The sequence below is a fragment of the Hirundo rustica genome, chromosome 11 (genome assembly GCF_015227805.2).
Source record: "Hirundo rustica isolate bHirRus1 chromosome 11, bHirRus1.pri.v3, whole genome shotgun sequence".
NCBI lineage: Eukaryota > Metazoa > Chordata > Aves > Passeriformes > Hirundinidae > Hirundo > Hirundo rustica.
Window position 1 is genome coordinate 21005135 of NC_053460.1, and position 285605 is coordinate 21290739.

Below are 285605 nucleotides of genomic sequence, written 5' to 3' on the forward strand. Positions count from 1 at the left end.
GTGCTGAGGCAGTCTCCGAGCGCTGCCGCAGGACCGGCCCGGGGTAAAACCACCCCGATAAGGGACGGTATTTTCACCGCGCACCCGCACGAGCAGCGGCCCCGCACAGCCGCGGGCGGACACTGGCTCCCGGGGAGCGCTGCGCCGCGACGGGGACACCGCGATTCCCTCACCCGGGAGATACAACCGGGAGCGCTGCGCGTTCCCCCGGCCCCAGCTCCGGCCTCAGCCTCAGCCTCGCCTCTGGCTCCAGCTCCCGCTCCAGTCCCCGCAGGCCGCTCCTCCCCCGCCTGGCGCGGCACGGAGGGAATCCCACGGCGGAGGGAGGGGAGGGGGCCGGGCCGGGCGCTGCCGGGGCGGGGCGGCCGCAGGAGGCCGCGTCGCCGCTATAAAAGCGGAAGCGGCAGCCGGAGCGCCGCTCGCCTTGCGCGGTTCATTCCGCCTTTCCGGCTCATCCCGCGGATATGGCCCTGTCCGGCGACCCCCATTTCAAGAAGCTGGTGGAGTGGCACAAGGCCAACTCCTCCAAGCTCGTCCTGCGGCAGCTCTTCGAGGCCGATAAGGATCGCTTCAAGAAGTTCAGGTGAGGCCGGGAGGCCCCGAGGCTGAGCGGGGCAGCGGCCGCGGCCCGCGGGCCCTGGGGCTGCCGCGCCCGGGCGGTGCCGCGTACGAGGCTCGGGCCCGGGGCCGCGCCGGGCGGGAGGGGCGCGGAGCGGCCGGGCCCGGGCGGGGAGGGTCCGACTGGGGAGGGTCCGGGCGGGCAGGGCTCGCGCGGCCCCGCTCCGCTCGCTCTCCCCCGGGCGGGAGCGGGGCCGGGAGCAGCGGACGGCGCTCGGTGCCGTGCCCCCGCGGCGGGGCCGTGCCGTGAGGCCGATGGCGGCCCGGGCACGTGTGCCGGCAGCGCCGCCGCGGGGCCGGGCCGGGGGCGGGGGGGAGCTCCTCGCAGCCCCCGAGGGGCGGCCGCGCCGCCTGCCCTTGACTCATCCTTGCAGCAGGGTACGTGCCGGGCGGCACAGCGCCCGCTGCGCTCGCACAGCCGCACTGTGGGGCGGCACTCGCAGCCTCTCGCACACCCTGCTTAGTCATGATAAGCTCCGCGATAGAATCGCGAGGGGTCGCGCATCCCCGTGAGCCCCCTCTGCCCGTACTGCCCTGCCCCGCAGTGGGGGGTGGTGAGGAGGTTCGCGCGATCGCTGCTACGGAAAATGCCTTACAGCGCGTAGAGGAGGAAGTAACAAGTGGAAGCATCCGTGATAACGTTCAGCGCCTTCATCTTGTTAAGTGGGACGCGTATTTTCTGTACGCTGCAGACCGTGCTGGAAAGGCACGTGTGCTGTTACGTTGTTGTACTATAGCAGCAGTCGGAAAAGTCTAGTATTATGAAATGCATCCCAGATTCGAGTTTTAAAGTGAGCCTGAGTAATGGAGATAAACTGGCCCTCCGTTCTAGAGTGTTGTGATAAGACTTGTTGCGTGCATCGAGCTTTTCATTACTGTCCTGCGTAAAGGGATTTTTTTCCCCCTTTTGAGCCCATTAGAAAACTCTTACCTTGTAATTAAGGTTTGTATAGAAGTCCTGCATATCCGTGTATGAGAAATAAAATATCATTTGCATCGATGGAAAAAGTATGCTAAATATGACTTCACCTGGTCCTTTTAACGGGACATTTTATATTGTTAAGAAATTGATCAGTAATTTCTTAGTAAATCCACTAGATCCTTGCTAATAGACTTAGTTCCCGTTGCAAGTTTTCCTTTTCTGCAAGTGTTTTTTTTGTGAAATGGTCTTTACTGAGGCTATTCATTTCAAATAGCTCCCCTAATTCATGTCCTTTTGTGCTGCCCATAAGTAAACAGTTAAAGTGTCTTAAGTTTGCTTCATCTATCTCATTCCTTTCTTTTAATTCTTTCAGTCCTGTTTTCTAATAAGCCATCTCATTGTAGTCTAGGAGAACTTCCTCATAGCAAAGTACAGTTGCAGAGCTGACAGCTTCGCTGCTACTCTGACCAGTGCTGGCTGCTGAGCCAGATCAGCAGGAGGATGGTAGTTAAGATCTGTTGGAAATCAAAGTAGTCTGGCCACATGGTCCTATGTAGTTTGCAACTTCCTTCATGTGAAATTAAGATTTATGAACAACTTTTAGTTCTGCTAGATGTTGTTGTAAAATCATTGACTCCCTTCCTTTAGAAGGAGAAGAGAAGCTCTACCCATGTGAAAGTGCTTCCTGATACTGGTTCTAGAGGAGTTTCAGGCTGATGTGAATAGTTTTTAATCTGAATATTTTATATCTGGGCACAAGTATCTATTTAATACTATTGTGAGAACCTTGCACTCACTGACTGTGTCCTATCAAGTATATATACAGGAAATCCTTTCTTCCTTTTGTCCTTTTATTTTCTAGTTCAGAATTTGTATCCTGTTTTCCTGATAAGGAGTGTAGTCACACCTGTAAGATCTTTGCCTTCTTTGCCACCCAAGATGGTGAGGTAGGGTCTGGTAGGAACAGGAGTTTTTATCAACGTGGGTTGTTCTCTGGAAACTGCTGGTTTTGAAAGGGTTAGAACAGATATGATGCAGCCATCATAAAACTCAGCAGGTAAGAAATACCTGGGTGCTGATGCAGATAGAAAGTGCTAGAATGACATTCCTGCTGCTTGGCTTGTCCATTATCAAGGATAAGAACCCCCGGTGTAAATGGAAAATGTGATGGGAGATGAAATCATCGAGATGCTGTAGGTTAAGGGCTGCATCACTTTGAAGTGGCTGTGGCTTACGTGACAAGGCTCGTGTCCCCCCCGAACAGCACTGCTGCATTGCAGAGTGGGTACTTGGGCAGAACACAGCTCAGCTGTGTTTGGGCTTCTGTTTGAACAAAGGGTGGACGGATCTCTTGCTGTAAGAGCTTAACACGGGATTACATTTATGCTGTGTGCTCCGCCTTGTGTGTGGGAAGTTAAATCTGGTAGCCATTACTTGATTTGGTTTTGTGTGAGAAGTCTTGGGTAGCACCTTTCTGCAGTTTCTTCAAATGAGCAGTGGCTTGAATCCAGCCATATTTTCATGAGATATTTTGTCTTCTAGGTCTAGTGAGACTGATTTTCATTCATATATGTGAAGTAATGAATTGTAGGTGGAAGACATGTCAAGTAAACATGAAATCCCTTTCTTTGTGGAGTAGAACAGTGGGAGAGGCTATCATCTGCAGTTTAATGTAGAAGGAGAATTTTAAGAACTCTGTTTCTTTAAACTGTGAAGTGTTAGAATGCTAATGGTCTTGCTGTATCATTAGTGAAATGTATTCAAGTCTGAGATGTCTGTAAACAAATTGCATCAAATATCAAGGACTTGTTATTTTTCTTCCTTGCTGTGTCTATGAGTAACAGTTGTGGTAGGTGAGCCAAGCCAGTCCTTCCTTTAGCTAGCCATATTTCAGGGATCCTAGTGCTGGGTGGTCAGGGTTTCAGGATTTCTGTAGGCAGCCTGCTGAAGAGAAGGGTGGCTAACAGCGCTGATAATTGCTTTTCCGTGCTTGTCTGTGTTCTCACTTCTTAAAGAAACACAGTTCTAAGACTGTGCTTTAACACACCTTCCTTTCCTTACTCACTCATATACTTTAAGACTATAAAAAGGATGTTACTGTTAATGAACAGTTAATGAAGTTAACAGTAAGTGAAACCACTGAAATGTTAAGGCCTTGTTGGTTATTACTGTTATTGCAAATGCAGCTCCATTCTTCCTTTGAAGAATCTTGCCTGCTCTGTCATGTTGTGTACGAATAACAATTTTGCCATTAGTGTGTCCCTGTGAAGTCTCTGGCATATGTGGTGGCTAAAATAACAGAGCATGTTTCTGTGCTCAGGTATTGAGAAAGAAGAAGCGGTGGAGACAATGAACAAGGCAGAAACACGGAGAATTTAGGTGGCTGCAATTTCCTGTGGGGGGCATGTGTGAAGCAGCAGGGAGAGTAAGATGTGCTTTTATCAAAGGCTGACTTAGAGAATTCAGCTCTTCAGTTAGAGTAATTATATAGATTTGGTTGGAAATGATTGCAAAGGAGAAATTGGTAAAAAAACAATATTGTAAAGGATTAGAGGAACTATGATTACATAGATACAAGGATAGTAAATACAAATGGGCTCACTTGGTTTCTTGCTGGGCTGCCATTTCTGTTTCCTCTTCAATGTGAACATACAGGTGCCTGTATTCTGAAGGATTAGGCTGTAGCTTGCAGATCATTTGTTAAATAATCTGGAGACCTCCACTGGACCGATGAGGACTGAGACTAAACCATGCACAAATAGGGTTTAATTCTGTGTAGTAGTTGGCAATGTTTCTGGTCATGATGTTGTATGGATTTTTAAGTTAGACTTCTTCAAGACTCTGTATGAAGGAATATGGAACTTGTAGGAAGACAATTTAATTTTCCAATAGCAGAAGAATGTGACAAGCTCTTTACTGATAATAGAGTAGGAAAAAGTTGCTTATTGCTAGAGACTGTTGGTGTGTGATTGTCCAACTATATATCAAATATACTTCACTGTATTTGGGTGTCTTGGTTTTGAAAAGACAGGTGTCTGCTAAGGAGAGGCAGGCCTCTCTAGGAAATGAGGAATTTGAATCCTTCCCTCCGTGTTATTATAATTTGGAAGATTAAAAATAAAACTTTTCAGTCAGAGCTATGGGGAAAAGGAATAACAGTCCTTTACTAGTAAATATAACAGGACAGACAAAAAACCAACAGCAATTATAACAATAGTAGAACAGAACCAAGAACCCCGAGGGCAAACGGTGGAAGCTCTGGCGCTGATGGCTGGAAGCCGGGCGCGGTGGACTGTCCTCCGCAGGCACGGGGTGTCCTGGCAGGCAGAGGTGGCAGTGCCGGAGAAGCCGCAGCGGCTGGACCCGGGCTCACCCAAAATCCAGCAGGACAGCGAAGAAACTCCGAATTCCTGGATACTCCAACAGATGATAGAATTCCCAGGACCAGACTCCTTCGTTAACTGTGGACTCCAACAACCGTGGCCCGCTCGGTGCTCCCCCCCGGAAGAAGAAAAAGAAAAAACCGCGAGATCCCCCCACCCTCCGCTCTCTCCGGGAGCTTTTTTCCCTCCCCCAAAACTAAGTTATCAGTTCTTTTGTCCAGGTTAAGCACTCAGCACTTAGTCTCCTAGCAACTTGGGAGGGGGGGGAAAAATTCTACGGAGACTCAAACCCCAGCATTATCCACCCCGAATTTTTTCCCACACCAACATATTATATTGAATTTAAATCTTTAAATAATATACATATATATACATGTGAATATAAATACAGGCACAGTCACAGTGTTCACCGAAAAACAAGGTCCCCTTGAGGTATGCAGCGGGTCCCTCCATCCTTTTGCATCACCCACCATGTGCAGCCAGGTCCCTGAGCAAAAACAACCCCAGGAGTGGGATTGTCTTTGCTGGAGGCAGAATTAATCCAAACAGTTTTTCCCAGCATTCCTCTCATGTGTACTACGGGAACTTTATCTCCATCTCTTGTTCCCAGGGGCTCAGATTGGGCGGGGCCTGCTCGGTTGGTGGAACCTCGAGTGTTCACTAACCAGGTGGCCTTTGCTAAATTATTCTCCCAGTTCTTAAAAGTCCCCGCACCCAGTGCCTTCAAAGTGGTTTTAAGCAGGCCATTGCATCGTTCAACCTTCCCGGCTGCTGGCGCATGATAAGGAATATGGTACACCCACTCAATGCCATGTTCTCTAGCCCAGGTGTTTATAAGGCTGTTCTTGAAATGAGTCCCGTTGTCAGACTCAATCCTCTCAGGGGTACCATGTCTCCACAGGATTTGCTTTTCAAGGCCCAGGATGGTGTTCCGGGCAGTAGCGTGGGGCACAGGGTAGGTCTCCAGCCATCCAGTGGAGGCTTCCACCATGGTCAGCACGTAGCGCTTGCCTTGGCGGGTTTGGGGAAGGGTGATGTAGTCAATCTGCCAGGCTTCCCCGTACTTATACTTGGACCATCGCCCGCCATACCACAGGGGCTTCACCCGCTTGGCCTGCTTGATGGCAGCACACGTCTCACAGTCATGGATAACCTGAGAAATACTGTCCATGGTTAGATCCACCCCTCGGTCTTGTGCCCACTTATAGGTGGCATCTCTACCCTGGTGACCTGAGGCATCATGGGCCCATCGAGCTAGAAACAACTCTCCCTTGTGTTGCCAATCTAAGTCTATCTTTGACACCTCTATCTTTGCAGCCTGATCTACCTGCTCGTTGTTTCGGTGCTCCTCATTAGCCCGACTCTTGGGGACATGGGCATCCACATGGCGGACTCTCACAGGTAGCTTCTCTACCCGAGTGGCAATGTCCTTCCACTCATCTGCAGCCCAGATTGGTTTTCCCCTACGCTGCCAATTGGCCTTTTTCCACCTGTCCAGCCAGCCCCACAGAGCATTGGCCACCATCCACGAATCAGTGTAGAGGTAGAGCTTTGGCCACTTCTCTCTTTCAGCAATGTCCAGGGCCAGTTGAACAGCTTTGAGTTCAGCAAGTTGGCTTGACCCACCTTCTCCTTCAGTGGCTTGTGCAACCTGTCGTGTGGGGCTCCATACAGCTGCTTTCCACTTCCGGTTCATCCCTACGACGCGGCAGGAACCGTCAGTGAAAAGAGCATAGCGTGTTTCTTCTGCTGGCAGTTGGTTGTATGGTGGAGCTTCTTCAGCACGTGTCACTTGTTCCTGCTCCTCTTCATCCATGAGACCAAAGTTTTCACCTTCCGGCCAGTTTGTAATTATCTCCAAAATCCCAGGGCAATTTGGGTTTCCAATGCGGGTGCGCTGAGTGATGAGGGCAATCCATTTGCTCCACGTGGTGTCGGTGGCATGATGGGTGGAGGGAACCTTTCCTTTAAACATCCACCCCAGCACCGGTAGTCGAGGTGCCAGCAGGAGTTGTGCTTCTGTGCCAATCACCTCTGAGGCAGCTTGAACTCCTTCATAGGCGGCCAAGATTTCCTTCTCTGTGGGAGTGTAGTTGGCTTCGGACCCTCTGTAGCTTCGGCTCCAGAATCCCAGTGGTCGGCCTCGAGTCTCCCCAGGCCCCTTCTGCCAAAGGCTCCAGGACAGGCCATTGTTCCCGGCTGCTGAGTAGAGCACGTTCTTCACATCTGGTCCCGTCCTCACTGGGCCAAGGGCTACTGCATGAGCGATCTCCTGCTTGATCTGGGCAAAGGCTTGTTGCTGTTCAGGGCCCCAGTGGAAATCGTTCTTCTTGCGGGTGACCAGGTAGAGAGGGCTCACAATCTGGCTGTACTCAGGAATGTGCATCCTCCAGAATCCTATGGCGCCTAGGAAAGCTTGTGTCTCCTTTTTGCTGGTTGGTGGGGACATTGCAGTGATCTTATTGATGACCTCAGTGGGAATCTGCCGCCGTCCATCTTGCCACTTTACTCCCAGGAACTGGATCTCTCGGGCAGGTCCCTTGACCTTGCTCTGCTTGATGGCAAAACCAGCTTTCAGGAGAATGTGGATGATCTTCTCTCCTTTCTCAAACACTTCCATTGCCGTGTTCCCCCACACAATGATGTCATCGATATACTGTAGGTGCTCCGGAGCCTCACCCTTTTCCAGTGCAGCCTGGATCAGTCCATGGCAGATGGTGGGGCTGTGTTTCCACCCCTGGGGCAGTCGGTTCCAGGTGTACTGCACGCACCTCCAGGTGAAAGCAAACTGAGGCCTGCATTCTGCAGCCAGAGGAATGGAGAAAAATGCATTAGCAATGTCAATTGTGGCGTACCATTTTGCTGCCTTGGACTCCAGCTCGTACTGGAGTTCCAGCATGTCCGGCACAGCAGCGCTCAATGGTGGAGTCACTTCGTTCAAGGCACGGTAGTCCACAGTCAATCTCCATTCTCCGTCAGGCTTGCGCACAGGCCAGATGGGGCTGTTGAAGGGTGAGTGGGTTTTGCTGACCACCCCTTGGCTCTCCAGCTCCCGAATCATCTTGTGGATGGGGATCACGGCATCTCGATTTGTCCGATACTGTCGGCGGTGCACTGTCGAGGTGGCAACTGGAACTCGTTGCTCTTCTACCTTTAGAAGTCCTACTGCAGATGGGTTCTCCGACAGTCCAGGCAAGCCATTCAATTTCTTAATGCCCTCTGCCTCCACAGCTGCTATTCCAAAAGCCCACCTGAATCCCTTAGAGTCTTTGTAATAACCATTCCGGAGGAAGTCTATGCCCAAAATACACGGGGCCCCTGAGCCAGTCACAATTGGATGTTTCTGCCACTCCTTCCCGGTCAGGCTCACCTCGGCTTCCAGCAGAGTCAATTCCTGTGATCCCCCCGTCACCCCAGCAATGGAAATAGGTTCTGTCCCCACATATTCCGATGGTATCAGGGTACACCGAGAACCAGTATCAACTAAAGCTTCATATTTCTGTGGCTCTGATGTGCCAGGCCATCGGATCCACACCGTCCAATAGACCCGGTTTTCCCGTGCCTCTCCCTGGCTAGAGGCAGGGCCCCTCTAGCACCGGTCATTATTCCCCTCCTGAGCATACATGGTAGAGGTTCCTTCACGGGGATCTGACATATCATCCTCACTTCTATAATACCTGGCAGCCTGGTCATGCAATGTCGAGGCTACCTTCATCTTAGTGGAACCCCCTCGGTTAGTGTTTCTCTCCTTGAGCTCACGCACCCGTGCTGCCAGGGCAGAAGTGGGTTTCCCATCCCACCTTCCCATGTCTTCCCCATGGTCACGCAGAAAGTACCACACGTCAGCTCGTGGGGTGTACCCTCTCTCTCTAGCTGGGGGCTGTTGAGCTCTGACTCTGGGGCCCGTAACTCGCACAGGTGCCACATGGGAACTGTTCCTCCTCATCTCCTCCCTCATCTCCCTCATCTCCTCTGTCACCTCCTCCACCTGAGTTCCTTAGCCACGGCAGAGACCTGAGCCTGCATTGGGCCACTGATGATACTCTCATAATTTCTAAGCTTGTTGGCTACAGAACCCACTGTCTCTCGGTTGGTATCAGGATGAATTGTTGCAATGTATGTGGCGTATTGAGATGGTCCTAGAGTTGCCAGATTCCACAGCATTTGCCCTGTGCACCTGACTTTGTCGGGGTCATTATCATGCTGTCCACCCCTCCCAAAGAGTACCTCCAATACTGCCACTTCTCTCATCTGTTGGATCCCTTCCTCAAGGGTCTTCCAGCGCATTCTATGATGGTGCTCCTGCATTCTGTCTCTGTGGACAAACCTCTCCCGTACACTCATTAAAAGCCGCTCCCAAAGGGAAAGGGGCCCTGGCTCCCTTACGAATACCTGATTCACACCTGAGTCCTGGGTCAAGGGTCCCAAATTCCTTGCCTCACTACTATCTAGCTGCACGCCTGTACCTATAAGGTCTCAGACCCGAAGTAACCAGGCTGTGTAAGCCTCACGTCCCCGCCGTGCAAGATCTTTTTGCAGATTACGGAGACTTTCATATGTCAGGGACTCAGTGATGATCTCAACCTCTGACTCCTCCCCGGGTTGTGAGGGCCCTCCTTTCTTATCCTGGTTGCCTGGGTGCTCTGATTTCACCTTATACTTCTTTGTTTCCACAGGGGCCACTGCTGCTGGCTGTGGCTGCCCCTGTGGTTCAGCTGGAACCTGGACGGTTGTAACGTCTGTGGGTTCTGCTGCTGCACCATCAGACTCTCCTTTGTTGGGGCAGGGGGAGGGTTTCCCAGCAGCTGGGGCTAATGAGGCTGCTACAGGGGAAAGGTACTCCCTGAGCATCTGGCCCATCTCACGGATCTCCTTCACCCAATCTGGGTGGTTTATTCCTGAGGCAGGCTGTGGGACAGTGTCAGGCTGTGGGGCAGGGTCAGGCTGTGGGACAGTGTCAGGTTGTGGGGCAGGGTCAGGCTGTGGGACGGGCTCAGGCTGTGGGGCAGGGTCAGGCTGCGGGGCAGTGTCAGGCTGTGGGATGGGCTCAGGCTGTGGGGCAGTACCCCTATTCTCTAGGGTAGGTATCAGGGTGGTTATCCAGGTCAGTCTCCCCTTATCTCTAAATGCTAAACAGAACAGGCATACCAGCAACACCAGCCACTGTATGATGTCATTAACATTCAGAGATTTGAACCCTTCAAAGACCGGTGGGGTAGGCCCAAAGAGCTGGGTGAAGGGTTGTGAAAAAATTTCTCCTGGTGTCATTTCTTCACAGTAGGTACCGTTGTTAAAGTAACTCCAGAAACACACAGTTAGTGTATGATAGCCCTGAATCCATGTGCCTGCCTTCCAGAGGAAATTAAAAATCCACGATTTCCTCACTTCGTTAACCCATATAGCAAAATGGATGACAGCCACAGTAACCTTAGTTACAGGGCCCATGTTTAGAAAAGGGCCTGCAAATGGGAGAAATACGCTCACCACCACATGCCACCCAAACCAGGTTAAGCCAGACCACATGATATCCAGTGCACAGCAATGTAGGCACTTAGGAACTGTTATTCCTTTTTCTCTCAATGCCCCACGATCTGGGCGCCAAATTCTGTCTTGGTTTTGAAAAGACAGGTGTCTGCTGTGGAGAGGCAGGCCTCTCTAGGAAATGAGGAATTTGAATCCTTCCCTCCGTGTTATTATAATTTGGAAGATTAAAAATAAAACTTTTCAGTCAGAGCTATGGGGAAAAGGAATAACAGTCCTTTACTAGTAAATATAACAGGACAGACAAAAAACCAACAGCAATTATAACAATAGTAGAACAGAACCAAGAACCCCGAGGGCACACGGTGGAAGCTCCGGCGCTGATGGCTGGAAGCCGGGCGCGGTGGACTGTCCTCCGCAGGCACGGGGTGTCCTGGCAGGCAGAGGTGGCAGTGCCGGAGAAGCCGCAGCGGCTGGACCCGGGCTCACCCAAAATCCAGCAGGACAGCGAAGAAACTCCGAATTCCTGGATACTCCAACAGATGATAGAATTCCCAGGACCAGACTCCTTCGTTAACTGTGGACTCCAACAACCGTGGCCCGCTCGGTGCTCCCCCCCGGAAGAAGAAAAAGAAAAAACCGCGAGATCCCCCCACCCTCCGCTCTCTCCGGGAGCTTTTTTCCCTCCCCCAAAACTAAGTTATCAGTTCTTTTGTCCAGGTTAAGCACTCAGCACTTAGTCTCCTAGCAGCTTGGGAGGGGGGGGAAAAATTCTACGGAGACTCAAACCCCAACATTGGGTTTTCACAAGCAGAAAGTGGACACTAATTCAGATTGTTGAAAAATGTGGTTTTCTAAAAAAAAGCAGTCATTTTATGAAACTTGTTGGGCAAATTGGTCCCTCAAATCTTCTTTACTAATTTAGTCTAATTAGGACTCCCATTATTTTGTAATCTATAGCAGTTACCATTGTCTTGCTTAAAACAGTCACTGCTCAGGAATGTGCAGTTAACAGCCTGTTGGTTTTGACAGCTTGACCCTGAATACTGACCATGGGGATATCTTACTGGATTACTCCAAGAACCTTGTTACAGAAGAAGTGATGAAAATGCTGATGGAACTGGTAACTATTTAAAATCTTGCATTAATAAACAAAATAGCTTTTACCTGCAAGTCACTGTTTATAAATATTAGCTAACATATAAATTAAAAGGCATCTGTTTACAAATCTTGGCAGGATTCAAAGTCTTTCATTATCATCTAGCCCCAAGTTACAAAACCATTTTTCAATGCATATCTGCATAAAAATGCTTGCTTTAAAATAGGACAATTTTTTTTTAACCTGGAATCTAGTGAGCATTTTAATCTATCATAGTTTTTGTTTTCCTATCTTGTGTTAAATGTTCATACTCTTTACTGTAGCTGGACCTTTGTAATGCATGTTGATTTCCACTATTTTAAGTGGAATCCATATTTACCTTTCTCAGGCAAAGTCAAGGGGTGTGGAAAGTGCCAGAGAGCGCATGTTTAGTGGAGAGAAGATCAACTTCACTGAGGTAAGGCTATTTCTGTTCATGGTTCTTTCCACTTCGGTTGTGCCTGTGTATTATGGATGTTTACGCATCTGTGTAAGCAAAGTCTGGAAACAACTTACTTTAAATACTCCTTCGAAATCCTGAGTGGGTGTGATGTTTGCTGCACTACTTCAAGTGAAAATTTTACAGCTCTTACTAAAAAAACTCCTTCCTTCAGTACATCTTATTTTAGGAGTTTTGGTGGTATTTTTTTTTCTTCTCTCCCCTCTTTTGTGGAGAGGAAGATGAGTTATACCTTGCAAAGGGCATGGAGCAGAGTATTGCATTCCAGGTACCCCTTACGTGCCTTTGCCTAGTGTTAGTGTTCATAAAGCTTAGTAAACTGCCTAAGGGGTGTGGGGGAGGATTGTGTAAGACAACCTGCTTTGGGCTGTGATGCTGCTTGTCTTTGGGTACTTCTAACAGCCAAGACTATAAACAGTTTTGGGAAATTGCCCATGTATTTCAGTAAGAGGATGAGTGCCTCCCTCTTTTTGTAGATCTGAAGGTTACAGTTATGGTTAAATCTTTATGAAAACATAGCCAGCTGTAATTTTTCTGATATTAAAAATAGGTTGAAAACTGGGAACCCAATACTACAGTAGATTTAATTAATCTGCATTAAAAATTAGGGCTACTTAGTATGTTTGAGGCAATTTCAGAGAAATGAGTATTTCCTTTGATATTGACTGATTCAGCTATTGCACGAACTGTTTGCTTAAAGTAACTCAGCAGTTGGACATTATATTGTTTGTGAATGATTCATGTTTGTAAAAAGGCACAGAGAGAAACAGATACAGTTTCCCAGGAAAAATGGTTCCTGTTCTTTCTGTATTAACACATTCAATTTGCAGATGTAGCTACTGAAAAAAGAAAGCAGGGAAAGAGGGTGAGGAGTCTCCCTGTCTGGAGGGTTGTTTTGTCTGGTACTGCCTTTCACTGGCCTTATGTAACACAAATTATTACAGGGTTAGCCCATCTCTGACTGTATATTATGAGGTTGTTCTTCATTGTGTATTGAGAGCAGGTGTAGCAGCTGAAGTCTCAGAAGGGTGCAATTTTTGCAGAAAGCACCTAAACACAATATCAAACCCTGATGTTTGGTTTCTGCCTCTAGCTCCCTCTTTTCCTACTGTCTTGATACCACTTTGTGTATAAGTCTAGAAACACCTCTTTTCTTATCAGCCTGTTTCTCAGTCACTTCTTTCCAATTTGGAAGTTGACTTAGTAGGGGTTTGCATAATTTTTCTGTTTGTACAGAATATCAAATCAGGTTGGTTTGGCTCTGAAATAGGAGCATGTGGACAATGTGTAATTGTCAGATGTTAAGCAGGATGCTGTCAAACAGCATGAATGAGCCTAAAGCAGTAAGACATAAGGGAGCTTCTTGATGGCAGGAACTGACTTGTCCACTACTCTTGATCTGCTTTAGAACATTCTTTGGATGTTTGTCTGAAGTATTTTAGACTTGTCTGTATTTGGTGCTGCAGGCAGTGGCTACATGGTGTGTGCTTATGTGGAAGTTCTTAGTGCACCCATGTGTGTCACTGCCAGGTGTTTGTCCCAGACCAGTTAAAACTTGGAGCTTGATACGGTACAGAGAGCATTACAAGGTAACTCCTCTGACCACTCATCATGGGGACAGTCTTCATAGCCTCTGTGATGTTTGGAGACTACTTCTGCTTAACTGTAGAGATCAGGTCAAGTAGGACTGCTCTTGATTAGACAAAGCCTCCTTCAAGCCTGATAGTGAGCAGTACTTACCAAATACCATTCCATGGCTGAGTGCTGCAAAAAAATTTCTGTTCACCCCAAATTTGAGTGGGTATACTTTAATTAGCAAGTGAGAGAGGTTTTTTTGTATTCCAAGTCAGTAACCACAAACTCAGTGATTTTTTGAATTAGCATTTGGTATTTAAATCATAACTTGGCAGTTCATGTTGTCTGTGTTGTCTTTGTCTCCCAGTAGCTCTTGTTGCAGTAAGGAACAATGAGGTAGAGCAGACTGATTTTTTTTTTTTTTTTTATTTGTTCATTAGTATCGACTAATTCCTTCATTCTGGATTAAAACTGTTAAGCTTTTAAACAGCTGAACCACAGGCCAGGTTTCAGTGCTTTGACTTGTGTAACTGTGGAGAAGTAACATAAAACTGTGCATGCTAAGAGACTTTTTGCCTTCTAGCACAGCTACTACCTACGTATTTGGTGTGCAAGTGTTGAGGCAACATTTAATTGTGGGCAGTGGATAGGGGATGTGGCTATTGTATCCTTTCTTGTCAAATGTTTAAATTATTTGTTTCTTCCTGTATGAAATGGACTACTCAGGATAATTGAGAAGATGCCTGAGAAAATAACTTCAGCTGCTTGTTGTAATTGGTTTTTTAGTATTGTCATCAATAAGAAACACTTTCATTCTTGTATACCTAAAGCATGCCAAAATAAAGATCTCTGCATAGTGAATGTTGCTGAATTCTGAACCTCAATCTCTAAATGCTTTTAAAGGGATTTTGAGCCTTTTTTCCCAAGTAAACTATTTTTTTGCATGTTGTGCTGTTGTAAGCCCTCTGCACTGAGCTGGTGAAGTGAGAGTGTGATTGAGGTAGCTGCTCATGTGTATGCACACACTGAAAATTCTGCTCTACTAATCCCAGTTCAAGGATTTTTAAATCTTGGTGGTTGTACTCCCTTCTGGATGAGGCATCTGAGGCCCTGGAGTGTAGCTTGGAAAGAGCCTCATCTTGATTTTTTTTTTTTTCCCTTATTTCAGAACCGAGCTGTGCTTCACATTGCTCTGAGAAATCGCTCCAATGTGCCAATCCTTGTGGATGGGAAAGATGTTGTTCCAGAAGTAAACAAAGTATTGGACAAAATGAAACACTTCTGTCAGGTATAGTTCCACAATAGCTTATTTTTTATATATTTCTTCTATACACAGCCAGATTCTTACATGTGGATTGTGAAGCATTGATTGTAGACTGGTTCACATGAATTATTGTGTCCTTTTTAAGGTTTACAATAGTTCTGGCTTGAGCATGGATTTGGAGCTGGTTTTATTGATTCACTTTTCTCTTCCTGTTTTCAGTTGAGTTTTTCTTTAATGGGCTCCCTAGATTTTGCTCCTTCAGCAGTAGTCTTGTGTGTACTTTGGAAGTCTTGTAAGTCATTAAGTACCATTCAAATATTACTTTTATTTCTTGCTAACTTTTCAACAAATCGGCTGCATCAGGTAGAAAGTGCCTCTTAACATTTGTGTAAAATCAGGAGAGAGGTAGAAGTTCCCAGCTCAATTGCAATTTGATTATGCTATATTTAAATAGTTTCATAAGGACCTTCTGTTTTTAGGTCAAATTACTTTGATTCTGTTCTGTTTGCAGAATACCCACCTGGGTGGTTTAAATGCATTTTAAACAAGGCTGTGAGGACCTGGGCCTCCTTGGCTGCTGTCGTGTGTCTTACCCAGGTGGTAGTGCCCTGTTTCACTGCCAGCTCATACTTCTAACCTATGTGGAATGAGCTTGCATTCTGTTTTGTTCTTAATGATAAATGCCAAAACTACAGTAACTGACAGCAGTTGGTGTGAATTTGGTACTTAGCTCATATGCTGTGAGAGTTGAATGGCAGTGGAAATTCTGTGGTGTCTGCCACTGTTGAATTTATAGCTGATTAAGGTTTTGATACTGCAAAACAAGCGTTTTCACTGCTGCCAATCTTCTTGCTTGCTCTATGGTTTTTCAATTATCGGAACCTGGGAATATCACTTTCCATGCAGATATATCTTCTCTGCAAAATAAAAATCATGTTAAGCAGTTTCTTGAAAATATTAACAAAGATGCTGGTGTCAGTTGACTTATTTAGTGGATAGGATTTTAAGACTGGCAATATCATCTATGAGGTACAAGAATGCTGTTACTGAAAATGGATTTTCTGTTTGGAAAAATGAAAAGCTTGAATAATTGTAGTGAAGGAGAGCAAGTATCAGCATAACTGAGTGCTATGTAGAAAAATTGCTTTAGAATTGGGGAATGTACTTGGAAGTATTCATGATACCAGAAAGATTGCTTTTGTGATTGGAACAGATTGAATGCATAGGTGGTAGACGATGGACAAAATTCAATGTGAAGTTTGTTTAATAATTTTGTAATTTTGTTTTGGAACTTTCAGTGATGCTTAAAGAACAGAAATAGAGCAGGAACTTGTACTATGTGCTGTTAAGGTTCGACCCAAAAATAAATCCTAATGCAAAGCATACTTGCAAAGAGAAAAGCTTTTAGAATGTTTGGTTTGCCATTCAATCTCTTATCTCTGTGGCTTTATTAATAGTGTCTTCCAGTTAAGTTAGTGAAACTCTTTCTAATTAAAGACACTTAAAAAACTGCTTCAGGTTCAAATATTTGTGGCACATAGTTTAATGCCCAAGATGTTTTCATTTTTGGATAGCTGTCTCTTGCCTTAGCAAACACTGTAAATGCTACAGCAGTCCACACAGAAGGGGGAGATTTTTAACTTTGTGAAATGTTTGATGTTGCAGTGTGTTTTTACTTCTATCTTAGACATAATGCAATGTCTAGCTAAGAAGGTAACTCTGAGTGTAGGCCTTAAGGTCTAGAGCCTTGAAAGCTGTCTTTGGCAGCCTTCTACAACAATACCTGAAAACAAAGCCTGTTTCCAGTTAGCGTCGGTAGCTTTAGTCTAAGTATAAAATAGTAATTACTTTTTTTTTCCCCACAGAGAGTCCGTAGTGGTGAATGGAAAGGCTACACTGGAAAGGCAATCACTGATGTGGTCAATATTGGGATTGGTGGCTCTGACTTGGTAAGCCCCTGATTTCTATACACCCTGCCCATCTTTGTGTACATGCAGTGAGGATAAAATCTAATTGTGGCTTCTATCTAGGGCCCTCTGATGGTAACTGAAGCCCTGAAACCATATTCCAAGGGAGGCCCTCGTGTCTGGTTTGTATCCAACATTGATGGTACTCATATAGCCAAAACCCTGGCTGAACTCAAACCAGACACTACTCTCTTCATCATTGCATCAAAGGTATGTCTGACACAAGCACTGCCTGTGGCTTGCTCTGCTGGTAAAGAATTCAGTCAGAAGAGAGGGCTGTCTGCAGGAATATCTAGATCAGGGACTTCCAGTGTGGATTATTTCTAAACAGGTCTGTTGTGATTCTTTCTAAACTTGCAGTACGAGGTTGTGTTGCTGCTGAAATTCTTGGGGATCTCTAAGTTAAGTGCTGAAAATTACTTAACATAAATAAGACACGTGAATGATTTCTTGTCTGGGGTTTATTTCTCAGTCAATGCAAATTTTAGTTTTTTTGACAAAAGTTTGTTTTCCTGCACTTCTCTGTAGGTGGAGTGTAGGATCCAATGTAGTATTTTCCTTGAAATTCTGGATATTATTTAATTCCTAAAGGACTCAATCCTTTATTTTAAGTGCAGTGTACTTGTTAATTGTTCTGGTTTTTTGCATTAATGAATTGCATGTACTTTAGGAATCTCCATTTTATAGGGTAGTCACAAAATACCTTCACCTAAATAACTTAAATGTCACTGTCAATACTAAGCTGCTTTACTGAAAGAGATAAAGATAGTCTTCTGGTACTTCATAAGATGACACCTATTTCTGATTACAGACTGAATAGTCTTGCCTTGCTAAGAACTTACTCTGTAAGCAATAATTGCCAGCAACCTTCTCCCTCTGAGGAGTGCTTCTGTCTGAGCAGAGGAAAGAGCTGGAGACAAACTTCATGGTTATGTAACTTGGGTTGCCTTTGTTTGTAAAGCATAGTAGAACCTCTCTGCTGTTGGAGACAGTCTGCAACAAATGAACATGTGTGCAGTGTTGGCCATGCTCATTATCTTATCTTGGCACTGCTGCAGCCGAGGAACAACTTATGGAGTAATAGGGAAACTGCACAAAGTAATGCTAGTGGTCACTTGGAATAATTGAGTCCAGGGATCACGGTTCAAAGGCTTAGAAAGCTGCCAAATTGAAAAAGTAACACTTGAGTTTATTTGCCAGACTGTAGTTAGATAATTGGATATATTTGGAAGAGGATGAATGGCATTTTTTTCTTTTCATAACAGGCTTATGTTTCATAATGAAATATTTCTGGAGATGGATGAGAGTAGGATGAATCTAGTGTTCACCCGTAAAGCTAAATTTTGATGGCTGAGTAAATCAGAATGGTTGTAGATACTTGCAAAACTGCATGACTGAACTTCTGTGCACACTTCATGAAGCAGGAAAATATTTTCCTCTAATCAGCAAAAGAAAAATGATGACAAGAGTCTTGGCAGAAATTAATGTTCTTCCATGAAGAAGTAGGAATTGAAGAACAATTGGACAGTCCAGCTGGGTTATCCTGTTTAGATGTTTAGTTAGTTTGTTTTCAGTTGAACAGTAAAACTTTAATTTTTTAGTAAAAGACTAAAATGGAAGACTTTAATCTCAAGGTTTTAGAGAGCAGTTTGGGGAGTGGGAAGGCAGGAGATGGGGAATAATTATTCCAATTTCAGATGCATGCTAGTTTAAAATTAAATGGGTAAATCTTGCAATATTAGTGTTTACTGGATTCATAAGCTTGCTTTTTCTGTAATCTGACAGCAGCTGTATATTCTGAATATCTAGAATCACTGTGCTCTGGTTATTTGAACATGTGATGCTTTAGTAACCTGAAGTTGTCTCCATTTTAAGAACACTGTTTTACTTACTGCTTGTTTTCCTGCTGTGCAGACTTTCACCACACAGGAAACCATCACCAACGCAGAAACGGCCAAAGAGTGGTTCTTGCGTGCTGCTAATGATGTAAGTCTGAGATGTGTAGCTGAAGTAACAGAATGCAGCAGTTTTTGTTGTGTAATTTCTTCCTGGTCATTCTGTGTGCTTTGGAGCAGAGCCAGTAACTGCCCAAACAAGCTTAGCAAATGATGTACTTAGATCATTTCAGTGCTTTGGTAATGACAGACTATTTTGTCCAATCAAAGTGAGAACCCACTAGTTTTTCATTACAAATGTTCTCATGCATTGTTCCTCCAAATCTTGCCTGTTAAGTAATAGAGTGTAGTGTTTGCCTTAGAGCTAACCAATAATTTGGTAGAACTACTGGTAATGAAAATACAAGATTAGTGTGTGTGGCACTACCTTTAAGTTATTGCCAAAACTTTAAAAACTAGAAATGAAACTATGGTTGGAACAACACACTGACATTTCTATGGCAGATGGCTGTGCTATGAATAGAAGCCTTGTATTTGGCTCATTCTCTCCTGTTCCTAACTCTTAAAGGAAAAAAGCAGATACTTCCTGTTCAGGTAATTAAGATGGTCTGTAACCTGTTCCAGTCAGAGTAGTTGTACTTTTGTAGTAGTTTGAAGGCTGGGCTTTGAAATTCCTCCTTACATCACTGTTCAGACAACTCATCTTTGTTTACTGGAACACCTTCTGGAAAACTGAAGTCTGAATCTAGAGCTTGATGTTTATCAGTAATTCCCATTGTCTGGGGTTTTTGCCTCTGGCTGGAAGGGTGGTGGGTGCACATGGAGCTCCATCTGCTCCAGAGCAGTGGCGGTGGTGTCCAGGCTGGTGACACACTCTGAAGGAGAGGGTGTGCCCCTCTCTGGAGGGAATGCTGCTGCAGGGCTTGATGGGAACATCACCAGAATGTTCTCTTTGGGTATGCTGCCAAATCCCACACTGATGATTTCAAATTAACAACAACTGATGATGGTCAACAGCATTTTGTTTAAATGGTAGCACATCTGCTTTATAACCAGAAATGAAAGTAGTTAACATTCTAGATCTAACTGTGTTTATTTTTATTAAGCCTTCAGCTGTGGCCAAGCATTTTGTTGCCTTGTCTACCAATGCTGTAAGTATAATCAATCTAGTTAATTTTTCCTATGTACCTTTAAGGTAGCCTTATCTTAAAATCTAGTAAGGAAGCCTGTATTTTATGATGCTTGAGTACTGAATTTTAGCATTCCCCTTGACAGGAAGCCTTTTTCTTCTACTCAGAGTAACTGAAACACTTCTAAAATGTTGAACTATACTGAGACTGGACTTTGGTTATAAATGTGTGCTTTTTCTGCTAGAGCTTTAAATCTGAAATCAAGAGCTCTTGTGCTTGAAACGACTCGTTAATGAGCTTTACCTCTAATTGCCTAAGTTGTGTATGACTGCAGTTACATAAACAAATGTTATTCTAAACTCCAGAGCTGAAATAGTGCAGGCAATTTGAAAAATGTTTATGATGATCACACTCTGATGTCATGCTTCAGGCAGAAATATGAAGTGGAAAAATTAATAGCAATTATAAGAACACTGCAGTCATTGACAGGCTGTCAGGGACTAACATTATGGTTCCGGTAAATGTAAACTGAATGTCAGTCCAGCTTTAACTATATGGCCACTTAGAGTCATCAAAAAATGAATGCTTGTCATTGATTTTTAATAGTGAGTAGTGATAGTTATTTCTGGAAATTAAAATGTAATTTTTGTGATGGATGCTAAGCATTTTTATAGATGTAGTTGTAGGATTGTTTATTTAATAGATACCAAACTTGTATTTGCTTGCTTGGTATAAAGCTTTTTATGACTGTTGGTTTTACTTACGGTGTTGTTTCATATTTATTTTAGCCTAAAGTTAAAGACTTTGGAATTGACCCAGAGAACATGTTTGAGTTTTGGGATGTAAGTAATTGTCTGATATTATGTGGTAGATGTTAACTGTTAGCTTTTTCTGAAGCAACTAAGAAGATTTCAACTAGATGTCTGGAAACTGCAAAAGCAGTTTCTAAAGCAGCAGCTCCTAAATTATAGGAGTTGTATTCAGTGCACTGAAATACTGAAAACCCTTAACTAAAGACAAATTGAGAACTCTTGCCCATTCTGTTAAAATCTTCCAGTCAAAGGTCTGAAGAGGAGTCTTCTATGTTCTTAGCTGTCTAATCAGCTGTTGAGTAACTGGATATAGTCTTGGCTTATTATTCTATGCAAGTAGTTATTATAAGCCGTGACATTTGCCTGTTGGAGTCTATGGTATATAACCTAGGCCTGGTAAAGGTCAGACATCAGAAATGGGAGCCTGATTGGAGATATTGTAGCTAATGCATATTTTAAGTATACTGCCCTTAGTCTTGGCCCTTATACTTAATTAGAAACAGGTTGGTATGTCTCATTGACAATATCCTGACGAATGAGCTGCTGTTCAGAAGTTATTTGGGATGTTACCTTTCCCAAGTGTCAGAATTTTGCTGAAGCAGGCTTTTCCTGTAGAGGAGTGATATTATGAAAGTAGTTGTACAAGCTGCAAATTCAGGCTTTGGAAGTGAACTGGAATCAAGCTATCTCCTTAACAGATGTTATAAAAATTGGACGAGTAGGATAACTTCATGCTCTCAAAAAAGGCATTCATTAGGGTACATGGTAAAGTGCAGGTTCCCTTGACTGTGCCAAATATATAGTGAACTATCAACAGAAAGTGTATTGACTTTGCTGGCAACAGTCTAAACACCTGCTGCTGTTTTCTAGTAGTTTGACTGGAAAAGCCTTGCACTTCTGTCTCAACCATCTCTTTTTTGCAGTGGGTTGGTGGCCGCTACTCCCTGTGGTCTGCCATTGGTCTCTCTATTGCCCTGCATATTGGTAGGTATTCCCATGATGTCACCGTGCCAAGAATTGCTGTTTGCTTCAGGAATGTAACTATGGAGTGTACTAACACCAGTGGATTGTGAATGAGATTTGGGGCAAATGCTGTTTACCTGCCTACTCTGAGTGTTTGGATGTGAGTGCTGTAAAATGATCTGGAATATAATGGAAATGTTAATATTTTAGTATTGCAAATACAGTTTTGGAAACTACTCCATACTTGGGGGACAAATAGTCAAATTGTGTTGCTTTAGTCACATAACCAGAAGTGCCTGATTTATGTAAAGCTGTGTCAGTGTTGAAAATCAGACCTTGCAACTGATACTCCTAAACTTGAAGTAGGGTTTTTAGTATCTGTAAGCATACACACACTAACACCAAAGTCCTGTCTCCAGTTCTGCGTATGAGCTCTGATTAACATTGTTAACTGTGTCTTTCTGCTGTTAATTCCTTTTGTTCCCAGTACTTTGTCTAGGCTATAGGCCTGATGATCACATCTGTTCCCTCATCACTGCTTTCTGATGTTTAAATCTGAAGCTATAATGTCATTTATTTTTCTAGACAAAAGCTAGAATTCCCTTAGACTGGGGTTAGAAGAATGCCATTGGGTTTGGTGTTTTTGGAGTTACATGAATAGGAGTTTTCATGTGTAGAAAAACCTATTATAAGAGCAAAATAACCATGCCTTATTGTTTCATCTGCAATAAACTGTTCACTGCTGCTGTCAGACAGATTTGGTGCTGACTGCTGACATGCCAGTCTATCTGCACTTCTTCCTCTTAGTCCCACAGTTGGCCTCTGGCTATAGGTAGAGCTGCTGCTTTGAGTCCAAACACTTCACCTCCCCAATGCTGTGTAAGAATCAGAATGTTTTTGCAGGAAAGTCTAGCCTTAGTGATACTGTCCATTTGGGAAGGTGAATGGAGGTTTAAATACCATAACTACAGAGCAAAGAGAGCTCAGGTGAATTGTTGAGAGAGCAGGGATGGGAGAGGTAGCCTTTTTCTTTGAGAATATCTTATTAGAGCTGTTTCTCATGACACCAATGCTGCAATCCCTGCCATGCTAGCCTTGCCCTGATTTTTGGGGCATGTGTCTCCCACTGGCTGTGATTAAGTGTTCAAACTTGCCTAAAACGGTGGCCTCAGAGCAGGCTCTGCATTAAAGGCCTCTGTTTTCCTCCTAGTTGCTCATTCTGCGTGAATGGGGATTTAGGCAATGGTTTTTGAATTATGTTTCATGAAGTTGGACTTGCTCTGAAGTCTGGGCTTTAAGCATGAGTGAATGTCTGGCTTATGAGATACAAAATTCAGGAGAAGTCTAAGTGCAGCTTTAAATTCAATTAGTAGTTGGGAACCTTGCACATACAAAGAATTAAAACTGTTTCACGGTTGTCTTTATATGAAAAATCAAGTCTGAGTTGTAATAGTAAATACAAACTGACTTCTTTCTGTTGTTAGGTTTTGACAACTTTGAGAGTCTGCTTGCAGGAGCCCACTGGATGGTGAGTGTGGGATGCCCGTTTCACATTCGTTCCTCTTTAACAGCTGTTAGTAAGGAAAGGGAGGCAGGTTGATTTCTAAAGTTCAGCTCCCCATGTCCTCTCAATGATGTTAAAATGACAATTTGTGGGGAGCTCTCACTGGATCAACACAACAATAAAAACAATGTAGGAGTTGTTAGGGGTGAAGGTTGCTTTATCAGAAGTGTAACTTTTCCTTTGTCATGCAGGATAATCACTTCCACACTGCCCCCCTGGAGAAGAACGTGCCGGTTCTGCTGGCCATGCTGGGGGTGTGGTACATCAACTGCTACGGCTGCGAGACCCACGCCCTGCTGCCCTATGACCAGTACATGCACCGCTTCGCCGCCTACTTCCAGCAGGTAGGGCTTGGCACAGCACTGCTTCCAGCCAGGTGTAGGTAACATCCTGCCCTGCTTCAGCGTGCTGAATGCATGTCTCAGATAAAACTGCACTTAATTCATGTAAGCAATTGCCCAAAGAGACCGGTGCCAAGATCGATATCAGCTTATAAAGACAACTTTTCTTCATACTTCTGTTATCTTGATGTCCGTGAATTAAGCAGCTGTATCCCTCGTGCTTAGAAAATATCCATAAACGAGCACTATTTATTGTAGTTGGAAAATGTATGGAAACTTGTAGTGATACTGAGTGGTCCTGCCCTTCCCTTCTTTAGGGTGATATGGAGTCTAATGGCAAATACATTACCAAGAAAGGTTCTCGTGTGGACTACAGCACTGGCCCTATTGTGTGGGGAGAGCCTGGCACCAATGGGCAGCATGCTTTCTACCAGCTCATTCACCAAGGTAAACAAACTTAAAAAATTGTTCTGGCATTAAAGTCTGGATGGCTGCAGAGCTGCAGGAGTCTGTGGAGTTTGTTGTTTAGAGGTTGGACTCCTATCTAACCTAGCATCACACTGCTGTGATTAGTGGGTTGTGAAGGCTACAATATGCAGGTTTTAGCTACAATAAGGAGGTCAAATAAAGCTGAAACTACTGAGCTGTATTGTTACTTCCCCCGACGCAAATAATAATGCTCTTCTGTAAAGCTTTTAAAAGTGACTGAACCTGCCAGTAACTCTGAAAATGGGGGGTAGAAGTGAAGGTTTTCTAAGACTTACCTGATGCACGGTTATTCACCTGGCTTTTTTTACAGGAACTCGCATGATTCCCTGTGACTTCCTGATCCCAGTGCAGACCCAGCACCCCATCAGAAATGGCTTGCATCACAAGGTTAGCTCTTTGTCAGGGGACCATATTTCTTGTGGCTCGTGGCACTGAAGCTTATTTGGTATTGCATTCTGTAATATTTCTAAATGTTCCTTTGAAGCTATACAAAGAGGCTCTGTCAACATTGACAACAGATTTAAAAATATCTAGGTTATAATTGCAAGTTGTAAGTAATATGTAATGCAATGGTATGTTTATTTTTGAAGCAATTGCAGTGACAGCTCTTGGGGCAGCTCAGTGATGTTTCCTGTGGGCCTACTGAAGCTGGAAAGAGTTGAGCAATTAAGTATTTAAAATTCCTTGAATAATTCTAAGGAATGTAGTTCTTGGAGAGTAGGAAGAAACAGTCTCAGACCTGATGTGATGCCATCTCTGAGGAAGCTTTCAAGTATTTCAAAATTTGGTGGATGTAATGGTATGGCTGGGGTGATGGCCTTCTACACAGATGTTTTTAACCTGTCTAGTTTTTAGTTTATCATCTGACTAAGGATTTTCAATGAACTAAGATTTTTCTGAACTTGGAAAGGTGGAAACATGTTCAGGTTGACTATTTACTGCATCTTTACTCACTGAATTTGTCTTGTCATGATTTCAGATTGCAAGTGCTATTTGAATTGTGTAATAGTAATTTTTTGTCAAGTAAGACCAAATACAGGTGAAAATTTAGAGTACAACTTCACAAAAGTAGAGGAAAAAAGGTTTCATTTAACTGTAAAAAAATCTTATTGTATCTTCAGGTAGGGCAAAACCACAGATAAGTCTGCAGGCTGACATTAGACTGTGTAATAAGTTAAAACCTTGCATTGGTTTTGGGATTCATGTATGGTAAGCTGTGGGGATTTTCCTGCATACAGATAAGTAAATACATCTTAGCTGGTTACCTTTGACTAAAGTCTTTGCACCTGGCTTTCCATGAGATGGTGTAGCATGAGATAAAATCATAGATTATACTGTGTGGAAGGGCGGTGTGAAGTCCTGGCTCCTCTGGTGCTGTTGGGAGGCTTGCTGCTAGCTTCAGCAGGAGCAGGATTCTGCAGAACTGTCTTGGTTGGTTTTGGATACTTGTACTTTAGAATAGTAACTAAGTCTCCTGGCACTCTGAAGTAAGAAGCAATAGCTAAAAGTGCTGCATGTTTTACTGCCACAGCATTAAAACTGACTTGTTAAGTCTAGACTAGGTCTTGATACGGGTTCAAGCACCAGGTACGACTGTTCCAGCTATGCAGGTGTTAATTTGTGTTTACTTCCACCTGCTAGATCCTTTTGGCCAACTTCCTTGCTCAGACTGAGGCCTTGATGAAGGGGAAGACGGCTGATGAGGCTCGCAAGGAGCTTCAGGCGGCTGGCCTCAGTGGAGAGGCTCTGGAGAAGCTCCTTCCCCACAAGGTACCCGGGGCTCGGGAGGTGCCATGGCAGTGAGGGCTTTGCTGGGGGCGGGCAGGGCAGCTGGGATGGGGCGGCACCAGTGGGACCTTGGCAGGGCACTTGGAACAGGCTGCGAGCAGCACTTTGCCTCTGAAGCCTTGGAGGTGTTCCAGGAAGCATGGGCCCTCCCAGCACTGCCCTGGGCTGCTGACTTTTGGTTACTTCTTGTAGCCACAGTAGCCAGGAATGGTGCTTAGAGACACATTTTCCTTTGTGTTTGTATCACTCCCATGTTTTTTTACAATTTTACGGTTGAAGGCCTTTAAAGCTTTCAGGACTTTGTATTTGCTGCTAGTGCAAATAGATCTGTGTGGACTCTAAAGAAGATAAAACCTGCAAGTTTCTGATGTAAGTTTTACAACATACTAGATGACAATGTAACTCTTGTTTTGAAAGGTCTTTGAGGGAAATCGACCAACCAATTCCATCATGTTTACAAAACTCAACCCCTTCACCCTGGGAGCCATTATTGGTAAGTAAATACATTTCTCATCTGTGAATGCTAATGAAGACTTTCTGATCAAGTTTATTGATAAACCTCTTTCTCCTTACAGCCATGTATGAGCACAAGATATTTGTTCAAGGAGTTGTCTGGGACATTAACAGTTATGACCAGTGGGGGTAAGTTTCCTTGGTTTGTTTCTTGTATACTACTTGACAGGTTCTTGAATCTATCATGAATTAGAGGAAAGACAATCAAAAATGTTTTTTATACTTAGAACACTTGATTAGGGGATAGTTATAAATGAAGACAGATTTTCTGGGGATAGGATACCATGCCATAAGGCATTATGCAAAGGTTAGCCATGCATAATGACTTGTAGATAACAATTTTGGCAAAGGACTTCCACTGAGTTTAGAAAAATACTATGAATGTAAAAAAGATGCAGTAGTGAGGAAGACAGTCAAGCAGGCTGAACACATGCTCTGAGAACTTAGAAGGAAAATATTTTCCCTGTAGTGTGCAAAAAAAGAATTTTTACCTCTAGATTAGTAAGGAGTTTGAGTGGCATCTGTTAAGCAAAAGATTGATTACCTCTTTAATTTTCCTGTGCTGCAGAGACAGCATTCCTGGCCGAGGTTCTGTGCATGCGGCAGCCTTTGGTTTCATGCAGGCTGCCTCTGTGACTGAGGGTTATGCTGGAGCTCCATGTGTGCAGCAGCAGCTTGGAGGAGTCTGTCACTGTGTCACTTAAAAAATTAATCAGGAGCTAATCAGGTTCTTTAATCTGTAGTAATATGAACTGTAAACATACTGTATGTAGGCTTAGGTAGAGGGATTGGGAAATAAGATTTTTTCAGTCTGCCTATGCTGTGAGGGGTTGTTTTGAAGAGCACATTTGCTCTTACAGGTGTTGAATATCACTTTACACTGAGCTACCTTAGTATTTGTATGTGTTCTCTGGTGCTGTGCTACCACACATGTTCTGTAACACTGTAGCAGAACCTTAAAATAGCAGACTGTCTAGTATTGATGTCTGCTATAAACTCTGAAATCAGGAATGTGGTAGGAGTAAGTACAGCATTTACTGCCACACTTGAAATTCCAGAATGGTATCCAAAATTGGGATGTGGGGATGCTGTAGAACCAGTCTCGTTTCTTGCCACTGTTGGAATATCTGAGGTTCTCAGATGAGGCTGTAATTCCTGGATAGGTACTGGGGGTGCTTCCAGGCTGCAGCTCAGATGATCATTGTTTGGGTGACACAATTCAGTGTTCTGAGCATTGTCATGTTCAGCAGTGAACAGGAGCCAGCTGAATGCAGGCTGCATAATGTAAGTGAATACTGAGGTGAAAAGACTCAACTTTTAAAACAAAATGTTCAGACATCCTGTAATTTGAGCTGTCTGCTCAGCTAAGGAGCTATGAGAACTCCAGTTTTTCATGAATGGCACTGAGTTGAATGCTTCCAACACTAATTTTTGAGGGGTAATGTTCACTGGGAAGTTATTTTTTACTGGCATCTATTTTTAATATCAATGGCTTTAGTAAATACTGTAAGTTGTTAGCACTAATATTGCCTTTGTTTTTTTTTTTCTTTTCCTGCTTTTATAAATACAGAGTTGAGCTTGGAAAACAACTTGCCAAGAAAATTGAGCCCGAACTGGAGTCAGATGCTCCAGTGACATCTCATGATAGCTCAACAAATGGGCTCATCAATTTCATCAAAAAACACAGAGCCTGAAATGAAATACTTGGAGGACATCGACAATCTTACCACTGAGTACCCAAATCTGTTGTAGCTGTGCTTTTTTTAGCCACTTTTAACAAAAATAGCACTTTACAGATGTAGCTCTCTTCACTTGTTGCAGTTAATCTTGTTGCGTCAAGTGTCAAAATTGAACCTAGTTTTGTGAAACCCTGAGATTGTATAGTTGCTTTCTATTTCTGTGGCTGTTAATCTGTAAAGTGCAGCTGGTATGTCCCTTAATTCTTATCCCTCAACTTAAAGATGGTCACCTACTGATACTAGAAAATAAAAGGTATGATGGATGAGTAAAACTTCTTCACTCTGTCTTTAAAGTGCAGCCATAGTAATATTTGTCTCACTCACTGTGTAAGGTCCTCTGAAGCAGAGTAAGCTCATGTTTGTCTTTTGGACTTGTTCTGCTGTAAGTTGGAAACTAGAATGTGTTGAAAGAATCAGACCTACAGCTAGCTGTAGGTTGTTCGGTTACATTTCATCCCTTTTGAGCAAGATACAGACTTTTTTTTTTCCCTCCCCAGTGCTACTGTGAAAATGCAAGTTTACTGATGTTTGGTACAAGATTTCCTGTTTTGTCTGTAAGCTATGTGGACAACTTTCCAAAAAGGAAGAAAGTTCCTGAAGAGACAGTGATATCTTAGCTTTTCCAGTGTTTGTGAAGCAAAAGTTTGGGATCGCTTGGAGAAGAAATGTGGTTTTGGTATCCTCCAGGGGCAATATCTCACTCTTTAATCAGCATCACTGTCTGACAACAATGAAAAAAATAGAGACACCTGCTTGTCAATAAGTTGTTTGTTTATTCTCTTTTGTTCTCTACTACTGTTAACATCTTTGGTAACAAACTGCCATGCTCTGGCTATTGTTCTGTAACACCTTTAATAAACGTAAGACACAAGCATTGAGAAGAGACGTTGGTTCTCATACCCCCAACGCTGACTACACACTGTGAGCTGGGCCCATCTTTGCTGTGTGGCTTCACGGGCAGGGCTGGTTGCTGCGGGCTGCAGGTCCACGGTGCTTCGCCACCATCCTGCGGGGCTGAGGATCAGACCGCTGAGCAGCATTTCCATGTGGACCATGGTCACGAGAAGAGAACCCGCTAGAGGGGAGCATGCTGTTCTCACAGTGGGCTCTGACCCTGTGCTCGGCCCCGCTGACTGCTGTCCCGCCTGCCCCGGCGGGGCCGGGCCGGGCCGTGCCCCGCCCGCTCCCGGCGGGGCCGTGCCGTGTCGTGCCCGCCGCCCGCTCCCGGCGGGGCCGGGCCGTGCCGTGTCGTGCCCGCCGCCCGCTCCCGGCGGGGCCGTGCCGTGCCGTGCCGTGCCGTGCCGTGCCCGCCGCCCGCTCCCGGCGGGGCCGTGCCATGCCGGGCCGTGCCCGCCGCCCGCTCCCGGCGGGGGCTGTGCCGTGCCGTGCCCGCCGCCCGCTCCCGGCGGGGCCGGGCCGTGCCGTGCCCGCCGCCCGCTCCCGGCGGGGCCGTGCCGTGCCGTGCTCCGCTCGCCGCCCGCTCCCGGCGGGGCCGTGCCGTGCCGTGCCCGCCGCCCGCTCCCGGCGGGGGCCGTGCCGTGTCGTGCCCGCCGCCCGCTCCCGGCGGGGCCGGGCCGTGCCGTGTCGTGCCCGCCGCCCGCTCCCGGCGGGGCCGTGCCGTGCCGTGCCGTGCCGTGCCGTGCCCGCCGCCCGCTCCCGGCGGGGCCGTGCCATGCCGGGCCGTGCCCGCCGCCCGCTCCCGGCGGGGCTGTGCCGTGCCGTGCCCGCCGCCCGCTCCCGGCGGGGCCGGGCCGTGCCGTGCCCGCCGCCCGCTCCCGGCGGGGGCCGTGCCGTGCCGTGCTCCGCTCGCCGCCCGCTCCCGGCGGGGCCGTGCCGTGCCGTGCCCGCCGCCCGCTCCGGGCCGGGCCGTGCCGTGCCGTGCCCGCCGCCCGCTCCCGGCCGGGCCGGGCCGTGCCGTGCCGTGCCCGCCGCCCGCTCCCGGCGGGGCCGTGCCGTGTCCCGCTCGCCGCCCGCTCCCGGCGGGGCCGGGCCGTGCCGTGCCCCGCTCGCCGCCCGCTCCCGGCGGGGCCGGGCCGTGCCGTGCCCCGCTCGCCGCCCGCTCCCGGCGGGGCCGGGCCGTGCCGTGTCCCGCTCGCCGCCCGCTCCCGGCGGGGCCGGGCCGTGCCGTGCCCCGCTCGCCGCCCGCTCCCGGCGGGGCCGGGCCGTGCCGTTGCCCCGCTCGCCGCCCGCTCCCGGCGGGGCCGGGCCGTGCCGTGCCGTGCCCCGCCCGCCGCCCGCTCCCGGCGGGGCCGGGCCGTGCCCCGCTCGCCGCCCGCTCCCGGCGGGGCCGGGCCGTGCCCGCGCGCGGGGCGCCCCCTGCCGGCGCGGCCCGCTGCTGCCACCTCGGCCTCAGCGCGCCGGGCGCCGCTCCGTGCCGCGGGCCGAGGCTGCGCCAAAGCCGTAAAGGGGCTTTACAATGAGCTGGTTTTCCCTGCAGTGGTTGAGGAGGCCGCAAGTAATGTGCAAGGGAGGGTTTGTGGCTGCGTTTTGAAGATGAGATGGTATAAAACGCGCCTATAGTTCAGGAAGCTGCTGTCAGTGGCAGGAAGTTTTCGTGGCCTTTGGGTCTTCTGCTGTTCCCTTACAGGGACTCAGCGCTGTTCTCTGACCTGCGCCCTCACGCACGTCCTGTGGAATAACACAGCTACTTTGTGACTCTGTTTCTTGAGCTCTGCTGAATTAGTTTAAACCCTTTCATTTAATATCAAGCCAGCACATTCCTGCAAAAATACAAGTGATTTCTGCATAAATTGTGCTCTGGTAATGAGAAATTCCAGCCCATTCAAATGTATCTGGGAATTTGTAATGGCCATGGCTGAGGTCTGATAAGACTGTTGTCATATACAAGAGAGAATTAAAGGTATTGATGTGCCCAAAGTAAGCATAAACTTGTCATACCCCTAAAATGACACACAATCCCTAATCCTCAACCCCATCCATTACCTACAAGACCTGCTCCTCGTGAAAGCCTCAGGAAATTCTGTGTGGAGATGCTTCAGTGAATGTAAGTTAAGTTGATACGTTTTACTTTTGCAATGCTAATTTGACTATCTAATCATAATAGTATCTCAATGTCAAAATTCATCTATGAATGTGTTTTAAGATTTCTTGAGAAGGTAATTACTGTATTCATGGGAAAAGTTAAATAATTAAAATTATGCTAAATTCGTACTGTATTCCCACTGTACATGTACCTAATATAGATTGTGTGAGTTTAACAGAGGAATATGTTTGTATAGCGGTTGATCTAAAAGACTGTCTTAAAAGAGCTGTGGCTGTGAAGCTGTGTTCCAGTCCTTTTGTTTAAAGAGGATTTGGCAGAAATAATCAATGGGCCAAGCCACAGTGTCTGATCTGCTGGGATTGCTCTAATTTCCAAGCTGTCTTGTGCTACATGTGAAGTTCTTGCAGACTTCATGAGCTTAGGCTGAAACCGCGAAGGAGGACAAGATAAATAAAATCTGGAGTTTTATTTATCTTATATATATAGTTCCCAAACTATACTAAGAACTTCAGTGAAACCTGTTGCTGTTATGGAGGAATAAAGAGCACTGCACACATCTGCAGTGATAGTGCTGCAGTGCTCAGGTCATGAGTCTGCATGGATCAGTCAAGTGGAAAGAAAGTAGCTCTGCCTCATTTGTTCTTTAACTTCACCTGTTTTGGGTATAAGGTTTATGTTTAGAGGCTCTTGAAATTATTTTGCTTTGGCAATTCCTGCTTTTTTTGTTTTGTTTTGTTTGGCTTACAGAGAGAATGGTTAAGCAACTTAGATTATTAATAACATTTCAGCAGAAGAAGAGCTTGCTTTTGGGTTCTAGCTCAAACTCAAACTTTAATGCTAGTAACTGAATTGCTCTACCCTCTCTGAAAGAAAACTTCAAATTTTTGTTAGTTTCATGGCACAATTGTCAAAAGAGATCAGATAAAAAGTTTTCCTAAAGCTAAATGTTTCCAGAGGGCCAGTAATGTCCAGATAATTTTTTACATAAATTTTTCTTTTGCATTCCTTCTTAGATGGATTTTTTTGAGAGAAGAAAATTATAAAATCCTGGTGTTCTGTTGAAACAAGATTTCCCAAACCTTCTGGATGTACTCAAAATTTCAAGGAGTATACTCACAAAAGAATTTGTACTCAGGTTGCCATAGTCAGTCCCTGGATTTTACTTGGTGGTGGTTTCACAAGTAGACACCCTTTCAGGATTTCTTGAAACTATTTTTTTCAGATTTACATGGTCTTTCCTCTAAGGCCGTATTTTAAGCCCAGACGTGTGGACCAATAAGTGCTGTGTGGAGAGGGCATTCGTGGCTGTCTGCTGAATGGGACTATCCCTGGCTAGGGGGAATGAGAGGAGCTGTGGAATGAATAGTCCTTGCAGGGGCTGGAAGCTGGCTGCATGCAGGATGCAGCTGAGGAGAGAGCTGGATGTCAAGGAGCTGGCCTGCGACCCTGCCTCTGGAACACTCTCAAGAATGTTATAATTCCTAGAAAGGCTGAGCTCTGCCTTTCATCATTAGCAACAGCCACAAGAGATAAGATCTGCTGGAAAGATCCCTCACGCAGGATAAAAGCAGAGCATGTTGTTTGGTGTTCTGAGCGCTAGTGAACTGTGAAAAAAGTTAAATCTGGAGTAGCAGTTTTTTGTTGATTATTTTTGTGTGGCTTTGGATTTACTAGAAACACCAGTTTTGTCGTTCCAAGTCAGTAAAGTGGGTAACCAATGAGTTTGGCAAGTTCAGACCTTGACTCTGGCTTTTCATAAAGTTTTCAATTTACAGTTCATTTGAATTTATTTGGAAACAGCTGGATTAACTAAAGGGCTTTGCTGTGCTAGCAGAGCTGTTCCTTTTAGAACTGTTTCTCTCGGCTTTTCAGGATGTGCAATGCCTTCTTTTTTCAGCTATCTTGACAAATCTGCTCAGTTTTGTTGAGTTCTTGATACTGTGTCTAATAGGTTGTTTGGGTTGTTTTTTTTTTTTTTTTCCTTTATTTTCCAAAACCCATTATAGGCATCACCACAGTAACAAAGGAGCAGTTTGCATAGCTCTGTGGCTGGGTAGTCTGTGTTTTACCAGCAGCGTTTCCTGAGCTGCTTAAGAAAATCAGTGTTCCAAGAGCCAGTACAGGGCATCAGGACTGACCAAGAGGGGTCAACACTTTACTGCCTTGCAACAGGACAGGAGGAAATGGCCTCCAGTTGCACCAGGGGAGATTCAGACTGGATACCAGAAAAAATGTATTCACTGAAAGAATGATCAAATATAGGAACAGGTTGCCTAGAGAAGTAAGGAAATCGCTGTCCCTGGAAGTGTTCAAAAAACACGTGCCTGTACATGGACATAGTGTAGTGATGGACCTGGCAGTGTTAGGTAAATGGTTGGGATTGATGATCTTAAAGGTCTTTTTCAACCTTAATCATTCTCTGATCATCTAGGGCCTCATTGGAGTTCTCAATAAATAATTGGTGCTGATCTGGAATGGACTTTTAAACATGAATTATGTCATTTTGAGCTGTGTGAGTGTGCTGGCTTTGCAATATTTGACTCTTGATGAAGAGAGAAAAAATCAGCCGTGGAATTGATAATGTTCTACTCCGAGTGAATGATAATGGTCTATTGCCAAAGTCATGTTAAATTCTCAGCTCGTACACCTGCCATGTCTGATCACAGTGGATTTTAGGATGACAAAGAAGTGAAATTAAAATGAGTACAGGGACTTCACTCACTCTAATCTTAGAGCTATGGGCTTGGTATAAGGACTGCTGTCTGTATGTACAGCTTGGGTCAGATCCTGCTTTTTGTTATATTTCCACTGGATTGAGAGTACTGGGGGGACTTACTGTCCTAGAATTCACCCCTAGGATTTCATGGACCTATGTAATTGTCTCATTGACTTCAGTAGACAGTGGTCTGTGCCTCAGATTATTACTGCGGTCATGAGGAGTTTGGGTGACCTGGATTATGTGGCAAAGATAATTTGGGCTATTTCAACCTGGTTACAGGTCTACCTCTCTGCAGAATAAGAGTTAAAAATAGGAATCTGCAGTAAGAGGTGGATGCACATGCAAGGAACTCTACAGTGTAGCTGGTAGGGTCTTTATTCTGGCCTCATAACTCTTTTCAGAGGTGAGCAGTATTCAATAATAAAAAGCACCAATTTTGTTTGAAATGTGTACCTTTGGAGCTGAATTAAAGTTGTAGAAGATGAATGATGCTATAACTGTTTGATGTAAAAGAGATCTTATAGTAGTGCTCTTCCTTGCTGAAAACATTTTAAATGCTGTTAAATAAGTTTAAGATGGATCAAAAATATGGTGGTGTCCTTAGTTCTTTTAAAAAGAAGAAAGCATACATCGATATTCAAAATAGACCATAAGGGTTTTACATATATAAAAATACATTAAACTTCTTTTCCCTTTTAAATCTTCAGAGATCTTCCTTGTGGGAGATACTGGCATTCCCTTCATATTGGGTGGATTTACCACAAGGAAAGCTGGAGAAAACTTAAAAGTGTCCGGTTTTATTTAAAACCTTGGTGGTCTTTAACGGCTGCCCCACAGTTCCAGCCTGGTACAAACTTAAACAGAGCTCTTTGTTGCTCTTGAATGTGACATAATCCTTTCATCTGGCAGGCTGAATGAAGTATGCACATGGCTTTTTTGCTACCCCTGCTGGGCTGCCTTGTTACACCTTCAGAGCAAACCACCCCCAGTAAAAAACTTGGGCTCTGTCATCCACCCTTATGCCAATAAACAACAGATAACTATGGCATCTTTTGGCTTTAAAATGCTGCTCCTCACTAAACTTGTATGTTGAGGAAGGAAACGGCTCCCCACGTCATTGTTTCTTGCAGATACAGAGTACATTTTTTTGTTGTTTGCATGTTTGCTAATTTGAAGCTCTTTGAAGAATCCTACAGGGAGATCAAAGACAAAAGATTAGAACGTTTTTAATAAAGTGAAGAAGGATCAGGTTAGATCAAAGGGACAAGCTGACAGGAAATAAGTAGGTGCCGTTGTTGGCTGACACTTGCATGCTGTAGGGCGATTTCTGTGTTAATGTGAGGTCAGAAGGAGGATTGCTTTACATCTTACTGTCTCCAGACTTTGCTGACTGGGTGTGTCTTTGTACTTCACTTCAATCTCAAAAATTAAAACCCATAAAGTCACAGTTTGGCTCAGCCACATGATTTTTCTAGTTATTTAACTTTGATTTTGAAATAAAAATAAAATTTGGAATGCACCAGCAGGGTATGGAGGTAATTAATTGGCCTGCAAGGGGATTCAGCTACGGGAATATTCATTATCGGAGGCACTGGGCCTCAATCACACCCACTGTCATTCTGCTGACTTTAAGGGAATTAAGTCTTCCCTCACTGTTGCAAGAGGAAATGTATTTTCTTTATATACACACCAAAGCCTTGCATGCTCACAGATTGTACTGCTGTAGATAAACCAGTACAATAAATTAATATAGCCTCCTCAGTTTATGATGCTGTTTTTATTAGTACAGACCTGCTAATTGGGCAGTTTATTTCTCGGAGAGACTGAAGTTGCAGCATTAACTGGAATGGGCTCACTGGCCTCCTTGTGAACTTTGGTGTCTAGGTTGTGGTGGATGCAGGGTTGGCTTTGGCAGCCTGGTCTCTGTATATCAGGAAGTAAGGTTCCTCACAAAATACTCTTTACTTCTAACAGTAAATCACCTTTCTGCCTGATGTAGTAGGAGTTAATTTGAGGACAGTCACAGGAAACCAAGCAGATTTCTTTACTCTGTGATCCGTGGGTAATTTTGTAGTTCCCCAAAGCTTGATCTCCCCTTGTGTCTTCACCAATGAAGAAAACAAACAAGTGCTCAAGAGGTTTCTGTGTCTTTGTGATCATGAACCCTCTTCTGAAAGGATGTCTCCAGGCAAAGCTGCAGGGCTGGGGCCACAGAAACAATCTTGTTTGTTCCACAAAGGCTGGAAGCACTTTCTGCCCCACTCAACTACACATGCAGTGGCTCCCCCAGTGCTGAGGGTTCTGCTGCTCCAATGCAGAAGGGTGCACCGGTGGTTGAGTACCTCATTGGGCACGGTGCAAGCAGTAACTGGCTGTTTTCAATCCAGTCATGTTAAATCAAATTAGCAGGGTTTGGTATGGCCTTAACAGAAAGAGCTGTGCTCAGCCTCTTGCTTAGTACTATGATACAGATAATAATCATTCTTGATTAGAGATATGAATTTTTATTGTATTTTGTTATTTTTGTCTTGCAGTTTGTTATGTAAATGAGAGATCATTCCACTAAAACAAAAGAAAGTGTCCTGTAAAATAAAGTTACCAAAACTTTTTGGGGAAAAGGAGAACCAATGGAAAGATATATCTGTTTGCAAACTGAAGAAAGTTTAAGTCTCAAAGAGATGTAAGAAAGAGCACTGGGTTTGACTAATGTGTACCAGTTTGAAAAAGGGTTCCTTTGCCCTGCCTGTGCTGTGACTGAGCAGAGCTGTTCTCTCCTGGTGCACGTGGCTCGAAGCCAGAGCCTCTCATGCTGCACCATTGTTTGCTGCTTCACACGTTCCTTACTGAGGGATCCAGCGGGGAGGGATGGAAAGCCACACGTGAGATTGTGGGAAATGCTGTTCTGGATGCAGTCAGGATCACTTTGCAGTGCAGCCTGTGAAGATTCAGTTTCAGGACACACGATGACCCTGGGTGTGCAGTGCCATTAAGCCAACAGCAGAGAATGACATGGGAAGAAAATCACATAGTTTGCTTTTGAACTTTGTCTTGTTTTTTTGTGTTCCATGGAGCTTACTGGGTTGCCTGGCTCTTAGTTTTTGTGCTTGGTAGAATCTAATTAAAATTGCTTTTAAGTCAGAAATGTGTAGCATTCATAGAGAAAAAAGAGAGAAAGCTTCTCAAATAGCCCAAGTGCTTCTGTGTGCTCCTTCTAACAGCCATGTCCATCTACCTCTGCACCCAGACCTGACCTCTCACCTTAGCTGCTGGTGAGTCCCTTGCTGGACTTGGCTTCAGTGGGAAACATGTTCTGATGTGCTTCTTTAAGCTTTTGGATTTAGAAGTGGCAGATCATTATTTTTTGAGGTTTAGGATCCAGTTAAAACACTGGATTTTTGCTAATTTTAAGTAGCGCATGAAGCTCTTCTTTTGTAATAAAATACAGTCATAGGAAAAAGACATTGCAAAAATGAGTAGTGCTTGTGTAGCAGAAAGCTAGGGATCTCACTAGTGGACAGAAATGTTTAAATCCCACAGAAGTTGTGAGGGATTCTAATGAGTCCCTCTGAACATAGGCTTCTGGATTATAGAAGTGCAGGAAAAACAGGTCATATCCAAATCAGAATAATCTGGATTTGTAAATTGTTTCAGTTAAATTTATGCAATCTTTTACTATATGCAACACCATAAACCTACAGGCATTGCAGGAGACCGATAGGATTGGAATGTAGCAGAAATTCAAGGTTTTCAAAGCAGTCTAACAGCATGAAAGGAAACGGAAGAAAAAGAGTCTCTTTTAATGGACTTTACAGAATGAAGATTAACAATTCAGGGAGAGGTGCAAAGCAGGAAATAACGATGTTGACAAAGTGTTATGGTAACAGAAAATTCAGTGACAAAATGTAGAATTCCCTGAGGGAATCATAAATCAGATTTAGTCTACAAAGTATGTTGGTTCCTAAATCAGCAGGAGTCTGGTACCTAAATAACTTTGCAGTCCAGTCCCAGATGCTTTACTTTGGACTTTTCACTTTAGGCTTCATGTGGTTTTACATTTAACAAGGCACTCGTTCCTTTTGAACCAAAGCATGTTAATAGTGTCCTTAACATATTTATAAAACAAAGAGTCTTGAAGGGTAGCTTGGTATTTTTCAGAGTTCAGAAATACTATGTGTTCTAATAAAGTAGAAAGCATTAAGAAAAGGTTGAAAATTGACAGTGTCAAACTGAGACTGAATGGAAGATTTGGTTTATCCCATGCTTGAATTTTTCATGTCTTTTTGTGGTTCCTTGGCTGTGTGGCTGCAGTGGTAGGGTACTCAGAACACGTACGCATGATCCAAACACAGACGCGGCGGTTTCCTCGTCGATGACTACATCAGCCAAGGGCGGTGTGAGGTTTTCCCGTGTGCGTGCAGGTGGCAGGGCCGGAGCGGAGCCGCGGGAGAGCAGCCCGCGTCCGCTAGGTGGTAATGCTGGGTGCGGAATGGGCTCCCTCCTGCTCCGGGGCCTGCCGCGCTCCCTGCTGCCGCAGGGGAATTCCAAACAATAATTTAATGCCGTCTCGGATGCGAGAATCTACCGCCTTTTCAAGGAAAGCAGGGCTCGGTAAAAGTGGAGCTGGTGGCAGTGCACCAAAGCCTTGTATCGATGCGCCTCATGCAGTGGTACATATCTGTAATTTCTCTATGCAAGTTTCGGGATGGTTTCTAAAGTTGTTGACTGTTGACTCTACAATAGCTGTGTTCAACACCTGTTATATCTATTTTAAAAATCTTCCTCACAGTAAATTATAGTCTTTGGTCTAAATAATACACAGAACTGAAGGAATAGCTGGATGACAAAGTGCTGTCACTGGTGCCAGTGTGAAGGAAAATTTACTTGAAGTGATTTGTGGGGGGAAAAAAGCACTGAGAGACATAAGAAATTAATTCAGTACAGCAATCTGTATGCTGAAGTTTTTGTTTAGTAGTGGATCCTGGTGTTCTGGACTTCCACAATGTCAGGTTAGAAATTAACCCAAACTGAAAAAGAAATTTGGGGAAGGAAGAGTATGATTACTGGCCTAGAATTTGGAGAAAATATTTTAAGAAAAATTTCCTTGGGTCTCCTGACCCTAGAAATCAGCTACATTTCTATTCTTTTTCATGAAGACAGAGTTACCAGAAGCAAAGTATTTTGTGGATCAAACATTGGGCCTTTCAAGATTAACTGCATAATTACTCCTTCTTGCAAAGTCTAGGGATGCCCACCAGAAAACTTCTGCTTCAGTCTTTAAAGAGCACAGAGCAGTTTCATCTTGCTTTTCACTGGGGTGTCTCTGAAACAAGCCCGTGTGTGGTGGGACCACAGATAGGGATGGGCTCTGCCACAGTTCTGCTGTGAAGGTCTGTCCCTGGAGGGACTGCAAACTTACATTGCAGTAGGAAGTAAAAATCCTGGGACGTTTTTTAACAGAATTTCAGAAAATTCTGGAAAATGTGCTTGAGAATATAATCATGAAAGAAATTTAAATTTTGAATTCCGTATACATTTTTAAAAATGCAAAAGAAAATGCAGCTTTCAGCTGACAAGTGCTAAGGTTCAGCGTTGTGTTCTGGATCTTCTGTGCAGGCTTTGCTCAGGCAATTCTGTGTTAATGTGTAGCGTTGACTTGAGAGGGAAGGAGGATGAGGGAGACGTGGCCGCATTTCCTGGGGAAACGGGGAGGCGGCTTCCACAGGCGGTGCCGGGGAGGCGCGGGTGGCCCCGGGCGGCCCAGCCTTGCCGGGAGTCCCGCTGCCTGCCCGAAGCCGGGGAGCGCGGCTTGCCAGGCAGGGTGTGCCCCGGGACGAGCACCGCGGCCGCCTGGCAGCGCCCAGCAGCCGCTTGTCACACCCGCGCCGAGGTTATGAGAGCTCTCTAAGGCTGGCACAGCTCCAGAGAATGAGCAAAGTTGTAAACCAGAGCTGGGGAGAATCGCTATGCCATTGCATTTTGGGGGAACCGGCTGTATTTTATTGCCCCCCCTCCCCGCAGTCTGAGCTCAGTCTGGAGTCAAGCTGTGCGATTGCTGCTTTCATCATCTTGCCTTTTCTCTCTCAATCAGGTGTTTATCTCCTTTCAAGTGTCGATATAGTTCAAAGTACACTTAAGCCCCAGCATTTACTCGAGACTCAAAACAGACCAGTAATGTCACTGGTATAAATGAAAGCTTATAGGAACCATAGACGTCACTGTTTTAATGCTGGCAATAGAGATTACCAGTATGCCTTTTGAAGCAAATTTTCTATTTCTGCAGTGCACTTTGTTTCTCCCAGTTAGATTTCTTATCTGGCTGTGCTGTGTAACTTAATCTAATTTTGCTAAGCCTGTCATTGTAGAAAGAAAGCAATGTCAACAACACTAAAACTTGATTTTCATGTTCTTGATCCTGCAATCTTACCCACAGGGATGGCACTTTTGGTTGGTATAGAGTCCACTAGTTTAAATGAATTTCTTTGTGTGCATAATGACTCGATTGGTCAAATCAGTGCCCTGCTCAAGAACTGTACTTGCCAGAATTCACTTGGATTCAGAAATATGTCTGTTAGAGCCTGTTAGGTCTACAGCATACCTTGCCCTGCCCAACTGTATTTTGACTCTAAGGAAAATATAATCCACCTCTCCGTGGGAGATTTTTTCCTTAAAAAAAAATCCTGTTGCTTTTTTTTTTTTTTTAATTTTCTGTAGTTATGTAGGTTTTTTACTATCTGTATTTGATGTAATTGTCATTTGCTGTTTTAAACTTATCTCTAATACCTTATGTTTGTGTGACTGGAGAAAAAAACCCAATTTTCTTAGCAAGTCAGATTTTTATTCTGGCACTATTAAGCTTCTCCCTCAAAAGTAAGATACTAACATTAGGTGGAATGAAGCACATCACTTAATATGTTAATTATGGTGACAGATAATGATTAACTTTATTAAAAGATCTTGAGACTAATCCAGGATTATAGAAAACAAGTTGTATTTTTACTTATATTTTGTTATTTTTAAAAGTGTAAATGCCTTGTGGATGGAATTTGAAAAATAGGTACAACAACATCAATTTTGTAAAGAGTATATACACTCTTGGTATACAACTTTGACAAAATGTAGGATTTAACTGTAGGATAAGCTTGCTGAAATATTCAAACAGTTCTCTCTAGAAAATGTTAATTGAAACCTTAATCTTTTCAATTTAGGAAAAAAAGATCGGTGATTTTATAGTTTTAAAAAAATCAGCAAGAAAATTCTTACCTAAACCAGTGTTTTTAAGACTTTGGATCTATTATCAGTTGCTGGTACCAGAAAAGACATAGAAGAATGTTCAAAACACAGTAAAGCCCCAAAGTTATAGTGCTGGTATTTGCTCGGGGAGACTGGAAATATTGAAGCAATAGTGCATATCCTACAAATGAGCAGGGCATTTCTCTTCATTGTACACCTAATGTTGGCATTAAATCCTCTGGGATCGACAGGTCACAACCCCCACCGAGGAGATGTGGAGGGCACTGACTTTGGCCTCTGCCATCGGGAAACCCTGCCTGCCCCGGGCTGTGCCAGTGCTGCTGATGCAGGCGGAGCACTGAGGATGTGGTCATGTCTCTGAGGTGTCGCTGACTTGCTGTCATACGTGCTGGCCATGGTCCTGTGTAGGAGTCACCTTCTGTCACACAGCGAGACTGGAGAAGCATAACTTTGGAGGGATGTTGGGGTTTTAAGAGGCAGTTCCTCAGCATGCTACATTTTTTTTCTTCTCCTAAGTTTTGGCTCTCATTGATTAGAGAGTCTGTGGTCACCGAGGAACAAAAACTCCAAAATCAGGAGCAACTTGTGGCAGGTCTCATCTGGAGGAAAAGAGCAGTTCCAAAGGATGATGTCTTATCCCAAGTAGTTGCTTACAAGCTCCACTTTGGGCTCTTTTGAGGCATGACAGTGAACTTGTTTAAGCCTCTTTTTTAAGACTAGCTTCCGAGGGAAAACTGGTGCTTTTTACTGGGGAGTCCTGCGTCATACTTGCCTGTTTTGAAAGGATATAATACCAACACTTTTTTTACATCGAAAGGTAGAGCACTCTCTGGGTGTACTGTGGAATAGAGGATTTGTCACTTGTTTCCCACTCCTAATTAGTTGATAGATAAATCACATATTCTCTTGTACTTCGTATTTCCTGTCCTTTTGTAAAATGTTGTCTTTGTAGGTATATGTAATGTTTGTTCAGCCTGCAGAAGACAGATGAGAGAGGAGAGAACTGACCATGAGGCATTGAATGCTTTGGACAGTTGCTCAGTATAGTTGCATTAATACAAAAGGAGAGATCATCTTGGCATGTGCTGATTTGCTTTTAAATAGTAGTAGATGTTTTTTAAAAGGCAATGGGCATGTGATGTTCAATTGGAACTGGACTAAAGCAAACATAGGCTTTCTCCTTTGACAAGCTTAGAGTTCATTAGGGTAAATTACCCAGTACTGAGCTCCCTGTATGATTAGATGCTTATGGGATCCAACTTAATTAGTTTAAAGCTGGCTTGGGTATCTCTGTACAACATGGGTTATTTCTGTGCTGCTGTGCAGGCTTAGTCTAAATTCTTTATTTAAAGTCAAAGCAGCTCTTTCTGTTGGTTGAATAAGCTTTGCATCAGGCTGAAAACATGTCAAGAGTACAGTACAGAAAACAGAGAGCCTGGCAACATGGTCCAGACCTGGCATGTTTACGGGGATGCAGGGCTGTGGGGAGGGGGCCAGGAATGCAGGCACAGAAGAGGGGCAGCAGGCTCAGGGGCCAGACCAGGGGGATGGTGAAGGGGTCTTGTGTGTGATGGAAAAACACAGTGAGGAGAGGGGGAGAAGTCAGAGCACCAGAGAGATGAGGGAACTCTTCTGAGGAGTTTTGCCAGCGATGGGAGAGGCTCGGATTTTGTTTGGAGAAAGCCAGGGCATCACCCAGTGTAAAAGGGCTCAGCCAGCGCCTCTGGGAGAGGTGGGTGAGTGAAGGCAGGGCTGGCAGCTGCCATAAATGGCACAGAGGGGGCAGCCAAGGGAGGGAGCAGCTTGAGGGAGTAGGCAGCACAACCAATCTAGTGGGCAATGTTAAAGTTGTCTTTCCCCACTGCATGAAGTGATTTGCTGCAGCCTATACTCCCTCTAAAGAAACCTATCCTGACAACAGTGGGGAGCAGTAGGTGAGCCCCAGGGGCTGGAACAGACAGTTGCTTCTCAGACTGGTGGAGACATGACCACGCTAAGGAGCAATATGCTTCAGAAAAAAAAAAAAAATTCTGAAAAAGCATAGCAAGCATATTTTAGGGCAGGATGGAATGTTTGCTCAATTAACTAGTCAAAACAGGATTTCTTTGTGTTCCTCACAGCCCTGCAAAGGGAACTCCCTTTATGAGAACTAAGTTCTTTGCCAGTATGTTTATTACCCAGCATATACCCTCTTCAGGAGTTTCACTAGTGTTAGCTGATCACACTCCCTGTTGCAGATTATAGAAACTGTTTTGTCCTGACCTGACTGGATACAGAAGCAATAGGGTCAAACTTAGACAGCTTGCTCAAAATCTGAAGGATTTGCAATCACAGTGAACGTCACAACTGTTCTGCTCATGTAAGCGGGACAATAAGATCAGCAGAAATCTTGTTTTCATGAAGCCTTGCCCACTGCCACCATGTGTTTGGGTTTTTTTAACTCTAGAATGGTCTTCAGAACACCCACCTCACTCTCATCTCCAAACTGCAGGTTGCAAAACACCCTATAACAAACTTCAAACTGTTAATCTCATATAAAAGATCAAAAGCTGTGAACTGCCAAGTGCCAGTAAAAGAGATCTGGAGTGAGAGCTTCATTCTGGTCTTAGGTCCTTACATTAACATGAAACTTGTTAAGTGACATTCCCAGATTAACTGGAAAGCAAACTATGCACTACAGTATACAAGAAGACAAAACAATTACTCTCTTGTCCCTTAGCAACATGATCAAATTTAAAAGTTTTGCTTAACCCTGTGCATCAAAGGTCTATAATACCATAAAAAGTAGGAATATCCTGACTCTATAAAATGTTTGCTGCTTCAGGGAAAAGACATCAATTTTCCCTCTTCCACCACAACTCCTAAAAAGTTGTATGTAAAATGGAGAAATATATGTAATTTCCTAGCTTATTTTGGACAATAGGAGTACAGCACAGATAAGATGCAAAAAACACAATCTTAACATTGAAAGACCACATTTAAATCAGACAAGACTAAACTAAGCAGACCAGCCTCCCTCAGCCTCATACCTGCTCTCTTGTATTGGGACTTGACATTGCCTCATAACTCTGAATCTTCTATCTTTTTTTGTATTTCCTAAAATTAAGGTTATCAGAAATATGGTATTTTTTTCAAGGTTTACACTAACAGATTTCTCAGCAGGAATATATCATCTCTGCTTTAGCCAGGGCTCCCACTTCATAACCTGAGGACTGGGTGAAACATTTTGGCCACAGTGTTTCATGGGATGCTGCTTGCCTGCAAACCACCCCATCAAGGTGGGAGTTGTCGCCTGAAGTGTGGCCAAAGGCACAGACTTATATCTGACTACTTACAGTGCACACAGCCCTCTATCAAGCAATTGGTTTGTCTTGGAACCCTGCTCTTATTAATATTTGCCATTCTCAAATGGATGTGTCATCTGTGGAATAACTATCCAAACAGTTTGAATTTTTTTCCAGTTTATAGGTAAAGAGACAAAAAAGCCTACTGTCAAGAGCCAACCCCATGGGATGCCATCAGAAACACAGCTAATTAATGATGAGTCTCCATTGACTATTGTGTTTGTGGAGCCATTGCTGAAGTGGTTAAAGGGATTGGACTCCAGCCAGGCTGGTTGCAGTGGCTGTTACTGCTGCAGCTGCACCATTGCTGTTTGCCTCTCACTGGTGAGAAGAGCTTCCTGCTTGTTCCCATCTGTGTTACCAGACTGTTTCTTGGGATAAGAGCTTTGGCTCTAGCCCTCGCTCAAACAGTAGGATGAGAGGGAGGACCTGCTCTGTGTGAGGCTGACACATCTCTATGTGCTCTCAACTGGGCTAAGGCCAGGAGAACCAGTCTAGTGCACGTGCTGTGCCTGCCTTGGCCCTGTGAGACACAGCCACTTCTGCTTGGTGCTGGGATAGCTTGGATCAGCTCTTTCACTGCTCATCCCTGAGCACTGGCAAGGGCCCACTGTGGTCCTTTGTCTCGGGGTCTTCTCAGGGTCCATAGCAGGCCTGTGAAGGGGTGGCTCAGCCTGTGTTGTCAGTGTATATCAGCACATTGCCGAGGACATGAACCTCCTCCATGTCCAAGGAAGAGCTGGTGACTGATGTTCGCACAGTAATGTGCACCTGCTTGTTGATCACCTTTAATGCACGAGAAATTTCAAGAGAACAAACACTGGCTTCCTCCAGAGAGGTCTGTGCCACGTTTTGTGCCACAAAATGCAGCTCTAGGCTGCATAACTGAGGGGACTTACTCTGGACAGTTCACTGACTTCTGCAGAGAGGAGCAACATCAGGTGCAGGGTCAAGGCTGGGAAGCCCTAGAGACCCTGGCCTTTAGGGGCCTGTGGTGTCACCAGACTGAGTTACTGCTCTCCTGCAGCCTGTGATAAACCATAGAATTCCTTTGAAGCGTGTTTTGCCCTTGTGTTCCCATATGCTATAGAGCTGAAAGTAGACACAAAAAATGATGGAATATTGCCATACTTAAACATGAATATAGTAATTTCTCTATTAGCCATCTATTGTAGTCTGTACTCTTCAGAGTTGATGTTTTAACCCCATTCCTGCTGAACTATAATGAACAGGGTGCCCAGGAGACAGGAGACTGAGCTAGAATGGGTGCTGAGGCTGAAGGCTGAGCTGTAATTTACATACAGGCTACAGTCCTCAGATCTGTGGCTGTAACCATTTTTATATATGGTTATATGTAGTCCTGCCACATCTCTAAAATGTCTTAAGCAACTGCTGGCCAGAGCCAAGGCTGGTTTGCTGCTGTAGCCGTGTGAAACTGAGAGTCTGAGTGCTGGCTGCTGCCTGACAAGGTGGCAGCATTGTTGCTGTAGCGACTGCACACTGGTAAAGAAACACAAACCTTTTTGGTGTCATTTTTGTCTGCAAAGCCCAGACGTACAGTGCAGTTCACTGACTGGCTTGGGATGTGCAGACCCCCTTGCTTGTCTTGGTTTTTGGTGGTGGTATTTTTTCCAGCAATGCAGCTTTTCACTTTACTTTGAAGAAAACATGGGGTTGCATTTGCTAAGAGCAATTGAATAAAATGTAGCATGAAGTATGATAATAACTGATAAGCAGACAAACACTGTTGGCCCTTCTCTCTACTAAACATGTCACATGAAAACAGACATGTAACCTGGAATAGGCTTCATTTGTTCAAAAGAGAGTGAAATCCCTAAAGGCTCTTAGTGATAACATGGGAAATGTGCAAGACTATTACACCTGTTCTTTAATCTACAAAAATACCATCCTAATAATACTGCCTTGAAGACATAAAACAACCCCTTATTATGGTCTTTGGTTTGGGTTCACTTCCAGTTTTTAGATACAATTTCACTAAGGGGAGTCAGTAGCTCATAACTGTGGACACTTCGCTGTTCCTCTATATGTTGCTCAGGAAATAAAGCGTTTCTTTGTTTTGGTAGAACCTTTTGTACTAACCTTGAGTTTGAGGATTTTTTTTCACTTGTTTTAATATATTTTAGGTTTTTTCTGGTTTACATTCCTTCTGATGCTGCCCTGGCTATCTTTATAAACATCTGAACAGTTACTCTGTTTTCAGATACAAAGAACAATAGCACCTCAAGAGCAGTGAAAATACCAAATATTGATCTGTCCCTTGAATGCCAGAAAAGCTCAGCAGGAGGCATACAAAATATTTCTGAAAAATGATAGCTTATCACCTGCAGACCTGGAGATTGCTGTCTGTTATTACAAAGACTTGCTGGGGGGCTCCAGTGACCTCGAGCCTTCAGCTATTTGTGTCTCTTTCAAGGCAAAGAGAAAAAATTTCAACCCTCTCCACAATGTTTGCCTTCACCTCATTTCCCGTGTCTTTCACCTAAGTTATGGAGGTTCCCTGAAACACATCAGCCACAGCGATGCGGCAGCATCAAAATTTCACAAGTGGTGGGGGCTGATGCGTGAGCTGCTTTCAGAGTAAAGGTTTGGCTGCCTTGTTTACACCCTTGTAATATCCCTATCACTTAATCCAGTGGGGTGGTTTTTGGGAAGGTGACTCTTGCTATATATATATGTTTAAGGATATGTTATATATATCAAGCTGCACCTTAATGCTAATTGCACTGTGTGCTCTGATGTGGTAATTATTTCCCTGTTAAAAACATGCTTGTGTTAACCTGGGAATACCAGAAATGCTAATGCTGCTTTTCCTGTCAAATTTGGCCCTGTGGGATCAGTGTTTCTGTTTGCTCCTCCTGGCCTGTCAGGTGGCAGTGGCCAAACGCTGCTGCTAAGGGGCCACCAGCCACCACAGGTTGCTCAGGGAGCTGGAAGAGTCACTGTAATGTCCAGAGTCATCCATTTTGGAGAGCAGAGACTACTTCTAATTTGACCTTCACTTTTTCTTTTGGATAGGTCCTGTGTGATCCCAGCAGCCCATTTCCCCGGTTCTTGGTGTTCCCCTGGTGTTTCCCAGAGGGACAGTGGGTTGTGGCTCCTGGTCTCTCATCAGAGAATGGAAAGTGTGGTGTTTGAGTGAACAACTGTGGGTGAATAACTAAGGAGAATTTGAACCCTGAGTTTGCAGTGGAAAGTGGAAAAAAAAGTGACCTGTGAATGGTGAACCTGCCATAGGATGAAGTGTGTTTGAGAACACCCACTCCACACAGCCCCTTGGGACCGTGCTGCAGGACTCCAGTCTGAGGTGCAGGGTCCCCGTGTGCTGTGGGAACAGATGGTACAGCATGGAGGTGGCAGTGCCACCCTTGGGTGTCCCACAGCTTTTCTGCCTGCCTTCACTTTTCTTTAATTGTGGTCATGAGGTAGTAGTGAGTGATAGTATCCCCCTTTTAGTGTCATAACTCTGGGTGATAACTCTTATAACAACTCCACCAACATTAAATTCAGCTGGAAGAATGGATCCACGATGATGTGCAGTCAGTGTGTGTGCCTGGTTGGGGGATGCAGCAAGAGCCATTACCTTCGGTTTACAGCTGTAAATTAAAGCGTGCCCGTCCCTGGTTCCACTCGTGGGCAAGGTGCTGACACTCTCAGGTGTTCCATATTTTCTGGAGAGAAAATGTGTAGAAAGCAGTATTTGGGATGGGGTAGGTTTGGCTCTCAGCTTGGTAGGGAAGCCTGCCTGGTGAGCAGAGGGAGAAACAAGAGCTGAGCACAGCTGAATGGGTTTCTTTATGTGCTTGTGAAACGTAAAAATACCAAAACAGAAGGTAGGTTTGACTGAGTAAAATTATTCATCTCCATGTATGGCATAAATCCACATAAAATTACTACTTTTTAAGAAATTCAGTTAAAAATACCGTATTGATGTCTGTTATGTAGCAAATCTCCTGCAATCCAGTTGGTTTTTTATGCTCTACTGCCAGGTATGCTCTAACTACTTTCACAGTCAAGGTGACATCTCTGTTCTTTTGCCCTAAGCACAATATCAGATATCTTGTGGTCCTTTTAAAATGTCACATCAGTTACTGTCACAACGCAGGCTTTTTCATGTCCTTTTGGTTTAGCTTATTCAGTCATTTCAGTACACTCATTGTGTATACCTGCAGGGTTCTCAGGACTTTGCTAACACTTCACTCAAACTGTTAGCCTGAATTAGCCACCCATGTCAAACATAGGGTCATATGCACCCCTACTGCAACCCACAAATAATGAACGGAACACTAAATCTGAATTTATCCCAATATGGTCAGTCTGCCACTGACAAAAGTGCTTTTTGAAACTGTGGAAATAAAACTCAAACAAACCAATGCTGGGAGCTTCAAAACTCTCTCTCTTTATGATGCAAAAACTATATATTCTCCTATAGTTACCAACACCTGAGATAATTTAACTCTTTTTGTATCTTATAACCTGATTTCCTCTCCTGTATAAAAATGGTCAGTCCTTGCAGAAATTACCATGAGAATTAAAATTTAGGTTTTTCCCTTCTGCTTTTCAACAGAGGGAGCTCTAAAGAAGCTTATGTTTCCATTGAAAGAGTAAGCAGACGGCATCTTCAAAAATGCTTGAGGAGACAGCAGCTCCAACGTGCATGCCTTTCATGATCACGTTTCTAAGAGAACTAAGGCCAGCCTTGAATTCTCTAACAAGAGAGAGTTTTCATTGATTGCTGTATTGAGGCTGGTCTGTAGCTTTTTCTCGCTTGGTGAGAGTCAGTCTGGAAAACTCATCTTACAGGCCTTCTTCCCTGGGGACACCCGGGGGCTCTGCTCCCGCTGGCCCGGGGACCGAGGTGGTCCTTGTTAAAGAGACCTGCAGACAGCAGGGATATCAGGGTGGGTGTTTTCCTGGGGGTGACTGCTGGACTCACAGCTCTAATGGAACGGTGAATTCACACAGGCTGCCTAGAAATCACAGCCTGTGAGGCTGGCAGGGCCCAGGGGACCTGTCCCAGTGACCTTGGGGATGGTGATGCTCAGGTGTTCCGTGTGCAAGGGCAGAGCCACGGGGTGGTTACAGAGCCAGCTGGAATGTGGGGTCACTGCCGCTGGGGCTTTGAATGCCTCATGCAGCCCTGTGCTCCCCTGAGTACAAAATGCACACCAAAGGGCCTTCAGACTTAGAGAAAAAAATGTATCAGGAGCCAGGCTAGTACTGAGTGAGTAAGTGTGTGCGTAGAGACTGGAGCTGGTTTTATCAAAGCCATCTGTTGACAATATATACTTAATGTCTGGCAGGGACCTATGGAGTTTTTAAACTGTATTTGTATATACAGTACCTGGAAACACAAGGCCAAGTTCTTCCAAAAATCATTTTGATTTACACATTTGGGATGAAAAAGGCATACCATTGTAAAAAAACGGCTTTTTACTGTTACAATGCAGATATACATTTGGCTATGTTATTAATGCTTTTACAAAGGGTTCCTTTTACAAAACATATAGGAAAATATATCTGAGAAAAATGACAAATGCCACCCAACATTGCTGAAGCTTCAACTTTTAGCAGCAGCAGCAGGGTGTGGTTTATGGACTTGGTATACCTTGGTTCTCATAAGATCATCTTTGCTCTTGTCCTTGAACCAAAGCCTTTTACTAACAATCACATATTCACTGTCTTTCAGAGCATGTTGTACTAAAATGAAATTACTCTGTTTCTAAAAATGAAAACCTAAAAACCCCTTGCTCCTTCCCCAGCTGACAAATATTCTTTGAAGTGTAACAAGGTGCAGCAATTCATGCATTCTGCGGACAAACTAGGAATCATGCTCATACTAGAAATCTTTCTCAGTAGTAAAATGGCAAAGACTAAATACTAAATTTCTGTTCTTGTAAGCCTTCACCTCTGGGTTAGTATGACACTTATTTTCTGGTTTTCTTTAGTCAGCCAACACTGATGGTAGATGTTTGTCAGCCGAGAGGTGACCATACATCAACATAAAGGGTTTCAGATGTGACCAGTTTAGCTTTCTGGTTTTTCTCTGTACAGTTCTGTAGCATTTTAAAATACAGTCTCCTTTGTATATTGAATCACATGATTAAGGAATGCAAACTCCTATACTATTCCACTGATTTGGAGTTCTCCCCCTCCACAATGGTGACTGTAGAAGGCTTTTATTGTTCTCTTCAAGTCAGGCCCTATGCAAGCAAAGGTCAGGCTGCAGACATAACTGTATGAACAAAAATGCTTGCTAGCAGAGGTTGTTTTGCTTGTAAACTGATACAAGGTAGGTTGGTTTAAAAGCAGACAAACTCTATTTTTTTACTCAGGATAGACTGCATGCATTCTTAGATGTTTTGTTCACAGTACATGCAAACTGCAGGAACGAGGCTTGTTTTGGAAGGAGGTTTTTCATGAGTGCCTGCTCCCAAGTTTCAGGAGTGTGTGGAGCTGCACTGAACCTGACATCTCGCCGGGTGGAAGCAGCAGGAAGGCTCTCTCTGATCCTTATCTGGCGGCTGTAATTATGAGAGCTTAGTGTGAGGGAAAACTTGTATCACTGCTGCTGGAACTCTGTGGAAATTGTCTTAAGTAATTCAATACATTTTGTCAGTAAAATCTTGGTGGGCTCTGTAGTTCTCACGCACAATCAAAACCCCCCACACTGTTGCTGAAAGAGAGGCTCTAGTAAAACAACATAAAATGTGCATTGCAAGTGGGGCAATGTCTGTGACCAGCATGAACAGCTCAGAAACAAGCAAGTCCTGGTCCAGGAAGCCTCATCCAGGCAGGAGGAGGAAATGTCAATGAGAGAAGTGGGTTCAGAGCAGAAGGGGCAGCACAGTTCCTCGTGCCGCTCTCATCCTCTGCACTGCTTGCAGGGAAGTTCTGAATGCAAGATGTACTGATGGGGGAACTTGAAAGACTCCCCAGTTTATCCTGAGGAAATGCTGTGCCAGGAGAGGTTTTTTGTGCCAGCTAGTAAGTTGTTGACTGTGACACAGGACATCCGCTCCACATTTTTAATTTACTCCTCTATTGGGCTCATCTGAGTTTCAGTTTAAAACCACAGAGCTGTTAAGGACAGAACAGCAGTACAAAACCTTTAAGGAGGGAATAATTTGAAATAGATCTAGAGATATCAGTCTGACTATGAAAACTGGTCACTATTGTGGAGCAGTGTACTCCTTATCCAGTCGTTTGTATAATTTATAGTACTCTGTGCAGTTCTCATAGCCACAAGACTATGAGCACTTTTCAGACAATATTTTTGAAAACACATATTGATAAATCCCAGTTGCCAAGAAATCTCTTCTTTTAACTTTTAAAACCATTTATTTTCAAGACCACAACAATGTAGAGCTTTACAGAAATGTCAGGTTTGAACAAAGTCCGTGTTCTTTGAACAAAAAAACTCCTTCAATACTAGAAAATAGGAGTAGGCAGAAATATCTTCCAAATAGCGTGTTTCAAATTTCAATTTGCTGCCAAGGGCAAGTGGAGATATGAGGCTGGTGCCTGTGCCCTGGTTCCGGCTGGTTTGCATCACCTGAGATCTGCTTTGCTCTCTCACAGCTGTGCTCAGCCAGTGCCAGCCTGGAGGAGACACCTCCCTCTGCCGAGTTAGCCTGACCCAAGAATAAACCCTTGTCTTGTTCTCCATGTTGCCTTCCTTTTAGAAGATGTTTGAGATTATGGTTATGCTATTTGAAAAAGTCAAGCATGTAACCATCAGCTTTCTCAGACACTGCCATGTATTTTGGAGCACAGCTCCTTGCAAATGGCAATTATACAGGAGACTTCAACTGAACTTTGCATACATAAACTAGTGTAAAAAAATTTAGGGTTTGGGGGTTGGTTTTTTTTGTTGTTTGTTTGCTTGTTTTCTTAAGTAAAGTTGATAGTAAGACTATACATTTCCTATTTAAGTACTAATGCTGTCTTTGTTTTTTTTAAACATTAGTAGCTAATCCTATTTGCCCAAGATACCCAAGAACATCTGTGGGCCAAATTCTTTCATGTTCATATTTGTTGCACCAGTCACATTGCTTTCAAAAAATCAGCCAGTTGGTAAGCAACACAAAATGCAGAAGCTATCCTGCTTAAAAATTTGAGCAGCAGAGTTCATTCGAGGAGCACAGTTGAGGTGATGATGGGAACAGGAGAGAAGGATGATAGGGCAGTGGGACTCTGGGCTCCAGGAGGTGCATTTCAGGTATTGAGTGTGGCAGGGTCAGCAACCTCTTCCCCATCCCCCAGCTGGGATCAAGACCAGCTCTGATATGGGGCAGCTGTGTAACTGTGGGTCAGGCTGGAGTGAAAAAAGCTGTGAGAAGGCTTCTTGGGGCCTCTCTCCCTTTGGGAGTACCACTTAAGCTCAGTTCCTTGCCTGAGTGTGTGCTTGGCTGACCCTGGCCTTGGTTTGGCTTCCTGGCCTGAGCTTGGCCCTGCCTCACCACTGCAGGCTTGTCTGGTGAGCGCAGGACTGTGGCTGACCCCAGGTAGTGCCACTGGACTGGCTCTGCCTGCTGACAGACTGTGGGACTGTGTTGTTTGTTTGGGAGGTCCCTGCCTGCCTTGCTTTGCCCTGGCCCCTGCCTTGCCTCCACGGCCAGGGGTCTTGCTGCACCTCTTGGTATGTGGTGAGGATTTTTTCCCCCGCTTTGTCAAGAAAAAATTGCTGTCCAGTTGGTCTGAGTGTCTGTGAGAATGAATGTGGAAACATGTGAGTGGAATTATTCTGATGTGGTATTGATTTGGTCATTAAAGAAATTAATTGTACTGATCTGTGTTCACAAATGGTGCTTTTTGTCAGAAGGGTAAGCAGTGTGGGCTTTGGTGATGTTAAAAAATAAAAAGAAGGCACGTAATTATTGGTTACACTGTAAATTCTACAGAGAAGAGGCTTAATCTGTCTTATGATCAAAGAGAAGGAAACTATATCAGATATTACAATTTTTGTCAATTTAGTGGGTTGAAAATTCAGAGCTGAAAAGGCACATGGTAAATAATTCTACTGTGGGTTTCCTAGCTGAGAAATGTTACTCCTCTTCTGTTGCTTTCTATGATGCCCAGAGCAAGTCATCCTCAGCAGTGCAAGTCAATGAGCTGATGTTGCCTGTGCCCATGGGAGGCCTTAAACAGGTTCACCTGTGCAAAGTATCCAATTTTAAGAAAAATAAGAAAATATTAGGATGGTAATGAGAATTTTGTGTAAGTCCAAAAATTTTTCGTTAAATTGTGCTTACTGTCCCCTAAAATACAGCTCACGGATAGCAGGTAACTAATTCTTTCATAAGAAGGAATTCTGAAATAAAAGGGTACTTTGATGGTGAAAACCCTCACACTTTGGGACAAAGCTCTTTCTCTGGCTCACTGCTTGTGGTAGCTTTGTTGGCAGAGTAGGGTAGAGGAAGAACAAATTCCCTGCAGCGTGCCAGGCTGAAGGCTGGCAGAGCTGCTCTGTGCTGCCCTGCCTGGAGCACTGCCCAGGGGGACAGTGGCAGAGTTCTCCTCCTCCACAGCCCCGGGTGCAGGGTCCCAGCTCCCACCCCATTTACCAGTTGGGCCTTTCTTGAAGCAGATGCTGCTGCTGTGCTTGGCATTCCCCACTCCCACCTGGCCCAGAGCCACTCTCGCCCACCTGCCCTCCCCTGTTGGAGACCCTTTCTCCAAGGCTGCTCCAGTGCTCTCTGATGACTCCTCCACTCTCTCCCTGCAGCTCTGAGGGTTTGTGTCTGTAGCTAAACTGGTGGAGGACTTTGAGAAGTTCTCAGGTGCTACTGTGCCACACCTCTGGTTGTGCCACGGGGCCAGCCTGGGTGCAGCCTCGCCCTGCAGTGGCTGGGCCTTTCCTGAGGAAACCCTCCTCTTCTGAGGATGGGAAGCAGCCAGCACAAAGGGACAGCTACAGGAGCTGAGGAAATAGCTACAGGATGCATAACAATGAAAAATAATGGATCTACTCTATTGGTGGTTGCTCTTAATTTTCAGCTTTGACAGGTGGTTATTAAAGGACCAGACGTTTTAGAAATGGTGGGTGTAAACATTACTTCATCTTTTTGCTATGAGTACTCGGTGGAGCTTTGCTCCCTCTTCTTTTTATTTTTTCTTCTTCCTTAAGAAAAGAGGAATGTTTTCTCTTTGTGAATAGGTGTAAAGAACTAGTTTGTGCCAAGATGCCTGGTATTTGGCCTCCTCACGTGCTTGCAGGACATGGGCTGCATGTAAAGCAGAAATGTAGAGGGTTGGGACAATGGATATTGGGGAGTAATTGAAAGATTTAAAAGAAATCTCAGACATCGCAAGGAGACAAAAATTGTAATGAAAGTAAAGGGAAGGAATAAGGGCAAAACTTTGGAGGGCAAAAGAAGCATTCTTTTTTTTTTTTTTTTTTTTTGAGGAACAAACACAGTCATACAGCTTCTCTTTGTTTCTTGGCATTTACGTACTTTTAGTATAACAGGAGCATTGCGGCACAGTTTTTTGGCAAGAATCTAGGTTAAAATAAAAATCTACAGTCCTACAGTACCCTTGTTCAATTATGCACAGGCAGTGATGGAGAGAAAAAGATAATGACACTCAAAACATTTTCCATTCTTCTTTATGCATCTCCTCTCTTCTGTACAAATTATTATTTGAAACCCAGAGAGCTGTTTTCTAAATAGCTCAGACTTGAGGCCAGTTTGAAACTTCACATTAAGCCACAAAAGTGAACAAAATCTCCTCTTTCCTGCAGCTTAGTTCAGGAAACAGAGGTTCCCGTTTGCCCTGTGATGTGCTGGCTCCTTGGGCAGGCTGCACAGGAGCTGCCAGGCAGGTTGGCAGCTTAGCTGGAGCTCAAGCATTCCGCGCTCCTGGGCCAGGAGAAGGAGGCAGGAGCAGGTCAGTGCCCTCGCTGCTGCGGATCAGAGCAGCTCAAGCCTGGCTCTGGAGTAACGTGAATCCGCCCCTCTTGCTCTGGCCTGTGAAGGGTGCCTGGTTGCCCAAGGAGTCAGAGGCAACTGAGCCGATCGTGGCCGCGGTGGTTGTTCGTTTGCTGCAGAAAATGGTGCGGGTTTGGTTGCATCACTGCCCGCAGCCCTGCGGCCGGGCTGGGCTTGGGAAGCAGAACGGCGTGGCCCGCGCTGCGCTGGGGCTGGCGCGGAGCACGGAGCGAGGAGCACGGAGCGAGGAGCACGGAGCGAGGAGCGAGGAGCGCGGAGCGAGGAGCGCGGAGCGAGGAGCGCGGAGCGCGGAGCGAGGAGCGCGGAGCGAGGAGCGCGGAGCGCGGAGCGAGGAGCGCGGAGCGAGGAGCACGGAGCGAGGAGCACGGAGCGAGGAGCGAGGAGCGCGGAGCGAGGAGCGCGGAGCGAGGAGCGCGGAGCGCGGAGCGAGGAGCGCGGAGCGAGGAGCACGGAGCGAGGAGCGCGGAGCGAGGAGCGCGGAGCACGGAGCGCGGAGCGAGGAGCGCGGAGCGCGGAGCGAGGAGCGCGGAGCGAGGAGCACGGAGCGAGGAGCACGGAGCGCGGAGCGAGGAGCGCGGAGCGCGGAGCGAGGAGCGCGGAGCGAGGAGCACGGAGCGAGGAGCGCGGAGCACGGAGCGAGGAGCGCGGAGCGCGGAGCGAGGAGCGCGGAGCGAGGAGCACGGAGCGAGGAGCACGGAGCGCGGAGCGAGGAGCGCGGAGCGAGGAGCGCGGAGCGCGGAGCGAGGAGCGCGGAGCGAGGAGCGAGGAGCGAGGAGCGCGGAGCGAGGAGCGCGGAGCGAGGAGCGCGGAGCGAGGAGCACGTAGCTGTGCCTGGCTCTACCTGGTGCGGGCTGGGGACCAGCCCAGGCGCTGGAATGGGTAAAACACTCAGAACCTGACAAAGGTTGGAGGCAGGGAATTCACCTCTCGCAGAGGAAACATTGATCTTAAGGGACCTTTGTCGGCTTCTGACACTGCAAATGTACTTTGAAAAAAATTTAGGTTATTTACCATTTCCTAAATAGAAAAATCTTTTCAGAATTCTTGGATTCTGTAATAATTTCTTAATAGAATTCCCCCCCCCCCCCCCCCCCCCCACACACACACACAAATGAGCATTAGTAAAACTTTGCAGAAGAATAAATCATCTTTAGGAGAATTTAACTTTAGAAACACAAATTAGTGTTTGGAATACCTCAATCTAAAAGATCTCTTTCTGTTATTGAACACCCTATTAACTCTTAGAAGGAATGCATAAAAAATGTGTATCGGGTTCCATCACAACAAAATAGACCTCACAGCTATTTAAAATAAAAATTAGTACTAATATAAACAAATAAATATACTCCCAAGTATATCTGAGTGAGACTTAATGTTTACATTATATTTTGCATAAAAATTCTTGAGCTTGTAAAACCTCAGGTGTTTTTTTCCAGAGTAACTGTATGCCTGCCTTGGAACCTAAAAGAAACAATTATTTAAACTACTGTGATATAATACATGTAGTGCTGTACCACTGACACTATTGCATTAGGTTTTTCCTTTAACACAGAAATCCCAAATTTTCACTCAAAACATTTGTAGGAACCTGGAAAAAAAACTTTATTTCCTACTAAAAACAATAATCAAGATTTTATTTACAAAATAGAAGCTCAAGTGTTATGTAGCTACATTAATAAGTACAATAAAAACATTAAAAAAAAAAAAAATCCTGCCTTGTATGCAGGCTTAGAGAGGACTCTGGGAAGACCTTATTGTGACCTTGCAATACTTGAAGGGGACTTATGAGAAAGATGGGAACAGAGATTTAAGAGGATCTGTAGTGACTGGACAAGGAGTAATTGATTTAAACTAAAATAGAGTCACTTCAGCCTAGACACAGGCAGAAATGTTTTCATGAGGAGGGTGATGAAACAGCAGAACTGGTTGCCTGGGGAGGGGGTGGATGCCCCATCCCTGGAACCATTCAAGTTCAAGCTGCACGGGGCTCTGAGATGCCTGAACTTGTTGAAGATGTTCCTGCCCATTGAAGGAGGTTTGGACCTTTAAAGGTCCCTTCCAAACCATTCTGTGATTCTCAGAATGAGTTTTGGAAGCTGGGATGAGTTTCCCAAAAGATTTGCACCCTTATTTTGTTTTTCATATATGAATATTTGGTTGACTAAAGAATCAGCCTTTTGGGGATAGAAAATGAGGACTGGCTGGTGTCCAGGTGTCACTGATTTTTTTTAATTATTATTATTTTTATTTTAAAAGATCAGTCACTAATGGGATGCAGACCAGGACGCACATTCATGCTTATGAAGATTTATGAGGCTGCTGCTGTTATCCTCTCATTTCATTAACCCTACTGGGGGCCAGTCACATGCTCTGAGTCAGGTGAGGCAGGGACTGAGCATTTGGGCAATATCCATCTCTCCCAAAGGCAGGAAAGTGGATGAGGTTTGCTGCTCTGACAGAGATCTATCATTTTTCAGAAGATGACTCAGAAAAGCCCAGCTTGGTTATGGAGGGCTGACACGGTGTCAGGAAGTGGAGTCACGGCTCGCTGCCTGGATGGAATCCTTTGAAGATATTGCTGCTCAGGAGATGTGAGGGACAAACTATAAAGACACAACCTGATGTTTGCCAAAGTGTGTCTGAGAATGGTGTTGTGCTTGATCTGTGTGTCAAGCCCCTGCCCTTTGTAAATGCCTCTTTTGAAGCTGTATGTGTAACCCTGCATTTACAGTGCACAGCCACAGCCAGTTTGTGAGCATCACTGATGAAATCTCACAACAATTACTTAAATGGTGTGCCAAGAGCAAATTTTTTCAGATCAATAGTGACAAATACTGCCAGGAAATTTGGCCTGATAGCAGTGTATGAAACTGCAACAGTAAATAGTCATTTGAAAACTTCACACAGTAGAAATAATTTAAATTCCTTTTCGTATTTATATCAACAATAAAGGAATTCAAGGACAAGAATGACAGATAACAGTACTGTTTGGAAGAATGGATGGCCCACTGCATGTCTGAGTAAACAGATCAGCTTCAGGTTGTTTTCAGGAAGAACAGGAACTGAAGAAGCTGTAACTTTCCTTCTCCGTGGAGTCTGTCAGCAACTGCTGCATGGGGCTTCACATTCTGCAAATGCTAAGGGGGTCACGCCCCAGGGACAGCACCAGCTATGTGTACTGTCCTTGTTGCAGTCATGCAGACCTGAGTGATTTTACCTGGGAGCTTGAGGTGATTCTCTTTCATATCAAGTTCCACCCTTACTGTCACTGAACGCTGAAGGACAACCCGTTGAGTCCAGAAGGAGGAGTGTCTTGGTTTGGAAAGACAGGTGTCTGCCAGGGAAAGCTGGAGCTTCCCTTGGAATAGGAAATGTAACCCCCCTCCCTCCAAATTATTATGATTTTGAAATTAAGGGGCTTTCAGGCAAAGATATGGGAATAGGAATAAGAATTCTTTACTAGGAATAGTAAAAATACAAATGTAGTAGTACAAAACAAACACACAAACAAAAAATCCCAGAACCACTGACAGAGTCAGAATATGACCTGATACCCTGTTGGTCAGGGTGTTGGTAGCAGTCCAATCAAGTCCTCCTGGAGAGAAAGATGTGGTTCTCTTGGAGCAGAGATGATACTGTAGAAGGGCCCAGTGGTGGCGACACGGGTCTGGTGTTCCTCTGGGAAATCCAATGCAAACAGGCTGTGCTGGTGTTCTGACTCTCAGGTTTTATCCAGGTAGGAATGGTTTTGGCTCCTCCCTCTGGGTGGAGCATCTCTCAATGTGATGATGGAATTCTATCAGTCTGCAGTGAGCCTCGATGGCCCGTGAACAGCAGATATCCCCTGGAGGGAGGATGGGCTGTGGAAGAGATCAAGAACACTGCCCCAGCTGGTTTAACCGTCAGCCCATTTTAACAGAAGGCACCCGTCCCCTCCCCACTGAAGTTATGAGGAATGGATTATACAAGAGATAAAGAAAACACCTCCCCAACTGGTTTCAACAGATGGCAAATAGAATACACATTTTTGGTTACATATTGCAACCCAAGAAAAGGAAGCAATATCCTGCCTCTGCTTCCCAGAAGACCTGGCTCTAATTTCTCAGCTTCACACATCTAGAGAATCTGGCCCAAGTTTCACTGCCTGGTGCACAGCAGGTCCTTTGCTCTTTACCAGGAAAAGAGGAGATGTGACCCCCAGTAGCCCTTTGTGCTAATTCTGGCATCTTTGTAATTATGGTATTTACTGTTAAGATTGTGCAGTTTTAGTCAGATGGCAAATTTGGGGAACAGCAGTGTGCAGAGCAGCCTGTGGCCCTAAGATGTCACTGTGTCTGTGATGGAACAAGCTACAGGGAGCCACCTGAGGCTTCAGAGGGCTCTAGAGGTACCGACGGACACTGGCAGATGGACAAACCAAAAGGTGTGTTTGCTCCGGGAAAAAAAAAAAGTGGAAACATCTAGGCTATGATAATGGGAGAGGGGAAAGAGTTAAATTATTGAAACTGTCTCACCATCACATGTCAGAAGAAAGAAAAAAATGGTGGAGGGAATGAGGATAGGGATCTAAATTTTAGGTTTTTACCTGCCAATTCCATTTAAACAGACTAGACACCTTCTTTACAACTGTGAGTTTGATAAGCTCTGACACAGGTGTTATGTTGGGGTTTCTTCCAGACTTCCATGGCATTAATAAGATTTTTCCTAAAGAAATCATGCCAGAGACAGGATTTTTGACATTACTTTATCAGTCCCCTTATAACTTCTGAATTTTGGGCCAACTTCTAACCAAATATGGTTGTTCTTAAAAGTGATATGAAAATAGTTGCAGAGAAAGAAGAAAGAACTTTAACTTTTTCTGAGGGAAAAGCTGTATTCATTAGAGAATCCTCTCAGGACTTCAATCTTGGGACATAAAATCTATGAGAAATAGTATTTTATTTTGCTGCTCAAAGAACTATTTGTCTTAACACCTTAACAAGATCATTTAAAAGTTACATTTAAAGAGAGCTCTCTCTCATTTTGAGGCTATTAATCCCTTGTGCTACAAATGTTTATGTGCAAGACTAGTCTTGGTAGATCATTAGGCTTTAAAGCTCTCCCCCATTAAGCCCGTGTATAAATACTTGCAATATCAGGTCTTTGCTGAAACGAAATAAATGCTAGAAAGAGCTTTTTACTGTGGCTGGAATGAAACATCTTCAGTGATGGTGCATCATGCCCTCCAAGTTTTGGGGTTTTTAATGAAAGGAAAAATTGTAGCGTTCATCTTGTTCACCATACAGAGATCTGAAGGGATATCCTTTCTATGGAGACTTACTGACTGCTCCAGCATAGTATAGCTGGGAAAAAACAAACTCTGGATAAATTAGATAAAGAATTTTGATTTTATGAATTATGGTGATAGAAAAATGCCTGCAAGTGCAATTCTGTTTACACAGTTTAAAAAAATTGATAAATGTTCTATGGCTATTTATGCCAGGGAATGGAAGCTGAATCAAATGTTAAAAAAAAAAAAAAAAAAAAAAGCCCAGCAAACAAAAACAAAACAAAACAAAGCACAGTTTCTCTTGATTATTTAGAAAATATGGAAAAATACCACACTGATGTCAGACTGGCAGTGTTTTTCAAGATTTAAAATTAGCATTGAACAGTCTGTTCTGGGAGCCCATGGTTTTGGTACATTTTTTTTCCACCGCAGTCAGCCTGGATTGACTCGCGCTGCTTTCTGTGCTTCAAGTACTGTGGCTGCTCAGTCAGGAATGCAAAACTACAACGAACAACAGGGAGGAGGAATTATTAGGATTGTTTACAAATTTTGATTTGCATGAAGGAGCGGAGATGTTGACAGTTATACTTTGAGAATCAAGCTACCGCAGCTGGATAAACATGTACTGGATATCTCAAGGCCTTGCTTTCTCCCACTCCCATGGCAGAGAATGAACAAAATGCAAGTCCAAGCTAATCTGAAAAATAATAGAACAGCTTTCAACAAAACCTATTTATCTATAAGGTCAAAAAGCCTCAGCCTAGTTACACTCCTAGAGAGGCTCTACTTGACAGCATGGTCATACTATCTCAGGGGCTGGGAGCTGTAGTGTTACAGACCACCCAGAATTATTGCTCCCACAAGGCAATGATAATGGTGCTATGATTTCACTGCCTACAGACCTGATCTAACATTTAATAGCTTGGGTAGCCATGGGAAACCTGCTGCATTTTTGTGTTTTATGGATCACTTTTCCTGGGTACTTTTTAGGCACCACTAAAACTATATTTTTAGATTGGAAAAGTAAAGAAGGATTGTAAGAAAAGAAATAAACAAATTGGTATTGGTGTGCAGAGCTTCTGCAAAGGTAGCTGTGATTAATGGACACATTTTGTCTTCTTGGGCTTTGGTATGTTTGACACACCAGAATTTTGTCAAACTCCTTATAGAAATCAAATACCTGGTGGTTTTTATGGCTAAAATATAACAGCGTGTTCTCTGGAATGAAAATATGAGTGAATCTCAAATGCAATTGGCTCTCAGTTTTTTGAATCTGTAGACAAACCTTCGGGGGCCTTGGGGTGCATCAGCAAAGTGTTCAGGCTCCAGGAAATAAGCACTTGTGGAAGCTATTCTGACCTTGTGTTGAGAGAAGTTTGTAGAAATAAATTCCCATAAATCTATTCCAATTGCTGAATGATCTTTGAGCTGATGGACCATTCCCTATGTAGGTCTGTTTGAAAGAAAACAGCACAAACGAAACAAACCCAAACATAAACCCCAAACAAACTTGAGAATGTTTTTGTAGAGGTTGGGTTTCTATTCTTGCTTCCTCTGAAGTCAAAAGAAATTCTGCCATAGGTTTGAATGGGAGCAGATTTGGCTTAAGAAAGGAGCAGTTTTCATGGGAAAATATTTGTACACATGGGGATCTGTTTGTGTAAGTGCTGATTTACATATTCAAGTGCCTGTTTGCATAAAGAAGTTTATTTGGGCTCAGCTGTTCATAAATACTGCAAGGTGCATGTAAGACTCCTTTCCTCTATTACTGTTTGAAAAAGTCTGTTACCATCCAGCTGGAGCTGCAAAGTAACATGATCTCTTTTGTCTTCTTCTTGCCCTCTGATCTGTCTCACATCCCAAATCCAGTAAGACAGCTATGAATTATGGGAACTATCATGTTGACTTCCAGGTAAATCTTTCATATCTACAAATAGCTTTTTGTTACAGTCATGCAAGCATGAGTAATGTTACCTAGTAGGCTGAGATGAATCTTTTTATATCATGTTACATTCTGAGTAATTAACAGCGCGTACGTTAATCAACATGCTTTCCCTTTCTGTGAGTTGTTGAGTTGGTTTTTGGGTATTTACATGGTTATGGTTGATGTTTGGGATTTTTTTTTAGTGTATTAGGATGTAGTGACTCACATCTGTATGTTTGTGGTGGGGGTTGAGTGAGTGTTTTGTTTGTTTCATTGGACACATTTTCAATTCTGAATACTGAAGTCACGTCTAGCACCAAATGGGAATGGTGCCATCATTGTCTTCCCAAGAAGCTCCCAGATTTGTGACTGCAATTCTACTCTCTGAATTGTAATTTAGCATAGGCACAAACACTGCCATAAATATCAGATTGAACTGAATTCCCGGCGGGTCCCCATGGCCACACCTGGTGTTGGGATCCCCAGTGTGTGAGCACTCCCTTTAAAATCTGCTTTCTGGGGATGATTAGCTCTGGTTCTGGGAAAGCATACATGGAGGAGGAAGAGGAGGCAGGAACTGCTCTGATGTTTCCCTCCCAGCTCCTTCAAGTGACTTTGATCCCAAGTAGTCTCAGAATTCAAAGCCCCTCATAATCTTCAGTGGTTATAAAGATGAATATTGGACATCATGCAGTTTTCAGTTTGAACTCATCTCTTAGAAAAAGAGATAACTGCAGATGGTCAGTAATGCTTCTGTAGAGCTAGAAATGTTTAATTTACATCAGGATACTGGGAACTAAAGCTGACTTTCCACAGTCTGTGATCTACTTTGAATGCTGCAGTTCTTGTTTACTCTTTTGATATATATAAACCTTGTCATGGCTAGAGATTTTTGTGTGATTTTCTTTTTTGAATATATCATATTAGTCATGGATTTCTTTGGGATCGTTTTATTTTTCCTCCTTGTTTTCTAAACCACAGAGAAACGTCCCACTCCTTGTGTTGTTGTTAATTGTAAATTCCTTGAGCAGTGTGCCAGAAGAATGTGGTGTCATGGAAACATGTCTTCCCATCTGAGCAGATGAATTCCATGGCCAGGAGTGGATGGGTTTGGGTGTGCTTTTCTCGGCAGCCTGATTCATGTAGCCCAGGAACAGGGCTCCTCTGCAGCACTGATTTGGCAGCATGTGGCCCTCATCTATACAAATTGGAATGAACTTGTGTTCTTCCAAAGATGGATGGTTTGGGTTGTGATGGACTTCATCTTCAGAGAGAACTGTCTTTCCCTGTTTCTTTTTCCAGATGAAGTTTTTGTGTGGAAGAAAGACCCAGATACTTGGTCCAGTTTGAAGACTGGCCCCAGTGCTTTCATTTGAGATAGTGCAGGATGGGATATGTGGCATCTAGCCCCAGTGATGTGATCCCCCGGTATCAGACTGGGCATCATCTCCAGTTTTTGTCCTTTGTCACCTCCCCCTTCTCAGCCAAGTCCTGGCTCAAGTGTCCCACTCTGCTCTCCTGGTCACAGCCGCTGGCTGGAGGCACCCAAAACATTCCCCATTTCCCATGAACTCTTTAGGTCTGGCCTTGACACCCTTCACCACACAGCTGAGTCTCCCTGTGTGGTTTGGGAATGCCCAGAACAGCTGAATGCAGCAAACCACCTGTGTGTGACTCGGTCTCCGTGTGTGGTATTATCTGTTTTGCTTGGAAAACCCTAAGAAGTTTGTATGTTTTTCCCCTATCTGGCATTGCCCTGAATGTGGGTATTCTCTTCTCAGAGAGACTGAGCTGCCCATGCCCCAAAACACCAAAGGAAATGTCCCTGTCAGATCTCCTAGTAATCGGAGTGCAGCTTTTACTCAGAGAGTGCAATGCTAGTTCTGCATGTCCTGAGATCTGAAACAAACCATTAAAACCTGTATTGGAAAGGCCATCAAAAATACTCCAAGATGTGAGAGGAATTAAATTATTATTGGGAAAAAGAATCCCTTTTTGTTTTCTCAAATCAACTTAGGTTTTATCACATTTCCCCCCCGGTTTTAGAATGGGGCACAACTGGTAGAAAAGGCAGTTGTTCCACGGGAAATATGCATTTTGAACTTGGAAAAATATGTATATTTGTGATCCTAGGAAAGTCTTTGAGGAATTCAGTCAATTTTTGGGAAAATTACTGTATTCTTTTTACACTAACTGAGCTATATTTGATGTTTTCAAAGACTCTCTATTGCTTTGTATAAAGCCCCAAGTGTGTTTTTGACTTAAGAGTCACTAACCACTCAGTTAGCGACATCTAAAATCACCATTCAGGTGGATTTTCATGGTCAAAGTTCACTACTGGGAGAAGAATTCTGTGTGTGCCTTGAGCACCAGCAAGGAATCAGCTGCGTTTTTCCCCCTTGCGCATGCAGGTTCCCGGCCCTGGCAGAGCAGCTTATTTCCCTCACCAACGGAGGCCATACAAACACAACCTGTTCAAGTTTGGGCTTTGCTTATTTGTTTGGTTGGGGTTTTTTTTTGTGACATGAATGATACAGCCCTTCATTACAATTATCTGCTCCTGCTGTTGATTTCCCATTTTTCAAAGCAGTCTCTGGCTCTTCCCTTGGAAATGAATCTCATCCCTGCGGCAGCAGAAGCTGATGAGCTTTGAAGGGGCAGAGGGAGTCTCTGCGCAACCACTGCAAACAATGCAATGCTGGGCAAGAAACACTGATGTGTGACAGCAAATGGTAGTGCAGCAGACACGTGTGGTGACTTCTGCTTTGTCACAAGCGTCAGTCTGTGTCCAAGGAAAGGAATGTGCTGTCCTGCTCAGGTAGTCACATATTCAAGGATAATAAGGTCCTCAGGGGATATTGTACTTCTACCAGACACCCACACATGGACATTGGCCTTTTTTAATGTTCTAGAAATGAGTTTCCATTTAAATTGTATCTTGGACATTAAGTTAAGCCACTGTGTAACTGTAACTACATGAAGGACTTCTTGAAAGAAAAGAAATAGATGCATCTACTCCTGTGAAATGTTTTAGCATTTTTCCCTCTGAAAACCAGGTTTTGCCTTGGGAAGGAGAGCTATTTTTATCTTCAGAAATCTGCTATTTATCTTGTAATAAGAGGTGCAAGCATGGATCTCAGTTGACTTTCAAGTCACATGAAAGTGTCCAAAATATTTGCAGTGAAATGTTCCACTAGGAAATAGCTTTCAAAATTTCATCTAATGATGGAAAACAATCCCTCTTGCCAAAACTTTCCCTACATTCTAACAGGATTTTAGTTTAACAGTCTATTTCCTACTTAATAGCAGAACACCTGCATTTGGAATGCAAGGTGTTTTCAGATTTTGCCGTGTGGGAAACCTGTCTTCAAACACTCCTGCAGTAAATGTAACTGTTTGTTACGCTTATCTGTTTGCCAAATGTAATATTATTTCTCTACTAATATTTGTCTGTTGGTGGTTTCGTGTTTCCTTCTTGGTTACACCGATACCTGAGAAATGGCCATATAAACATGAAATTTCATTTTGATGCAAGAAAATAATATCATCTTAAGAAGTATATTTTTGAAAACATGGGTGAGTGTGGGTGTGCATTTATCAGCTTTTTAAACACAGTGTGATTTTTTTCTCCTAAATAAAACTATAAACTATCCTAAATACATGGTGGGTCCATGTCAGGCACTGTGTCACGCAAAGAGTACCTTTGCAAGGAATTCACTGATCCAAAAGTCACTGTTAGTTAATTTTAATATACACGGTAAAAGACTCTTCCTAACTTTAAAGCTAAGATTTTTGCCCTAGTTTTGCTTGTACATGTGGATTTTATCTAGTGATTCTCCATGACCAGCAACACAGAAATTTGCTGGTCTCCTAAGTATTATAAATATTCTGTCTGTGCTTTTGTATCCAAGACAATAACTTTTCACACAGCACAATTCAAAGTGATGTGACCACAGGGAATAAGGAGAGGAGATAAATGCTAAGATTAGAGATTGTCAGACTATTTGGGGCTGAAAAAAATGTAATCCAAATGCAACACTTTACTGGAGCATCTCTGGGACCAGGAGATGGAGGAGGAAATACTGGGAGAAGAAAGACTGCTTGCACTTGGGACATGGAAAAACAAGTGCCTGCTATATCTGAGATAAAGCAGATTTTCAGTCCAGGTCTCTGCAATATGGGAAGAGAAATCTTGAATTTGGGGATCTCACACGTCAGTGAAGTCCCCAGCATGCTCTCTTGTGTTTTTGATGGCCATTTCTCTTTGTTGAGAGGAATTCTGCCAAAACATCCATGTTTTGATCCTTATGCAGTGCGGGTTCTAAGGAAAAAGAAAAAAATGGGTGCAAGATACAGATCTTCCCGTTTGCCACAGAAGACTTCCCTTGTTCTTGATCTGTTCCAGTTAGGATTGAGTCAAGCTACTCATTAGGTCTGGAGTGACTTGTTCTTTGAGTGTGATTTCTGTGGGAGTTAACAATGCTCAGCTGCTCTTTGGGACTTTCTGGCTGGAGTCACCTTGGTTATCCCTCTCTGGACCAGGGCATTTCTCTCCTGCAAGCCTTGTGTTCCTCACAGTCTCCACCACTGGAAATGCTAAGGAAGAGATTTGGTTTTGCTCTGCTATCATTTTTTGGGAAATAAGTGAGAATTACTGACCTGACTGGTTTCCAAAAGAGTGAATCTGAAGCCATGAAAGGAGCTGGAACTGAGGCAAGAAAAGCAGTAAGGAAAATAGATGTGTAATAATAGCACCAAATTTTGAACTACAGAGAATTTTGTAATATTTGTCAACTGTGTCTTGCTAGATGTTGTCAGCTGTCTTTAACTGAGCTAAAAAGTGGCGTGGGATGATAAAAAGAGTGTAGCAGTAACTAATCATAACTAAAACCTGCCACATCTGAGCTCAGAAGTGCTTTGCCCCAGGCACAGTCTTTTTTATTTAGTTCACTGAGATGAATGACTTGTAATGCTCTAAAAATGTACCTCCCTTGGAACTGGAGTAAATGCACAGGTCACCCAGCCAGTTTCAAGTCTTGATTAAGGTTTCAAGTGAGGCAAGATTATTTCTTTTCTGGTGTTGAAGAGCCAGCTTACAGGTTACTGTGGTGTCATTTGACTTCAGCAAGATGCCACTCGGAATCCTCCATTTAGGAGCAGAGAAGCAGGGATGTGCTGGTGTCTAAGGCCAGCAGCCTTGTGGAAGCTCAGATCAAGGCTTGTTCAGATACAGAGACGTCATGAGAGTCTCACTTCAAACATTTGCTGATTATATTATAACTTTATTGATTTATACCAGCAATATTTCCTCCTTAATTATCAACTGTGCGACTCTCACATGTAGTTTGTGAGGGTCTTTGCTAGAGGCAAAGGAAATCTTGATCTTGGTTAGTCTTCACACCAAGCTTGCTTGCTGAAGTGCAGTCCTCACGTCCACTTGAGTGGTTCCCTTTTAACCTCATCATTGTTCCTAAGGAAGTAATAAATGTCCAGTGCAAAATATCCTCTCGGTTGTCTCACAAGCACTGGTAGGGATACTGCCATGGAAAGCACAGTCCTTGGTTGGAATTCTGCCAGGAAAAGCCAGAAAGACCTTGTGTTGTAGTTCAATTCATTCAGAAACTCACCTTCAGTTATATTTCTTAAGTAGAAGTTCTATTGTGAGACAGAGTTGTAGTTACATAAGCAGTAAATATTCTACGTTTGCACATCCAAAGGTGTATTTTTCCCCTTTCTACAGACATCTGTTTCTAAATCTTACCTGGTGTCCATCACCACAGAGTCAATCAGCATACAGAAATCAACAAATTATTTCTTGGAATAGCACTGGGAGATAGATGTTGCTGTTCCAGCCCCATGGCTGGGTTACTGGGGCTTAAGCAAGTTGCTCAGAGAGTAGGAGAAGGCAGGAGCAGATGTGTTAAGTATTGTTCCTGTCCCCACTCCTCAGGCAGGGCATGAGGGAGCTGCTCTCTGTTCGGCTGACAGGAACCCACACTGCCTCCTTTCCAAACTTTATGATAGCAGACTTGGAAACAAATGTTTCTTTGCACTCCTATTCCTTTTGGAAATCTCAGCTTTGGAAATTCATTCTGCACAGAATTGGAGGGAGACTCAAGTTTCAAAATGCAGTTCTCATCTTTGTTGTCATTTCGTTGACTCTTCAGCACTGAGGTTTGCTGTTGGTTTGCTTGTAGCCATAAAAACACTGCAGAGAATTCTCGTCAGTACGTGTACAGGCCTGGGCAAAATGTCCTGCAACATGATGAGAGGTTTTAACTAAGATAAAGAATTCTTGGTGCTCTTCATAGAAAACTTTATAGCAGTTCTTAAGAATGAAGCTATTTCATCTACTTAATTCCTTTCAGATTATCCACTTGGTGTGTTTATTTGTGGGGCTGCAGTGCTTTCTTGGTCCTGTGTATAAATACTGCCCACTCATTCTTTCCCACTGTAACTATGGGATCATGGTTGTAAGCTGTTGTTCAGCTCCTTAGGATGAATGCCAGTGTAACTACAAACGATGCAGTTCCCTGCTGCTAATAGCCCTGTTACCTGTGCTTTGCTTTTCTTGTGAGAGGTACATGCTTAGTGTTACCTGGGTAAGTCTCAGACCAACAGCTTTATTGCTGCCGGGATTACATCAAGATTTCACAGTGGAAAATCAGGAGGACTAGATCCTACAGGGATCTATTCATATAGTTGAAATTAGCAGCCAGTCTTCTGCTCAGAAATTATTTACCCACTGTCAAATACTTGCCAAGGGATGCTTTGATCCATGAACGGGATATCCTTGTGACCTTTGTGAAACTCCTCTCTGTAACAATGCTTTTTTTTATACTTTGTAGAAACATCTGAATTAGTTTCAATTTCTAGAGTGAGACTTCAGAAGGTTGAGCAGAAACAAATGAAAACCAGTATGGGAGGGGAATGTGTGTGTTTGGAAATTACTGATCGTACCTTTCCATTTTGTCTCCAGGATTTTCCACTCAGTCTCACGGAACTGATTTATCTTGTGATGGGGCACACCAGTGATTCCTGCACAGGAAACTGTGATGTGCACATATGGTCTGTCTGCACCCTAGAGACAACCAGGAGATGTGGGAGACTTTTTCCCAGAGTATTCTGCTGGATTGCCAGAATGGTCCCATTTCCAAAAAGTCACAATACAAGCTTTTGCTGTTTTGGCAATGTTATCACATTGCTGTGCTACAAGCAAAGCAAGAAAACACAGATGCGTAGTTCAGGTCAGTGAAGGTTTGTGTATGGACAGAGAAGTTCTTTGGAATGGAAACAAGGTTCAGCATCGCTGACCTTGCTGGTGAGACCAGCTGCTGTGTTCCCTGGTTGCCCACAGGAGGGAAAATACGCAAGGATCAGAAAGGAAGGAAGAGAAGGACTGGGACTGGGTGGACCCTGCAAATGAGCCACGGTGACAGTTGTCAGCAGGGAACTCAGGCAAAGCCAGGCGTGCAGGCAGCAGTGCTGCCAGCTCCTCTGGCCCTCAGGGCTGGGCATCCCTGGCACGGTGCTGCCACAGGCAGCTCACAGGGCTGAGCTCCTCCTGGGGACAGGCAGCGTGCTGGGAGAGGGGCAACAAGCTTCCTTCACACCACACCTGTGTCAGGTTATCTTGGTCCCTCTCTCCTGCAGAGGGGTATCTGCATTAGTGCAAGGCTGGTTTGGCTGGAGAGTGCCTGGCAAAGTGGCAACAGTGTAGCTGGAAAATAGAGTAGGTGGGTACCTGAGCACAAATTCTTGAAACTCTTAGAACCTCACGTGGAGTCTGATTTAGCAACTCCAATCTTTTTACATGTAACTGACTTCTTGGGCCTGCAGTCAGAATAGTCATGGGCTATGCTTTCAGGTATTTAAGCTGTAGCCATATAAGCCTCACATAAACATCTGAATTCCTTTTTCCATCCTTGTATCATTTCCGAGCTTGTGGCTATGGCAAAGAAATGAATGTGGAAAAGGGGAGCATTCCTAGGGTTTATTTATTTATTTATTTACTTTTCCTTATGAGCCCCATGGAACATTCACAACCATGGAAAGACTTCATCAGTAATTGGTGGGGGAAGGGGAGGGATGGGAAAAGAGGCCTTCTCTTCTGATCTATTTTAGTCCTCCAAGACGGCGAAAAGTACCCCCAAAACAGCAAGAGTAGTCCGGGACTAGGCGGTTTACTATTTCCCCCTTTTATGCTGCCACTGCTGCTCTGGGGATCTTAAAAGCCCCGAGTGGCTTGAAAGGTAGATATGACATTGAGCAGGGAGTTGCTGATGGGAGACTCTCCCAGGCCCATGGAAGTAAGAAAAGGTGCTGGGGCAGCTGTTGTGTGTCACTGCTGTGACCCTTGTTTGACTGGAGGCAGGAGCACGGGAGGGACGGTGCTGCACAGAGCTGCCGGTCGTGCAGGCAGCCTCACCTTCCTCTGGGGGAGAAAGAGAGTTTGACAAACACAAAGAGAATCCTTAATAAGGTACTAATTCAGGACTCTGCTTGTTTCACACCATGCTGTGCTCTGCTGTGTGGCTGTTTTAGATGTGGTGGGCTATAAATGGCAAACTCCAAACCTTCTGAACACCGTCACCCCTGCGAGCTCTCTGCTGCTCAGGAGATGACTCTCAGGACTTGGTGCTTGGAAATGGTGATTGTTCTGCTTGCTTACAGCATGATTTATAGGCTTAAAGTTAGGCTGATCCTTTAAGACTCTACTTGATATCCTTTGTTGGAGAAACAGGGTCCTGGAGGAAACCCAAAATATCCTGCTGTCTTGAGTTGTCACCGTCTTTCAGGAATAAGGTGTCATTTAAGACATCTTTGATAACTTAATTCTCTGTTTCATAGATATTATGCACAAGCAAAGAGCAAGAAAACATACAGGCTTTCTCATTAGTAAATTTTCCTGAAGTTTAACAGGTTTTTTGGAAGAACAGGGCATAAAAGGGGGGTTGTTGGTGTGCTACAGTCATGCCAAAGGGCTTTGCTGGAATGACATATATAAATGAAGATTTGAGAGGAATTTTACTCTTTGGGTTAGCGTTGCTGTTTCTTATTTTTCAGTACATTGTAGACTTAATCATGAAACAGAATAACTAATAGACTGTCTGACTCTTAATTACAAGTGAAGAGCAGAGTTGAAGGAACTTTTGTGGGTTTGGCCAAAAGGAACATTTGTCTTTAATGTTCAGCATTAAAAATGACACTTCAGGGAATTTTTTCATTTTTGCTGGTTTGAGAAACAAGACAAGCTGAAAAAAGTCTCAAGCAAGTCAACAAAAAATAAAGTGACCATAGATTAAATTAATCTTTTTATATGGTACAGGAATACTAACCTTCCAAAAGCCATTTTTTAATAAAGAAAAATCTCTCCCATTCAAGGCAGAGCTGGATTCGCTGTGTTTATGCATCATTATACAATCTTATCTAGGAAATTGAGATTTGGGGGGATTTGCGAATGGGTTCCCATTGAAATAAGTGTTCCACGTGCACTAAGAACACCACAAGGAGAGCCACAAAGCTCTGGGAGAGCCCTCGCGGGTGTCTCACTCCCCGCTAACCAGCTGGAGTAAGAGCACTGGTGCCGACACTTCCATTTAAACACCCTAAGATCTAATATTTCTTTGATGTCTTTCTGATCCTTTCTCTTGAGGAACTGAACAAAGTGAAACTATTACTGTAAACACGGAAGACATCCAGTGGTGTTCCAAAGAGCACATTTTTGGCAGCAGCAAGCTTTTCCGGATAGCTGCCTGTGAATTTACAAATCTGTCACATCTGAATCCATTTTGTGAACCTTTCTTGAGGCTGCACCTGCCTCCCAGAGATAGGGGGAAAGGGAGAAGCTGTAGATATGTTATCCATTTGCTGATGCTTCATTAGAGCTGAAAGGGAACAGCCGCGTGTTAGGGTCTGATTACAACACCTTGGGTGGCAAAACCTCGTGTTATTTGTGAGGGAGCACCCGGTGGCTCAGTTCTGCTTTCTGCTGTGTTTTCCCCAGCCCGAACCACAGGCACCGGGCTTTTCTTCTGAGCGAAGCGTAACTTTCTCGGAGTTATTCTTGCTGCGAAGAGAGAACAAACAGTCAAGTAGCGGAGGCCAAGCCACCGAGGGGAAGATCCCTGGCGCTGCTGCGTTTATCCTGCACTGGAGCTGCTGCTGGGATGAATAGGGCAGCAGCAAGTCGGGATCGTGCGGCATCGCAAGGGTGGGACTGGGCGTGCAGGTGCCACAGCAGAGACATCTTTGGAGAGCCTGGATGCCAATTGTGCTCATTCGTGTTGTCAAGTGCATGTTTGCTGGCCAAATGTGGGTCATAGTAACTCTTAACGGCAAAATTATCCAAGTGCTTGTCAATAAGCTATTTTATTATTAGGATTTGACAGGTTGTTGTCCTGTTAGATTCAGGTATAGAAAGTGAATTTAAAGATTCCTAGTATACTTTCAAAGCGAACTGATTATTGTTCCAGCTCAGCAGCTTTGGAAATGAATGGAAGTTCTTTTAAGAACAAGACAGGCTTCTTGGTTTGCTCCTGTCTTTCCTGCCTGCAGGACAGTTTCACCCCCGACTGTGGCACTCCTGGTGCCCACTGAGTGATGTGACTGTCACAGGAACACTGCACCTCGTTTGGTTTTAATGTTTCTCCAGTCCCAGGTACCACGAGTTTGATGTGAACAGCCACTTACTGGAGGAACTGAATACTCTAAAATGGCAGAGGGGACCAAAAGGCTCATTTCTTGGTAACAGCTTTTGGTCAGCCAGCAAAACAAAACCAGACTGGTGGAGTCTGGATTTAGATTTTTGGATGCAGATGCTTTATAGCCCCTTTGACTTCAGTCAGACCTACCAGAGAGGTATAGATCTATGAGGAATCAACTGCTCATGTTCTTCTCTTTTCTGCAGCTTTGGGAGCGATCTGCATCCCTTTGGACTTCATTAAAAAACCACACGACATAGGTATTTACATACATACAAACACAAATGTATTCTCTAAAACATAAATGCTTTCTAATTCTTCTGAAGGCATCATTTCAAGACTGGCAGTGACTTGAAGGTAGAGCACCTACTATTTTTTACTAATTCTAATACCTGTTTTTAATACTTGTTTCTAGTGGGATTGGAATAGAGAACGCCCAGAAAGACATTAAGGTAAGTCCTGAACAGCTCCAAATGTAATTTATGCTGTAGTCTTATAGAGGCTAATGTAGCTTTACAGATACAGAAGGCATCTGTACAAATGCAAGGCACTTCTTTACTAACAAAGAAGTAGTTACTTGCAAGTAACTGTTGGGTTTTATTAGCTCTTCTCCCTTTTTCGTGGCATGAACATTTTGCTAAAATAGTTTGAGGAAGCCTAAAGCTTTACCACAACTATTTGTGACACTGTACAGTGCAATTTATCTCCACAGTAATGCACAACAAAACACTTTGTTCCTTCTCATGCTTGTTCCTGCTCATTCCTGCGCAAATCTCCTGATAAAAGCCTGGGTTTATCTGGGAAGGTACCAATATATATCTCTTTCACACCTAGCTAAATAATTTTTCACATGGCAGCTTTAAAAGCCTCTAGGCTTATCAGTGGAAAAAATGCTTGGAAAAAGAGATTTAATACTTAAATTAGTTCTATCAGCACTCCAATTTTTTTTCTTTTTTTTTCTTTTTTTTTTTTTGGCTGGCTGGCTGGGACTTGTTCTCACAGAACTTCAAGCTGGATTATTTGTGTTAAACTTCCTGACTGAATTCCGAACAAGTCATCTTTCCCCACAATGCTGACCTTTAGTACGAGGCCAGTATAATTTTAATTTGTTTCAAGTTTCCCTTATAAGCAAGAGAACAAGAAACCATATCCCTCTAAGACCTGGTTAGCTAACTGCCTGGGAGAATATTTTCAAATTCTAAGGGGAAAACCCCCAATAAAGTCAGATATTCCAAACTGGCATTCAAAAGGCATGCATCCTCAGTGGGGTTAGCTCGACCATCTTCCAGGCAACAAGTCTAGAAGCTATGGAAAAACACAGGCTTCAAAGAAAGGTTTAACTAGCTAACCTGATTTTGGTCAGGGTTATGCCCTAGTGGAAGCATTGCAGGGCATATTCCAGATTTCTGCTGGCTCTTCCTGGCCGTGGTGGGGCAGAGATGAATGGGACTGCAGTTTGCTGAACATACCAAGTGCCAGGGCTGCCCCAGTCTCCTGCTGGCACGAGTGTCTGATCCTCATGCAGTGAACAGGACCCAGGTAATCAGTATGGCTGAACGCAAACCCTTTTTTCCTGTCTTTCCTTTTCTCTTTGCTGGAAGAATTTTAATCCCTGATCTGTTCCACTGCACAGCTCCACACAACTGCCTATGGGCACAACTGTGCCATGGGCACAGGTGAATGTAGGAGCAAGTGACTTGGAAGCAGCATGCTGTGTTTCATTTTAGAGCCATGATTAGATATGAGAACAGAAGTCTTGGTCCTACCATGGCAAGGAATTGCTGTGAAATTAGATGGTTTTGGCTGAAGAAAATCTTGGTAGTCCCCTGTCAGGAAGAGAGAACATGTTTGGTGAGACAGAGCTGGGAGGGCTGGCAGTGTGGCAGGCAGCTTGGGTACCTGTGAAAATAAGCAGATCTGCGTGCTACTCAGCCAAACACAGAGTGCTGAGGAGATGTGCCACAGATAACAGAAGGCACAGCCGTGGCATTTGTGGGATGTCTTTCCTTGTCTTTATCGGGATAAAAACGTGTTTTCTGTGTGCAGTTCATCGACCGTTCTGTTCTCACACTCGCTGCTGTCCATAACTGGAAGTGCAGTCATGACTTCTGCAGAGACTTGGCTTTTGTTCCTCCTTGCCGGACACTCGCTCTCAACTGCACTTGTGGGACTGCAGAGGACGGTCCCAGATGTGGGGAAGTGATTTTTTTCCAGCACTAGGTGGCTGTATGGCATTCTGCAGTGTCCCGTACACAAGTATTTTAAAAGTTGGGAAGCGGGCCATTCTCAGATGGAAAGCTTCTGTGTTTTCAAACCTCTACTTCAGTATCGTCTTTTTGAAAGTTAAGAAATCAAGGAATGAAGGCATTTTAATTGTATAAGCTTGTCACTGGCTGCAGACACTTTTTATCCCTGTGGAGCTGAGGTAGCCATGCAGTCCACCATGAAAGTGATGCTGGTGACTGGGATGTGACTGCTGCAGTAGTGTGGTATTGCTGCATTTTGCTTAGAGGCCTGGATATGAACGTTAATGGGAGATTTGCATGTGTAATATCGGCTCCAGACCTCTCCAAATGCTGCTGCTACTTGGAGGCCACACGGTGCTCCCCACGGGATGGCCAGGAGCGGGGTGTCCACTCTGCCAGGGGACACAGGGCAGTGGGTCTGCCCCCGACTCCTGGTGCTCCTCAAATGTCCTGAGGGATGGAGAGTTGCGCCAAGCTTTGCTCATGGACCAAGCAAGAGCTTTTAGAGGATTAAGTTGTCCCAAGACCTGGCTATGCCCCCAGGCTGAGTGGCCCTGCCAAGGCCAACACGTTCCCCCAGGAGCCATGCTCGGCTGCTGTTTTTCATGAAACCCAGCCCTGAGAAGCAATTTGTCTGCAAAGAAAGACAGGCAGTTGTTTTCCTTGGGCACTGTCCTCTCTCCTTGCTCTTTTCTCTGCCGTGCTCTAGTCTCTGTACATTTCCCTGCCCACGTCCTTGCCCTCTCATTAGCAAAGAACAGGGTTTTGGCTTAAACATGAATATAAAATCCCAGTGTAGTGGTTTGTGGAATCCTACATACATAAAGGCCGATGCAACAGGGGTTTGACAATGCTCAGTGGTGCCCCTGATTATTTCTTCTCAGTGAACAGCAGTGAAAAACCTTTCACAACTGGAATCCTTTTTGTGTTTGAGTTTTACCTTCTGAATATTTTGTTGTGATTGAAGCTACTGTAATTTTCTTCTTTTCCAGAACTCTCTGTGGTGAAATTTGTGCAGCTCCACACCAAAAACCATGATGATACAGAACATTTATTTTGCATTTCCATGGTAGCGCATCCAGTGTGGTGATACATATTTTTAAGGGATGAAGATTAAAAATCTTGGGATGTTCAAAGCCGCTGCAAATGCATAAGGTGAGATATCTAATGAATTAACAGGTCCACTGAAATTGTTTACTAAGCCACTAAGTCTAGGGGCACAATAATACATTAGGTCTCCTTTGTGCTGGGTACTGTATGTGGGTAGCAAAAGGTTGGTTTCGGCCCCCAGATGTTTTTTGTAACACTGCTGAAATTCTTAAATGATGTCACTTCGCAGCCTTGTTTCATGCTTGTTTTCTCTGAATGGTTTTGAATGAAGATCCCCAGGACATAAGAGTAATGTGCAGGAGTATTTGTCCCCAGGATTTTGCACAGTTGATCAGACGTGAAAAGGAGACGCTGCAGTGACTCATCTGACCTTGCAGACCCAAGAGTGCCGACACTGGTCTCTGCTAAGGTCCCCATCACAAGAATGCAAAGCATTCCAGAAGCTTTCGTCAACAATTCTAGATAGCAGCCAGCATTTTTTCTCACCAATGTTACATAAAATGGACAGGGAAAGCAAAAGGCTAATTGAGTAAATTATTGCAAACTGTTTATGGAACCTCTTTAATTTACATCTAGCAATGTAAACCTACTGCAGGAATGGTACTGCTAAGGAAGGCTGTGATAGATCTTTTTTTTTAAATTTTACATTTTTCATTTTAATAAGGACAGCTTTGAGTGCTAGATATAAAAATTCTTCCTATAGCAGAACTGCTATTAGGCCAAGATTTTGGCAATACTGAAAGATTTGGTGGTGTTTACTTGTAAACTTGTAGAGCTGCAAGACTGTCTTCCTTGTAATTAAAAATAGGGTTTTTTCCCCTCAGAAACTTACTGTCCAAATTTAAGTGAGATGGATAGATACAGGTCATAAGCCATAGCATGTAACCATCTCTAATCGGCACAATTCATTTAATCATAACAGCAGATGAAGGGATTAGGGAAGGATTTAAAGGGGGAGAGTGAGGTAAAAAACTTTGCAGTTCCTTCTAAATGCCAATCCTCTGTAATCAGGAAGGGCTTTTTAGGAGCAAGCCCATGAGCACCAGCAGGCAGTGGGAGAGAGCGCCCTGGAAACTGAGCTGGGCCAGCCCTGCTCTCAGGGTGCTGGGTGCTCTCAGGGTGCCGGGAGCTCTCAGGGTGCCGGGAGCTCTCAGGGTGCCGGGAGCTCTCAGGGTGCCGGGAGCTCTCAGGGTGGTGGGAGCTCTCAGGGTGCTGGGTGCTCTCAGGGTGGTGGGAGCTCTCAGGGTGCTGGGTGCTCTCAGGGTGCTGGGTGCTTTCAGGGTGCTGGGTGCTCTCAGGGTGCTGGGAGCTCTCAGGGTGCCGGGAGCTCTCAGGGTGCTGGGTGCTCTCAGGGTGCTGGGTGCTCTCAGCTCTGGCCAGGGAGCACCAGCCAGCACTGAAGAGAGGAGCAGAGCAAGGAGAGAGCCTCTGTGCTGCTTTATCCAGCCCAAGCACTCATATACATCTAAATGACATCTTGGAAAGTCCTTAACAGGGAAGTACCTGGGCTAGAGCTTGGTGTTTTGTTGTTGTTGTTGTTGGTTTGGTTTGGTTTTTTATGGGGCTTGGGCGGGCGGGGGAGAGGGGTGGGTCAGTTTGGTTCAGTGTCTAATTTTATACTGGAAGCAAACTCCCTTGTTTGCCCTCTGAAGGCAGCAGCTGAGCCTGATGTGTCTCAGGGGGGGCAGCAGCGCTGGCCGGAAGTGGCCTGCCAGGGTTGCTCTGGGATTTGTTTTCTTTTGATTATGGGGGAAGTAACCCGAGATATTTTTGTGCATACAGAGCATTCTTAATGACTGACAAATCTGTTGTCAAGTAGGCGCAAGGGGGAGGTGCCATCTTGAAAGACGATACAAATATGTCTGAAACAGGCTTAAAAACCCAAACAAACTTATTTTTAGTGACTTCCAGAATCATCTTCTACTATCAAAAAATGAAAAAAACAAAAAAAAAAAAAAAAAAGAAAAAGAAAAAAAAAAGATAGCTACACAGTTAAACCTGGCCTTGCTGCGGTGGAACTTAGTGGAGCTCACCACAGCTCACAGCAGCAGGCACAGCAGGAGGGTCTTCTGCAGGGCATCCCAGATAACCACACCTGATCTCCTCAGGCAGGAACACAATAGAGATCTGGGGTTCCTTACACAGTGTTGGGGGGCTCTATGAGTTCTTGTGCTGGCCCTCAGCTTCCAGCCATTTCGACAGAGGAGGACAGGAACTGGAGGTGCTGTTCTTGCCTTTCTAGCGCTCACTTTGGTAGCTGCCTCTGCTGGGTACACTAGGAAGCACTGGGGAAGACAGAGGATGCTCCTCAAGGGTATCTGCTTTGACATAACTTTGGTATTTCTGCTGGCAAAGGTCATCCGGTGACATTCCCGTGTCCTTCAAAGTCCTGCACTTGGCACCATGCGGGCTGAGCAACGACCAAGTGCTCTTCAACACAGCCCCTGGCTGGGTCACCTCTGGCTCTCCCACCTTTTCTCCACCTTTACAGTAGTTCTACATGCTGCAGCTTTTTCCTTCCACCCGAGACCCAAACACAGCAAACCCAGGCGGGTTCATCTTGCTGTGCTCACAGACCTGTGCTTTGCTGGGGGAGGCTGTGGGGCAGCATCCAGGATCCACCCAAAAAGCAGCCCTCGCAGTCTGGCCCCCAGGCTGTGCCCTGCCATGGCCACAGCGGGCATTGCCTCTGCGGCCTGTCCTTGCCTGTGGATCTGCAACTCAGACAGGGAGAGTTTCCTCCTGGTAAAACAGGATAGTTGGTACTCTTCAGCCAGAGGGGGAGTGAGGAGTAACTACTCTCACACAGTGAGAGGAAATGTGCTTATGTACATGCAAGTGGTGTTACCATCTGCCCTAACGAGTAATACTGGGAAACACATAAAATACCCTGCAACCCTTTGTCAGTCAATCTGATGTGACCAGCTTCCCTCCAAAAGGAGAACTTTGCATGCAACAGTCCTTCAGCACACTTACACCTCTACACGTGGATTTTTCAGTTGGATATATTGAGTACAGTATTTACAGTGAGTTCATATATATGGGATTGGGGCTTTTTTGAGGTGGGAGGTGCTGCAAGGATAAACAAAACCCTTGCCCTCTTCAGGACCAGATACAAAGGACAGCATGCAGTGATAGTCAACTGCTGAGCTTTTGGACAAAGCACACTGAGACTGCTCGTGCACCACGTCAAGAGAGCTTTGCTGTTCTTCACAAACAGGGGCAGCTGGCATGTCCCACCCAGCCAGGCTTCCTCCTCTCTCCTGTTTCACACGGGAGCACTGCTGAGTCTCTGCAGAAACCTCCCTAGAGAGTGCAGCTCCCTTTGGGGCTGCACCTTCAGACACAAGGCTGCAACTGAAGATCCAGCTCAAGGAAAACTATACCTTTGGTATCTCCTCCTTCGTCCTTCCTGACTGTGCCTAAGCCTGCAAGGAAATTCCTACTGCAAGAGATCCTTGGACATAAAGACATAAAACTTTTGGAAAGGTGATATGGAAATTATTGACTGCAGTGCAGTAGCTGCCTAACTTCACACTGCCTTTTGGCTCATCAGCAAAGGAAAATATTTAATCTCTGAAGATATTGTGATTGTGATTAATGCAGAAAAAAAAAATCAGCTAAATTATACCCTGAAAGCCATCATGCTTCATCAAAGCATTGTCTGGTGGCTGCCAGAGCCATTGGTTTAGCAGGTTTTCTTCTGTTGTTGCAAAATAAAATAACAGAATGTTAGGGGTTGGAATAGACTTTAAAGATCATCAAGTCCCATGTGCAGGGACACCTCCCACTACATCAGGTTGCTCAAGGCCTTATCCAAAAAATACTAAAAGAAAACTGTCTTGGTCCACCTTCCTTATTTTCTGATTCTGTTTGACTTGCACTTTCTTTAAGGACTTCTGCTCCTTTTCAGGGCCATTTGTGGACCCTTCCATACAAACATTTTTATTAATTTTTCTCCATTCTGATAGGGCTTCTGGAAAATGATTGGCCAGTTATATATTAACTGGCAGTACATGTATTAATTTTAAAAATAGGGTTTTCTGGGTTTAAAAAATAAGTTTTTATCTAGAAATTTGAAAATGTGCTGTGGGTAGGTGAGCAGCTAGCAGCTGATTGCAAGGAGAGTAGGTAATTAAAAAAAAAAAAAAAAGCTACAGATATTTTCTTTTAAATAGAGAATGGAATAACATTTATAGCCAAATAAAGGCAGATCTAAATACAGTATATTGGAGTGATAAAAGAATAAGCCAAACAAACTGCAGCTGTAGCTTTTATGGTATAGGGATGTAGGTAGCAAATGAATTATTCCACAAGATAAGACATCTCTAGAAGCAGTAGGATGTGTCTAAAGTGACCATAATGTTTGTTGGACCAAGACTTGCTATTTTTATAAAAGGATTCATGTGTAACACTGACACTGTGCCAAGAGCCCCAGCTTTGTGCCCAGCCAGCTGCCTCTTCTCCCTTCCTGGGGAATGCCCTGAGAAGGAACGGAAAGTAAATGGTACAGAAAGGTCTGATGCTTTTTTCCCCTATTCTTTTTCTGACATGGGAAGAAGTGAGAAAAAGGATGAACTCCCAGGTGAGCCCAGGCACAGCCATGTGTAGAGGAGTGTCATCACCATCCTTTTGGGAGACAAGCAGCAATGCCTGATGCAGGACACCAGCCCCTTTTTTTGCCTCACTGAAGAAGCTCCGTGAAAAAAAAATTTTTGGGAGCCACATCCACTGATACAGGTAAGTGCAGTTAAACATGTAGCTTGCAGGTACTGCAGAGAACTCTTGTTATTCTCTCCTTGGCACAGCACCCTGCCACACAGGCCATTTTAATTTTCTGCCCTGCTCTGTTGTGTGTCTGTCCTTAGTGTGTGAGATTTGAAAACTTCAGGTCAAGACACAGAGGTGAGACCAGAGCCCCACAATACCTGACCCTCAGAGAGCAGAATTTATCGCTGCTTTATTTCCCTCTGATATGCTTGTTGCATTTGATGCACAAAGTTTTCATCTGCAGGCCTGAGGTGGTAAAAGACACAGCTTGGTACAGTGATTTCCTCTGCTGTCCCAATGCCTTTGAGGACTCAGTCAGCAGGACCCTGCACAGTGCCAGGGGCAGCAGTGCCAGGCCCGCTGGCACCCTTTGGGAACTGTGTCACCGCTCCCCTCCTGTGCTCCAGGCACTGAGGGGCTCTCTGGCTTTCATTTGCCTCGCCAGAGCAGCCAGTAATTAACTGATCAGTTGGCTTTAACATTCCTGCAATAGTTTAAGTGTTCCAAATTTTTAATGAACGTGGGGTTTTTTGGCTAGTCCACTTAATCGCTTGAATTATTGTGACTAACCCAAACAGACCTTGTTCTTCAAGGCGATGGTTCCCTGACATGTACATAAAAATGAGGGGGGTTGAGGATTTTTTTCAGCTGCGATGTAAGCCTTTAAGAATTTGTTCTTAAATGTGCTGCTGGATAGATACTTTATCACTTCTGGCAAACCAGATCTCCTCATGGTTTCTTACTTTTTGTACAGTTTTCAGTTTGTCCTTCTCCTATGCTCTTTGTGAGAGCACAGCGATTTATGCTCTCTAATGTTGTGTATTGTCTTCAGATGGGACAGTGCAGGTACTGCAGACACGAGCTAGTTCTCAGTACGTGTTCTTAAACAACACGGGAACTTGGGTTTGTTGTCTCAGAGTGTTAAGAGATGGTGGGAAGTGTATTGAGCACTATGATAGGATCTCAAATGAATTTTAACACGAAGAATTTTTTTTTTTTTTTTTTTTTTTTTTTTTTTTTTTTTTTTTTTTGTCTTCTGGAGTTTTATCAGAAGTTATGGTGAACCCCATAGCTTTTGAAACACATAAATCAGCTGCTGATGAGCACCAGCAGTGGTGACCAAGGAGCAACCTGCAATTTATTCCAGAAACCAATGCCCTCTGTATAGAGGCTGACAATTTAATGTCTAGCTTAGACACTCAGTGAAGGCTGATGTCTCCTACTCCGTGTCTGGCAGCTCTTGCTCACTGTTTCCAGACCTTGCTTAGTAGTTCCTCCCAATTTCCTTATCTGCAAGTTGCCCCAGGCATGAGGCCTGTTGCACCAGCTGGATCATAGCTTTAGCAAATTCAGCTAAATCCAGTGGTGACATCAAGCTGGGTGGGAGTGTTGAGTGTGGAGAGTAGAAAGCTCTGCTGTGAGATGGATCAGGACAGGTTGGATGGATGGGCTGAGGCCACCAGTGTGAGGGTCAACAAGGTAAAATGCTGGGTCCCGTTCTTGGGTCACAACCAGCCCCTTGCAGAGCAACAGGCTGGGGCAGAGGGACTGGAAACGTGCGCAGAGGGAAAGGCCCTGGGGGTGCTGGTGACAATGGCCAAATGTGAGCCCAGGAGTGCCCAGGTGTGCATCAGGACCAGGACAGTGATTGTCACTCTGTACTTGGCACTGCTGAGGCCATGCCCTGAGTGTTGTGTTCAGCTGTGGGCCCCTCACTACAGGAAAGACCTGGAGGGGCTGGAGTGTGTCCAGGGAAGGGAATAGAGCTGGGGAAGGGCATGGAGCCCCAGGAGGGGCTGAGGGAGCTGGGGAAGGGGCTGAGCCTGGAGAAAAGGAGGCTCAGGGGGAACCCTGTGGCTCTGCACAACTCCTGACAGGAGGGGACAGCCAGGGGGGTCGGGCTGTGCTCCCAGGGAACAGGGACAGGAGGAGAGGGAACGGCCTCAAGTTGTGCCAAATGAGGTTTAGGTAGGATAATAGGGAAAATGTCTTCACAGAACAGGTTGTCAAGCATTGGCATAACTATCCCTGGGTGGATATAAAAGACGTGTGGATGTGGCATTCAGGGACGTGGGTTAGTGGTGGCCTTGGCTGTGTTGGGTTAATGGTTGGACTCAATGATCTTAGAGCTCTTTGCCAACCAAAACAATTCTATGGTTTATGTACACACACATATTTTGCTTTGCGTGTCCGTGTGTGTTGATGGTGAGGTGTTGCATCAAATGACATCTCGTCCGGCCTCACTTATTCTGAGTCTATGGACTGTGGGGACTGAAGACAGCCTCACCAGCCCAGTTCACGTATTCCTAATCGCCGCTGATGACGGAGACAGGAACGGGACACGCACACACCGAGCTCATGCAGCAACAGCCAGCGTTTATTGAGACAGCCCCTTCGAGAGGGATTCACCTTTCCCGTGCTTCCAAACACGAGCGGCTGCCATCACACCGCCAAGCTCACCTGACCAACGATGTGTGCAGCCACGGCTCACAGGGATTGGCTGGGGTCCCCTGTTTGCGTTTGAATTCAGCCCATCACTTTCATACCTGGGGGCTTGTTTATCTCTGATGGACCAGGCTGGTCAGGCTGGAATCTCTTAAGGCAAATTATCTGTGCACATATAGACCAGCTATAGCTCTCACCCAAGAGTTCCGTAGGCAGCCAAATGTCTCTGGCTCAGTCCCACGATGAGCTGGCGGAATCCTGGGTCTGTGCGGCAGCTGCAAGGTGAGGGGCGCAGCCCTGGGGACAGCTGGGAAGGTGGAAGAGCCGGGCTGGCCAAGCCCTCCCGAGCCATCTGTATGTCAGGTTTAGCAGCCATGGCATTCAGCACACGTGTTCATGTCAGAACACACGGGCTGTGGCCTGGCTGCCATGCCAGGGACCCAGCACAGTGCCAGGGACCCAGCACAGAGCAGCCTTTGCTGCTGCTCCCCTGGGAGCTGGGGCCTGACTCACGCCCACCCTGCCATGAATAAACGTTCATTTTTCCAGTATGTGTTTTCTGCACGGAGGCCCACATGGAACAGTTAACATTTTTAAGTACTCTGTTCTTTTCAGTCAGGCTGATTATGAGTTGGTGTAAATTCTTGCTACATTAAAATGTCCTATATTTTTATTAAGTACATTTGTGTCACCCATGTAGTAAGGCCCTGTTAAAATGCTTTGAGTTGGCCAGTCTTTGTGCCTTCTTTTTTTATTTTTTTCTTCAAGGAGGGCATGGGTTGCTCATTTTGAATGAATTTTTTAAAATAATGAGTGAGAAAATAGCATGTATGTGAAGGCCCTACAGAAGTATGGTACGTCAGTTTCAAAGCACCAAAGTGCAGACTGTGTCCTTAAGACAATTGTGGCATCTGTAACTCTTTCCATTCTGACTGTGCAGAAGAAAATATTGCCAAAATAGCTGTTGTGGGAAAACATCCAGGAAGTTTCTTTTTCATCTGTGAAGTCATTTGGGCTTTGCCAAGCCAGGGTGGCAGAGGCCCCTCTGATGGGAGAGTGGCTGCACACCCAAAGAGCAGCTTGCGAGTGTTTGATGTCTGCCAGTCACTGGAGGGAAGAACATTCACCAGGACAGCAAGCTGCCCAGCCTGATGGAAAGGAAGCACATTGAATACCAGGAAACAAGGAAGGAACTGGCTGTTGTCCTCTCTCCCCTGGCCAGCTGGAGACAAGACACCAGTGCGTGTTCTGCCTGACAGACACAGCTGCTCCTGCAGGACCACGGGGTAAGTAAGGAAGGTCAATGTGACCAAGCTGCCATCTGTGCCAAGAAACTGGAGACAGGACAGTGGCAAAAAGCTTCAGAAAGGCACAACAGATAAACATGCATCTCTTTGATCCTATCAGAGCTCTGGCCACAGTTTCTGGATTACTGTGACTTAGCAAGAATACAGAGAAAACTCCCCAAACCAAGGTCCAAGCGCTTCAAGCTAGGTTCATATCCAGGCAAATACTTCTCTTGTAGAACACTCCAAAATATAATGAGAGTTTTGAAAAGGAAGCGTTCCTCAATACTGACTGTCTGACATGGGAACCAGCCAGACTAGTTAAACCTTAATTAAAAAGTGCCAGAGTGACTAAATTCTTTTCTAAGTGCAGCTGCAGAATGTTAGCTGTGGACATATTTTAGACCTTAATTAGTAACACTTGCACTAGAGGACCAAAATCTTTCATGAATGCAGCTGCAATCAATTAATATCAGTCAGGCATTTCTGTAGGCAATACAAGGGTTCCTGAAAATTGTTTTAGTGCCCACCTAGATTAAATAAAAATACTTACATGCAACATAGTACAAAACCAGAGATAACTACAAAATGTCTTTATTGAAAAAAGCAGATTATAGCATCTAAGGTTAAATGAAACTTCTGACTTTAATATTAAATAACTTAAGATGATAGCAAGTAGTTTCTTCTTTAGATAAATAAATCTACATTTCCCAATTATTTTCTTCAACAATCAAGGGAATCAAACACTGAAACACAAAACCACAAGTAATTCTAAAGACTAAAAGACAGAAGCACATCGAAAGGTTTTACAAGGATATATATATATACAAAAATAGTTAACTAATGTATATTTTCAGCATGTAAACTAGTTACATGATATACAAACTGGGAATTCTTTTATTTCCTACAAAATAAAAATCAACGTTGGTCCAAGTTCTTGGAAGAAAACTATATTCTTTTAAAGAAAATGAAAATATTTCTCAAATGAAAACTTAATTTAAGTCAAATTATATACTCTAGTTACGGCATTAGTTACAGGATGAATCACAAACTTTTAAACTTTTCTTGAAACACAAGAAAGCAGCTTTTGTTTCCTTTAGAGCTTTGGTTTACTTTACTACTCTGGAATTTCTGGTCTTAAAGAGTTCCTCTAACCATATTTTCCTTTTGAAGCTCCACCTTACAAAATATATACACACACGTGCACTCAAGGAAAAGGAAAGAAACCCGAACGAACCCCCTCTGTAAGCTCAATTCTCTGAGTGCATTCTTTTGTTTTCAAGTGAGTGTTTTGGTCCTTTCTTTGGAACGTGTCCTCCCGTGGACGAGGGACCCTGCACCGCCCACAGCAGCTTGTGCTGGAGGGGCTTGGGGAGATTCCCTTCCTGCATGGGAAGGTGCAGCCCTGATGCAAATGAGAACAGGTTGTGTTGATTGAACTTTATGGAAATATTCTGAAAGTACACTAAAGGCTTCTGAAAAACAATTGCACCGTAAGATGAACTTAGGAAGTTTGCACCTGTGTTGAACTGATTTAACAGAAGAATATTCCGGAAGACAATCATTATAACAAGATTTCTCATTTACAGAATTCCCCAGGCAGGAGGTAAAATGTGCAGAAACTGTCACTAGCACTAAAGAGTACAGCACATCATTATTTTAGGTTTGATTTTATTTTTGTCTTTGATTTGAAAAAAAGCCCAACCAAACCTGGTAAATCTCACTCAAGCCCCAGTTTTTACAGTAAATCCTGGAAAAGCAAAGCTGTACGTCGTAATACAGTAATGGAATGCATCTGCCTAGAGAAAATACTCGAACAACTGCTGCTTTCTGGTTTTAAACAAATTGCTTATTCTATATTGACATATTACCTTTCAGAATTTTTACCATGATGGCACTTAACAGATCAGAACTGCACAGAACTACAAGAGACTGAAAAATCAGCATGTGAAATGAAATTAAATATTATTCAGTTCTACCGGATGATCATTTTGGAAAAAAAAAAAGAAAAACACACCAAAAAAAACCCTGAAGAAATGGTCTGGTATGTACATGTTTGAAAGTGTGCTGCCCTTGGAAAGTATGTTGGAAACTTAAACCTGCCCCTGATGGAGGCAAAGTGTTCAGGAAGGTGCTGGCAGAGGAGTGGGCTGAATGCCAGAGTAAGTCACCTCCAGCTCTGTCCACTATCAGTGTGAAGGTTTTGCTTCTCTACTGGTAGAGCAAAGCATTTTTCCAGTTCAGCAAGTAACTGTTATTTGTTCCCAGGAACAGACCCAAACCTTCTCTATGTATTTGAATGATCTTTTTTTAATCTCGGTCCCTTAATATATATTGTAAAGACATGCAAGTAAAAATGCCTCAAAGCTAAATGCGGTCCAAAGCACCTGCCTGCAATGGAAAAAGCATTCCATTGCAGCTGACGCTTAAAGTTTATCCTGGAGCTCTGTCACCTTCCATGTTTGTAATAACCTGAAGAATTGACCTAGTCATAGTTTAGGACATTTTTTTTCCCCTTTCTCCAACATTTGCTGGTGGCACACGTAGTTCTACTTCTTCCTGAGGCTGGGCTACTGACTGTGAACACAAAGGGAATGTCTGCAAATGCAGAAGTGCACATGCACTCCTGGCCTCTCATTTGCAGGCCAGGCCTCATGGAGCACAGTGCAAAAATGAGGCACTGACTGCACCGTACTTCCTTCAAATCCTGGCATTCACATTAAACATGTAAATTATAAACTGATATATATTAACTACCAAATGACTTTGCCCAGGAGCCTTCAGTAGGGCAGGTTAATCTAGGCAAATGGAAGTCTGGCAGAAGTTCAGGAAGCATTCCTTTTGTTCCTTACTAACAGAAAAAAATAGTTCTCAGGAATTTTTCCTGTTCCCCTGCCCCCCAGCTTTCTCATAAGGAAATTCCACACTATCAAAAAGTTCTGTTAAGAGAGTTAATTATTCCACTTAGGAATTAGTGGCCATTGGATGCTCTTTGTGCTTTTCAAGACCACCACAAATGGCTTTCAAAAAGTCAATGGAGCATAAGAAACTAAGCTGCAATGGTGTTGCCAAATAAGTCATTCCATCAGTTTGCATGCTGAATTTAACACGGGATCATTTCCGAACGGATCGGGCAGAGTCTCAAGTGTTGAGACCTGGCATGGAAATGTCCCAATTTACACATGCCAAGAATCTGGTCTGGTATTTCTACTACCTCTGGAGCTGAAGAATTTTATTTTATTGTAACTTTGAATGCAGTTAAAGGCAGCAATGATAAATTGCAGCTTCAGGAAAGCTGGGTCAATTCTCATGAGAATGCAAGGAATTTTTTTTGGCATACAGATGTGTGATTTGCATGTAAAACATCAGCACATGGAAGAAAACCAACCATTAAAAAGATTCATCTAACTTCCTATATGGAAGACATATATTTCTCCCCAGAGGTCTGAGGGTACTGTAAAAGCTTATGCAAAACATCAAAGTGTGTACATTCCACGTACAGCTAATACTTGTTGTAAACACTGATGTTTCGTGGTCTGACTTCTAAATCCCTATTCCTGCCGTACTGCACTTTGTTTTCCAATGAAGACAATCACCATAATCAGTTCAAAAGTAATCTCAAAAAGAACACAAAGCTGAAAAGGTAATACCACACCACTCTGCCTCTCTTTAATAATGTCTCACCATACAATCATGAAGCAGCTGGTAACAAATGAAGTCTTGGATAAAACAAGCAGTATAAAGACAAGTGTACCTTTGCATAGAACCCTACTGAACAAAAAACAGGTTTGAAAGATGAATTCTTTAGTAAGTGCCAAATGGTCCAGTTGATAGGAACGCATTTTGAAGCTGTGGCTACACAGCCAGCAATTTCAGAGGGCTGCAACTGCTGACCCTGCCAATCTTTTGGATACAGTCCTCCGTACCGTGGGTTTTACATCAAATGTTTGCCATGTTTCTCGAACAAGCTAAATAATTAGTCTTTGGATGACTGTGAGACTCTGTAGGATGGAGAGCTGGCCTGACACTTCTTCACAGAACACCCTTCTTTAACCTCGCTGAAAACTGCCCTGCCTACAACACCTGCTTGTTGCCTATTCCCTACTTCTGGAATCTAAGTATTCTCTAAGACCAGAATTCAACAAAACTAGCTAAAATGCTAGCATTTATCTCATCATGCTTGCTGCAATACGATAAGGTGCTAACTTTTGGAAAGGAATTCTACACTTGGGTGTAATCTTGGGTGAAATCTGCACTGAAGGAAGTGAGTAAGGAGTGCAGAACAGCCCTTTGTACCACTGTTTTCAGCACTGCTGCCATTTACAGTTACAGTTAAGTGGTGAATTATTTGTTCAAGTAGACGGTGTCTCAGTGAAAATGTCTAGATAAAAGAATGCATATGTACAAGATCAGAAAAGGACCCCTCACCTCTGATTCAAAAAATAAATAGCTGGTTTAGGTGGTTATTACTGGAACCTCATCTTGGAAGGAACACAAAAATAATTTTTAGATTTTTGTCTTCTCTTTCCAACGGCTTACTGATCATGGAAATGTCTTTCAGAGTTCTGTGACATGCATGGGGTAGCTTGGAGGTGGATGTGATGGCAGTTTGATATTAAGGCGCCTGATATGACAGCTGTGGCAGAGCAAGTGGCCCTCTAGGGGGTAACAACGATGGCCTTCCTCATCATTGAGCTGCAAGCCACAGTCCTAGAAGAGAGAGAGACATCCCAGATCAGTGAGTGACTCGGGCAGGCCTCTCACAGCGCTGCTGGTCTGTCCTGCACGGCCCCCAGAGCTCCCTCCACAGCTTCTGCGAGGTGCCCCCTGACCACCTCACACTGACAGACTGAAACCCAACAGCACAGCCTGTAGCAGTGCCCAGCCGTTTTTTCACCACTGTTTCCCGCTCTGGTCTCTTCTCCATCTAATAAATGGTGATGCAAATCAAAAGCCTAAAAGCAGGCCAGGGGCTGACCCTGACAAATACAACCTGGAAGAGGCTTGAACAGAGAAGGAGCTAATTCTGCAGCAAGGCAGTGAGCAAGGTGTGGGGGAGCATAAGCAGAGAATGAGAGGCGGGGGAAAAGGGGGGAGAGGTGACATATCTTACTTCTGGAGCAGGTCTACACTTTCTCTAATTCGGAATTAAAAGAACTTAAAGACTTCAAGGCCAGTGGTCATCTTTAGTGGAAAAGCTGGTACCTCTGGGACTGACACGTAGCTACAGACAGAGACAGAGACAAACAGAAAAGCAACTAAGAGTGATCCTGCCTGCTGATGCTTACGTACACTGCAACAGAGACCATCCTGATTTCCAGCTGCCATCACTGTAATTCCAAGGGCATTTGGAAACCATTGAATTTTCGTGCTCAGATTTAATGTTTCAAGTACGTTAAATACTTAGAAATTATAACTGTGATCAATTCTGAGAAACCAGACATTCTGAGTATATAACTGTGCACTTAATAGGAAAAGAAAAAGAGAACAAACTGGGCATATAGGTGGTTGTAGTACTGAAAACAAATGCAAAGCTTTTAACTGAACACAGAGTATAATTTTTCAGCTTTCACAGCTCAAGTCTGAATCCTCTAATTTTACAATACTGAAATAAGACTGAAAATGTAAAGTAAGCTTTAAAACTGGAGTGTTAGTTTAGAGAGGTTGTAATTGAAATATCTGCCAAGGTAATTTTCTGTGTGTTGCTACATATTATATAATGATTTTATAAGAATTTATATGAGATTCAAAATCAGAATTTACCAATTTTAGATGCCCTACAGATGTGCCAAGTGTTGATATCTTTCTCCCTCTCCAAAACTGAATTCTCTTTCTGCAAGGAGAAAGCCTGCCTTGTCAGTGGATTCCAGTTTCAGAATGGAGCTCCAGTGATCTGCAAAAGGCAGATCCTGCACAGAAGGCGAGTGGTTGCACATTAAAGACATGACACAGAAAAGCTGCAAAGTTTCCAACCTGACCACTGACTGTGCATGGCCACCAAGTGAGGATGACATCAACAGCGGATGAGAAGTGGCTGCCTAAGTCATGGCAGCCTCTGCTAAAGTCTTCACGTGTGTACCTCAAAATGCTGGCACTTTTCCAGCAGCATTTGGGGACAGCAGTGTACAGAGAGCCTGGTTTGAAAGCATCAGGCAGTAACCCACCCCTGCTGACACATGGCTAACTCCTGATTTCTGTACACAAATGCACTCTGCCTTTCTGGGCAGATGTGGAGGCAGCTTGATTTGCCTCAAATGGGAAGGAGAATGGGGAAATGAATAATGAAACAGAACGGAAAATAAACCCCCAGTGGGACATTCCAGCATAAAGTCAATAGCCTGAGAGCAGGGGAAGGAGCTGTCATCCTAGGTGAAGCCTGCACAAAGCAATAGTTGGGAAAAGGAGGAGGGAAGCTCAGCTCTCCAAAATACTGCGATTTCCTGTGCCAATTTCTCTTGAAAAATTAATAGAAATGGATGGAGTATCAGGTGTCTGTTGAAAGGAGATAGCTGAGTGGATGGGGCCTTTCTTACATTTAGGTACATAGCATTTGAAAACGCCCTGAAATTTGTTATTTTCTCTCTCAGTCAAAAGATTCTTTGTAAAACCTTTGCGCAACAGCACGTGAAGGCAGCACTGCTGTACTGTCACCCCTGGTGCTAACAGTTAAAATCTGGGCGGATATTTGTGTGCTGTGTCAGAGTGCCAAACCTACGGCAAAAGGGAAGCTTTTGGTTGATCCCAGCTTAGTGAGATTGTTTCCATTCTCATGTTCCTGGATGCAGGACTAAGGATGAATTCAGGTCTCCTCTCTGAAGCAAGAGCACTAATTTCGCAACTTGATCTGTGGCAGTAAATGTTGAAATGTTCTGCATAATAAGAAACTATTCCCAAAAAAGTGACATAAAGTCAATGGTATCCTTGTCAATTTCCTAGTAAAGAATCAAAATTCATTCAGTATGGAAAAAACATCCCCTAGAAAGGCCTTCCAGTGACAATCCTTCCCTGCACAGCCAATGTAAATTCGAGTCTGCTGAGACCAGAGCCCTACAGACTGTACTAGAGATGAGGAAAAAGAGAGCTGGCACCTACTCTTTGCTCACTCCCCATGCAGAAATATTGAGAAAATTCAACCCAACAAACCAAGCCAGCTTTGAAGTTAATATATTGGGGAAAAAACCCTCCAAAACTAATTTGGTACTGGCAATGGCAGCATCACTTTTAGCCCAGGCAGCATTCAGCCCTTTGTCTTCCTCCAGGAGCCGTGGGGCAGAGCCCTACCTGCCCAGGTGTGCAAGAGCCAGCGAGTGCAGCCCATGGGCTGAGTCAGGGTCCCCCTGAGGCAGAGCAGCTTCCCCCCAAAGCAGAGCAGGTTCCCCAGAGGTAGAGCACGTCCCCTCCCTGAGGCTGATCAGCTCCCCCCAAGGCAGAGCAGGGCCCCCAAGGCAGAGCAGGTCCTCCTGAGGCAGAGCAGCTCCCCCAAAGCAGATCAGCTCCCCTGAGACTCATCAGTTCCCGCAAAGCAGATCAGCTCCCCCCGAAGCAGATCAGCTTCCCCGAGGCAGATCAGCTCCCCCAAAGCAGAGCAGCTCCCCCCGAGACTGATCAGCTCCGCCAAAGCAGAGCAGCTCCCCCCAAAGCAGATCAGCTCCCCCAAAGCAGAGCAGCTCCCCCAAAGCAGAGCAGCTCCCCCAAAGCAGAGCAGCTCCCCCTGAGACTGATCAGTTCCCGCAAAGCAGATCAGCTCCGCCAAAGCAGATCAGCTCCCCCAAAGCAGAGCAGCTCCCCCCGAGACTGATCAGCTCCCCCAAAGCAGAGCAGCTCCCCCAAAGCAGATCAGCTCCCCCAGGCTGAGCAGCTCCCCCAGGCTGAGCAGCTCCCCCAAAGCAGATCAGCTCCCCCAAAGCAGATCAGCTCCTCCAGGCTGAGCAGCTCCCCCAGGCTGAGCAGCTCCCCCAAAGCAGATCAGCTCCCCCAAAGCAGATCAGCTCCCCCAAAGCAGATCAGCTCCTCCAGGCTGAGCAGCTCCCCCAGGCTGAGCAGCTCCCCCAAAGCAGATCAGCTCCCCCAGGCTGAGCAGCTCCCCCAAAGCAGATCAGCTCCCCCAAAGCAGAGCAGCTCCCCCAAAGCAGATCAGCTCCTCCAGGCTGAGCAGCTCCCCCAAAGCAGAGCAGCTCCCCCAGGCTGATCAGCTCCCCGAGGTGGGCAGGTCCCGCCGCGGGGCGGGCGGGCGGAGCCCGGGGCTCACCTCGCAGTGGTAGCACTCCACGTGGTAGTCCTTGTCCATGGACACCACCCGGATGGTCTCCTCGGAGCCCTGGCGGGAGCAGAGAGAAAGTGACAGTGGTGTCTAAGAAGCATTTTTTCAGTCTCCACGCAGTACGCAGCTTGTTGCTTTGGAGAGCTGTTTCCCTGGGAGATGTTTCCCTGGGGGATCCCCTCTTCCCCCATGCAGCAGAGCTCTGTCAGCACTGAGGGTCTTGATCCCAGAACATGGCACTGCACTCCTCAGCTGTGAGCAGCAGTCTGGGTGTCTGGCAGGCACATCTAAGCCGCAGAGGTCATTTGGAAAGTGAGGCCAAAACCTCATTCTCAAGGAACAAATCGGTCTTGAAATCAAGTAATCTTCTGAGGGCACCCAGGATCTGAACAAATTACCAATCAAAAACCTGCTCATTGGGTAATCTTTCCCTTGTATACATCCTGCTGTGATTTCCAGGATTTGTATTCCTCTCAAACTGCTTCACAGCTCTTTTGCACATGCACATGTCACTGGGTGTCCCCACAGGGACTGACATACCAGTCTGGCAGGTAATTACGTGCACAGGCCAAACCTCAGCGTGAGGGTGGGCGTAGCAGTTGTGCAATGCCTGGCTGAGCCCCAGGCCCTGCAGAGCAGCCCATACCCTTCTAGTAACCTCACAGGCTCCTTTCCTGATCCACTCCGAAGACAGAGCTCATTAAATCAGTTGCCTTGCATTGTTTCCAGTTGCAGGTGTGGTTAGAGCACCAGGTATGACGTGGACTATGTCTGAGAGAAGCTCTGGGCAAGTCAGCACCTGCACTGCTAGACTTGAACTAACCTAAGACATCTCCCTGGGAAAGAATATGGAGTGTGTCCTGCTAGTCATCAGGTGAGTCAGCACTATGGCTGCCCTTCGTTTCTTTTTCTTTCTTTCTTGAAAAGAAAAAAGAAATATTTTTTTAAGACCCAAACTCAGTGACATTTACATAGAGGTTTTCTCCTCACAATCCACCCGGACAAGCAGTTCCAGTTCAGCCTTTATAGGGTTTTTTGGTTATGTAAGACTTGGCCAATTAACAGAAATATTAATGACAAATGAGAGTAATGTGCAAAGTGATGGAGGTGGGCATGTGAGAGGCTCAAGTGTCAGGCTTGACTGAGGCATAGCAGCTTACAGGAGGGAAGCTCTGGCTCTGTAAAAACATGACCGGAGGAAAAGCAGGGAGATGCTGAGGCCCTTGTTTACAATGAGCTGGTCAGCAAAGGCTGAGTCAAAGCAGAGGGGGGTCCTGCACCCCCCAGAGCATGAGGGAGCCCCACTCTGGGCTAATTGTGCCAGCAACACTGTCAGCACAGGCTGAGCTTGCAAGCAGGGTTCACCTGGTTCCATTTTTGTTGTTGCCTTTTCAGCCCCTTTACAAACTTTCATTCCATCATCACCTCAGGACAACAAACTGTGTGGCCTCACGGGTCAGGGTAACCATCAGGTGCCTTTACCAGGGCTTTACTCCTCGAGTTTTCTTAGAGCCCCAGTCAACGTTTTCAATTAAATGAGGTTTCTAATAGATTAATGAAGACCTGGAAAGCACCCTAAAGATACAAAGTATTATGCTGTAGATGTAGTATGACTATTGCAACCTCTGGGAATGTTTGGGAGTGACTTTACTCCTGAACTGTGTCTAATTTATTATCTAACATAGCACAGATTCTGGAAGAGGAAGGAAAAGCCTTCAGTGTGCTTTTAGAAAGTGCCCATATGCCAAGAGGTGTTTTCCCTAAGAGTCAGTGCATGTTAACACCTACCTGTGCTGGGAGGATCGGCTGGTTACAGGAAGCACATTTTGGTGCAAAAACCCTACGGTGCAAGAAGAAAGTGTTCCAATCACATTTAAAGTATTTTCAAAAGGTAGAACCAAGAGAGCCATTCTAATCATGCCTTGTTTTTAGTAAAATGGAGATCTACAGGATTTGAAACTCCTCTAATTGTTTGATGATATTCAATGAAAAGGAGATTTGGGAAAGGCTGATTTACCCAAACTTTATTGTTTAGGTCCTCCCAACCTTGAGGCATAGTGAATTCACCCCTCTTCCTGTATGTGCCATTTTTCTTTCCTTCCTTTATTTATAAAGCCATTCAAATTCTTCCAGAGCCTTGATGCTTGACTACAAATCAGCTCCTGACTTAGGGACTGTCACTCTCTGACATAAGAAAGACATAACCATGCTAAGCCCAGGAGAGGGGCTGATTGTGGCCAGAATCTACCAGCTCAATACATAAATGGGCTTATGGTCCCCAGGTGCATTTTATGACAGTCACTGGGCCAACACTCACTGTGTCCTTGTAACACAGTCATACTGGCACCAATGGGTTGAATCCAGGGTGATTTACTCCTGCTGCATAACTGAGTTTCTGGTTAACTGGAGCGAAGAGCAGGATCCCGTTGCCTTTGAGCAGAATCAGGAAGGAGTCCAAAGGCAATCTCTTAAACCTCTACCTTTTGTCAGGTAAGGCTCAAATTGTTCTAACACTAACTGTTAATTACACATCTTCTGCCTCAGTTATCAAAACTTACACCTGTGTCAAGCACTGCCAAAACCTCTGCTCTTGAAACAGCCAGCAGAGCCTACCAACACTTGCAGAAGTGGCCTGGAACGATTAGTGTTGGTAGTCCTGAAAGAAGCAGAGGAACAGCCCCCAAGAAGCACATCCCCTGACACAATGTGATTTTCAGCCTCACTTGGCCACTGTACACCATACTGGGCCCACGACATATTAATTAACAAACCTTAAAATACTTTACAAATGCAACACACGAAAGAAACAGCTGAGGGACGTCTGAGCAAATAGGAGTGACCGTTTTTTCTATCACAAGGCTTATAACTACATCAGTGATTTAACCACTGTAATTTTTCTGGGCATGCAGTGGATTTGTGTACTCACGTATGGTAGTCTTTGACACAGTAAATATTGTTTTCCACATCTACAGTGAAGGGGACTCCATCCAAACACTCGTTGCACACCACACAGCGGAAGCAGCCAGGATGGTAGGACTTTCCAAGGGCCTGTAAGATCTTATGAGGCAAACAACAAAGTAAGTGGATGCATGATTACAAGAGACACTCTCTCCCCATGAATTGCTGTGTCTCTCTCATTTTTCATGACAGTAAGAAAAGCACTTCAGGATGAAATTACCACTCTGCAGATCTGTCAGCAAGAGGCCTCTTAAAACAATCAACTTGCTCATTTTAGTGGGTTTCAATATGCCCCCAATGAAGAGCAAGAACTGAAAATCACACTAAGCCCATCAGCTTTAGCTCTGCAGGGCCAGTACTGCCAATGGAAATTAAAAATGGCTTCACAGACCACTTCTGGGGAAATGCCAAACACAAGTTACTGGGATACAGGGTTACTTTACCAAACTTATCAGGCTGTGACAGACAGAATCCAAACTGGTCATTATTTAGAAAGTTAAATAACAAAACAAGCAAATAAAAAGGTGCCTCTTATTAACTAAGGATCCTAATCTCCGAGAGTTACTGATGGGTTATCACTCAGTCATAGGGGCCCATCAGTTTCTGATAAGATTCCATCACTGACCATGTGTTTGGATACCTGATCCATGTACCTGCCCAGGCTTTTCCCATACCAACCTTTCCTACTGCATTTTAAAGGTTTCAAGGAAAGGTCTGATGCAGCCTTGGCTGCACTACTACAGAACAGACCCCCACTCCTGACATTCCCATATGTGACACTCAGCGTGGCACTGGGACATCGAGGAGGATGCTGTAAGCCCATTAACAAGCCCCTGGGAAGAGTGAGACAGGTATCACTTTCAGGCAGCTCTCTACAGGTTGTAAGACCAATTCCATACATTTTGGGTGTAAGAAGTATCTTTGGAAGGGCTCAGCTCGGAGCTGCTGGGAAGCTTGAGGTGAAAAATCTCTACAGACCAAGCTCTGATGGCCCCATAGGTGATTCTATGAATAAAGATCCAACAGGAAAGAAGCACACGAAGAAAAGGCCAATTTAATTTAACTTTTTTTTTTCTTTCTTTCCACTCTGATGAAGCCCTGTAGTTCAGTGAGTGGTATCAGACTCTGACTGGTAGGATTGTTCAGAGGCAGAGCCAACTGGTCTCTGTGCTGGGACTGGTGCTGCTGCAGGAGTACTTTGTAGTGCCACCTGCACAGCTCTGCAGCACACACTGAGCATGGGGCAGCTCCTGCACAGCCCTGCCCAGCTCCTGCACAGCCCTGCCCAGCTCCTGCACAGCCCTGCGCAGCCCTGCCCAGCTCCTATACAGCTCCTGCACAGCCCTGCACAGCTCCTGCACAGCCCTGCACAGCTCCTGCACAGCCCTGTACAGCTCCTGTACAGCCCTGCACAGCTCCTGCACAGCCCTGCACAGCTCCTGTACAGCCCTGCACAGCTCCTGTACAACTCCTGTACAGCCCTGCACAACCCCGCACAGCCCAGCACAGCTCCTGTACAGCCCTGCACAGCCCTGTACAGCCCAGCACAGCTCCTGTACAGCTCCTGTACAGCCCTGCACAGCTCCTGTACAGCCCTGCACAGCTCCTGTACAGCTCCTGTACAGCCCTGCACAGCTCCTGCACAGCTCCTGTACAGCCCTGCACAGCTCCTGCACAACCCTGTACAGCTCCTGCACAGCTCCTGTACAGCCCTGCACAGCTCCTGTACAGCTCCTGCACAGCTCCTGCACAGCTCCTGTACAGCTCCTGTACAGCCCTGCACAGCTCCTGCACAACCCTGTACAGCTCCTGCACAGCTCCTGTACAGCTCCTGCACAGCTCCTGTACAGCCCTGTACAGCTCCTGCACAGCCCAGCCCAGCTCCTGTACAGCTCCTGCACAGCCCTGCACAGCTCCTGTACAACTCCTGTACAGCCCTGCACAACCCCGCACAGCCCAGCACAGCTCCTGTACAGCTCCTGCACAGCTCCTGTACAGCACCTGCCCAGCTCCTGCACAGCTCCTGTACAGCTCCTGCACAGCCCTGCACAGCTCTGCCCAGCTCCTGCACAGCTCCTGTACAGCACCTGTACAGCCCTGCACAGCCCTGCACAGCTCCTGTACAGCTCCTGCACAGCTCCTGCACAGCCCTGCACAGCTCTGCCCAGCTCCTGCACAGCTCCTGTACAGCTCTGCACAGCTCTGCACAGCCCTGCACAGCTCCTGTACAGCTCTGCACAGCTCTGCACAGCCCTGCACAGCTCCTGTACAGCCCTGCACAGCCCTGTACAGCTCTGCACAGCCCAGCACAGCTCCTGCACAGCTCCTGTACAGCCCTGCACAGCTCCTGCACAACCCTGCCCAGCTCCTGCACAGCTCCTGCGCAGCTCCTGCACAGCCCTGCACAACCCTGTACAGCTCCTGCACAGCTCTGCACAGCTCCTGTACAGCCCTGTACAGCCTAGCACAGCTCTGCACAGCTCCTGTACAGCCCTGTACAGGCCTGCACAGCTCCTGCACAGCTCTGCACAGCTCCTGCACAGCTCCTGTACAGCTCCTGTACAGCCCAGCACAGCTCTGCACAGCCCTGCACAGCCCAGCACAGCCCTGCACAGCTCCTGTACAGCTCCTGTACAGCCCAGCACAGCTCCTGCACAGCTCCTGTACAGCCCTGCACAGCTCCTGCACAGCCCAGCACAGCTCCTGTACAACTCCTGCACAGCTCCTGCACAGCTCCTGTACAGCTCCTGTACAGCCCTGCACAGCTCCTGTACAGCCCTGCACAACCCCGCACAGCCCAGCACAGCTCCTGTACAGCCCTGCACAGCTCCTGTACAGCTCCTGTACAGCTCCTGCACAGCTCCTGTACAGCTCCTGCACAGCCCTGCACAGCTCTGCCCAGCTCCTGTACAGCACCTGCCCAGCTCCTGTACAGCTCCTGTACAGCCCTGCACAACCCAGCACAGCTCCTGTACAGCCCTGCACAGCTCCTGTACAGCACCTGCTCAGCTCCTGCACAGCTCCTGTACAGCTCCTGCACAGCCCTGCACAGCTCTGCCCAGCTCCTGTACAGCACCTGCCCAGCTCCTGCACAGCTCCTGTACAGCTCTGCCCAGCTCCTGCACAGCTCCTGTACAGCTCTGCACAGCTCTGCACAGCCCTGCACAGCTCCTGTACAGCCCTGCACAGCCCTGTACAGCTCTGCACAGCCCAGCACAGCTCCTGCACAGCTCCTGTACAGCCCTGCCCAGCTCCTGCACAGCTCCTGCGCAGCTCCTGCACAGCCCTGCACAACCCTGTACAGCTCCTGCACAGCTCTGCACAGCTCTGCACAGCTCCTGCACAGCTCCTGTACAGCTCCTGTACAGCCCAGCACAGCTCTGCACAGCCCTGCACAGCCCAGCACAGCCCTGCACAGCTCCTGTACAACTCCTGTACAGCCCTGCACAGCTCCTGTACAGCCCTGCACAGCTCCTGCACAGCCCAGCACAGCTCCTGTACAACTCCTGCACAGCTCCTGCACAGCTCCTGTACAGCCCTGCACAGCTCCTGTACAGCCCTGCACAGCTCTGCACAGCCCAGCACAGCTCCTGCACAGCTCCTGTACAGCCCAGCACAGCTCTGCACAGCCCTGCACAGCCCAGCACAGCCCTGCACAGCTCCTGTACAGCTCCTGCACAGCTCCTGCACAGCTCCTGTACAGCCCAGCACAGCTCTGCACAGCTCCTGCACAGCTCTGCACAGCCCTGCACAGCTCTGCACAGCCCAGCACAGCTCCTGCACAGCTCCTGTACAGCTCTGCACAGCTCCTGTACAGCTCTGCACAGCTCCTGTACAGCCCTGCACAGCTCTGCACAGCTCTGCACAGCCCTGCACAGCTCCTGTACAGCCCTGCACAGCCCTGTACAGCTCCTGTACAGCTCTGCACAGCTCCTGCTCTGCCCCAGGCTAGCACACAGCAGGGCCGGGCCGCACTCCCGGGCAGGAATCTGCTGGAATTAGCCAAAAAGGAGTGCTGGATTCCTGGAGCTCCCAGAGCTGTTTCCTTTTGTCAGAGCACACTTGCTGATGGGAGAGAGGCAGACAAGCACCTGCCAAGCTCCCAGCTACTGAGCTCCACCAGTGAGGTATTATGGACTCTTGCCTGGGATTCTGCAATTAAGGGCCGGCTCAAAGCCTGCGAGCCGGGATACCCCTCCCCCTCCCAGCATGACACAACACTAGAAATTTGCTCTTGGGCTAGAACGAACAATATCCTTGTCCAACCAGTGGTGCCAGGATATGAGCCAGAATCCTCATTAGTGAAGCCTCTGCTCCAGCTCTGACTGAAGCTCCGTGTGTGCCACACAACAGCCACTTAGGCACGCTGAGGTTCACGCACACTTCAAAGCAAGAGGAAAACAGACACACTACAGGATCTGCCCTTCGTCGTTGTGCAAACCACTTCATTTTGTTTGGGAATTTCTGCTTAGGAAGAGCACACAAAACTCTTCCTACTTTCAGCCACTGAAATGATGCCAGTAGTATCCGGCCAATTCAAAACGCTTTGATTTTTTTTCATTACAAAAGTTACTCTGACTACTGGCCCCCTACAAATCCCAGTGGCAATAATGCACTTTAAATGATGTGGAGCAGCAACAAAGCAAGCCATAGAGCAGGTGACAAACCTCGGCACTACTGATAATGTCCCTTTCTGCTCTATCCCAGATTCCACCCTCTTGACTGCTCTTGTTATCTACTGTCTTACAGAGCACACCCACTGTGTTCCTTTACCATATTCTCACTGCACTGTACCTTCCCCCTTTAGTATTAAAATTCTAATTTGTTTTAACTCACAAACGGCAGGATAATAGCCTTCCACATTCTTAGGTAGCAAAGAAGCCCAACTTTCTGTACTTAACAGTAGTAATGGAGCATGAAGGTATTTTTATTTACTGCCTCAGTTTCAAAAACTATATTGACAGCAGTGAAGACACAATACCAGCCTGGGCAGGGAAAAGCAGATGGCTCACAATGCACTTCCCGAGTTACCCATCATTAGGAGTTTAGGTCTCTTACCATTTCCATTATGAGGTGTCCACAAACAAAGCACTTGTCTGCTGTTTGCTGAAAACCTGAATACTGTTAAAATGACAGAAAAGAAAGGATCATTAGTAGCCACTCCTCTAGACATAGAAACACCTTTTAGGTGAAGGCTGTGCTATTTTCCAGCCTGTGCTGTGTATGACACAGGTTAGGGAGACTGACTCAGAAGCCTCCACTCGGCTCTTGCAGCAATGTTCAGATACCAGTTTGGCCTTCTGATCCACCGCAATATTTCCACTGAGATTCCCAATATAACAGTGTTATTGTAAGGTGTTTTTCTGGTGGTTTTTTTTTTTTTTTTTTTTTTTTTTTTTGTTTTGTTTTGTTTTGTTTTGTTTTGTTTTCTTTTTTTTTTTAAGCCTAAATGGAAAGTTTGTGTTTGATGTGCGGAAATTAGCTTGAATTGACTCTTTTGGTGGTTGTTTTAAATAACATAGGACTCACTTCCCAAATCCTGCTCTAATTAGTGACCTCAGACTTTGGACCTACATTTTACTCTGCTGTTTGCAAGCTAGAAAAATGAAGACAGGCCCAAGAAGGATTTAGCTGCCTTGTGGATACCAAGCGTTCCAGGCAGGGAAGAATCCAGCAGTGCACTGGCAGGAGCTTGGGCTCGCTGCACAACGTGGGCAGCACTGAGGCACAAGGACGGCACAAAGCCCAGCTGCCAGACCCTGCTGCAGTGCCAAGGGCACAGCTGTGGGGAGATGCAAAGCTCTGTGTTCCCTGCCTGAGCGGTCCTGACCGCTTTGTGCTCCTGTCCCCAAAGCAGATCCTGTTTCAGATGCCAAGGTCTGCTTTTAGCCCCCTGTTTAGAGGTACAGAAAAGCCATCCAGGTTATCAGACTGACCTACCAAACCACAGCCTACAAACAAGAGACATCCTCCTGAGGAACTCCAGCCGTGTACAATTGAAACTGGTGCTGCAGGGGCTGAACTTTCCCTCACCCCCCGCAGCCCGTCTCACCGTCCTGCCAGCGGGAAGGGGTGCCCACCGACCCCGGGGCATTGCACAGTGATGCTCACCTAGCAGAGCTCACCTGGAAAGGGCTTTAGTTGCACAGCATAAAAGATGAGGAAGGGCAGGATTGATGTAAACCAGACTCTTCTCCCAGGACACAGGTTAATTGGCTCAGGCACCTAATGCATGCTCTGAGCCCCAACAGAGTATCTTGCTCCATTCCCCCTGGTTTAGTGGGGATTAACTGTCCCCTCACGTCAAAAGCCTGTGGTTCCCTGCCTGGAGCTGCCATATGTTTTCCTTTTTGTTGAAGTGAGGGGATTACATGTTATGTTGAATCAATAGGTTGGAGACAAAATTATTGTTGCTATGCAACAAAGTGATTATGAAGGAAAAGGTCTCGTAGACACTTTGATGGGCCCATAAATCAGTAAATGATGCAGCAGCTGTCCAAAACTTACCATGCCCTAAGAAACACAGCCCATGCAGTCTTAAGAAACTTTGAAACCTCCCTAGAAGAGATCAGGGTGTTGAGAAACAAATACAGAGGCGGGCGGTCCTAGCTGGCTATTTCTGCAAGATACTACTTCTATTTGCTTTTCCCTTCTCCTTACTGATGCAGAAAAAAGGTCTCACTGCTTGGGATGTTCCTTGGCTGCCCTGTGGCTGAGTAAACCTCTGGCTAGACTGCTTCCTAGGGCTGGGAACTCCAGGCTTACTGGAAACAGGTGGGCAGGTCCTGGTGACACAGACAGCAGAGGATTAACAACAGCACAAACCCAGCTAATTCTAAAATCCTGCTGGAATGAATTTACCAGTACCATCTGGCTGTCATTTGATAAGGAATGCAAAGGAGCATGCACCCAGCTATTGATTAAGAGGGGACATTATTCCCCAGGAAGAGAATGGCATAGTGGTCAGATTAATGGCATTTATTGCTAACTAGATTGTCATAAATTATACTCTTTGTCAGAAAGAAAGGCTTTGCTGACACAAAATCACTCTTTATATAACTAACCCTATTAAATTAAAACCATGATTTGTTTTTAACAAGAGAATTGTTATTAGTCAAACACATCCAGAACTGGATTAGCCCATTAAGAAGACTTTGCAAAATGGCAGTATGTCTAACAGCAGTGACAAGATATTCCACGGGCTCGGGGAGCTGTTCTTTACCACTGCTCCTCTCCCTCCTGGTCACAGGGTCAATCCTGGACTGAAGGCCTGGTTCACTGAGATCAGGCTTTTGGATCCAGGTCTGCATGTGTTCTAAATCTATTTGGACTGGAAAAGAGTGACAGCCTCAGAGCCCAGCAGCACTGTTTTCTACAGGATGCCAATACTGCTGCTAAAAGCAATAAATGACTTTCTCAACATTTCTGAAGCTTATTGTAAACTGCTTTTTTCCACTCTTTGATCCCAATTTGGAGTGTTCAAACAGGGCTACTGTACTAACCCTTGAATTTTAGAAGCAGAATTTAAAAGTCTTAAGATACTAATTAAAATTGTCAATGTCTGCCTTTGAAGCACTCAGTTATTAACAACATTCACAGATCTTGTGTGTGCAATGGGAGAGGAGTTGTGACTTGCTCCAGACTGCAGACAAGGCAGAACAGCCTCTTTATTGTCTCAGAACACCAAGAGCCTCCCGGGGTGGGCTCCCAGCATGGCTGGGAGGGAGGAAAAACTGCTCCCTCAGAGCTTGTGAGCAGGTAACAGAGGGAGGAGGAGGTGTCACTACACAACTCGGAGCCTTTCTCATTACTGACTGAGTCGGAGATGGAAAAAGAGCTTTTGAGCACACAGGCCCCTTCCCCATCTGGAGCCATGGAAAACAGGCTGAGGTGAAGCAGTGAAGTGACACAGGCTGAGAGGCGTCTCCATGTCACCTCATGGAGAAGACAAACGTCAGCTCTGGTTCCTGTTCCTGTGGAATTCATAGGAACAATTTCATTCAGGATCTAGGCACTGGGGGGTCAATTCTAGCCTTACTCTATGAGGGTTCCCTCTGTGCCGGCTTCTTTAAAAAAGTGTTTTGTTGGCAGGGCAGTAAAGTGATGTAAATACAGACCAATCTGAGTCTGGATAGGAACAGCCAGAAGTCTATGGACACTCTGTATCCACAACAAATGGGGAGCGTAATTCTGAACTCTCCCTAATATTCATTACAGATACTCCTTAAGCATATATAAAAACACTGAAGGAAGTTGTTAGTAAAAGACCAGCTCTGAAACTCAAAGCTGAAAATGAAGTGTTACCCTTTACTCTCCCTTCTGTGACTCAGGAGTACACTGCTGGATACACTAGGATGCAAAGAAAACAAAGTGCAAGTTGAAGAGCTGGCACATTATTTTTCCTGATTCCTTAGTCTGGCTCAACTGTTTTCTCCTGTATTTACCTTGTCCTTGTCTTCTCTACCAGGATAATAAAATCTCATTTTATATGCACAAATCAAGACTCTGTAATTCAGCTCCTCAATGATACTTATATAAAACAGGATTCTGAGAAACTAAAAAACCCTTGAGAAATATGTTAATTATGTTAGAATAGAAGAGTTAAAATAAAGTAGAAGACTTTGCTGGCTGAACTTTTGTTTGCTATCCAATATACTTAGATTATCAAACAGGCAAAAAAAACCCCAAAAAACCTCTAATGATCCTGTCCAAAAGTCTTTGTTTCAATATAAGAGGAAAACAAGACCCCTTCTGTCCTGAATATCGGGCTTGTTAGTATCCTCCTGTGATAATCTTGGGATTTATAACTCTTCTGTCTAATGTGCAATATATCTAAAAGAAATTAACAATGAATTTTGAGCATATAATGAACAATTATGCATGGAGGATAATCCCACCAAGTACTATGAGAAGCAATTTCTCCTGCCTATTGCTCAGTCCTGTAGCAAATCTTGGTTGTCCACCAGGGTCTTTTAAAGTTTGATGCTCCCATCATGATTTTCAAAAGAAAAACATTCAGAAAATAGTGTGCCTGAGAAAGGCTTCAGGGCCCAAACTTTCTACCTTAGGCAATGTCAGGCCTTTGAGAAGACATGTCACCGCTGCTCCCTCGCATGCCTGACCGTGCCCAAGGAGGGGCTGCTGCTCTTCCCTGCTGCTGTGCGCTCAACACAACAAAACCTTCCTCCTGGAAACAGACCCTGGAATCTCATTCAGGCCCATCTGCTTCTTTGATGAGGATGTTCAAAACCTGCTGAAGGTTTGTGCAAGCAGAGCCACTGGGTTACATTTCAGTGGGTGTGGCAGCTGCTGCCCCGGTAATGGTATGAACCTGTAAAATCTCCAATTCACTGCTGCAGCACTGCAGTCACCCAACGCGGCTGCTCAGCCCAGGCTTGAGATTCCTACTCTTTTACGCTTTAAGAGCTTTTGAGCGGGATGATAAGGAGTTTTTGCCAAAATGCTTCAGGCATTTAATTCTGAAAACTAATTTCTGAATTGGGTGCTATGCTAATAATGTATTCCAACCCCAGGCTGCCTGTAATCCCTCACAGACTCTCTGCTTCTTGGTTTCCCATTAGCAGAGCATCTGTCTTCTCACTGCTGTATTGTTTGCTCTCGGCATGGGACCCTTGCTACATGGGACACAACAATGTAAGAAATTCATGGGATCGCACCAAGAGAGGGAGCAAATATCAAATTTGGTTTCATGCAGATGGGGTTTTGTTGTTGTTTTTTACACACATATTTAACTGCAGCGATTAAAATTAATCGGACAAAATGGGGCCTTCTTGGGCTCAAAGACAAAGGAGCCCCATGGCAGGTGACAGATTAACTAAAGGAAAATAGTCCAGAACCTTACTCTTCATCCTGCTGAAACCCTTTCATATATCCTGTTGCTTCACTCTGTCTTGCTGTCTGTGAGGAAACACTACACAGCAGTTTGCCTTCTTGCTTTTGTCTTTCCACTTTGTTATGTTTAAAGGACAAGGACAGGGCAAGGAAGGACTCCATGCTCTGCACAGAGCTAGCAGGTGGTCTGGCCATGCACAAAACTCAGGAATTCAGCTGATCCTGAACTCTGCCTCTGCCAGTCAGGCATTTTACAGCCCCTGGGAAGAGACCAGCCATTTACATCCTACAGTATCTACAGAGACCCTGGGTGAGCACTCACCAAGGCTGCTTGCTGTGTGATTAATTAGGAACCACTAATGATTTTCTTACCTAGGTCTTCCTTAAACAAACTCCTGTGGGAGCTTCACAGTGACAGTGATGCAGAAAAAAGGCTGAATCAACAGCTTTAACTCTGCATCATATTACAAAGCCCAACACTGACTTGGTTCACACTGTCAAGCACGTCACAGTGCACAGGGCTATACTCTGCTGCAGGTTGTTCACTGTCACTGCTACCATCTACTGCATACACTGAAAGAAACTTTACACAAGAACCTAGCTTCCTGGAAAAGAATTATCTGGATTTTATTCAAAACAGTTGTGGAGAGATTTCAATGCAGAACATAACAGCAGCTAATACTAATGTTTATTACCGAAGTGGAAACATGCCACTTTCTCACATGGGTCTTTTTCTAACCCTCCCATAGAAAAAATGAATGCTGTCTGCTTACAAGTGTTTGGCAGGAGTTAAGACATAATTAGAAAGAGCTCTAGTTCTTTCAAGTGCGCTTCAGTTATTGTAATTTACTTTTCAATGCAATATTAAGAAAAATGGATAGTCCGACTATTTGGATCACCGTCTCAAGAGGAAATAGGGGAGTGATTATCCGGCATGAAACCAACTGGACTTGATAACAGGCTCTTCCACCATTCCACCAGCAAATGTAACACGGGATAGTTACAAAAGGTACTCAGTAGTCATACATCTCAGAAAAAAAAGTCTTTGCCTTGCCTTGTCTCCTTTGCCATGTCCCAGAGAGTGATTCCTGTGACTCATCGAACAATCTACAACGCAGTTCAAGAAATGCTGAGCGCCCTTTTAGTGAACGCAGACCTTACCCACACACTGAAATTTCACTGCACTTTGTTTATCTGCGTTATCACCTGGGCCTGGGTACCACCTGTGTATTGCTCTTTTATAAACCTGAGGTGTCTCAGGACCCCAGCTGGTTTCCTCCTGTGGCCCCAGAGCTGCCCAGTGAGCCCTGTGGTGTGTCCTGCACGTGGCACTCACAGCCTTCATCCTCAGCCTCTCTCGTTGTTTATGGGCCCCAGCTTTGAAACTGTGTCCTCTGGGGTGAATCCCTGGGAGAAAACCCTGATGCCTCCCTGAAGACAATGGGAATTCTGCCACCAGCTTCAATGGACTTGTCACTTCTTGGTCCAGGATACAGCACTCTGAAATGGTGTTGCAGTGAGAGGCAAACCCAAACTGTCAGCTCCACACACTCTTCATGCTGATTCACATCCAAGTCCAAAGTGCAGAGGCAGACCAATATTTGACCAATATCCCTAGACAGTATGAAACTTGAATTTTAAGCCCATCTGTAGGTTTGACCCAATGCTTCAATTCAGAATACCCCAATTAATCATCATTACTGTCAAATTCATTTATAAAATAAACCCAGGAGCACTGGCATACTACAAACTTAGGGAAAACTAGGGAAGGAAAGTGGGGTTTTTTGGCAGGGAGAGGCTGGAGCAAGATGTACACAAGCAACAACATGACTGCATTCCCTCGTGCCCCGATAAGGAACGTGCTATAAACTGTTTGTCTTCAGTGACTGCATCTGGGAGCACAGCAATGCTTGGCATTCATGGTGCCTCTGGAACCTTCTGTCCCAACCTAGAGCAACCAGCACCTCGAAAACACTCAGAGACTTCCTTATGCTTCTGTACACCGGGAATATTGCAGCAAATCCCTTTCTAAGCTTTGACTGCATCATTCTTTAAACATATCAATAAAGTCCCACGTCTGTCTGTTCTCTGACCAAAGTATGTCTTCTAATAGCAAGTCTCCTAAATACAACATCCTCCCAGTTATCTAGAACTCCATGTGCTCTGTGATTCCCATTAGATAGGAAATGGACACAAGCTGCAACTTCAATCATTCACCTTTTCAACTGAGTCTATTTTTTTCTGAGAGTCTCACTTAGCAGAAATGGGCTCTCTGACTAATGCACCAGTCCCAGGGCTCCCTCCCAAGGGGGTCTTCCAAACATTTATAGTCACTGAGATGGAAAATCAAACCTCTGACTCCAGCTGACACCAGCTTCCATTACACTAAATAAAAACTATCTTCTGAGGGCCCCAGCGAGTGGGACAGGCCATTTCCCACACTGCCAGGCTTGGAAAACAGCATGTGCACAAACTGAGAAGAAAAGCCTCATTAGTATTAATATTTACATTGCAGCCACGCCCAGGGGCCCTGGCTGGGGTAAGGGTCTTGCTGTGTTTGGTGCTACAGCAGATGAAGGTGCAAGCCCTGCTCTGACCAGCTGCACGTCACTCAGCTGCTTCTGAGGTGACATCCTGTCCCTTTGCCCATGAAAGGCTGAGCACTTCCATTCCCCACCTGCCTCTTGGGCTTGCACACCCTGATATTTTTGCATTTCTGAAATCATTGTGACTTTTAGGGATATAAGACAAGGGCCTCTATGTCCTCGGTAGCCAACTCTTGCATTGCAGTGACGAGCAAAGAGAAGCGTCCTGGGAGGGGACCAGTGGCTGGTGTAGGGGAGAAAGGGATGCAGAACCCCACCAGACCGGATGGAGAGGAGAAGGAAGGCTGCAGAGAGGCTGCAGGGAGCTCTGCTGGGGCTGTGGGCTGCTTGCCCTCCTCCTGTCCCAGCCCCCTCCCCTCGGGCTGGGCACCCTCCTGGGGAGAGCAGGGAAGGGCACACCCAAAGGCTCCTGCAGGTTTGCAATGCACAGAGTCTCTTTCTGGTTGCCATGTGCAAAATGAACTTTTTAGAGCCTTTCTCTTTGAAGATTTATGCGCAGAGTTCCTCCAGTCCTACTCACCGAAATGGATGAACAGCTCCAGATGAAACTTTCAACAACTAAAGACAGTGAAGTTAGCCAGAGGCAGAAACCTAGCATGAAGAAGTTCAGCCTAAATGATTAAATCTGGCAAAGTTTTAAGACACTGAAAGAGAAAATCTTAAAAGGGGAAGTTTCAGATGACCTTAATGCAATGCACTGCAGCCTGTGGTGTCTGTAATAGGTTATTTCCAGAGCATCTGAGCGTCTTCCAGTAGTGCATTAAGCAATGTAACTAACATCTGTCACGAGGTTCATTTTCCCTCTCATCTCCTCCCTCAAGGGAAATTCTCTCATTTCTTAACCTCTACTGGACCCCCACTCAATAATGTTCATTACCTCAAGAGAAAAAGGAAAAACCTATCAAAATGAGGAAAAAAAGAAAAGAGATAATAGATCTAAGATTCAGGCTGCTTTGGTGACATTTTAAAAGTGTTTTTTGCCAAGCAAAACAGTGTTTTAAAAAAAAAAATTCTTTACATGCTATTTAAGCATAGAAAAGGAAAGACAAAATTATTTTTCCTTCGCCCATGATTATGCAGCAATTTATCAACAAAATGAAACACGAACATCTGACTGGGATTATTTATTATACAGTAAGGCATTTATTTTTTGTTCACTTCACCAGGAACAGTGTCTCTGTTATGGCTAGTTAGCCATCTGTGTCCAAAGAGCTTTCAGGAAAGGATTAAACTGTCATTTATTTTATTTCCTTTCATGAAATAACTCTCCTAACAGGGCTGGGGCAAGACTTGGGCATTGCTGGACTTGTTACTTTAAGGTGGCATTTAAAGAAGTAACTGGATCTTCCCCAGAGCTAAAGCAAAGCCATGTAAAGTTTGGGGGGTTGTTTTTGTTCTTTTTGCTCCTCACACATGCAGTATCCCACTGGAAATGGCACAGATTAGGCAACGTCTCAGGCAGAAGTAGAATTATCCGTGGATTTATCTTTTTTAATCTGATTCATTCAATTAGCCAATAAGGGTTTAAGCACTGAGAGAATGTGCAGCTCATCGGGGCTGGAAGCAGGAGGCTGACAAAAATAACCCTGGGAGGCAGAGGTATTCCACCTCCTCCAGGCGCAGGGGATTCCCAGCCATCCATTCCCAGCCCCACAGAAGGCAGCGCCGCGGCATCCCCTGCCCACCTACAGCTGCACAAGTGGGGCAAAAAAATCTCTGACGCCTCTTCCCTGCAAAGAAAGAGCCAAAGAAACCACCTGGTGTGGAGACTGTGCCCTCAGTAAGAGCAAATGTGGGAAAACTCTTTGCCAGAAGGCTGTGGAAGGATGTACCTGGTGGCTCTTGCAGGGTGCGGGGTATCCTGGGGCAGCCTCAGCCTCACAAGGAGCACCAGCTCACTCATGACCTGTGTCCACAAATCAAAAACACCTTTCCAAGAAGAGGGGCAGATTTGGAAAGTTTGATGCCAGCAGCTCCTCACACCTCACTTTTACCGACTGGTTTTTTGGAAGCACTTGGTAGCCAAAGCTCTCGGGCACTCGCTGTGCTTGAGGTGACAATGGTGCTCTGTTCGAAGGTGACCTGCACAGCAGCTCACAGCCACAGTGCAGATGGAAGGCACCGGCTGCACCTCGAGGGGACACTTGAGCCAAGGAGGGCTCTTCCAAGAGACAAACTTTTGAAAGGATTGGAAAATGGGTTTTCTCCAGGTCTTGACTTCAGGCACCACACGTGACACTGCAGTGAGTTCACACACCACCTCTGATTGAGCGGAAGAGCTGGTCTGTGGTGAGTGAGTGGTAGTTGAAGAGCCAGGAATCCCATCTGAGCCACTGACTGCAGCTCTGGAGACCGCTCCAGTAGGAGCTGGTCTGGCACAGCAAAATGCAGTATTGCAGGAGAAATAAAATACTGACATCTATAGGATGTTCAATATTTCTAGCAGCTACAATGAAGAAACCCCTCGATAATATCTTCACTAAATTTTTCTGCATTCGTTCACCTCAAGAGCCATTTCAGCTTTTCTGCCCATCATTGTTCAGTGCTACTCATGCAGCCCCAACATGGCCGTGTCCTGCCTGGACCGACCTGCAGGACATCCCCAGTGTGACCCCAGGGATGGTGGGAAGAAGCTCCTGCAGCAAAGGAATGGGACAAACGGAGGCAGCAGCGGGGGTGGACAGAGCTCTGCAGGAGTCACCAAGGGACAGGCTCTCCTCCAGGTACCAGGGAGGCTCTGGGTGCCACCAGCTCTGTCCCCCACCCACAGGACAGCAGCTTCCCCTCGGGGTGCCTCTTGCTGGGAGGGACACGAGGGGCTCATTCAGGCTGCTGCTGCCCCGGTGGCACCGTGAGCAAGGGGACATCGACCCCTCAGTCTGACCCTGGGACCCCGGGGAAGGTGCCAGCCCAGGCAGGCACACACAGCCCGCTGTCACCCGGGTGTCACCGGGGCCCCAGGGGGACAGCACTGCACACATCCCCTGGGTGCTCTGCTTTCTAATCCCTGCTATGTCGGAAATAACCTGGCCACGGGCTGCTGCCATGCCACAGAGCTGTGACCCCGCTCCCAAACCAACAGGAACATCGAATTCTCCTGATCAATTCCCAGACAAACAAAAGCCAAGAAAGAGAAAGGACACCCATGGTAGGCAGCATTTTCTTAGCAGCAATACAATTATAATGCAGTTAGACTGTATCTGTTTACATTCCCAAATTGAAATAATCTTTTTCTTATCCCCCTGCCTTAACTTCCCTAACATTCCACTACCATGGTGTCAGCAGGGAATCCTGCTGCACTGCGACGGAGCTGCACTAAAGAACTGGAGTCATGGTAGAGACTGAAATTCTTAGTTATACAGAAAAAAAATCCCATTTTCTGCTTTGGACCGAAAATGCCTCTCCTTAGAAAGGATTGGGGTTTCCTAGTGTTCAAGAGGAAGACCTGGCAAGATGAAGTAGTTAAAATAATTCCTTTTTCATGGCTATTTTGCAGCCTTTTTCCTTTCAACTTTGAGAAAAGCTTTGTGCTTTCCCTGTTCACAGAACTCTAAAATAGGCAAGGTTGTTTGATTTCATTAGTGATACCATACAATTCCTAGGATTCTTGCTATGACATTTGCTCAGGGGAGCTGAGAGAAGATGCAATTCCTCCCTGAGAAGCAGTAAGATTACCACAAGCAGAGACAGTGTCAGAATTTGGTTTGCTTCATGGTCCTTTTGTCTGCTTCTCCCTTCATCCCTCTGCTACTGGGAATCTGCTAAAACACACCTGTGGAAGTTTGGACTTTTAAACCTGTGCCTTAAATGTCCCGACAGTTCCCTAACTTGCAGCAAGTTTATTCCTATCAGGTCTTTAATCTCAGTTTTCCTGGAAAAATCTCCACAAGTATCTTCCTTTAGAAACCCACTACAGAACACTACAGAAACTTTAGCCTGAGCTAAAGTTCCCCCCCCCCCCCACCCCATGAAAACGGAATGTTCTCCAAAAGATTAAGATTTTTAGATTTAAAATTCTTGTGTTTAGGCTGAAATTACAAGCTAATAACAACAATCATGTCATTAAGTCTGGATGAAAGGTTTTGATCATGGGGAAAGTACATTCCAACACAGTTCAAATGAAAAATCTCAAAGGTTTGAGCCCCTCCCTCTCACGCTCCACCTCCTCTCCCCCGCCCCCTTCCCGTGCTTCTGCAGACACACAGTAAAGAAAGAGCTGAAAAAGGCAAGGAAGAAAAAAGAATTTTTTGCTCCAGAATGCAAGCAAAACAGTAACAAGTTTCAATTATAACAAGATACTTATTTTCTGCACAAAACACATTTTGGTTTTTTTTGTTTTTTCCAACAGGCTCCAGCTCAAAGTAAAGGTGTAACACAAAGGCAAATAGAGCTTATATTTTAGGAATTTCCATGATTTTTAGGAACTGCATTGATGAGAAATGCATTTGTGCACTTTGAACTGCCAGTAACAATTTTGTTGTGAGCTATACTTTGAACAATTCCTTTGCATAAAATATGGTTATATATTCATTAGAAATGGAAAGTCGTTCTGGAAGACTCAAGCTTCTAAATTAATGGAATTTCAATAAATAAGGTGGCACAAATTCAACATACTGATTGCCCAATTCATCATCTTCTAAGCTAAAATATATCATTGTTCACTAATTGCAGTTCCCAGCCATGCCATCCTCTTCATCTTAATTCTAAATGGTCTGCAGTTATCAAATCATTTGTGGTGCACTGCGCAACCCTCACCCTTCATCGCACGAATAATTTGGTTTGGGAACAACAAAGCTCAGCAACAGGCTTCGTTTTTCTTTTCCTGACTTAGTCTCTATTAAAGTAAAGCATTTACAAAAGCTCTGTGAGCAGGGAGAGAACCTGAGTTGCCCCTCCATGGCCAACAGTTCCCAGCTAATCACAAGCCAGCCCCACAGCCCCAGGAGCAGAGCAGTGATTAAACTATGCCTCAACAAAGCAACTTTGTGCACAGCCCTGACGTGCTCCCAGCACAAACGTCTCCCTCCTGTTATGATTGGTATTCCCCAGATGTTTGACTTCGAGCTCAGGCTTGGCAGGCGAGTCTCTGTGGCTGCAATTCAAGTCCCAAGCTCGAGCAGCTCCGGTGTTTATCCTCGTAATTTACACTTTGTGATGGCTTATGGACAGTTATGTCCTTGGTTTTACAGCCACCACTTCAAACCGAGGAGTCAGTGGCAGATGCTTCCCAATTCCACCACTGGCAGGAGGCCCCGCATCATCAAAGTGTCTCTCAAAGCAAACAAGGCAACATGAAAGAACAATTTGCTTTAGAGATAATTTTTTAAATGATTGAAATCTTACTTACTAGGAAGTCTTCTTCACAGTACACCTTGCCGTTGACATTGTAGAATGCTTTTCCTCGTAGTCTTCTCCCTGTTAAAATACAGGACCATCAGGATTTTGTTCTTCATCCCCAAACCCAGCTGTTCAGGACACAAAGTGAAAAGCACAGCCCCTGTACCTGTCTGTGGGGTCTGTTCCTGGCCCCTCTCTTCCCTGGAGGGCCCATCCAGAGCCAGGGCTGAGGGTCAGGCTCTTGGCTCTATCTGGCCTTACCAAATCAGGTACCAAACTTTGCCTTAGGTACCAAATGAACGTTACCTTTAAGTGCGGGTTATGGAACCCAGCTGATAACAGCTCCTGAAAAACTTGCAATCTAAGCTCAAAACTGATTTGGGGGAAAAGGCTTCTCTGCAAATTGAGACAATGTTCTTGGCAGGTAAAATCCCAGCAGGCTCACATGCACTGCAATCAACAGCAGCAGCGTTTGTCTCCAAAGGACTACACGAAGGATACTGCACGTGGATGTTCATGCCACCCTCAGAAATATTAACAATCAATGCCACAGCAGTTCCCTGAGACACTAAAGCAGTATAAGGCACAAATGATGGAGGGAAGGGCAGTAAAATCACACAGAAAACAAGAGATTTTGTATTCAAGTTTTGACATTTGCCATTTCATTAGCCCATATGGAACTCGACTGACAAAGCCTGTGATAGTCATTTACTGATGGCTCCCTTTACTGTGAAGAAATGCACAGCAGACTCCAGAGAGTCCCAACAGAAAGGACTCAAACCAGGAATTCAGGAACCCAATCAGTTTGTAGATACAGCAGATCAGAGCTGTCTTACACTAGAGCCGCTCTGTTGAAAGCAGTGCAAAACCAGAGAGGGAGAAGGGAAACCACACTCATCCCACGTCACCTCATTCCCACCCAGCCAGGGTCCCACTGGCCAAAGCTCCCAGGCACGTGGGAGCTCTCAGCAGCCCTCGGCAGCCCCAGATGGACAGCAGCTGCCTGGGCCGTGCCAGGGCAAGGCAGAGGGCAAGAGGATCCCAGGTCACTGCTGGAGCTTCGCCCCACGGAATCAGCCTGGATGTCTCCTCCAGCTCCACCAGGAACAGCACCGATCTCCCCGGAGGGTTTGACGCTGAGGGCCTGCGAGCTGAGCCAGCTGGCCAGCACCGAGCGGCAGGAGCGCTCTCCATGGTTTCCATAAACAATGTTGAGGAAAATATGATTAATTTTCAGTGTTTGAAAGCGCCTTTTACACATTGCCACTGTGATCTGATCCTGGGAAACTGTGTGGCACAAAGGATTTGGGATCGGGGCTGATGCTTTTGGGAAATCACATGCTGCATGGGTTGTCTGGTGGTTTTACTGTCGTGGCTGAGGGAAATGCTTCTTTTGTGTGCACATTCTTGGGCTGTCGATCTCAGGGGCTGCTGTCTCCATACTGCTGGTAGGTGGAGTCAGCTCTTGTTTGTCGTTCCAGCTGCCCGGTGGCTCTGGTGGGGACCAGGACCCTGGGGATGTGGGCAACGTGCTCATTCCCTGTGAGAGTCTTACTGACTCTGGGCCATCCCCTGAACAAGGCACAGGGCTGGGACAGCATTTAGGGGCCCTTGGGGCCTCTCTCAACTGGTGCAGGAGCAACCGCGTCTAGATCTTCCCTCCTGCTTGTCAAAGCTGTTTTTAAATGTGTCTAGGGAAAGGTGAAGTACAGGAAATGAAAGGAAAAAAGGAAAGAGGCTAGAATGGTTTTGTAAAGGACAGGTCTCTGTCAGATCCAGCCTCGGCACACAACTTGTCTTTGGCTGGCGGACATGAAGTGATCACCTGCCTTGGATGTGCAGATGCAGCACTTCCCCCGTGCTCACTCACCCCAGAGCTGGGTGTTTGTTGCAGGGGCAGGATCTGGCTCCACTGGCCGTCCCCTCAGCACACACCCACTGCGGTGAGAAAGCTGCAGAGGTGGGCAGGGACAAACCCCAGCGCCGGCTGCTGGAAGGACCTCTGCAGGAAAGCAAGGTGCCAGTGCAGGGAGGCACCAGCATCTCCTGTGGCACTGCAGAAGGGGCAGTAGGACCCCGACATCCCACTCTGTACCCCAGCCTGCCAGGGCTGAGGTCGATAGGAATGGCACAAATTCTGCTTTGGTTCTTTCCTCAGCTCAGCATTGCTGGCAGGAACCAGTGGGGTCAGCGCTTTCCTGCACGGGGATGGAGTGGGGAGCCTCTGATCCAAACCAACAAGGCAAAGCCAGTGTCCTGGAGTGCCTCCTGGACACATCAGCTTTGGCACTGCCCTGTGCCCAGCCCCACTGCGAGTGTCCCCATCAGCCCAGCACTGCTGGGATCCCTGCACTGGTGCGATCCCTGCACTGCTGGGATCCCTGCACTGCTGGGATCCCTGCACTGGTGCGATCCCTGCACTGCTGCGATCCCTGCACTGCTGCGATCCCTGCACTGCTGCGATCCCTGCACTGCCGGGATCCCTGCACTGCTGCAATCCCTGCACTGCTGCGATCCCTGCACTGCTGCGATCCCTGCACTGGTGCGATCCCTGCACTGCTGCGATCCCTGCACTGCTGCGATCCCTGCACTGGTGCGATCCCTGCACTGCTGCGATCCCTGCACTGCCGGGATCCCTGCACTGGTGCGATCCCTGCACTGCTGGGATCCCTGCACTGCTGGGATCCCTGCACTGCTGCGATCCCTGCACTGGTGCGATCCCTGCACTGCTGCGATCCCTGCACTGCCGGGATCCCTGCACTGGTGCGATCCCTGCACTGCTGGGATCCCTGCACTGCTGGGATCCCTGCACTGCTGCGATCCCTGCACTGGTGCGATCCCTGCACTGCTGCGATCCCTGCACTGCCGGGATCCCTGCACTGGTGCGATCCCTGCACTGCTGGGATCCCTGCACTGCTGGGATCCCTGCACTGCTGCGATCCCTGCACTGGTGCGATCCCTGCACTGCTGCGATCCCTGCACTGCTGCGATCCCTGCACTGCTGGGATCCCTGCACTGCTGCGATCCCTGCACTGCCGGGATCCCTGCACTGCTGCGATCCCTGCACTGCTGGGATCCCTGCACTGCTGCGATCCCTGCACTGCTGCGATCCCTGCACTGGTGCGATCCCTGCACTGCTGCGATCCCTGCACTGCCGCGATCCCTGCACTGCCGGGATCCCTGCACTGGTGCGATCCCTGCACTGCTGGGATCCCTGCACTGCTGGGATCCCTGCACTGCTGCGATCCCTGCACTGGTGCGATCCCTGCACTGCTGCGATCCCTGCACTGCCGGGATCCCTGCACTGGTGCGATCCCTGCACTGCTGGGATCCCTGCACTGCTGGGATCCCTGCACTGCTGCGATCCCTGCACTGCTGCGATCCCTGCACTGCTGCGATCCCTGCACTGCTGCGATCCCTGCACTGCTGGGATCCCTGCACTGCTGCGATCCCTGCACTGCCGGGATCCCTGCACTGCTGCGATCCCTGCACTGCTGGGATCCCTGCACTGCTGCGATCCCTGCACTGCTGCGATCCCTGCACTGCTGCGATCCCTGCACTGCTGCGATCCCTGCACTGCCGCGATCCCTGCACTGCCGGGATCCCTGCACTGCTGCGATCCCTGCACTGCTGGGATCCCTGCACTGCTGGGATCCCTGCACTGCTGCGATCCCTGCACTGGTGCGATCCCTGCACTGCTGCGATCCCTGCACTGCTGCGATCCCTGCACTGGTGCGATCCCTGCACTGCTGGGATCCCTGCACTGCTGCGATCCCTGCACTGCTGGGATCCCTGCACTGCTGGGATCCCTGCACTGCTGGGATCCCTGCACTGCTGGGATCCCTGCACTGCTGCGATCCCTGCACTGGTGCGATCCCTGCACTGCTGCGATCCCTGCACTGCTGCGATCCCTGCACTGGTGGGATCCCTGCACTGCTGGGATCCCTGCACTGCTGGGATCCCTGCACTGGTGGGATCCCTGCACTGCTGGGATCCCTGCACTGCTGGGATCCCTGCACTGCCGCGATCCCTGCACTGCTGCGATCCCTGCACTGCTGGGATCCCTGCACTGCTGCAATCCCTGCACTGGTGGGATCCCTGCACTGCTGGGATCCCTGCACTGCTGGGATCCCTGCACTGCTGCGATCCCTGCACTGCTGCGATCCCTGCACTGCTGCGATCCCTGCTCCCAGCCTGCCCCACCTGCCCAGCACAGAGAGCTGCTTTCCCTGCCCTACACCTGCAACCTCTGCACCACACTGCACTCCCAGCACAGCACCTTTCTAAAGTGAGGGAAAATACCATTTCCCCTGTTTTTCAGCTGAAAAAAACAAGGTACCTATTAGGGAACTGACTTGCCTGAACTCATAAAGCAGGCTTGCTTTATGCATAAGCATCTTGCTCACATCATAGTGACTATTACTAGCAATGATTAGTAAGACTGACAGGCCTTTTACCTTAGAAGAATTTCATTCAGGGACTGTACAATAAAAGTCTCATAAACAAGAAACAGCAAGTTATCCCTCAAACAACCATGAATGTCTATATTGGCTTCTACATCCTGCATTTTAGAGATAAAAGCAAGAGTGTGCATTCCACTGCCCTCTGGAAGGGTTGACTGAATGACAGTACTGAACAGGGTCGAACCCCACCCTCGGAGCGCCTGGGCATCATGCGCAAACTGCAGCCGAGGAAGTGCTGGCAATTGCAGCCAGGGAGACAGGAATCCAGAGGAGAGGCAGTGCTGCTGCCCCCGGCCCCAGGGTGGCTGCAATACCTTGATGTTGGGACGCCTGCCCCGAGCTCCAGGTGCTGGACAAAAAGGCGTCACTTCTCAAGGTGCTGGAGCAATTCGGGGGCCTGCGCAGCACCAGTGTGTTCTGTGTAGCTGCAACCTGCTACTGTCAAGGAGGCAGAAATTACAAGTGAGAACCCCGATGCTCCTTTGGCCGGCTGAGCCGAGCACCTGGCCAGCCAGGGAAGGGAACATCACCCTGCCCACTGGCACACAGGCCCTGCTGCTTGTCTTTCCTTTCAATGACTGAGTCTAGCCAAGCCTGGTTACTATTTGCTTTCATAATATTGAAACAAAAAAAGTCAAGAGCTTCTGACAAAACTTGATGCAACTTGCTGACGGCTCATTACAATAACAATGAGCAGCCCAGCACAGAGTTCACGAGTGTGGGGTTTCACAAACACCGCACTTGGTTCCTCCTCCTGCTGGATTCCCACCTTGGCATGCCTGCCCTGTCAGACCAGTTTGCAGCAGCAGCAGCGGGGAAGTGGCTCCACTGCACAGCCAGCAGAGCAGCAGGACAGGGAATGAACAGGGAACGAACAGGGAATGAACGGGGAATGCACAGGGAATGAACAGGGAATGCACGGGGAATGAACAGGGAAAAAACAGGGAATGAACAGGGAATGAATGGGGAATGAACGGGGAATGAACGGGGAATGAACAGGGAATGAACAGGGAATGAACGGGGAATGAACAGGGAATGAACGGGGAATGAACGGGGAATGAACGGGGAATGAACGGGGAATGAACGGGGAATGAACGGGGAATGAACGGGGAATGAACGGGGAATGAACAGGGAAAAAACAGGGAACGAACAGGGAATGAACGGGGAATGAACAGGGAATGAACAGGGAATGAACGGGGAATGAACGGGGAATGAACGGGGAATGAACAGGGAATGAACAGGGAATGAACAGGGAATGCACAGGGAATGAACAGGGAATGAACAGGGAATGAACAGGGAATGAACGGGGAATGAACGGGGAATGAACGGGGAATGAACAGGGAATGAACAGGGAATGAACGGGGCATGAACGGGGCATGAACGGGGAATGCACAGGGAATGAATGGGGAATGAACAGGGAATGAACAGGGAATGAACGCACGGGGGGAGCTGTGTGCCGGCTCCTGACACCAGCACAGCTTCTGGGGGGAAGCTCTTTCTCCCCGCAGTGCTCTTCAGCCTTGTTTCCACACACAAAACAAAGCTTTTGCACTACAAACAAGTAACTTCCATTTCCTGCCAGCCCCACCTTGGAGGGGGAGCGAGCACCGGGCTGAGGGAGTTCCACCACCTCGGGTGGGAGGCAGAGAGCTCAGCAACACTCCTGCAAGCTGCCAACATTCACGAGATAATCCAGCAGATAATAAAATGAATGCTAGAAATGACTCTATCCCAAGGACCGATCACAACTGGTGACTGCAACCAGCATGACAAACATCCAAAAGAATGCAGGTTTATGGAACTCTTAAGAAATGTCTTAACAGTGGTTTGGACATTTAACCATTTTGTAAGTCTCTGTTATTTAAATGTGCCTATCAATTACTTCCTGCACAATTTTTATCTCCTACATGTCACAAACTAAAAGGAAGAAATGGGAGGGTTGGTCCTTTATCAAATGATTCAACTCAAAGACAGCTTGCAAAAGGAAAAATGACCCCCAGTTGACACAGGCTGTCCACAAGTATTCTCCCCAGTCTCCACAACACTTTGCTGGGTGGTGAAAACACACCAGCCAGGAAGCCAAGACGGAGTAAAACTTTTCTCCAATGTGTTTCAAATGCTGCTCCAGGCCCCCATGGAACAAAATGTGAATGAGCTCAGGTTCTACAGTCTTGGGGACATGGCCCAAAAGGGCGCTGGAAGTATCCTGCCCCCTCCCCTCTAGCCTGGAAAGCATCTCCCTGCCGCTGCTGGCCCTGAGTATTTGCCTGTGGGGAGGTCAGTTTATCACTCACAGCCTTCAGTGGAAGATCTCCTGTCTGGCACAGGATGGATGCAACCGGATCAGGGGCTGACACCCCCCTCGCCCCTGTAAAACAGGAGATAGGAATGTCTCACTGTCACAGCAGGGTTATTAGACCTAATTACTGTTTGCAGCCTGCTTTGAAGTTGAAAAGTGCCAAGCATTATTATAATATTTTAAGTACTTTGATGATTGAAAGCGCACAACCCTTTGGTAATCGTGATTTAGTAGTACTGTAAAGCAAGCAAGTAAGTTCATGTGAGACGCCTGCATTGTCTCCGTGCCTGACGCTACTCAAACACAAACAGCTCCCCTCTGACATCATGGGAATGCTGCAGCCCCAGCCCTGCCTCCCAGATAATGCCTGGTGCATCCCGGAGATTACCAGCGTGCTGAAAAACCCACAGCAGCGCACCCCCTCGCCCACAGGATCCCTCTGCGTATTCTCAGCAGAGATGTGCCTCTTTTAACTCCATGGGGGAACGTTCCAATTGGAGGGGACAAAGAGTGCAGTGACTAATATTGTCCTGTTACTTCTAATGCCACAGCTGTGTGGAACAAGGATACTATTTTAGCCACAAAATGTGATTAAACCTGCCCACGTGGAGCGCAATCCAAGAGTTCAGTTGTAGGTATCACTGCTAAAGACAGGAAATTCGTTAAGGCAGAGCTAATTAACAGCCTGAACGGCCTGAGTTAACATGGAATATCGCTTCAGTGCCTGCCATTCCTGGTGGCTGGGGACATGGCTGTGCAGCACAGAAGGGGTGCAGGCAATGAGGGGCGCAGGCAGTGAGGGGTGCAGGCAGTGGCCAAGCCACAGCAGCTGCAGGACCAGGCAGGGTGGCTGTCCCTGCCCTGCACAGAGCCCCCAGCATGGCCATGCCCTGCTCCTGCCGGCAAAGGGGCACCCACGAGCTCCTGACTTGTCTCACTGCAGCAAAACAGAGCCACAATATCCTTCTTTAACTGCTCTTTCTGGAGGAAAATAAGTAAATCTCACATTGCTTCTCTCCTAGGGATTCTTCCTCCTTCCTATTTAATGAACTGTCAGGGCTAAGGCTGATGGGGACACACAGGGAGGATCTCTGTGCTCTGGAAGCTCTGGTCCATGACTTGCCCAGCTTCCTGAGTGTGGCAGCCCGAGCTCTTCATGCCTGGCTGACCAAAGAACTGTGCCTGTTTTAGTTAGCAATATTAAACACGGACCTAATTGCTTGTTAACTGCTTCAGATGCCATCTCTGCAGCGACTGATGGGACACCAGCACCAGAACCCGTCTCATCCCAGCACCTTAAGTGACAGTCTCCCAAAGCCTTCAGACTCCAGTGATGTGTAAACACACACACAAAGGATTAATACACAACGATATTTGCTCAAATATTTCCCAGCTACCTTAACAGTGAAGGAAAATCCCCATGCAGTGCCCCAAAGCCCCGTGCAAGTGGAACGAGACACAAAGTGGCTTGAGCTGAGCAAATGCTTCTGCCTGCCCACTGCCCACCCTGCCACGCTCTCCATCACTGCTCAGTGAAATGTAAACTTCTACCAGGCCAAGCCTAGTTTTTGTTTAGCAAAAGGCCCTGGCTCTTGGTCTGGGGCTGCTTGGATTCTGAGCTGGTCCGTGGTGCACCCATGGGCTGCCCACACTCCCAAAGGCACTTTTCCAGCCCAGGGTCCTGCCGAAGGTCCTGCCCACTGCAGCATCACAACGGGCACCGCTGCCCAGCAACCTCTGGCACACGCTGCAGCTTCTCTTGGCAGGCGAGCAGTGACTGTCCCTCTCACCTGTGTGACACCACCTGATGACTGACGAACTGGGACACACAGAACTCAAAAGCTGAAGGGCAAGTGAAACCTCCAGAACCCAAATCAGTTCTTCACAAACCCTTAGGCTGGACAACCACTGTTTCTGAACAGTGAAAGCTAAATTTTAAGTCACCAGATGAGTCCGAGAGGTGAAACTTCAAAAGAAATACCCAGTTTTACAAACACGATAAATAATTGAAAACATTAAGTAATAACAAGACACCCCTGCTACCTCCTCTGCCCAGACATCTCTGGCTAAAATGGGAGCAGAATTTCACCCAGGGGAGTTGTTTCCTTTTAAGCAGTAGAGAAGGTTTGCCTGTCTAGGAACTGAAGATGTGCCAAAAGAAAACAAAAGCTTCTAATATTTTTATAATTATTATTATTTTTTACCATTCCTCCTTTACTCTCGTGTGAGTTTGGGCCTGCAGTTCCCCATCCCTCCCTCTGGCTCACACTTCCTCTGCGCACGGAGGTTTTCTTTCCGCAGGGTTTCTGCCACTCCACCCACTGCGAGCGGGGCGAACCGAGGCTGCTTCAGCCTCCCAGGAACTGTTCATCACACTTTTCTCCTCGGTCTCCTACAGCGGACTCGCACAAAGCCACCAAGCACAAGCTCTCCCTGCGGGGGTCCCGTGATGAAGCTGCCACCACAGCCAGGGTGCCAGGAGGGGACTGAGCCCCAGCCCAGCCCCTGGGCTTGGAGAAACTTCTGTCCCCCACTGCCACGGCCCCCTCCCCTCCTCGCAATGCTCAGGCTTTGTGAAAGAAGGGGTGCATTCTGGGGTTTTCAGGGGGTTTAAGATAGGGGAAGAAAAAAATTCAATACCAAATTCCTTTGAATAGAAGATACTGTATGTTGGCAGAAGCCACTTTTCACGGACTCCGGCCGTTTGAAATCTGAAACACTAAAAAGTGGCTACTGTGGATGTGCTGTATTCTTCTTTTCAAAGCAATCTGGCACACAATTTTGCTCCCCTGTTCCAGGACCCAGTCCTGCATTCCTTTCACGCTCAGACTCCCATTGACTTTAAGGAATGCAGGATTGGATCCTAAATGTGTGCTTTACTCACACAATAGCTCCTCATGGTTACGATCTATTGAGAAAGGCACACTTTAAAAACCATTTGGAATTGCAGGCTCATCCGCCAGGCCAGAATGCCTGTAAAGATCTCCCATTATTTCAGGAAAAATGCTCAGTGTCTGGATTGCACACACACACACACACACACACACACACACACACACGCACTCACACGTTTTCCTGGTTTCAAGCTGCAGCTTAGCTTGAGATGCATCAAAATATTTTGAGCACTGACCTGATAGCTCCTAAAGAGACCACGTGTAATTTTAGGTTTAAAAAAAAAAAAAAAAAAAGGCAAATCTCCGGGGAAAAAAACCAAAAAACAACACCAAAACACCAAGCCACCAAAGCAAACATATAAGAAGCAGCTGAATCTTAAGGTCGTTTTTTCAGAGAACTTTTGTAAAAGCCTTTAAAAGACCTGCACTGGCTAAGACAAAACAGAGCCTTGCACTGCTATTTTTGAGGATGCTGTATATTGAGTTACGAGGCTATTACGATGCAAATCTCAAATGTACAAGCTTTTTACTCGGCCATAAACACAAAACAGTATACATTGTCCTTTCAGAAGAAAAGGTTTGCTGCTAAAATAGCAGAAGCCCTACGTAAATAACCAACATTCTTTCTGCCTGAGGTCACTGACTTGGCCTATTCAATTCCAGGCTAGTCTGGGATTTGACAATCTAAGCAGGGGAGAGGCCCTTTCCTTTTTTTCAAAAGAATGCTGGGATTTTATTTGAAATTTAAACTCTTGCAAACAAAAGGTGGCATCGTATGTTGGGAGGCCTATGAAGGTGGAGTACAGGATGCGTATTGTTTTCTCCCTTTACATAGGTTCTTTCAGGAAAGAGTACTCAGAGTCTGTGAACAAATTCTAATAAAATATTATCATCAGGTAGGCAGACATAGCAAGATACTAACAAACGTTTTAAAGAGATTAGCAGATTCAATTTCAAGAAATATTGAGGTGGGAAAAGCAGAAAAAATTGTTTAAAATGACAACTTCAATTCCGATTTAAATTAAATTATTTTCAAATTAATAATCGAAACCCCTTCTCTAGGTTAAGTTCCTGTACTAATTCATATATGTACACCAAAACTGAGCTTTTCAGTGCAAATTAGCCGTGGCTACAAAGTCAGCATTCATCCTCACTCTCCATCCCGTGGCTCGGCCCTGGGGAGGCAGTTGGTAGTTAACTATTTTTCCTCCCAGTTACCGTTGCCCAGCTCTTGCTTGGACTCTCACAAAAGCACGCTCTGGTGTAACACAATTATCATCTCCCTTCTGGGCCGTTCCCCAGGCTGGCAGTGCCCTGTGCCACGCCTGCACCTCTGGCAGGGCTGGCAGGCGCTGCGATGGAGCTGCATGCCCCAGGTACCAGCCTCGACACAGCCGGGGCCGGCAGCGCCAGCGCTGCCCAACGAGAGGCACGATCCACGGGCGAACACCGCACTCGGGCACCCTGACGGGCTTGTAGCCCAAAGGGAACTCGAGACCCTCCTCTGTACCTTTCGTGCAGTTCGCCACGATGTCGAAGCGGAAACCTTCATTCTCTTCCCTGGGATTTTGCCCCGCGGCAGCCATGGCATGGAAGGGAACACCTCTGTGCACAGGAGGTGCTTCTGGGCTGCATGCAACCCGCTGCATCCTGCATCCCTGCATCCCTGCACCGCGGACCTCCGCAGGGCTCAGCCCGCCACAGCCCCCAGCGGGTGCTGGGGACACGGGGGGCACAGTTCTGAGCTGTGGGGGGCACAGTTCTGAGCTGTGGGGGGCACAGTTCTGAGCTGTGGGGCACACAGTTCTGCCCCATCCTCACTGCATGACTGCAGCTGTCAGCCTCCAGCAGGATTATGTAGATAGATAGCTAGTATCTTTTGTTACCTTGCTGGAAAAGCCCACCTTTCTTGGCAGGGTATCCACGATCTCTGCGCCGTGTTTACTCTAGTGTGGAATTCTCTCTTCCTTTCTGTCTCCTCTTACTCTTTGGTCAGGTTATTTAACCGAAAGGTTGCTTAAAGCTGCAGGGACAAGAAGCTCCCTGACCTCTGGCACTCTGGCAAGGCGTTCCTGTGCAGACTGTATTATAAACTTAGCAGATACTTTCAAGCTTCCATATAATTTGCTAAAGTTTAAATTGGCAGATGTTTCTTTTCTCTCCCACTTACGTATTTATTCTATCCCATACCACCCATCGATTTCAGGGTTAACACATAAATTATTTCCACAGAGCTCTAACAGAAAAACTTACGCTGAAAAAGGGTTTGCAAAAACATAAGCCAAGTATATATTTAAAAACAGAAAAATAACTGCCTGCGTTGATCTAACAGCTACTTCGAGTCTATATATTAACATATATCTTAAAATACATTACTTAACAAGCCAGCAAGTGGCAACACAAGAAAACGTAAAATAAAGCTCCAAGTGTGCTTCAGTTTAATGTTTTTCCCCCAGGGCTGGGTTTACAAATGCAAAAAACCCCCAGCAAACCATGAGAGGCCTCCCCACCACTCGACAAGCTGGGAGGGCAGGGGGTACAGCTCTTCCCCCGAGGTAGCTTCCACTGTGGGAAGCTTTCTCCATTCCCTCACAGCCTCTTGTTCTTTATCAGCAAAGAATTCCAATTTTCCAGCTGCTGCCTGTAAGCCAGGACTTAAAAGAGTACTTGTCTTATCACACTATCCCAGGGTCCGAGTGCCAGCCCATTCTATGGCAGATCCATCCCCAAAGCGCAGCCCGAGCCATCCAGGCAGGACACGGCCTCCCAGCAGCCTGGCTGCCCCCTACCCCCGTGTCCTGGTGGGTGTCTCTCATTCAGCCTCCAGCAAGGACCACCACAGTGGCAGCAGCAAGGATCCATCCATCCTGGCACCCTGTCTCCAGGTCTGGCCAAGAATGGAAGTTCATTGGGAAGGAGCATTACAGGCAGGGCTCACACAGCCGCAGTGTTCCCAAGAATAACCTCTCAGCTCCCAGCAGCCAGCACTTAAGGCCTTCCTGCACCACAGGTTGCATCATAACTATTATGTTTAATAGCCTCACTGGACCAATTCTTCTCTAATTTGTCTAATTTCTCTATGAGATCATTTATATTTTTGGCCTCCATGCGGTCCCTATGGCAGAGTCCCACAGTTTCACTGTACAATGTATGAAATGTTCCCTTTTTTTGTTTTGAACCTCTGCTGATCTCAAGCTTCTGTTGCATCCTAGAGAACACAGCAGCCTCTGCAGTCATCACTGCCAGACTAAAGAGCTCTGTAAGTCAAAGTCTGAAACTTCAGCTGCATCTAGACAGGAATGGGATGCACATCTCCAGCACGACTGGTATTTTTATCTAGCAGCATTCTGAGACTCTGCTCAGGTCTTCTTTTTACGACACAGGCGTGGACACACACACATGGAACAGAGTCCCTGAATCAAAGTTCACATTGTGTGACCTCCCTGAGGGAGACAGGGCCAACCCCCCGAGTTCTGCACTGCCCCAATTCCTGAGCAGCCTTTGTGAGGGGTGAGCTGCTGAGAAACACAATGGGAGCCAATTCCTATGGGAATACACCCAAAAGAAGATGCTACTGTATTCCGATCAGACTAAAGGAAGAAAAGAAGAAAGAAAAAGAGATGTTTGGTCCTCAGTGTCATGTGGACATTCAGAGCAGGGCAAGAGCTCACTGGAGGCTCCACCTGACAAGCAGCAAATGCTGGGTAAGATTGTTGGACTGAGGGTACTGCAGACCCCTCACCACTGCTACCAGGATCTGTCCTGCAAGTCATTGCACTCCATTCAAGCCTCAACTAAAAGTTCCAGCTTAGCCAGGCTCTGAAGCAGATGAAGAGAAATCTGAACAAGAGCTGGAAGAGCAGGCAGGTTGCTGAATGTCATCTTTGCATGGAGTGAGCCGCAGCGTCACCTCTCCTAACATACAAAAGAGTATGTCGAACAAAAGGAGTGGACACAGCCCTGTCCTGTGGCAACATGCAGGAGGGCCTCAAGGGAGATGAGCAATTTCCCTAAACTCTCTCCTGCGTTGTCTCACAGAAACAAGAATGGATTTGCAGAGCTCAGCTCCCTCGCAGTAGCAGCAAGTGAGTCAGCAGCCAGCGTGAGCAGCATCAAAGGGCGCTGCCACTGAACCTCCACAGGCAGCAGGCCTTGGGTTGAGTCGTGTCCAGAAAGGGCTCAGCAGCCAGCACCAACAGCACCCTGTGCAGATGAAATCACGCTCACAGTGCACAGTTCTCCTTCCCTAAATCTTTGCACTAAAGTGAGATTAAGATCCACAGTGCCTAGAAATGACACCTCGAACACCGGCTATAACCCTTTTCTTCATGGGACAATGGAAGAATGCATCAGGGAGTGGTTCTTGGGTCCAGAAACACCAAGAAAACTCAGAGAGGATAGTGCAGTGACAAAAAACAAAACAAAACAAAACAACAACAACAACAAAAAAACAAAAACAAAAACAAAAAATTCAGAATTACAAAGTATTAAAGCATCTGCTAGCTTTGAAGGACACTCTTTGGGTTTAGATCCTTTAGCCGTAAATTTAAAGACCTGCACAGAGAACAACTCTCCTGTTGCCCACACTGGTGAACAATTACACTGATGTTAGTAACGCTACTTCAGATTTATCCTGGGTAACTTGGAACAAAACCTCTCTAGGACCTTACTTATGTGTTTAAGATAATCTTCCAGTATTCTTTTCTGTAAACTAAACAAAACTGAAAATCACAGTTGTACTCAATTACTGAAATGGACTATGGTTTGCTCAGCCAATTTGAAATCTAATCAAAGATCAGCCCTCCTTGGGCTGCCATTTTTATTCTGTGCTGGACTGACCACAGCTTCCTGCAACAGGTTGCATTAGTACTAAACCCACATGGAGCTCCCAGCCAGAGGGCTGAATAGATACACTCCTGACAGTACACTCACTTCTTTTGGCACTCAGGTACAATAAGGATATTGTTCCTTTAATGCTTAGCTTTCCTTTTAAGAAGTATGTGAGATTTCAGCCAATTCTCCACAACGATTAGTTCAGGATGAATGTACTTAACTCAGGATTCAGCTGGAAACAGTCCAAGTAGATGCAATCAATTTTCTGCTAAATCCACTTCCTTCCTCTCTTCTCTACCCAGCATGAGACATCAGCGCTCCACTACAGCCACTGGTGACTAAGACACTGCAAACCTCTGCCTTCAGCCATGCTCCTGTCAAAGCTGGCTACTCCTGACTTCCCCTGGTTTTTGGGCTTTGCATATCCTGTTCATTTGCCCAATATTTGGGCTTGGGGGAAAAAGCTCCAGAAGCGAACATGAAAGGCAGCAATACTGCACAAACATCAAATGCACTGGCTCCTGTGACCTAATCACTCACCACTGCACAGGACCATCCGCAGAACTTCACTGATAAAGGACCTTCCCCTTTGTGCAGATTTTGAACCCTCCTTGAGGTTTCAATGTGCAGGTACTGTATGGTCTGCCAGCTTCTGTGCTGCCATCTCTGTATGTGAACCAAATTACCCTGACCATCACCTCCCAAACCTCACAGGACTTCAGAGAGCAGCCACCGGCCCCTCTGCGTGAACCAGCCTCATGCAGCGGGACCCAAAACAGCACCCTGTAACAACAGGCATGATTTGCTACTTGAATCTAAACAGGGTAATAAAAAATAACATCCCTTTAAAACAAGCCTTAGAAAACATGATCTCTGGCTTTCACCTACATACTTTCTTAAGAGATTAAGTAGATGATTTCCAGCCTTATTTTCCCAAGTGCATACATTCTGCTTTGTTAAATAACTCATGGAATCTGCAGAACAAGGCTGTGTGTTCTTTAGGCTTTCTTCCCCCAGTCCAAACGTCTGACTGTGCTCCCCACCAGCAAAAAATGTTTGCACATGAATTCCAATACACGTACATTTATATATTTCTAAATTATATACATCCACTTGGAAGTATTTTCTTCCTGCACCTAAAGGATCATCTTGAACACTTGTCTGGGGAGCCTGCACCCCACTTTGGAGACTGCTGCTCTAGAGACCACTGCACTGTTAGTACTGATTCAGCAAATTGTTTCCATGAATTTATACTTCTGTGGTTCCTAAGGTCAGTAATCCACTGACTCACTCAATAAAGTTATTTGCATTACTTCCAGGAAAAATTTAACAGGCAGTGCAGTTGGAAGAGTGACAGTACAGAGTACCCAAGCAGCCAGGGGAGTTGTGTGACTGAGGTTCTGTAACTATATCTAATTTAATGTCAGGACATAGCACACTCGTGTTTTAGAGCACACTGACAGACAACTGCTGAGATGTAACAGTGACTAATCAAAAACCACTGCTAAATCCATTCCTGCTTTTCAATAGGCACTAAATCAGGTGCCTTTCACTCTGCACAGGCACAGCTAAAAGAGCTGGAAGGTATTGGTAGCTGTGTGCCGACACAGTCACCACACCAGCAGAGCCACTGCTGATGCTATGCTACTTCTTACAGCAGATACTTTGGAAGTGTCTCTCCTCCAATTCCCTGCTGTTTCTTTCCTGGCTCATCATTCACTTTTACTACCACTACTCCAAACACAGTGCAAGTTCACTGGAGTTTGGTAAACAAATAGTTAATGCTGGAAGGTTTTAGGTAAGAAAAAAATCAGCTCGGGGGTTGGTGGAGAAGAGGAGAAAGCACCAAGCCTAGGGGGGCATTCAGAGCAGGGAGCATTGCTGGAAACCCTTCCCCAGCCTCGGGGGCTGCCTGTGCCTGGCCCAGGCTGGGCTGCAGGAGCTGGACACAGGAGCAGCAGGGGATGGCAGGAGCAGGGATGGACACAGGGAGCAGCAGGGGATGGCAGGAGCAGGGATGGACACAGGGAGCAGCAGGGGATGGCAGGAGCAGGGCTGGACACAGGGAGCAGCAGGGGATGGCAGGAGCTGGACACAGGGAGCAGCAGGGGATGGCAGGAGCAGGGATGGACACAGGGAACAGCAGGGGATGGCAGGAGCAGGGCTGGACACAGGGAGCAGCAGGGGATGGCAGGAGCTGGACACAGGGAGCAGCAGGGGATGGCAGGAGCAGGGATGGACACAGGGAACAGCAGGGGATGGCAGGAGCAGGGATGGACACAGGGAGCAGCAGGGGATGGCAGGAGCAGGGATGGACACAGGGAACAGCAGGGGATGGCAGAGCCAGGGATGGACACAGGGAGCAGCAGGGGATGGCAGAGCCAGGGCTGGACACAGGGAACAGCAGGGGATGGCAGGAGCAGGGATGGACACAGGGAACAGCAGGGGATGACAGGAGCAGGGATGGACACAGGGAGCAGCAGGGGATGGCAGGAGCAGGGCTGGACACAGGGAGCAGCAGGGGATGGCAGAGCCAGGGCTGGACACAGGGAGCAGCAGGGGATGGCAGGGCCAGGGCTGGACACAGGGAGCAGCAGGGGATGGCAGGAGCAGGGCCAGGGCTGGACACAGGGAACAGCAGGGGATGGCAGGAGCAGGGCTGGACACAGGGAACAGCAGGGGATGGCAGGAGCAGGGCCAGGGCTGGACACAGGGAGCAGCAGGGGATGGCAGAGCCAGGGCTGGACACAGGGAGCAGCAGGGGATGGCAGGAGCAGGGCCAGGGCTGGACACAGGGAGCAGCAGGGGATGGCAGAGCCAGGGCTGGACACAGGGAGCAGCAGGGGATGGCAGAGCCAGGGCTGGACACAGGGAGCAGCAGGGGATGGCAGGAGCAGGGCTGGACTCAGGGAGCAGCAGGGGATGGCAGAGCCAGGGCTGGACACAGGGAGCAGCAGGGGATGGCAGAGCCAGGGATGGACACAGGGAACAGCAGGGGATGGCAGGAGCAGGGATGGACACAGGGAGCAGCAGGGGATGGCAGGAGCAGGGCTGGACACAGGGAGCAGCAGGGGATGGCAGGAGCAGGGCTGGACACAGGGAGCAGCAGGGGATGGGAGAGCCAGGGATGGACACAGGGAGCAGCAGGGGATGGCAGGAGCAGGGATGGACACAGGGAGCAGCAGGGGATGGCAGGAGCAGGGATGGACACAGGGAGCAGCAGGGGATGGCAGGAGCAGGGATGGACACAGGGAACAGCAGGGGATGGCAGGAGCAGGGCTGGACACAGGGAGCAGCAGGGGATGGCAGGAGCAGGGATGGACACAGGGAACAGCAGGGGATGGCAGGAGCAGGGCCAGGGATGAGCCACAGCTGAGAAGCAGTAACAACACGTAAGGAGGTGCACAGAGCCCTGAACAGGAACGGGAAGGAGCACAGGATTTTGTGCACCCATAAAAGCAGCCTGTGGAGACAATAAGAGCAGGACAGTGCACAAAGCAGCAAAGGACCCTGTCACCAAGCACCCAGTGCTGCTGTGACACCGGCACCCCATGGCATGAACCGGCAGAGGAGAGGAAGGGTCTCTGTGGGACTTTAAACCTGGTCCTCCAGGCCTTCTCCTAAAACCACAAGGCAGAAAGCACTCATGGGGGATTTTGGGAATGGCTTTACAGGGCTCCAGTAACCTCCAAAGCAATGGGGATTATTACCTTGGGGTCTTTAAACCCCATTGCAGAGGCCATGATGTTCAACAGCCTCCCAGACACCCTCCTGGCCCAAAGTGCCTCTCCCAAACAGCATGAGGTGACCAGAGCACTTGAAAAAACACTGGGCAGGAGATGCTTCGAGAGGAGGAACAACACTTCTTGCCCCACAGGCTGCCAGGCTGCTCCAGTCATGTCACACACGAACACAAAAACACACCGAAGCTACAGCTTCACCCATCACTTGGCTTTCTGGGACACGGGACAGAGACTGAAATGCTCTTTGCCACTTCAGTGTAAAGGGTGGGTGAAATGCTGAAGCCCCTGAGCACCCACCATCCAAAACAACGGTAGGAGGTTACTCTGGCCCATGACCACAGGACACAACCTGTTCTCAAGTCCCCAGTGCCTGTGAGAAATGGAGCAAGAGGCCCAAGCGTCCAGCAAAGACTCAACAACATTCCCAGAGGAACCTCAACATCCTTCCCTCCTCACTCCTTGCACGCCCTGAGCCGGCAGGGATGTTTGGGACAGGCAGGGAACATGGAACTACACCTGAAGTTATTACACTCCTGCTCTCTCCACTGCTTGAAGAAAATAATCCTCATTAATTCAAAGCCAGGCAAGTGGGTAAACCCTTGTAAGAGGGTGGTTCAGCAAGAGGGAGCTGTTTAGGGACAGCCCAGACCGATTTCTAGCCCAGCACCAAGGGTACAGCACATGATCCATCAGACACCAGCCCTGGGAACCACCAAAGGGAGCCACTAAATAAGGGAGAAGCACTGGATATGGATGGACTGGATGCTGACCGCTGGCGAGGCCAGGGAGGGGTTTGCTTCAGGTTTCCTTTCAGAAAGCACTTCCTGCACCTAACTCAAGACTGTGGGATCAAGTCTGCAAGCGTGACAGTTGCCTACTTTCACTTGTGCCAGTTCAGTGCAGGGAACCCACATGTAGGGTTCATGCTGGTAAAATAATAGGAATTTCACAAAAACCCCATAAAATAACTCCCTACTGTTTCTGGCATGATGCTTACAATCAAAGCCATATTGCAAAATTACACGGATTTTATACAGCTAAAGGGAAGAGACTCACCTGGGGCAAAGCACAGGATTACTGTCAGTGTGATGAGAGCAAGCTCCTGCTGCCAGCTCAGAACTCACACTGCCCTCCATGAACTCAAGACTACCCCAACACTAACTGAAACGGGATTTGGCCATGAGTGATGATAAATCTAGAAAGTCCCAGAAGTTTTGGTCAAAGTCAGGATTTTCAGGAAATGAGATATTTATTGGAAGCAAGGGGAAAAAATAGCTTTCTGGCCAAGATTGAATTTACTGAGTTTCTTCCTGTTCTGTGTTTTAAGGGAGTGAGGCAGCGAGGGGTGGTTGGAAACAAGAGCTCTTCATTACCTGGGTTAAAATGAGCTAAAATTTTCTGAGAATTGCAAGGAGAGGAGAAAATATCCACTGCTGGTAAATAACTCTGACCTGTAGAAGAGAATTTACCAGAACCAAGCTGGTCAGTCTGTAACAGTAAGTTTATAAGTAGGCAAAACATTCAGGTCATGTCAAATACCAGGGGTTACCAAAGCACTTTCCTTGGTGCCCAAGGCCAGCCCACTGCTGCTATAATGGGCCAATCCTCCAGAGTCCTCTCATTTAAATGAGAAAAATTTATGGTTGTTTATGTAGGCTTCACGCCAAGCCTGTTTCTCTGATAAGCTTCTCTGGTGCATTTGTGTCTCACATCCGATTTAGAGTCCTCTGAATACTGGAGACAGCATTCCTTGGATACTGGAAATAAATTAAAAACACAACACTGGGCTTGGACAGAGGAATGGGAATGCTTTTGACGTGGCCCAGGCACTAAGGGCTCTTGGGAGCAGTGCTGGGAAAGCAGGCTTTTTTAAATCTTGCATTAGTCCATTTACTTAATGACATATAATACTCAAACTGGTCCCCCATAAACTGTAAATACGCATTATTTGAGCAAGTAATTAGTTTCAGTAGCATGCAGTAGCAGCTGTATGGTTTGGCTGCCAGACACTGCAAGTGTTTCCTCCAGCAAATGCATCTATTTGTGATATAACAATTACTGAAAGATTTACAGAACTTCTCATTTCCCCGGTGCTTCGACCTCAGGATCTCCACGTAAATTCAAAAGATTGAAAGCAGCACCCAGGTGAGAGAGGTGAGAAGGATTATGGCCACATGGCCCAAGCCAGACAGGCAAAGTGATCTGTCCAAGAGGACAAGGAACCATTAGCAAGTGGAGCAAAACCCTGTGCTCTGCCTCACTGGGCTGACCCCTTGGTGACCACCAACCTACCACTCCTCTCAGCTAAGAATTTTTCCTCTGTTGGTTGCCAGTATCCTCCGCCAGAAGAAAGACTCAAACAGAGTGCTGAAGTCTGCTGCAACTCCCTGTTTTGTAAGTGTGAAGACAAACTAGCAAAAAAAAAACCCAAAAACCCCAAACACCAACAAACTTCTTTATTTTGATTTGTACATGGCAAGATTCTTATGGGAAAGAACTTTTCTAGACCCACAAGAAGTCAAAGGATCCTTAAGGTGAAGAGTGGCAGTGGAAGCCTTTGATCTGTAAAATGAATTTTCAAGGTAAAACGCAGGCTGCTTTCTGGTGAGAACTTTAATGTGTTTTCAGGCCATACAGACAAGTCTCCCTGGAAAAAAGCAGTTAACAAGAATTAAGGATGAGATCGTAACCCACCCCAGACAGGGGCACGGCTGAGGAGCAAAGCCAGAGCCCTTCTGTCAGACAGCACGGGAGGTGAAGGCAACAGAAGCAGCAAAAACCAGATTTCCTGATCATGCTGTGTCCTCTGCTAAGAGCTCCAATCCTCCAATCTGCTGAGCCTGCAGAGCTGGACTGACAGCTGGCCTGGCAGCAGAGGAGGGGTCCTGTCCCTGCACTGTCACCAGGGAATAGCAGCAAGTCCAAGACTAGAAACAGCAGGAAAACAGGTAACAGGAATAAGAATAGAAAACCATTTTGAAGTTTGAAAAAGGAGCTTTGCTGGTGAGGAAGGACAGACTGAAGTTTCCATGACTGCAAAGTGGTACAATTCTGCCTCCTTGATATGGGGATGATGAGCTGCCAGCAGTCCTTAGACACTGGGAATTCCAGGAAAAGCCACAGATATGCATAACAAATCAAAACGGGAAATTACCAGGGTACAGTAAGATTTCAAACAGTGCCAGAGGAGCTCACTATTTTCTGGAGAAAGAGGTACTGACAAAGATCTTGACTAAAGTTATCCATCGTGCTTGTTTGAGATGGAAAACAAAAGATGCCCGCACAGAAATAGTAAGAAAGTTTAAATTCTTCAATAGCAGAGCAGACATATGAGAGCAAATGCAGGCAGAAAGAAGAAAAAGACAACACATGGGGAATGGAAAACTTCCCACAAGATCCACCAGAGACAAAAATGGAAGTTCAATCCTTCTAACACACCAGGAAAACAATCAGGTAGTTGCGGCCCACAGACCACACTTTGGTCAGTCCAAAGCAGCAATGGTGAGATCAACTCCAGGCGCAAGGAAAGGTGAAGAGTCACCCAAATGCCAGGAGAGGATGCAGGTGACACATGGCTTTAGGACAGGCTCAACACATGAGAGCCTGAATGTGTTTATACATGTGGACAGGTTTTGTATGAGGATAAAATGTACTGAGACAGGCACCAGGAAAGAAACCATCGGTTGGCTGGGGGCAGGAGAATGGATTCCCTGAGTGCTGAAGGACAAAACTGACTAACTGCATGTGTGGACATAGAACTGACTTTTTGTTAAAGATCTGATGATGATCTGTATTACATAAGAAATTATTTCAGAGTTTAGTTTGCAGGTTTAGTTTTCAGATGAGCAAAGATCAAGGACATCACCAAAGCATTTTTTGCACTTGGGAAAATACATAGGGACAACATACAGGAGAAACAGATCAACTGAATTACAGGAAACAAACCCCGTGTTTCCCCTTTGATTCATTTTCTTCTCCACTTTTTCTTTCCACCTGTTTTTTGGTAACATTTAAAATTACAGAACCTGGAAATGGGAAACAGAAACATCTGTTGACAATGTCAGTGATTTGCCTGTGCTCTGTCTGGATTATCTGGATTTCTTCCCTTTTGATAGATGAACTCAACAGCAGCACAAGGGAATCTCTTCTTTTGTCAAAACTGAGGTGCACTCCAAGGAAACATTTTAAATGGGTACAGGGGAAGGTAAGAAAGGAAAAAAAGAGAGTAGAAGGGAAAAATTAACACCCAAAAGATGTGGGTTTCAGAGAAGACCATCGAGACCTGCAGATAAAAGATTCCAATGAGGAAATGGGGAAATTTGACCAAATCTTGTTACTCTAGACAATAGGTGACATTTCAGACCCAAAAAACTACGCAAAGAAGTGATTAGGTTCTCTGGAGTTTTTACAGAAATAAAAACAGAGACAGAAACCTTGTTAATTAGAACTTTTTTGTTGTTGCATTTTATGTGTTTTCCAACCCTTGAAAGGATCACAGGTGCCATCTGTGAATGGCTCCACATTATGAATACAAAACTGTTGTGGAAGGAATACATCTGTGGTCAGTCAATGAACACAGAAGAAAGTTTTCCGTCATGAGTTGCCAGGCAACCCCCACCAATTAAAATAACCATCAAAAGCCATATATTTCATGCTGGAACCTTTAATAGCAGAGTGCAATTACAGCCTTTCAAGGAAATAAGGAGACAGGGACAAACCACCAGCCAACTATTGATCACATGGCCTCTGATCATCAGAAACAGAGAAGCATTTCCCAGCTTCCTGTCAGCCAGGTACTGATCCCACCACTCTTCCTGGGCTGAGCCTCCAGCTCTACCACAGCTGCTAAAGCAGCTCTCAGAGAAGAGTGGCACTGTACCAAGACACACACACTCCCAACCAAAAAAAGCTTTAAGCACATGCATCTTCAATATCTGGGACATCCCCAATGGAAGTAAAGTAATCAGATGAGACACCCCTAAAAAACCAGGTTCCCTCCTAGAGCTGAACTAAAGTTAAATTAGTCACAGAATTGAAAACAACTCATGACATATTTACAGCATAGTCTGTAGAGGGGATGTAGCAGCAATGGGCTGCTTTATTTCCAGCCCAGCACACAGATCAGTGCCCTGCTGGGCCAGAGCTACCTGGGACAACAGACAGAAATACAAAATGCCTCCTAAAGTGTAAAATACAACTACATAAATTTTAAATAAAGAAGAGTTTGCTGTGTCTATCCCACCTCAAGCATTTCTGATGACCCTTTTCCATCCCATTTTTGTTCTTCTAAAGCCTAGGATATTATCAGACTAACCACGGATCAAGATAAAACATTTTTTCTAGCAATCAGTACCGAAAGGCACTTGGGCTCTTACAAGGGCTGGTATCCAAGTTTGACTTTTAATAAAAATTAAGATTACATTCCTCTGCTGAGACTCAGTCACGGCTCAGAGTCTTGCACAGGGGAGCCTAAATCATGTGAAGCCAGCCGTCATCTCTGCCATTCCCTGCCTCTTTCTACACCTCCCTTTCCTGAGTTTTGCACTGGGGGTTGGCTGGGCCTGCTGCTGCAGACAGACTTGAAACAGCTTTATGCATCTGTCCTGATAGGTGTTAAATGGGAAGTGTGGGGCTGAGCACAGGCTGTAACTCATCCCAGACATGCGGAGTGACTCAGGCAGAGCTCTGCCCTCCTGCAGCAGCGGCAGGAGTTATCTCAGTGACACGTCTACACCAGGCACAGGCAGCGGCACGGACACCAAATCCTCCCTCCTAGCCAACCTCGCACCTCCGCACAGCGCTGGGCTTTTCCTGGGAATCACGTCTCCAGCACGTGCCCCACGCACAGCAGGACCTGCTGCCAGCTCCAGCCACGGCCTGGAAACCACCAAACATCCAGGTGGCCACAGATTCAATCCAGCCACGGGCCAGAGTGGTGGATGAGCAGCAACGGCTGGGTGTGAGTGAGGGAGCGGGGAAGGATGTTCCTACAGCACAGCATGGAGTCACTGCTCAGCTTGGCCCCCGAGCACCAGGTACGAGCCAGTGCCTCTGGCAGGATTACAGACCAAAAATCCCAACAGTTCAGCCTGCTCCAGTCCCACAATACGTGGTTAGAAAATGGCAGGGAAAAGAGCACAAGGACATGCGCTACCCAGCAGCTTGTCACTGCATGGCCCCTCGCAGCTGGGTTCCTGCTGGGTTTCCTTGATGCCCAGAAGAGTTGCACAAAGTGGCTGCAGAAAGATGAACAGATACTGAACTTGCAACCAGGTCAGTGAAAAGTCAGTCATGAGGCACTGAGGGTGAACCAGTGACACAAACACACGCATTTGTACCACTGCGATTACCAACTCTAACACTGGTGGACACACACTGTAGAGCTTACAGATTTGACACTGAATTCCGTTTTATTTTATGGGAAAGTCACATTTACAAACAATTTAATTTGCAGCTACAAAGCAAGTACTGGCAGTGCGCAATTTGGATGCAGCGACTCATGCCAAACTTAGAAATGCACCGTGGGGACAGAACAAATATGAATTGAAAATGAACCTTCCACTGGGAATTTGGGTATTTTTAAAACTCACCAACTGCTGTAAATATACACCGAAGGGACACAGCTTCCTTCAGATATTCTGTGCCTTACTACCACCAAGAGCAAACAAAGGTTCAACATGCGGCAGCAAATAGCAAAAGACTATTTTCAGTGTCACAAGGAACTTCTCTGGGGCATGAGCAACCTCCTATTAATAGACATCTACACCAGTAGCACTGAGTGGCCTCAGACAGAAGTGAAAAGGCAGGTTGTGACTGTGGCCATGAACTGACTCCCTTTTCCCATCAGCTGGGGACAGGGGCCGGTTCAGAAGTGCTCTTCATTCCCTCAGGGTAATAATAACAATACTCCCACTGTGGTTGTCCCACTTGGGCCTTTGAAACCAGCAGCTCGCTCTGTCAGCCTGGGATCCTGTCCCAGAGACCCAGATGAGCTCGTGAAGGCTGAACAAAGGCAGCAGCACTGCCCATCATCACGTAAACTGTGACACCTTTACCAGCTGTCCCTCAAAACCAAAGTGCTGTCTGACCCCTGTGAGTGCTCCAGGCTGGCCAAGAGCCATCAGGTGAGAGCCGTAGCCCTTCAGATGCTACACTTGCTTTAAGCTTCTGGTTAATCCTGCCATGACTTTCTGTGCCTTAAAACCAGCACCAAAAACTCCAATTAAAAAGTAATGGCATGGTAGAGCATTTGCTTTCATGTAGGAGAAGAGAACATGTTCCTGGTTTTTATAGTGAAATACATTTCAGCTTTGAGAGTAGAGCCTCCAGACCCTTAGCTCTGCAAAGCTCATTCCCTGACCAAAGCTCATTCCCTTACACCCTCTGAGTTACAAACAGCAAACTGATACTCCTCACTGTAAAGATTTATCCTACGGCAGTTTCTGCCATCATTGCCACTGGATTAAAATTTTCAGCCTGAAAAGATGCTGTGGATGACATTATGATCTGCAAACTGAAGGTGCCTGGTAAGTTCTCTTCTTTAATGAGTATCAACCAGAGCTCATTAATTCCTGCAACTGTTCACCTGCACTTAGATCACACAAGTAACCTGGCATTACAACAAATATCCTTCAAGAAATCCTGTCACACTCTGAAATACTATCAAAAGGAATTAGACAATGAGCTCTTCAGGCAGATATTTTTCAGCTCTGGTCTTCCATAAGCAAAATCTCTAACTGAACTCCTGCCAAAGCCTAGATTTTATACTTAACAGAAGGGACAGGTTATGTTGTTGCCTGAATTAACATCTGTTATTTAAAATTCAGCAAAGCAACTTTACATATGACTGATATAACATATTTAAACACATCTAAGTGCTTTGCTGAATCAAGGCCTAAAAGAGATTCTGTTGGTGTCAGGGCTGAGGCAGAATCTGCATTTAAAAACCATCCTAACAAGCTTCAGTTGTTTCCTCTAAGAGATTGTGAGTAAAGATCTACATTGAAATACTTGGACTCAGGAAATCAGATCACTTTGGCTTCTACCTTACCTGAAGAGAATTATTTGACCTCTGAAAAAAAGCTATCTGAGGACCACAGCTTTAGGCAGAAGGCTGTAGGGGTTCACAGAGATGTGGCAAAAATCTACTGACAAAGCAAGGATCTGAGATGCTGAATTTGCTCAGTTATCGGAGCAAGGCTCAGCCATCCAGAGCCCACTGAACACATTTGAGAGGCAGAAAAGCAACACATAAAACATGTCCAATAAGTCACCCACCCTTCCTTTTCATTTTAACTCTAGTCTCAGCTTACTGGTAAAATCTCCCTATTTTGAGGAGATCCTGTACAGCTCTGAATCAATCTATTACTAAGGGTTTTCCCAAAGTTGCCAGAACCTAGGAAGACAATTAAGAGATTTACCATCTCAGCATTTTACCAAAATGTCTAGAGGGACAGAAGTCTCTTATTTATTTACTGTGCACCTGAAATACTTTCTCATCTTTCTGCATTCATGTCCCCAGAGAGGGAACCACCCTCACTGCAGGAGACCCCAGTTCCCCCACTCCATCCTTACACCTCTACACTGGCAAGGCTGGAGCCCCCACAGAAGTGCCTACGCCTGAGAGCCTGTTTTTGGGTTTCCTCTTAATTACAAGCAACACAAACCCCCAACAATGATGTGATAAACAAAGGTGGGAGCAGGAAAGGACAGCACTGGGAGCTCCGGGGAAGGCACAGGATGGCCTGTCCTGGCACACACTGCCCTCTTCGAGCAGGACGCCCTGACAGATGGCACCTGGTACTGAAAGAACCCAAAGGAGTGCTTAAGAAAGGGCTCTGACTCAGGCAGAATTTCCACTTCTCTGCACAACTGCACTTGTCTTTGCAGAGCTGAAAGCACTCACTGCCAAGTGATGAAATGAGGCCTTGGAGGCTCCATCATTCATTATCACATTTCAGCCTGAGTGGTCTCCAAACCACAAATTTTCCCAAGGGTTTAAAATATTATTTTATTTCATTTTTAATTGCAGCTGGTTAACTATTGACCCCTTATCTAAATCAGATATCTTCAGGTGCAGAATTATTGTTCTTTGGTTATTGCCTTTCATTTTCTACAACCAATCTATCGAAAGTAAAATTAAAAACTGCTGGAGGTGAGCTCAGATCATTCTTGTTATTTGAGGGACAAAAAGACAGACTAAAAAAAGATATGCACTCTTCAGCTCTTATTCTCACATTTCTAATTTGCATTCTGATGGCACGGCCAGTTTTTGGAGGTGGGGTGGCTTTGTGGGAAGCTGCCAGAAGCTTCCCCTGTGCCCGGCAGAGCCAATTCCAGCCGGCTCCAGGACGGAGCCGCCCCTGGCCAAGGCCCGGCCCAGCAGCGACAGCGGCAGCGCCTCCGGGGAGCTTTTAGACAGGGGAGAAAATCCCCGTGGAATTGCAGCCGGGCGAGAGCAGCGAGGAGATGGGAGAGGAGCGGCTCTGCAAAGGCCCGGGCCGGGGCAGGAGGGGCAGGAGCTGCTCCAGCCGCCGGAGCCGAGCTTCGCCCGAGCCCGGGGCGCAGCCCAGGGACAGGCGGCAGCCGAGCCCCCGCAGCCCCGGGGCTCCGGGATGGAGCCGAGATCCCCCCGCGGCCCTGCAGGGCCCCACCGCGGAGCAGCGGCTGCCTGCGGGAGCCTGGCACCGGGAACCCCACGCTGGAGCAGCTCCTGGCAGGACCTGGGGCCCTGGAGAGAGGAGCCCGAGCTGGAACAGGTTTGCTGGCAGGACCTGGGACCCACAGGGGACCCGGGCTGGGGCAGCTCCTGAAGGACGGAGTGCAGCCATGGAAGGGACCAGGCTGGAGCAGCTCCTGAAGGACGGAGTGCAGCCATGGAAGGGACCAGGCTGGAGCAGCTCCTGAAGGACTGAGTGCAGCCATGGAAGGGACCAGGCTGGAGCAGCTCCTGAAGGACTGAGTGCAGCCATGGAAGGGACCAGGCTGGAGCAGCTCCTGAAGGACTGAGTGCAGCCATGGAAGGGACCCGGGCTGGAGCAGCTCCTGAAGGACTGAGTGCAGCCATGGGAAGGTGCATTTTGCTCCCAAAGGACTGCAGCCCATGGGAAGCTCTCAGGCTGGAGAAGCTCATGGAGCTCACTGTCTCCTGTTGGAGGGACCCCACACTGGAGCACAGGAAGAGTGTGAGGAGCCCTTCCCCTGAGGAGGAAGGAGCAGCAGAGACAACCTGGGATGAGCTGAGCACAGCCCCCATTCCCCGTGCCCCTGCACCACTTGGGGGAGAGAAGGAGAAAGCTGGGAGTAAAGTTAAACCTAGGAAGAAAGGAGGGGTGAGGAGAAGATGTTTTAAGATATATTTTTCATTTGTCATTCTCCTACTCTGATTTGGTTGTTAATTGATTTTTTTTAGTTGTTTTTCTGTGTCAGTAACTGGTGAGGGATCTCTCCCTGCCCTTATCCAAACTCACAGGCCTTTCCTTTTATTTCCTCTCCCCATCCAGCTGAGAAGGGCAGGGATGCAGTGGCTTTGGTGGGCACCTGGTGTCCAGCCAGGGCCAACCACCACATAAACACGCACAGCATGAACACTGGTTTAGGCAAAGAGAACCAATGCACTTCTCTACTCTCCTGTCAAAGGCTCACAAGGAGCACCAATGTGTGCTGTGACCCCTCACCCAACACAGATCATTAATGATCACCCACTCAGCTAAAGCTTTGCTCAACTTAAAACATTCTCCAAAGGGACATTTGTACTTAATTTGAAAACAAAGAAGAATAGAGAATCTGCCACTTCTCTTGCTATTTTTTTCCAGCAGTTAATCATCCTCATTGCAGAAAAACTACCTTTGATTTCCTATTTGAACTGTGTAATTTCAGCCTCCAGGAAAGATCTCTCTTGTGTTTGTCTCTAGTACATATGAGACCACTTTCTAATGCTGTTTTATGGTTCATGTACTTACAAGCTCCAGCCACATGTCCCTCCCATAATTTCAGATACCCCAAATACAATGGGCTCTCTTGATTAGCTTTTCTCCAGCCTTTAATCATCTATTTAAGTTCTCCTGGGCCCTCTCTGGTTACTCTCATCCATTTAAATGTGGGCACCAAACCTACAGCTCAGGATCCTCAAACGGGTCCCAGCAATGTCACAAAATGGTCTCCCTGTTCATGAACTGCAGTCCTGTGAGAAGTCTCCATTTGATTTCTTACCCATGAGCTCCTGTAAAGCCTTTTCGGCACCATTCTCAAGGGTGCAGTTCCCACACACAGGACCTGTGGTGCCTTGGTCCCAGGCTTTGGATCTACTGGCACTGTACTGACCCACTCTGGATTTTCCACGGGATGGACAGCCCAAAATACAGTGAGAAACGAAAGAGTTCACGCAACACCCTCCTCCCGCCTACGCTCATGCTGATCCTGTTTCAGAGCTGAGAGGAAAAGCTCTGCTTTGGACTCCCCCTTGAAGGCAGCTGACCCTGAGCTTTGATCAGGTGTTTTAGCTGCCCTCAGGCACTGCTGCCCCAGCAGCAGCACAGCCCCTCTCCAGTGCCCGCCCAAGAAGTGCCCAAACACTCCCCTTCCAACGGGCTTTTACCAGAGGTGGCAAACAGAAGGAAATCCAATGCCTCCCCGCTGGTGAATTGTCCTGGTGGAGCCTCCAGCCCAGAGCAGCACAGTGAGAGGCTCAGAAGACAACGTGGAGCATCTCTGTGCATCGGGTGACTCACGGGAAGCTGCCTGAATCACCGAATTCTAGGGCACTGAAGGGTGGGGCAAACAATGCTTCAAGTGGACATGTCTCAAGCTGCCTCGTGGTAGGTGAACACTGGCCACACACACCTCTCGAGAACAGTCAGAAAAGCTTGTTGTGTGTTTAAATAATTGAGTTGTGTTTGTATTTTGCTGTTAAAATACACTTATTGTCCCTTATACATTTTTCGAAGGAACAGTGACCTGCATTCAGAACCCCATGGTAGCAAACATGCAGCCTAAGTACTTAAAAACAACATTTCTGCCCCAGAGAGGAAGCTGGAATTCACCCATGCAATTAGGTTGGGCTAATGCAGTGGATAGACATTATCTGATATCCTATTTTGTAATCTTGTGCTAAGCAGGATGCTGTTCACTTTGGGAGCCAACAAAACAGCTACTCACTTACTGTCAGACCTGAGCAAAGTCAGGAGCAATCCCTGAGGGTTTGAGTTCAACCCCACATCTGGTAACGGTCCAGAGTCATTTGGAAAGGTCACTAAATTCTACATTCAGGTTGAAGGTTTCTTTAAACCAATCTTTATCAGTACAGATCTCAGCAGAAAAGACAACACTTTTCCTGTCAGAAATGAACTTTACAATGGTCTTCTGACTATCAACTTATTTGGTTCTATGCCAGTAATCTTTAACTCTTTTTCTAATCCTTAATTAATCCTTTTTATAAATAATCTGTGCTCAGCACATTCTACTCAGAATAAATTTTTTGCTGTGTGTATGTATCATAACAAGATCTTCAATATCCAGGCAAATATTTTCATATATAAGGAACCTTACTAGATGTGTGCATAAAACAAGAAAAATCACCTGACTCCTGAAAACTGAGGTCTCACACTTCCCTTGAGCTTGGTGGGAATTTGTGAGTTCTCAGCAGTAACAGACGAGACACTGAAGAAGTCTCCAACTTAAGTTTATAATGCCTGACTTAGGGCACCACTTCTGAAAGTGCAGCCCTGAATCTTCCATTTCCCCTGGCAAAGCCAGGACTTCCCCATATCACAAACAGAAACATCTCTTTCAGACTAAAAGGGAAACCTAAAAAGATCCTGAGAACAGCAAGGAGGAAACAGATTTAACATCTAGTTTTCCCCCACAAAAATAAAACCTTGTAGTAGCATAAGACATTTCAACACACAGTTTCTGTTTGTTCTTGTCACATTCAACCATAAGTGAACAATTTTTGTGCACTATGCATACACAGAAATGACAAATACACATGCCTGACTTGACTTGCATTTGCAAATAGAAAGTGACAAAATATGGTTTTGGCTGAACAAATTTTACCTTTTTTTTCCTATTAAAATGATACATGCACATTACAGTTCCATAAATACAAGTGATTTAAAGCATACAGCGCTTCTAACAGCCAGGTTGAAGCCATTTTGTAAATGCAGCCCTTCTAACAACCAAACACCACTTTTCTGGGCTGCTGCTTAGGAAAACACCATTGAACACTTACAGATGGCAAATAAAAAACAACTTCTGAAGCTGGAGCCTTGCGTGGGAACTTTGCCTGGGGAAGCAGGCAGGATGAGGTCTCACTTTGTACACTGGTTGCTAAAGGGAGCCGCACGGCAGATCTGACTTACCACAAGAGCAGCACGTGAAGCAGTTGGTATGATAGAGGTTACCCATTGCTTGGCAAGCCTGGCTCGCTCCATACACACCTTTTCCACATTTTATACAAATACCTACAAAGCAGAAAGAGAATCAAAGTTAAAATCCTCCACGGCTCCTGAAAACAGCTCCAGGCCGTTGATTCACAACACTCATGATACCCCCATCAGGCTCTAAATCAATGAGCTCCTCACCCTGAATAGATTCAAGTACCCACGAGAGCAGCAGGCGGCTGCAGTGAAAGAAATGCATGGAAATTAACCCAAAATTAAGGGAGGGCAAGCCTCTGCTGGTGTTTCAATGCAAGGAGACTGAGGCTGGCTGCAGACAGAAACCCAGAGGAGGCAGGTGCAGCCAGAAAGGACAGAGAAATCCACACACTCCCTGCAAACAACTCTGCCAGCTTAAGAAGTAATTTAGTAATTTAGTGAGACCTTCACAAACAAAGTGCCCCACCACATGACATTCAACAACCACTGATATAACAACAATTCAGTCCAAGCCCAAAAGATCTCTCCTTGGCCCTCTCCACAAACACAACATCAAGCACGTTTGTCTGCAGTGAAAGCCACCGGGAAAATGGATCTGTCAGTCACATTTAGTAATTGTCTAATTCCCCATGAACAGAGGATGTAACCTCATAAACACAAGCTGGCACCTTACCACACTGAACAGCAAAGCCTCAGCCTTCCTTTTGGTCTCAGGGCAGAAATTCAGGCTCGTGGCTTTGCTTCAGTGGGCTCAGGAATTCACCTTTACTGCCCACGCCTGCTCCTGGTGGTGCCAGGGGTGATTGCCATGGAGTCCTCAGGAGACCAAAGCACCAGGAATCAACAAGTCAGAGGTCAGCTCTACACATGGTAAACTCACAGGAAAGGTTATGATTTCAGTAAGCTCTGCAAAGAGGGTTTTTTTTTGGGATGGTTTGGTTTTGGGGAATATTTAAAGCTATTTCCTCAAAGGTTTTTTTTTGAGGTCTTTTGGCAATGCATTTATGTCCACCTATGCATGACCTCTTTAAATTCAAACCAAGGAAGAGAATTAATTCAAGGATCACTTTGGTTTTGTATCCCAATGAAGAAGAACTTAAACTCTGGGGAATCCATGTCCTTCTGTCACACTATTGGGACTACTGATTTTAAGTTTTTCTATAGGTCTCTATTCAATTCCAGCAGGACAGTCCATCAAGACAAGGCTGGTGATATTTTTTAAATACTACAGTAAAAAAAAAAAAAAAAAAAAAAAAGGAGGGGCTTTTTTTGCTTCAAACAACCCTAAAAAACCTGCTCTGTTCCACGCGTTGTTTGAGGCTCTATTTCTGCAAGTGCATGCACAAGCTCAGCATTAATCATTGGTGCCAAAAAAATTGCTAATACACCTAAGAATCTAGGAACTGCAGAATTACAAACCTGGGCTTTTATCTTCCAGAATTCTCGCCTACTGTGCTGAGAACATTCTATGTAAGTACATGGAAATAAAAATGCAAGTTCTTCGGGGGAATATCAGCATACTATGAACATGCGTCTCCCTCTCGTCCTGGGAGACATCCCTCCATGAACTTCTCCATTGTGAGAGCTTCCACAGGCTGCAGTCCTTCAGGAGCTGCTCCAGCCTGGTCCCTTCCATGGCTGCACTCAGTCCTTCAGGAGCTGCTCCAGCCTGGTCCCTTCCCATGGCTGCACTCAGTCCTTCAGGAGCTGCTCCAGCCTGGTCCCTTCCATGGCTGCACTCCGTCCTTCAGGAGCTGCTCCAGCCTGGTCCCTTCCCATGGCTGCACTCAGTCCTTCAGGAGCTGCTCCAGCCTGGTCCCTTCCATGGCTGCACTCAGTCCTTCAGGAGCTGCTCCAGCCTGGTCCCTTCCATGGCTGCACTCAGTCCTTCAGGAGCTGCTCCAGCCTGGTCCCTTCCATGGCTGCACTCTGTCCTTCAGGAGCTGCTCCAGCCTGGTCCCTTCCATGGCTGCACTCAGTCCTTCAGGAGCTGCTCCAGCCTGGTCCCTTCCCATGGCTGCACTCAGTCCTTCAGGAGCTGCTCCAGCCTGGTCCCTTCCATGGCTGCACTCAGTCCTTCAGGAGCTGCTCCAGCCTGGTCCCTTCCATGGCTGCACTCCGTCCTTCAGGAGCTGCTCCAGCCTGGTCCCTTCCATGGCTGCAGTCAGTCCTTCAGGAGCTGCTCCAGCCTGGTCCCTTCCATGGCTGCACTCCGTCCTTCAGGAGCTGCTCCAGCCTGGTCCCTTCCATGGCTGCACTCAGTCCTTCAGGAGCTGCTCCAGCCTGGTCCCTTCCATGGCTGCACTCCGTCCTTCAGGAGCTGCTCCAGCCCGGGTCCCCTGTGGGTCCCAGGTCCTGCCAGCAAACCTGTTCCAGCTCGGGCTCCTCTCTCCAGGGCCCCAGGTCCTGCCAGGAGCTGCTCCAGCGTGGGGTTCCCGGTGCCAGGCTCCCGCAGGCAGCCGCTGCTCCGCGGTGGGGCCCTGCAGGGCCGCGGGGGGATCTCGGATCCATCCCGGAGCCCCGGGGCTGCGGGGGCTCGGCTGCCGCCTGTCCCTGGGCTGCGCCCCGGGCTCGGGCGAAGCTCGGCTCCGGCGGCTGGAGCAGCTCCTGCCCCTCCCGCCCCGGCCCGGGCCTTTGCAGAGCCGCTCCTCTCCCATCTCCTCGCTGCTCTCGCCCGGCTGCAATTCCACGGGGATTTTCTCCCCTGTCTAAAAGCTCCCCGGAGGCGCTGCCGCTGTCGCTGCTGGGCCGGGCCTTGGCCAGGGGCGGCTCCGTCCTGGAGCCGGCTGGAATTGGCTCTGCCGGGCACAGGGGAAGCTTCTGGCAGCTTCCCACAAAGCCACCCCACCTCCAAAAACTGGCCGTGCCAGCTCGGTACCACACACCCTTTCTAGAACTGAACTGCTTCAGCTCAGAGCAGCATCAGCACAGACATCGGTATGAGCTGTGGAGTGTAATCAGATTAACTGGGATACTGGCAAGTTTTAAAAAAGGATTTTTCCTATACTATGAATTCCAGTACTGAAATGCAAAGACTATTAATTAAATCACAGGGCATATTGGTGTTTATACCTTTAACGCCATCATTTCGAGATTAGCCTTTCATTCAGCTAGCTCAACATCCTAGCACAATGTTGCCACTTTAGACTACTTGTCAAATGAAATTATAAATTTAAAAGCCAATACATCCATTGATATTTTTTAAAATCTTAAATCTGGTTTCAGAAATTTAGGGAAGCAAAACTATAACTTTAAGATTAACAGCTACCCAAGCTAAACCTAGTGAGACAAACTAGCTGCCATCCAGATCCAACAGTTTATTGCAAACTTGTTAAGAAAATGGGCGAGCTTTGGGTGAGCTTTGGGCGAGCTCAGCCCTGACACAAGAATGGGAATTTCAGAACATTTGTTGCCTTACCGAAAGCCTCCAAGTGCATTCGTTTATTTGTAACCAGGTGTTATGGGAAACGTATTTGTGACGAGTGAAAGGTTAACTGATCAAGGATGGCTACTGATTTCTGTGGCTGGAAGAGGTGTCCTGTGAGCCAGCAACTGCAGGAATTGCTCGCTCCCGGCAGCAGCACTGAGCCCAGGACCCTGCTCGCTGTCCCACCGTGCCCCAGGGCTCTGCAGGGACCCTGGGGCAGGAGAGGCTGCACAGAACAGGGGGGACACCTGGAACAACTGGGTGGCACTCAGCATCAGGCCCTGTCTGATGTCTCAGTTCACTCTTGGCCGTGTGGACAGAGGAAGCCCCTTCAGAGCCCCCACAGCTCCCTGGGCACTTCTCGCCCACCTTTTCATTCCAACAGTGGTCGCTATTGATTATCTGCCTGGCTGCTTACACTGACAGAACTACGTTTTCCCATCTACAGCTATTCAAAGAAGAGCAGGAATCCACAGTCTGTAATTTCGGCAATTCTGTCTCTGAGCTCTTGTGCACTACAGTCCAAACTGCTCTGATAAATGAAAGTTATTACCTCATTTCTTTGTCATTGCTGCACTGAACCATCAGAAGCAAAAGAAGGATTTATTGTGGATGTTAAACTTGCACTGGCCTCTCCAAGCAAGTGATTTGTTAGGAGCAGCTGTCAGTTTGTTAACTTGTTTTCTCCAAGAGCGTAGTCATTAACTCCAGGAATGAATGACCACAGAGATGATTAGCATACTAAAAAAGTGTATGTAAAATTCCAAAAGTGTATTTTGGAAAATACATCTGCAGCTGCAGTGTGAGTTTAGTGTGAGCTCATAAGTGCCTAGGAAAAGCCCTGATTACACGGCTGCTCAGGTCTGCTTTTCCACCAGTCACAGCCCAGACTGCACACTGTGGGCTTGTGAAGCCCTGACATAACAGCTACATCACTTTTCCTCCCCTCCCCAGATTTAATTCCAAGGCTTGTTAAACAACTTATGAAGAATGTTCTGTTGCAGAGCAAGCGTGTCTCGTTTCTGACACTTCCCTTGACATTACTTCAGATCAACCTCTGCCTTTATACAATTCCTTGCCCCTCCTGATGCCTCAATTCTGAGCAGTCAGCTGTACCCCAGATCTTTTACACATCAGCTGCTATGTTTCTACCCAGGTCATCAGCTCTCCTACAGATCTGGTGTCTCTACCCAGAAAAAGACATTACATGATGTCGCATATACTCAAAGTTGCCATGAAGGTTGGCTGAGCCAGGAGCACAGCAGTCCTTGGCTGGGGTGGAGATACGTTCACACCCTCACAGAGCGTTTAACCAAACTAGAGACTGAACAAACACTCCATGGAGCACAGCGAAAGGCCAGCAACAAAAACGGTACTAAAAAGAGAAGGAGCACCCACAGACTCCCTGCTGGATTCCAGCACATGGCCAGTGCTCCCCGCACCTTTAACCAGTCCACTTCACTGAGCTTGACCACATTGGTGAGAACATCACCCCTGGACAAAAGCCAGGCAAGCCTCCAGCACTGCACAGCAACAGAGCTGTCAGAACTCCCTGGGTAACTCATACAGCAGCAAACACAGATATCAGCACCCACAGAAGATCACACAGGGATTTTTTCATGTGTTCAGTGACTTGGCTCCAGACTTGAGACCAAATGCAATGCATTATAATGCAAAGGTATCAGCAACAACCTATTTTTCAGCCTGCTAGTACTTGTAAGAGTTCCCTGTAGTAGCCTGTGCATTACAAAAAGTTTAGTTTGGGACCTGTACATCAGATCCTATAATGTTCTTTTGGCCATGCCAGTACAGGCTGCTACCTCATACAGACTTCACCAGGCAGCCAGAATTAGGAAAGACTGACAAATGCAGATATATAAAATGGCAGATATTTAACCCTTTTGGCCGAGCTCTGCCCTCAGACACAGGTGCAATTCAGCCCGTGCCTGATGCCATCCTTATGTAACCCAAAGACAGAAGTTTAGTGTGAATGCAAGAAAAATGGTACCACATGGCCTCCCAGCTCCAGCAGGCAGCAGCTGTGCGAGCTGGGAGACTCCAGCTACCACAGACTGAGCACCATGGCCCAGGGATGAGCTGCAGCTTTACTGTCTTACAGCCACACCATATCTCCAGAATAACTGCTACATGCTGCCTACAGTAGGAAACAACCAAGCCCTGTCATCAAGAGTTATGGTAAAGCTAAAATTAACAACTAACACATGGCACAGATGACTCCCTCCCTGCCTCCGCAGTTCTGGGAAAAGGGCGGATGAACGTTGCGTTGGGCCACTGCAAAATCCCCTTTTCTTCTCTCAGACAGGAAAGCCATCTCTGCACAAATCCCAAACAAGATTCTGCACACCTGCAGCCTATCCATGCACAGGGGCAGGCAAATGGCAGACACCCACTGCCATGGACCAGGGAGAAAAAACGAGGAGGGAAGCCTCAGCTCCAAACAAGAAGTCAAACTGCAGCAAGAGCTGCAAGAGCAGAGGGCTGTGGAGGGGCTGTGTCAGACAGCTGCAGGTGCCCCTGGCCAGGGGAGGGGGTCCCACACTGCCTGCAGCCTGTGAACTCACACAGGGTGCTGCTACTACCTGTAAAGTGTGTTCTGTTCAGAAGCCAGGTAAACAGTGAAGCCCCAGAGCTGCCCTGGGCCCAGGCAGTGGTGCCACTACTGCTGCAGCACCTGCAGAGCTCCCAGCAGCTCCCCTGCATGGGCTGTGGCAGCTTGGATGGAAGAGGTGACCTCAGGGGAGAAAAATGCTCCTTTGCTTCCAACAGCCACAGGAGGAGGGATCTTTTGACACACACATCATCCCTCAGGCACAGAGAGAGGACACAAAGCACCTGCACGGGGCAGAGCCAGACAGAGCGAGCGAGCAGCCCAGGGAACCCTCCCAGCCTCGCCACCACGGGCAGCTCTCACTGCAGGGCTTTCATCTGTTACCTGGCAGGTACCCTGCAATTGTCCCAAGGATTCAGTATCTAACATGAAATGAAATCTGGTTCATGCAAGTTATAAATAAATACAACCTGGACATGCTCAGCAGCAACATCCTGTGCTAGGAATGATGGACTGCCTGGCTAAGCTACCAGCACTACCTCTGCCCCAGGAAAGACCAGGAGACACCACAACTTGAATTAAGGTTGAAAATGACAGGCTAAGAAAAGTGAGAAATGCTCAAGTAAGTGTTTTAGGCTCTCCTGCCAAGTCCCAGCCCATCCACACCCAACACCCAAGAGCCATGAGGGAGCTGCCCCCATGCCTCAGCACAACCCCAACTCCAGCCTGGAAGTCCCCACGTGCTCCCTGCAGCGACTGTGCTGGAGCACACTACACTGGAGGAACATGGGCCACAACACCTAACACAAATCACAGCTTAAGCAAAGCAAGGCAAGAAGCAGCCTGTGGACTGGGAAACTTCTTGTCACAGTTAAACCTTGTTGAGATTGCCCCCAACATTACTTTCGTCCTCAAGGCATAAACAATAAACCATTTACATCCTTGAGATAGGCATCTGCTGACTTACGAAAGATCTCCATCACTTCACTGCCTCCCTGCTACAGGAGGCTTTTACATAATTAATACAATACACAGGAGGGATGCAAGCGTAGAACTTTACTCAGAAAAAACAAAATTTGAGATAATTTTTGTTTGGTTACAAATGCAGCAGTTTACATTCACCGGAAGTTTTGCAGAAGCAAAGCTCCAGGTTGTGGAATAGCTTTCATTACTTCCACTCTGCCTGTTGCCTAACAAGGCTTGTGTGGGACAAAGCTGCTGGGAGAGGTCACGGCCACAAAGGAAGGCACTGGGAGCAGTTCCAGGAATGACAGTGCTGATCAGAGCACAGGAGCCAAGCTCTACCTGCCTGAGGGATTGGTGCTGCCAGCAGAGCTCAGCCTATTCCTGCTCCCTCTGAAAGCAGCCACACATGCTGTCTGTTCTGCTTTGTCCTTAACCTCCCAGAGTTCCAAATGCAGGGTGAGGTGCTGGGCAAGTGTTTGAGAACAGGGGAGGCCACAGAAACAATTCACAAGCATCACGCCCCTGAGTCCCTATTTCAGCAGCTCAGTGAATTAAACCAGCTGCAGGCCAGCACTGCACGGTGGAGATGCCACGGGAGCCAGTACCAGCCCCGATGAGCAGCTGCTGCAAACTGCAAGGCTTTTGTCACTGCTGAAGTAGATCCACCCCGTGGCTCAGTGAAAGCCCGAAGCCAGCACAGCAAATGCTTATTGCTTCATACAGTATGTGAAATGACTGCTGTGAAGCATGAAATGCCTGACACTATCTGCAGGGCTCAGCCCACCCCTGTCTCTGCAGAGCTCCCCCTGTGCGGAGCCTCCCACGGCCCCATCGTACCCACACTCTTTTAGTTCCACTGATGCTTGCTTTACATGTATGCATTAATTTCTTGGCATCTTCATGTAGTGCATGGCAGTTCCCAGATAATTTATACTTCTTATTTGGCATTTATAGAAAAATCTTTTGCCACTGAGGCACTGAAGTGGAAGATGGAGGAGTTCTCGTGGCTGCTCTATGGGCTGTGCAACTTTGGGTTGCTTTGGCTGGGATTCAGAGCTCAGCTGACTGCTCAAGGCTCGTGCTCACATTGACAATCACAGCACAAGGGGCTTGCAAATAACTTCAGCAACCAAAGTATAAAGCAAAAATAAAGACAGAAAAAAATCCTGCTTCTAAAAGTACCTTGTGATGATTGGGATTATCAAAGCAAGGAACCACACGGCTGGGGTGGTAAAGGAGAGCACCACTGCCAACGAATGACTCGGAAGGAAGGGCTGTAAATCACATTCCCTGTCCTACTGCCCCTCCACCGCTGAACACCTGAGTGTCTGCTGTGGACATGAGCCCTCTTACAGCCCAAAGGGGGCAGGTGAACAAGGCCCTTCAGCTCAAACCACACTTAGTTTGCCTGGAGCACAACGAGTGTAATCACATTTATAATTCAGCCAGCTGAGGAGTGTTGAATTTCCAGCAGTGTAGGAGCAAGCAGAGGAGGATAGGCTACAGCCAGAAACTGGAGCTGGCCACAGCCAGAAACAACTGCTGGCAGAGGAAGACACGGCACCACAGCCAGTCCCGGTGAGCCCAGCACACACACACAGGTAGGGCCCAGAGCCAGCAGAACTGAGCTGTGCTCCTGCAGCTCCTGCTTGCAGTCCAGATTCATCAAATACCAACATCCAAAGCTCCACAGTGCTCCTGGGAAAACTCCCTGTTAGGAAGCTGGTGTGAAGCACCAGGGCATTCAGCCCAGCTCTACACTGGAACTGACAAGGAAGAGGGCAGACCTTCATACTGCACATCCCAATACAATGGGCAACAGAAGCGGCAGTTCAGAGGGTGACAGAAGGGATGTTCCAAAAAAAAAAAAAAAAAAGAAAAGGCAAATAATTACCATGGATACTGCAATTTATACCAGTTGCTGGTTATACCAGCTGGGGATCACCTGAGCTCCAGGGTGAGATGCTTGCCCATGCCATTGCTGCAGACTTTGGCACAACGCAGGTCAGACTGTAGACCTTTTACGTTTATTTGAGCTTTTATTTTTATTTTCCAGTGACAGGTTTAGAGACGTTGATACAGTTTTATTACAGCAAATAAACAATAAACTAAATATTTAGAGCTCATATAGCCATCATCTTTCTTTTCTGCTGATGCCACACATTCATAATAGTACATTTATCTAGACATTGCAGATTTTTTTCTAAGTGACAGTGTTCACAGAACAGAGCCAGTCAGAAAACCAACTGCACTAGCCCCCTTTTCCAGTTTTGATGTTCTTATTTACCTTTAGTTTCTGTCTTGGCTCTTTTCTGTATTAAATGTGGGTCACTGACACCTCTGTGGTCTTCAGAGAAAAAAACCCTCTGAGATGACACGGAAGAGCCAGAATTAATTTATATACTTCAGCTTACAGCAATCTGTGCAACCAGGTAACAACAGTGATAGTGAAAGCACCAATGATGCAGCCCAACTACCCTGAACTCCACAGCACGTCAGAGCTGCAGACATCAGCTACACAGACGTCAAGCTGGAGACTTTTCATTACTTTCTCCTGACATTGCACGATGAGTCACCACTCTAATATATGGCAGAAAAAGGTCATATATTACAGCTGCCTTCCTTGACATATTTAAAAAGGGCTCATGATTAAACAAGGAGACTAGTCTAAAAGTTTCCAGGTGCACTTTCCTATTTTCTCAGATAACGGTCTATTTCCAGCACGAGCATGACAGTCTGGGAAAGGCATGGAATTACGTAACCCCGTTAGGTTACAAACTCAGCAGCTCCTTCCACCAGCAGCTCCCAGCCCCACACAGCCACCACAGCCCCACAAACGTGCTGACACCTCTCCACACGTCACACCTGCCCCAGGTTCTTCAGTATTCCCAGGGGCATAAATACGTTTGCTCAAACACAAACATGCATATAGGTAGGTATTATACCGAGCTAATATTTAGAAAGACTGAACTATTCACTTAAGAAAAGCTGGAAGTGACTTAAAAATCTGTCACCTCAGCCCTCTGAACCAGTTTTTTTTTCAGCCACTTCAAGTGGCCACTTCAGCGACTCAAGGAAGCTTTGAGAATGTCAGGAGGAAGAATGTACATTCCTGTAAGGTACAGGAGTGACCATTTTGGGAAGTAATTCGCCACAGGTTTCTCTCACCTTTAGTTCTGAAGTACCTGGCAAACCTCAGCTTCCCCACCTTGGTGACAGTGAAAAGCTGTCTCCTGTGCAGATGTAAGGCTGGGCCCAGGGAGGTGCTCAGAGCAAACAGCCACACTCCTCCACTCAGACAGGAAGATGCTCAGACTGTAAGAAAAGCCTGTCCTGATCTAGCAAGTTGAAAACCCTTGGGACAGCTGGTTAAATACAGCTTGAACTACATGTAAACAGGATATTCTAAGTTAGCCTCCTCTGCCTTTGGGAAACAGCAGCACTAAATGCTGTAGATGTGGGTTCATTTCCTGCCTGTGGATTCAACCGGGAGGAAAAAAGTAAAAGTTGACAAATCAACATGTTGCCGATGTGTCCAGCCGCTCTCCAAGGCGGACCTAAGGCGGGCAAGGGGTTGTTCCAAGCTTTTGTCAGACTCCTGTCTGCAACGACTCCTGCAAGAGGGCAACTCTGAGCTTCCCACAACCACGAGATGACCTGAGCTCCATTCTCACCTTCAGGGACTGTCTCCCCCCAGCACCACCCAGACCTGCAGGAGTGGACAGGTCTGACTGACACTGAACCTTCCACTGACAGCAGCACAGGAGGCCACGTTTCAACACCTGAATAAATCCAGCTTTACAACTCTTAGCACCACAGAGAAAGATGCCACACAGTGTAAAGTACTGATAGTTAACTTCATCTTGGCAGGATTTCTGCTAGCTCAGGTATCTTCTGTCTGGGCTGCTGTGACTTTTTGCTAGATCAGGTATTGTCAGTCCTGGATCAGGTAACAGTGTGCTCTCCAGCAGCTGGAATGAACTCCAGTGGTCTGTCTGGATAATTCGACACAAATGTGAACACACACTTGATTCACATCCAAATAGTATCAATTAATGATCCAGAAAGGAACAAATATTACACTCAGGACCAGCCCTCTCCCCTACTTCAACCTAGACTGTCATCTTGACATGAAACAGGAGCAAAGTAGGTATAAAAGGGCAGAAATTGGGGGGAAAAAAAAGAAAAGAAAGAAACCCACAGTACTAGTTTTCTCTGAAGAAGAAGGTGTGAAATGCTAACAGGTTAAGAAGCACAAGTTGAATATTCTTATGCCCTCAATTATGAAGCTCTCTCCCAGACAGTGACAAACCAGCAGCCAGAGCTGGCAGACTGTCTAAAAGCACAACTCTTTTTGCCACCCACCTTTTCTGTTCTGGCAGACACACCAGTGACACAAGTGCCTGGCTGCTCTGCAAAACCTGGGCACTGGGGGAGAAGACACTGACTTAGCTTGGAAAGGCCCTGGCACAGAAGGCAGGCCCTGCCTGTGCCAGAGTTTTGGCATCATCTGCTCTTTCCACAACCTGCCCACTGCACCTGTAGCCAAAGCTTTGGCCCACAGCCCCTGCAGAGAAACCTGCAGGCACTCAGCTGAAGTGTTAATCTGCTGCTAGTAAAGAACACCGGTGCTCAAGAATACTCGGCACTGAGATGCAAACAGGGAAACAGCCCTGGCCTCAATGGCTCCTGTCAAGGAGCAATTTGCTTGGCGGGGAAAGGATTTCTCTTTGCTAATGATCCCTGAGCACAGTGCTGGCACTGGAGTCCTGTCTTCACAAACCACCCAGCACTGCAGGACCCAAGCACACATCACAGGAGGCCTGTCCCCAGCACTACACTGGGTGCCTTCTCCATGCTCACCCTCCTCACCATCTCCATGCCAAGACAGACAGGCATGCCCCCTTTTGAGGATGCTTTTGGAGAGACGGACTCTGTTTCTTATAAGCTGAATGCCAGACTCAAGTCAAAGTGAGGAACGAGACACGAGATGCTCTTCTCTCCCACTCCTGACACATCACCACCCAAATATCTCTTATTTAGTAACCCATCAGCTCCATCACCCACAGTCATAAGACAGCAAAGGGGTTGTGGCTAAATTTCTAGGAACTCTTGCAAAAATACAACTAAAACACAGTTGAAGAGCAAACTTTCCTGGTATAATTATTCTTTAAAATCTTTCTAGAAACAGCAAAAATCACCTCCTCAAGAACTGCATAACCAGGGAAAGAGTGAGCAGATAGAAAAGGGTTAGGAGAGTAATTTTTCACTTTGTTAGTTACAGTAAACAACTCCAAATAGATGTGATCTTATGAATTTCATCAGCCAAACCTCCCTTCTCCACTTTGAAAGGTTACATGAAATGGTGAAATGTTAATTAATTTATGTGTTAGAGGACTGGCAAAAAATAACAGAAACCTGTAATCTTTTCATAATTATAAGTCAACACTTAACTGATATGAGAAGCCTCTATTCATGGCCAGTAAAAGGAACATTCATTCCTCTTTACATCACCCCTTTACAGGATGTCTTGATGCAATTTTCAACAGCAGGTGAAATCACTAAAAGTTTGAAACAGTGTGAGAAATTTTCCCCTCTCTGGTTTTAATTAAAACACTCAGCAAAACAGAGAAGTGATAAAGAGAGGCAACCCTTTCCACTTCAGCTGCTGCCTGTGCCCTTGTCCTTGGAGAGCCCAGTGCAAACCTCATGTGCCATGTCAGGGATATTTTCCCTACTGCTAAAGCAGTGGTTCAGATTAGGAGCATGGCAAAAGCAACAAAAGATAATTCACATCTTATTATGAACTATGTGGTAGTTGTTTGGTGTCCTTTTAGGCTTCAGGAGATCCACCTGAGAAGCGGGCACCAGAGGGGCTGCCTTTGGGAAGCCTGGATGAGATCTGAGCTCCCCACAGGCTCCCATCCCAGAGGGACTTCCACCTGGGCACGGGCAGGGAGCTGGAGCGTCCCCCCCAGGACACCCACACACACCAGAAGCTGACACACCCCACTTCCAGCCCTGGTTCAGACACAGCTTTTGTGGGCAAGCTGCCCAGAGGCTGAGTCTGGACCGAGCCTGCAGGCACCCAGGACGCGCACGCAGCTTCAGAGTCCCCGTGATCCAGGACGCTCAGCCTGAACTCCAGTTCCAGTTGCTGTTGGTTTCCTTTGCCCAACACTCACCCTGGGCCCCAGAGGGCCTCTCTGCAGAGCTGCTCCCAGCCAGGTGAGCTCCCAGCACTGCGTGAGACTGTGGCTCCCCAGGTGTGGGACTTGGCTTTTCCCCGTGTTGAATTCACAGAGTTCCCACTGCCACGTTTCTGCAGCCTGTCAGGGTCCTGCTGAGCAGCACCACATCCATCCAGCCTATCAAGCAGTCTTTCATGGTGGTACAATCCACAGGCTGGGCTAGAGGGGTACTCTGTCCCATCACCCCAGGCATTAATGAAGATGTCAAACCCTACTGACTCCAGAACTGGCTCCAGCATGACCTTCTGAGGTGCAGCACTAGTGACTGGCTCCAGCTCAGCCTCACCCCGCTGGTCACACCGCGCTCAGCCAGTTTTCAGTCCATCTCACAGTCTGTACTTCACCGGTTTGTGCAGAGGGATGTTATCGCTGACAGCATCAAAAGCTTTATCAACTTTATGAGCTATGAGATATTTAAAGCTTTACGAGATCAAGCACCATTACTCTTCCCAATTCCCAAAGTTTTTCACCACAGAAGACAAACCCAGCACCCCTGCTTCACATTTTCCCTGGTCTTCCTTTCTCTCACATATCTGCAGAAGCACTTCTCGACTTCCCTGTCTTTCACCAGGGCCAGCTCCAGATCAGCCTTGTCTCTCCTGATATTCCCCCCAGGTCACCTGTCCCTGCTTCCACCCCTTATATATTATACCTACCCTTTCCATTTCTCTCTTCAGAACCCCTTGCTCATTCATGCAGGCCTCTTGCCTCTTCCTGCATGTCAGGATGGACCATTCCTGAACCTGGAGACTGCTAGCCTTGAAAAATCAACCAGTTTTCCTGACCTCTTTTCACATCTCCCTACCTACTTTAGAACTCCTGTAAGTCCATAAAATACAGAGTTTATAAATGAAATGCTCAAAGTCAGTCTACAGAAATGCTCTCTCCTGTTGTAGGTACTGGCAGAGTCTGGACTTCAGCTTCCAAGTAAATCTCACCCTGTCTAAATTCACAGCAAAATGACACGGCTAAGTAAAGAGCTACCTGTGAATATTTACACATTAAATGCCTACTTAGAGATTTAACTCCCTACTGGATTCACTTTGGACTTAAAAATAAGCATAAATGCATTTCTGAGTCTGACCTTTGATCAAAACATTCGAGATCAGTGTGTAAATCACTCAGTTGGGATTTTTCCTTCTCACGTGTTAAATCACTGCAGCACAACCTAATGCAAACATTCCCTTAATTGCACAAAAGCCCTTTTGGAATCTCTCCTTTCACTGTATTCACCAAGAAATAGGTTCCACAATGCTCCCTTGAAAAAAAAAAAAAAAAAGACAAAAAACAACAAAGCAACTAACACAACCCACAAAACTTATCTTTTGAAAACTAGCTAAAAGAATTAGTTTAGTTGTTGGGGTTTTTGAAAATTTATTTCTGCTTAAAAAGAAAAAATACTAGAGCCTTTGTTTGCAGATGAATGTAACCTCCATTTCATTATATCCATGAAAATAAGGGCAGGTTTTACCAAATCAGTGATGAAACTCTCCACTGTGCTTTCTCTGTATAGGTTAAGAGCGAAGTACAGAGTCGGTACTGAGCTGCTGCCTGCACATCCCTTGCTTCTCCCACTGGTGCCTTCAACAGATAAAGGATTTTATATTTTCTCCAGAGGATCTAACTATCCCTCTTAGAGAAGGGATCATTGTTGATCCTCAATTAAAACAGACTGTGCTTCACTCTGGTACCAGTCACAAAACATTATCTGTGGTTGTCTTCCACCACAGCAAGACAGACATTTCTTTAAGAAAAAAAAAAAAAAAAAAAAAAAAAAAAGGCAGCCCTAAGAGCTCACTCAAAGTGGTTGTTCCCCATTGGTTTTCAGCTGGTGGAGCCACAGCTTTCATCCTGCAGTGGAGCCGGTGACTCAGGCTGGCAGGAATGGCTGTGCAAGGAGGAACACGCACCCCTCTCCCTGCCCCGGCAGCCGGAGCCCCGAGGTGCGTGCAGGGGAGCTGAGCACCCTGCTGCTCCTCGGCAGGGCCAGCCTGAGATCCCAGCCAGCTCCCCAGTCCTTCACCCGCTGACAGCAGGAGGATCCTCAGCTCAGACCTGAAATACTGGCTGTCCTGGCCCCCAGGCTCCAAACTCTTCTTCCCCTGCACAACACTTGCCACTGTCTCTCATGACTTTGAGAGAACAACATCTGAACTGTTTTATTCCTGTTTAGGCCTAAACATGTGGACTGTCACCTGTCCTGACCTCTACGCTCCAGCCCGCCCAGAACATCCTTATCTCACTTCTTCCCTCCCCCGGTGCTTCCAAGCCTGTGCCCTGCCCTGGGCTGCAGGATGAGCACAAACATGGAACTGTTTGTTCCCCAATGGTCACACTTGACCCTGAGTCAGCCGTGCTTAATTTAGACCCCAGGACAACATTTTGTTGACTTAAGGCAACTGCTTGGTGAGAAACTGCAAGCTGCATGGTTCAAAAAATTCAAACAGCAATTGATTTGCAGGCTTATTGGATGCTTTTTCTGGCTGGTAGCTATTTTTTGGGGGGGGACAGTAGTGCTCCAGCAGGAAAGGATGCATGCAGAACAGAGCCTGCACCAGCAGCAATCCAGCTCCCAGATCTTCCTTCAAAACAGGAATTAATGTCCACTCTTTAGGGGGATGTTTCACACACCGTTGTCACCTGGGTGTGCAGCTCTTGTCTCTCCAGAAGGGCACAGTCTCTTTTATCTCACTGCATTTTGGTTGCACTCCCAATCAAATTTACAACATGTACAAGCAAAACTGAAGTCATGACCTCACATTCCCCCACAGTGCCCCTGTAATTTGGTTCCCTGGTCAAAATGAAAATGGCTCAAATTAAAAACAAAGTGAGTTTATACCGCTTTCAGCTCAGCCCTGGTGCTGGCAGTTCTGGAGCAACAGACATTGCCTTGAAATGGCAAAACCCCAGAAAACATTTAGTGGGATGCAAATACACAGACAGAAGCTTCATAATAAAAGTGAAATAATGTATTTCTCAGGAACTTAAGCAAACATTACCACGTATCTGCCAGAACTCTCAGAAGCCTCCCTCTTTTTTTTTTTTTTAATCAAAGTTCTCTTGCCTTTTCCAAGTTGGGAACATTAAATTAGAATCTCCCCAACTGCACGCACTGGTGAGCACCCCATTGCAGTGAGCACCCCCAGAGTGGCTGACCCTCTGAAGAGATGTTCCCACACACACACACTGCACGTCTCCTCTGCTTTTAAATATCACAGCAAACTTCACAGCAACCTTGAGGACCAGAGCAGCTTGAAGAAGCTGTGGTCTCTGAACGAGCCCACAGAGACCTTGCACTTGGATGTTGAGAGGGAACAGGAGTCAAAGCAGGGACAACCCCACCCAAAAGAGCAGAAGAGAGGAACTCTGACCATTGGGATCAGCCTCTGCACATCACCCTTACCCAAAAATGTGGGCTGAGAGTCGGAGGAAGTGACACCCAGAGCAGGGCTAGAGACTCCCCATGCTGGCACTGACCCAGCTGGGAACAGAAGAGCTCAGTCAATGTTCATTATTCAAGGGGTACTTTGTCAGAAAAATGAAACAAAGTCCTTTCCCCAATCTTGAAATGCACTGTTTCTCTGACCTTACAATAATCTAACACCAGGTTTCCCAATTCTGCCAGTCCAACCAAGCAAAACACCCAGTAATTTCAAAGGAAGTTCTGCCACAAAGGAGTCTGGGGCTGGTCCTTCAGCTCAGGAGCGTGGGTGTTTTGTGTTGTGGGTTCATTTTCCCCCCTTTCACAAGCTACAGAAGTAAATCAGACACAGTGAGATGTGGTGTCCAGCCAGAGCCAGGCCACCACACGGGTTTGAGCTGTTCCCTGCTCCTGCCACCCCCATGGGGAAGTCAGACAAAGCCCCTGGAGGTGGGAAGCAGGGAAAAGCAGAGCTTCACACACTTGGCACACCAGGAAGCTGATTTGCAAGTCTGCACTTGGCACAACTTCAGAGTATTTTCTTTGGGGCAGCCTCTGTGGATCACCTCTTTCTGGGCTCCTTCTTCACAGGCCTGGATTGCTCCCAGGTGGGAAAGAGGGGCTGAGAAAGCCTTTTCCCAAAAGAGCCACCACCAGTTTGCTCTTGAACAGCATGCAAGGCTGTTTCAGCCTAACCCAAGCTCTCCCTTCTCTTTTTACATTTTCTTAAGAGGTCAGGGAAGTTTTTTGGGTTTTTGCTTTTTTAAAAGGTGCGGTCTGGCACTCCAGTCATTCTACCCCCATGTGGAACTGCCCCATTGCTCTCAGGCAGCGTGGGATTTGGTGAGTGAATTGCCACACCTCCACTGTGCCAGGAATTCCTGCAAGGGGCAAACCCGTCCATGCTATGCTCAAAGCCCCAGGCCCAAATCTGCTGCGGGTTTGGGTTCTTCCCTCTCCCTGAACTGGGCAGGGACCAAGTGCAGGTGTTGCTGCACCACTCTCCTTGGACAGGCAACACCTCCCAGCACTGTCACTCTCACCACCCTGGCATGGGAGTATCTCCCTCAAAACCAACACACAGAAAGACTGCGAGATTCTCTTTCCAGGCAAAGCAAAATAAGCTTTTTTTCCTAATTGTTTGTGAAACAGCATCTGAGTCTAGCACCGGTGACTGCCAAGATTTCATAAAAAGACATTAAATGAGAATAGGCTGGATCTATTATTTTGCTAAAAAAAAAAAAAAAAAAAAAAAGAAAAGCAACCAAAGGAAGACACTGGCAAGAGTTATCAGAGCCCCAGCACCTCAGTCAGCACAGACAGCACCAGGGGGGTCTCCAGAACCCCCTGCAGCTCATGTGCATCACCGCTGCCCGTGCTATAGCTGTGCTGCACACCCCTCTAGGCTTAGCTCTGGATTCCTTTAAGGACCCCTGCCCTGGGCAGAAGGTAACAAGGAGATGAAAAGCAGATAATGCACAGCTCACATCTGGACACAGCCTCCATCCCACCACACTCATCCTCCACCCCTTGCTGAGAGCAGAGCCATCTGGGAGCCCTGTGCCCAGAAGTGACTTTGTACAAGCTGAAGGAGGTCAGCAGGACACAGAGCATCCCAGCCTTCTCCCACACCACTGACTCCACCTGCTCGTGGTCACCAATTTCCTGCAAATTGTGACAGAAGTATCTGTCAAAATACCAGGTTCCCAGGCAAACAGCACATGGCTTTTACAGCCCAGCACAAAGCAGTGATGCACGTGACCTTTCCATGGTGGGCAAGGCCTGGGAGGTGCTGGACAAGCCAGGCAGAGAAACAGGCCCAGGGAAAATAAAAACAACTCAAGAAGACTCCCAGCTGTCAGAAACAAGTCAATCATGCCCCCACAACCTAAACAGGTCTGTCATCCATGAGGCAGCACCAGGTTTATCAGATGTGCCCCATCTTCCAAATAAAACTGCAAGAATTCTAAATGTTTTCAGGAATTTTAGTTTGAGGTGTCTTGAGGGCTTTTTCCCCCCCCAAGACAAGGTACAAAGGTCTGCACCCAAGTCATGAGGGGTCCAACATCACTTGCTCTGCATCACTGCAGCTCTGCCCTGCTGAGGCCCAGCCCTGCTCTAGCCAGGAACAGGTACAACAAGCCAAGAGACTTTCCAAGACAATCAGCTACTGACCTACACTTGAAAAAAATTAGATGCTTATTTCTGAAACCAGCTCCAAATATGGGCTCTAACACACTTGATTGGTGTGCAGGTCTGTTTTCTATTGAGTGTTTAGATTCAAGAAACATGGCTTTGATTAAAAACCGGCACCCCACCAACTGCAGAGAATTTTCACATAACTGCCCGGCAAAAACAAAACAAAAGGGCTGTAACAGCTATTGCCATTCATCAAAACTTCTGCCTTGTTCCCTGAAGAATTGCCTGTTTGCCACACCTTACACCTGAGAATGCACCTACACCTGGGATGCTCAAGGTTAAGAGCAACTACCACAACACAGACAAACACGGAGAATCCAAGATTTTACCAATTACAGCTCTTTTCGCTGCCTACTACACCACTGTTTTGTCTTGGCTGATACTGCACTCCAGTATCTTTTGCTTCTTTCCTTTTTGTTTAAGCAAACCCAAAAATCAGCATTCCCTTTGAACCAGCAGTTACGGAGAGATGGAAAGAGTGAGAGGTGAGACCATTCAGGGACAGTGGGGCTGATCCTGCTGCGTTCCATGCTGCTGACAAGAACAGGCAGGGCAGCAGAGAGCAGCACATGGCCAGGTTAGCACACTTCTGTGAGCAGGGGAAACTACAGATAAGTGACTAAGTTTATTCACTATCCCCTCACTCAGAACCACTTTGTCAATGATTATTTTCCAGTTATTCAGTATTTTACCCAAACAAATGGATTTAGCAGGAATTTCACACCAGCAAGACAGAAAACCAAGATCCTGCCCTAACGCTACTGAAGGCAATGTCATATCCCCAAGGCCAAGGAAACAGAACCAGTCACAGCAGCAGAGCCCCTGGTTGTCTCAGTCCAGCCCAGTCCATGTCTGATTTATCACAGTCTCTATCATACTTCTCCCACCCGGTTAGAAATCCCTTCCTACCAAACAGCTCCAACCCACACACACATGATGCTGTTCTGCCCTTGCCAGAGGCACACAAAAGAAGGAGCCTCAAACTACTGGCACCAAAATTCGGGACATCCATGAACTGCGTTTCACAGCACCTGACCCAGCCATGGACCCCATTCAGGACTGGCCCCACCTGATGCCCCCTGGGGACAGTGCCAGCACAGAGGGACACTGAGAAAGCGCAGCAGGACCACCCAGCCCAGCCCAGGAGCCTCACCCCGGCATCCCTGCACGCCTGGGGACGAGCTGCAGCGCAGGGAAAAGGTCTGTGCCATGACCACCAGAACAAAAGGGTATTTCCCATGCCTGGGAGGGGCCACAGGCTCTCCACAGACCACAGGAAATATGATCCAAGCCAGCTGAAGCATCTAAACATGCACAATTGTCAAACTGCATTTAAGAATGGCTTTTTGTTTCTCTTTATTTTAATTTTGAATTTTTCTAATTTTTTCAAGCGACCACATTAAAAGAAGAAAACATCTTGTTTTCTCTTTCCAGGATCACTGAGGTGTCAGCAGTGAAACAGTTCACCAATTAAATAATGTCTGGATGGCTGGGAAACAATGAAAGTCCCTAGCAGTTCTTCCACAATAGCCATCTACTTTTCTGAAAAACTATAAATACATTCTGAACTGAAATAAGCTTTGTTCAGCCAAATTCTTAAAAAAGCAGTATTACATATGAGACATGACCTTCTGTAACCTATGAAATGCCTCCTGGTTGCCCATTTGATCCACCCCCTATGTCACGACAACCTCTGATATTAACATTCTTTACATTTGCACGCTGCCTTCCCTGCACTTCTCCCCACACTCCCAAACACGCATTAACCCTCACAGGACACCAAATGCATTTCACTGCTGCTGCCTGCAGTTAAAGATTACAATTAAGGCTGGAGTTGGGTGAGACAATTAAGTATTGATGCTGTTATTCCAACCCAACCATATTCCTCTTCCTAAGTCATTTGATTTCTCACCCCTGGCACGGGAGGAACTCAGTTCTCTGCTGGGCAACTCGGCCCCAAAAGCCCATCGGGGGTCCCTGAGCCCACCTGCACAAGGGCCCCAGGGCAGCTCAGCCCTGCTGGGCAGCACAAGCCAGCCCAAGAGGGGTTTCTCACCAGGCCAGGCAGAGCTGCCCCTGGAGCCCCTTCCCCCAGCACAGGAGGGTGGCACAGCGGCCCCTGTGCCCACCCCAGAGCCAGCAACACAGAACTGAGGCTCAAACCCCACTGCCTACAGCTTCTCATGCAAAGCCTGCCAGTAAGAGCTTGTCCAGCATCTAAAACTTGGAAGTAGGTGTCACTAGCAATAAATCCTCACCCCTCCAGCTGAGCCCCCCGTGTAAAGCCCTTCCATGTTTATGTGCACGGTGGTTCTCAGCTGAGCGTTAAATGAGTGTTTGTGCTCTGGGGTGCTGGGGTTTTTTCCTTAATGAGTCATAGGCCTTTTCTTAAAAGTTTGCTGGAACACATAAATGTGACATTAGAGATTTAGTAAAAACTGCTCCAAAAAACGAGGAATGAAGTTTCAGACAATGTGAAATACTCCAGCTGGAAGAGATACATGACTTGCTTGGCTGCTTTTTTGTGCTCAGTCTCAGCACAGTAACAAGCAAGGCTATGCTGACAGGGAGCTAAAACAACCCAGTGAGGTTAATAAGAAGTGATAACACATACCACAGAATGGAATTATCTGCTCCAACGTAGGAAAAAAAGGAGAAAATCCGCTTCCAGAAACAGCACCCACACAGGAACATTGGAAAAACACATTAAAATCCAGCCAATCATTTATTGGTTGATTGTTAGCACACTTGCTAATTTTGTTCAGCACTGAAAGCTACTAAGCCAGCAAGAATCCTGCTGCCAGCCTCAGGAGCTGTCACACCCCTGGAGCAGCTCCAGACAATGCCACATCACAAACCCCAGGTACGATGGTCCTGTCAGGACTTGAACCTTCCAGGCAGCTGCACACAGCCCTCCAAAGTGAGCCTTTCCAAGCTGCTGTGAAAACTCACAGACATCATGCACAGTCCTGCATCCCATCTCTCTGGCTGCTTCAGTTTTGCTTTATTTCACACATATCCCTGTCACAGAGGAGGCACTTTGTCCAGGATGGGCACAAAAATCAACTACCACATCACTCTAAGACACTCAGTTTCTCCAGCCACAGAACATGAAATTATTTTGGAAACAACCAACCAGACTCTGCCAATGTGCTGTGAAGTGCTGTCCTGAGATATTTGGGACATATGATGTAGGCAGAAGGTCAAGCCTAGAGCTTATTAAATGTCTGCATAAATGTTGTGATCTTAGTAAAACTATTTGGCTTATCACTGATAGTTTATTTTCTTTCCATTGCTGAACAATCCTATTATATACCTGAAAATTACTTGGCCAAGTTTGGGGCTTTTTTTAAATAATCATTTTAGCATTTTAAAAAATAATCATTTTGGATTAGACAAATTCTCTTCCTTTGAGAGTGTTTTCTAAGCACCCAATATCCACACAGCTAAGAGACATTTACACCCTCATTTATTAACTGTAGATACTAAGGATTTCAGCCTAGACCTGCTGCCAATCCATCAGTGGCAACACACAAACTTGTATCATTTACACATCTTAGATGTAAAAATTATACAACTTCAGGGGTGCTTTCCACTAAGAAAAATCAACTTCCATCCCATTATAAAAACAGCTGCTTTGACAGTTACCTGTTCCTTCAGGGTAACATTTCTATTCTGCAAACTACAGTGTCCACTGAACCCATTAAAGGGTTTTTACTGGGATTTACTCCCAATTCACACACCCCACGTATGAACCTCCAGTGAGTGACTGCACCTCAAATGGGATATTCACTCACAAAAGTCTTTGTGGAAGATCCAGCACAAAGGTGAGGGAAACAACTGCACACACGAGTTTAGCTCTGCTACAGAGCCATTTCTGACTTTCAGTCTTGCTTTGGATGCCTCCCTGAGTCACCTGAGAGAGCAGAGCTGACTGGATTGGGTTTTTTGGGAGGTGAGGGGGTTGGCAAAGGGGGAAGGGTACATTTAACAGTCTGATGTTACTTCTGGGATTTATCCTTGAGGAAAGCAACACAGCCTCACCCTGGAGGTTGGGACAATGCTAAAAGTGGAGCAGAAGCACTGAATTGCTCAGAGCTTCTCACAGCATCCTCACTCCAAACCCAGCTGCAGCACAGGCTCCACTCAGCCCTGCAAACCTTCCCTCCCCTCGGCACTCTGCTGCACAGCCTGCCTCAAAAAGTACACTCAAGAACATCTCCCAAATCCTGGGGCAGCAGAGGAGGGTCACAAACCAGGTAACAGCACAGCAGTGCTCGTGCCTGCACCAACTCTTGTCCTGCAGACACAAACCTCTGTACTGGAAACCTCACACTGGTACTTCTAATCAAACATACGGCACTTCTCTGGAAGAATGCTTTTCTTCTTTCCCTTTTACACATGGTGCTTTTATAACAGAGTAAAAGCATGTTTGATAAAAAGAAACAACAACAACAAAAAAATTGCTATGAAACAATACCCCGTCTTGTCAAATGTCCTGCAACTGACAATAAGAGAACGTTTGTCCCCATACATAACACAGGCTTCTGTCCAAGTTACAGCCATCCAAATTCCCATCTCATGTTCATGGTACATGTATCTAGTACTTAATGAAACCACACATATTCCACAGCTCTCCCCTGCTATTACTGTATCACTTCCCAGCTTCAAGGAGAGTCATAAGGATGTGCATGGCTGCAGGGACTGCAAAAAGCCATCTCAGGAGCATCCCTCATAGAACATTTCACGTTACAGACGACTCCTTTTTCCCACCTATGTAGACTTGTGTTATCCCGTGCTTTTTTCATGTTAATTCCTTTTACTTTCTCTCTCCCCATCTTCCTACTCCTTGCTCCCCTTTGGATGATACTCCATCTACAGACTTTCTCCATCACTCTTTACCATGATTTCCTTGCCTCATTCAGGGGACAAACTCCTGATAGCTGTGAGCCAAAAGGATGCTGCTGCTTCACTGGCACCCCAGCACCTCCCACTGCAGCTCCTCCTGCACCTTCCCCCTTGAACACACACCTCTCTCACCGGATCCCTTTTTGAGGGCTTCCTTGCTCTTTGGCTACGAAAGCCTGACCAATCTCAAATTAGTTTCAGCAATGTATTTTCCAGCTATAATAGGGAGATTAAAAAAATCCCACAGAGATACACGGCCTGTTTGAACACTTCAGGAAACCCCATCATGTGAGTTTATTTCTATTTAAGTGTTCGCCTATCTAAGGCAATTTTTTTTCCAGGACAGCTTCAGCTGCAAATGCTGAAGGACATCAGCTGCTTACCAACACTCAATGAATTTCTAAGCCAGCAAAGGAGAAATATAAAGTAATTACCAGACAATAAATCTTTGCTTATCCCCCCCCCCCCCCCCCCCCAAACAACATGATATACTAATCATTACCTCTACTTTGATGGAAACAGGAATGATCTAATATTTCACAAAGAAACCTTCAGGAACTCCTAAGACTGAAAACAACTCCATAGCAAATCTTTCAAGTGTTCTGGTCACCAACTGCTAGCTCATCTAAATTTCATTCAAATTTTGAAATTTTATCTCTATGCAATACAACTTTTAGAGACTCACCACTGTTACCTGTCTTCATTTTGATGTCACTTGCGTAAGCACCCTTCAATCACATCAACCTGCACACACAGACATATAACACAAACATACAACTCTGAATTCATGAGCATATCGCAGGGCTCAAAGCCAGATTTACATGGATGCTATGCACATAGAGGGCAGAGAGGACCTGAATAGCTCTAGAGATTTATTTCTTCCCTTCGCCTGGTCTTCCCTTCCCTCACCCACCAGGCCAAAGTCTTTTCAACACCATGCTATCAGCACAGTTTCTTGGTGGTGCTCCAAAACACACGTGCTGGTACTGCAGGATGGCTTTCTGGAAAGAAAGAGCTCTCTAAAGTCAAGGCTGCTCACCAGGGTAGACACAGGCTGTGCCAGCCTGAGGACTGCAGAATTTATTACTAGAATCCAGACTTTGTGTCTCATCCCGAGACATCCCTGCTTCCCTTGGCAAACCCTTCAGGTCCCCAGGAATTCCGGTCCCCTGCCTCGTTCTGCAGGGTGAAGATAAAGATGTGGAAGGCAGGGGAGGTGGCGGCTCTGCAACAGGATCACTTGCTCTTGCTGAGGAGCAGCACACCTGGGATGGACTCACTCTGTTCTGCATCTCAGCTGTGAGAGGTGAGGGGGCAGCCAGAGGTGGGGAAGGCTCTGGGTGTGCAGAGATGGCAAAAGCACCTTCACTAAGGGAGCTGAAGGACAATGGGGACAGTGAGGAAAAGCACCTTCACAAAGGGCACTCCCTGCACAAGGGGAGCTGAAGGACAACAGCAGAGCTGCAGACTTGCTTGTCTCTCTAGACTTTGCACAGGCAGGCATCTGCACTCCCCACCTCCCCAGCATCAGGTGCCTCTCGCAGCTTTAGTAGAGGATAATGTGACAATTAAGTCACTTCTGGGGCTTGATTCCAGCACCGGGATGAGCAGAACCCTCACTGGGGGATGGCTGCAGCACAGCAGGAGCTGCCAGCAGTGTGTGACTGCTGCCTGCACCCCTCCACCCACCCTCCAGCCACTGCTGACAGCACACCAGCAGAGAGATCTGCCTCAGAAATAACAGCCAAATCAGCCTAACTGCTCAACATCTCCCTGCCTGGCAGGTGACAAGTCACAGCCTTACAGTCAGTCCCACCAGGATGCATGACTTGGATGGGTGTGCCAAAATACCCATCCAAAAGCCAAAAAAGCTTTAACCCTACAGTTGGTTTTTTTTTCAACACCTAGACATCAGACTGAAGTGTCCTGCAAAGAAAATAGAATTTAAGACAGTGCCTGAGCTCATGACTTTCCAACACCCACAGAAGTCCTGTTTACACCTTGGGACGGAACATTCAGTTCAAAAAAACATTTCTGAAACAACTTTCACCTCATCTTATATCAATGTTCAGCTCAAAAGAGTTATAAAAATGAGCTGAAGTTTTTTTGGTTTTTTTTACCTCACTCCTCAGCATCTGCCACCAAACCAAGCACATTTACTAAACTGTCAGTACATTGACACGGGGTCTCAGAGGGCTGAGGAGAAGAGGTTTGGGCAGGGAATGCACAGGAAGCAGCTACAAGGGAGCGGTGCAGTCCCTCACCTGTGCATCTGGGCAGATGCAGAGCCTTCCTTTGGCAGCACCGGCATCTTTACTCAGATTAAATCAGGTGTAGGAGGGCATCTTCCCTCTCCCCACAGAGGCACTGAAGCCTGGGAGAAGAGAGGGGAGGACAGGGAAGCTGAAGCAGTAAAGCAGAGCTCCCAGCACTGTTTGGCCCTGCAGATCAGCACGGGCAGACAGCTCCGAGTCCACCAGACCTGAGGCCTTGCACCCTGCGTGGTTTGGCTCCTCCAGAGCCTCTCTGAGATCAGACCCTGCACTTCTCCCCATCTTCTGTTTATCTGTCCCAGACTACGGGTCCTTCCTGAAGCAGAGCAGGGAGGTGAGGGAAAGCAGCCAGGGCCTGCCAGCACCAGCGCCCCTGGGGAAACACTCCTACAAACTGACCCACAGCCAGGGTAGAGCCGTTCCTCCTCCAAGCAGAGCTGCATAGTCCCTTGACCTCAGTTTCAAAATAGCACACTGCTCAATTTTTAATTGTACTGGGGGTGTGGGGGGCAGACAACAACATGATGACAGTACATGGAGCAGAGTAAATACCTGGTGTCCTCATATCATTATTTACTCATTAGACAACTGAGCTCATCTAATTAAGAAGCAGTAAAGCATCTCCTCTGTTCTTTCTACGTTGTTGGACCTATTGGCTCAACACTTCTGCTCTCCACAGGCACCAAAGAACACCCACCATTGCCTTCTGGAGTGTGCCAGTGCTAAGACACTTCACAGCTGCAGCATGTACAAACTGTGATGAAAATCAATGAATTTTCCTTGCTTCCTTTTATTAACTTATTTAAGACACTCTCAGGTAAGTCGAACTAAAATCAGACTTCTCCCTATTCTGTTCTCACTCTCCCTGACTCTGACCCTGTGGCCAGCCCTGCCAGCCTCTCATGCACTGGCTCAGCCAAAACTCGGTATTCACCTACGTGGATCCTCTGAACAAAAAACATGGGATCGAATCCACCAGGATTTATCAAAACCTCAGCAACTCACAGAAATCACCTTTCTCTTTCAAAGCACCCCAGTTTTCTGGTTTCATCTGCTTCCAGGGTGGAAGCCACAGCAGCAGTCAGCCCAGAGGCTTCCCAGGCACAGGCTCACGGCTCATCCTGCACTGGGAGCATCTCCCGAGGTGTGGGGCTTGCTGCAACACATCCCTGTGGAGCACATGTGCAAGCAGGGGCACTTGCAACAAACTCTGATAAAAAAGAAAATCTGTCCACAACACAGATTCCCCACATCTGTCTGCTCCTGGAGCCCCTGATCGAAGGCCCAGCTTTCCCAGGCCACTGGAAACACCTCTGAGAAGCTTAGGACAGGTAACTTTTTTCTTGCTCTTACATTTTATTCCTCGGTCTCTCACGGTACACTGTGGAAATGTTGAAGGTAACGTTTCCTGCAGTTCGTGTGTTCCAAGCCCCAAGCAGCTCCCGCACATCCTCCAAAGGGAACCAGAACTGCCCTCAGCAGGATCCACTCGGCTGCTGAGGAGTCCTGCCAGGCACCAACACTGCAAAAGATGCAGCGGGTGATCCATCAGCTTCCTTATCAGCCCTAGACAGATGAAGGAAGGCAGGAAAGCACTGCATTCAGCCTCCTTTGTCCGGGCACAAAAGCTTGGAGAAGCTGCCACTGCAGCTTACAGAAAGGTTTTCCTGGTGGAGAGGTTGCTGCTCACTTAGCTACCGCCACTGACCGGCCCAGGTCTCCCTCCCAGACAAGTGAAGGCAGCCCTGCAACTCCTTCCTTCCCTGCACAGCACACCAAAGCTGCGCCAAAAGCAGGCTGAGCCTCGCGACTGAATCAGCGACCAGGGTCACACCCGGCTCCACGCTCAGGAACGCACACGGCCAGGCAGCACACAAAGCACGGAGGTGACCATTCCCTCCGGCCTGGATGGGGCTGGCTCATCCACACCCCCGCACCTTCCCAGGCCTTTCCCTGCCTCCCCTGCGGGAGCCGTGACACCGCTGCGGAGCCCCGGCTCTCGTTCGGGCCGGGAGCGAAGGAGCTGCCCCCGAGGCCGGCCCGGCCCGCTCACCCGCAAGCCCCAGCAGAGCCAGGGCAGTATTTGCATGCGCCAGGATCACCTTTACACAAGCGTCTTCAGCCTTGGCCATCCAGTACAAAGTAAGAAAGACAAGACTAGAGCGGCTATAAAACATACACACTCATCGGCATCTCAAGAAGTTTCTTTTCTTCCACAAAGAAGCAACAAAAATTCAGGAGGTGACCAACAGGCCGATTTAATCCCAGCAAGGGCTGAGGGCTCCTCTCCTCCAAACTCCCCTCTGGGCCCAGGGATGTCCCTGTGAGCTGAGCAGACCCTGCAAGGCCTCTCTGGGCAGGAACAACGCTGGGCTCCCACAGGTACTCTGAACTGGCACAAAGATTGCATCGAACGAGGCACTACGAACTGCTCCACCAGCCATACTCATCTACAAAAGTTACCACAGACTGAGAGCAGGATCCCAAACACCACAGCCTCTGGGATGCTAGAGGTTAGCGGAGAAGCTTCAGCAGCCCGTGAGGAAGGGAAACAAACGAGAGTCACCGTAAGCCCCGACTGCACAAACAGCTCTCGTCACACTTCAGTCAAGTCTCCCATCCGCACGTGGAAAGGGAAGCATCGCACATGCCGGCAAACCGCGTTAGGAAGAGACGGGAGAGAGTTCACATACCGGGAGCGAACTACGGTGCTAGCACTTCGGACACCAGACAGTGTCTGTGGCCATGCAAGACTTCAGCAGGCACCTGGTCCGGAGGAGCCCCGGGCACAGCACACTAGCCCGGCCGAAGCCGCCCGACTCGGCAGGCCCCGCGCACCGCCGCCCTCCGGCCGCCCGCTCCCCCCGCCCCACTCACCGAAGTACTCCTTCTTCATGTGCATCTCCAGCTCCTTCTCCAGCTCCAGCGTCAGCGCCTCCAGCCGCCTCTCCGCCTGGCTGGGGCCGCTCTCCCGGCACGGTGTCACCTGGTACGGGAGCTTGAATTTGGGAGCCGAAGCGGAGCCTTTGGTCGGGCTGTAGGCGTAGGGGGGCGGCGGCTCGGGGGCGCCGGCCGAATGCTGCTGGTCGTGCCGCGGCGGGGACTGGGCATGGATCCGGTGGTACACGTCCCCCAGCTCGGGCACGGCGCCGTCCTCCTGCAGGCCGGGCCCCAGCAGGGACGAGCGGGGCGACGGCAGCTGCAGCTCGGGGTAGGCGCTCATGGAGCCGCGGGAGCTCCGCGAGCTCTGGCTGGAGATGCTGGAGCGGGGGCTGACCACGGCGGGGCCGGCCGAGCCGCGGCCCTCGGGGCCGCAGAGGCTGGAGCGGGGGCTGGCGAGGGCGAGCCCGGCGCCGCCCGCCCCCTCGGGCTCGGCGCTGCCCGGCGGGCCGTACCTGGAGTCCGAGTAGCTGGAGCGGGGGCTGGCGGTGCAGGAGTACTGGCTGGCGGTGCTGGAGCGGGGGCTGGCGTGGCGCTGGTCGTAGCCCATGCTGATGCCGCTGGTGCGGTTGCTGCTGGGCTTGCTGCCGCCGCCGTCGTAGCCGGTGAGGCTGGCGCGGGGGCTGGAGTGTTTGCTGGTGTCGCTGGCCGTGCTGGCGTAGCTGGAGCGGGGGCTGAGGGCGGCTCCGTCGTACTGCACCAGGCTGCCGCGGGGGCTGTCGTACTTGTCCTGCCCGGGCACCACCAGGCTGGAGCGGGGGCTGGAGAACTTCTCGTAGGGCAGCGCGACCGCGCCGCCCAGGCTGGAGCGCGGGCTGGAGAACTTGCCGTGCTCGGCGGCGGGGCCCGGCGAGGCGGCGGCCAGGCTGGCCCGCGGGCTGGCGGCGCCGAACTTGCCGTCCGGGCCGCCGGGCGCCCGCCCGCCGCCCTTGGCCACGTAGCCGCCCTCGTAGGCGCTGCCCGCGGCGTAGCGGTAGCCCTCGGCCGAGTAGCGCTTGCCCTTGTCGGCGAAGCCGCTGTAGCAGGGCAGCGCCACCTCGGAGCGGGTGCACAGCCCCTCCTCGCAGCACGGCGGGCCCGCGGGCGGCTCGGCGGCGGCGCGGCCGTTGGCGCGGAGCGGGGCGGCTTTGCCGCAGGGGGCGGCGGCGGGGAAGCCTTCGGCGGGCGGCGGCGGCGCGGCGGTGCCGTTCATCTTCCGGCCCCGCTGCTCCGCCGTCATGTGGGCGGCGATGACCCGCTTGGTCTCCTCCAGGTCGGGGTGCAGCGCCAGGTCCCGGCGGCCGCCCCGGCCGTAGGGACCCTCCGGGCACGGCTCGTACAGGGACAGGTCCTCCATGAACTTGGTGGCCTTCAGTGCCATGTCCTCCTCGTACTTCTCCATGCTCGGCCGGAGCCCGGCGGCGCGGGGCGGGCGGTGAAGTCTCCGCGAAAGCGCAGCCCGGGGCGGAGAAAGAAGAGGGGTAAAAAAAGAAGAGAGGAAAAAAAAGAAGAGAAAAAAAAAAAGCCGAAAAGCAAAAAAAAATTTCCCCAAATCCAGCAACACAAGAAGCACCCCAAAAGAAAGCCCCTTCCCGCGGTCCTGGCGGGGCAGCGGCGGGACGCGGCTCCTTGTCCGGAGAGCGGCGAGGCGGCGGCCGGGCTCGGGGCGGTCACCCGGGCGGCATCCCGCGCCGCGGCGCTGCGCTCGGTGCGGCCGGGCTGCCCGGCGGAGCGCGGCCGGCGCAGACGAGGCGCCCCTGTATCACTTTCCAGCCTTAAATAAGTTGCTCCGTCCAGTCAATGGCGCGCCGCGCGGAGGAATTTGCGCTCGGCGGGTCCCTGCCCCCGCCGCCCTCGGCGGCCGCCCCGCGGCGGGGCCGCGGCCCGCCCGCACCCCCGGGCGGGGGGCGAAGGCGGCGGCCGGCCCGGAGGGGCTTTGCGGCGCGGCGAGCGCGGCGCGGGGCGCGGCGAGGCAGGGACTCCTTTGTGTGGGGCAGGAATGCGAGGAAGGAGACTGGGCGCTGCGTCCCGCTGGAATGTAGTTAATGCCGGAGCCAAACAATGATTTTCCCCGAGTCAGTCAGGGAGAGGGCGGCCGCGGCGCTGCTCGGCGGCGGGGTCGGCTGCTCCCTCCTCGGCCGGGGCCGGCCGAGCCCGGCCCGGGGCCGGCGGCGGGCGGTGCCGCGGCCGCGGCGGGGCCGTCACCGCGCCAGGGGTCCCCACGCGGGGCTCGGCAGCCGCGGGGAGCCGCGCACGGAGCGCCCGGGCAGGAGCGCTCGGGGTCCCGGCCCGGGGGGCTCCGCCGCCCGCGCCCCTCGCGGGAACTTTACTGCAGGACCCACGGCCTCGTCCCGCGTGGGGAAGGGACGGCTGTGCCCCACCTGCGGCCGGGGCTCCCCCGCACAAACACCGCCATCCCTGCGAAGGTCGGGAGCAGCCCCGCACCTGTGCGGAGTCCCCGGCGCTGGCCAGGTGCCTCCCCTGAAAGGACTTGTGTTTGTAACACGACAGCTGAACGTTGTTGCCAATTATTTATTAAGTCAAAAAAAAAAAAAAAAAAAGGCAGCGCTAAGACGTATGATAAGCATATTGTGGCCTAAAGGAATCTGTGAGCTGACGGGAGTGTAAAAAATCAGCTACTGTGCAAGAGCTTCATCTGTTGATCACTGATGAAACACCCCGGCGCTGCTTGCTGTTTACATCTGTGTGTTCACGGGAAAGAGTGTCACAAAACAGCCCCTCAAAACGGCAACTGAACCAACACCCCCCCAATACTAAATCATAGCTGACAGGGCTTTTTTGGTTGGTTGGTTGGGGTTTTTTGTTGGTGTTTTTTTTTGTTTGTTTGTGGGTTTTTGTTTTTGTTTTTGTTTTTGTTTTTTTGGTTGTTGTTGTTGTTGTTTGTTTTTTTTTGTTTTGGTGACTGAGCTGCAGCTCCCTGACAATCGTTTGTGATTATGGCAGAAATGTTGACAAAGCCCTAACAACAGGTATCTGATGGGTGTCTTTACACTGCTGGGTGCTGAGCACCCTGTGAGGAGAGAAATATGGGTCAGGTTTGAGCTATAGGCACTCTGCTGTGCCAAGAACATTTTATTCTGCTATCAGACTTAATTAAATATTAAAAGCAACTGCATACTCAAAAATGTCCCCAGCAGTGGAGGGCATTTGATTGCCAATCTGTTTTCTTGTGTGTGCAGGAATGGCAGGGGAAAAAAATCCAACAGACCATGTAAATGTGCAGAGCAAGACCTGAAAAACAAATCTGTTAGGCATGACAGAAGCAGTCCACGTCCATGTGGACATACATATGCGAACACCACCACTTTGGGGAGTCAAGTACTCTTTTCTATGTTCACGTCTTTCATCACACTTTTTGCCCATCTCCCAAACAAGCTGTTAGCACGTGTGGTACTTGTGGAACAAGTTCCATTTCCCCTGTAGCCCGCAGGTGTGTGATGGTCGAAGGCACCTTTGCAGCTGTGTGTCCTGGTGCAGTCCCTCACTGCTCTTGCTCCCATGGCACCAGCAGCAAACACTGCCCAGCAAATGTGCCTGTGAGGGGCATCAAAGCAGCAGCTCAAGTCCCCATCCCATTTAAGCCACGGACTCTGGTAAAGTTGTCAGACAAACTCTGCTGTCAGCCATGTCACATGGAAACATCCCTTCTAAGAACAAAGAGAGGTTCCTCCCACAGAGCACATGGAGACCACCCTTAGCTTGAGACTTCATCTGCCCCACCAGGGATGAGGTTTGTTTGTGGCAGTGGGCATCTCATGACCTGCTGCCCTCGAGTGTACTGCTGCAGAGCCCCTTCAGTCGTTCCTGGGGCCTCTACGAGGCTGTTCTCTCCTGTTACTGACTTGGCACTGCTTAGTGTCAGTTTTTGTAAGGTTGTCTTCCTGAGAAACTGGGAGAGGCTCACGAACAGCTCGGAAGGTTGGACCATCAGAGCACGTCAAGAAAATGTACTCTGTTTCCAAGGGTGTTTTGTTGTGTTTTGGTGTTTGTTTTTAATTTAACCTTATAACATTAGATAGGTTTATTATCAATCTGACAGAGTGGGTAGGACATGCTGAGAAGCCATACCTGTGTGCTCATGCGAGGAAGCATTTTGGGCAGGTGTCCTTACAGCAGGAACTGCAGAGCTGAAACCACAGCTTACACTTAGAGCAGCAGTGTCCTTCTGTAGCTCTGTCCTGAGCCACAAATCTGCCCTTGCTCTGCATTTTGAGGCTGCTCAGCTCTGTGCTGCTTCTGCTGCCAGCAGGTTTCTGCACTGTCTATTGGTACATAAGTCATGAAAGCATGGGCTTTGTTGGGTATGAACTCATGGGAAAAACATACTGGGGAGTCTGAGGAAAGTCCCTTTTAGTAAGCAGCCCGGATCAAATGGTAAAAATCACTTACTTTTACTGTTAGAAAGCTTATGCTTGATAAGTAACCTGCTGGTACTGTGTTCCCATCTCAAGGGCAATCCTCCTGGCCCTCTCTTCACCAGGGAGTTGTATTTCTGCCACACACATGAAGAAGCTCACGTTGGTCCACAGGACAGCCCCAAGCGTGGGCTGTACAGGTGAAATAAATAAATATGCTTGCAGTGGTACACAGCATACACAGCACTGCTGCACTGCTCACCGAGGGCCATCTGTACCAGACTGTGTAAACAAAAAGAGTGGAGTTAAAGTTGCTGTTGCTGAACTAAGTAGCCCCATCATTCTCCTCGCTGTTAGATACATGAAAATCCAAAGCACTGGGTAGTTACAGCTTGACAATCCTGGTGTGGTTTTCTCCCTAACTACTAATTTTCAAAATACTTGCTTAATTATTACAACCAGCAGTAACATGTATACACTGCAAAAAGACTGACATTTCTGCAACTAAGAGCACAAGAGCTGTGTTATAAAAGCTGAACCTCATTTCACGGTTTGGTGTGGTTGTCCTTATGCCCAATTTTAAGTTATCTCAGTAAATCAGATATTAAGGAAAGCCAGCTGCTTCTGTTAAATAAAATCCATTGTCTAAGACTTAAAGGGAGCAAAATAGCCAGGTGGAGTTATTGATCTGTGAATATCAGCTGGCTGGGCCTCCCAGGCAGAGCACTCTTCGTTCCTTGTAATTGCCAGGGCCTACAAGGGTGACCTGCTGCTCTGCCGGGCTTTGCTTCCCTGAGCTGGGAACAGTTTGTTACCAACAAGGCAGGAATCTGGCCGTGTAACAGTGTGTTACCAACAAGGCAGGAATCTGGCCGTGTAACAGTGTGTTACCAACAAGGCAGGAATCTGGCCGTGTCAGAATTCCCCATGGAAGCTTCAGCTCGGGTGAAGACAACGGCAAAAATCCCGTAACTTGTGTTGTGGTGTGTGTGTGTGTTATATCAGACCTGACACAATGCAGGAGGGAGTTCTTTGTCTCACTTCATCGACTGAACTATTTGAAGCTGCTCTGCAGATTTGCCTACTGAACTGGATGCTACCTGCTTTTTTTGCAATGTATTTCTTTGTCTCCAGCATTAAGAAATCAATGAAATTATACCTTGACATCCACAAGGTAACTGTTTTCCACTTTTAAAATTGATTGTTTTCTTGGTAAGGAACAAAAATTATTTTTCTTTTATCTATGATCTGTTTTTTGATGGAAAAAAACCCCCAAACCCAAACAAATGCAAAACCCCCAAAAACTTTGTGAAATTAATTCAAAAATTATGCTAAGAAGTGTTTATATTTTTGGATAAGAGACTGAAGCTTTGATTGTCTTTGAAGTGGTAGCTGTATTGGGTTTATATTGCTTTGTTTTGCATGTTTGGATCCTGTATGTTAATTTGTGTTGTAATACTTTTAAGCATAAACAAACATTTTGGAATATGACATTTGGATATTAATATGTATTTGGACTTGGGTGATTTGTTTGCAAATCCCTCTGTTCTGACCTGTTTTTTAAGATTCTCATTTGCAGCTGATCGCAGCTTCTAAAAATTGCAATTCTAGAGTGTGTTTTAGGGCACCATCTTCTGGCAGACAGCACGCACTGTATTTGAATAGCTGCCCTCACTAGGCACAAGTATTTAAAGTATTTCTGACTAACACCACTCTGCAGGCTTACAGGTCATTTCTCATTCTAAATCTGCAATAAAACACTATTTAACATTTTTTACATTCTTCATATTCACTGCAAGTGCAGCTATTCACTCTGCTGCACAAACATAACTCGGGACAGACCCTGTAAAATTCCAGTCACAACAGGCGCTTTGTGAACGTGCTGGGGTAGACAGACAACATCTGTCCAAGCACTTATGATTAATGCACCATATATGTATCTTATTTCTTTTAGAGCTTTGTCTTCTACTTCTCTTACATATTTCAAATAATCACACTTCTGCCCAGCGTAGTTTTCATGCTTTGGAGGCTGCACATGGCACTGGCCATAATTCCTTGTACTCACAGGACACAGGCACTGTATATTCCATTGCAATCAGTTAGCAACCACTGCATTTGCATAAATCCATCATTTACTAAGCCAGCTCAATTAGCAGTGCACCCACTTAGTACTTTTAAGGAGGTCTGAAGTTACATAGCTTCCGATTTCAGAGACTTGGAGGAGCTACAATTTCTCTTGATATGATAAGAAGAAACTCCCGATTACAACACTGCAAACCTTCATCCAGCAAAGGAATCAGAGAGCATTAGTGCACTGAATAAAGAACAGAAACACTGCATGAGGATCAGGCTGCCAGACACATGGCCCCCTCTGCTCTGGTGGTGAAAAGTATCAGGCTGACTCTTCATACCATTTGGGTATGTGCCTCTTCATACCCATTAAAGAAATGAGGCAGGCTACGAGCACTGACCTCCTGACCTGGCAACACAACGCACTTCAGCTGTGATCAGAAGGATCATTTCAGGAAGAGGACATTGGTTTGTTGAAAACACCAGTTACATTTAAATTTCATAGTATTTTAAAGGTAATATAGAGGTATCACTTGTTAACTGAAAAAAATGAACAAAGTTGCAAGGGTAGAGCTGTTCCATAAGTGTAACTAATGAAGTCTGGTCTCTGTATTCTGCATCCTCTGCATTCTCCAGCTTGTAGCTCCTCCCCAAATCCCCAATAATGCTGCAGTCCCACGAGCCCTGTCCCACGGAGCTCTGGCCCTGCACTTACCCAGCAGTAAAGGTCAGTCCCAAAGCTCCAAGGCCAAAGTGCTACCACAGAAGCTTCTGGGGGTCTGTCTCTTCTCCAGCATTGCAGGGTTGGAATTGCTTAACGTTTGCAGGTATCTTCAAGTGTTGCTGAAGAGGACTGGAAGAGCAGTGCCCTAATTATCTTTTCTTTTGGAAATTGTTCTGCAAACTTCTAACGTTTTCTCATGAGAATGAAGGAGTCTGCCAATGGGAGAGATAAAGATAACATGTATCTAAAGAGCAATTTTCTTTTAATATAACAGATATCAAGCCATATCTACAAGTACATGTAATTTCTTCATCCTGTTCCTCCCTTAAAAGCATCAAGGCCTCCAAATCAAAGCATTTCCTCTCCCTCATGTACATTTGTCTGCAGGTATAAGCTCCCTGTAGTCATTCTGCTTAGGCACCAGCCCAGAAGCAGTCTCAGGCAAGCACAAACCAGATAACTGATGTGTGTACAATGTGCTGTATTATCCTGATCATAGTTCCTCTTTCTTGCACGTTCTGTATTTTAGATGCACAAAATTTGTCCTTTTAGCTGTGAAGAAAATAAATTTCGCTACCACAGAAACAGAACAACATCATATCAATTTCCCTTAGTTCTGTGTTTATGCAGTTTTCTAATCCAAATTTAAAATTTTAGAGTAAATTTTCAAGTAAGGCTTGAAGCAGGTATCAGTGGTATCTACAGACTGAATACAAGCTGATTTTATCTTCTGAAGTCTAATAAATGGTTACCAAGAGGTCTTTGTTGTAAAGTTCAGAACTTGAAATGGCACATCTGCTCCCAGCTGCCAGAGGTGAGAGGCCAGGAAAGGATGCACCTCTCTCTGTGGTTCAGCTATGGAATGGTTTCATAAAAGAAAGCTAAAATGTCACACAGAAACACCACAAACGCCAAATGGTCATCTACAAGTTGCAGTGGCTCTTCAGGAACTGGGCTGGCACAGGGCTGTCACCAGGCCCCAGAGTTCCTTCTCCTGAATGGTTACCATTTGTCTCACAGAGGTGATTCTCTCAATGCTCTGGGAATTCCTTCACCCTCCATCAGAACAGCTTAATGAATTTCTGGTTAACTGCTGTTGATCATCCATGGTTAAAATTCCTTTCCATGCTCTGCTGCAGAAAAGGGATATTGAATGAAAGGCATGCAGACACTAGGTACATTCTCTAAGAGTCTGTATTATCTTGTCCATACATGGCACTCGAAGTCACTAAGTAAATTAAAAATGCAAACATCAAGAACTGTTTCTAGAAAAGCAGCCAGAAAAGCTTATCTGCATTAGAGAATTTTGCATGAGTATAAACAAACAACTTGAGAACCCTGTGTGACAGCAGAGCCAATTTGTATCACTGCAAATAGCAGTTTGTAGACTGATTTAATGAGCTGGGCTCCAAAATTTTTAGTGAAGACAGAGTCTACTTTAGGTTGCTGAGCCAAAGCACTGGGAAGAATTTCTCCTCCATTTTAACATTTAGATCTTGTGCCTTCCAACTATACCTCCTTCCATATGACCATTCCTGCTATTAATAGTTGAACAAATTGTCGTTTGAAAAATGGAGGGTTTTTTAATTATTTGAAAGCTTAATTAACACTTCAGTTTATTTTTTTTTTTTTTCCTAAAGAGCAAAGGAAAGTTTAAGGTGAAAATTCTATGTTAATACAATGTTGGTTAATACAGTGTAGCCAATTAAGGACACTCATACTCCATCAGTTCTGAAAAGCAGCTTTTCATTTCACACAGCAGCAGTTTGCATTTAGCAGCTCGTTCTGTACTGCCAAACTTCCAAAGAACTGACCAGAACAGCTAAGAGCTGTCCCATGTTCTGTGGGAGCAGCCTGTGGAAATACATTAAAAATCCTTCACTTAAAAGTATGTGACAAGAGGGATCCGGGAGCATTCTACCCAGACACGAGCAGCACAACTGCACCTTCTAAACACATCACCACGTCATGGCTTGGGCAGTTCATTCTGGCCTTTCATGCTGCAAACCAAATGATGATACAAGGTGAAGAACAATAAACAAGTAATGAGCTGAGGAGCAGCCAGAGAGACAGAATAGAGCCCCCCTTGCTTTTCTTCACCCTTGCATCTGTCAGGGACATTTCAATCCAGTTCATACTCCACTCAACTTCCAACTCACACTCTCAGCTTCAGTAAAACTAATGCACTAAGTTACCAGGATTCTACCCTCCGCCGGTGTTTTTAAAAACGTTAGAAAGTGAAATAAAGCAGTGATTTTATTTTTAATAAAGCTTAAAACTAAAATATATCAGCCTTAATTTTTGGAAGATGTCATTAGACATTAAATTCTAGTGCTTCAGCTGTTTATGGCAAGAAGTTTCCACTGTAGCACTGAAATCCTTTCTCTAACGCCCCTTATTTGCATCTTTACCTCAGTCTTCACTCCTGCCAGCCAAGCAGCAGCTCAAAGGGATTTCACTGTCAACTATTACACCTCCAAACAAGCCACGGCATATGACTGTTACTGCCTAAAAGAAGAAATAAACCACTAATTGCCTCAGAGAAGCTGTTTCGCAGAGCATTTTCAATGATGAGCTGGCCTTTGTTTTTTTTTTAACATTCTCCTTCTATAAAATTCACATTTGCTTTACAATTCACTCAGCCTGCAAAATATAACAGACTAAATCTTGCTGCTCAACTGCTGTGCTCTGTAAGGCTCACTGCACACTCACCTGTGAATGGGAGCAGTTTTGGCTCCCTGGCACAAAAGAGGGAGATTTTGGTACAGAAATGGCCAACTAATGCATTCTGAGAACCAACAGTGCCAGTTTTGAGAGTTACCAAGACAAATGCAGTAGGATTTGACACTGATTCAAAACATTACACTTCTGTCTTACACACCAAGTGTAATGTATAAAAATCAGAGCTTTCTTCCTTCTGAAGGCATGAGGTGGGGAAAGTGTGTGTGTGGTGGTGCAACTGCTGCAGCTCAAGAGCCCAAGAACTGATTGTCCAAGAAAAAAAAAAAAACATACACAAAAGTTTTATTTAAAAAATTCCCCTTTCACCTCAAACAAGTGAAGCTTAAGTTCTGTACTACTAGGTTATGTTTAGAAAAATGGAAAGAATACAGTAATTTTTGAAGGCTATACATTGTAAAATCCCATAAATCAGCATAATCTTGGACTGTGCAAGCAAATATAGCAAGTATTTCAGATGTTATTTATTTGGTCCATCAGATGTACAGTATAGTAGCAGTATCTGAGTTTACAAAACATCAAATATAAATAACCTGAAACTGTAACAATACACAAAAATTTGCTTCTTACATTGACATATCAGGCAGTACGAGCTGAAAAACTGGAGTAAATTAACAGTTTTACAGTAATGTACACAGTGCCAGCTGATATTTAAGAACACTGTTAGACCATGGCACTAATTTGCTTTGTTGGATTTTCTTCTTTACTTGTTTAGGGTGTGAAAAATGTTTAGGACTAGCTAAATGTGGTATTCTTGAAGCATCTGTGATTCTGTGAATGCTGGAGGTGAAGCAGTCACACTTGCAACACGGGCTCGGAAAGGGATAAGCAAATGTGCAGGTCACTGATGGGAAACTTCAAAGGTAATCATTGAAAACTAAAAAATATAGTTGCTTAAAATGTGGGCATCTGATGATGGCCCTTTTACTATAGGTTTTTTTTGTCCCATTGGACGATACCTAAAAGGTATTTACAAAAAATACCATGCTGTTTTCATGATTGTTTAGGTAAATACTTATCTGTAGGAATTCATACACTATGTTTCTACTACATTCAATATATGGAATACAGAAAAAAACTTCCGAAAGAGTCTATTGATACGAGAGCTTTACCACCAAGAGAAACAGACACAAATTATTTAAGACAGATTTGGTATCCACTTTGAACCAAGGCTTTAGAGTTAGTCTAGTTCTGCACATTTTTCACATCCCACCACAATTTGCTGTTACAGTATGACATTGTGTGAATCACTTTTTCGAGGGGCCTTTGGAGGCTCCCCAAATGCTCTTCATCTCGCTCTTAGCTCAGCACACGCTCTTTGCCCCGACGCACTCGCACCCTTTCTCCTCTAGTTTCCTCTTGTGGCTCCTGTTCTCCTCCCCAAGGCCGCTGGAAGCCCCCTCATCCTCGGACTCCACGATCATGAGGTCGTCCTGCTCTTGCTCAGCGCGCGATCTCTTGGCCCCCGCGCACTCACAGCCCTTCTCCAGTTTCCTCTTGCGGCTCTTGTTCTCCGCGTCGTCAGCGTTGCTGGAAGTACCTTCGTCCTCAGAGTCAACAATCACCACATCGTCCTGCTCTGGAGCTGCAAGAGAGGGGTTTGGGATTCAAAGGGATCCTGCAAAGACACTCTCCTCTCAAACCAGTTTTCATACGTAAAAAATTGGAGCTTTATCCACATTCTTTGCCGTGCAACTGCGAGAGTATCTTAAATGTTCCTGAAATTACTATAAAATATGGTTTTCACACTGGTATTCCTTCCTTCCTTCCACAGGTGTGGAAAATACTGCAATAAGCCAAAAAACACGGGAAATGCGGTAGTTAGCAAGACTTTTTTTGCAGAATTGCTGCTGTCTGTAGCAGTTGTTGGGAAAAGAAGTTTTGCACACACCAAGCTGCAGAGCAACCTCTCCTTTCCCTACTGCACTCAGCACAACTCCCAGGAGAGAAGCCTCAAAGAGAGGGAGAAGTGGAAGGGTGAGCAGACTTACAGAGCTAAAGGGTAACAATGGATAGTATGAAGAAGGGAAGAGGGAATCAAATGTGAACTTTCAAGGCATCTAGTTGATTTTGTTTGGTTTTAAACACAAATTCACTGTAAAACTTATTTATTATGGTAAATTATGCATTTTTTAATTTAACAGTTTGGAGGAAATTTTAGCAATACTCTTAGAATTTAGCTTTCCCTCAAGCAAGAGGGAAGAGACTACATACTTTGTGCCTTGAATCTGTGCACATATCTTACAAGCAAAGGAACACCAGGTAAATAATACAATTTCAAAGTGTATGTACTATAAACTTTTGTGCCTTTTGTGCTCTTTGTAAAAGTTGTAAATGTGCATTTTTCTATTTAGTATTAGTTATATACAGAGGCAACTTAAATGCCCTTTACATTGTATTGGCAAAGTTAAAACAGAAGACAACTGTAGTGGAACTGCACTAGAGAAAGTCTGTTTTTTTTAATGTTGATTACAGTTCATTACCTGTTGATGTTGAGGGCTGTGCTCCATCATCACTACCATTGCTAATGATCCTGGATGTTGGTTCTGATGGTTTAGGGCCAATTCTTTCAGGGGCATCACCAACAACTTCAAATTCTACATCTTTTCCTAGGTCTTCACTGCAGAAAAATACACTTTTTTAAACAGCCAGAAAATAAAATCCTGTCTTTTACACAAAAAAAAACCCCCATTCAAGTATTACAGCACCCTGCAACTGTAACAAAATGAGAAAACATACTGAAAAAAGAGGAAAATCTGTTCAGTCCTCTTTTATAATTTATGCTTTGTCTATTCCTAAACACTATTCCAGCCAGTGCTATGAACTCCAAATGCTTGGGAATCAGAAAAACCATTGCCTGAGCTTACCTTTCTTCCTTAACAGCACAGTTCTACTGAACATGCAGTGTGAGTTTCTGTGTGTGTATATTACTTACCCTGGGTCAAATACACATCTCAGCTACTTCAGAGGGACTTCTGAACACAGGTGGACACATAGAGGATCTATTATCCTAGCAGGCTGGAGGTTTTTGCCTGCCTAAATTTTAGGGTTTTTTTTAAATGCCAGTTTCTTGCTTGTTGGTTGCCCCAAAAGTTAAATTGTTTTTGCAATGTATTCTTATGCTGTGTAACAACAAATTACTGACGTTCCAGGCGACTGGAAGCTGGCCAGTGTGACACCCATTCACAAAAAGGGTGAGAAGGAGGATCCTAGTAATTATAGGCCAGTTAGCCTGACCTCAGTACCTGGTAAGGAAAAGCAGCAGTTTATACTGAGTCTCATCATGCAGCACCTACAGGATGGCCAGGGTATCAGACCCAGCCAGAATGGGTTTAGGAGGGGCAGGTCGTTTCACCAACCTGATCTCCTGTTATGACCAGGTGACCCACCTGGTGGCTGCAGGAAGGGCTGTGGATGTTGTCTGTTTGGACTTCAGCAAGGCCTTTGACACTGTCTCCCACAGCACACTCCTGAAAAAGCTGGCAGCCCGTGGCTTGGGCAGGAGCACTCTGTGCTGGGTTAGGAACTGGCTGGATGGCCGGGCCCAGAGAGCGGTGGGGAACGGTGCTGCATGCAGCTGACAGCCAGACACCAGTGGTGTCCCTCAGGGGTCTGTGCTGGGGCCAGCTCTGTTCAGTATTTTTATTGATGGCAGGGATGAGGGGATTGAGTCTTTCATTAGTAAATTTGCAGACAACACTAAGCTGGGGGTGTGTGTGGGTCTATTGGAAGGGAGGATGGCTCTGCAGAGAGACCTGGAACAGTTGGATGGATGGGCAGAGTCCAGTAGGATGAAGTTTATTAAGTCCAAGCACAGAGTCCTGCATGTTGGCCACAACAACCCCCTGCAATGCTGTAGGCTGGGGACAGCGTGGCTGGACAGTGCCCAGGCAGGAAGGGACCTGGGGGTACTGGTCCACGGCCAACTGGACATGAGCCAGCAGTGTGCCCTGGTGGCCAAGAAGGCCAATGGCACCTGGCCTGGATCAGGAATGGTGTGGCCAGCAGGAGCAGGGAGGTCATTCTGCCCCTGTACTCAGCACTGGTGAGGCTGCACCTCAAGTGCTGTGTCCAGTTCTGGCCCCTCAGTTCAGGATGGACATTGAGTGCTGTGTCCAGTTCTGGCCCCTCAGTTTAGGAAGGACATTGAGTGCTGTGTCCAGTTCTGGCCCCTCAGTTTAGGAAGGACATTGAGTGCTGTGTCCAGTTCTGGCCCCTCAGTTTAGGAAGGACATTGAGACCCTTGAGCACAATCAGAAGAGGCAACAAGGCCAGTGAGGGGCTTGGAACGCAAGCCCTGTGAGGAGCGACTGAGGGATCTGGGGTTGTTTAGCCTGGAGAAAAGGAGACTCAGGGGTGACCTTATCACTCTCTACAACTCCCTGAAAGGTGGCTGTGCTCAGGTGGGGTCAGTCTTGCTCCAGGCAGCAACTGGCAGAACAAGAGGACACAGTCTCAGGCTGTGCCAAGGGAAATAGAGGCTGGGTATTAGGAAAAAGTTTTTCACGGAAAGAGTGATAAAGTCCTGGAATGGTCTGTCCAGGGAGGTGGTGGAGTCACCATCCCTGTGTTTGAAAAAAGACTGGATATGGCACTCAGTGCCATGGTTTAGTTGAGGTGTTAGGGCATGGGTTGGACTCGATGATCTTGAAGGTCTCTTCCAACCTAGACATTCTGTGATTCTGTGATGTAAACCTCTTTCAGTTAACTGTTGTAAAAAACTAAACCACAACAAAGTAAGACCACAACAAAAAAGACACAAAACCAAACAAAAATCCTTAAACTATAATTTCATAAAAATAACCATTCCTCTTTTGCCTCTATATTTCCTTTTAGCAGTTTAATCTTTGAACTTTGTTCATGTATTTAAACTGTGAGTGAAAAATTCCCTGTGGAACTGTTCTATGTGTATACACAAAAGATCCTTATTTCAGAATCCTTACCTATGAAGCACATTGATTAACAGAGTATAGTCCTGGAGGAAATCATCTGCTTGTAGTCGAGTGCCATTTCGAATTCCAAAGTCTGATAATTTCCTGTGGTTATTTGCTACAAAAATAGTAAAAAACCTGCAGTTTATAGAGTTATTTATTGAAAGATCACCTGAATAAATATGAAGCACTTTTATGGAGCACTTTAATGGAACTTTTATGCAGGATTAACAATATTAGCTATGTTTAAATTAAAAGCTGACATTTAAACCTATTGGGAGCTAAAGCTACTTATGTTTGATTTATTTACTCCTCATGCCATCATGTTCAAGCACTTCACAATTACTGCATTTGGGAACATTTGGAGATGGTTTCTGGCACCATGAACCGAGCACCACGTACGATCCAGCAGATGCAGGGGGTTTGCAGGCAGTACCTGTTCCTGAGAGGAATGCTGACACACCAGCTGAGCAGTGCTTTGTGCAGGAAAGCTGAACTGCACATGCAGCTTGCACACAACGCCCCTGCCTACCCTCAAGCCATTTAGAACACTTGCAAACCCAGTCCCCTCCAAACACTAATCCACAGGGTGAGCACTGCAACATCTGCTACACACCGACTCTGCAGAGTCCCTTCCAAGGGTTTATGTGCTCTTATCCCAAACCCCCAGGAGCATACATACCTTCTGTTTCACCTTCTTCTGAAGAGATCAGGATAGTTCCCTTTCCATCATCTATTTGTACATCTGGTGCTACCATAGCAAATTTTTCTTTCAGTATCTGAAAATACAAATATATTAAAATATATTCAATTTCTGACTTCAAAAGATTTATTTAAAAAAGAACCTTGTATTATGTTGATTATATTATTCTGTGTCATTTTCAGGCATCTGCTGAAAGCCTATACTTTTTTGTTCACTTCCACAAACAAAATGATTGTATTTTTGAGGTCTGATACTTACAGGTTCACATATGCTAGAAAGTTTTTTAGACTGCTTCATAAAATGACGGAATTACAAATCAATTGTGACCACAGCTGTAATGTAGCTACTGAACTGTCAACTGAAATCCAAGTTTTGTTTTGTGCTCTCAGATATGAATAGGCTTTAAAACCACCAAAATTTACAAAATGCAAACATTCTTTCACGAGACATACAACACACATGGGAAGAAGCATATTGGCTAATCAGCTCTTCTTGTAGCTGACAGAAATGTAGAGTAAATATAAAGAGGAGATGCTCGGTCAAAATACACTGAGCAAATACCTTATTTTAGTAATTTACAGTATTAGATCTGAAATGAAAGCTGTCACTGTAGCTCAAGATTTACCTTATCCTGGAGTGTCAACACAGTAACTTTGTGTGTGTTAAGTTTCACAGTCACTTCTGGCTTACTTGCACACACGTAACAATTGGGATTTGGTGGATCCAAAGCACAAGGAACCAAGAGTTTCTTCCTGGGATTTGGCTGCTTGTTCAGAAAAATCTTTAGGACAGACAAGAAGAAATCAGGTTATTCTGTAATTATCAGCACATTTAAAGCCTGCTCTCCTGCAGATTGCTTGTCCTGGTCTCACAGGCTGTGCTGTTCTCTTAATGCTCTCTGCTGTGCCTGCTGAGCAGGAGTCTCACACGACCAGTGCACCTCGTGCTGACTGAGCAGCTCCTGCCAACAGCTCTAACACCAAACAAGCACACTGCAAGTGACGGCAGCCTGGCTCTCTCTCCTGTCCAGCAGCAAATTTTTATTAAGCCATAGGAATTTATTGATCCTTAAGACCTGCACATCTCTTTTCATTGTTCCCAGCATATTCAGAATCTACTGAAGTGACAACTGAGAGACAGTTAAACTACACAATAGTGGGAAAAACGTTAAATGTAACTTCTAAACAAATAATAAATAGCAAGAAAGCAAAAGCATTTTATTCCCACTTACCGTTCTACACTGATCTATCTTCCCCGATAAAATCTTCAAACCCTCCAGCACTATCAGCCCAGCTATCACTGCATTGGTAGTAGCTATAGCTGGGATAATATTTCCTGCCATTGCTGCAAAACAAACATGAATATGCAGGTTTTTAACAGCAAAAGAAAACAAGATTATAATTTAAATAAAAGTATGCTACAATTTGTCCTTACACTTGATATCAAATCTGCTCTTCATACTCATTCCAAAAACATGCATCCTGAGGTTTGCAGCAGAAGTGACAAAATCCATGGCAGAAGGGTCATCCTAAAAGGAAGTTAATACAGAAAGCATTGATAAATCTGATTACTCATTGGGAAGAGTTTGCAACACACGGTTCCTAAAACCTTAAAAATCTGAATTTCAACAAAAAAATTCTGTACAAAATTCCATTTCAAAGTCAATATACTTCGCCTTTCAGATGGTGTACTCACAGCAGTAGTACTTTAAATACTAACTACAGTTTCTGAACATGTATTTTAGTAGCAAATTGGTATATTCGTAATAATAAAATGCTTTATAAGTTATAAAATGTTTAAATCCTAAGTCGTACAATGTTTCAAACATTTTCAACATTGAATTTTAACTCTTTAAATCAGTTTCAAATACTGGGTGTTTCAGAGAGAAGTATTTGTACTATTGGTCGTAGTAATCTTTTACTATTTTGTCCCCCCCCCGCCACCATATTTACAGACTACTTTTTCCTTCTGCCAAATGATAACTGACTGCAAGTGGTACTGTGTGTGATGATAAAAGAGAAAATCCTTGTTTTCTTCAACAGAACTTGTGCTGCACACCCATCAGCAGCTGATTGCTCATAACCTCAGTGAAACCCCAGCTACTGACACCTGGCTAAGAGAATGTTTTGGAAACAGGTAAGAAGGGAAAAAAGAAGTTGCATTATTAAAATATTTTCAAGAATCAACATACAACAAATACTTTTGAATTTGTGCTTTTATGAGCTGGAGAATTTGGTGAATTAAGTATTTCACAACACAGCAGTTAATCCTTATCCTCAGTGAATTACACAATACAGTGTTTAAAGAATGTATTTGTTTACATATGGGAAGTGTTTCCATAAGGTTCCAGATAGTTTCGTTCTAAGTAGTATCATTTTAGAAGGAAACTGAATGAGCCCAACTGACACTTGTACTACACATGTAGAGTTTATAGATGGCAAACTAACCTTATCCCATATAAGTGCTTCTCCATCAGCCTTCTTAGCCAGGTGAAGACTCAGGGTTTTAACACTCTTTGAAAACAGGTCTGCATAGCTCCTGACACTGAGAACCTGCTGATCCTTCAACACTGCAGAGCTCTCATTCTGCTTGTCAGATGTGTTTTCCTCTTTGGGGAAAAAGAAAAGGAAAAAAAAAAAAAAAAAAAAGGATCAGGAATATTTTTAAGTTCCACAGAAGTTCTCTCTAACTTTCCAATTTCAGCAAAATTCAGTATTTTCTAAATTGAAGAATAATATCCTTAACCTACAGTAGCCCAAATATTTTGCAACAAATCTGCATTTAAAACTGCAACTATACTATGATATCTGTCACCTAAACGTACACAAAATACAGAATAAAAAAAAAAATCAACCAAACAACTTTCAGAGATAAATCTTATGAGATAAGTGCTTATGGTAAGGTGTCCTAGAATAAGTTGACATAATTTTCTTAAATGTGTATTTTCTACAGCCAATACTGAGCATCTAAAACAACAACTGCCAAAACAGTCTTAGAAAAACTGTAGTCTATGTTGACAAAAACTTGAAATCTTCAGGAAGTGTAAAGAATTAATATCTTCATAACCAGAACTCAACTGTGGCAGTAAAAAAATGTACATATCACAGAGCTGCATTAATAAACAGCAGATATGATTTAAAATGTACAGTAGGAGATGGGACAGTTACCTTGCTTTTGTACCTCAGCCCAGTCCAGTGGCACTGGAGGCTTTCTTTTCCTCCACAGCTTATCCATTGTCAGCAGATATCTAATGTCATCTTTGAAAAGCTAGGAAACATGGGAAAAAAAAAAAAAAAAATCAAATGAAAGGGGAATAAAAACCCCAAGACTGAAAAATCAGCATACATTGATGAGGTTCTGATTTTCTCCTTGACAGTATTTTTAACTACATAGGAAGTTTCTAAAAGCTTATTCCCCACTTTCTAACATTCATTGCATAGAGCAGACACAACTCTGGTTAATCTGGGGAGGAGTAAAGTCAAAAATCAAGAAACAGTAGTTCAGACAGTGGTTTCACCTGCCTACTAAAGCCATCCATATAATTCTTTGCATGCCCTCTCTGAGACAAGTGAATGAACATGCCAAGGGATTTCCAAAGAAAAGTTATTGCTACCTATGAACATTACATTCAAGCTCCTTTCCTCTATTTATCCACTTTTGGTAACTATTTAGAACAGAATCTCCGAAATCTGTTTTTTCTTATGCCAGGGGCTGATAATGCACAGATGACTGACAGCTTTTAGGTCCTCAGATTGGTTCTAATTATGCCCAGTGCAATTCCAGAGGTGAAACAGACCCCTTCCCATTACAAGTAACTGCAATGGAGTTTTGTCAGCACAGAGTGGCCAGGCTGTGCAGCCAGCCCTACAGATGCAGATGGAATCCTGTAAAATAACAAATGCTGCAAGAGACCAACACAACAGCAAAATGGGGGATGTCACAACACGATCACATAATTGATTAAATTATTAAATTTAATAATTTAATAATTAGCATTAAATGTCCAAGCTGGGGTTTGACTTAACTTTACAGCACCTCATACATTTCAAATAAAGACATTTATTTTGCATAAAGAAGATACCTTAGTAAAAAGTTTAACTGGATCATAGCCAGTGGATTTAGCCCACTCCTTAGTTGAAACACGTTTAATCTCACCGTCTTCATTGGATGCTAGTGCTCTGGCTTCTGCTTCTGCTGGCTCCCCTATTAATAAATGATAGCCAATATTAAAAAAAAAAAAAAAAAAATCCCATCCAAGTATTACCCCCAGAGTCAATTACAAAAATTATGCAGGGAGCATAAAATTACTTTATTGCACCCAACAAAAGCTGAATTAGGCACAGTATGCCTGTTCGTCTTTGCCTCTGCAACTCACTGATTTAACTTGATACCACCCAACTCCTTGACTGGCAGAAACAATGAACAATTGTTTCCCACTAATTTTCTCCACATAATGTTGCTACTTCAGAAATGTCTTACCACCTCCTTGTAGTAGTCTCTCTTCTGGCTAAAGAGTCTTACTTTGGTTGGGATTTCAAAAGAAACAAACAAACAAAAAAATCAGTTTCCTATCTCTGGTTCTTTTTATTCAAAAAGTTCTCTATAAAGATGCTGATAATTTTCTTTTTTTCCCAGTCACATCCAACAATTGCTATAATGATTTCTAATAATCAGGTTGATTGAGTTTTCATAGAACTATCTATAAATGTCTCGACTGAATGAGAAAAATCAACTCAGACACCATCACTGTTACCATCACTAAATTTGTGAAAGTTTCCCCCACTTTCACCAATCCATCATTTGCATTATTTCATATTTATCTGCCTCATGTATCATTGCCCAGTCATTCTGTATTGTGAAGCTTTCTACTACTTTTTGCAGGAAGTCCTCATCTTTTTTATTCTGAGCGACTTTGCCTAATCATCTGTGCTGAACATCACACATCTCCCATCTGAGCCTCCTCTAATCACCATTTATCTCTATCATTCAAGTAGTTTATCCACTTCAGAATCTTCAACCTTTTTTGTCCCCTTAGCTGCTTATGTCCCTCAGGTTCCCCTCAACAGTTTTTGGATCTGCCCCCTGCACGTTCTGAACAGCCTAAACCAGACACGCTCTGCACAGGCTTGCTGATTCCTTCCACGGACCCACAGAGCTGTGCTGGGCATGACTTCCCTTTATAAATGTTGCATTGACTCTTCCCTGGATGTCCTGCCGTGGGCTGGGAGAGAGTTAATTTTCTTTCTAGTAGGTGGCCTGGTGCTGTGTTCTGGATTCTGCATGAGAATAATGTTGGTAACAGGCTGATGTTTTAGCTGTTGCCAAGAGGTTACTCCAGGTCAAGGAGTTTTCAGTTTCCTGTGCTCTGCCAGCGAGCAGGAGCACAAGGAGCTGGGAGGGAGCAGAGCCAGGACAGCTGACCTGAACTGGCCACAGGGATATTCCAGACCTCAGGGCATCCTGCTCAGCACATAAAATGGGGGAGCTGGCTGGGGGGCACTGATCTCTGCCCAGGGACTGGCTGAGCATCCACTGGCCAGCAGGCAGTCAGCAACTGCGTCACTTGTTTGAGTTTTATTCCCCCTTTCTTTATTCCAATTATTTTCAATAGTATTACATACTTGTTTCCATTATTAGCTGCTCCTCTCCCAGCCTGTGAGGTTCGCTCTGTGTGACTCTCCCTGCTCTGGGCGGGGCAGTGAGCGAGGGCTGTGCGGTGCTGAGCCACCAGCTAGGGTCAAACCCAGATACTGCCAGCTCTGTGCGAGCACAGCACCCTGAGTGTGGGCAGTCTGCCTGTGCAGACACCAGGCCCCAGCTCAGCACTCCTCTAACTGCCCTCCTGTCTTCACTTACAGGGCATTGCATTTGCTACCTGTCAACTACTTCAGCAGCCATTGTTTTAAGTGACTTTATATTGCCACTCTTTCTAAGACTCACCTATTTCATTCTGCACTTCCTGTAGGAACAACCTGTCCAGCGATCATTACATGATGTTCAAAGAATTTGAAGAGTCAGAGGATCCTCTAAGCTCCCCCTCCCAAGTCCATTCATCTATCAAAGGATCCAAAAGAAGCAACCAACAATGATGCTTATTCACCTCATAGTAACTATGATTACTGTCCTTACAGAAAAATACTGAATAATACTAAAAATACTAAAAATATCACTCAAAATGGGCATATTTCCCATGTAGATTAATGGTGAACTGTTGCAGGCTAGAAGGGCTCAAACACAATTCCTGAAGTTCCCTGCAAACCCTCATCTAAGAGTGGGAAATGCAGAGTGACCACAACTACCACGCAGTAGTCTGTTCAAAATACATACCTCCCAGAGGCCAGAAACAGAATCTTCTTTAAAGAAAACTGAGCAGAACTCTCTAAGCTTAAGAAACATACAGAAAGGAGTCATAATCTCTGAAACAGAACATTTCAGTAACAGGGTAAGCCACCAGCTTATATCACACTCACAGGCAGCTTCAGGGTCAGCTCTGTCAGGTGAGACTTCTTGATCAGCATCTTCTTCTCCAAACAACTGGCTATATAACAATTAACAACAACAACAAGACTAGAATTTCAGCATGTCTGGTTAAAGATTCAAATATTTGCTAATGGATATATTATATTCATTTTAGGATTCTTGCTTTCAGACAGACTGCCACTTCATACATTGCTTTTTAAAGCAATGCTGGCATTCATCACATGTAGACTTAACACGGACAACACAAGACGCCCAATACAAAAATGAATTTAGCAAAACAGTTTTCTGTATAACTCACTCAGTAGCTCACCCAATATTCAGCCTAATATTTATACTGCACTACTAAATGCATTTTTAGAACCTCTGGGATATCCAAGATCCCAACAAACTACACTTGTTAAAACATGCATTAAACTGAAAAATGTGCTTACTTCACACAAAGATGAAGAATGAAGCAACCTCAACCTACACTATTGAGCCAAACTACTCTGCCAGATTTTTTTGTGCTATTAGATCAAGGCCTACATACTAATCAACCTTCCATCTTTATAACCACTCTGGAACCCAGGTCAAGGAACTGGAGGTTTTAATTGTAATCCATCTAAGTAAAATTAAAATTAATTTATAATCCATTATAATAAATTTTAAAAAAGTGTGTAGATTTTATTTCTTTCTCTGTAGGCTTAGAAACCAGAAGAAGGAACCACAGTAACCGTTTTTTTTTAAAGTCACTTACTTGAACAAATACTTGGCCCACACGATGCAATGGATAGGCTCTGAGGGCGTATTTCGGATTGTGCAGCCTGGGAAAGTTTTCTGAGTTGGTTTAGGCTGACATTCGTAACATTCTGTCACTCCCTGGTGAAAAATGAAGCATTTACTTGTCACTCCGAGAAGGCTACTGATAGTTTGGGCTATTAACAGATGAACTGTAACTCTATCTCCAAACACCCACTCCCTGTTGTATAAAATAGCCAGTGACAAGAGTGACACCCCACCTAACCTTTTTGATAACAGTTACTTGTCCAAGGTAGCCTGCAGTTCCACTCTCTATAAGAGGAATATCAGCAGCCAGACACATCCTGTTCACATGGTTACGGGCAGCTGCAAGTCAAGAGGGTTTTAAAGAAAAAAATTGAATAGTTAAGAGAAAAGAAGTTTTACTTCTCCAAATTCAAACTAGCATCCTACACACTTATCTTTAATATACGTTGCTTCTCTAAAGAGCACTACCCAGATATCACAAGATATCTGCACGTTAATAAACACAGCAAACACAAGCAACTAAAGCTACACTGTACCCACAGTACCCAGCAGTTCCCATGAAGCAGCAATCAGCAGTGCACATTTCCTTTCAGAACACCTGCAGAAGCACTAAGCACCCCTCAAGTTCCTAGCAAAGCACGAGGCTTCGTCCAACTGCAGGTGGGTTAGGAGGATACTTGTTACTCAAATGACACTGCAGCAACGAACAAACAACATCTGCAATATAAAATCATAGTGAAAACTTCACCTCTGTTATCCAGAGCATTCATAACCAACGTAAACTGGCGGAAGAACTCTACGTTATAGTCAGGGCTACAGAAAACAGAAACAACATTTCAAATGGCACATCCAAGTTGTTGGTTATTACTGCACAACAGAAACTCTACACATGCAACTGATGTTCATGTGATAAACCACACATATTATAAATTTAGCTACCCTTTAACTGCCCCATTTGTCTTCTGCCCTCTTAAAAGCTGGGTGAAAGCATGAATTTTACGCTGCTGGAAGGAAGCTACTGCAATTAGTACTAATTTGACCAATGAAACAGGCAGACAAGGGAAAGTGATTAAACTACTCTGACCTAATGAGTAAATTGGCTGAGCTGTGGCAACTGACCTTAAAAACCATCAGCTGTGGCTGAAACATGCACACTGTAATTACCACAGCTCATCAGACTGTGCATAATTAATTGTGCTGTGATAGCTCCGTTGGTTTGACTGTGTGGCCATACCCTGAGGAGCCAACACATGCAGCCTTAAATCCTGACACTTCCGTTATCTCTACACTGCATTTTTATGACTTAAAGGAGAAGGTGGAGAAAAGGAGAGAGAAAAGAGGAAACAGGATGAACAGTTTCAGGAGAAGGATGCAGTGAGTCAGTGTTTCACTGGGTAATAGCAACATCACAGTTCAAACCCCCATGGTACGGAATATTAATTTTTTAGAAACTGGGGCAAATATAAACCAAAACATGGAGAACAGCTAATGGAACTCTACATAGTCTTGTACCCTACTCATTGGTTGCAGATTATAAAGACTAAATTTCGACAGCTTGGGGCATATATAAATGACAGTTACCTACACACACATAAAGGACTTAATTGTTTTAATCACAGACTCAACATGTCCTTTAATTTAATTATTGCTCAAGACATCAAGACATCCTTACAAAGTAGAAACTCATATGGCAAATGTTGCCAATAAAATGAAAAACAGACACAAATTACTACAGCTTACTACCAGAGCTTAAAACCCATGCAAAAGCCACACTCCCACTCAGGTGTGTGGTAGTTCACATTTACAGCTATTTCTCCTTACTGAGGAAGCTTTGTAAAATACCCTAAAACACACCATTGTAGCATTTAAAGAACACAGTATTTGCAAATCAAACATGTAATTAGAGCTTAAAACCAAACATACTTCATGATGCTATCATGGTAAGCTATAATATTAGCTTCTGGACAAAACTGTAACACGCTTTCCTTGGCAACCTAGAAACAAAACAAAAAAAAAGAAAACAAAAAAAAGACTTATTATTTCTTCCTTCCTTCTGAAAGACAGACTTGATACCAGCTGTGTATCGAGTAAGTTGACTACCTTAAGAGATTTAAATACTCTAATAATGAAATGCTGTGAACAGCCACGATCAACTAACCAACACTTACCTCCTCCCAGCAGAAACTAAATTGTGACACCTTTCTAACATTATCCACAAAATAATGCTGAGTAATGAGGTTTGAGCTTTGACTTCTTCCTCACCTGTGATTTTGATCTTCCAACATGTTTCTTCTGAAACAGAAACTGTCTGTTGAGATTGCTGACATCAATAGTATCCAAATCAATCTATAAACACACAAGAAAGGCATTTCACTTTCACAGGAAGAAAAGGAACAAAACCATTAACAGTTTGAAGAAAAGACAGCTGGCCAAAATGCAGAAATTTTACAGACCCCTTCTCAGACCTTTCAGGTGTTACATCAGCACTAGAGCAACTGAAGAGGCACAAGTGGTCACCTAATTATCTTCTGGAATCCACGTTATCAGTGACAGAAGACCATGACAAAAGTGCAGGGCTACATGAGAACAAACCTTCTGCAGAGAGCCCCTGCTGAAAATGCACCAGACTTGAGATACATCCACACAGCAGTGAGGAAAAGCCAACACCAACTGTCCTGCTTGCACTAGATAAAGATTTTAGTGGCAATTCCTGAGGAGCACAGCACTAACTCAGATGGGAAAATGCAGAAATCCACGGAGACAGGTCCAGCCAGCCTCTCCCTGTACCACCCACCCTAAGCACTGGCTCAGTGCTTACCCCAGGCCCAGGAAAGGCTGCTCCAAACCAACTGGTCCTTCCGCTTTGTAGAGCATGGCTTTAAGCACCTGAATTAGTAAACCAAGGGCTGCACAGCCGTCCTACAAATACACTGCAGGGCAAAAGCCTTTACTGCCTGCCCCCGGGACTAACTGCCCAAGCGCACATTAACAAATTATGAAGTCTAGCTATAAAAAAAGAAATCCAATCACACAATCAAAATGTTTAATAATAAAGACCACAAAGGATGTCAGGACTGCAATTCCCCTAACAGCTGTTTCTATTTATAAATATACACAGGAACAGCATAAATTCCAATATCTTTAGCCCCCACAAGAATTAAGAAGATTTAACTAGAAGTTTGGCATTTATTCCTAGCTTTGTTACCGCTACTTGTCATGCAATTAAAGTTTCTTTGCTCAACAACTCTTTCTAGAAGTCTTCTTCTGTCCTTAACACTTTTAACAAGCAGACTTTTTCTGAGCATCAGAGATATTTCTCCCGAACTCCCCCGGGTAATGCTGCCATACCCAGCACAGTAACACCTTCAGCTACCCAGAGAGCACTCTGGGACTGACTGTGCAGTGAAGTTTACATGTGACCTGCTCAGGGTGTTCTCACACGCTTCTGACTTCATCAACCAAACCTGAATTACGAAAAAAGCACAGCACACACTCATTGAACATCCTCTGCATGAGATCCAAACCTCCAGATTAATCCACCTCCTTTCTGACTGGAGTATTGTCAATTGAAGGACTAAGTTTTAACATACTAAAAACTCCAATAGCTACAGTTTTGTTTAAACAGTTAACAAAAGTGCCTGTGGATATACAGCAAACAGAAAAGATACAATATTTTGAAAATATATTATAGAGCTATGACTGCGAACATTACTACCACAGTATCACAGTAACTACCTGTGGCCTTGTCTCTTTTCATGAAAATGGTATTTGCATAATTCACATTTCTACCTCTGTTCCTTCCTCAAAAGACACAGAAAACTTGCTTAGTCCAAAGCCAGAAAGCCCAAGAATTTCAAGGGAAAAGAGTAAAGTGCAAAACTCTGTTAAAGCCTCGCTAAAATATTTCAGCTGGAGAGGATGACAAGAGACATCAGCTCCTGCTGAGAACAAGAATTACAGTTTTACAGGGAGCAAAGGGAATTCTCCAGAGAGAAAACATGAGACCATTAGACCTCAAGAGAAGCTTCAGTCTAGCCAAGAATGATGAAAATTTAACAGCTCACTAATAAGACAACTACACTGTTTCCATTTTGGTAACCTGGAAGAAAAGGCATCATAACTTAAAAACATTTACTCATGTTCTTAATCCAGATCTGGATCCTGATAAAAAACATAATTTTGTTCTTCATTCATAGGACAAGGGTATGCCTTTTGAGACATTATACTTAACTCACATATTAGTCAGTTGTCTGATATTTGAAACTATTATTTTTTTCTTTAGTATTAATATTCTTTAAAAAAGTTTACAACTTACTTATAAAAGTAAAAATTATTTTCAGATATTCCAGTTTGTTAATATTTAATAACCCAGGAAAACAATACCACAAATGTTGACAAAAGCAATTTATTCTGCTAACATCAAATTCTCTCTTTGGTTTGTAAGTCTTCTTTTGCTCTGGTCTTGTCTTGTACCCACCTGTTCCATTCCCTATGTTATCAAAACATTATTTCTTGCACAAAACACTGCCAGTGATATTGTCATATGAAAACAGCCCTGATCCAACGTGCATTTAAGTTAATGGAGTCTCACCAAGTCAGCCTTGAAAGGCAATACCAACCCCCAAACGACAACAAGTGAAACAACAAGGACACCCGATGAGATTTACGCCTATTGACTAACTGGAAAATCGGGAGCTTTAAGCTCTTTTATAATGGACTGCAGGAGTACGTAACTGACACAGCAGAGTAGGGGGAAAAAGAGGGGAACAGCGCAGAAAATGTTTCCACTCCTCTGCAGTTATTTATTTCCCTGGTGTAATGCTCAAATTGGATAGGCTCTGAACCCAAAGGAAAATTTGGAATTAAACACATTCTACAAGCATTTAAAAAGCATTCCAATAGGAAAGCCCAAGATGTAAGAATAACAAGGCAAACCAGTAACCGTTTTCTCCTAGAAGTTGATGTGGTTTTAGATATGTGCTGCTCTGCTCAACAAGTCTGACTGCAAACCCAAACTCCTCACAACCTGACACACAAAACTCTCAGATACGACTGCTGGGCACGTTAGTAAAAAGATATTGAAGGAAACAGACCTATGCTCTAGCTAGATTTAAAACCATATGCTCTTCCCTACTACAATAAGAAACCACTAAAGTCTGGACACCGGGAAATCATAGTTTCACCAACAGTATTTCTCTCTATCTCTTTTTCATTACTACCCTCGCACATTTGCCCTTCCTGTACGCATTCACAGATTAGTATCTGGAAGCAAAAGTGAAAGCACGAGCCCTCGGGAAGCGCCAGCACTGGCGGGTTTACAGCCCGGGATGTAAAAGCACAGTTCACCGCTCCCGGGGGTTTGTCGCTTCAATTCATCACCGGACCACCACTCCCAGCACCGGCAAAAGCGGCACTCGGCAAAACTAAAGACTTTCAGGACACCGCCGGGCAGCAAGCACGGCACAGCGCAGTCTCCCGGGCGGTTCCATCGGCGGCCTCGCGGAGATACACGGCCTTGCCAGGACGGCGGCCGGACCTCGGCGGGGGAAGGAGGAGCTCCGGCGGGAGCCGGGGCTGAGGGGGGGGCGGCGATGGCGCGCAGGCCGCGGCCCCTTTGTGGCGCCCCGGCCCGGCGGTGCCGCGGCGGCTTTGGCGGGCCGGGGCGCTTTGAAACCGCGCACGCAGCGCGGGGCGGCCCCGCCGACACCGCGCCCCGCCGAGCTGCACCCGCGGCCCCGGGCTCGGCCTCCCCCCGCCCGCCAGCCCCGGAGCGCCTCATCTCCCGCCCCGGCATCGACCCGCACCACGTAAATGCTGCTGAAGCCGGTGAGCACCAGGTTCTTGAGCAGCTCGCAGCCGATGCCGCCGGCCCCCACCACCAGGACCCGCGCCTGGGACACGGCCTGGGCCAGCTCGGGGCGCAACGGCCCCGACAGCGCCGCCGCCATGATGGACACGGCGGCGCCTCCGCGCGCCTCCTCACGGGCCCGCGGGGGCAGAGCGCCGCCCGCGCGCGCGCAGCGCCCCCTGCTGCCCCGGAGGACTGCGCACGGCGGGAAAGGCGCGAGGTCGGGCCCCGCCGCCGCCGGAGACGCACTACTGGTACAAGAGATTTTTATTTGTTGTATTATTTTTTAATGTATTGATAGTTAAAATATACATATTTACTATATTTATATGCTTAAGATTTTTATCACATTATTATAAAGAGAGCTCAAGAAGCATTTGGATAATGCTCCCACGCACGTGGTGGGATTCGTGGGGCACCCAGAGCAGGGTCAGGAGTCGATGAGCTTGATAGGTTTCCTCCAACTCAGCATATTCAATGATATTTTTAATATATTTATATTTATTTCTAATGTATTTTTATTTTTTATATTTGTTTTTGTGACTTCACCAAAGTTAACTAACTTGCCTCCAAAAGTTGACAGGGTAAGCTACAATTCTTCCTTAATAACACAGTTTTGCAAGCATTCCATCACCTGTGTGTCATTTCCTCTTCTCCCCACCTCCCCTTAGTTGAAACCCACACTTTTAGTGCATTAATATATCTTGCAGCATTAACCTGAACAGAAGGCTCAAAGGACACTCCAATTACTTTTCCTTCAGTCAGTGAAGATATTGCAGTTCAGCCTAAGCCACCAGGAAAGGTGCAGAATGCAGATGGTTTTACCCAAAGCTGCACAATCCTCCTGCACCAAGGCAGGTGCTGAGCCTGTCCCAGTTCTGTACCTGTGAGAACACAACTCACCTCTGCCATCTTCTCCCCACCCAAGCCCATGGCACTGCCACAGCTCATTTCATCACACAAATTGAACCTTTCCTTCACTGGAAGAACACAGAACAGCTTCATGTTGGAAGGCTGCAGGGACAGCAAGACCCTTCAGCCACTCCCCACCAAATTTCCAATACATGGTCAAATCAAAGCACAATTGCTTTTTAAAATCAGGCTGGCATTAAGTTCTCCACTGCTAAGAGTTTCTAAATACTGGATTCTGTGTGGCTGATGGATACTAGTAGTATATGAGAAAGGTCTTCTCCTTTACTTCTTTCCCAAATGCTAAGAGTAACTAGCACTATTAGATTGTGAAGCAATGTCTACACTTTAATTTCCACATGTAACCAAGGTATGTAAATTTTGCCACATTTTAGAGGCATGCTAACATCTTTCAATCAGTTATTCTTGGAAATAAGCACAATGCCATCAAACAATTTAATGTACCACATCTGAGGAAAATTCTGTCATGTAATTACATACATGTAGCAAAAGAAACGAAAATACCCCAACAGAGTTTTCATCTATGCAGAGAAATACAATTTATTTAAATAATCTCTGATCCGGGTCTTCTTGTACAAAAATAAATTCTTCAAGAGGGGTTTGATGATTTGTTGGCCAACAGCTTCTCTCACATGTGTAAACTATAACAGTTCCAAATTCCACAGACAGATCTAAAAACAAAGCAACAAAGGTACATAAGGGTATGAAAAGTGACATAATCAGGGGCTATTGCTTAGCACTAGACTTCAGTCTTTACACAAATTATTTGTCTCCTCTGTAAATAACATTTTCTAATGTTAAATGTTTTAAAGGCAACTGAATCAGAAATTTTAAAAAAATTGTTAAGTGTTTGCAATCTTATCTCACAGTATTTATTATTTTCCAAGGCCTCCTTTAGAAGGCAATAAAGACAAATATTCCCAAGGAATTATCCCTATTCCAGTTATTAAAGTTCACTAGTGAGTGACTCAAGTTGTAATCAGAGTCTCCATAAAACAGAGTTCTCTCCTTGTTCTCACTGAAATCTGTAACGGAGACAGCAGATTCTCTGAACACCATCACTGTGGTTAAGCACATGTGGGGAGCTGGAAACAACCCAAATTGCAGTTCACTGCACTTTTCCAACAAGGAGACTGTTAGAAATATTGACTCAACCAAGTCGAGCACCTGAGTCACTCTGGAGCATGCTGACCAGCGTGGGCATCAGCTGGAACTCAAACACTCTGCTGCTTCCACAGTAACTGCAGGCAGGAATACCCTGGTCCAGGTTGGCTGCAGGACACGTGATGAATAAAGGCTGGCCACCCCAAGAGTATCTGAGAGAAGACAGGGAGGAAAAAATTACCATTTTTATCAAATTACCAATTTGATAGGAAATCTTACATGTTGGCAACAGTGTTCAGGATTTGCTGAAATCTCTGAACCTGCTTCAAGTAAAAAACATGATTGTGAGTCAGAAGCTTCAAAGGAATCATGAACCAAAAGATAAAGACAGGGAGGGGGAAATACTTGCTTGGAAATCTTAATGATTAATGGTTAATGCTTGGAAAAGCTTAAGGATTAAAAGCCAGATTTAGAAGAGACAAATGCTTTGAACAGACACCTCCAAAATATGCTGTACTGGAATAATTTCATTAAGCAAATTACACTTTCCTGAGAAATGGAATCCTAAAAAGTGGCAATAAATGATAAAATTCAACAAGTATAAGATTTAACACCAAACTGGTCTCAAAACCACTGTAGCCCAGAAGTGATGGTTTTCTTGTAAGAGCTACCAGAGCTTCGTAGCTAACAGAAAACAAAGACCAAGGATGGTTTCCACTGAATGCCAAGCAGGAGATTCTGTGCTCTGCTGAGGGCCAACAGGGACCCTGCAGGCAGGAGAAATACGAGTCTGAGAGCACACTGAGAGTCCCTAGGGAGGGCAAAGGGAGACTATGGAAAGACTGGAACCAGGGACAGCCCAGGGAGCACCAGAGCTGATGCTTCAGAGGAACAGCAAATCCAAAGAGGACCATACTGCAAAGTGACAGATCCAGTGAAAAGCTGTCTGAAAATGCTACTCGCACTCTGAATTAGAAAATCTCCTGTATAATCTTTGACAATTAATATAAGTTTCTCATGTTTCTTTTCATTCTAAGCAGCCACTTAGACTTTTAACTCTCATCAAAAAGGGCCCAATTAGTTCCACCTGGTACTGGAAAGTTAGTTAACAAAAGCCCTGTCACTACACTGAGACAGTCTGACCAGACAGGCAGCACTGGACTCCCTGCAACAGTTGCTGTGATCCATGAAAATCTGTATTTCCCAATACTATGAATGATTTATTCTTTGCTATACTCCCATCCAGAATTAACTCCTCTCAGGAAGAGCAGCTACTCTGAGGTTACACCTGCTTCTGTTCTAGGAAAAGCAACAGATTTACAAGACCTAAAGACTGCTGGGTGCTGAGGGAAGTCCACAACGAGCTGCAGAACAGGCTTTTAAACAAGTAATTCTTTGCAGGACAGACATTAGAAATTCCAAACAGACCACAGAATTTCAGAGGAGCAGAAAGCCTTGGAAATCTATCACAGCAGCACACCACTGTGTTATACTTGCACCTCAACATTGTCTCTTGGAAACCTCATTTCAGTGACATTTCAAATACAGTCAGAGTCTCTTCTCATCAGGTCTCATGTCAAAAGTCTCCCATAGCCAGAGCTATGGTCTCTGATCCTGCTTTGCTTCTCACTGACTTGAACTTCATATAAAGAAAGCTCAAGCAGGGACTGAAGTCTGACCAGAGATATGGCAACAGCCACCATAGCAGGGTTGGGTGGGGTTTTTTTCTGTTGTTTTGTTTTGTTTGTTTTGGTTTTGTTTTGTTAAGGAATTAAACATATGCATATTTCCAATTAAAGAATTTATACTGATGTACCAACCATCCATACCAATGATTTGTATCTCCCTCTTAAAACCAGATTATCAACATACCTTAGAATCTGTTCAGGACACATAGATATTCTTTTCATGAATTTATGGAATGTGTGGTCCCAGCTTTTGACTCCACTCTTCTCATATTTTTCATTACCATCTTCACCTGCAAAACTGTAGGAAAACAAGAAACAAACTGTCCAGTAAGCTTTTCAGTACGACATGAATGTTTTAAATAAGGAATGGTTACTATAAACTCACATTAAATTATACTAAATACACTGAAGAAAAGATACATATTTGTCCTGGCTTAGGGTGAATTTGGGACCTCTAAAAGGAGTTCTTCTAGAAAGCAGGTTTAAGCAGCCCCTTTCCTTATTGGTTTGGGAAAAGAGTTCCTTTGAGAAAAGTGGAAAAAACTGTTTATTTAATAAGCAAGGTTTTTACAAGCATAAAAAAAGAATAATATTAAATAATAAAACTTCTCACTGTTCTGAAGAGATTTCAAATTTAGAAAGTCTTTTTCCTGGGGAGTAGCTCAGCTCGATCAGTCTCTTATCAGTCCCTCCTGTGCTGGAAAATGCAGCATCCTGGGGCTTGGTGGGCTACAGGTGTGAGCTCCCAGTGCTCTTCTGGGTTTTCAGTTCAGAGCAGGTTTGAACAGATTTAAGACAAACTACAGTTTGGGGAACTTCTCTGCCTCAGCTAGAAAAAAAACTAACTAAAAGCAAAGGAGAGCTCTCTCTCACTGTCCACGCTGCAGACAGCACTGTCTGTGTGAAGGAAAAAATGCAGGGGAGCAAGTGCAGTTTGTGAAAATAAACTCTGCTTCCTCTCTCCCCCTCTGCTCTCAGAACCAGCCTTAAAGGTGCAGAACTTAATATCTAGCATAAACAGAACAGACCATTGGGGATACAAGTCTCATAAAGTCACAGTCTCAAAATCGTTAAGAGAAATTTCCTGTTAGATGCTGCAAGTGAACATTTTGCTTCTAGTTCTTTGGTTACAATTACTAACAGTGACTTACAATTATTAAAAGTGTTTCAAACTATCACATGGGACTCAAATCCACCAGATACCTGTTTTATTCCATCAAAAACCCCTTCCTCTAATAACTTCTCAAAAATTTTTGTGGTTTTTAAAGGATGATGTTGTCTTTTTTAATTTTGAACCAAGCATAATTAAAGTTCTACAATTTTATAAAGATCAACAAAAATCAACAAGACCAGCACCTCTGAAAAGTCTTCTATGCAGATTCTGCAGTTGACAGCAGCTTTAGCTATAAACAAATTCAATGCTGTCCACAAGTCAGGTACAAATGGCCAAAAGTCCTCACTGTGACCACCTAAGTTAAATATTTTCCTAAGAAAATATTTTCAGTAACTACACTCAACAACTGTTTTTCAAGCAACCTCTACTAAACCTTCAGGTGTCTAGCCATCATCTCGGTCTCTAGCCCAAATCCCTGAAAAATTAAACTCTTAGAAGTGCAGACTCTTTAAAAATAGCTCCACTGCACCACCTGGAGCCAGTGAACAATCCCAGCGCTCAGTCACTCAGAAACAGCTGCATCTTTGAGTAACTCCAGATTTGGGTGCACTGTTCCGCTCTTCCTGCACAGCACACCAATGCTTCCTATAGGAGCTTCCAGACAACATCATTCAGGTTTAGTGAGAGTCCCATTTAGATTATCAGTCGGCATACAGGAAACTACACAATTCCTTCAGTTTCACCATGAAATCCAGACCTGTTCTCACCTTTCTGACATCATCTGTTCCAAATCAACACACTCTCTCTGTTGATACTCCTTCAGTAGCTTATCTACATGATGTGTATCAAGGAAACCCATGTAGTCTTCCTCATCCACAACATTAATGTAGAAGGGCTGGAACACTGGAGCTGAACCAGCCATTGCCATCACCATCTCTTCACTGGCTGCAGGATGTGTGTCCTGGGGACCTGGGCCACAGGCAGGCTCAGACAGGTGGAGCTGTTGGAGCTGGGATACACATTCCGCCTCGCTGCTCACAGCTTCCTTTAGGCCAAGAAGTTCAAGGGAAGCACATGCAGGAGGCTCTGCTCCATCACAGGCTCCCCAGTCATCTGCATCTTCACACCAATCCTCAGCAGCAAAGTTTGATTCTTGCTTTTGAAAACCAAAAAAAAAAAAAAAAAAAAGAAGAGAATATTGCCAAGGTTTGTGACCCTGATGGACTTAAAATCCAGCTTCTAACAGATGAGAGAACTGAGACCTTAACCTAGTGCTCAGTGTTATTGTACCTACTCTCCTCACCGTGGGACTTCTCAATGCACCCACATTTACTTCTCACACCAGCACAGTTACGGCAAAAACATCTCACACTGGAAAATCAGAGCAAGAATTCATCAGCCCTGTGAGTGGCCCTTGTGCCTCCTGCTGCCATGCCCTGGCTGTGGCACAGCCCCCGCCAGCTGTGGGGGCAGCTCCAGCTGAAGCAGCGACTGCACCCAACAGGAATTCTGCACCCAGGAGGCAGAATACAGAAGGAAATAACAGTAACACCTCCATCATTTTACCAGGGTGAAAGCCCATTTACCACAAGCCAAGATTTCACATTGCAAATGGACCAACTGAATAAAGCCTCCCTGCCTGCCTCCAATAGTTTGGTGCCACCCTACTCTTCCAATCTGCTTCAACCAACATGCCACTTTTCCTCACAAGCATATTAATAATAATTGAGTCACATTAATTAAAAAGCTTGTGTTAAATTTAAAAAGATCCATTGCAAATAGAAGACAAAACAGCTTAAAGATCCAAACCTAAACAGTATAGACCAATCACTTGAAGTTGATAAATAAAGTTTAGTCAGCTGAACTAACTAAAGTATTAAGTGTCAGTTTTGGCCGTACAGCTGGACTGCAATCTCCACTGTAAAACCAGCCTGACACAGATCACAAACAGTAGGTTAAACACTATTTAACTGTCTTATAGTAAACAGCATAGAGCAGTGACAAAAATTCCGCTTCTCCACACAACCACAGAGCGTGACTAGAAACCATCACAGAGGGCAGCTTCTGGAGGAAGGTTACGGTTATTTAAACAAGGAGATGCAGGGTGCGCGACTCCTTCAGCTCAGCTGCGGCTCTGTTCAGAGCGGCCTCCCTGCAGCCCCGGCACAGCCCGGGCAGGCAGAGCTGAGCCGTACCTGCTTGATGCAGAGATCTCGGGTTTGTTTATCCTGGGCCTCCGAGTACTGGGAGCGCAGCACCTTCCAGCTTCGATGTGCCGGGAAAAGAAACAGAGGCTGAGAGGGACAACTGACCAGCAGCAGGAAAAACAACAACAATAACAACAACCGACCCGGCCCGCGCTCACCTGCAGGCCGCTCCCCAGCAGCGCGGCGCGGCGCAGGCGAACACGTGGAGGGCGCGGTGCCCGGGGCTGGCCTCCAGCGGGCAGTACACCTGCACCAGCAGCAGCAGCGCCCGCCCGCACCGCGCGCAACGCGGCGGGGCCGCCCGCACCTTCGGCACCCAGTCCTGCAACACCGACACCCCCGCTCAGGCCCGGCCGGGGCCCGACGCACGCCCCGCGCCCCGGCCGAGTCCCCCAGCCCCATCCCGGCCCGGCCGTACCGCGGTGCCGCCCAGCTTGTTGGTGGCCCATGCGGGGAGCGGCCCGGCCGGGCCCGGCCCCGCCATGGCGGCGTCGCGCAGCCCCAGCAGCACGGGCGGCCCGCCCGCCATGGCCCCGCCGCCGCGCGCGTGCCCGCCGAGCCCGCCGCGCGCGTGCCCGCGGGCCGGGCCGGCGCTCCCCTCACGCCAGCTCCGTCCCCGCTCCGGCCCGGCGGGTGAGGCGCGGAGCCTCCGCCGGGGCATTGGGGGCTGGCCCCAAACGGGCCCTTCCTGCCGGAGTCTCGGCATTGACTCATCCACGCTGCTGCGCGGAAAGGCCGCGGCATGGCAAATCCACGAAGCCAGCAGCACGATTTGCAAAACTTTCCGCTCTTTTCCACCTTTTAGCAAACAAAGGCATTAATGTGCGCTGGTTGCAAGGTACGTAGCTCTCTTATTAATTAGTATTCCCTCTTCTGTTGGTTTATTGAGTCTCTCGCATCCCATGCTATTAGTGCCGTGCTCTGTCTCTCTCCTCCTTTGGCTCGGTGGTTTCCTGTGTGGGTGCTCCGTGAGTTGGTGGTGCTCATCTGCCGCTGCTGGAATTCCCCTTTACCCAGTCGGAGCCGATTTCACACCGTTGCTGAGTTGCCTTTGTAATAGACTATGAACACAAAGAAAAGTTCCAATAGGAATTTATTACATTACAGCAGGCAAAGCAAAGGCAAATACAGCGCTGGACGGCAGGGGAGTCTCGCTCCACCAACTGCCGTGAATTGGCAGGCTTTTCAGTCTTGCTTTTATCTTGCTTCTTTCCTCCGATGATGTATGTGTGACGTGTTGCTGGGAGGGTCTCTTTCTGTCCCTCGGTGGTCGCAGAGATGAAGGCTGTAGTTGTAAGCTGGAATTCCTGAAACTTAAAGCTGATTAAGCAAGTAGAGAAGGAATGGGCAAGGGTCTATTTGCCTATAAGCTTAGATAGTGACATAGTAACTTCCTGTTATCTTGACTTATTTGATCTCCAGTGAACAAAAAAATAGTTAATGTTTATCACACCTTTATTTGTTTCTTCCTTGCCTTGGGAGTTCTGCCAAATGTCCTCGTGGCCCAGGAATTCTGCATTCCTCGTGTACCAGTGGAAATGCTTCTCCCCGAGCTTTGTTAACCTCCGCCAGGACTGAGATCACTGGAACATGCCGAGCCCCAAACCTTAACAAGGCAATTCTGCTGACCAGGAATTTCTGTTTCTGACAGCTGGACTTCACTTAGAGCTTGTTGGCTGCCCTGTTTCACGGATTAAATCTCCCTCCTTATTGATTAGGCTTGAAAGCGACAAAGAATTTTTCTATTTTATCACAACCTCAAGTTTCTGTAGGTAGGGAAATGGGCCCTAACATTATACTTTGGAGGATTACTTTCTCATTAATTCCTAGTTTAGCCATCTACCCTTAGAGGGGCAGAGGGGTGTTATAATTACGCTAAGAAAAACCCCAAAAACCTATCTTAATAAAAATGACATATTTCAGACTTAGCAACATGATGATCTGAGAAGCACAGAACAAATGTACTTGGTGGCCACCCTGGAAAGGCAGTTACAGTAATGATGGATAATTATTACACACTAAAAAAAACCCAAAAAACCCCCAAATTATTAAGGCAATTATAAACAGAATACCAGCAGTTCTTGCTGAATATTAGGAGTAAATACACTGCTGAGAATTTCTTCAAATACAGGTGCAGCTGGGAATCTATACCAAGTGACCATGAATACTAAAGCTATGAAATAAAATGAGGTTTGGAACATAACGTAAGAATCTGCTGCTTAAACGCATATGTGCATTATATGCATAATGTATAAAGCCTGTAGACTGTGGCCGTGGTGTTAGTCCTTTCTCAGGTATTTGACAGTCTACCAGTCTTTATATTTGGGGTTTAAAATCCACAGATGGACAGAACACTTCCTCTCACACAGCCAGAAAGTACTTTGTTATCATGTGTGCCTAATAAAGTACCTCCCTTCTCCACAGGAGTTATACTTATGGCTTTGCATTCCCAAGCCCACAGGGTTTCTTCTGTCTGGTTAGGATAACGACTTTTGTGAATGTACGAGGACGGACACATTCATTCAAGAAACACACCACTAATGGACATAAAGGCTGTGTCAGACCAAAACAAGGGAAGGGGTATGAAATGTGTGACAGAACCAGCAGTATGGTTGCTGCAATTAGCTGTTTCTAATTGGAGGTTTTCACACATTATGGAAGATGCACAAAAGGGGGTGGCCGGGTAATGCAGATCACAGTGCTTGAGATCCACAGGTGTGCAAAAGCCTCTGGGCTGGTGTGAACCCAGAGGTGAGGAGGAGACACCTACAAAGGGTCAGCACCTGCAGCAGGAGCTTGGGCTGTCCCTGGAGAGCCCCTGCTGTGGTGCTGTGGGATGGGGAGCTGGGCACCAGTTAAAGGGTGGTTGGAGGAGGGCTGTTTGTTTGTTTATGGTCACGGGCAGAGCGCTCCTGGCTTCCCACACTGTTCCTTGGTATCCTGCTTGCCATGTAACTTGGCAAAAAAAGCCACTTGGGTCCCTGCGTGCCCTGACCCATTCCACAGCTGTGGGAGGCTGGGGGTGCACACTCTGCGTGTCAGATCTTCTCTCCGGTGATGCTGAGCCAACAGCATACAGGAAACAACACCAGCCTTTGCTCCCCCCTCTGCCTCCATGGGTGTCTGTCCTGCCAGCAGCTGCATCCTCCCTCCAGCCACTGGACTGGGAATTTGCCAGGAAGGGTTGAAGGACACACAGTCACCCCAGAAGAGTTTGTGAAAGAGCCTTAAGCCTTGGGTCCTGCACAGAAACCTGAAAGATTCATGCCTGAAACCATTCAGGTGGAAGAAAGACACTGGGCACAATGTCTGGCTTCTCAGGTGTGAGTTTACCTCTCAAAATTAGCCTCTGCCAGTTAAGTGAAAGAAAAGGAAGTTCCAAGAAATCAAAGCAGCATTTATCTGTAACAATTCACAAACCAATAAAACAAGTAGAGAGTTCCTGTCCTCTTTTGTGAGATGCCAAGCCCACCTCACAGCCATAGTTTGATGGATGCTCTGCTGCCTCCAAGCTATTTCCAGTTAAAGCAGAAAGAGGCTCTAGGAGGGACAGACAACTGGCCATGGTCTTCTGAAAGAAGATGGGAATAAGCATATCAAATAGTCTGACATTTATTGTATATTCTAGGTAGATAATTTCTTACAGATTTCAACTCATTTGCCCATTCCCACCTCACTATTCAGTTTGATATGCACTGAGTAGGTGCCATGGTCTGTTTGGACCTGCAAAGACTGTGGGGTTTTTTCTGCCTGCTTCATTAAACAGTGATTTTTAGTCTGACAAACATTCTGAATTCCACTTGTTTCTCTCCTTTCACTGTGATCAGGACAGCAGATTACACAACAGTGAGTTAGAAGGTGATCATCACTCTGCATCCTGACAAACTCATTCTGTTTGACTTCCCTTTGGGTTTTAACAGCAAACTGTGCCCTGCACAGCTCTTATAAATCTGTGTGTTTTCTCCTCCTGGTCTGATTTTGTTGCACGAATTGGGCCCAAAACTCCATTCTGTGTTGTTTCAGTTTCTCTGCTGCCTTCTGCTCCAGGTCTATTCCCAGGTATTTTTCCTCCAGGTCATACTGAGGCCAATGGACCAAGCCCTCTCCGTTGGGATTTCTGGAAATAACAGAAGGAAAAGTTAGCTCTCCATTTGCCAATCCATTGCTCTCTGACTGCTCAGATTCAGAGCACTTCAGAAAACCAAGAGGAGCCCAGATGATGTGATTCTTGTACCTGAATAAATGGACAGTATTTTATGAAAATGCTCATCAGTGGAACAGCAAAAGTGTAATAGTTACCATTAATTTTACATCTAAAACTCCATGGCAGATGGTGCAACTGCCCTTGGATTTTATTTTTTTTTTCCTTGTGTCTGCAGGTTCTTTTAAAAGACCATTAAGAAGAGAAATTGCTTCAATATTTATCTTAAATTCTGCCAAATTGCTAGGAACCACCATATAAGTACTGCGTCAGGCAGGTATGTTGTGGGCAGCACAGGCAAAACTTGAGCTGTAATTAGCATTGTGATTCTCACCCATTTTTAGCAAAGTTGGTCCAGTATCTCATAACCGTTCTGCTAAGTTGATTTTCTTCTTTTGTAGCACCTCCTGCAAAGGGAGAGATGAAACTGCCACGTTAGAAAGTAAATAATTAGTGTCAGCTATATCAGTTGCAACGCTTTGACTTGTTGCCCTGAGCTGTTGGAGTTTTTTCTAGGAGAGAATTGCAGCTGAATGATGTAATGAAAAGCATCTACTACTGAAGACAGAAAATATTTATGCTCATGATAATGCTTGTAATATATACATTTTGCTTATAATATTTCTACTGCTTATAATGCTTGTGAGTGAGAAATTCTATTCTAAAGATCTGAAGTCATTAAAATGAGTAAGATGAGGTTCTAAAAGGAATATGGAGTAAGGATGGGTACATCACCAGCTAAGAATGGCTTTCCAAAGACAAAGGCAATCTCAGCTCCATGATCTGCTTTTACAAACTCTGGTACCAAACCTTCCATTGAACTTGTTCGATGTTGGAATTCATAAAAGTAGACTGGGTGGCCAGCATCTAGAAGATACAGAAAAGTGCTAGTTTGAGAGCTGAACATACCTGCTCCAAAGATGATAAACTTCCATTAGAAACTGTTTTGGTTAAATGAAAACACTACCAGTTCTCTGGACAGTGAAAAGTGCCACACGCTGTCCACACCAGCCCCAGACAGAATTCTACAGCTGTTCTGAAGCTGCTGAGATACCTCTGTGGTGTCTGGCCACTTCCACGGATGAGATGACAAAGTAGAGATCTCCCATTGCATCCAGGAGGCCATCCCGGACCTGAGCAGGGCTTTCTGCATCCCCCATGTACTCCTTGTACACTCTGTCAACAACTTCAGATGTAATACCCTGAGACAGCAAGAAAGAGTACTTAAAATGATGATGAACATTATGAGGAGTAACAGCAGTGAGTGGGTGTGGCATCTGCACATCCCTGGCCAATCCCCAAACATCACCTTTCAGAGAAAATCCTCAGCTGTGTCAGAGTGGGGCTCAGAGCTCAGGATTGGAGTTACACAGCTATGGGTACAGGTGATCTTGGGGAAAAGAGGGATGGATGCAAGATCTAAGGATCCAACACCTTTAGACAGACAGCAGTCAGTGATGCTGATTGTTCTCCCTTCTCTGGAAACAACCTTCATAACAGCAGAGAAGTCCTGCTGGATTTCATAAAATCCATTGATTGTCGCAGATGACCAACATTTCTCCCGTTCAGAACAAGCCTGGGCTCTGCATTCTAAGTTCATGGTGGATGCTTGTGTCACTTGCAAGTACTGGCCCTGCTTATAGAGTCCTTCATTCTTAGTCTCTACTTTTCTATGTAGTAGTTTCAGGAGGGCACAAAGGCACCACAAAGCCAAGAGATTTGTAAATTACAGGGCAGCAAAACCTCAAGAAACCTGAATGTCAGTGTCAGTGCACCCTAAACTGCTCAGGCAGCAGAGGGTAATGCTGAAAATGATCTCTTACCTTAGTGAATAATGCTAAGTTGCTCTGTAAAATATGACGTGCAACATCTTTATCCAGACCATCCAGGAAAGGAGGATATTTCATCATCTGTGTGATACAGAGAATCATACTCAATAAAAGAGCTTCTATTTACAAAATGATGTTTAAATAACAGCATTTTAAGTGTCTCTTACCATAGGAATTACCCATCCAAATTCACAGTTATTTACTCCTATTATGTATGGAACTGCATTGGTTGATTTTTCAGATAGTAATTCCCTGGGACTCTTTGGAAAAAACACACCATCTACACATGCACTGATGAAAAAGAAATCCTGAACAAAAAGGGAAAAAAGAAACCTTCATTAATACATCAATTTTGCCTCTAAAAGAAGTTCAGATTTAACTGCAGTTCCTTAGTGAAGCCCAATGAAAAATACAAGGAGTAATGGTAAAGCCATCTTAACATTTGTTCTGACAGATATTCTGCACTAGGCAGGAGATTCTGTGAAGATTAACATTATAGTTCTAATGGTTGTGAAACCAAAGTCATTATGTTGAATTTACATCTTTTCTTAGTTCAGTATGGCCATGGGTGTGTGGAACAGTGGGGACAAACAACTTGTGTATTCAAAGGCCTAAGTTTCATAAGCATTGTGATAAGAGCTTTTAAGTAGGACATAATATATGATTTGATTTTCAGGATCTCCAGAATAATCTGTGCCATTTTCTCTTCCTTGCCCTGACAGAGCACGACAGCAAACCACAGGTAGCTCCAAGTGCATGCAGAATGGAAGGGCAGGAACCTGTTTGCACTTGTCAGGCGAGGGTTCAGTGCAGAGCTGCAGTGTTGTCATGTCCTGAAAAAGTGAAGAAAGTCAGATTTTACATCCACTTCAGGTTCTCCTAATATTACAGCATGCAAGGAGTATTGTCTGTTATGAAGAAGTCTGAGAAGTCATTTAAATGCAAGAAGTATCATTTCACCTACCATTTTCAGTGTTATCTGTACTAATTCTTCTTCTGTTTTTCCTCTCAAGCATTCAACCATTGCAGCTGAACTGGATTTTTCACAGCCAGAGACAGCAGCAATTTTCTGCAAGCAGTGAAAACAGACAGTTTTGGACACATTTGCTCTGTCTGGCTCGGTGAGACACGGAGTCCAGTGGGAGCAGCCCAAGCTCCTGCACAAAGTAGCTGGAGTCTGGCTTGTCCCAGCTCCAGAGGGAGGGCACTGGAAGCCCTCACAGTCCTTCATACCACAGGCTTGGCAGAAGGAGAAAACCTCTGCCAAAACCCTCCAGGTTTTTTTTGATACAGAAATATTCTAAGATGCTACTGGTCAATAACAGGCTGGGCTGAGAAGGCTGGGTAATGTTGCGATATTTTCTTAGCCTTCTGAGGTGGAGTCTTCTCAGGCTTGTAACATAAACAAGTGGTTGTTTTTCGCATTCCTCTCTGATGAGGGACAATTGATTAACTTCTAGACTGGCCAGTGGGATGGAGAGGCGGTAACCTCATTCTCCAATCCCTGGTCATTGTCCAGAATCTGTATAAACGAGGTAATCAAAATAAAGTAGCCTTCTTTTGTTCTGGACAACTTGAGTGTGAGTATCTCTTCTCTTTGTGTCCCCGAGCGACAGGGTGACATAAAGGAGTTAGAGAATAAACCATGTGCAGGGTAACAGAGAGCACATTCTACCACTCTTGGTGATGTCTTTTTGGCTGGAGCAACAGCTGTCATTAGAGAGAGCTGTCTCTTTTATGTCTCAGCATCAGCATCAGGAGGGGAAGAGGAGCGTATTCAAGAGTCTGATACCATTTTCCAGCCAAAAATTACAGGTTGACCTTTCTTGAAGACACTACATGTTAAGATATTCCTTTACATTTCAGGCCTCTCTCTTTGTGGATATTTGGGTGTTTGAAAGACAACACATCATTAAACATGTACTATTTGCAACCAAAAATACTGTCTTTAATGGCTGTGTTTTGTTTCACAAGAAAAAACCCCATGTTTCTATATTTTAGACAGAACAGTTTAGGATATGCAAAGCTTTCTGGAAAAAGTAATTCAAATTCCCACAAATACCGACCTGTGCATCCTCGTTAGGCTGGTCAGTGAACAAGCCCATGGTTGCAGTACCACTCTCTGAAATGGCTTTGTGGAACAAGCCCTTGGCCAGGGGAGATAAGACCTGTGAAAAAGCAAGAACAAGCATGACAAGCACCGCGCTCTCCCAAGTGACTGCGGATTTCAGTATCAGCAGTGGCCATTTGGAAGATTTTGAAAGCCCATGTGGTAAGAGTGTTCTTGTGTAGCCTCTGACCATAGTCCAGCTGTGCAAAGGGCTTTGGCAGCGCTCGCAGGGATGAGGAGTTCAGCTGCCTTTCCCCTCCCACTGCACTTTGCTTCCAGCGCTGGACGGCACCGCACTGCGAGCCAGGTGCAGACTGAATGTGCCCAAGGCAGTCTGGCTCTGCTGCAGGAGGGCAATAAAGAGCTTTTGGCCAGAGGAAACTGGGGATTGTACCCCATGAACAATGAACCCTGCTTCGGCTGTGTGATCGGACCAAAGTGTGCGTGAGGGACTGGAGAAGGAGAGCGTCACCGCCAACGTGCTCCATGTTGAAGCAGAGATTTTACACAATCGCTGGGTCACAAACTGCAGGGCTGCTTCAGCTATCAGGACTATTCACCTCCATCAATCTGCACAAGTGACTGTCAAAGCAAACATAGAATGGGCAAGAGTCCACAACTCCTCTTAGAGGACTTTCCTCATGAGATTAGACTTTGAGGGTGTTTTACATTGAAAAAAACCCCAAACCAAGCAGAATATGATTCAGCAGATGAGTAATAACCTTTTGTTACTTAACTACAACATTGGAGTATGAAAATGACACACTTTTATCAATCAAAATCTGTATTGTTTTGCTGTATATTGCCTTGCTGTAGTATCAAAGATGCAGGTGATGTGTCACTGTATCACCGTTCTTTTCTCTCGCTGACTTCTCATGCAGACAGTGAAAATGCATGGAGGGTTTTTCCCCCCTAAGTAATTAAAACTCAGTATGTATTACTGTGAACTTACAAGAGCAGAAACACTGATTCCTCCTGCAGATTCTCCAAAGATAGTGACAGATCCTGGATCTCCTCCAAAATGCATGATATTTTCCTGAATCCACCGAAGAGCCGCAACTTGGTCTAAATATCCCCAGTTACCTCGGGCGTGCTCATCACCAGTGCTGCAGGGAGAGAAGAGATTTGTTTAAATGCTCAATGGAAGCAAAAAGGCAGAGGAAGATACAATCTGTGGTGTGAGAAATTGTTGTGTTCCATCTGCCATTCTCTACACAGAACTTCTCTACACAACTGACAAATGAATGTCTTGGAAAGCCCCGAGGCTGGAGCAGCAAGCCCACAAGAACAGGTCTGGAAGCTGCCTTGGGACTGGAAATTGTCCCCAATGCTTGCAGATGCAGTTCAGAAATGTTTCTTTGCATGAGCAAGTCTTCTGCACTTTCCTTTATAAAAGCTTTGCACACATCACTTAGGAAAAACTGAGATCAACCATCTTACCTAAAATATCCAGCAACACCTAGTCTGTACTGAATTGTTACAACCACCACGTTGTCAAAGGCTGCTAATGCTGAGCCATCATAAGATGAAGCTGCTCCAAAAACTAATCCACCTCCATGGATCCATACTAAGACCTGGAAAGAGAAAAATAGGATCAACCCAGCACAGGTATGAGCTCCCAGTGATACAAATTATGTACAACCCAAGATGTAATATTTTGTGCTGTTTCACTTCTGATTTGCTCAGATTACATTTCACAAGTTGTAAAAATCTTTCAAATCTAAGGCCTGCAGGTCTACAAAATGGCATTGATTTTGTTAAATACCTACACTGTGTCAGTGCCCTGTGACTTTGGACAGATCATTTCGATTCAATCAAGCCCCGCTTAGCTGAAACGCCAATACAGTTTTACTTGCAAAATAGGATTTTGTGTCTCTTTTTAATTTCAGCTGATATTTGCTGGGGCAAAGCAAGTAAGTTGGTCATCACTAGAAAACTGCCCCTGTGTGTCTGCTCATGGCAGAGCTTGGAGGTTTGCTGTCAGATAATTTTGCTCAAGGTGGTATAAGGATTTTGCTTACAGGCAGCTTCTCCTGTTTTCCTGTAGAAACGGGTGTGTACACATTTAGGTACAAGCAATCCTCAGACACTTGGAGAGGAACTTTCTCTTTTCTGTTGGTAATAATGTCTGAAAAATACTGTCCTTGTACTTGGTCCTGTAGACACCTGAATAAATGAGAAAGTAACAAGCAATAGAATTAACTAAAACCTGAAAGCTATGAAGACAAGCTTTTTTGTACTTCCACAACAAAGTGCCAACCCGAAACTGATCTCTAGCACGTTTCTAGATTGGTAGACACTACAAACACAATATTTTTTTGCTTTTAATATATTTCTTTCCTTTGCCCTGTCATTACTGAGATCTGTAAAAATAAAGGCACTGCAGTACACAGTGACATAGAGATACAATTTTGCATGTTTGAAGATATCACAGAACTATATCAGCAAATAAATATGGCTATAAATTACTTCAACAAAAATATGAATTAACCATTTTACACCTCCAATACCTTTTAATGCTGCAATGGTAGATATTAGGCTTGAGACACTAAACAAGGGCAATGGGACAACGGGAGCGAGACATTTACAACGTAGACTAGAATTGCTCTGCATTTCTTAGGTGCCCTTTTGAGCACTTGACTCAGCATTTTTCCCCTAATGTTGTATTCCTGTGTTTCCTCAGCTTCTTTCTGTCTCTGCTCCAAAGGTTTATAGTGATTGGTAAGTGATGGCCACTGCTCCTGAGCCAGAGCATTATCTGTAAAGTGCTGTTCCATCTCAGTTCATCGCTGATGCCCTGAAACAGCAGCTTTTGGCTAGGAGCAGCTCACAGGGTGTCTTTAGAAATGCATCCACTGCAACAGCTGCTGGTGCAACGCGAGGGCATCGAGGAATTTATCTTTGTGGACGGCCCTGCGTGTACATCAGTGTCATGGAATTGCACAGAGTGTAACATTTGTAAAGGGTCAGTGGTTTTACATTGCCTTACATTGGTGGGTAGGAAGTGGCATCTCTGACACCTTCCCACGGCTCAGGTGGCTGGGGCTCAGAAAACCTCAGTGATCCAACCGGAGGCTTGGCAAAAGGAAGTCCCAAAAAGACATTTACAGTCCTCTCAGCTGTGTCCACTTTGAATTGGTACCCTCGGACTGTCCCATATTTGGTCTCCGCTTCTGGTTGTTCTGTGGGACGGGAGCACAAAAGCACCTAATTGGTCTGCTTGTAAGTAATTGCTAGATTTGCTACTTAAGTATACACCTTTTGTCTACTTAAACAAGGAGTTTTTATACATAAAGCTTCAACAAACTCTAGTCAGTTTTAACAGTTCACTATTCTAATCTGCTATTCTATTTTACTAATTTATGAATTTATTTTACTGATTTGATTACTAGTGCTTGTTCATTTAAATTTTAGATTTACTAATTTATTCTAACACGCGTTTATTATACCTTTATTAAATCAGTGTAGCTGACATTGTTTCAGCCTTCATTTTGATTGGTCTGTAGGTACCATCTCCTTCAGGTGTGTAATATGTATTGTCTTACCACACACGCATTAGTGGTTGCATAGAGATCTTAATCTCTTTTTTGCCCTGAGTTGTTAGATAAGAACCCAATAGATTGCTCTCATTAAGAAAAGAAAATGATCAGAGAAAATACATTCCAGACCCTCGATAGTATGTGAGCCCAAAGAAAAAGCTTCAAACATACCTAAAAATAGTCTGGCACAAACAAATCCTGTTAACATTTAAGCAAGACCCATTTTAGGATCTGTGTGAAAGTTCTACTATCAAATTACAGATGTGGCACCGTGGCTGCTCAGCCTCAGCAGGCAAGATTTTGGGACAGGGATTTGATTTTGCTCTTTGCAAAGAAGGCAAGGAAGACAAATGGTTGAAAGCAGATTAAAAACTGAAATGAACTTTTTGCTACTGCAGCTCAGTTTGTGTGCCCAGCTCTGCCCAAGGTTTGTGCCCGGCTTTGCCCCAGGTTTGCATCCATCTCTGCCCAGGGTTTGCGCCTGGCTTTACCCCGGGTTTGCATCCATCTCTGCCCAGGGTTTGTGCCCTGCTCTGCCCAGGATTTGCATCCTGCTCTGCCCAGGGTTTGTGCCCCGCTCTGCCCAGGGTGTGCATCCATCTCTGCCCAGGGTTTGTGCCTGGCTCTGCCCAGGGTGTGCATCCATCTCTGCCCAGGGTTTGCGCCTGGCTTTACCCCGGGTTTGCATCCATCTCTGCCCAGGGTTTGTGCCCGGCTCTGCCCAGGGTGTGCATCCATCTCTGCCCAGGGTTTGTGCCCGGCTCTCGGGTAGCTCCGGGGGGCAGCTGCAGGTGCCCTCTCGCCCTACAGGGACCAAAGGACAGAAGCCCCTGTGTATACCTGTGGCCACCAGCGCCGTGCCCCCGACGAAGAGGATCCAGGCCAGCAGCGCCGTGTCCCTCGCAGCTGCCATGGTGCCGCTGGCACCGACCCCGCAGGCTGCGGCTTTATAGGCTCGGCCAGGGCCGCCTTACGCAAGGCAAACTCGGAGGAGGCGAGGGAGTGCCCGGGCTGCGAGCCAGGAGCGGCACTGCCGGGCTCGGGTGGGCAGCGGGGAGCCCTCCTGCCCCACGGGGCTCCTGCTGCCTCCCCACTGCTCCTTTCCAGTCTTACTCCCGAATCTCGGGCACGGCGGGCTCCCGAATGCTCTGGAAACAGCCTTGCGTTCACCGGGAGCGCTGTCCTGCGGCAGCAGCACCCCCGGCTGGGAAAGCACGGGAGCCTTTCCCCACCCTGCGCTGCACAGACCCGGAAGGCACCTCGATTCTACTTCATGACATTTACTTCATCTTGGTAGTGAGATCTCAGCGTAAGAAACGCACTAGAGCCAAGCCCAAACCGTTGCGCCTGAAAAGTGTACTTTTACTGAAGTCAAAGTTGAGTGACTTTTTTTCTCATAGAAGGACATTTTTCTGACTAAAGCAATGCTAGAAAAATCCCATCTTTTCCTGCAGAATGCAGGAGACACCTGTGACTCTGTTCCGTGTGTTCAGGGACGTTTGGGAGAGTGTTGCAATACAGTTACAACAATAAAGAGATGAATTATGAGCCTTTGTAATGTGGGAACAATACTAAAGGGTGGTATTTGGGTGGTAACTACATATCTAATGCCTCTGGAAAGTCCAGAGGATTTGTTTCAAGTCATTTCCCATTCATAATTGAAGGATGATATGAAAAGGAGAGAAGAGCTGAACAGAGATTTTCTGCTCACGCTAACTAAGAGGTTGTGTTGGTTTTATGCAAGTATTAGGCTCCGCCTTTTTAATTTTTTTTTTTTTTTTCTTATTTTTTTCCTGACTCAGTAGCTCTTGCTGCAGAAAGGCAGTTTTTCGATTTCAGATCATGGGGATTCTCTGCAGTCAGAAGCAGCATTTCAAAGAATCATAGGATATGATCACAGAATGGTTTGGGTTGGAAGAAACCTCCAAGCTTTACTCATCCCACCCCGTGCCATGGGAAGGGACACCTTCCTCTATCCCAGTCTGCTCCAAGCCCCAATGTCCAACGTGGCCTTGGGCACTGCCAGGGATGCAGGGGCAGCCACAGCTTCTCTGGGCACCCTGTGCCAGGGCCTGCCCACCCTCCCAGGGAGGAATTTCTTCTGGATATCTGATTTAAACCTACCTTAACTGGCTTGAAGCCATTCCCCCTTGTGCTGTTGCTACATGCCCTTGGCAAATGCCCCTCTCCCTTTTTCTTGTAGGCTCCCTTGGGGTATTGCAAGGGGCTCTAAGGTCTCCCCAGAGCCTCCTCTTGTCCAGGCTGAACAACCCAGCTCTCTCAGGCTGTCTCCACAGGAGAGGTGCTCCACTTCTACAGATGCATTCCTGCTCACACCTCTCTTTACACCTCAGTGGGCTACAAGACCCACAGTCTTTAAATTAGTTTACACATCTGTTATGCACCTGTTAATCCTGAGTGCTGTGGCCGCTGCTTGTGCATTTACTCCTAGTGCTGCTTGTGTACTTGACTCCAAATCTTCCTCCGTGTGTGTGTGCACTGGTGTGATTTACAGCCCCTGCAGATAAACCCCAGTCAACTTTAACCTGGCTGCTCCCAGAGCAAACTGTTGGCAGGTAGGGCAGGTGAGCCCATGCAGTGCACGCTGTGTCTCCAGCCTTTGCTGTGTTTGTGGTGGCCCTGAGCTGTGTCCCAGTGCACGCCCTGCCAGGCTGTGCTGGGCTGCAGCTCCTGAGGCTGAGGGCACGGCCAGTGCTCCCTGTGCACTGGCAGATGGGAAACGCTGTAAATCTGAGCTGCTGAGAAAACAACGAGGACAAAAACTTTGGTGCAGGATTACAGTGGATTGTGGCTCTGTAGGTGTTCCCTGGCAGACTTTTTGCCTTGATTCTCATGAGTGACACTGAAGGTCAATAAATCTGGTCAGGGAGTAGTCTGCACTGCTTGAATACGCAGTCTATACAGTAATGATAGATGTGTGCATTGTCTAATGCAATTGATGGCACAGGGGCTGGGGTACCAGTGATGGAGCTGAGAATAAGTTATCTTTTGATAACTTAATGACTTATCTGTGTCGTGAAGGTTTCTGAGACACCTCAGAAGCACTGCACAGGAGTAAACTCTGCACTCCTGTTTGCCTGCTTGGGTGCTGCTGTCAATTCTCTCTCTGTCTCCTCTTACCTTGGACTGCTTTGGTGCCTGGCAAGGGAAAACTGTTTCCAGGCATGGTGGAACTGCAAGAATCCCTCCTTGTGGCTCAGCTCCCACACTGGTGGGCATTCCTGCCTCAGCTCACTCCTGACCCAGAAGCTAAGGAGAGGTCCTTTGCTGCAAAGCCAAATACCCCGTACTCCGCCTGCTGCTCTCTCCTTTTGCTCTAACAAACTTTATTTCCAGAACCAATTTATCGTCTATCTCCTGATTTTGGCTGATTTTACTAAACTCCGTATTTTCCCATTTACTTTCTGTCTTGTCTTGGAAAGACAGGTGTCTGCCAGGGAAAGCTGGAGCTGCCAGGGAAAGCTGGAGCTTCCCTTGGAAGGAGGAATGTAACACCCCTCCCTCCAAATGATTATAATTTTGCAATTAAGGGGGCTTTGTGGCAGAGATATGGGAATAGGAATAACAATTCTTTACTAGGAATATTTAAAAAATACAAATGTAGTAATAGGGGAAAAAAAAGTAAACAAACACACAAACAAAAAATCCCAGAACCACTGACAGAGTCAGAATATGACCTGATACCCTGTTGGTCAGGGTGTTGGTAGCAGTCCAATCAAGTCCTCCTGGAGAGAAAGATGTGGTTCTCTTGGAGCAGAGATGATACTGTAGAAGGGCCCAGTGGTGGCGACACGGGTCTGGTGTTCCTCTGGGAAATCCAATGCAAACAGGCTGTGCTGGTGTTCTGACTCTCAGGTTTTATCCAGGTAGGAATGGTTTTGGCTCCTCCCTCTGGGTGGAGCATCTCCCAATGTGATGATGGAATTCTATCAGTCTGCAGTGAGCCTCGATGGCCCGTGAACAGCAGATATCCCCTGGAGGGAGGATGGGCTGTGGAAGAGATCAAGAACACTGCCCCAGCTGGTTTAACCGTCAGCCCATTTTAACAGAAGGCACCCGTCCCCTCCCCACTGAAGTTATGAGGAATGGATTATACAAGAGATAAAGAAAACACCTCCCCAACTGGTTTCAACAGATGGCAAATAGAATACACATTTTTGATTACATTTTGCAACCCAAGACTCTTTCCTTTTATTTTTCCCTTTCATTACTCTTTTAATTTCCAAGATTTTCTCTTCAATCTTTGTTCTAGTCACTACTTCTCTCTCCAGTACTCACTCTGGAAAAAGTCTGAGCCCATAACTCATCCACAGGCCTAGAGAAGCAGCCATTCAGAAAATATTACCTGTGCAAACCAGTTTCTGCAGACTCTGCCCATCTTACTTACAGTAAGATAACAGAAAATGGGATTTTAGATCCCTACAGCCTCATCTGGAAACACTTTGGTGGATTTGCAAGCATGGCCGATATGCTTTGCAAATGTGGAGACTCTTGTCCCAGCGACACAGACTGGACTTGTAGCATCTGAGGACAGTGCTACTCACCTGGTGAGTACAGTTCTTGAATCCTGTTTGGCATTAATTTAAAGAGATTTTGCAGCTTGCCCTCAATCAGTGAATGATGCATAAGTCAAGGGCCAATCAAAAAATCCTGCCACGTGATGACCTTTGCCTCTTTGCACTTTAATGAACTGCAACCTGTCCTGATTTCCATAGCTAAAAAAATATCGACAAACAATACAGCCCCTGCTGAGGCTTCAATGAAACTACAGAATATAAAACTTAGAGCTAGAGCTTCTGAAGCTTGGACAGCTTTACCACATGTGAAAGAGACAGTGTGAATCTCACCTCTGTAGGGCTCTGGGATAAGACAAGAGCATCACAGTGCTTATCTCTACAGAGAAATGAGTAAGATCTTCTGACATTTCCCACTGTGATTTAGTTGTAGTGCTGCCCTGTGCTAGGAAGTCAATTCAACTGCACTTCTCTGCATACACAAGATCAACATGTATTCTGTGCACACCCGTACAACACTGCCTGTTTACCTCCTTTTAAAGGAAGTGGCACAGCACCTCAAGGGTTTGTGCAACCAAGATTTAGCAAGACTGTTTTGAAATGGTCTTCTCCTCACACAACAAAGGAGGTAAAACAAAGAAGCAAGGACAGATGCTTAGGAGGAAGTTCTGCTTACCAAAACTGCAGTGGTAAAGAAAGCAGTCTCACACTGCTCTTGAGTTCTGCCCGGCAACAGAACTTGGGCAAGAAGATGTAGAAAATCCCACCCTACTCCTTCCAGTAATTTGGAAAGAAGGAATGGGTTGCTGTAGGACATTATTAGCCACAAACAATTTAAAATCCTTTCAGAGATATGGAGGGGAGCTGAAGGGAGGGAGAAGTGATGTCCATTGCCCTGTAGGATCTGTGGAGCTGCATCACTGCTGTGGGGCACCAGTGTGACCAGCAATGTGGCTGGGATAGCTGGAGCAGGTACAGGAGACCAAGACACGGCAGAGAAGTGATTGCCAGCTCTGCCAGGAAGAGTCCAAGCCTTGCTCTTGGCAGCCCAAGCACCAATCAGCCAGAGGGGGCCCTGGAGTGGCCCTGGGACAGAGCCAGTGCTGGCAGCGAGGCTGTGAGCCAGTGCAAACAGGGACAGTGCCACTGACTGGTGGCACAGGGGGCAGCAGAGAGAGAAGCACTGGGGAAAAACAGAAATGTTAATCCTTGTAGGGGATTACAACTGAATTGAAAAGCAGAGAATTGTGGGTACTGAAGAAATTTTCTCCCTTTTCTAACATTTGAGGGAAGTGTTAATTCCAGCACTGCTGTTACAGATTAAATTCCACAACAGGCAGAACTATCCTATCTCAGTTTTAAAAGCAACTGACAAAGGAGAACATTCTGTGGTTTCATCTTCTTTCCACTGAGGACATTTCCATATCTACAGCACACCAAAACTTCCGTACCACCAATAAACTTGGCATCAAGAGAGTCTTACTCACAAATTGTGTCTTCTTTGATTTTACTTTATTAAAACAACAATGCCGACACATTCCGTCTTCAGTCATGGGGGAGAGACCGAAAAACCTGACCATTGGGGAAATCTGGTATTTAACAAGTGAGGATCAACTGGAATTATTACAGCGAATAATTGCAAGTATGACAACTGCGAAGAAAAGGTGAAAATAAGGGAAATGCAATTTGATCTTCAAATATAATTCAATTAAATTTTAAAATATCCTAATAGTTTGCATTTTATGTGCCTGTTTAGACTGTAGACTATAACTCTAATTTAAACTTCTTGTTCTGGATGCTTTTGCTATTTGCATTTTCAAGGGTCACTTTTTTCCAGAATTCTACCTTCTTTTCTTTTAACTTTCTGTCTTTCTTTTGCTGTAGATTTATCTGCAAGTATTCTTCATTTAGGTTGTAAGGTGGCCATTCAACCAGACCCTCTCCATTAGGATTTCTGTAAGCAAGCGGAAAGAAAGAGTGAGTGCCCTTTTCAGTCACAGGGGAATTCAATCACACAAGTTAAGACTGAATCAATAAATCAGCCAGTTCCCCACAAAGACAGTGCAAAGCAGCAGTATCTGTCATGAATCTCATGATTCTTACCCATTTCGAGCAAAGTTAGCCCAGTACTTCATCAGAGTTCTGCTGAGATTCTTCTCTTCCTCTGTAACTTCACCTGAAAGACAAAATACAGAATAGTTACTTCTTGTGGCAGAAATCAAGACATTGCTGCTACAGCGGCAGCATTTCCCTGTGTGAATATGCTGCAACAATTTGGCAACTGCAACAGAGACACAGCCAGCCAAACATTAGTAATACAGCAAGCATCAAGGGATTTCAGTACTTCTCAAGAATGACTTCAGCATAATTACCCTCCTGTAGAAATCAGGGAATTTGGGAACAAGGAAATATGGTGACATGCTTGTAACCTTCCAGGAAACCCCCATGTGTACTGCATCCCAGTACAACTCCAGGAATGGGCCAGATGGCTGTGTGTCCTGGATCTCACTCTAGTTTTGTGGGACTGACGTTCTCCCTGTTCTTCAGAGCATGACTAGGCAAAGATTTCTTCATTCTCACACAAGATGGTGCCACTCCATTTCTCAGCACTTCAAGAGCATTTCTTTAAATATAGTTACACATAAGCTCACTGTATCACTAGGTGAGATTTCAGTGACTATGCTTTTTCAATTATAAATGCATCTCAACACGCTAAGATAAAATGTTTGGTATCTTAAAGCCCTTGGTAAATTCAAGCAGAGGAAAAGAACTGTTCAGTGTTTTCTAGTGCCAAAGGTACGTAAGTTAAAAAAAAAATATATATATATATATATGTAAGCAAATGGAAAAAGCTCTGGTAACAGATTTACAAAGGACTTTACAACCTAGCTGGATTGCTCCAAAGTTCAATGGAATAAAAAGAAAATACTTTCGCTTATGTAGGCGTTGACTAGACTATGAACTACTGTACAAATGACAAAAATAAAAGCAGAAAAAAATAGTGAATTCACTTAAAGTAAGCAGAATTTCTGTGTCTCTGTCAAAATAAGAACTGTCCCAATCTGTTCCATGGGAAAGAAAATACCCCATGCTGAGTATTACTGTCTTAGGCATTTGTAATTAAAGGATATTGCTGGATTCATAATGTTCCTTAGGAAGTGGCATCATGTTTCTTAACTCTTCAGTGATTGGCAGATTCACTAGGAATGTAACAATGTGGGATTCTGCCAGAAGGAACTTCCAGAATCCCATGGAAATTTTGGGCGTACTCCCTTAATCCTCCCTCAGTGGACTGGTTCCATTTGAATAAATGCTCAAGTATTAATTGGATTGTGAGGCAAAACAGATCTAATCACTAGATCTTCACACAGCAAATGGAACACTGGAGTTCCAAGCCTTGCTCTGAACACAACTGGAATCACTTCCTGCAAAATAAACCAAGGCCCTCATTTTCTGGAGCCTGACAGCCTGTGGGATTTCCTGGAAAGAAGGAGACACCGGCCTAAACTCCAGGAAAAGAAGAGATCCTAGATTTCCTGCTTCCCAAGCACTCTGCAAGTCTAATTGACCTTTCCTTCAATTTTGTTTTCAGCCAAAGCGATTTGGAAAATTCATGCACAGTGCTGGGATAATAACAGTGAGTTTTCTAGCAAATATCTTATTTGCTGAATTGCTGACAAGATGTGGAACTTCCTGTGCTTCAGAACGAGCAAACTGTAAAGTAGAGAAGATGGTGAAGATGGTTAAATGCATAAAACCATTTCTGCCAGGAGAAAGGGTCATGGCTTGGTCTAACTGCCAATATATGCACTTTAATCTGATGAAAATTAATAGAACACTGACTAGCAAAATGCCAGGGTTACAGGAGCAATTAATGAGTGAATGGTGTCTGTTCCTTACTGCGGAGCTGGATGTCCCCAGCCAGAAATGGCCCCCCAAAGACAAAACCAACTTCATCCCCGTGGTCAGCCTTCACATAGTCTGGTTTGCTGTCCCTGTATGCACTGGGCCGGTGCTGGAATTCAAAGAAGTAGGTAGGAGCTCCAGACTCTGCAAGACATAACATTAGAGAGTTACAGAAGAGATACATAAAGTACAGCTGTCATCGGCTGTTTAAAATACTGCTTTAAACAAAGCTTTATACTGGGCACATTTCTAGTGTAATTTACATTCAAATATGTACTTTCAATGCAAAACTAAGAACTCAGCATGTACACCAAAAAAAAAAAAAAAAAAAAAAAAAAAAAAAAATATATATATATATATATATGTGTGTGTGTGTATATATATATATATATATATAAAAGATCCACCCTAAGAAAACGTACAGAAAACGAAATATCAAATTATTTCCACTTTTGAGTATCTTGGCATGGCTTGTCCACACCGAAACACCAGAAAATTCACAGATCACAGAGCTGCTGACTTCCCAAGTAGCCAAGCAACCAAAGGACAAAGGTTGCTTGGATATGTTTTAATTTTTAAGGCTGCATACTTCAGTTAGCAAACATTTACCTGTGTTTTCATGCTCTGCTCTCAATATGTTGTGATTATGAGCACAGTGGAAAACACTTACACAGAGAGAAGGGACTCCACACAACGCTGCAGACCCTTTCTCTTTCCTCATGTTCCCAGTGGGAATCTCAAGAAAGGTTGCCTGTACATGACAGGATTTGTGTCTGCATAATTTGCTCCAGCCAGTAGTAGGAGGTGTGAGTGTCCCCCTGCTGTTGCTCAGCTTACCCCTGTGATAATTCAGTGCTTTAATGGCTGGCATGACAACTGCCATGTCCCCCAGCAGGTCCAGGAATCGGTCCCGTAGCTCTGCAGGGTCCTCTGTGTCTCCCAGATATTCATCTATGATCATGGGCAGGAGGTCTGAGGGTACATCCTAAGAGACGAGAAACAAACAGACAAACAATCACTGTCTGAATGAGCAGCTAAAATTGCTGTCTTTTAAACTACAGAGATTCTGCGAAGGCACAAATATCCAGGACATCACCCATGTTGATGGGAAACAAAACCTGTTCATGCTTTTTGTGGGTGAAAAATACCAAACAAACCAGCCACCTCAGGTCAAATTTGTACCAGATTTACATGAGTTAAAACCCTACAGGAATAAGTGGAGATCCAGCAATTTCTCCTGACAATATCTTCAGCTTCTGTTTTCTTCGGAAGAAGAGAGTTGGGAATCACAAAAGTAAATTCTCAGTCCTTGGAAGATTTATGAACCATTAGACAACAGGACAAGACCAATGGGCTCTCCAAATGCAGTGTAAGTTATCAGGCTTAGAATTTGCTGCTTGAAAGATACACCTCAAAACTAGGAGTGTAAAGTGACTACTTTAAAAGCTACATTTAATGTAAACATACTGAAAAATACGTCTTGAAACTCCCCAAGCAGGAGAGTAGCCATGAGATACCTCAGCATTTGGGATCCTATTACAGTAACCCCACAAATATGTAACATAAAAGTATTGGTTGAGGTCTAGAATGAAAAAGGCGTTTTCCCAAATCCCAGGCCTGACTTAATCCTATTTCTGTGTAATTCCATACACCCTGGTCCTGTCAACTTTGCTGGGACTCTCAAAGCATAGCATGACCTCAGCCCTCAGTAACACTATGACTCAAGCAGTGAGACCCAAATCTGTTACATACATGAAAAACAAAATTCACTTCTCAGCAGTACTTACGATCATTGGTAGAAAAACCTCTACAGTTGAGGCAATTGATTTTCTATCTCCTATTTCCCTCAAACTTGCCATTTTTGATGTCTGTTCAGAGAAAAAAAGCCCAATGTTAGCACCATTCAGTGTCTCCATTATTTTAAACATTGGAACTACATTATTCCATTAATCCTTACTACTGGTATTTATTTTTGAAGCATCAGATCATATGCAAAAGTGCAGCACAATGCAGCAGCTGTCTTGAAAAGTTTGTATTTACTGTAGTAAATGTTGCCTTGGTGAAGGTTTCTACATAAACCACTCCTAATATATAGTTTATCTTTAAATCAACATTAAGAAACTTGTAAGACTAGAAAACATGAGGGCAGAGTTGAAGCAAAAAGCTGCTTCTGTCTCACAGGCTTATTTCATTCTTTTGTGGGAGATCTTAAAAGTCACTGGCAGTCTGTCTCTAGTCCAATTATTTGAGCCCTTTGAAATAAAGATAATGCAGTGTTCCTCCTCTTTTACAGCATTACATAAAACAAATCTTCTGTCTGCAAAATAAATACAAGCAGATTTCACTTTGCATTGCTCTTTTGGGACTTACAACCACCATGCTCCCAGCAACAGTTGCTTCATGGATTCAGAACAAATGCTTTGTATTACAGAAAGGAACCCGAATATTTAGGAAATAAAAGAAAGGGACAAGAAAGAGAGAGGACACAAATCCATCCCCTGCAGTTTTTGTGCACTGAGAGCATTTGCTCATGTTCTGGAGTTACCCATTGAGTTCCCATGAGAAAGGAGAATGGGCTGCACACCTGTATTATCCCCACACTCTGCCCCAGATGAGATTTTCAAACGAAAGCTCTTTCTGCAGGGTGGTAATGACACCCAGGGGAAGCTGGCCTAGGTGATCAGTGGCACATTTTTCAGCACACTATGTATCAACCCTGACTACTGAGCCTTGTGGGGGAAAGGATTGGCTTTATTTGTCTTTGAGTAGTAAGCTTTTGATTGTTGCATTATTTTTCCTCTCTCTGCCTGGAGGAGGGATTAAAATTCCAGGGTAAGAAAACTGTACCAAATTGATATTCTAACTGGTGTGTCCATGTACTTTAACTTGCAGGATGAAGCCTCTCTCACCTTCTTGTGACACAGTGGTTCTGAGTCACTGCAGAGCCATGATGCAAGCAATGTTTACTTTGTATGTATTTCCAACAATGCAAAGCCTTGTTCTATTGCTCAACACAAACATTAAAATCACATTACAAATGAAGAATAAACATTAAATTACCGATCTAATATTCCAGCCAAATTCATTGTTGGTGACTCCTATCATGAACGGGACTGCATTGAATTCTTTTCCAGCCAAAATCTCTTCAGGTGGCTTATGAAGAAACACTCCATCCAAAACTAACGGCAGAAATGAGATTTCCTGAAGGAAGAGGAAAAAAAAAGATCAAATTAGTTGTTAACAGTATTTCCAATTTTTCCTTCAAATCATGTAAGATGTTCACATTAAATTTCCTAAGTGCAAAAAGGGGCTTTAAGAAATTCAAGTATCTACAGCCACTGTAATAAATTTAGTTTGGCACAGGAGTATAAAATGCAGGCCTGGGTGCGTCAAGGTGTAGAGGAATGTAATGGGTTCCTGATCCTGTGCTGTTCTGACATTGAAACATAGGGATGCTCAAACCTTGCTCACAACTGCACAGGTGCTGCAACACTGCCAAAACTTCCAGGAAAAAATTACGTGTGAAATGATTTCAACATCTGGGGAATATTTTGACAAAAGATAAGAAAAATCAACTTTGGAATGGACCATCAATGAACTCTGATCAGGGGCTGAGCTAAAGTTTTGCAAGTGAGCTATTAAAAAGTTCTCTTGCCATGAAGTCTCACCTACCTTGCTGTTTAGGACTATGTGCTCTGCTTCCTGCTTCCTCAAGCAGCTCAGCAGGGACAGGGAACTGCTTATCTCACACTTGAAGATACTGGCAATTTTCTGAAAATTATGAACAAAGACAAGCACTGTTATAAAATCATTATACACACTGCTGTTAATAGCTTCATCTAGTGGCAGATTTAGGTGAGCTTGATAGACCTTTGCATTCTATTTTACTAGAAATGCTACAGTTTGATCACAAAGTGAAATCATTCTGGTGTACTTCTCTTTCTTGCTGTATTTCCATTCATTGTTTTTCAAACTTTGCTGTAGAGACAACACAAGCTTGTGGCATAAACCAAATAAGGAAAGAAAATTCAGAAACACATACACTATTACTATCTGCCATTACAGGAAAAGATATTAATAGGCACTTATAGAGAGTGATTTTATTTAATGTGGTTTCTTTTTGTTTTATATTTAATTAATTTACTTCACATAAAGGCCCTCCCTAAAAGACTGTAGGTCAATAAAAAACTGAATTCTTCTTCTGGATTCTTATTAAACTTCCCATAATAAATGCCACAGTTACTGTATAGAGTAGAGTGGGTATGAAAACGGACATTTGCCTAGCTTGGCATGTGTGTGACTGAAAATGCCTTTGTCTGCCCACAGCTGTTATAATCATACAGCTGTACAATCTATTTCTAACATCAAACAGACCAAAATTAAACAGGTGTGCTGCAACAATACACTGGATCAATTTTGTTGCACAGTATGCAATGAGATTTTCCCCTTTTCTCTTTGAAACAAATTATCATTTAGAAGTATCCTATTTTAGGCTATAAAGACTTTAAAATGCAAAGAAATGGGCTTACCTCAAGATTTGTTGAAAGTCGTAAATCTTTACTAGGGGGAATTATAATTCCACTCTCTGATATTGCTTTATGAAAGAGACCCTTAGATAAAGGAGATAACACCTGCCAGGAAGGGAAGAACAGAAAGTATTTATTATACATTAACATCCCTACCACATAACTTTATGCTAGTTATAGTCTGGTCAGCTCCTGGATTCAGTTGGGAATCGTTATTTGCTAAATCTCCAGATTTAGCCCAGTGTGTGTTAAATTTACTGTCAAAAACCAGATTAAGCATGAACTGTTACATTAATTGAGCTTTTGAGGATTTTTATCTACGATATACCTACATGTGCAAAAACAGCGCAAGATCCTGCAGATATCCCAAAGAGAGTGACAGATGCTGGGTCTCCACCAAAGTGCTCAATATTTCCTTGCACCCACCGAAGAGCCGCGACTTGATCCAAGTACGCCCAGTTCCCGCGGGCATGCTCGTCACCAGTGCTGAAAGGAAAGCGGCAGAGGCACTCCTCAGGAACAGTGACAACACAACAAATGCAATCTCAGCGATCTGTGCTCTGTGCAAAGTGACCTACAGCCCCTCATGGTCACACCTCAGCCCCTGACTCCCCTCCACTCCCTGCTCACTCTGCACAGGTGGATCCCTGGCCTTTGCTCTGCCTGCGTTTTTGCTTTACACACCAGAGGATGGAAGCAAAGGACAGAACAAACATCCTGTTCAGCACCAAATAAACCCAGCTTATAGCCCTCTGATAGCAGGCTGTAATTACATGACCGTGCAGATGGAAAGTACAGACATTTCTCGGTATTCTGAAGTCCTGATGTCAGTGAATTCCCACTGTAACAGTGGGAAGGTGATATAGAAGTCCAGACGTTGAGAGGTTCAAAACTTCAGGTTTAGCAAACAGAACTACCCATGCTTTAAACATGACATCAAGTACTTTGTAAAAAGTGAAATAGGTGCTCTTACTTGAAGTACCCAAGGAGTCCCAGTCTGTACTGAATTATTACCACCACGACATTCTCGTAGGCTGCCAGTGCAGAGCCATCATACCGAGCAGCACCACCAAATATAAAATTGCCTCCATGGATCCACACCATTACCTTGGAAACAAAAGGGTGAGACACACCTTTGTGCATTGGTTTGAAGATTTCACTTGAAAAAGGAAAACAACATCAGAGAATGAGGAATGCCAAATCACCTAAGCGTGACGGCTGCTGAATTTCAGTTTGGTGGACTTTGAATTTTACATGCTAATATTATTTCTGCTTGTGCAGCACCACAGTTTCAAAAGCAATTAAGTCTCTTAGGAACAATCATTACTTGCAAGCTTTATAAAACACAAGTCAGTTCAATGGTTTACATACAGGTAACTTGTCCTTCTTGCTTGAGCCAGCAGGGCTGTAAACACTGAGATACAAACAGTCCTCAGAGGTTTGGAATGCAAGGTGCTTTTCTTTAAAGTTTTTTTCAGCTGTTTTCAAGAAGGACAGATCTTGAGGACAGCTTCACAAAAAAAAAAAAAAAAAGGCACAATTATTAGTACTAAACCTGCAATTGCATCAATATAATAATGGTAGAGAAAACACACTTTCACCCCTGGCTGAATCCCCACAGGGTGCTTGAATTTTGTGTTATCTGTAACCAGTGAGAGGTTCAGCCTATACAAGCACGTCTCCACACTTGTACTAGAAATACTCCAGTACTGGCAATGTATCCACTACCAAATATAAACTCTTCAGCAAAAACAGACCTCTGCACCCCAATAAACACAACTCTGACCAGCATGGGCAGGTTCTATGTACAAATGAACAGCTCTCACAGTGGTGGGTGAGAAGTTGCATCTCTCAGACCAGTCCAGGGTTCAGGTGGTTCAGGTGGGGAAAACCTCAAGGATCCAAGAGGAGCTTTTGCAAAAGGAATTCCAAGGAAAACATTTACAAGTCTGTCTGTCCCCTTCACATTTGTCTGCGTTCCTCTGAGACGTCCAAGTGCAATAGTCACTTCTGGCTCAGCACCACTCTGTCCTGAGTAACACAAGAGGTAAAAAAAAAAAAAAAAATTAAATTGCATCTTCATAATTATCATGCTGACTTTTCTATTAGGTATTTTTAGCTGACTGTTTAATTTAGAACACTTCAGCTTATTCCTTTCAATTGTGTTCGGTTTTCATTTTGCTCTGGTGCAGTGACAGACTCCCCCTGCCAAACCCTCCTGCCAGGGACACCTGGAGCTAGGTAGGGCAGAGTTTAATCACCATGCAAGAGCAAATTTCAGAGCAAATTGCAAAACCATTACCATTTCCTGAATTTATCATCCAACAAGATCTTAAAAATACTTTGTTTAGAGAATTCAGAAATGTTGCTTTCTACCTTAAAAAAAAAAAAAAAGACAGCTTTATTTTCATTAAATCATCTCAAAACAGTCTCATTTCACAAAACTAGTAAATTTGCATCATGAAGGCATTTTTGCAGATTGGTAACCAAAGCATAAAAGATTTACTGCCTTTAGAAAATAATCCTCGGAACTTGGTGGTGCAGTGGCTTCCCCCGCTGCAACAACGGATCGCGGGGCTCACCTTCTGCCCCGCACACGAGGAACGCCACGCTACAGAACAAGGAGCAAAGCAACGCCATCGGGCTCCGAGACATTTTCACCCCCGATCGGGCTTCTGGTCACTCTCTCCGGTTTTATGCGGATGAGAAGGGGACAAAGGTCCCAGCGAGGACATTCGGGGCACAGAGCGCGACGGAATGGTGAGCGTGAACTGCAGTGAACGCCTCCAGAGCGCCAAATACAAAACCGAGAGGCGATACAGCCCCGACAGGCGACAGAAACCCGAGAGACGACAGAGACCCGAGAGGCGACAGAGACCCCGAGAGGCGACAGAGACCCCGAGAGGCGATATAACCGCGAGAGGCGATATAACCCCGAGAGGCGATCTAACCCCGAACGCTCCCACGCCGCGTTACCTGCTCCTGGCGATGGCCCGGGAGCCGCAGCGGGAGCGCCAACCGCAGCTCATTCATTCACCGGCTGCCAGTGCCACCGGCGGAGAAAACAGGGCAAGTCTGAACAGACTCCAGAGCTCAAACTGTATAAAGCTCTTAAAAACCCCAAACCCTTAAAACAAGAAAAAAATCTCACCAAAACATCACCACAAACAAAACAAAGCAAGAACACCCCCCGCCCCCGCAACAACCGGGACGAGATTACAAATAACTAGAAACTAACAATAAAAAAGAAGAAAAATCAAAATAGTTAATTCTTGCCTTAATCCCCTTTTAGAGTGGTATATGAAGCCAAAGCGTGTCATCGCTACGCTCTATCACTCCAGTTTAAATCTGCGCGGGGATTTTTTTGTTTGACTTTTCAAAGCAGGGAACACATGAGATAACTTTAACCGGAGCATCCTCGACAGCACCGGGCCCAGCCGGGAGGCCCCTGGCAGACACTGCGCCGCCGACTCCGTTCGCTTCCAGCCTGCGGCCGCAGCCGACCCGCGCTCCCGGGAAGCCCGACAGCCCCGCTCCCGCCGCCGGGCGCCGCCCGAGGAAGCGGCCCGGCCCGGCCCCGCCCAGGGCCCGCGCGGTGCGGCGCCGATCGCGGTCCGGGCTGGTTCCGGTCCGGGCTGGTTCCGGTGCCGCCATGGTGGGTGCGGGCCCGGGCGCGGCGCCGCTGGAGAACGCGAACCCCCTCATCTACCGCCGCTCCGGGGAGCGCCCCGTGACGGCCCGCGAGGAGGACGACGAGCTGCCCGACGCCATCGACGACCGGGAGATCTTCGATATCCTGCGGGAGCGGCGGGCAGGGCCGGGCCAGGCGGGCCGGGCCGGGCCGGGCAGGGCCGGGCAGGGCCGGGCCGGGCAGGGCAGGGCAGGGCCGGGCCGGGCAGGGCAGGGCAGGGCCGGGCCGGGCAGGGCAGGGCAGGGCCGGGCCGGGGAAGGCCGGGGAGGGCCGGGCCGGGCCGGGCAGGGCCGGGCCGGGCCGGGCAGGGCAGGGCAGGGCCGGGCCGGGCCGGGCCGGGCCGGGCAGGGCAGGGCCGGGCGGGCAGGGCCGGGCCGGGCCGGGCCGGGCCGGGCCGGGCAGGGCCGGGTGGGCAGGGCAGGGCCGGGCAGGGCCGGGTGGGCCGGGCAGGGCCGGGCCGGGCAGGGCAGGGCAGGGCGGGCCGGGGCGGGCAGCGCCGCTTTCCTTAACGCGCACATCTCATCCGCTCCATCAATGACCCCGAGCACCCGCTCACCCTGGAGGAGCTGAACGTCGTCGAGCAAGTGCGAGTGAAAGTGAGATCCCGCCGGAGCGCGCTGCCTCAGCCGTCCGATAACTAATCGCTTTTTTGTTGTTTTTTAAAATAATATTTAAATATATTTATAGTGGTACCTAAAGATAGTACTTAAGAATGCCAGTGAACAAATGCGTGAGCGAGGCGGGCTGGCCGTGCGAGGCCCCGGGCGGTGTGGGGTGCCGTGTTCCGAGCGGCGGGTGTGTGGTGTTCCCGCAGGTGAACGATGCCGAGAGCACGGTGTCGGTGGAGTTCACCCCCACCATCCCTCACTGCAGCATGGCCACCCTCATCGGCCTCTCCATCAAGGTCAAACTGCTCCGCTCGCTGCCCGACAGGTTCAAGGTGAGCAATCGCATCGCTGGGCAGAGCAAGACAGGGCGATTGTGTTTGGAAGGTTTGTTAAAAAAAAAACAAAAAACAAACAAACAAACAAACAAAAACAACTAACTAGCTTGCAGTGAAAAAACAACTAGAGCTTTTTTACTATTTTTTGGGGGTGGGGCGGACTGCAGGAAGCAGAGAGCTGAAATATCTGTGCAGGGCTGCTGTTGTGGGCCAGCAGGGTTCTGAGGGGAGTCACTGCAGTGCTCTGGGGCATGGCAGGAGGAGAGGTCTCACCCTTGTGTGAAGCAGCCTTAAGCACTTCAGAGTGCAAATGCAATACTCTGCAATCTTAGACTTTTATTTTATTCTGCTATATAGAGTAACTTATAGTGTCAAGAAAGTCCTTTCTCCCTTCTTTTTGATACTGTCTTATTTTTATTAGTTTTGAACTTATTCTCCCAGTGTTTTGTTGAACCTGTCCCCTGTTTCTTTTGTGCTGCTATTTCAGTTGGATGTTCACATAACGCCAGGAACACACGCCTCTGAGCACGCAAGTAAGGCTCACACCTCTCTTGTGTGGTCTTTATATTTGTTTTAATCTCGAAAATTAGCGAGGAGAGAGATTCCCACAGCTGCAGAGCAGCTGCTCGGTGCCTGGGAGTTTCTGTGCGTCACATTCTGGGGGATGTTCCAGAACAGGAACATGGATTGTCACTTAGATTGTCCTGTAGTGTTTTTTAAACATCTCCTCAGGCAACCTGTGCTCTCAGTCAGCCACTGATCTGCCTGAGCCCTCGGAAGAGGGGAGGAAAACGGGGATTTCTTGCGTTACACCTGCGCAGCAGCTCCCTGCTGCTGAATCACGGCCGGCTCGCTGCAGAGCTGCGATGACAGAGAGGCTGTGCCTCGAGACAGCAGCTCTGGGCTGCACTTGGCATCCTCCGAACTGCAGTGCCATGGCAACTGTGATTATGTGACTCAACGTGAAGACATCGGGTTCCAATGTCCTGACTGCTTTCTTGTGGGTTTTTTTTTTCTGCACAGTTAATAAACAGCTCGCTGATAAAGAGCGTGTGGCAGCTGCTTTGGAAAACTCTCACCTGCTGGAAGTGGTGAATCAGTGTTTGTCTGCTCGGTCGTAATTGCCTGGTGAGGAAGTCATTGGTATTCTGATCTGTTAAACTAATATTGTATATAAGTGGTGATGTTACAATTTACATAAGTCTATGAGCAAAATAAAATCACTGAATTTCTCTTGAAGAAATGTTTCTTTTCTCTTTCAAAAAATACTGTGTGGGGAGTTATTTTACAGACAGCTACAAAAATATAATGAAAATTGGCTTTTTAATTGTATGAGTCATTGCCTAGGTACAATTTTCCATTAATTTTTTTTCAGCCTGTTTTTAACTGGTTTCTCACTACTAAAAATAAGTTATAAGCTGCATTTTAGAAGTGGATTTTGCACACTGGGTTTCACAAGTACACCAAGATAACTTTTAGTTAAAATCTTTACATTCCTGTGAAAGTTTCAGACTGCTTATGCAGTTTTACCTTCCGACATCACAAGTTGTACAAGCTGGTGTGTGCAAAGTTGGACATTTAGCTGTAAGTGTCCGCACTTCCAAATCATGTGTCTGGTTTTAATCATCTTACCTTAGATTAGCCAAATATGGAAGGCTCTTTAGACCTGTGTAAAACATGATTTACTTCTAATTACTACTTCATTGTGGTAGGAAGTACAGTATCTTTGAAGGAGGTTTTATTTGTGCACCTGTAATACAGGAGTCATTACCAGTTCTCAGTAGGAACAGCCCAGCAGGCTCTGCTGAAAGACTCTGCTGGCAGTGTTTGACAGGTAAGTTTTTAAAACAGGACAAGTTTTGTTCTAAATGCCTTGAGATTTAATGCTAAAACCTAGCCTAAGCTTCTGGTTTAGGAACTGTGACATTCACTAAACTGTTGTCTTTGGCAGACACTGACAATAGAAAAACTCATTAAGAATTAATTTGAATTTTTGTAAAAGATGTCTCTAGTCCTGGACCACATGGAAAAATAACAACTTGTTGAGAAATCCTGTTGGGTATTTTGGTGCATGCATCCATTACAATGTTGTCTTCTTTGCCATCACTTATCTGGAAAACAGGAAATACACTTTCTGAAGATACAGGTTGTGCTCACCAGTTTGATGGTAATGCTTTGTACTCCATAGTACAGAGTACAAATAGCATTTTCTCTGGGAGGGTCTCAGGTGCTGTTTGAAAAGGGTGAAGCTTATGGACATGTGTAAAGCTCAGCTTAGCAGTCTAGTCCAGTGCTTCAAGGCTGACATCTAAAGCCACACAGCAAAGCAGGAAAGAAACAAAGCCGGAGCTTCCCATTTCAGACCTGAGCCTCCCTGTCTGCACAGGGCTGCAGAAATGCAACTCTGCAGCAGCCTCAGCCTGCTCATCTGGCTCAGCATCATTTGAATGGGCAGCACTGCTGGGATGTGTGAATGAAACTGCAAATAAAGACAGTATTCATGTAATATTAATATTGGGCAAGGAACAGAATGAGCCAGCTTTCCTCTGCCTCTCTTGTTGGACCACTGAACTGATTAGTTCTGACACTGCCAACATTTGCACCACAGATGAAACTCCAGCCATGGTAATGCATGCAGGCAGCTCCTGGGCACCACGCTTGGTTGGTTTGGTTCTGTTTTTTGGTTTTTGGTGGCTTTTTAAAAAGGAAATAAACTTTGCCCCCAGATTTTGGGGAAGAAAGAAATGCAAGTATGTGCCAGGGGCAAACAGGAGGATGACTGAGCTGCCAACAGATTGCTTCAACCTGCACTCCAAACAGAGAAGGGATCAGTAAAACAGCTGAGCTTTGCTGAAGCTCTCTGCTTGGCATTCACCACTTCATAATACTAGTGTTAAATAATTGATTGGGATGTTGGCACTTGCCTCATGAAGCAGACTGCCCAGCTGCCCTGGGGATGTACTTTGTACCATTTACCATCTCAAGGAAGCAACAGAATGTGTTTGATAGTTTACATTTATAGATAATAATTGGGAGATGACTTTACAGTAAGGGGAATCTGCTATGGGTTTTCAAAGAAGAGGCCTGACTTCTGCTGTTTAGGGCTGGAGAATCTGATTACTTTAGATCTAGTGTGTTTGTTTAAGTGGTGTGGGTGTTGTATTTATGATAGAAACAATCACAGTGACTTTGCTGAGGGCCTCAAGCCCTCCTGTCCAGGCTCCTTCAGCTCTGTACTTGCTGATAACGTACCACGAGTTCTGGTGAAAACCTCCCATCTGCTTTTGATGTTCATTAGCTGGTTCCTGTTGTATGGAGACAAAGTGGGAGAAGAAAACACTAATTTGTTAGAAATACTTCTTTTCAGATGTTTATTATTCCAAGATGCCACCCCTAAATTTAGCCTCTGGAATGCTTTGTAATAGGACACATTCCATGAGAAACTGTGACCCTTTGGAGCAGCTGTGTTGAATACTAACAGCCTCATTCAAGTCCAGGAAAAATGCCAGGAGCAGACATCTGCTTTGCATTCCTGAGCTCTGGGCACAGTCTTCCAGGGGTGGCTGCATGGCATTCCCCATTCTCAGTGTGCTGTCAGGAGCTCCCTGAGGCGTCTGGATGGCATTCCCCATTCCCAGTGTGCTGCCAGGAGCTCCCTGAGGCATCTGGATGGCATTCCCCATTCCCAGTGTGCTGCCAGGAGCTCCCTGAGGCATCTGGATGGCATTTCCCACTCCCAGTGTGCTCCCAGGGCAGCTGGATGGCATTCCCCATTCCCAGTGTGCTCCCAGGAGCTCCCTGAAGCATTTGGATGGCATTTCCCACTCCCAGTGTGCCCCCAGGACAGCTGGATGGCATTCCCCCTGTGCTCCCAGGGCAGCTGTCTCTGCTATCCCTGCAATATCCTGCTCCAGAGTGTGTTTGGGTGCACAGGCCAAGGCAGCACCTCGGGGTGGGGGCAGGATCCCCCCTGCTCCTACGGTGTCCCAGCATCTGAAGCTGCTGCAGCCCCCACGTGCCTCAGGTGCAGCAGTGGCTGGGAAGCAGCTCAGCAGCTTTGTATCCAAAGATGCAGCTGAGCTGTCCATGGAAGAGCTTCACCCTCGCATGGCATTGTTTCTTGTGGCCCTGGGGTGGAGCAGCGTGTGCCACACATTGGAAATGTTACTTAATAAAAGCTATTTCAGTATTCTGGCCATGCTCGAGAATGATGTGTCTGTGTCAATAGAGGGCTTTGATAAAGATCTCTCTGGAGCTTTGATTTATAAACTCTGTGTTTTACAATTATTTTTTTTTTAATAGCTGTTAAAAGCATTTCCCTTTGGCCTGTCAAGCAGAGAGCTGTACCACTTTCCTTTCCTTTACCAAATGCGCTGTTTGGCATAAATGCAGATTGAAGAAGTGGCAGAGTGATGGTTTTTCCATAGGCAAAAGAAAAGTTTGTAGTAACTCTGATGTAACTAAGTAACAGCAAAGAGAACCAAAGCAGGGAAAGTTTAGGTATGTTTAAGTTTGCTGGTCTCACAGACATTTACCAGCAACACTTAATAGCACATAAAATTTTCTTTCCACAAAATGCCAAAAATACTGGGCATTTTTACAAAATGCAGGAGTTGCACAGAGCCCTCATACTGTCCACTTCAGTAGCTGAAGATGTTCTGTCATGCTGTGACCTCTTTACCTATCTCTTATTATCAACTCATACATTTATTATTTTATGTCCTACCTCTAAAGAGCTTTTGCATCCTGCCACACACAGGTTATCTCCATTCCTTTTCTTTTGTGGATCTAAGGAGCAACCTTGTCCGCAGTGATAAAAACCTCCTGGTTCTTTGGATGGATGAAAGCCTGTTCTCAGTTTTATTCTGCCACTGCTCAGGGTCTCTTGCCAGCTGTCCCGTCAGTTTGTTGCCTTGCAGCACCTCCTTGCAGCACATGCACCCTTCAGACATCAAGGTTCTTGAACAGGAGCTAAGAGAGGCCCTGGCTCCTGCTGCAGCTCAGCTTCCAGAGCAGGAGGAAAGAACAGACTAGAAGTTAATTTCCACTAAATCTGGAAAAAAATATGACCCGGGAAAGAGGAGCAGCTGCTGCCAGGGACCTTTGGGAAGAGAGAGAGGAACGGCAGGGATGTGCCACACCTCCCTGTGCTGCCGCTGCCCTCACACGGAGCTTCTGGAGGCTTTGTCCTTCCCATGGCAGGGGAAAAGCGATCTCCCATCACCTCGTGCTGAACTCCTCCTTGCTCTCTGCTTTCCTGGTTCCGTGCAAGCTGCCTGCCTGCAGGGGAGGTTCCCGTGTGGGGGCACAGCCCCGGCCCGGCCCCTGTGCCCTCCCTGGCTGGGCTGTGGCACATCCCCGAGTGCCCGTGCTGCTGCGGGGCAGTCACACACGGCAGGAGGGTCAGCACAAGCACCGTCCCCACGTTTGGAGTTGACAAAGAGCTCTGGCCCGCTGGCCAGCTCTAGGAGCAGTGGCCAAAGGGGTTGGGCACGGCTGTGTCCCTGCTGAGCCGAGCAGGACCCAAGCGACTGGCGAGGCATCGCTGCGAAACTCTTCCAGAGCTGTTCCTCCCCGGTTTTTTGTGTAACTTGGAGATGATGGTTTATCGTAGCACTTTTTTCCCTACTCTACCCAAATTAGTTCAATCTGCATTCCTATCAGATGTGTCACACGTGGCTTTGACTGGAATAACCTCAGGAGGTCGTCAGGAGCTTGCTTAACCCTGGGATTCTTCCACTTTTCTAGTGGGAGGGCTGGCACATGCTCTGCCTACGGATTAGGAAGGTATCTAAGCCGCAAAAAAACTTTTTATTTCCCCTGCAAATTGACAAATAAATCATCCACATAATCTGAAATGTTTGCAGAGAAAAACAATCAATGCCAACAGATTCCATTCTTTTCCCCTAACAGTTCTAATACAAAAAGCCTAGTTTTTATTACTGAAAATCAGAAAATGGTTTCACTAACACTACAGCCAACTAAAAAAAAAACCAACCAACCAAAACAAACAAACAAAAAAACAAGCCGAACAATTAGTTTTTAGGGAGAAAGAAAATAATTAGGAGTGAGTCACAAATAGTTTCTCTTCAAATTTGTACTGACTTATTTCCATAACAACACATTTATGCCCTGGGTTTTTTGAAACATAAGTCAATGTTGTAAAGAGCCTGTCAAATTCTACTTCAGTAATGCTTCTTACTAATGACAAAATTGACTAGGAGCCTGAAGCAGGAGCTGTTGTTAAAAACATTTCTTCCCCTTTCCACTTACCGTTTTGGGTCTGATCCTGAAAACTTAAGATCTGTAACTGAGGTCACCCTCTAGATTATGTTTTTAGCATAGAAGCAATGAAGTTGTGTCACATTTACCTTTGTTTGTAAGGACAATATTGGGCCATTCCTAGTAAAACAAGAGAGTGAATTTATTATTTCAAACAAAAAGTATACATTGTATCAACTTTAATTTCAGTCATATCTGCCTTCCTTTAAGTGCATATGACATTTGTGTGCACACAGTTCAGTTCATCTGTAGTTTAAGGACTTGGCTGCACAGGAGAAATGCAGTTGCCAAGTCAGACAATTAACTGGTTCTCGGCATTTTATGGCTGAATAAATGAACACTGTAGCTGAGATGCAAATTCTGTACGCATCAGGTAATGCATTATATTAGATTAGCCCTTGCAATATATATTCTGCTAATCCTTAAAACTGCAGGAGTTTCTCTGGGAGCGTTATGAAGCCAATGCACCTTCCTCTGACATTCTGCTGCGCGGCGGGCTTCGGCCTCTTAAAAGCTGCTCGAGGCTTTCCGTGGCCACAAAGGAATTGTGGCTCTCGGGGCAATCCCTGCTTCGACGGATGGGCGAGACACGAGCCGTGCCTTGGGCCGGCTGGGAAGAATGGGAGGCAGCCCACAGAGCAGGCTCTGGAATACACAAATAAAACAACATGCCAAGGAGAGGAAAGGCAGGAGAGCTGCCAAGGCTGTGATGTAATGGCCCTGATCCGCCGCAGGCGGGTCTAGACCGGGAAAAGCGCTCGCCACAGGAGCCCCGCACGGAGCCCGGGCTGGCACAGCCGGCACATCTCGGGACGCTCCGGGCTGGGATTCCTCCCTGCTTCCCGCAGCTCTCCGGGCCGGCCCGGGCTGGCACAGCCGGCACACCGCGGGACGCTCCGGGCTGGGATTCCTCCCTGCTTCCCGCAGCGCTCCGGGCCAGCCCGGGCTGGCACAGCCGGCACACCGCGGGACGCTCGGGGATGGGATTCCTCCCTGCTTCCCGCAGCTCTCCGGGCCAGCCCAGCCCGGCAAACACCGCAGGTTCGCTGTGTGACGGCACCAGCAGACACCCCCGGCGAGCCGAGAGCAGGGAATGCGGGGAAATGGGGACGGGGAGGGGTCCCCGGTGCCGGTCCCGCAGATGGAGAGCAGGGAATGCGGGGAAATGGGGACGGGGAGGGGTCCCCGGTGCCGGTCCCGCAGATGGAGAGCAGGGAATGCGGGGAAATGGGGACGGGGAGGGGTCCCCGGTGCCGGTCCCGCAGACGGAGCAGCGCTCCCCGCACGCCCCCGCAGGGACGGCAGCGGGGAGCGGGTCCCACCCTGCCCTCGGGGCTCCTGCAGGGCACGGACTGCCCCAGGGCACGGACCCTGCCCGGGCACCTCTGCCCGCCCCTTCTGCCGGGCTCATCATCCTCATCCCGGGCTCCAAGGCATGATCCTGCTGGATCACATCGCTTTTTCCGCTTGCACTTGACCAAATCCCTTCACGGGCAGAAAATCAGTGTACACCATCCACAGCAGCTCTGTCTCTACCTATAGTATGGATTGTTCTAGCAACAGGATGTGTTTTCCATTCATAAAACTTTTTTTTTTTTTTTTTTTTTAAGCTGACACAGTTTCAGCTGAACTGAGATACAATTTATTTCAGCTGACCTGGTAATTATTGAAGCATTCCATTTTAATCTGAGTGATGGTAAATGAAATCTGCCATAAAATCGTTTGTGGCTTTAGTCTTTGTAGAAAACCCTCAAAAATATGTAATAGATACAGAGCAATAAATAGGAACAGCAGTGTTATTTTCTGTCACAGCTAATCAAGGGAAGCCTATACATCAACATGGCTTGATGGTGCCAGGATGACAGACTCATTTCTCCAATGAACCATTTTCTTCTTATATGGCAAAAAAGCACTGCATCTGTATGAGATCATCTAGAAAAATCCTCCTTCCTGAAAAATACTATATTCTTTTCTGTTGCCTAGCTACGTGCTGCTGTTACCTTAGAAGGCTGTAGTTTCATCTGAATGATTCTGGTGGAGCTGGTGTGCTTGAACAGAGGAGTGATGCAAATTTCTAACCCTTGTAAAGATGGGAGAGAAAGGGGCGATTGTGAAAGAAAGGCTTTGCAGCAAAGCAATTTACTATGTCTGTCATATTCTTTTATGACATTGTTGAATAAAGACGATTTCACCCCACAGCCCAGGGTACATGAGCAGGCAGTGATTGATGGATACACACTTGATGTTTTTAATGTGAATCTGATGCCAAGGAAACATTTGCCTGGTTCACATTAATTACTGCTGTGAGTAAGTGGAGAGGAGGGAAAAGAATGTTGAGGCCTGATGCTGATCTCATTTCCAAAAGTGTGACATGGAAAAATGCCATGAGAAGCAACCAATGTGCTGAATTCCATTAGGGAATGGGGTGATCACCAAATCTTTCTCTGATCATAAGTAGCTTCGATGATTTGGGAAATGAAGTGCCTGAAGCCCAGAGGTTTACATTGTAATGTCCCTGTCAAAAAACCCTCTGACTGGCAACTCTTCATGCACGAGACATGCAGAGATTGAGAGCTGGGCAATAACTCCCTGCCACTTCCCCTGAGCTGATCGGCAGCTCAGGTTGCCTGAGTAAGGTGAGGTGAGGAGAAAGCCTCACTGAAGATTCCAGTGTGCTGCTATTCCCTAAATGTGGGGATTTGCCTCTGAGAAGATGAACTGGGAAATAAAGTTATTTTTTACCTGCTTCACTGTAACTGGTTTGGATGTGAGATGTCCTTGATACGCATCATGATTTTGCAGTTTTGTCTTTAGGACAGACAGATTTTTAGCACTGGAATTTTGATTCAGATTTATCTAGTTAGGGCTGGCTTTCAAATTAAGATTGGCATTTGCTTTCATGAGATAATATTTTTCAAGTCTACTGCCTGTAAAGCCCTTTATATAAGAAACACACTTCATACCATTCTCTTACCTCAGTCTAGGCTCATGTTTGCTCTCTATATTTAATAAGGAGCTTAAATACTGACCATTGTATATTTTTTTGACAGAGAGTGGTGGATAATGAAGCATATAATGATTATAATAATTACATAATTTCTCAAGAATATAATCAGAAAGAAATTTGACCATTTAAAATGAAAAAAAAAATTTCAATTCTAGTATAAATCTGCAATTAGATTTTTGAAGGTTTTTACCAGAATGTCTTGTATAGCAGCAGAGGCAAAACAGGAAATGTGACATTCAAAAGAAGCAGAGATTCCTTTCACTGCTATGATGCAAATATGGATTTGCCAAACTCAGCACATTCCAACTAGACAAATTCTGAGTTTTTCCTGGAAGAGATGATAACATCTCTCACATCCAAATTCCCACACACTTTACATGGGTGATTCCACTCACCACAGTAAAAGACATGATAAATTCTGCGCTGGCTTATAAAGAAGTACCAAGCTTTTCCAATTCACATTCTTAAATCTCTCCTGTGACTGTGGGGTTTTGTCTCTGCTTCAAGATTTCATTTCCTGAAATGTAAGGAAAATGGAGTTTCCTCACAAGGGAGACAAGAACAAGGTTTGTCACCTAAAGCAGAAGGGCAGCTCTGTGAGGTTCTGTCCCCACTGGTTCCCTCCAGGAGCCTCAGGGAACGTGCAGTGGTTCTCAGCCTTTCAGATGCGCGTTTGGACACAGAAGTGATGGCACCCGTGTTAAAAGAGATACACTGAGCATTCCTTGTCCTTTTTTTTCCCTGTCTGGTACACAGAAGAGGGCAGCATAGCTGAAGTTTAATTTTATATTACCATAAACACTTTAGGTTGTGTTTCTGTCTGGTGTCCTTCCCTCAGCAATGCATCCATGTGGCTCTGAGTGCTGGAAGCCCCTTGGGTGTTTCCTCGGAGCATCACAGGGCTGCTCCTGTTACAGGTTTTCAATCCAGCAAGACTTTCGAGACTTTTCCTTCTTCACCCGTCATTTTCATGGAAGTATCTGCATTGTCACAACTCTGTCCAGATTTTCAGAGCTGCTCACAGGCAACTTCTGAAGGCTCTGTCCCACAGGTGTATGGAGAAATAGATTCTGTGGGTTAGCAAGGGTGGCTTTAGGATGTTTTCTACCCAATTTCTTGCCCATTAAATGCTTAGCTCCTGAATAAAATAGAAGTAGGTCTCCAAAAATGTTACTCAGTCCTCAGCTGACAGCATAAACAGATGCTAGGAATTCTTGGGATTAACAAGGAAAGCAGAAAGCCTCATTATCCACAGTGAAACTCCACAGGAACATGTAGTTTGACTAATCCATGTTTCTAATCTGTACTTTCTGTCCCCTAATGTCTAAAAAGATGTTTTAGTAAAGACAGAGAAGGGCAAGTAGGGATTCATGTTTATACATGGAGTGAGGAACTCCAGGTTCCTAAGCCACAAGAGAGAACTACTGCAGAAAGCTATAAAACCACTGTATATGTGAAGGAGACATGAGGGAAATCTTATTTTCTGCTTCACCATACAATAAATGGGAGTGGGAGAGGGTATTGAAAATCTATGTGTGTCAAAAAAACAGTTAGAAAAATACACAGAAAAATCCTACACCAAGAGCCCCTGGTGGTTGCATGTGTGGAGTTTTAATTGTGTTTATTATGTTCTTATTGTCCATTCTTCTTTAGATATCTGCTACAGACAGCTGCTGGAAACTGGCTGTAAGTTGAGTCTGACCCAGGATGGCTCCTTGAATTTGTTATTGTAAATAGACTCATTCCTCTTGCCAAGAGCTTTTGCTTGCAAACAATAAATCTTCCGTTCTCAGCTTGCTCCCTTAGCAGTACATAACTCTTAGTAAGACAGACAACCACTTACTTTACCCACTCCCTAAACCAAACTGTCTGTAAATTCAGAAACCTTTTCATGGTCTCTGAATTCCAGCTATTTCTCGTGAAGGGGCTGTGAAATCCCCGCCAAGGAGAATACATCCTGCTGGAATTGTAAGAGGATATTCAGCATTCCAGTCACAGAGGGATGATGTATGTCACACGCATTGGCTCTGACAGGTTTAATTCTGAAAAAGAGAAATCGGGGGTGATTAAAGAAAACAATTATGGAAATATCTTAGGTCATGTTCTGCTTTTACTCCGAACTTGAAATGCAATAGGGGCGCACAGCTGACCACATCCAGGACGTGCGTGCTGTGAGCCCAAGGGGGATCCGAGCACCCAAACTCTGCCTCCCACAGCCGGGGAGCACGAGCAGTTACCGCCTGGTCAGAAGGAAACTCGCACTGAAAAACTAAAATTAGGTGGGAATTTGAAGGTAAACTGAGACAGAATGCTTTCCCCAAGTATACCCCAACATATATTTGTAGTTTGCTAACAGTCTGGGGAAAAGGAGAGGAGGAACTCCATGGGCACAATGAAATTGGATCTGCCCCTTGTGCAACTCCTTTTTTTCGGAGCTGTGATTCACCTGGTTCTGCTGGTCATCAGCTTATTGAGTACTGGAAGTTTTGTAGCTTACTCAAAGCAGTGAGAAATTTAGAGCAGCTGGAAGATGAACCACATTTCCAGTTATTCTTGTCACAAGTTATTTTTTGCACTCCTTTGCAAGAGTTTAAGAAAGTCAGGCCTTTGCTTTACAGTATGAGCCATGGACTTAAAACATACTTTTTTCATTCTCTACCTGAAAATGCAAACAGTTCTGTATTCTTTTGCAGTGAACTTTAGAATTTCTGGTTTGGAGCTGAGAGGAAGCACAGTAGCCATGAAAGGCTTATTATTTTTGTAGCTATAATAATGGGTTTAGTTGGATTTCTGCTTCCATTTCCCCCTTGGCACTCTGTATGAGCTTTCTAAGCTGTATCGATTTCTATAGACTCCAAAGCTCATATTTCTCACATCATTGTTTCAGCCCCAATTCATGGCTACCACTACTCAATCAAAAATATTACCTGTCATTAAATCCAAGAGTAATCATGAGGGAAAGCTTGGCCCCTTAGACAAAGGGGTGTGCTGCCTTCCCTCAGCAACAGCCGAAGGCAGGGTCAGCGCGGATGTGACATTTATCACCTCCACACAAGGGAGTTGGTGCAAGGCTGAAAGCTCCACCTCTGCTGGTTGTTGTACAGTTAAGGAGTCCCTTGCTTTTACCCCATACATTAACTGCAAGACAATGGAGTATAAATATGCCTTGTGTGAAAAGGTCTGACACAAACTGAACCAGTGAGCCCAGGGCTGTTCAGCTCACGCTAATCTGTGATTTTAAGGGTGCCGGTGAGGAAAACTTGATACCATATTTGCACTGTATCCTACTTTTTGTAGGAAAAGAAAAAAAAGTCATTTTTCATTTCCCTGTACCTCTATCTCTCTTGCTTAGTTTAAAACCCCAACATATTTCATGCTGCTGCCTCAGTCTCTTCTCCCAGTGGCCTGAATGTGTCAGTTCTGTAATAAAAATAATAATAATTGCTGCTATTTCTTTCTCAGTCCAGGTATTTGGGAGGTAGCCAGGCTCAGGCTTCTGCAGGAGTAATGCTGCATATAACTTGGCAAGAACAGACCCTTGTGGGTATCTCTACCGTTTGTATAGAAATAACTTCACCCACACAATGTCTGATTAATTAGGCTTGAGCAGTGCAGATGAGTTGAAAAGTAAGCATGAGAGAGACCCACAACTTCAGCGTAGAGTCACACTGAGAACTGGCCCCCAAACCTCACTGCTGCTAATCCAGCCTTTGGACTGTTCAAAATATTCTTATTATTCCTAATCAGTTGTGAAACAGTTCTGATGTAAGACAGCAGCAACCCCCCAAAGATGGAATTCAGTAATAATATTAATTTGATGTAAAAATATTGTTGGGGTTTAAGTCTCCTGGAGAATTTTTTCCCCCTCCCAAGTTGCTAGGAGACTAAGTGCTGAGTGCTTAACCTGGACAAAAGAACTGATAACTTAGTTTTGGGGGAGGGAAAAAAGCTCCCGGAGAGAGCGGAGGGTGGGGGGATCTCGCGGTTTTTTCTTTTTCTTCTTCCGGGGGGGAGCACCGAGCGGGCCACGGTTGTTGGAGTCCACAGTTAACGAAGGAGTCTGGTCCTGGGAATTCTACCATCTGTTGGAGTATCCAGGAATTCGGAGTTTCTTCGCTGTCCTGCTGGATTTTGGGTGAGCCCGAGTCCCGCCGCTGCGGCTTCTCCGGCACTGCCACCTCTGCCTGCCAGGACACCCCCTGCCTGCGGAGGACAGTCCACCGCGCCCGGCTTCCAGCCATCAGCGCCGGAGCTTCCACCGTGTGCCCTTGGGGTTCTTGGTTCTGTTCTACTATTGTTATAATTGCTGTTGGTTTTTTGTCTGTCCTGTTATATTTACTAGTAAAGGACTGTTATTCCTTTTCCCCATAGCTCTGACTGAAAAGTTTTATTTTTAATCTTCCAAATTATAATAACACGGAGGGAAGGATTCAAATTCCTCATTTCCTAGAGAGGCCTGCCTCTCCTTAGCAGACACCTGTCTTTTCAAAACCAAGACAAATATAAATGCTATTTATAATATGGCATTTGACCTTGAACAAACGCTGATGAGGAAGAATCACATAAAGTTCATGCAACCCCCAGATTTTTCCTTTTTAACCTGAAAATTCAAAGAGGAGTGTGTTAGGTATTAAGTTTTACATGCTTGCTTTATTCTAGCTTAGTTTAACTTATTTTTTCTCTGCACTCCCTGCAAAGTCTGTTCTTGCCATTTAGACCATGAAATGCCCTCTGCACCTAATGCAGAATAAAGGAATCCCTTCGGCTTTGTTATCCCAGGAATACAAAACTGGAAAAACGGGATCAAACTGCATGTTTTACATTTTCCTGATGGTGAAATGTACTCAGGCCGAGAGAGTGCACTAGAAATGGACACTGGCACTTCTCAAAAGCTTGAGGAAAAGTGAGAGGGAGAAGAAACAGAGAATGAATAAAACAGGAAAGAGATAACAGAAAAAAAGGAACTGGGTATAGTATAACAGTGAAATGCAAAGAAAGGCACCATAAGTGGAAAGTATACAAAATGAGGAAAATTAAAATCATGCAAAGATGAAATTAAACTGAAAAAATGTAATCCTTTTTTTAGAGAAAAATAGGAGCTAAAACAATAGAAAATAAGGGTAGAAAAGCAAGGCATGAAAATCTCTTTTAAATACAAATAAATTACAATTCATGTATCTGTTACAAGTATGGTCACGCAGAAGTGGAAATGGAGGGCAGGTGAGAAAGAGATGACGCTAAAGTCCTTCAAAGAAACTGAAAAATCACCGTTTGAAGCCTGTGGACTCATATGCACCCCACTGAAATCAGTGGGTACCACAGTAATGTATACATGAAAATACAGTAATAACCATAATTAGCAGCAAATAGGAAAAATAAAGCAATAATTACCAGCAAACAGAACTACATGCTTGTGGGAGATTAGGGACAGGCGGTCGGAAGATATCGCGCTGTACGGGCAGACAGAACCCCTCCCTCAACTCTTAGTTGGTCAGTGTCCTTGATAAGATAAGCAATACCTAACCTGTAACGTAAGCAGACGGATGTGATGTAGCAAACAGAGGTTTTATAACCCCATGTAACCAGTTAATAAACGCCATTAGCCGTCCACCACACTGGTGTCTGTGAGCTGATGGACCGAGCAGCCTGGCTGTGGCTGCCGTGTCGTTCCTGAACCAGGTCGCTACACCTCAGCGGAGGTAACACATGCTACGTGAAGAGACATGTTTCTCAAGTGATTAACTGGAATTATCAGCTAATTCCTGCCAGCTTCACAAAATAACTGGACCTATTGAGATCAAAAGAGGTGACCCAACTCGTGACCCTTGTGATCCCCCAGGCAGAGGGGAGCAGGAAGAGCCTTGGCGCCGTGCTGCCCATCTCTCCAGGAATGAGTACAATCCAAGGCCATGTCACTTTCCAGTAAAGGACACGCAAAGAACCCAGAGCCAGATCCCGAGCAGGATCCTGTGACCATGGTGGTATTCTATAACCATTAATTCATTACTTGTACCTGGGTGCTGCCCCAGTGTTTGCCATGGAATCCTGAATTTTCTGTATGATTTCTACTGGCTTTAATTTTATTTTCAGTCCCTTTTCCTGCTGAAACATTGCTCTCTCAAAGTTTTTATTCATCACTTTGACATATGCCTTTCCTGATAGTTTTTGGCTAGCAAGTGGTCTGTCTCACATGTACATCATTAAAATATCCATAATTCTCTTCAGCAAAAGGCTTGGAATAAAACTTCTTTACGTCGTTTTTCCAGTCCAATAGTGGTCTATGTGGTACAGAAGTGGCATTGTCTCTTTGGTTCTGTTGCTTTTCTGATTTCTCTTTTTTCACGCAGAAAAGAATTAAAAATACCCCCACTTCATACGTCAACTTCCAAAGTGTGACCCTGACACACAGTAAAGGCATGAAACAAAGTCTGGTGCAAAAGACATAAAAACTCCCTGAGAATAGTTTCAGGTGACAATGTCAGGCAGAAACCCTCAAATCTTAAGGAAGGCAGCTGAAAACCAACCATATCTAGAAGTGTATTTAGGTAAATAATTGTCTATAAATTCAGAACGATCAAGGCAGTTTGGCAGATTTCAGTTTATGCAACTCAAGTAACCACAGAGGAGGTCCAATGCAAACCATAATTTATTTAACAAATGGTTCCAAACGCTAGCCAGGGGCTTCTAACTCAGTTCCGTTAGCTGAAGCACGCAGGTTTTGCTGCCAGACTCTGACCATTTAAACTGACGTGGCTATTTTGGTTGCTGTTTTGTAAGATAGAGAAGGACAACTTGCTGCAAGCGCTTGGTGATCTTTAACTACCACAGTAACACTCCCAACACTCCCAGTTTATCAGCGTAAAGTGGCCAAAACCACCCCAAAAACATAGACCGGAGAATTATAAATAGCTCCTGAAAACAGAATATTCACCCACTTAGCCCAATCCCACCGAGTTTTCTTTCCCTTGCTTTGTTCCCTTCATCTCTAACTTCGTTTCCATCACCTCCCCACCTCTTGCCTTCTTTAACCTTGTTTCTGCCGCTGATTTGGAAAACCCTAAAACTGACACGAATGTGATGGCAGCCGTCCCCGTCCAGAGTCGCAGGGATTTTCCCGCTCTGCTCGGGCCGTAATCTTTCGGGAGCAGGGGCCAGGGCTATTTTGGCCCTACAACGTCTGACACGTTTCGGTTGCTGGGTAAACAGTAAACTGTATACACGGCGCTGGGTGAGCCATGCAGGAGACAAGTATAGTTATCTGCTGAGTCCTTTCTTCACCCGATCACATGCTCATGACTGTGCCGCTCCTGAGATAAGACTTTCACTGTCTCGCTTTGCTGCTCAGGTGAAAGCGAGAGGAGGATTTGACCTTTATGTTTGATGTTGGCCTGCGGGGCCGCTCAGCCCGCAGGTGGGGCAGTGGCACGGCCGTGCGTGCGTGTGAGCCCGGGCACGGCGCTGCTCCCAGAGCGCCGGGCAGAGCGGCCCAGGGCATGCGGGCACCGCGGGCATTTCCCCATACGTTACCGTGACAGAGCCCGGGGAAGCTCCCTGAGCGCTCCATGCGCTCTTTCACGGGCTGGGAGGGGAAACAAGCGGCACACGCAGAGCGAATGCCGCAGGCATTGCACCGGGGAGGTGGGGAGCGGGAGGGGAGCGCCGGCACCGGGGGCATCGAGAGGGCCGGGCCGGGCGGCGGGGCCGAGCCCGGCAGCCCCGCAGCCGCCACGGCCGCGCTCCGGGGCCGGCCCCCGCTTCCCCCGGCGCTCGCTGCCGGCCGAGCCCGCCGACGGGCGGGACCCCCGCGCTGACAGCGGAGCGGATCGCGCCTCCCCACGCCCCCGGGGGGCTCCCGCCTCCTCCCGGGCTCCCCGCGCCGCCGCAGCCCCCGCGCAGAGCGGCGGAGCCCGCGGGGGCGGCGGCGCTGCCGAGGATGCGCTGGCGGAGCGCCCGCCGAGCGTCACGGCGGGGAGGGCCCCGCGCCTCCGCCGGGACATAAAGAGCGGAGCGGCGAGCGGCGGCGGCAGCAGCGCTCGGGGAGCTCCCGCGGCAGCCACCGGGGAATCCCTCAGCGATCCCTCACCGCGCCCTCGCTCCGCGCAGAGCCCCGAGGTAAGCGCGGCCGTGCGGGGCTGGGGCTGGGGCAGCGGCTGCTGCCGGGGCCGTGCGGGGCTGGGGCTGTGCGGAGCTCCACTGCGCGGGGCAGCGGGTGCTGACGGCCGTGCCCTGCCCGCAGCCCGGGCTGACGGCCGTGCCCTGCCCGCAGCCCGGGCTGACGGCCGTGCCCTGCCCGCAGCACGATGACCCTGAACCGCGGCGACAAGCGGCGCGGCAGCACGCCGTTCGCGGCGCAGCAGCACCTGCACCGCCGCAGCATGCCCGTGGACGAGCGCGACCTGCGGCCGCTGCCGCCCGACGAGCTGTCGGGGCTGGTGCGCTGCACCTCGTACAGCCCCGGCGGCGCGCACCGCCAGAGCTGGGCCTCCGACTCCTCCGACTCCGTCATCTCCTCGGGCAGCGACTCCGACGGCAGCCTCTACAAGGTGATCCTGCTGGGCGAGCACGGCGTCGGCAAGACCAGCCTGGCGCGCATCTTCGGCGGCGTGGAGGACTGCGCGGACGCGGAGGAGGCCGGTGAGGACACGGCGAGCTCGGAGGTGCCGGGGACCCCCGGCTCGGAGCCTGCCCTACGGCCATCCCCTCCCAGGCCACCGGCAGGGATGGAAGAGAATAACTTCTTTTGCTGAAACGTTTTTATTTTTTATTTTTTCCATAGGAAATACGTACGACAGATCAATTATAGTTGATGGAGAAGAAGCATCTCTCGTGGTGTTTGATATATGGGAGCAGGTACTCACAGCTCTTTCTTTATGCTTTTGCTTTATGGCTTGGGCTGTAGTTTTTTGTTTTTTTTTTTTAAAAGTTGAAATGGAGCAACTATGCTTATTTATTCAATCAGATAAGTAACATTAATAAATTAGAATTCATACAGCCTTTTGTTCTCTCTGCAATTAATCTCCTGTAGCTAGGCAGGCAGTTTAAAACCCTGAATAGAGCTGAGTGAGATTCTCTTACTGCTTTGAATAATCAGTTTCTTACATGAGCAGCCCAGGGAATTACTGTAAAATTAGAGATTGTCAATCTGATCAGTGCAGACCTGATGTTATTTCTAGAAACAAGTGAAATATATTTTGTTTTGTATTTTAAAGAACAAAATCTTTGAAATTTTGGGGAGATTGGCTTACTTTTGCTGACTTTTTATGATAAAACTAAGAAAAGAATCTTTAATGTGCTTAGAATGAGAAATCTTCATTCAGTGTTGAATAGATTTTTCAGCACAATAAATCTATTTCTTGTCTGTTGTTTCAGGATGACAGCCAATGGCTCCAGAACCACTGCATGAAAATGGGAGATGCCTATATTATTGTATACTCAGTGACAGACAAAGTTAGTTTTGAGAAGGCTTCTGAGCTAAGAATCCAGCTGAGAAGAGCGAGGCAGACAGAGGACATTCCTATTATCCTTGTGGGAAATAAGAGTGACCTGGTCAGGTCCCGGGAGGTCTCAGTCGATGGTAAGAGGCACCTCATTTTACGGGCGCTGTCTAAAGTAGTAGCAAAGGCTATGCAGGATCATGGCCAATAGGAATAGTCTGGGTTTGGTGTAGAAAAATGTGATTTGAGGATCACTGAGGAAGTGGGGCCAGCTGGTTCGTGCTGAAGGTATCACAGAAAACACTGGAGGTGGCTGTGGGGGAAGATGTGTGGCTGTGCAGGGTTCTGAGCTGCGGTGTGAGAGGAAAATGCATCAGAGCTGCAGCTCCAGCACAGGACTACTAAAGCCAGGCTTTAACTGTGCAGCAGCACTTGGCAGGCTGGGGATGTGACAGTCTGAGCTGTGCTCTTTAAGGGACACAGTGCCATGTCACAGAGCCCAGGCAGCCTCAGGAAAGGGGATCCCATGCAGCCTGGGCAACCCTCTCTGCTGGAGGTGACTCCTTCACGTTTGAGCTGAGCCGGTGGCACCAGACTCACACAATTCAAAAGTCTTTTTATGTATCTTCTCCAGCTGTGATCAGTGAGAATCCTCTCAGGCAGTTCCAGCTGGCATTTGGGTACCTAGAGCACAGGAACCAATGCCAACACCACAATATTGATTCTCCTTATTTAAACACTTTGTGAGGCCTTTTCCTTCGTTTTGTTTTGGGGTGGGGTTTATTTTTTTGTTTTCCACTGGAAAGAATACTCCAAAATACTGATGCCTTGGTGATGAACCATCTCTCCCTATCTGGTTTGCCATGCTCCCAATGTTAAATTCCTGTGCAGGGAATTGACTGGAGTTCATGAGGAGATTACTTTTTCAGGCTGGGGCAGGGCATGGTTAACCTCTCCAAGTTCTGACATCTGTAACTTCCTCAGGTCTACAACTCTGTCATTATTTACCACAGCTGACTGTGGAAATTTGTGCTGCAGCAATGTTGCAGGGTTAAGTGCTTATGTCCAGAACACTGAACATCTTGGATTTCAAATTCGGCCCTGGTCAGATTCAGTGGTGCACAACCCAGTGACCTCTACTGATGTGTTCAATGACTTGACCTTGTGGCCTGTATCAGCTCCACTTCTCTTGGTGTGGAAAACTCACTTGTTACGGCAAGGCAGAGGTGCAGAATTGCTCAACAGCTTCCAGTATAAACACCATTTCTTTCTGTGCCTCACTGTAGTGGGTCTTTACCACAAGTCAGTTTAATGCAAAACTGGGACGCACTGTTCCATACCAAACAGCAAGCATGCTTCCAAGGGCCTCTCCTAAATCAGCTTTAGCTCTTAAGCAGTCCAGGGACAGTCTGCCTGAAGGACTACTGCTGCCATGTATTCGGTTCCATGGATCAAATGAGACCTCTGACCACAGCACAACAAAACCAGAAAGAGTAAGAGGGCAAATCCATGAAAGCGAATTTGGGTTTTCCTATTTTTTAGTAAAGCTCTTCCATGGCATTGAAGGCACTTCCCTTGCTTCAAGACAGTTTTGGGTGGTTTTTTTCGGGCAGTATGTGTGAAGAGAAATCGTCCCGTCTCCACTCATCTTGGTTTTTGTGTTCCCGTGCAGAGGGCCGGGCCTGTGCCGTGGTGTTTGACTGCAAGTTCATCGAGACGTCGGCCGCGCTGCACCACAACGTGCAGGACCTGTTCGAGGGCATCGTGCGGCAGATCCGCCTGCGCAAGGACAGCAAGGAGGACAACGCCCGCAGGATGGCCAACACCAAGAGGAGGGAGAGCATCAGCAAAAAGGCCAAGCGGTTCCTTGGCAGGATTGTGGCAAAGAACAATAAGAAGATGGCTTTCAAAGCGAAATCCAAGTCTTGCCACGACTTGTCTGTGCTATAGGAGCTTTCAGGGAGCGCCGGTGCCGCAGGCGGGATGAGCAGGCGCCTGACCGCTGGGAGAAGCGTGTAGATGATCCTCGTGGTGATAACAGCCGTGACTTTTCCACTGAGACTCTCGTTAATGCCTTAAGGTGCTCAAACAAGTCTGGAAGTTACACTACAGTGCTTCATTGATAAACGGTTTAAGTGTCAGTGTGTGCAAGTAAATGAACTAACTTGAAACACGAGGCTTGACGTGCCCGCTGTGTACATATGTTCTATATCTTCTTGTCTTGTGGATACCAGAGATGCAAAGATAAGAAAGGATAACTATCACCATAGACTTGTCTTGTTTGCAGAGCAAAACTTAAACTTGTACGCAGGCTCGTACGCTCTTTTTAGTATAAAGCAAGCAATGATAAATCTTTTTAAGCTTAAATGTGGGGAGGGGGGAGTAGAACAACAGTAGAATGGGAGAAAACAAATTATATATATATTTAAATACAGAACAGATATCATTTTATGAAGTTAATTTGCACTTCCGTTAACTGTTATTCAATTAATTGGTTACTTGTTTACACGCAGATTTTATAATAAAATATTATTTCCTGTTATAGTAAACCGTGCTTTTCTCATAGTGTGGATAAAGAATGAGAGAGCAGTATTTTTATACTGACCTTTTTCCACTGTACAAAATGTTATACGCAGACTGAATATTTACATGAGATAAAGTTCTGGAACAAGATGAATCGGGAAAATCCTCTGTCCTTTTCTTTAAGAGAGAGTTTCTTTAAGAAGTAAACCCTGCTTTTGTGAACACTCTCCTTCAACAGCTCTTCTTGGGAAGGGAGCCCCTGACCCTTCGTATTATTGTTCATCCTCAACCTGGTTCTCATCAGCTGAGGCAGGAGCAGGGCTTTATATACTGCCTTTAGTGAGATTGATGTGTTGTTCATATTGATAAATTCAGCCCTGTAATGTTTGAAGTCCTCTCCTGCCTTGAAGGTCTTGTGTTACAGCCAATAAGCAAATACAGGACATTGTTTTATCCCTTTTTGTCAGCAATATATTTGTCGAATCTACTCCCATTCCTGTAGATAGCTTCCAGTGGTTTCAAGAAGTTCAAAGCAGGCTTGGAAGGGTATTTGAAGGAGTTGTAGGCTTCAGTTGTGTGCAGTGGCCTTCAGTGCTCTTTTTGTGGCAATTTAGTGTGTTATAAGTGGTGTTTTTCCATTTTTTTTTCCTAATTTGCTATTAACAAAGTTAAAACCAAATATGTTACAGTGCAAGAACTGGGACTTGTGGCATTTCCTTTATAAACTCCTCTTCATAGGATACATTCTCCTAAAAATAATCATAAACTCTGCTCTCACAACCCATAAAACACACATTCCTCTGCCTCTTTCCACTGTCCCTGCCTGAGTTCATTTCACTAGAGATTGTTCCAGCTGCCTGGGAGCCCAGTTGGTGCAAGGTTTTAAAGGGGCTGAGGCTTCCCAAAGCTCTGAGAGGCTTCCTCAGGTGTCACACCTTGCACTGGGCTTCCAGAGCGCAGCAAACATCTCTCCATGGAGTTATCCCAGTGCTCAGGCACTCCTCAGGACAGAGCAGGAATTCACACAGGGAATGCAAGAATTAGCAAATTAGCATTTCCTGCTGTGCTGCTGGTGGGTCTGGCTGGTTCCATGCCCAGTTTAGCTCGTGTTGCTGCTCGCAGGGCACATTTCTTGTGAAAAGAACTGTTGTCTTTGTGTTCTGAGCGGTCTAAAGTGAATGATTCTGTCCTGCAGTCAAAGCTCGCATTCACCTGAGCAGACACGTTAATTGGATTTGGCTTTTTTTTTCCCACTAGCCTTGCTTCCTGGGAAGCTGTTTTCTGCTACATATCTATTATTGTCTATTATATATCTATTATTATCCATTAGACATCTATTATTATCCATTATGGACATCTGGCCACTGTCAGAGTATGGCACCAGGCTCCTCTGTACACGGAAACTTTTAATGTCAACACCAGAGGAATTGCTCTAATCCTGAAAATTCTGCAGCAAAAGTGCCCAAGTTTGGCACATCCTTATTCAGGTGCACACCAAGGTTAATGACAAAACTACATCGTGTTCCTTGTTGGCAAAGCCTCGGAATCCTGGTTGCCCTTTGCTATCACACTGACCAGGAAAGGACTGACCTGTCTGATTGATTTATGGGACGGAATCCTGTCCGTAATAAATACCAGGAGTGTGAGATTGGGCATTTCACAAAGTGACAATGATAGGTTGCATCACTGCAGCTGCAAAACCTCTTCAAGGTCGTGGTTACCAGCTGTGGGTTTTGCACACTGACATATAAATCAGATGGTTTTTACTGTTCATGAACTCAAAGGTCAGTTTGGGGAAATTCTTAAGCCTAAGATATTTCTGAGGAGCTTGAGCCTGTTCCTAGTGGCTCATTTAAACTGAAAAGAATTTGTATTTTGGAAGCACGTCATATAGAACACTGTGAGACAATAAACTGTGAGTCACTCTAAAGAAACATGGACATGATGTTTTCTGTCAGTTAATATTGTGCAATAAAACACTTATTCAAATCCTCATTGTACTATTTTTTTTTTAATTCATTTGTTTGTACAGGTAATAATTCAGTCATGGCTCTTGAGGAGGGGAAGGCTTGTTGTTATTGCAGTTCTGACAATAATGTGCTCTAGACCAAGATGCTGTAGAGGAATTATTATGAGTACTATTTTGCAGAGACTTTGAAGCGCCTGGAAGATATTCTGCCCGGCCCCCCCCCCCCCCCCCCAAAAAAAAAAAAAAAAAAAAAAAAAAGATATAATTTAGTGGAATTTCCAGGCAGACTTTTTGGAAGTACATATGCAGCACTAGATAAAAATCAGTAATAGGCTGACAAATGTCTCTAAAAATTAACTTTCTTCAAAAGGTTGTCTGTGTCCTCAAATATTTGAAAGTCATCTATAAGTTTTTGTAATTTGAGATGTTTCACTGGTGTGGTTACTCAGATTCTTGTCATTAATGGGGTGAATCTGTCATATGAAAAAAAGTGAGTCCCAGACAGAAACTTTTTCTCTAATTATTACCCAAGTAGAACAGAGTATGAGGGGTAACATGTGAGTTTTCCTATTTTTTTGCCAATGCACATCAGTTTTAATTTGGAGAGACAGTTCACACAGACATTTAATCTTTACTGCTTTCTCTGCTGCTGCCAGCTGAAGTTCCTACTACTGCTAATTGTGGTGGTGGATTCTGTGTTGGCACAAATCCATTTGGAACAGCCAGTTGTTAACAACCACAGTGCAAGGACATTGCCTTTTATATGTGACACACATGTTCGGAAAACAAATCAAACCCTCTGTGCTTGCTGTGCTAAACTCGACTGTGCATTCTACACCATTATGAAAAATGTGAAAAATATCATTCCTCCACCTGCCAAAACCACAAAGCATAAAATCATGTCACATAAATATAGACGAAACGTTATCTGCTGGGGAAGACTTGGCATCACCAAAAATGAAGTTTTACTCAGAAGCATTTTCTCAAAATAGGAGTAGAAAAACCAGAGCATGATCTACATAGTAACATTGCATAACATCACTGTTCCTCACTGAGAAGGAAAATATAGTGAGTTGACAGTGATTAAGAATGCAGTGTATGACAGAAAACTGGTAAGATGTAGTCTAAAAAAAGTGAGCTAATGCTTTCTTATATCATGCTGAAATTGACTTCAGTGCTCTTAATTTTATTGAAAGGCAATACAGGTTTTATTTCAAGTACATCACAGAGACCTGAATGAATCTGCAGTTGCAATCCAAAGTGATGCCTGTGCATTCCAGGAGGTTCCTTTAACTCATAACTTACCACAAGAGTAATGGTCATGGCATGGTCATGGACACCTTGACTCCCCCATTGCACAAAGCAGCACCTGAACACCAATACTAGTGAAGATACAAATCTCAAAAGAATGAAATAGTAAATTAAATCCACTGTCCTTTTGCTCTATGCCATGGATGTTGAACAGAGAAGGAAAAGATAAAAGAGAGAACAAATCCCAATTGCACGTCTGCAAATGCTGTTTCTGTAGCCACTGTGCAGAATTCAAGAGGGAACAACAATGTTTAATTAAAAAATGTCCTAACAATTCCAGCACTAGAAGGTAGGAAGCGGGCTAAAAAATTTACTTCACCAAAAAAATAGTATCAGTTAAGTACCAGAGAAATGTTCTGGCCACTGGCTAAAATGGCAGCTGTATGTCTTGAAGGCTTTCCTCTCTCTTGCTGACTTCTCCCCCTCCCCTTTTTTCCTGTTTATAAGTATGCTGCTGATTGAAACATTGGAAACCAATTAGGAGCCTACAGAACTTTTTAATATATTTTTTTCTAATAATTACCATATCACAGGAAATATAAAAAGTATTTATCTGAATTAAAATTTAGTGCTCAGAGACAGAGGTAAATAGAATATGTTTGAAAATATTAATTTTCCCACCCTCCTAAAAAAGCCTCACTAAGTTCTTACACAGGGTTGGAGAAAGGAAAGGACTTGGACCGCAAGTGCTCCTGCTCGGAAGGGTTCAGTAAGACCCAGGAAAATCTCCTCAGCTTGTTCCTGGCAGCAGGTCCCACCTCCATCAGCCTCACAGTATTAGCACAAGTAATTACGGTACTGTTAAGCTTGCAGTCCCACTGGAGGCTGCGACCCTTTCTTGGGGAATGAAACTTTTCAGCTCAGGAGATGCCTTGGCAGAGGGACGGTAAATTTTTGTCAGGTCTGAATTGGATTATTGCAATGCCTTCTGCTTGACTGAGAGCCTCCAGGAGCTGCAGGTGGGAAATGCAGCCCTGCAGTGGGGGCTGGCCGCGGCCACAGGAGCACAAATGCAGCCCTGCAGTGGGGGCTGGCTGTAGCCAGAGGAGCACAAATGCAGCCCTGCAGTGGGGGCTGGCTGAAGCCAGAGGAGCACAAATGCAGCCCTGCAGTGGGGGCTGGCTGTAGCCAGAGGAGCACAAATGCAGCCCTGCAGTGGGGGCTGGCTGTAGCCACAGGAGCACAAATGCAGCCCTGCAGTGGGGGCTGGCTGTAGCACAGGAGCACAAATGCAGCCCTGCAGTGGGGGCTGGCTGTAGCCACAGGAGCACAAATGCAGCCCTGCAGCTCGGGGCTGGCTGTAGCCACAGGAGCACAAATGCAGCCCTCCAGTGGGGGCTGGCCGTGGCCAGAGGAGCACAAATGCAGCCCTGCAGTGGGGGCTGGCCGTGGCCAAAGGCGCACAAATGCAGCCCTGCAGTGGGGGCTGGCTGTAGCTACAGGAGCACAAATGCAGCCCTGCAGTGGGGGCTGGCTGTAGCCAAAGGAGCACAAATGCAGCCCTGCAGTGGGGGCTGGCTGTAGCCAGAGGAGCACAAATGCAGCCCTGCAGCGGGGGCTGGCTGTAGCTACAGGAGCACAAATGCAGCCCTGCAGTGGGGGCTGGCTGTAGCCAGAGGAGCACAAATGCAGCCCTGCAGTGGGGGCTGGCCGCGGCCACAGGAGCACAAATGCAGCCCTGCAGCGGGGGCTGGCTGTAGCCAGAGGAGCACAAATGCAGCCCTGCAGTGGGGGCTGGCTGTAGCCACAGGAGCACAAATGCAGCCCTGCAGTGGGGGCTGGCTGTAGCCAGAGGAGCACAAATGCAGCCCTGCAGTGGGGGCTGGCTGTAGCCAGAGGAGCACAAATGCAGCCCTGCAGTGGAGGCGGGCTGTAGCCACAGGAGCACAAATGCAGCCCTGCAGCTCGGGCTGGCTGTAGCCAGAGGAGCACAAATGCAGCCCTGCAGTGGAGGCGGGCTGTAGCCAGAGGAGCACAAATGCAGCCCTGCAGTGGGGGCTGGCTGTAGCACAGGAGCACAAATGCAGCCCTGCAGTGGGGGCTGGCTGTAGCCACAGGAGCACAAATGCAGCCCTGCAGTGGGGGCTGGCTGTAGCCACAGGAGCACAAATGCAGCCCTGCAGCTCGGGCTGGCTGTAGCCAGAGGAGCACAAATGCAGCCCTGCAGTGGGGGCTGGCTGTAGCCAGAGGAGCACAAATGCAGCCCTGCAGTGGGGGCTGGCTGTAGCCAGAGGAGCTCAGCGCTCCCAGGGGCAGGGCTGGGCTCCCTCGCTGCCCGGCTGAAGTGGTGGCCCCAGAAAGCTGGGAATGGCACCGGCCCAGTGGCAGAAATGCTTCGCTTCCTTGCGCGTCTCTTGGCTGGCTCAAAGCTCGTGGAACACGGCACAATCCAGCATCCTGGAATCTGGAGCCTCCCCCCGAGCGAAGTCCGCATTTCTGGTGGCACCGCAGCTGAGGGCATCCAGCACTGTCCTGGGGAGGAATGAACGGGAGGAATGAACTCCTGCAGGTCAGGGATGCCTGCCTGGGTGCACACGCACAGGGAGCTTCAAATCCCTGCACTTTCTCCCAGACCTGCCCCCGGAATTTGGAGAGTCCACCGCGGTCCCTCAACGAAAGCAAGAATGGAACTGCGGGGATCCGCCAGGCGCTGAACAGCTTCCTCCCAGGCTGTTCATCTCTGTGAGTCTCAGCTGTGGGGCACCTCTGTCGCAGGTTGGCATGCCAGCTGCAGCTCCACCTCTGCAGCCTCCATGGGAACGCTGCCACGCTGCACTGCTCTGCACTTCCTGGGCATCATCAGCCGTGACACAAACCTGGCCCCAGCTCACTGCTCCACCTAATGTTGTAATATTGTCTAGGGAAAAATGTCAGATTTTGCTGCACTTCAGTCCCTGATTAAGACAGCACAGCAAATTAAATTACTCTCTTCCTGAATGTCAGGGCTGTGGTTGCATTGGCAAGGCATCTTGGCAATGCAAGATTTTCAGCTAATCTGTGTATGGAGAAAAGAAGGAAAAACTTATGGAATACAATAGCTGCCTCTCATTTTTACCCTCTAGCCTTTCTTTTTTTTTTTTTTTCCCCAATTGAAATTATTTTGGCTATTGAATATTTTTGTGTATTCTCTTCTGCCCTCTCGCTACTGACAAATTCTTATATCTCTATCTTTCCTGCCCAGTCCCATATAGAAAATCTGAGAAGTGTAACACATGAAATCTCAGGGAAAACAAGTAAGGTGAAAGATAAGAGCAATTGCGAAGTTTGCGTGCTTTTGAAAGACACTAATAAAAGCATTTTATTCAACAAATCAACATTTCTGTGCAGGGTTTACAACTCACAGTCCACAGCACTTGGGTAGCCCATTAAATTAAAAAAAATCTATGTTACAGAAAACACAGAACTACTTTTCTTCATCAATAATAAATATTTTCTGTGTTTTTCTTGATACCCTACAGCAGATCTAAGTCTGTAGTAAAATGCACAGAAGTAGAAGAAATGGAAACTGCAAGACCAGGCTGTTCCAATCCACCTTTTTGTCATTCCCAACAAGGAGCTCTCACTTGTGCAAATAAAGACCCTCACCTCATATGTATGATAAACACACAACAAATGCATCTACATCTGGTTATTACTGCTGAACTGTTTTTCTTCTTTTTTTCTTCTTAGGTTGTAATAAAAAAAAAATCACAATGGAGATCTAAATTATTGCAGGGAAATAAATAAGCATGAAAATGAAGGAGCAGACAGCGCTGAGTGAGCAAATGATGCCTCCTGCACATCTGTCTCATATTCAAAGTTAGATTTTCAAGACCCTGCAGAGCTGAGGGATCCTTGCATTCTCCACAATACTTATCCAAAGGCTGAGCTGGCAAAGTACCAGAGCAAAACTCCTGAACAGCCAAGTCCTCAAGCACGAAGATTTAGGCTGCAAATAAAGGCCACTGTACCTCCCACCATCCTAGGGATTTCATCAGCAAAATGCCCAGCTCTGTTTAGAAAGATTTCAGGGGTTCTAGAAGGCAGTACATCGTATTAGGACAACATAGTCAAAACCAAAGAGATGTTAGGAGCTTTTTAATTAACAGTTTTATTCTCAGCCTTCAGAATATTAGTAGTAAATTAAATTCTTATTTAAATTTTACAGATCTTGCCTTGGCTAGTAATTGGTTCATTTTTAATTACAGAGTAAATAATTAACGTACAAATCTTTCTTATTTCAGTCCCAAAGTAACGTTTTCCCCTTCAAGGGTACGATGGATTAAGGAGCATTGCATTTTAACCACAGAAATTGTGAATTGCTTAACTTTCTCATTTTTTGCTGGCTTGGATTGCGACCCCTTTCAACTCCCCCTGCTCTCCCCTGTCCCCCCTCCAGTGCGAGTGAGGACATCTCCAGACTTTGAAGTGAGCCCTGCAGTGAAGTGTTTTTCCTGCTTTTCTGCTTTTCCCTTTCTTTTTGAATGACTGCTGCTAATACAGTATTCATCTCAGGAATCTGATGTAGAGCAGATGTCAAGTCCAAAAGAACAAACCACAGGCAAAATTTGACAGGAGTTTGGATGTTGTGAATATTGAAAAGGCAAATTAATATTTTGGGTGGTGACTTCAGGTCATCCTTGGCTGGACAAAGCCTTTCAATGCTCTCATTAATAAATGTATAGTCAGTACAAAAAACATGTCGGTATTCTGTAGCTTTGTTTTCATTTAAGAGCATTTAAGCATTCAAGTACTTTAAATTTTCACTTTTGTGCTGAGCAGGGTAAGTTTGGTAGCAGTGTAAAAAGAAATGAAGCATTTCTATAAAAACACGTTTGTTTAACATTGCGTTTTCCAGGATTTTTAATTTGGGTGTCACGCTCAGACTGACCTTGTGCTGGCACTCACAGGAGACACACAAAAAACGGAGCAAAAAGGAAAGCACTGACATAAACTGTGTGCAGATTTTCCATTCCAGGCCAGAGCTGGAGTGTTTGTGATGCAGACCAGCCCCGAGTTCCCTGCTGGAGCTGCAGCCAGAGCATGGAGTGGAGAAAGGGCACAGGAACCCTGCAGGTCCAGGTGCTTTGGGCACCCTGGGTCACCCGTGCTGCCAGCTGCTCCCTGCCCAAACTCCACTGCCAAACCCAGGGCTGCTGGGGCTGGGGCAGGAAAAGGAAGGAGAGGAGGAATAAAAGTGTCACTTGCACTAATTCCTGGTCTCTGAGCTGCCTCAAGAAGCAGTACAAGGATTGCTGACTTCAGCAAGGAGCTGTGCCTGAAGAAGACCAAGTGAGAAGTCTCCAAAGTGCCCAAGGAGGAGTTTGCTGTTCCATGCCATGGTGGGAAACTTCCTGCATCTCAAAGCATCACCTCTGTTCCTTCTCCCCTCCCCTTCCCGTTTCCCCCAAGGAAACCCATTTTTAATTCACTGATTGTAAAGCTTTGTTTCCAAACAGCAGCGTAGAGGTTTAATTAAAACTCCACCTGGTACTAACATAATCCAGCAAAATCCATCCGTTCCAGGAAAGAAATCCTTCATGAGGTTGATTAACCAAAGAGATGCAGTTCAGGCAGTTTTCTGTACTCCTCCTTGAATTGTGCTGCATTTCTGTGAGAAAAACTGCCCAAACCATCCAAATCTCTGAAACGTTTTACATGACATTGGAAATGCTTATTGAGGTTGCTTGGTGAATAATAGACAAAACCCATTTGACTGCATTTGAATGTTTTTTGTCATTTCCACAAGGATGAAGAGGAAGAAAATCCCGAGCTGAAATTCCCAGTACTCCTGTTCCCACCTGGGTGGCAGAGAAGGCACAGCGCCTCTGTTGTTAAATTAATGCACAACTTCATAATTCCTTATTCAGCACAGGGCTATTTATGCAAATCATGTTACTAGGATCACAGGACAGATCCTGCTCTTTTCTGGAGAGTCAGCAGATCCAGGCCCTGCTTTTGGAAACGCCAGCGCTTGTGTCCTGTCAGCAGAGTACATTGCATGTGGAAAACTGAATGCACATTTCAAAGGCTGTCAGTTTAGAGTTGTGTTATTGCTACACCATGGGAAAACCAAAAATAGATCTTGGTATTGTGAGAGGGGCTACATCACCTCATGAAAATGAGTGGTACATTTGCCCTTTGGAAACAAAATTAATGCAGGGCGATTTCTGTGGGACACAACCACACTGGGGCAAAGACGTGAGCAAGCAAAAAGAGCTCTCCAAACTGGCCAAAACCAAGGCCAAACAATTCCTCCTGACTGGAGGAACATTCTGAGCCTTAAAGGTGAAGGTTATGGGTTTTTTTTCTCTTTTCTTTCACAATTCAGACCCATTCCAAGGGCATCTTGGAGAGAGGATAGTTCTGGTTCCAGCTGCTTTAGCTTCCAGAGTCATTGCCTGATGAGATTCCTCCAGTTCTCCAGTGCAAACAGAGAATGCTTTGGGGGGCTGTCCTGAGGCTGGGAATAGAAAAAAAGCTGAAGGTCCCCAAGAGCTGAGTGGGAGGACAATGCTGAGCCTGACAAATACAATGTGTTAAACACGACCCTGGTGAAGACTCTGAGATTTCCCTCAGACCTGACCGTAGCTGCATTTCCTCTCAGCAAAGATGCAGTACCTTGAAAAAGCAAAAATGGGAAAAACACTTCTATTTTCAAGGGTATTTTGGACAAAATGGCAAACTATGCACAGAAGGAATTTGAAACCTGTACCTCGTGTGATGTGTTTTGCACAGGAATGTTTTTACAGATGGATGCATTCAGACAGAGAAATTAAGAAAATGAACCCAGTAAAGATTTTCCTGATTATTTTTGTTTCCAACATCTCAAATATTTGTATGACTAAAAGCAGAAGTATGTTTCTATGTCTGGGAGGCAATTAACAACAACAAAACTGTGGACAGGTCTTTCATTCTATTTGATTAAAAATAGAGCAGAGGTCAGAGTCCTACAAAGACAAACGCTTCCAGCACACTGTTTGCCGCAGAAGAGCTCCACTGAGTTCAGAGGAAAAGTTTTAATTTAAGAAATTAAGCACCTGCAGGGATTTTTGAGGAGCTGACCTGCCCCAGCTCCGTCTCCCCCACCTGTGCCAGCAGGAGCATGTCCTGCTCCCCACACCCCTGGCTGACCCAGCTCAGGACTGAAAGGTGGGTGAAGTACGACCTGGATGCTCCTCATCCGAGAGGTGCCATCCTTATTTCTGAACAGCATCTCAAAGACCCTCAGCAGTGTCCCAAAGCCCTCCAGTCACAGCTTTCACTGCTGAGAGCTCTTCTGTACAGGCTGGTGCGTGTTAAAAATGGATCAGAACTGAAACTGATGGGCAGCTTTACCAAAGGTTATTTTATTATTGCTCCTTCCCTGATTTGCTGATGTTTGGCCTCATGCTTGATGCCACTTGAATAAAATTCAAAGTAATTTGAGCACACATGTTTGCAGAACTGCTGCTCCAATGACTAGTCGAGCAGGACATCCACTGAGCTATTGTTCTTCTTTTTGTGCAGACCAGTATTTTTATCTCAGAATAATTTATTTAAAAGATGTCAGGATAATACTGACAAATTAAAATAGTGCCCAATATTTAGATGAAAACAGGAGAAATCAAAGTAATTCATCCATCATTGGATTTTATGGCTTTATATCATGGGAATGGTCAATTAAATTTATCCAGTTCTTTTAATTTAGTTTACACCAGGGATGCAATAAAGCCAGTTTTTGACATTGAGCCAGAGAGTAGGCACAGCTGGCTTTAAAAATAATTTTTCCACATATTATTGTTTTACCATTCACTTTCAGTAAACATAAACATTTCTACACAACCCTAATAATCATCCATTTAATTTTAACAAATAGTATTTACAATAAATATTCTTCTTTAATGCTCCATTCTGAGCAAATTGCATCTTCCAATTTTCTGGTATAACTGAGCTTTTATTTCACCCTGAAATCCCTTTCCTGGGGCCATTTAAATGTCAGGCTCCAGGTGTGTGGCCGGTGCCAACAGAACCATCATCAGTCTCATTTATGGAAAAATGTTCCAGTGAGGTGCCAGCACAGCACCAAGGGCACTGGGGAGCTCAGCCCCCTCTGAAATGAGCAGGTGTCAGCTGAGATCCCTGGTAAATGCCTCACCTCTGCTCAAGGGTGACTGCTTTTTTTAGTTAAAACTCCGAGCCTTAGAAAGAAACAACATTTTCTTTGAAGCTGTAAATTAAGAAACAATCCAGAACCATGGTAGGTTAGAATTATGCCTTCTAGAAAGAAGTCAGTGTTTCTTTCCTTTACTTTCTTTTGACTGAAGGGTCCAAGAGTAAATTCAATGAGCGTGGTTACCACTAGATGTGTGTGCAGTAGGATTCTTACTGCCAGGGGAGTAAACAGGAATCCTCCCTATTTCTGTTACATGCTGTATATTCCTAGTTCATTCATTATTTCATAGGGGAAACTGTATTTTAATAATATTTTAACATATTATTTGCTTCTTACTCTATTATTTTTGAATTAAATAATGGAATTTATTTTATAGTTATTTCTAAGCAAACCAGAAGGTTAAAACAGCGTAACAAGTTCTTCTGTTTTGTCTCAGAGTGTCTAAAATAAAATTTACTGCCCACTTACTGATCATTTCCATTCCATACCTGAAAACAGGAGCACTTTGCTTCTATTAATAACTTTGCTGTGACACATACCTTAGGATTCCATTGAGTAGCTATTGTAGGACTCCACATGCATAAAATCAAACAATCACAAAATCCCAGAATGGTCTGGGTTGGGAGGGACCTTAAATCCTATCAGTGCCGTGGCAGGGACACCTTCCACTGTCCCAGGCTGCTCCAAGCCCCAGTGTCCAGCCTGGCCTTGGGCACTGCCAGGGATCCAGGGGCGGCCACAGCTGCTCTGGGCACCCTGTGCCAGGGCTTCAACACCCTGCCAGGGAGGAATTCTAACAGAAGTCCCTGTTAAGAGAAGTAGTAGAATCTTAAAATAGGTGTGGTCTTGTCACTGACAAGAAATAAAACAGCATTCATTTTTTTCGACTTCTCTTATCATCATTAAAAGAAGGAAATAAGCTTTTCGTGTTAAGTGCAGCTTTATGATCCCAGCTGTGCTCCATGGGAAGGGTGGAAAGCCCCTTCCAACACAAAAATCCACTACTCATCCTCCTATGAGTAGCTGCCTTATTCATGTGCCTAAAACTGGATGTCTGCTCCAGAAAGTGGGTGAATCACGGCCTGAGTCAAGAGTTGTTCTGCTGAATTGGACTCCCGGTGCTGTGAGATCAGAACAGAACACAGAGGGACCCCCCTGGACCTCTTTTCTTTATTCTCAAGCAAGGTGAGTCCCGAGCAGCGAGGAGAGCAGAGGGCTGGAGTGAGGAGCCGGGCGCCTGCAGGTGAAGGAGGGCAGAGCGAGGGAGGCCTGGGGCTGCTGTTCCTCCTCGGGGGCTGTGTGTGTGGGAAATCCCGTTTGTGCAGTTCCCTCTCCTCACCCATTGCCTGCAGAGCCGCACACGGCCGCGGAGCGCTGACAGACCCACGGCAGCGACAGCACGGAAAGGGCAGGGCCGGGCCCAGCTCGGGGCTCTGAGCAGAACGGGGCCTCAGCAAGGGCCGGCTAAACCCAAATATTCCGAAATTCAGGGTGATCAGACAGGACACACCTTCAGGGTAATAATAATAATAATGGGATATTTGGATCAGAACACTGTGATCCAAGAGGAGCAGGGGACCAAAAGAGTCTTTTGTACCACAGATTCTCTTCCTGGATCATAAAAATACGAGTTGGTTTTGTCCCTAAAGCACACAATGAACCTGCTCTGGGGGTTTGAACCGCGAACAGAAACCTGACTATGATTGGGATTGTTACAGTCTTGTTCTGGAAAAAAAGAGAGAGAGTCAGAGACTTGCTCTTTTTGTATGTTGCTTTATTATCAAGCTTGGCCTTGGGGGAGAGCTTGCTTGCTCTCTTGGCAACGCGGAGGAGGAGGTACACACAGCTTCGCTCCACAGCAAAGCTGGGGACTCCCACCCCCCTCACGGGCTTTTTCCCCTTGCCGGGGAGTCCGTTTCGCGTCGCTGATCAGGGGTCATCCAGCGATGGGGGACTCCTTCTCAGGTCACGGCGACTAAATAAAACTGCTTCGGCGGACCCCCGTACCTTTTGCACTAGTCTAAAGTGCGACTTCAGTCCTGGATTTTACTTTGGTTTTCTGCTTTTTAGAGTCTCTTGTTCTTGAGTTGTTCCCAGAATTCCAGTGTTCTTTTTATTTGCATATTCAGACACCATCCGGCGAATGGGAGCAGAGATACAGGTAATAAGGTGAATTCTTAATTAACAAACAAGTAAATAAGGTGATAAATCAATATTAAAGCAGGAATAAGGCAAATTCTTTATACAGAACTAGCATTAACAATCTTAATGGAATTACTTAACAATTAAGTAACTAAAACATAGATTATTCAAATAGAACTTATTTATAACAATTCCCCCCTCTATTTCTTTGATCGAGCTTTGGCTCGCATCAATTTGTTACCTCTTCTTCTTGAAAATAAATTTTTCTACATTTTTGGAACTTTTCATATATTTCTTTGGCATTTTCATGTTCAGGTCCTTGACTCTCTATCACCATCGTTTTGGTTTGTTTTTGACTGGTTGCTTTAGGGATCTGGATACTGGCTTGGACTGTGGAGGTAATAGTTCGAATTAGATATGGGATTAGACAAGGTAAAAACATTAACCCGGTGATTGAGCAAATTATCATAAACCCAGCTTTCTTCCACCAATCCCCTTTGAATGACCAAAAACTATTCCACCAGTTGGTGTCCATTAAAGGAGTCCACTCTTGATTTCCCACATAGGCTAGCTTTCTGATTTCTTTTGAGATGTTTTTAATTACTGCACTTTTATCATCAATTTCTAAACAACATTCAGACGAATTAAATTTACCACAGATTCCTCCTTCATCTGCTAAAAGGTAGTCTACAGCCAGACGTATTTGGTGTATTACAGCTCTTGTTTGTGTTAGTTGGTCACTGATGTGGTCTAATGCGAGAGCTGTTCGGTTAGATACCATTTCTAGGACAGCCTGGAGCCTGATGATTCTATTTAACATGTAGATTGGAGTGCGATACCCCCAGGACCCGTCCTGTGCCCATGTGGCTGGTCCATAGGTTTTAATGATTTCTTCTGGGGTCCATATTTTTCCTTTCCATTTTTGGTCTCCACCAATTGTTAGAGTATCTCTTTTCTTTCGTTCGACTTTTCCCAGATTGTCATATACCGGGACTCCTAGGTGTGCTCTTAATCTCTTGGGTAATAGGAAGAAAGCTGGCTTTATGATCCCTATTGTACAGCTTCCCGACCAATCCCCAGGTAATTTTGTCTAAGCAGTATCCCCACAGATGCAGAACAGGTGATTTGGAGCTTCCCAGTAATCTTCCCTAGTTTCAAAAGGCTGTTGCCAAAACCGAGACAGTTCTTTTATTCCCCAAAAAGGATTTCTAGCTTTGTCAATACATTCATATAATTCATACCTCTCATTAAAGATACATTTTTCTGTGTTCTCAGTTGACCAATACTTGTTAGGCCCTTTGGGAACCCATTTAGCACTTGAGTTTATCACTATTATATACCTTTTACACATTAATTTTCCTACACGGGTTTGATACCTGGTTCCTGTCCTCATGATACATTCTTCCCCAATGATTTTAGATTTGAGATCCCACTTCTCTCTTCCTCTTGTTCTTAGACTTCGTGTATTCTGTTCAGTTTGTTTCCATTTTAGAATTTCTAGAGGGCTTAAACTAATTCCCTCCCAAGGCCATATTTCAGACATTTGTGTGCCTCCACATATCCAGCACTCGGTTAAATTTAATTCTCGACTGATTCTTTCTACTAAGTCAATGAACAGGTTTTTTCTTGATGGGATGTCTAGGCTTTTTTCAAATTTTGTTGTCAACACTTTTTCTTTGATTATATCTCTCAATCCTTTTTGATCTGCTTCAAAGCTTAATCAAGTGTCTCCTATAGGACATTCCCCAAATAGGTGCTTTGCATAACTAGCTGTGTTTTTTGTGGTCCAATAAACCTTTCCATCCTCTTGGCAAGTATTCAACTGGGAGTGGTCGAAGCAGTTTGGGTTCACGTTAGTATGGACCCTGAATAAGGATCTGAGATCCTCTCCATCGTACACTGGATGGTAGCAGTTAGTACAGGCTTTTGTTTCATAGGTGTGCTTTATGACCATCATCAGTACCATCCCTCCCAAGAGTCCGGTATGGGCCATCCTTCCTGGATCTCTTGCTCCACCCGGCCTTGCCTCTTGGAGTGGAGAGGTCTCCTAAAGAACCCACTTACATGCTTCCACTTCCCTTCCCTATTAATTTAGTTGCCCTTAGAGAATGTTCTGTAGGAGATCTACTTTTGTTTTCAAAAAAACCTTATACTCTTTTAATTTATCTATTACTTGAATTTGTTCGAACTGTTACTTATAAAACTTAACAACATTTAAAATTAACTTAAACAATATTTAAAATTAATACAAAAACCCCCTTATACTCCTTTTTAATATATCTATTACTTAAACTTATTTAAATTACTACTTAGAAAACTTACAATCTAAAAATTATCATATAAAAAACTTAAACTTCTTAAATTCTTACTTATAAAACTTAAACTATATGTAAAATTAATATTAAAAAAACTTTATACTTTTTTTTAAATATATCTATTACTTAAACTTATCTAAATTGCTAATTACAAGAACTGACTTAGGTTTACATAAATTAACTTTTATTGTGCCCCCCCCCCCTTTTTTTTTTTTTTTTTTGAGTCCACTGATTTGGGGAGAAGCAACTGAAAAAAGGTTTTCACAGTCTCTGTTATCTCTTATTTCTTTTTAAAGGTTAATTTCAAGTCTTTCGGGTGTGGTGTTACTGTCCACTCGGTTTCATCCGGTGAGGGTGCTGAACTCGGGTTCTCTCCAGGAGAGGGTACTGGCCCTTTAACTCTGGTGATGTGGGTCCATCCTTTTTCTTCAGTGCACACTGCTGTGTGAGTTGTTAACAGTACTTGGTAGGGACCTTCAAACTTCGGGGTCAGTGGGGTATTAGTCCACATTTTGATCAATACCCAATCTCCAGGATTGATATTATGCACGTTTGCATCCAAAGGGGAAGTTTGAGGAAGATAGCCTTTCTTTCTGAGATTTTCTAGGGTTTGTCCAATGGTTTTTAGATATTTTCTAGTGACTTCCTCTCCTTCCAGGTAGTCTTTAGAACTATAAGGAGATAACAAAAAGGGAAGCCCGAATAACATTTCATATGGTGACACTCCTAGATCTGCTCGTGGCTGTGTTCTGATTCGTAATAATGCTAGGGGTAAGCATTTAAGCCAATTTAGTTGAGTTTCTGCTATTAGTTTCATCAGTACATTTTTAATGGTCTTGTTCATTCTTTCTACTCTACCTGAGCTTTGGGGATGCCATGGGGTGTGTAACCTCCATTTTATCCCTAAGGCTTGTGTTACGTGTTGTAGAATTTGTGCTGTGAAATGTGGCCCTCTGTCTGAATCAATATTATTTATCAGCCCATACCGAGGAAGGATATCTTCTAATATTATTTTTGTTACTACTTCTGCTGTTTCTCTTTTTGTAGGGAATGCCTCTACCCAGTGGGTAAGGTGATCTATGATCACTAACAAGTGTTTGTAACCTTGAACAGGGGGCATCTCAGTAAAATCAATTTGGACGTTCTGGAAGGGCCTTAAGGCTAACTCCCTCCCTCCAGGCTCAGTCTTCCTCATAACTTTTTGATTTATTTTCTGACATATTATACATCCTTGAGTAACTGCTTTTGCTAATTCGTGTACTCCAATACATAGGTTTTCCCTTAGGAAATGATCACATAACCCCTGGGTTCCCCAGTGGATTAGATTATGTATTTCTGTAAGTATTTTTCGGGCTAGGGCTTTATTCAAGAATTTCCGTCCGTCAGCTGTTAACCACACTCCGTGTTCCCCCTGGTGTAATCCTAACTCTTTTATTGCTTTTTGCTCTTTTTCACTAAACACCTGCTCTATCTCTTCTTTTTCTTTTCTTGGTATTTTCTCTAATTTGAGGATTTTTACTGCTTCTCCCGGTTCTAAAGCTGCCTCTCTGGCTGTTTTATCAGCTAACTGGTTTCCTCTTATCTCGGGCATATTTCCCTTTTGATGCCCTTTTATGCGAACTACTGCAATTTCTACTGGCTTTTGTAAAGATTTTAACACTGATTTTATTAATTCTGTGTGTATTAAGTCTTTCCCTTTTGAATTCAAATACCCCCGTCCTTCCCAAATGTGTGCACAATACCAAAGGCATATCTAGAGTCTGTGTAAATGGTCCCTCGGTCATCTTTAAGTAAGTCTAGCCCTCTCTCTAGTGCATATATTTCACAGCACTGCGCTGACCAATTACTTGGTAACTTTCCCTTTTCTAAGACTTCCATTTTCTCTCCCTCAATCACAGAGTATCCGGATGTTCTTTTCCCTTCCACCACTCGGGATGACCCATCTATGAACAATACTCTCCCATATGGGAGGGGGTGTGTCTTCTAAATCTTCTCTCACTTTTGTCTGCATATCAATGAGTTCTAGGCAATGGTGTTCTATCTCCTCAGTGGGCTCACCAGAGAGAAACTGGGCTGGATTTAAGCTTTTTGATGTTGTTAGTTCTAGGTTATCTGCATTTATTAGTATAATTTCATATTTTAGGATTCTAGAATCTGTGAGCCACTTTTGAGCTCTCTGGCTTAAGATTGTGTTCAAATCATGTGGAGTATGTATCTTTATCTTTCCCTGTAATGTTAACTTTTGAGCTTCTTCTATCAGAATAGCTGCAGCTGCGACTGCTTGGAGGCAAGCCGGCCATCCCCTGGCAACTGGATCTAACAATTTTGATAAAAATGCTACAGGCTTTCGGTATCCTCCCCATTCTTGGGTTAAAACTCCATATGCTATTCCTTTCTCGGTGTTTACAAACAAATCAAACTCCTTTTTAAGATCTGGTAAGCTTAAAACTGGTGCTGAGGATAATTTCTCTTTTAGATCTTGTAGCTGCTTCTCGTCACTCTCTGTCCAATTCATTGGTTCCTGGTCTATTAATTTATCATAAAGAAATTTGACCCCTTGAGTGTACTTATCTATCCAGTGCTTGCAGTATCCAAACAGGCCTAGAAGTTTCCTTACGTCTCTCTTAGTTTTTGGAGGTGATATAGATACTATTCCTGAAATTCTTGCAGGGCTTAACCTTTTACTCCCCTTTCCAATTATGTGTCCTAAATAAGTGACTTCAGTTTCTACAAACTGTAGTTTACTTTGAGATACTTTTAACCCCTTTTCTCCAAAAAAGTTTAGAAGTTGTATACTTACATTTTTAACTTCTTTCTCTGTCTCCCCTGATATTAATAAATCATCCACATATTGCAAAATTTGGACTCCTTCTTTGGGACTAAACTGTTCTAATAATGTCTCTAGGGCCTGTCCGAAGATATTTGGCGATTCCATATATCCCTGCGGTAACCGTGTCCACCTTAGCTGTTGTTTTCTTCCCCTGTCTGGATGTTCCCATTCAAAGGCAAACCAATCCCTACACTCTTCTGCTAGGGGACATGCCCAAAAAGCATCCTTTAAGTCTATCACTGTGAACCAGGTATGCTCTCTTGGAATTTTACTCAGCAAGGTATAGGGGTTAGGTACTACTGGGTGTCGAGCAATAGTTCTTTTATTAATTTCTCTCAAATCTTGGACTAATCTAAACTTTCCCTCATCTTTCTTTATGGCCAAATAGGGGTGTTATGAGGGGACATACAGGGTTCTAGGATATTCTCTTTTAAAAGATGCTCAATTACTGAAGCTAGCCCTTTCTTTCCTTCAGGTGACATTGGGTATTGCTTGACTCCGATGGCAGGGGTATCTTTTTGCATTTCTATCTTAATGGGAGGGATATCTAAACACCCATACTTTCCCTCTGTAGCCCACACTTCTGGATTTATCTCTTGTATATTTCCTTGGGTCAGTTTCATGATATGCACAACCATTTTTCCATCTTTTGGGATAACTCCTACCCCGAGCTGCACTTGTAAGTCTCTGCCTAGTAAATTGGTTTCTGTATGTGGTAAATAAAGAAAATCAGCTACACAATACTTTGAGTTCCCTTTTATCTCTACTCCTTCAATTATTAATGCTCGAAAGGGCCTCCCTTCAGCCCCTAACACTTCACAAGTTTTTGTCCCGATTGTTACCCCTGTTGGTAATTTCCTTAAACTTGACCTATCAGCTCCTGTGTCTACTAAGAATTCATATTCTTCACTTTGGGGCCCCACATCAAAGTTTACTAGAGGCTCATCTTGTTGTTCCATTGGGTCCCCTATTTTATAGAGCCTCTGACACCCCTAATCCTCCCCTTTCAGCACCCTCTCCAGGGCATCTTGCTCCCTTGCAATAGCTTCATCAAGGGATAATTTCTTACAGTCCCTTTTTAAATGCCCTATTTCACCACAGTAATAACAAGTTCTATTCTCTCCTGAGTTACTTCTTTTTAAATTTACCCATGGTGGTACTATGGGTGACTTTGGTTCTTTAAATGAGGATCTTGGTCCTCCCTCACTAGATTTCAAAGAGGAGTTTCTCTGGTTTTCTGCTACTCCAGTACTTTCTCTTGCTACAGCTACCATAATGCGAGCCTTGGCTCTGGCTTTTTCTTCTTCTCTCCTCAAGTAAACTTTTAAGGCTTCTTTTAATAATTCATTAATACTTTTCTCCTGCCAATCTTCAATTTTTTCTAATTTTCTCCGTATATCTGGCCATGACTTTGTTACAAACTGCACTTTTAGAATTACTTGTCCCTCAGGACTATCAGGGTCTATGCTTGAATATAATTGAAAATTTCTTTTTAATCGGTTTAGCCAAGTGGCAGGAGTCTCATCTTTTTCTTGGGACCCATCAAAAGCTAATTTAGTATTATTCCCTCTGGGGACAGATTCCCTTATGCCTCTTACTATCAAGGACCTATAGTCTCTCATATTTTGTCTTTCTTCTTCTCGATTTGGGTCCCACCCCGGGTCAGCTGACGGTAATTTATGATCTCCAGGTGGCCCTAACCTATTCTCCCTTTCCCAGATTCTGATACTTGCTGTTCTGATCATTCGTATTTCCTCAGGGGAGAACAAGATGTTTAATATAGAATTTAACTCTCCCCAGGTATAAACATTGGGTCCAAGGAATTGGTCTACCTGTGTGGCAATACCTATGGGATCTGCAACTAAATTTCCTAACTCTTTCTTAAATCCTCTTACCTCAGAGGCTGTTAATGGGGCATTTACAAATCCTACCCCTCCAATCACTCCTCCCATAGGCACTTCTCTGAGGGGAAAAAGTCTTTCTGGCTTTAAGGCTTTTGATCTGGTGTTACAATAGGGTCCTTCACTTACGTTATCAACAGATAACACTGTCCGGGCTAGGAATGCCTGGGGATTTCCAGGAGAATGGAATGACTCATGGGAGTCTGTAGGGGTTTTGGTTAACTCCCAATTAGGGGGTGGCAAAGGAATTGCTGTAGGTGAGGGGGAGGTAGTAAAATTTGTAGGAGGAGAAGCAGAGGATTGTACTGTGGGAGGAAGGGGGGCTAGGGAAGAGGCTGTGTTTTGGGAAACTGAAGGGGTTATAACTGGGGCTAAAGAACTTTGACTATTGGAAGGAGGTGGCAAAGGGGCTGTTGGGAGAGTAGGGGGAGAAGGTACTAAGGATTGAGGAGAAGGGGTGTTAAGGAGGGGTGATGATGGAACCACTGGGGGAAGAGGAGGAGAGGGTTCTGAAGGAGTTTGAGTTTGACTCGGGGAAGTTAGTAGGGGAACTGGGACAGGATTTTGAGGGACTTGGGGCACTTCTGGGTAAATTGGAGGGGGTAAATGGTCTAGAGGGTCCCATCTTTGATTAGTTTCTTTTCTTTCCTCTTTCTCTTCCTTTCTTTCACACTTTTCTTTTTCTTTTAATTTGCAGACTTTTATATTCTCTTTACTTGTGGCTCTCTTTTGCCAACAAGCAGCATAGGCTAATTGATTTACGTCTGGATCTTCCTGAGTTCTTAGGTACTGATTTAACTGATAGCACATCCACTCATCATGTGTTCCAAACCATGGCCACTCTCCTGGTAATTTTAATTTTGGCCAGACTTCTGTGCAATAAAACACCATTTTAACCTGATCTAGTCCTTTCGTGGCTTCTAAAGAATCCCATTTAGCTAAAAGTTGTTCTAAGGGACTACCAGGTGGAATACTCTTCACTTTGTTATTTTCCTTTTCGGATTTCTTTTTCTTACTAGTACATTGTCCCATTTTCTTTAAACTGAAAAAAATTTCAAAGGTGCTCTCTACTGATGGGTAACACAGGTTTTTAAGCAAAAAAAAATTCTTCGGCTTTTCTCACTCTACTTCAAATTTCCTGACTTAATTCTTGAACACTTCAACAAAAAACTTCTAAACTTTATGCTTTTCTACTCTTTCCTACACTTTTGCTTTCATTTAGGGAACAAACTCTCTCTTTCTACTCACTTTCTCTAACCTTCTTCACTTTCTTGGACGCTCACACTTTACTCACACCAGGGGCTCAGACTCTCTTCTGACCCCTTTGAGGTGAGTCCTAATGACCTCACCTCCTATGTACCCCCGCGCCTTGCCTCACCCCTGAGACTCTGGACACGCTTTGCGGCGCACGACAGGGTCCCTAGTACTGGCATCCCCTTCCGGGCCTCAGGGCCTTCCCGTGCCTTAGCCCTCGCCGGGCCGGACACCTTCAGTCCGAACCCCGGACTAGACTGCCCTGTCACTAGTACCGTTCCCCTCTTCACTTTTTGAAACGGAGGTAAGAGGTCAAGACTCCGCACGGGTTACCTGGGGGGTATCCCTTCCTTGTTTCCAAGGATCAACCCGAGCAGGGCCCGACTCCTTTGCCTTCCACCAGGACTGCCTTGACTACTTCTCCCCAGCGAAGCAGCCTCGGCAAGAGGGATGAGTGTGTGTGTGCAGGATGCCCGCCTTGCCTCCAAGCTGACTCCCCACCCCGGTGTCCTCGGGCTATGGGTTTACGGCCTCCTCCCTGAGACCGCGGCAGCGCACCCTCTCCGGTGCGTCTGGCTCAGTCCTGGGAAGCAGGGACTCTCATGAGCTCTCGGCACCCGCAGTGTCTGGGGACACCCTGTCAACCCTGGTACGGTTTTCCCGCCCCTCCAGGGATTCCAAACTCTCCTAGGCTACTCTAGCATTTATGGGGGGACCTGCCCCTAATGCGTGCCACTCACACTCTATTTTCCCCTGCACGCCCGGGGGGGATCTTTCTGCCCCTAAGGAGACGCCTCACTCACCAGTTTCTTTCGCTTCCCCCTTTTCCTGGCCGGCCCCCTCGCGGGGGTCTCGGAACCGCAGTACCGAGGGGTCCACACTCAGTTCCGGGGGTCCGAGCTGCCGGCCCCCGACTCTCTCACACTCCCATTCGCACGTCTCCTTTACCCGCCGCCGGAATGCTCACCCTCCGGCGCTCCTCCTCGTTGCCGGTCCCAGGCTGCTCCCGCTTCGCCAGCTGTCCCGGAGGTCCGAAGAGCGAGCGGCCGTCCCGTCTTCGGTCCCTCTTCAGGCGTGGCCAGATCCCGGACGAGTCCCCAAAAATTGTTCTGGAAAAAAAAGAGAGAGTCAGAGACTTGCTCTTTTTGTATGTTGCTTTATTATCAAGCTTGGCCTTGGGGGAGAGCTTGCTTGCTCTCTTGGCAACGCGGAGGAGGAGGTACACACAGCTTCGCTCCACAGCAAAGCTGGGGACTCCCACCCCCCCTCACGGGCTTTTTCCCCTTGCCGGGGAGTCCGTTTCGCGTCGCTGATCAGGGGTCATCCAGCGATGGGGGACTCCTTCTCAGGTCACGGCGACTAAATAGAGCTGCTTCGGCGGACCCCCGTACCCTTTGCACTAGTCTAAAGTGCGACTTCAGTCCTGGATTTTACTTTGGTTCTCTGCTTTTTAGCGCCTCTTGTTCTTGAGTTGTTCCCAGAATTCCAGTGTTCTTTTTATTTGCATATTCAGACACTATCCGGCAAATGGGAGCAGAGATACAGGTAATAAGGTGAATTCTTAATTAACAAACAAGTAAATAAGGTGATAAATCAATATTAAAGCAGGAATAAGGCAAATTCTTTATACAGAACTAGCATTAACAATCTTAATGGAATTACTTAACAATTAAGTAACTAAAACATAGATTATTCAAATAGAACTTTAACAGTCTTGTAACACATCCATCCACAGCCAGCTTATTATTGCATTTGTTCCATAATTAGATATGAAAGGGTGCAGGATGACAAAGGCAATGCCCTGGTGAAGCAGAAAATTATGAAAATGAGGTGATAACGCTGTGGGAGATCGTAACAAAGACTTACAAAGACTCAGATAAATCTCCCAGCCGTGCACGGACAGAGTATTGAAGCACAGGCACTCTGTGGTGTTGCAGGAGTGGCTTTGGCTCCCTTGGATACCCAAGAGGGGAGCGTTGGGAAGATCCGGCGCAGGGAGCATCACCGGCCTTTCCTGCAGCGCTGACGTCTGCCCGCCGTGACATCAGCACCAAAGGAGCTCAGCCTCCCTTCCCTCACTCTTCACACCTTCTGGGTGTTACAGGAGGATTTACAACAGCTCCTGTGAGGTCCCTTCGTCCTCACAAAGAGTTATAGGAGCAGCCCATAATTATTCATGTTCTTTTTCCCTTCTCTGTGGTGCTTCACAGTACAGCAAATAGACACGAGTTATTTTTCAGATTTTCCCTTCTGGGTGGTGAGGTATCTGTATTGCTTTGACCCATTTTTCATTGGAGAGGCATCATACAAATACAGAATGCAGAGTTTTATCCAGGATTTGGTTAAACCCCTGCTTCCTTCATCCAGAGGAGTGGTAATGGCCCAAGTTTTCTCTCACTGCTTACTATGCACAGAATTGTTAACTCAGCTGGGGAGTAAATAAAAGGAGGTGACTTGCTTACAGTTCATGTGGGATATCCTATCTTTCCTGTGGGTCATTCTAATACAAATAGGAACTCCGTATCTGAGAAATATATTTTATACTGGCACACAATTACACCAGTAATGTCATAGCAGTGTGTAAGTAATGGTATTTGTATCGAGGAGTCCCAATGACATTAAATGGGATTTTATTACATGGAATGATATGTTTGTGACACCTTTCAGAGTTTTCCTTTATGCTTTTTGTCTAAGGTGTAATCTGTGGAAAACATCAAAACCAAATCATGGAGATGCAACATCAGTATCCCATTTCGAGGGTTCTCTGCTTCCTTATGTCATGTGATGGTCAGGGATTTTACAAACAAATATTTCTGCAGGGATGGGAATGAGAGGAAGTTTTTCCACATGACCTTTACAAGTGTAAAATGCTGTCACCTGAGCAGCCACCTATGGAATTTGCCCTTC

General features: G+C 45.9%; 8 protein-coding genes and 1 long non-coding RNA gene across 11 annotated transcripts; 4 read left to right on the forward strand and 5 right to left on the reverse strand.

The window, feature by feature from the left end:
* The first annotated feature begins 350 nt into the window (after positions 1–350).
* On the forward strand, positions 351–28925 carry GPI (glucose-6-phosphate isomerase). Its single transcript, XM_040075083.2, has 18 exons — positions 351–583; positions 11437–11527; positions 11892–11960; positions 14746–14865; positions 16707–16790; positions 16872–17018; positions 18723–18794; positions 19810–19854; positions 20622–20675; positions 21569–21629; positions 23093–23136; positions 23364–23516; positions 23831–23960; positions 24313–24389; positions 25644–25772; positions 26208–26283; positions 26366–26432; positions 27874–28925. The coding sequence occupies exons 1-18, from the start codon at positions 465–467 to the stop codon at positions 27995–27997; spliced, it is 1662 nt and encodes a 553-aa protein (XP_039931017.1). The 5' UTR covers positions 351–464; the 3' UTR covers positions 27998–28925.
* Positions 28926–73638: 44713 nt separating this feature from the next.
* On the forward strand, positions 73639–94214 carry LOC120757640 (uncharacterized). Its single transcript, XR_005702603.1, has 4 exons — positions 73639–73678; positions 76465–76627; positions 81142–81322; positions 94073–94214. It is a non-coding gene; the product is annotated as an uncharacterized LOC120757640 (long non-coding RNA).
* On the reverse strand, positions 86738–176289 carry WTIP (WT1 interacting protein). The gene is made up of 8 exons (XM_040075139.2): positions 174596–176289; positions 145687–145788; positions 114107–114174; positions 101360–101422; positions 96270–96400; positions 95132–95183; positions 93332–93400; positions 86738–89793 (listed from the first exon to the last, which is right to left on the reverse strand). Exons 1-8 carry the CDS (start codon positions 176037–176039, stop codon positions 89641–89643), a joined length of 2082 nt encoding a protein of 693 aa, XP_039931073.1. The 5' UTR covers positions 176040–176289; the 3' UTR covers positions 86738–89640.
* An 8699-nt stretch (positions 176290–184988) lies between these two features.
* UBA2 (ubiquitin like modifier activating enzyme 2) lies at positions 184989–203388 on the reverse strand. Of its 3 annotated transcripts, XM_040075001.2 has the most exons (17): positions 203230–203388; positions 199688–199771; positions 199349–199419; positions 198174–198238; positions 197664–197764; positions 197397–197518; positions 196651–196718; positions 194262–194383; positions 193348–193447; positions 192628–192788; positions 191615–191708; positions 191412–191524; positions 190806–190961; positions 190160–190256; positions 189490–189595; positions 187030–187166; positions 184989–186131 (listed from the first exon to the last, which is right to left on the reverse strand). In XM_040075001.2, the coding sequence occupies exons 1-17, from the start codon at positions 203371–203373 to the stop codon at positions 185851–185853; spliced, it is 2022 nt and encodes a 673-aa protein (XP_039930935.1). In that variant the 5' UTR covers positions 203374–203388; the 3' UTR covers positions 184989–185850. The 3 variants fall into 3 exon arrangements, with proteins under 3 accessions (XP_039930935.1, XP_039930936.1, XP_058278012.1); XM_040075002.2 differs by lacking the exon at positions 199349–199419 and having other exon boundaries at positions 203230–203379; XM_058422029.1 differs by lacking the exons at positions 198174–198238; positions 199349–199419 and having other exon boundaries at positions 203230–203379.
* Positions 203389–204504: 1116 nt separating this feature from the next.
* Positions 204505–210845, reverse strand: PDCD2L (programmed cell death 2 like). Its single transcript, XM_040075691.1, has 7 exons — positions 210735–210845; positions 210475–210638; positions 210305–210374; positions 208877–209268; positions 207180–207293; positions 205371–205519; positions 204505–204874 (listed from the first exon to the last, which is right to left on the reverse strand). The coding sequence occupies exons 1-7, from the start codon at positions 210843–210845 to the stop codon at positions 204744–204746; spliced, it is 1131 nt and encodes a 376-aa protein (XP_039931625.1). The 3' UTR covers positions 204505–204743.
* A 3067-nt stretch (positions 210846–213912) lies between these two features.
* LOC120757659 (fatty acyl-CoA hydrolase precursor, medium chain-like) lies at positions 213913–223107 on the reverse strand. Its single transcript, XM_040075167.2, has 14 exons — positions 222836–223107; positions 221446–221638; positions 220478–220622; positions 219897–220030; positions 219409–219562; positions 218413–218514; positions 217311–217415; positions 217126–217179; positions 216514–216654; positions 216341–216427; positions 215572–215719; positions 215253–215384; positions 214852–214924; positions 213913–214433 (listed from the first exon to the last, which is right to left on the reverse strand). Exons 1-14 carry the CDS (start codon positions 222906–222908, stop codon positions 214259–214261), a joined length of 1716 nt encoding a protein of 571 aa, XP_039931101.1. The 5' UTR covers positions 222909–223107; the 3' UTR covers positions 213913–214258.
* A 4913-nt stretch (positions 223108–228020) lies between these two features.
* Positions 228021–237772, reverse strand: LOC120757963 (fatty acyl-CoA hydrolase precursor, medium chain-like). Its single transcript, XM_040075704.1, has 13 exons — positions 237545–237772; positions 236789–236993; positions 236334–236472; positions 235936–236069; positions 235295–235448; positions 234966–235067; positions 234109–234207; positions 233497–233637; positions 232224–232304; positions 231274–231421; positions 230431–230580; positions 228634–228706; positions 228021–228484 (listed from the first exon to the last, which is right to left on the reverse strand). The coding sequence occupies exons 1-13, from the start codon at positions 237615–237617 to the stop codon at positions 228295–228297; spliced, it is 1689 nt and encodes a 562-aa protein (XP_039931638.1). The 5' UTR covers positions 237618–237772; the 3' UTR covers positions 228021–228294.
* Positions 237773–238584: 812 nt separating this feature from the next.
* Positions 238585–240839, forward strand: CIAO2B (cytosolic iron-sulfur assembly component 2B). The gene is made up of 5 exons (XM_040075173.2): positions 238585–238753; positions 239170–239249; positions 239468–239593; positions 240084–240129; positions 240620–240839. The coding sequence occupies exons 1-5, from the start codon at positions 238615–238617 to the stop codon at positions 240715–240717; spliced, it is 489 nt and encodes a 162-aa protein (XP_039931107.1). The 5' UTR covers positions 238585–238614; the 3' UTR covers positions 240718–240839.
* Positions 240840–256941: 16102 nt separating this feature from the next.
* On the forward strand, positions 256942–261344 carry RRAD (RRAD, Ras related glycolysis inhibitor and calcium channel regulator). The gene is made up of 5 exons (XM_040075673.2): positions 256942–256997; positions 257182–257519; positions 257662–257735; positions 258255–258459; positions 259992–261344. Exons 2-5 carry the CDS (start codon positions 257186–257188, stop codon positions 260267–260269), a joined length of 891 nt encoding a protein of 296 aa, XP_039931607.1. The 5' UTR covers positions 256942–256997; positions 257182–257185; the 3' UTR covers positions 260270–261344.
* Positions 261345–285605: the final 24261 nt, after the last annotated feature.

Coding starts and splice junctions, on each gene's coding strand:
- GPI (XM_040075083.2), top strand. CDS start 465: ATGGCCCTGTCCGGCGACCCCCATTTCAAGAAGCTGGTGGAGTGGCAC. Junction 11,961..14,745: donor AGAAGATCAACTTCACTGAG/GTAAGGCTATTT, acceptor CCCTTATTTCAG/AACCGAGCTGTGCTTCACAT. Junction 23,517..23,830: donor TCGCCGCCTACTTCCAGCAG/GTAGGGCTTGGC, acceptor TCCCTTCTTTAG/GGTGATATGGAGTCTAATGG.
- UBA2 (XM_040075001.2), bottom strand. CDS start 203,373: ATGGCGGCGGCGCTGTCGGGGCCGTTGCGCCCCGAGCTGGCCCAGGCC. Junction 193,448..194,261: donor CAGTTAAACTTTTTACTAAG/GTATCTTCTTTA, acceptor CATGTTTCCTAG/CTTTTCAAAGATGACATTAG. Junction 187,167..189,489: donor TTAATCAATGTGCTTCATAG/GTAAGGATTCTG, acceptor ATTTTTCTGCAG/TGAAGACCTAGGAAAAGATG.
- PDCD2L (XM_040075691.1), bottom strand. CDS start 210,845: ATGGCGGGCGGGCCGCCCGTGCTGCTGGGGCTGCGCGACGCCGCCATG. Junction 210,639..210,734: donor ACAAGCTGGGCGGCACCGCG/GTACGGCCGGGC, acceptor TCGGTGTTGCAG/GACTGGGTGCCGAAGGTGCG. Junction 210,375..210,474: donor TGCTGGGGAGCGGCCTGCAG/GTGAGCGCGGGC, acceptor GGCACATCGAAG/CTGGAAGGTGCTGCGCTCCC.
- LOC120757963 (XM_040075704.1), bottom strand. CDS start 237,617: ATGTCTCGGAGCCCGATGGCGTTGCTTTGCTCCTTGTTCTGTAGCGTG. Junction 235,068..235,294: donor CTTGCGCTGTTTTTGCACAT/GTAGGTATATCG, acceptor CCTTCCTGGCAG/GTGTTATCTCCTTTATCTAA. Junction 230,581..231,273: donor AGCACTGAATTATCACAGGG/GTAAGCTGAGCA, acceptor TATGTCTTGCAG/AGTCTGGAGCTCCTACCTAC.
- CIAO2B (XM_040075173.2), top strand. CDS start 238,615: ATGGTGGGTGCGGGCCCGGGCGCGGCGCCGCTGGAGAACGCGAACCCC. Junction 239,250..239,467: donor TCGAGCAAGTGCGAGTGAAA/GTGAGATCCCGC, acceptor GTGTTCCCGCAG/GTGAACGATGCCGAGAGCAC. Junction 239,594..240,083: donor CGCTGCCCGACAGGTTCAAG/GTGAGCAATCGC, acceptor CTGCTATTTCAG/TTGGATGTTCACATAACGCC.
- LOC120757659 (XM_040075167.2), bottom strand. CDS start 222,908: ATGGCAGCTGCGAGGGACACGGCGCTGCTGGCCTGGATCCTCTTCGTC. Junction 218,515..219,408: donor GAATCAGTGTTTCTGCTCTT/GTAAGTTCACAG, acceptor GCTTTTTCACAG/GTCTTATCTCCCCTGGCCAA. Junction 215,720..216,340: donor ACTTAGCATTATTCACTAAG/GTAAGAGATCAT, acceptor TTGCTGTCTCAG/GGTATTACATCTGAAGTTGT.
- WTIP (XM_040075139.2), bottom strand. CDS start 176,039: ATGGAGAAGTACGAGGAGGACATGGCACTGAAGGCCACCAAGTTCATG. Junction 96,401..101,359: donor GACACCTCATAATGGAAATG/GTAAGAGACCTA, acceptor TTGCCTCATAAG/ATCTTACAGGCCCTTGGAAA. Junction 95,184..96,269: donor TGTGTCAAAGACTACCATAC/GTGAGTACACAA, acceptor CTTGCACCGTAG/GGTTTTTGCACCAAAATGTG.
- RRAD (XM_040075673.2), top strand. CDS start 257,186: ATGACCCTGAACCGCGGCGACAAGCGGCGCGGCAGCACGCCGTTCGCG. Junction 257,520..257,661: donor CGCGGACGCGGAGGAGGCCG/GTGAGGACACGG, acceptor TTTTTTCCATAG/GAAATACGTACGACAGATCA. Junction 257,736..258,254: donor TGTTTGATATATGGGAGCAG/GTACTCACAGCT, acceptor CTGTTGTTTCAG/GATGACAGCCAATGGCTCCA.